Source organism: Homalodisca vitripennis, chromosome X, assembly GCF_021130785.1.
Source record: "Homalodisca vitripennis isolate AUS2020 chromosome X, UT_GWSS_2.1, whole genome shotgun sequence".
NCBI classification, from domain to species: domain Eukaryota; kingdom Metazoa; phylum Arthropoda; class Insecta; order Hemiptera; family Cicadellidae; genus Homalodisca; species Homalodisca vitripennis.
Window position 1 is genome coordinate 15916122 of NC_060215.1, and position 282985 is coordinate 16199106.

Sequence of the window (282985 nt, forward strand, 5' to 3'; positions counted from 1 at the left end):
GATCATTTTTTGTCTGTTTTACCCAATTAATTGCTACAGTTCATATGACCTTTAGTATAAAGTCTGTCTTTTGTTATTCTGGAGTATATATTTGATGTTATTTCACCTTTAGCAAGTAAATTACTAGTCATAGAATGTTGTTAGAATGTCTTCTACATTGAAATCTTTAAGTGGACGAAATTGTGAGGTAATGAACGTGACAGTGTTGACTTATCAACTAATTAAGATTCATACAGTAATGCCAAAATAAAGCCATAGGACCAAACTTGTCTTATCACCAGTTTTTTCTCTAGACCAGTTTGTCTAATTATTGAATGCCTCTTGTAATTTATAAACACAAAAAAACTGCTAGGCAGCTGCTTGATTCTGGGTGGAAAAAAATTAGTAGTTCAGCAAGTCATTCCAGTTTTATCTACTTACGTGAGAGAAAAATTGATGTAGTTGTCCGATTTGGTCCATCCCAACAGGAGGGGGTTAATTTATTGTGTTTGTAATAATACCAAATACTTGATTTTGAATAAGACATTCCTTATAAAATGTTAGACCTCGGTGAATTGATTGATCAGAATTTATAAATAATAAGTTGGCCATATCTTTGTGGTAATAAGTACTATGAAAGAAGTATAAATAATGAAGAATTACGTAGAATAGATGTTGGTTACTCTGTCAGTCCATTATCTTTGGTGTTATTCATGGTATATGTTTTGCAATGGCTGTATCTTAAAAACATTCAGTGTGCAATGTCGTGAAATGTAAGAGCACATGCTGAGCTCAACAACTGTGTTAGTTTATTAATACTTGACCAGTTGAATTAATTTGGAACAACAACGATGTTTGTTTATTCTCACCTGGGCAAACTAATGATGTCTAGGGTAGTGCCTCTTGATATGCCTTTGCCATGGTGTATTACCCAATGATCAATGTGAGGAGTAAGTCTGAAGAGGAAGAGTCAAAGGCTATATAGCTGGGTGAGGTCAGTATTTGCCCTCTATTCCTCTTTTCCAGTGCCATGAGCTGGAATAATCCTTCCTCCACGATGTAATATGTATGTGGGTCCCACCTGTCCCATCATTTTTCCTCATCCCTTTTATCCCTTCACTATTGGAACCCACGCAAAAGTTCTATAGCCACAGTGTGCTCACTTCTTATTCTCCCATTTAAAAAATTGTACAAAACTATGCTCTTTTCCAAACAATAATCCATTGATTTGCAGGCAAAAATATTTAAATTGCACTAAACCAAAACCTAAATTATAAATAAAAATTAGGTTTTTAACTAAAACCCATCTGACCGGTTAACAGTTGATCCTTTTGTTTTCTTGGCAAAAAACTTGTAATTCAGTCTTTATCTACATCAGTAGAAGCTGTTATACAGGATAGCTTTTTTTAATGGGCCACCCTTGTGATCTTGGATTATTAATTTATCTTGACAGGAAACTTGGAATTGGGGAATCTTTCCTTATTTTTAAAGACATTTAAAAGTATGTATTTTAAACTTTTTTTAAACTGCCGCCATTTTTCAGTATTACGGTCAACTTTATTTTTCTTATGGAACACTATATTATTATTATTATTATTATTGGTAGAAAAAGTAATTCAATTTTTTTTTCTTTAACCCTCCATCATCGGGCGCTAAACGGAGTTTTTCCTCCGTGTATTTTTTATTATTAAAAATAGTACTACTTTTCTGATGTTGGCAGTCGTGTCCCGCAGTGTACTTCACGAGCATCTTTCGGGGAAGCGAAACAATAGCCTCCCGCTTATCTTTGTCAAAATCTGTCAGTATGAGGTCTACTTCCGTGCGAGACTGGACGATTCCTCCGTGAGCACCCGATGTCGTGTTTATAGTCCTTGGACGAAATCTCCGTGAGCGCCTTATAGTGTTTTGTTTTTATGGAGTAATAATCCGTGTGCGCCTAAATGTCTGACCTGTGATGGTTTCTTTTGAAGTTTTACAATATATTTTATTTGAATTTTGTGAAATGGAGAATGAAGACGAGAGACTTGTCAGTACAGTACCCGTGTGCTAGGGAACATTTCAGTACTGTTTATGGAGTGAACATTGTCGTTATAAGAACCAGAAGGAAAATGTTTTGAAACTTTGTGTAGTGTTAAAACATTTTTAGTAAAAAATAAATTTTGATTTTAGAATAATAATTGACATTACAATAAATTGTATAATATCTCAAAAATTGAAGTAAGTTGTTTTTGTAAGAAGTTAAAAACTAAGTTAATTCCATGTATTATTACAGAAGGTTAAACATTTTTTACAATTAATTACATTATTCCTTAAAATAAATCATGTTGTTACTATACAATAACATTTTTTTAAATTTCGAAATTCTTATTTGGAAAATTCATTACATAAGAGAGTAATTTTTATTTAAATTCTAAAAATGAATATATTACATTGTAATTAAATCAGTATGAATATTTAAACAAATAAAAACCGTTTAAACGACTATAATATCCATTATTCACTAACCTGGAGGAAACCTCCGTGAGCGCCTGATGGTGTTTCTAATTTTAAGCGCCCGATGGAGGGTTAATAACGGAGATATGAGAGCTCCAAGAGTTGAGATTTCGTTATGGAGTTTAATAATGAGAAAATACATTTTTTTAAAGGAGCCCATTTTAATAATGTAAACGGAAAAGGAGATTTATTTATCTTAAGAGCGTTTTTGTTTGTTGAAATGGTAGGAATAAAAAATTATGCTCTACACAAAAACCTTAAATTATTTTAATATTTACAGTTATTTAACAGTATGTTTTTAAGATAGAAACTATTTTTGAATACACATTGTAATTTCCTTAAAACCAAATTCCCATAGTTAACATGTTTGCTGTCTAGAATATTAAATTAGACGCTTATTTAAAAATGTGTTTTCTTAATATTAGACGCATGCTGCTGGCCTCGCATCTGAGGCTCCATTTTTAACATGAGGATAGTTTTTATAACCTTTGTTATAACTAACGACTCATCTCTAATCGATAAATCGTTCACTTCAGAAACTTGGATATCAGAGACTCAATGCTAATGAATTGTTAAAAATATAATTCATTGGCGTTGAGCCTCTAAAATATGGATTTGAGACGAGTTTTTATTTATAACACAGTTAACTAGTGTTCCCTCCAATTGCCCAGAATTTCATTTGACAGACGTAGTCATTGGTATGAACAATGTTGGTTATAACATTGGCCTATTCATTTGTTCTACCCCTTTCTTATCATTGTTTTCCCTTTGTCATAAGAGTTTAGGAGGTACTGAATTTCTGATCTGATGGCTGTTAAAAGAGCTTAGCTGGGTTTCCTCTTAAACCAGTCTTACAACCATGAATAATAATATCCAGTCCAGTAAACACAAGATAACTCTATGAGTACATAATGCTCAAAATTTGTCAACTTTTATTGTACTGTAAGTTGTTCTAGTAGTATTGGAGATTGTCAAACTTGCTTTACTTGTCTGGATGGATGTCATATCTGTCTGACTTCCCCTTTACTGTGATGTTTGTTGTTTATATTATGTACCGTACGTAATGTGTACTGGTGTGGAACAAGTGTATATCAGAAGACCATTGAGTCACTTAAAGTTTGTATATTAAATCTGTTTAAAATGTGTAAATAATAAATACCATACGTGAAAGTGTCATTATTAATTTTATGCCTCCATCACATCTAAAATATATGATTAATTGAAGTTCACTTAGCAAAGAAGTAAGTTCTAGTAATGAACGTGTACTAAGTTTTATGGTTACAAAACAAAAAAGTGACAAAACATTGCTGATACAATTTCAACCTCACTGTGGAAGCCATCTTTAATCAATAAAAGTTAGAAACCAAAATAGGCAGAACTAGTAATGCACATCCACCTATAAAAATGAGATAAGAGATAAGATAAAGGATGGAGGTGTCATAATCATTGGCAAGTCCACATAAAAGTGAGTGAAGAGATAAGATAAAATAAAAGATAAAGGTGTCATAATCGGTGGCAGAAACTCAACCTGTCCAATGTGAGTTTCTTTATTACAGGCTTGTCGTAAGTTTGTGTACCCCTGCATGTGTGCTGAGATTATATGCAAATCCAAGCAGCAACCAAAAAAGACCAATATTTGTGGATTAAGATATCTTATATAAAAATACATGTGGGTTTATATCTCAATATTAATTTTATCACGAGTAGGAGAAATTTGTTTTAAGGAAATTTTAAGTTACAGTAAAATTAAAGAATAGAAATATATGCCAGCATATTTTTCCAGTAAAAAGCAAATAAAGTTTCACAAAGCATGTTTTATGATTTAGTAAATAGGAATGAAAAGTAGATTATATGCCAAAATCCTGCAACCTCCTATAAATAAGAAACTAAAATAATATTTTACTATTTGCAGCATGTACCATAGCAAACATGATGTGGATTTTTTTTTTTTTAATCTGAGTGTCAATACCGCTGTAGTTGCTATATTGTATCCTATTAATTTATTGAAATAGTAGTTGTTGAAAGTCCAGAATCAAAATACAGAAATTAGTTTGTGTTGTGTTGATTTTAGAGACTGATTCTTTAAATAGGGTAAAAGTACATGAAGGAAACAGGATTTTCCCAGACATTTGCCATCGTTCAGTGATACAAAAAATCAGTAACACCATTTTGTATTTTTTTATCACTGAAGAACGGCAAATGTCTGGAAAATTCCTGTTTCCTTCCATCGTCAAAAACAAACATCAAACTAAAGTTATGTACGATACGATATTACTTAATACGTTGCCAAGAAGAGAATAACTCAAACGAATTTTTTTAAACTTAAAGCTGGTAAACATTGTAAGGGTTCGAGAATTGTATTTAAAATCCAGTCATCTAATGGGCCGGGTCTAATGCCCTTTAAATACAAATCAGAATGACGCACATGAGTACGGAGACGCCAAACCTAGCTAGTTAGCAGCCATGGCCCGGTGAGCTGAGAGGACAACAACCTGTAATATTTCTCCTGAGTTCAACGAGAGATCAGTAAGGGCCCCACTTGGTTACCTGACAAGTGCAAAGGGTTAAGCCCTACATGCATTACAGAAGACAAGTACATTCTAAAAGTTATTATACTTAAAAGTCTGGAGTGTAAGTGTTAATATTTTATCAAGTAAAAAATTTAATTCATTTTTGTAAAAGTTAAAATTAATTTAAGGAGCAAATAAAATTATTGTTTCAAGCTATTGTTAGTTGCATGAATAAGCAGATTGAGTAATACACCAGGGATGTCCAAAAATACCACTACTCTTAAATGTTTATATTGTTTATTTTTTATTTACTACAAGTTTGTATTGCCATACTGATTAACTCTTCATTAAATCCTTTTTATTAATACATATTTTAGTGTTATTCAGGAGACGATTCTATTTTCCAAACATGTAATTATTTTAACTTAACGAGTGAGCCTGGAAAAACAGTTGGTAGCGTAAACAAAAAGTATGTGTATGGAAGTCACATATTTTTCGAATTCAAATTGTCTACATGTTTTGATACGGTAATCTAAAAAAGACAAATAATAAAATAATATTTGTTATAGTTTTAATCTATCATAATGCTCTCCACACTCTCACAATCTTAGTTTACATTAGTTTCTTTTGAATTCATTTTGATGTGAGTCCGTTTCATGACGCACATTTCTAGTTGCATATTTAATTTGTTGTAATGATGGCGGATGTATATTACATCTTGTAGAAAATTTACTAGATTAAAGTCTTATTGCCCTAATGAGATTCAATGATAAAATGCTATACAATCTTTTGGTAGTGTCTCAAAATATTCTCCATTTGTCAAAAAATAATATTTTGATCCTCAAATGCTGTTTTAAAATATAATTCATTAGACATTCTTCCAAAATATTTAAATCCAATTTTATGGTATAGGTAATGTTCTAAGGAGCAATTTGACAAAGTAGTTCATATCAAGTTATTTTGTTCTTTATTGAATTTTTGGTATGTTATTTACTATGAAGAAAATACGTTCTCTGTAAAACTTTAAACAAACAAGGAGAAATTGGATTGGTATCAGGAAGTTGGAGGTCAGTAGTTTAAAAAAATAAAATTTCAATACTTTTGTGGTCAATTTATACATCTTACAATCACTTTTCCAATTATTTTCTTTCATAGCTTTATCACAATTCAAAACATTATTGAGAAATAATCTATCAATAGGCAGGGATCAAGATAAATAATAGCACAAAGTTAAAAACTTAATATGTTATATTTTACATTATTTTGCTAATACAATTTTTAAAAAGTGATAATTAACAAACTTATATATAAAAAATGTGGTATATTACAAAAAATTCAACAATTTATAAACATTAATTATTTACTTGTAAAATTTATATTAAGAGGGAACGCGAGGGACTCTCGCTTTCCCTTAAGATCTATAGATATTACTAGATTCATATCAGTATTACGTGGTATTTAATCATTCATAGAGAAGAGTTCATAAAAATAAATATAATCAATACAAAAAATTATTCATATCAGTATTATGTGGTATTTAATCATTTATAGAGAAGAGTTCATAAAAATAAATATAATCAATACAAAAAATTATTCATATCAGTATTATATGGTATTTAATCATTCATAGAGAAGAGTTCATAAAAATAAACATAATCAATACAAAAAATTACGTAGGTACAAAATGAAAAGTGCAATCATAACTGTAGTGAATTTCCATTGCTTTCAATACACAGGATGAACTGATACGAAATGAAAACTGGTAAATGCCTTATTTAAAATCTCTTAGCCAGTAGAAGAGATCAGATTGCAGATCTCGAAACGTAGTGTTACTGATTTATTGTTTCACTGAACGATGGCAAATGTCCGGAAAAATCCTGTTTCCTTCAGGGGATGATAATGATTTCTCTAAAATTTACTTGTATTTTCCTTAATTTACTTTGATTGAAAGTACAAATTTCTGTAAACGGTGTACCACAGTTCCACTGCAGATATTTTGTTCATGGTTCATGTGACTGTCAGTGTGGTGGCCATCCAGTCCACGTGATCTTGCTCATGCTATACCTAAATATTTATGCTATGATTTATGCACTTAAAAATTGCTATAATTATGTGTAACTTTTCGAATGCTTCAGATTCATTTCATCAATTATAAATATATCAGTTTCATCTCATGGAAATTCACTCCAAATAGTGCTAATATTCTCCAGTAAAACTAAATAGCAAAGCATTTTTTTATCCAAACACAAATGTATTCTTATTGATTATAAAATTTAAACTGTAAAACTAAATAATAAGTAGATGTCATTATCAAATAGTTATGTAAACTTATGATAATTTATTCTGAACAACAGAAAAACATCGAACCACTGTTTACTATCAGTTACAATACGTTTATAAATGTGTGACGAAAACAATTCAAACAATTTGTATTATGAGATTCAATTTTCTTGCAATATCTTATAATGCTATATATAAGCTATAAAGTATAAGATCTAGTATGAAATTATCAATATTTATATTTGATCACTTATATCTGACTTCATTGTGATCTTTATATAACAAAATGATCGGACAATTTAACTACACAACAAAATGATCCAATCATTCTTCATAATTATGCAACAGTATGATCGAGTAATGCTTAAAATAATTGTCTGTTTAAACAGATTAAAGCTAACTAAAATAACCACAGATGTCTATGACAAAGCATATACAATATTCACAAAAAATATTAAACAAATTTACACAAACTGTCTACGTAATCTATTGTTTTAACGTACTAACAGCAAAATCAATATCTTGCTTAGTTTTATTAGATATGTTCACTGTACTACACAACCAATATGGCCGAAACACAAAATTGTCCCAACACAATGGCAATGTTTTGTTTAACTAATCTTTAAAAAAACACACACAAGTTCTCCCATTTTGTTTTCTAATGATATATTTACAGTTATTCTTATCTGAATTATAACTGGTTTTTAATTACACGAAATCTGACAATTTTATAGAATGCAACTCGCCATCTATCTACTTTAAATGCTCAGTTAAACATAAGTTTTTCACACACAAGAAAATAAAATAATGAAGGCAGTGTTTACGGTTATGAGTTGGAAAACCTGATCCTGTACAAAATACCCGTTAAGAACGAACGGCTCTCATATCAAAATGTAACATTTTTTATGCAATGTGAATATAATTTTAAAAAAAACTACTGTTTTTATAATATTATTAAACACACAACAATTAATAACTATTATAGTTTAACCCCTTCTTTGATGTTTTATTCTTAAAAAAAAAAACACAAAAAAGACAAATGGATAAATAGATTGCATACATTTCCATCGTTAATCTAATTTTTTTTTAATGGATGACTAGTGTTGGAAGTGCTGCCATTGTCAAATCAGGTTATCTAAATTATTATAAACTGATTTTATTTTTGAACACATGTCCAGATTTTAACAAATTTGACAACAGTGGCACTTCCAACACTAGTCATTTAGTTAAAAAAAGTAAGATTGGTGAAGGAAAGATATGTAACCAATTCATAATCAAGCATCAATCCACGAAGCAAAACATGTATAAAACATTTTAAACAAACTTAAACATGAAGTATTTACTATTTTATACTAACCGATCTTTTGATAAAAATAAAGGTTTATTGTATATACTTATAAAGTTAAAAAAATATAATGGTGCCTCTATAGTACTCGCGCATTTAATTTTTTTAAATAATATTTTTAGAATAACAGTTTTAAAATGTATAATAAAATTAAAAAACGAGGAGATTAAACTGAAACTAAATTAACATAATAGACTCTTGAATGGTGTGTAGATAATATTGAAAAGTATACCCTAAACTATATAACACATGAGATAATTATAAGAAAAGTACAAGTATTCCTGACCATTTTAGTATTAGTCTAAAATAACTTAACAGAGCCATTAGGTTTTGTAAATATTAAAAATATTCATTCTCACATTAACATTAGTTAATCATCACGATCACATCCTTACATAATCCAACATTACAATTACTATTTTATCACGCTCTTACTTGATGTATGGAAAATGTATTTAGTATCTGAAAATATATTTCAAAACAAATAACCAGATGTACCATCTCCAATACTATTCCAATATATACAAAATATATAATTGCTCCCATTTAAAAGGAAATGTTTTTATTATCCTTAAATAAATATGTAAAATAACTAATCTCAAAACTGCAAAAATGTATTTTTATGAAAAGGCCTTTGATGTTATCAGTTTATCTAATTAGCCAATAATAATGATGTCTTCCCATCCCCACCACTACCTGAAAACAACATCTCCCTCCATTACCATTTACAGACAATTATTTACTAAGAATACTTATATGCAAAAGAAATTTGAAAGTATGAAATAATGAAAGAATAAGCGTTTAACAGAGGATGAATAGTTATTATATTAGTGTAAATCTTTGAAAAGACAAACATTACTGCATCAAAATAATATTGTATTCTCATGGTGTAAAACTGATAATTAGTAAGCTCTGACTATGTCTGATGCTCATGCTTACTTTGTTTTAAGACCTCATTCTTTGTTGCATACTTAATCGCAGTTGCTTGTCTTTGAGGGTTTGTATATGGTCAGGTGGCATTTGTCAGTGGAAGGTTGTTCTGCTTCAGCGTGTGTGAAGTTTTTTTTATATTATTGTTGGTGTTTGCCGGTATAAAAAAACATTTTATTAAATTGGTAAGAGTACTTGTTGAAGATATTTTTACAGTGAACGACATCGATTCCTCAGGAAAACAATATGATTGACGAGTCATCTACATTGCGAGAGCGAGTCCTTCAAAATGGACCTGATACTGGATGTATTCTATGGAACAGGGGGATAAGTTCCGGCTGGTGTTGCCACCACAATGCGAGAGGCCAGGGTTCCGACAGCAGCGACTGGAACACTCAGGATGCAGAGGGTTCCCGTGCTGACAACTTCGAGTACGTCATGTTCGGCAAGATCTACCGTATCAAGTATGACAAGAACACTAAGGAGCCTTCCAAGAACTAGCGGCTTATGTCTCATTTGGAGGTTAGCTAATGAGGCTGTGTAGCGTTTTTAAACCTACATTGGTTTATATTTTTTATTAAAACTTAAATGAAAATTTTTGGAACGAAATATTGGGATTTAATTTTAAATTAGATTGTAAAAAGTCAGAGTAAAAACGAACATGTAATCCTTTGGCAAGTTAGTACTGGTAGTTTTAAATTGTTAGGAAGGCAGGTTGACTGCCTTAAATTGATTAGAACTTGTCTTGTTACGACTATTGTTCTCCTTGTTTGATACAGCACCACGGATGTCCTGCAAAGTTGCTTGGAGGGAGGGAGTATAAAAGCGCCAACTCATAATTTTCGCCCTTGTTTTGGTTATTTTCGTGAGTTAAGTTAATTACAGTGCGCCGTGTTTCTAAATTTGTTTCCGCTAGGGATTTTGAGGTAAGCACCAAATTTATTGTACGTTTTATTGAAATAGTCTTCCAGATCTGATATTAAATTAATTTTGTTGTCTTTTTTATAGGAAAAAATTAAATTCATAGAAACTACAGAGCAATCTGAATAACTGATTCTCGATGAACAATAGAGCACAATAGAATCATACAAGTTGCATTTGGTTCATACTTGCAAGAAAAGTGAATTAAAATTGAACTTTGTTAATAACTTTAATTGAAATTTGGAAATTTAGTAATTTATTAATATTTAATTGGAACTGTTTATTGTGAATTGTTAATTGGAAATTAATTAACATTAATTATTGTTTGAGAGAGTTGTATTTAAGTTGCAAAGATTTGAAAGTTAAGGTCCAACTAGTGGAAAGAAAAGTTTAAATTTTATTTTTGAATTTTGAGTTAACTTAGAGCATTTTTATTTTAGTTATTTCCAAGTGGTATTTGATTTTTATTTTAAAACTTCATTATTTTATTTTAGAAGAGAGCTCTGGTTTTAGTTTGATATATTTGATTAATATTTTTATTTTTTGCCAAAGGAACTTTTAAATTTACTAAACGGTTTGTCAATTCTTTGTGGAAAATAGAGTGATGAAAATTCTGAAACGTTGAACTTGTTAATTTGCCAGTTTAAAATAAATCCATTATTTTTATTTAGATCTGTGACTTTTATTTTAGACAAACCAGATAATATTTAACAGTTAACAATTTAATAATAAATTGTACTGAATATTCACTCGGAGCTTACTAATCAAAAAATATTTTATATCGTCTTAGATGTCTCATTGATAATTTAATATTAATATTCTGGAATATTAATATCTACAATCCAAGTCGTTATAGGTTGCTAGGCGACCCCCAATAACTTACACGGGTTCGGTGAGGAGTAAGTGGGGGGGGGGGGAAGTGGGAGTCCATTTTTTGTGATAAATTGTCGTTCTGCATCTACCTAATAGAAAAATGTTGGAACAGCATTTTAAGTCAAGCATGAGCTGATTATTTCCAAATAAACAAGTACGAAATCAAATCAATCAAACACACTTCCCGGGACTGTATTGTTCATGAGGGTGAACAACCACCCGAAAGTGAGGGGAGACATGCGGGTCGCGCCACCCATTTGCAGTGGAGTCTGGCGCACCGTATTGTTACCTTCAGTAGGATTGAGTGGGCTATTAACTCATTCAGTCCTTACAAGGCTCCTGGGGGCGACGGGGTGAGACCGGTTTGCTTGCAGCGGGGATTGGACATTCTCCTTCCACGGCTGTGCAGACTGTTCAGAGCCTCCGTGGCTCTCAGGTACATCCCACTATCCTGGAGAGTGTCCAGAGTGGTGTTCATACCGAAGCAGGGGAGGGCGGGCATGGATCGGCCGAAGTCTTTCAGGCCAATATGCCTGTCCTCCTTCCTTCTCAAAACCATGGAGAAAATGGTTTGCCAGGTTTGTTTGGGAGGGAGCTCTTCTGGAGCGACCTTTGCATCCTAACCAGCACGTCTACACTCCAGGAAAGTCATGCGACTTGGCCCTGCATCAATTGGTATGCAGGATTGAGAAGACGCTGGCGACAAAAGAGGTAGCCATTGGAGTCTTTTTAGACATTGAAGGTGCCTTTGATAATACAGCCACTCAGGCGATTATCAATGCGGTCCTCGGGAACGTGGCGTTGATGGTCAGGTGTGTGACTGGATAGGGGCCTTGCTCACGGACAGGGTTGTCGTTACAACCCTTATGGGAGCAAGTGTTAGTGCAAAGGCTACAAGGGGCTGTCCGCAGGGCGGCGTCCTCTCTCCTCTTCTGTGGAACCTGGTTGTGGATGACCTGCTAAATTCTTTGAATAGCAGCGGTGTCTTTGCACAAGGGTACGCAGATGATATTGTGATTCTTGTGAGTGGCAAGTTCAACACAACAATCACGGAACTGACCAATGCTGCTCTGAACATGATGGGAAACTGGTGTGATAAGGTTGGCCTCACCGTCAACCCCACCAAGGCTGCCGTGGTTGCCTTTACCAGGAGGCGACAGATGGAGGGCATTGGTCCTTTTCTATTTAAAGGCTCACCCGTTGAGCTGAAGCCTGAGGTCAAGTACCTGGGCGTGATCCTAGATAGGGTTCTAAACTGGGGACCTCATCTAGAAAGGGTCATTGCCAGGGGTAAGTGGTCTCTAATGCAATGCAGACGTGTGATAGGTGGGCCCTGGGGACTGAAGCCGAGGCTCTTGTACTGGCTTTATGTTTCCGTGGTCAGACCTGCACTAATGTACGGAGCTGTCGTATGGTGGCCAAAAACGGAAGCCAAGACGGTGGTAGCATGTCTGGCGGGTATCCAAAGGATGGCCTGCCTCGCTATCACAGGGGCTTTTCCTAGTGCGCCAGGCGCGGCTCTGGACTGTTGTCTTAATCTCGCCCCCCTGGACATTGTCATTCGAGCTATGGCCAGGAAAGTGGCCTACTGTCTTCAGCAGACGGGACTCTGGTCGGGCTGCAGCGGTGGGCACTGCAGAATTGGCACTCTGATACAGGAGGATGTTTTGCACATGATCTCTGATCAGATGCCACAAAAGTTTTCCTTTGACAAACCCTTTAGGATTATTTTTACCCTCAAGGGATGATTGGTCAGAGGGGGAAGAAACCTCTTCCACCAGCGGAGCTCGAATGGTACACAGACGGCTCCAAAACAAAAAGCGGCACAGGCGCTGGAATTCTGGGGAGTGAGACCATGTAGGGAGCTGGTGGTTCCTATGGGTCCGTATCCGACAGTCTTTCAAGCGGAGGTCGTAGCGATTATGGAATGTGCTCGTGAGAATCTTCGTCTGCAATATAGGGGCAAGACGATTAACATTTTCACGGACAGTCAGGCAGCGCTGATGGCGCTGGATTCTTGCGCAATCAAATCAAAACTGGTTTGGATTGCTATCAGACCATTTCCTCCCTTGCCAGAATCAACAATGTAACCGTTTGTTGGGTTCCTGGTCTCAAAATGGATTCGCGCGGAGCATGGGAGAAGGTGGAGGTTGCATCCGGGTTTGAGAGTGAGTAGAATAGTATTACAGTCACCTTCCCCCAAGGTGGCTTCGGACCTTCTCTCATTAAACAGATCAATGTCTTCTAAGGTCATTGGTCTCATTACGGGGCATGGTCACCTGAAGAAGCATCTACACAGAGTTGGCATCCTTCAGGAGGATCCGCTCTGTGGAAGGTGTAATGAGCAGGAAGAGACTGCTGAGCACCTGCTCTTTGATTGCCCTGCAATAGCAAGAGAGCGGTATGCCATCTTTGGTAGCTTGAACAGGGGTGGTGAGTTTTCCCAGGAGGACTTGATAGGTTGTTTTCGGCGGTTTGTTGAACTGCTGAAGTTGTAGACTGGTAGGCCTCATGGTGTTTCCGGGGTGCGCAAAAGGCCCTTGAGGCTTAAGTGCATGGCAGTAGGCCGCCCCAAGGAAAAAAAAAAAAAAAAAAAAAAAAAAAAAAAAACCAATCTATTTGAAATAGTATTTGATCATTCCTTTCAAATTACTTTTTAGGTACAATTCGCTTCCATTCAATAATTTTGTCTACCCACAATATCTGCCTTGTCCAAAACTGTAAAGACATTAATATTTACAAAATTGTGCATGATCGTGTTACATTCTCATTTTAAGTTTCTTGACTGGTGGATATAAAGTTGCTTGATCAAACTCGTTAACATTTAACATAAAAATAATCGAGCAAAATGTGTTATTCTATGATTTACTATATCTTTATTTTGATCAAAATTTTAAAATATATTTTTCATCTTTTATGAATATTTTGGTCAAACAACTTAATCTTTATCCTATTTTGTTTGTTTCTGTCATACTGATACTATATCAAAGAACTAAGCACAAATTTTAATTTGATAAACATATAAGTTGCAGTTTAAATTTGAGAATAAATTGAGTACCTTAAACATATTGAGCTTAAGTGTGAGAAAATGTTTAGAACGAATAATAAAATCAAATCTATACAATTCACAGTTTTAAGATCCACAAATTAAATTAACAATTCTATGAAGTAAAAGAACAGAATTTTTATGAAATAAATACACCCTACCTTCATTATCCAAAGATCCATCACTTAAAACTAAATTCACAACAAACTACGACAGTCACTGTTATTGTACAAATAAATGTGTGGAATAAACACCTCATTACCAAGTATATATGCAATATAATAAGTAATACGTAATTATGTTTAACAAGCGGCACTTATTGTTGACAAACACAAAAATCAATGCCATTGTGACAACAATTGTGTGAGTTCTGATCAACCTATAGTTTTTCATTGGTTAAGTAAAGCCTCTGTAATCTGGCATCCTACAGTCCGGAATGCTGTGTAATCTAAGTTTAATTAACAAGGATTGTTGATTTTTAAAGTTATACATTTAAGCTGGATCCCACAGAGTTGTACTAATGTATATTCCTACAACCACGTTTTATACAGGACAACTATTGCATTATATTTCTGTATAAATATATCTACTATTATGTTCCCAGCAAAGACCACTATGATATGAGAAACCCCTAATCCGACATGTCTCTGAACCCAAATAGGCTGGATTAAAGAGACTTTACTTCAACCATTAAACAATGAGAGGAAAACATAAAGACATCTAGTAATAAGTGAGTTAGCTCTCGGCAAATAGGTCTTTTGAATGAACTGATAAACGGAATTTGGAGCTTACATAAATGATTGGATAGGTTACGATTATCGTCTCTCTATATCGGATATTTAAATTGGACTGGAAAGTTGTGGTTTTGTAGTATAAACTCTTTACATATCTCTGAAGGTATGCCAATAGCAAAATTTGAGATTTAATCAAATGAGTATATCCTCGAATGAAATAAAGATTAAATTAAACCTACTTTGCCAGATGGCTGACAATTGATGAGTATATAGTGATATTAAACAGTTCAGAAAATGAAAAGAATTTTGTAAAAGAGAAATTTTACTAGTTGTACATATGTATTTTGGTTGTAGTTATACCTGTAGCAAAAGTACAAGTAGCAAAAGTAAGATTTGTTTATTTTAACCTAGTTTGTAATTATGTATTAGGTTAGTTCTTTACCTGAAGAAGAGATCAGATTGCAGATCTCGAAACGTAGTGTTACTGATTTCTTGTTTCACTGAACGATGGCAAATGTCCGGAAAAATTCTGTTTCCTTTAGCAAAAGTAACTTGCAAAACAAAACATGACCGGTAAATTTTACCAACCCCATAAGCTTTTGTTGAATCAATCATCTTAGAAGTGAATATGAGGCGAACAAAAACACCAATTGACACTGGAAATACAGATCACACATACAAAACACTTACAGTAATATATACTTAGGCTATCATGACAGCAAAACTGCTTTCAACTCCTTAAAACAAAATACAACACATCCAATACATATATCACAGCTTGAAATGCAAAAATAAACAGAGACCTCAGGGGAAAACCAAATACATAAAATTTTCCTTGAATAAACTTATAATTGGAATTCCAAGATATAAGTTTATAATTGAAATTCTACAGTTAGATGTTTCAAGAAACAACACTGACCTGCGGATTTCTTATCAGAGACCTTCAGTGAGCACTCATATGCTTGAATAAGTTTTTGTTACATTTCAGACATAATGACTATTAAGTCTTTTAATCTACTGCAATTTTGTTCCCTATTACTAAAAAAATGGGAGTGATACTATGTAAACTGGATATTGAACCAAGGTTTTCCCCTATAGCCTTCAAATTGTTTACTGAAATTAAAACATTACAAATGTGATAGATTAACATAAATAACGAGAATGTAGCACTTTGTGTACCTCAGATAAGTACAAAAACTTGGAAATAGCATCTTTCTGTTATGCGATTACATCTTAAAATATAATTATTTTAAAATACACTACCAATGCACAGTGACTGTGCTCCATCTCTTGTGTAACTTTTTAGTTATATTCATGCTTGATAAAATTAAATATACCATGCGATCAACCAATCTAAGGTTTCATATTTTAAACAATCATACAATATTGTATAGCAAAAGAATTTAAATTTTCTCTAACTATAGATGACAATGATATAACACTTGTTACTGCATTACGGATAATATGTAGACAAATATTTCGTAAAACAAATCTTGATGAAAAATATTGGAAATCAGCTCAATCTACCTAATGCAGACGGATTACTGTATGTATAAAAATACAAATGTAACACTGTGTATATTTAATTTGCAACAAATATAAATATTGAAGAGTGATAAACCAAACAAAATCAATAAAACTTAATTATTTCCTAACTAAAGTACTGAGATAGTTTATTGATATTGATCAAAAAATAAAACATGCAACAAAATTAATACAATTATAGTTAAAATATAAAGATACAAATTTAAATCTGTGATACGCCCACCACTGATGCATGATACGGACAGACCAGTGTGACATAATTATGTACATAAGACATGCGGTATGACTGACTATGTTACGTATGCAGGAGTTATTCTACCAGTCCATTATTTCCAGGTTTGTGAGACATGTTCCACGAAATACTATGAGCTAAATGCAGAAAAAGAGATGATACATTTTGATTATCACATAAGTTTTACTGAATTATCAATGGTTACAGATTGTTTTCTTCATTTTTTATGAAATATTCAATTACAGTTTTTAATAGAGAAATTACGTCAATCCAGTGTCCTGCAAAAAGCTTCCTAACAGACAAATATTTCATGAATATTATTTAATACAATCAATTATTTGTTGTAATTTTCTTTATGACTTCTGTAACTAAATGTATGCACGACACAGATTTATTAAAGATCATTACAAATCAATTCTTACACCACGGCACAGATCATATTCTCAATTTCAGCCATCAATGATACAACTAATATAATCCTTTAAAAAGATGAGATTTTTTTGAAAATGAGATTCGTTTTATAAATGGAACTCAACTAAACTAAAAATTGAATTATTAAGATCAATTTTATAATATCAGTTCTTTGCCACAAAATTTATTGGGCTAACCTAAATGATGTTCATGTTTTCCAATCTACATAATTCTGGTTATATTCAATTTACAAAATAAAACTGTGGTTAAAATAAAGTTTTAGTTATGAATGGATTTGTTTTGTGGTGAGAAATTTCATGGTCACCCTTAATCTTTTATTAAACAGCCATAATATTTGTATTACACAGTTGATAAGAAAATAAACTATTGTAAAAAATACTACTTCAGTTTTTCTTCCACGATTTGTAAAAAAATCGTGTACATCATTTAGACTATCTCTGTATCACTTCTCTTACCTAATGGGTATCAAACATATGTTTAACAAATGCATTACAAGCCTGTGGAAACATTCTTTTAGGGTTCATATTAGAGGTTCTATAGCTCCATATTTTGAGATTAATCTTTAATCTTGAAAACATAATAAAGGCAAAAAATAAACACTGATCCATATAAAAAATCTGTTTCTATAAGGTAATTAATGTATCTTATTTTTCAAACTTTAAAGCTAACAACTTTGATTGTGTATATTATCATAATAAAATAAAATATATAAAAATAAAATGTATAAAATTATTTTAAATTATACTAAAAACAATGAAAACTAACATATTCAAACAGTAAATGCCAAGAAGATTTAATGATCAAAAATAGTTTAAAAAATATGTTATTGAATAATATTATGAATTATTACATACAAAAAGTGGTAAATTTACTTTAATAAACATAATATCAGTGTATATCAAAAGACCCTAAACCTTTAGTGATGCTTATCAATTACTAACAAAAATTGATATAAAAAATTATAAATTTACCTGATTTTCTCTACATAATATCTAACATATTATATATTTCAGAAAAAACAATAATTTGTAAAAAAAGTAATGATTCAGTCAATCTTAATGATTAGTCAATACAAACACTATATAGCGTACTTGTTCTTTCTGAAATCCCTATTTGATCAACACATTGCTGGGTTACATATAATTAAATAATTAATATTGCTTTACAGTGCTAATATTTTAAAATATCAATGAAACACTTTAGCTGCCAGTCCATATTTTATTACTAGCACTTTAGTGAAGTTGACAAACATGGTGGTTGTGATTCCTGACTTAGGCGTGCCACAACGCTCTGGTGTGATTTGTTTATTTTATGTAAATTTGGTTAGTTCTTTACCTGAAGAAGAGATCAGATTGCAGATCTCGAAACGTAGTGTTACTGATTTCTTGTTTCACTAAACGATGGCAAATGTCCAATCCTGTTCCCTTCATAGTCCAAATGTTTTACTAAAGAAAACCTCGTTAAGACATCTACAGGCTAATGATACTATAGTACTGATAGTAAAACAATCATAAAATTGCATAAGGTGTCTAGGCTGATTGAACAATTATATTTGAAATGATTCTCTACAGTTCGTGTGAAATTACGGAGGTGAGAATGCGCTCAGGCTCAACATTTTCAGGTAGTGCCATTTGAGATCCACAAAGAAAAAAATGAGAGGACAAGATAAGTCAGTGCTAAAATTTGACTACCGTGCACTCTCAAATTGTGTTGGTTACGCACTCTAGCTTACCGGAAACGGGAAGTCGAAGTACTGGCAGTAGCTATATAGATTGAATCTCAAATTTATCAATACTAAACTGATTGTACAAAAAAGTCAATCCTGCTATCTGCTTTACAGATATTTTGTTTTAATTGCAATTTAAGTGATAACTGCGTCCATTGTCATGACTAAATCAGAGGGCTGAGGGACATAATTTAAGTGACACAAACTCATAGTTAGAAAATATCACACCAACAGCAGTTTGATAACAAGAACTGTAAACAGTGTGAACTGTGAATAATGATAAAAACCTATTTATGACGGGTGGTACTTCGAAATTATTAGTTTGAACCTTGAACCGATAAAAAATTAGGTAATTAGAGTGCTATTTGCGCTATTTTTGTAAGTTATAAAGAAGAATGAAATCCCAGGCAAGTTCAGCTAATGTAAGATAAGTTTGTCCCTTGCGATCCATATGGACATGGCAGCTAAAGTGTGCATAAAAACCCATAAACCATTTCATACACATGTCCAGTTGTCATTTATTGTACATGTAACCCTGCATTCAGAATCAGCGTTTTATCAAACTTATCATATTGTAACTCCTATAGTATTATTACTCCACACTTTGATATGTTTACAGTTAAGGTTTATGTCTGTTAGACCACAATTTACAGTACAGAAGTACATTTAGCCTGATACTCGGTGACAGATTACACTCATGCAAACGGTTGCGAGAGAGTCGAACTGGCTGTCTCGTTTCAGACTAGAACGATGATAACATAAATCTAACTGAGAATCCTTTAAGCCGTGTCAGTGGAGCGAAATCTGTTCTACACAGATCAATTCATGTACAAACTACTGATCTTAAAAAAAGGCAACGGTACGCGAGTGGAATAGGTCAGGATTCTGATTTACATATCTAGCTTGGAGTAGAGGTGCTATGAGCAGGGATCTGTTAGGACCAGTGGTGCAGCAGTCACTGGCAGAGACAGCTGATCTCACATCGCCTTGGGACCGAACTCCTCGGCAATACCTCCCCAGCGCAAGCGGTACGTTCGCGACCGCCACCTGATGGTGGGGTCCCACACCGCATTCATGAACAAATACGGCCCGCTGATCTCTCTGAACAACCATCCCACTACATAGTCGAACTTGCTGAAGGGCAAGGATCCATTCTGAAACACAAACGACCTTTATACTTGCATAACTCCAGTGAAGAATAACAAAACTCACAGGCACAAACCAGGTTGTGAAAGTTGTATCATAAACCTTTACAATTCCCTTTGACCAACTAACATTTAATTTAAGCAATTCATGGACACTGTACTAATCGGTTAAGCCCTTGCTTTGAATTTTCAGAGAAAATATATAATAATAGCTTCCAGACATTTTTAACTAGTGTGATTGTTAGGCTTGCGTGGTTGGTGTCCTAACTAACATCTAAATTTTTCCATTTACACTGAGTTGAAACGATTAATTCTTGAGCCTTCTTCACTCCACAAATGTTACCTGTAGAGCCAGTAACACGTATCCATCTGTACAGGTGAATTGAAAAGGCAGAGCTTTATCATGATTGGTTACAACTCGACCAAACAACGACCAGCAGTGATCAATACGGGTTCTTTATCACCGGCTGCCAGCTTTTTGATAATTTCATACTATCTTCTTTGTTGAAATTATATTGATTATTTCTAAGATTTCTCTTATAATCCTCGGATAATACGGAATTTTTATAAGTACTTCTTTTGTCAAATACTATTGCATCTCTTGTATCCCGCAATGGCAGATTATTTTGTATCCTGAAATTCTGTGTGCGTATTGTGTTTACTCATGAACCAAGCTGTGAGTCAAGCTACTAAATTGCTAGGTATTTTTGTCTGTGTTCTTGATCCTTCATGCATGACTGAAACACATCTGGATTATCCCTTTCAATAATAATAATGAGTGACAAAACAGATGGCAGAATTCAATGGAATCTGTTAACTTGAAATATAAAAAACTCATTATTTTATCAATAAGACACACAAGCACATAACACTGAGATGACTCACATAATCACATGAGAAATAAATCGGTATTTTATACTGGAAAGACAAGTAAATGTGTTAGAATCTATTACTGCTGTTTGAAACATATTTTTTAGTTTTAAATTGACAACAAATCTAATCATAGGTTTAATATATATTTTACAGCTGTAAATATATCATAATGCACCTATTCTTTTACATATGATAATGCAATTTATTGTGCTGAAAAAATGCTATGATTGGAAATTCAATTCTTTATTAGCCCAACAGAAAATGTTACACTACTATAAGGCTTGTCAAATAGATAAGAAACCTAAATAATAATATAAACTAATTTAATCTTACAATAAAATTCTACTAAATTTCCAAAATAATTTTAAGTATGACACATCATAGAGTCAATATGTACACTGTTTCTATGTTCCTGGTGAATCTGGTTTAAAATCATCAAATGTACAAATTTCTTAAAATATTTATGGAGATGTGCATTAGTGTGCATTAAACCTGCTCTGCTAGGAATCGTATTTTGGAACCTACAGCTATGCATTATAAAACACAAATAAATTATATTATTGCAGATATTTGAACCATTTACCTGTACAATCGAGAGCAGTACCCAATCAAAGAAGAACCAAACTAAAACATGGACTAGGAAGAAGACTAGTGGTTCCCAGCCGAAGAGGTAGCTGGCCGACCATGCTGCACATGCTCCGAGTACCAAACACTCGGAGAGGGGTTCCAGCAGTATTGTGTGAGGCAGCATCGCAACCCTCAGCTTGGCCCACCTGGTCAATGATTCCAACATAAGTTTTCAATAGTAAAATAATTAATTATTGTTACGTCTTCTGACCATAAACAATATGAGCCAACTGTAATGGTGTTGATATTTTGTTCCTTCAGAACAATTGTACATCCTAAAACTGCCAAGAATAACGCTTAAAAACGCACAGATGGGCTGACACAAAGAAATTCAATTGTGCTCTCAGTTCTCGATTCTGAATTCGATTTAAATTCCAGTAATCTATGTAATAAAGAATATAATACGCTAAATGGTTTTGTTTTGTTACTGTTAAAGCAAATCTGGCCAAAAGTAGCATTCAAATATACCGTTAAAATATATACTACATATATTCTTTTACAGTAGATATTTATGCAACTACACAAATCACAAGATAGGCAAAGATTAGCAAATTCTGTTTGTTTACTGCTGAGCAGCAAATGTCCACTCATACACGCAACAGACACGCGGCAATGCAGGAACATAAAAAGACATAGGAACTGGTTATCTTTCTATGTGTTTACAAGAAAAAATTCAACAAAAACAAGCTTTAACAATTGGTAATTTGCGTAATGTCAATCAGTAGCCGTCCATGAATACACTTCCTTGAAGATTCAGTGGATTTCAGATTCAGATTCAGATTCAACACATCACTAGTCTTGATATTGTAAAACTTAACTTCCAAAGCGTATTTGAAGAACTTCTGTTGATTTTATGCATTATTTTGTAATAAAATACTTTGAATATATTGATATTGGAATCAAGTGGAAAAAAACGCAGTATTGAGAATCCTTGATACCACTAAGAATTGAGGTATTGACATATCGGAATTGACCCATCTCTAGTCAAATGATGTTTTTCAAAGATGTGTCTCATGTAAACCCTCAAACTGGTAGTGTCTGCTCCTGTACTGGCACCCTTTTTTTAGTTGTTTGTAAAAATTACATTAAACTGTTATATACCTCTCAAATTCTTCAAATATACTACTTATTATATACCATTGTTTTCAGAATATTCCAAATAATAATAATAAATTATATTCATTAATATTTTCTTATTTTCAAAACAGATTTTTGTGTTTGAATGCGCTTGAAATGAATTTTTTAATATTTTATAACTTTGTAATATCTTTATCATATATGTATGAAAGGTTTATAAAAAAAAATCCAAAATATACAAAAGAAGCACAATTTTATCCTTACCCAAGATATACATAGTTTTAGTGGCTTTATTTAAAAAATGTTTACTTTTTTAGCAATTTTTGAATTTTAGCGCAAAATGAACTAATAATGTATTTTTAGCCCTTTGTACAATGGCTTTACAACACTGGAAATTCAACCTATATATGACTTCTTATATATTGTTGTTTTCAGGAAAACTCAAGGAATAATAGTACTCGCTTATTATTGTTGCTATAGTTTTTTATTGACAACAAATTTAAGCTTGAACAAGCCTGATATGGATGCTGGTTCCAATTCAGCTAATAGTTCTCTCAAATCACTCGATTTGTTCCTAAATATTTCCCAATATTTTCTAAAATATTAGAGTCACTAATGCATAAACAGCTATCCCAGTACTTTGAACGATTCAATCTTCTATCTGATTCCCAATTTGGTTTCCGGGAAGGTCGCTCAACTATAAAAGCGGTCATGGAAGTAGTAAATTACTCTCTTAACGCCTTTGAAAATAGAGAACCAGTAGCCCTTTCGATGATGGATTTAAGTAAAGCATTCGATTGTGTCCCCTTTAATATTATCATAGAGAAATTGAAATTTTATGGAGTCTCAGAAGAATCATCTAATCTAATTAGATCTTACTTAACTAATAGAAAGCAATATGTTTCAATTGAGGGTAATAATGCTTCTGTAAAACCAGTAAAAATAGGCTTCCCCCAAGGCTCAGTACTTGGCCCCTTTTTCTTTACCCCACCTTCCCCTTTTTCCCCTTTCATTTATTATAATAATAATAAATGATCTACCAAATAATTTGAATGTTAGTTCAGTAGTCTAGACGCAGACGACACTTCTCTTTTTGCAAGTAATAAAAACCTCCCTTATTTACTCACTATAATGAAACAAGCTGAAAATGAAGCTTTAAAATGGTTTTCCTCTAACAAATTTCTACCTATGTAACCAAGAAAAAATTCAAAACTATTCTTAGCTTATCCAATAACACTCAAGATGTCCAATCCGCAAAATTACTCGGTATTCACATTGATACTAAACTAAACTGGTCCCATCACATTAATAACTTATGCAATAGGCTCTCGCGAGTAAGTTATCTTTTTTGGAAACTAAGAGATGTTGTTTCTATTGAATACTTGAGGACAACATACTTTGGTTTATTCCAGTCTCATATTTTTTATGGATTAATACTTTGGGGTCATTCTTCTCACGTTAAAGATATTTTGATAATACAAAAGAGGGTTTTATGAACAATCTGTAGAACTGAATTCTTAGATCACTGTAAACCACTTTTTATTAGTTTAAAAATTGATTAGTTTAGTTTTGATTGATTGAATTCTCACAATTATAAACCTATACATCTTCCATCTATTATTATATGTAAAAACTAATCTGCGCTCATTCACACTTAGACAAGATTTGCATTCATATAATACTAGAAATTGTGATAAGCTTGATATACCCCAGCACAGGCTGGCCAAAACAGGTTCATCTCACATGGTGAACAGCATTGTTTTCTTTAATTAACTTAATGTAACAGCTTGGACTGCCTCAACTGGGGTGTTTAAGAGTAAGGTATTACATTGGTTATAACAAAATCCATTTTATAATCTAGAGGATTTTCTACATCATGATGTGGATGTAGAATTTTGATTCTGAATAACTAAATAGTGCCAGAGTAGTAATGAAACTCACACATGGTAAAACCACAATTGTAAAATTGTACTATAAATTTGACGTGTCTAATTTATAAAATATTTTATTCTATTTTCTCTATTACGTCTATTATTATTATTAATACATGACTATGCCTATTTAATTATATGTAAAATGTGATCAATAGCAATTATGATTATGATGATTATGATAAAACTAAGTGTGACCACATCAGCCAACTACTAATAACCAAAACAAAATATAAACTACAAATAAATCAATTAGGAAGACACCTAAACAGTAGAGGTGACTAATAAGGTGGCAATAAAACTGTTCAAATAAACTTCTCCACCAGGCAAAAAAATACACATCTTCCAATCACTAACCTAGAAACAAAAAACCAAACAAATCACCTTGGTATATTAATTGATGAACATATAACCTGGAAAGCACACACTGAACAGCTTTGCAAAAAATTAAGCACCAGCATATTTGTAATACGCAGAATTAAACAGATTAGCAGTAAAGACGCAGCTAAAACCGCCTACTTTTCACTATTTGAGACACATCTCAGATACGGTATAGCACTATGGGGAGGAACAGCTAACTGCAACATGGAGAAGATCCTCAGGCAGCAAAAACTAGCAATAAGAGCTCTAGAAGGACTCCAATACCAAGAAAGCTGCCGGGAAGCATTTAGAAAATTGAAGATCCTCACAGTAGTAAACTTGTACATCCTAGAAGTAATTCTGCATGCGGTACACTCAAGAAAAACTAGAAACAGAGACCTTCACCAGTATCACACACGCCATGTCCTTGACTTCACACTGCCTGTACACCACCTGAGCCTCACAGCCAGGAAACCATCATATAAGGGAGCAGCCTACTTCAATAAACTTCCAGAATCCCTAAAGAATGAACCACCCAAACGTTTAAAAAAAGCATTAACTGCCTGGCTACAAGAGAGACCCTTTTACTCAGAAAGTGAATTTTTAAACTTGTAATTTAGATTAAGCTATGTAATTTTTATACAACCATGAAATCTGTACCAATGACGCATGTACTGTTCTCAACGAACATGTCAATAAAGTCTATTGTCTATTGTCTAAGACAGTTGGCCCGGTCAGCTGGTCACAGTCAAAACAGTTGCTTGGAAAAGACGTTTCTTCTAACCATACAAAGAGGAATAAAGTTTGATTTATTGAGTAATAATATACCTCAATCGATAGCTCAATTATTTTGCCATCGATTGATATTCAGTTTTAAACTGAAACATCAAAAATATGCAAATAGTAACCGATTTCCGAAACGTCTGCTTACTGCCTTATATACGGCAGTGTGAGTGCGTGAGCAGCCTAACTGCCATATGTATGGCAGTTGCCAGTTAGAGGGTTAAGGGACTATTTATAATAACAAAATATCTTATAATTTCCCTGATTATAGCTGGATTGGCCTACAGGTGTTTAGAAACACGTCATTCACACATTTTAAAATAAAACTGCTTGAAAAACTCTGACCAAATATATGGAAATAAATGGGTAAAGAAGGCATTCTAATAGAATAAAATCAAAGCCCGTTTCAGTAGAACCAACCCTAAAAAGCTCACTATCGCCCAATGAGACATTTATTTTATAAACAATAAAATGTAAAAAGTATGTATGAAACAATAATGGTACCACTGCCACCTATATTATTAAATTTAACAGCCTTTTCAAATATAATACGATATTTACTGAGTTGAAATCTATAATTTCAATATATTTAGTATTTCTCATGAATTTATGTACTCTTGGATTAGGTAAACTATGATGTAGGTTCCACAAAGTAGGTTCAGTTTGGTTATATAAAAAAGGTATACAGATAGAGAACAAATAATGGTTAAACTCTTAAACTATTTTTTTTAAGCGTGGCACAAGTTTTAGTATGCCTTCTTCATAGAAGGTTGCCACCTGCCTTCAACCATGTGGTAACATATTCTCTCAGCTCGTTACATTGTGTAAGTGTTGCCAAAGAAAGATTTCAGGTGCAAGATGAGATGAAAGTCGCTAGGAGAGAGGTCCGGGCTATAAGGGGCATACCAGCCAAATTTCTGTAGTTGTTTTTGTCATGTACTGTCGTGGAAAAAACAACATCTTTTGACAGTAATCCTCAGTGTTTGATCTGTATTACACGGCACACTTTTTCAAGGGTCTTGCAGTAAACATCTGCATTGATTGTTTGACCTCATGACAGAGTGAAAATTGTTAGTAGATTCCCTAACCTAAAATTTAATATATATGTTAACAGAGAAATATTCAAAATGTTCTTACTTTTTTACAGCCAAGAATACAAAATAAGTCAAATTTACAAAAACTAAATTAATTGAGACAAAGTGTGTGAAAAACGTGTATGTGTGCCATATTGTATGTGAACCATACAATATTTTCTATTTACAGATCCATAGAGAACTATGGTAGTGTCAGGCTACACAAGATCAACATGATAGAAAAAAAGTCAAATGAACTATTATGTATAGATCACTATTAATTCTTTCTGCCCACTTCATTGCCATTTCTTGTTAAGTATTGTTTTCACTGTATAAACCACTTTCTGTATCACCAGAATACGCTACAGGTTGCTTATCTTACGCTACCTTAAAGATAGAAAACAGTATGTCGAAACATCATTTAAAAATAAATTTAATCAATCGATATGTATTAATTCCAAGTTAAAAAATATATTACATGGTGTGCCTCAAGGATCTATTCTTGGGCCAATCTTGTTCTTATGCTACCTTAACGGCTTACCGCAGACTGTAAAAAATTCGGGAACTAAAATGTGCTTGTATGCTGATGATTCTAATCTCATTATATCAAACAAATCTTTGCAGGTAATTGAAGATCAAGCACAAAGTGATTTGATCTCAGTCAGAAACTATTTCTCCAACAAAAATTTGTTACTTAATTAAAAAGACAAATTTTGTCTTATTCAGTACTCGTCAAAATAAATGTGTAGACAGTCCAAAGATCGAAATTGGACAAGTAAAACTTAATCAATTAGACAGTACTAAATTTTTAGGAATGGTTTTAGACAAAAACTTAACTTGGAATGAGCATACACATGCAGTTCTAAATAAATTATCTTCTGGGTTGTATGCTTTAAGGAGCATATCAAAAATTCTGTAGGTTGGATGTTTTAAAATTGGTTTATTTTGCCCATATACACTCCCATATATCTTTTGGTATTGTGTTGTATGGTGCAACAAGTGATCAAAATTTACAAAGTATTCTTCACATTCAGAAACAAGCCATTCGTATAATGATTAATCTGGAGGATCGTGAATCGGCAAAGCAACATTTTCAAACTCTAGGTATTCTTACTGTGTATGGCTTGTACATATTAGACACTGTGGTGGCTGTTAGGAAAGCTGGGGATAGACTTCCTGTATTGGGATCATCACATGGCTACTTGACTAGAAATCGAAACCAGTTGGCAGTACCAAAATTAAAATTAGAATTACAGAGAAAAAACCCATTAGTTGCTGGAGTAAAGTTTTACAATAGTATCCCCGAAAATATCAAAAGCATTCCTAATGTCAAATTGTTCAGATTAAAATTAAAAGAATATCTTGTTGACAAAACATTATACTCATTTAATGAGTTTTTTGAAAGCAGTGTGGAATAAACTATAGATTATTGGTTAAATATTAATTATACTTTTGTTTATAAACATACTGTTTTAGCAAATTAACTTATGCATTTAGTTCTTGAATCTAAGTTCATACTATTGACACCATTTATATTTGTATATTTATTCTTGTAATGTAATGTGCAAATGGTAAATAAAGATTGTTTTGAATTGAATTGAATTGAATTGAATAGTTGATTTACTCCAGATAGGCAGTCCACAGCAAAGATATGTTTCAAACAAAGCAAAGTAAGCGGTCTATGCTCTTACACTGTCACTAATTGGATTTTAGCTTCACTTACCACAAAGCTATTATTATAGCAATATTGCAATATCACATGTATCAGATCTGATTTCTAAGTTTACAGGAGATTTTTCCACAATGAGTAGAATAGTATCATCCGCATACATTAGTGATGTGGCATATGTGGTACAGACAGGATTTGAAGTTATGCTAATTATAACTCAGATCCAAAGTCCCATGTTTTAGACGATGCGGCCATCGGCTCTTTTAAGATGTTTTGTAGATAGATAATTTTGGCCTTATATATATCCTCCCCTGATCTACGGAATACAACTTTGGAATGGGTGGTGCGGAATACTCAGATACACTCTTTGTTTAAAGTTTGCTACTGACCATGAAAGGTTTAAAAGGATAATAGTATTTTGGAAATTTGCCATTGTTATATGTTACAAAATGTATAACACTACATTTCGTAGACTGAAATCTACCCTCTTTGTCAGGTGTAAAAAATGTAATGTGTAAAAAAGTACTTAAAACCTACAATGTGAGACAGTGAACTGCCACTAAAAATATTAACATACCCGACAAAAGCTTGAAGTTCGGACAGGAGAAAACGTACTCTGGCGTTGTCACTGCACATAAGTTACGAGCACAAACACACGTCACACCCGCACAAGTGATAGTGAATCACACTCAAATACAGCTGCAGCTGCTATGACACACTCATGAGCGTTTTGTGCGACCACCACGATTTGGGTGGCAACTTTGTGTCACAGGGAAGGAACCGAACCGAAACCGAAGAGATGCTGGTATTTTGTGCACCGTACTAGACACCCAACTGTCCCCTTTCTCTTGTAAAATCTCTTATCTAATTGTTGAAGTGATACGAAGGTAGGTTGGTACGGAACAGTACACAATAATGTTCCTAAACGGGTTCATTATATGAATAATGAAAGTATATTTATAAAGTATACCTTTGTAATCGGGCCTGGAAACTGTTGATTTCACAGAAACCACAGTTCTGGAAAGCCGGGTGGCTGGCAACTCTAATTCTCCAGCCTCTTTCCGAAAAGGACTTGGCGAAGAAGAAATCTTCTGCGAGGTAGCAGCTGAACGCTTGGATGCCACCCACATCATTGATGAGAGATTTTCGCATCAGAGCTGACATTCCAGTGTGGCAGTTGATGCGCAGGAGATCCGCCACCAGGTAAATGCGAGCCACCAGGGTACCGAAGTAAATCTAACATTATAATAAAATAATGTGTAATTCAACGATAATATTTTATACACACTTACATAACACTTAATATTCAATACATAGTCACTATGAATTAAGCCTGAGAACTTACAGCTCCCATGAGACAAAAGTCCGGAAAATCTTAAAAGAGAAAATGTTCAAGAATTACTCAAATGTTTTTAATAGTCAATATTTTCATTACTTTTTTATAACATTACTAGCTGTTTCCCGCGGCTTCGCACGCTTTTCGTACGTTTTGCCCGCGTATGAGCATTTCTGGTTGAAGTAAATTATATTTCCAACCCCGATGTAGATTTTACCTTGATGTCACGATCAAGAAAATATGTCAAAAATGTATTGTACATGCATAATGTATTTTATTACAAAGTGGTCTACCACTCAACCTTTAAGTTCAACCAAAAATTTAGTTTAGACAATTATACATCATAACTTACCGCCTTCAAATAGTGTTTCACTGTTTAATATACGTATCTATCTCGTAATTGCAGGTTATAATGTGCAGGCGCTTTGAAAACTTTTCTTCATTTTATTCGTTTATATTCACGACATAAGCGAATAATTCAGATAATAACTATCCTATCTTCTAAGTTAGACTAAATTACGGATACATGTGAAATTTGATTGAAATTGGTTCAGTCGTTTTGGAGTTTATTGGCAACATACATCGTGACTCAAGATTTTTATATATATAAGATTTTCATTACACATATTTATCAAGGAAGTAAACCTATAAACACATAAAAGTAAATATTTTTATAAGTTATAAAAGATAATTTAATGCTAATCAGTTTTACAGTCCAATGGATATTACAGAGCTGACATTCCACTGTGGTGTGCCCAGTTAAATATATTGCCTTTGGCAATATATTTATATATTTTAATTTATATTTAGTTTTATTATAATTTATTTTAAATTATATTATTTATATTTATATTTTAGAGCTTTAACCTAATCCAATCCTATGTTTCTGAAGTTTGTCAGTAAATAGTGTTTAAAATTGCCTCATTTAAATCTATCACACCTTTTCAACGGTAGCAGCAAAGCCTTCTCTATCACAGGTGAAAGGCAGCTGATGGACCAACCCCACATCATCAGTCATCAGCTGAACCATATCAATCAGAGTGTCTTCCTTCACTGCAAACATAAGCACTATTTGCATTATGAGATTTGGGAATGAAATGGTAGTAGCAGAAGTATTGAGTGCAAGGACTGACAGTAAAAGAAGGTAACACTGAGGTGGACAAAAACATGCTGAGGTAGCATACAGAAAATGCAATATGAGAGGAGAAGTTGTTAGAGAAATAGACTGATGCTTATTAACAAGCTTAAGCATGGAGTGATGCTGTTGCTGGAACAAAAGATGCTTTACAGTATGGTCAACAGAAAAAATAGGGGAGATGTGTTTTGTACAGGAGTGGTGTATGGGAATAGAAAAGAAGTTGAGGAATTGAGGAAATTGTGGATACAGTATTACAAAATTTGCTTGACACAAGTGAGGATTGCTATGAAAATGAAAGTGAGTTACAAGGAGTGAAGAAGAGGATTTGACAAAAAAAGAGACAGAAGAAGCCTAGAAGAGAACGCAACAAAGAAAATCTGCAGGAATAGATAAATTAAAAGTGCAGTAAATTGTGGGGAAAGGAGGAATCGTGATGGATTGGTTGTAACAGACATTTAAATTAATTATAAAAGGGTGTAATAGAGAAGGATTAGAAGAAGGTGATCAGTCAGAAACAGTGATATCATTAATATGCTAGTATAGAAGATTTTTGCGAATAAGAATTTGAAATAGCACAGAAGAACAGAAATTGAGGGAAGAACAGGATCAAGAGTAAGCAGTAAGGATACTCTTGATAAATGAAGAGATGAGGGAATACAGTTTACCAATAACGATACATGAAACAAAATAGTGAGGAAAGGAGATCAAAAAATTTAGAGACATTTGGTTAACCTTTTGAACAGTAACAACTAAACAGCCACTTCACTGTGGTACTAGCCAGCAGCAGTGACCGTCACTGCTGTTTGTTTTTTAATATTTATCTTAAAGCATTGTAAATATATATGTTGCAATCTCCTTGTTTTTGTTACTGAACCATCAACGAGTTTTAGAAACAAATTGTAGTTGTAATCACATGCCCTAGGTGTTAGAAGCCTAGGTATAAGAACTGGCTACTGGATCGACCATTTTACTCGCTAAACGAATTCTACGGAAGGAGGACCTAAGACCAACAAGACAACTAGACCTAAACCTTTATTTGTTGACACAATTACTAAACTTAAAGTTTATGTACATAAAGATGATTTGACTTTGACTTTGACTGTTGTGTAAGTACTGTGTAGCACTACTAGTCAGGGTCAGATAGCTTGTAATGTGCAGCGCTACTGGGTGGAGTCAGATAGTTACTAATGTGTAGCGCTACAGGGTGGGGTTTGATAGTTACTGAGGTGTAGTGCTACTGGGTGGGGTCAGATAGCTACTAATGTGCAGCGCTACAGGGTGGGGTCAGATAGTTACTAATGTGTAGCGCTACAGGGTGGGGTCTGATAGTTACTGAGGTGTAGTGCTACAGGGTGGGGACAGATAGTTACTAATGTGCAGCGCTACAGGATGGGGTCTGATAGCTACTGATTTGTAGTGCTACTGGGTGGGGTCAGATAGCTACTGAGGTGTAGTGCTACTGGGTGGGGCCAGATAGCTACTAATGTGCAGCGCTACTGAGTGGGATCAGATAGCTACTAATGTGCAGCGCTACTGGGTGGGGTCAGATAGCTACTGATGTGTAGCGCTACTGGGTGGGGTCAGATAGCTACTGATGTGCAGCGCTACAGGGTGGGGTCTGATAGTTACTGAGGTGTAGTGCTACAGGGTGGGGCCAGATAGCTACTAATGTGCAGCGCTACTGAGTGGGATCAGATAGCTACTAATGTGCAGCGCTACTGGGTGGGGTCAGATAGCTACTGATGTGTAGTGCTACTGGGTGGGGTCAGATAGCTACTAATGTGTAGCGCTACAGGGTGGGGTCTGATAGTTACTGAGGTGTAGTGCTACAGGGTGGGGTCAGATAGTTACTAATGTGTAGCGCTACAGGGTGGGGTCTGATAGCTACTGAGGTGTAGTGCTACTGGGTGGGGTCAGATAGCTACTGAGGTGTAGTGCTACAGGGTGGGGACAGATAGCTACTAATGTGCAGTGCTACTGAGTGGGATCAGATAGCTACTAATGTGCAGCGCTACTGGGTGGGGTCAGATAGCTACTGATGTGCAGCGCTACTGGTGGGGTCAGATAGTTACTAATGTGCAGCGCTACAGGATGGGGTCTGATAGCTACTGATTTGTAGTGCTACTGGGTGGGGTCAGATAGTTACTAATGTGTAGCGCTACAGGGTGGGGTCTGATAGTTACTGAGGTGTAGTGCTACAGGGTGGGGCCAGATAGCTACTAATGTGCAGCGCTACTGAGTGGGATCAGATAGCTACTAATGTGCAGCGCTACTGGGTGGGGTCAGATAGCTACTGATGTGTAGTGCTACTGGGTGGGGTCAGATAGCTACTGATGTGCAGCGCTACAGGGTGGGGTCAGATAGCTACTAATGTGCAGCGCTACAGGGTGGGGTCTGATAGCTACTGAGGTGTAGTGCTACAGGGTGGGGTCAGATAGTTACTAATGTGTAGCGCTACAGGGTGGGGTCTGATAGTTACTGAGGTGTAGTGCTACTGGGTGGGGCCAGATAGCTACTAGTGTGCAGCGCTACAGGGTGGGATCAGATAGCTACTAATGTGCAGCGCTACTGAGGTGGGGTCAGATAGCTACTAATGTGCAGCGCTACTGAGTGGGATCAGATAGCTACTAATGTGCAGCGCTACTGAGTGGGGGTCAGATAGCTACTAATGTGCAGCGCTACTGGGTGGGGTCAGATAGCTACTAATGTGCAGCGCTACTGGGTGGGGTCAGATAGCTACTAATGTGCAGCGCTACAGGGTGGGGTCAGATAGCTACTAATGTGCAGCGCTACTGGGTGGGGTCAGATAGCTACTAATGTGCAGCGCTACTGGGTGGGGTCAGATAGCTACTAATGTGCAGCGCTACAGGGTGGGGTCAGATAGCTACTAGTGTGCAGCGCTACAGGGTGGGGTCAGATAGCTACTAATGTGCAGCGCTACTGGGTGGGGTCTGATAGCTACTAATGTGCAGCGCTACAGGGTGGGGTCTGATAGCTACTGAGGTGTAGTGCTACTGGGTGGGGTCAGATAGCTACTAATGTGCAGCGCTACAGGGTGGGGTCTGATAGCTACTGAGGTGTAGTGCTACTGGGTGGGGTCAGATAGCTACTAATGTGCAGCGCTACTGGGTGGGGTCAGATAGCTACTAATGTGCAGCGCTACTGGGTGGGGTCAGATAGCTACTAATGTGCAGCGCTACAGGGTGGGGTCAGATAGCTACTGAGGTGTTGTGTAGTGCTACTGGGTGGGGGTCAGATAGCTACCGATGTGTAGTGCTACTGGGTGGGATCATGACTCCCATTTTTTATGGTGTAGGCCTATAAAATGTGAATGTCTTAAGCTGTTATAATCTTTGTACAGATGGTTTTTTTATTTTTCCTGTTGGTTACTACCGAAATTGGAATATTTTTCTCACAAAAAGTTATCATTTCTGAACTATAGACGGATAAAGTATCAATAATATAATAAATAGGAAATTATGTAATTAATTTAATAAAAACTCTCTTTTGGAGCTTATTAGATGTTTGGAAAATGGTGAGCAGTGACTCTCAAAGTGTTAAAGGAGGCAAAATAAGAGTGAAGAGAAGAGCAGAGGAATAGGGAAGAGACATGAGACATGGTAAGGTAGAAGAAGTTGGAGGATAATTTTTGCCAAGCTCACCCATTGAAACTGGGAACTGCTAAGGACACGACTGTAAACTTTAACAGTGAACAGCAGAGTGATAAAAAGTAAAGTGAAGTTTGGAGTTTCTGTTTTTGCTAAAGCAGTGTATAAACCAAAGTGAGCTTGTGGTAAGGTCTACTAAATATGGCTATGTCCCACAAAATAGATTCAGTTCCCACAAAACTAATGCACGATAAGAATATCACAAGTTTTGTTAGATCATGGATTGAGCCAGGTCTAATTGAATTGTACCAGGTAGAATTGATACATGCTGAAATTAACACGATTTTTTTTCTTATTTAGAACTTTCAGCTAAATGTAGTTAAGGCCTGATCAATGGTTGGGCATAGATGACAATTAAAGACAAAAGGAACACATGCATAGACATACATGTTCCCTAGCAAATTAAAAGAATCTAAAATTGCATTGATACATACAATCAACCATCAATCAATCAACATTTTTTATTGCCATCTAATAAAGATTCACTGACAAAGTCTCATTACAGCTTTCATTAAAAATATAACCAAGTCAGTTATAAATCTTAGATTATAATCTTATGTTACGCAAATATAAACTACAATACTCAAATACCGCCAGTAGCCAGTAAGTAATATTTATTCAAAAATATGTTTTTATTGTACTTCAGGACTAAGGGTAACAAATGGTTCTATACCCTCAGTGCAATAACAGAATGGCTTTCAAGAGTTTTGCTCAATCTATTGAAATTAATAAGATGTAGCATTTTTATTCCTGGTATTGTGGGAATGTTTTATACTGCTAGGTTTTACTAATTGAGGATTTTGAAAGATATATTTCACAAGATCAAAGAGATATGTACAGGTTTATTATGGTCTGAATTTTACAACTAGTAAAAAAGGTTTATAATTCTCAAGTGGCGAGTTAATTATAATTCTTATAGACTTTTTTTGAAGGATAAGAATGTTATTAACTTTACTTGCATTGTCCCACACTACTAGTCCATACCTTATAATGAATTGAAAAAAGACAAAATAAACCGTTCTCTCATACTTTGTATTAACACAGAATATAGATATAAAATTAATGAGGCAAAAATGTTACACAATAATGAATTTATTGAAAATTCTAAACACAAGTGCAAAGCAGCATGGAAGGTAGTTAGAGTAGAATCTGGTGGAAACAGTAGAAATCTTGAGTGTCCAATTAAGTCAAACGATTTTAATGACTACTTCATTAATGCACCAACAGAAATTAACATTAACAAACCTATTGATGTCATGGGAGCAACCTTACTTGTAAATCAATACTTACATAGTAATAATCTAATAATGCAAAAGAAAACATTTTTCTGGCATGCAATAACTGAACAACAAGTAAAAAAGATTGTCAGTAATTTTAGCACATCTAATAGTGAAGACATATATGGGTTTTCAAGTAGAATAATCAAAGAAATCATTGATTTTATAATTAAGCCATTAGTTTTCTTGTTCAATAGAGCCTTAACTGAAGGTGTGTTCCCAGATGTGTTAAAATTTACAAAGGTAATACCAATCTATAAGAAAGGAACAAAGTCAGAACCATCAAGTTACAGACCAATATCATTAATCCCCGTAATAAGTAAAGTTTTTGAAGCATGTATTAAAGATCAATTATATAATTTCTTTGTAAATAATAATTTGCTTTGTGTTGAACAGTTTGGTTTTATACCAGGCTTGAATACAATTAAGGCCGTTGAATGTGTTGTTAATTATGTTTTGAACAGTTTTGAAGATAAAATATTGACATGTGCTACTCTGATTGACCTGACCAAAGCTTTTGATTGTGTCTCTCATGAAATATTATTGAAAAAATTGCAATGTTATGGTTTGGGGGGTAAGGAACTTGGCTTAATGACATCCTACTTGTGTAACAGGAAACAAATGGTATATCAAAATAATGATGGATCTAATTTTCAATTAATTAAATCTGGTGTTCCCCAGGGATCTGTCTTGGGACCATTCCTATTTTTAATTGCAATAAATGATTTTCCAGGTAATATACCATGCAAATCAGTATTATACGCAGACGATACTACTTTAGTTTGGAATGGAAAAGACATGGAAAAATTGAAAGTGGATCAGAATGTATCAATGAATATTGCAGAGAGCTGGTTTAAAACAAATCATTTAAATATAAATAATAAAAAGACAGAATCAATTATATTTTCACTAACTAAATTAACTGAAGCAGAGTCTATTAAACTACTTGGCCTATACTTAGACAGCAGTTTGAAATGGGATGTACATATACAATACCTTTGCAAAAAGCTATCTAAAATCACTTATTTACTAAGAAAACTTAAACTGTGTGTTAGTAGTGATATGTTGATCAATGCGTATTACGCTTTTTTTCACTCTCAGATTGTATATGGTGTTACTTTACTATATGGGGAAATAGTACTTATATGGAACAAGTTTTTAGATGGCAAAAATATGCTATACGGATCATAAAAGGACTGGACAATCGTGAATCTTGCTTTTCCATTTTTAAAGAATTAAAAATAATGACACTCCCATGTTTATATATATATATATATATATTTCTGTCTAATAAACGTAAAAGAAAATTTGCATAAATATAAAATTAGATCTGATATACATAATTATAACACAAGAAATAACTATGCCTTAGATTTACTACCTGCTAGACTTACAAAAACAAATAACAGCATATTTTGCATGAAAAATAGATTATTTAACAAATTGCCACAATCCGCTCACACTGTCACTGTTAATAAATTCAAATATTGCTTAAAAAAATGGTTAAAGGAACAAGTTTTCTACAAGGTTGATGACTATCTAGCTACTGATTATGGTAAATTTAAGGACATCTTCAACTAATTTTGAATTGGAAGCTGAATTCAGATTAGATAATTAAATGTATGTATTTTTATAAATGTTTATGTAATGTATCTAGGCTATTCATTGTTGACATTGTTTTAAATTTTATTTGTTTATTGTTTTTTATGTTGTTAACTGTTGTCTAATTATTTATTTGTAAATATATGTCTTTTAGTCTATTAATAATTTACGTTTTTAATGTTAAAGAATTAATATGTAGTTTATATAGTGTTATCATCATCATCATCATCATCATCATCAGACGTTTCCGTTCTCACGGGTCGTCGTACACAGCCTCCTCCACTTTAGTCTATCCTTCCAGGTCTCCTCTTCATCCACCTGTATTTTCTGTAGTCCCCTTCTCTCTATGTCTTTCCACACTTGGTCCTCCCATCTTCCTCTCGGTCTTCCTCTTGGTCTTCTTCCTCCTTCTCCAGTGCTATTCTAGGCATTCTATTATCTCCCATCCTCTTCACATGCCCCATCCACTGTATTCTTCTTCCTTCCATTGTCTCTTGCAGTGAAACTACCTTCAATCTTTCTCTGGTTATTTCGTTCCTTATTCTATCTCTTCTTGTAGTCTTCTCTATCCCTCTTAAAAATCTCATTTCTGCAGCTTGCAATCTGCTTAAATCATTTTTAGTCCACGTCCACATCTCTGCTCCATATAATAAAATTGGTTGGAAATAAGATTTTATACATCAATACTTTTGATTCTTTCCCAATGTTCCAACTCCACACAATCTTCTTCACAGAATCTTCTTCACTTCTCTCACAATCTTCTGAGGAGACAGAAGATGAAGAGGATTTTAGTATGTGCGAATTGGAAAAAGCGGTTTAAAGAGATGAAAGAGGGGAAATCTGCGGGAATAGACGAGCTGACGGCTGAGATGATAAAGGCGGCGGGCCCATTGGGAATTCAATGGTTGTACAGAGTGATGAGAGTGATTTGGAAGGAAAAGAAGATACCAGAAGACTGGAAAATGGGAATAATAGTGCCGATTTTTAAGAAAGGCAATAAGCAAAAATGCAAGAATTACAGGGGAATAACTTTGTTGTGCCATACACAAAAAATTTATGAAAAAATACTGTTGCAGAAAATTAGACCAGTACTGGAAGAAACAGGAAGAGAGGAGCAATGTGGTTTTAGAAAAGGTAGGTCAACGGTGGATGCTATTTTTGTGATGAGACAAGTGTTAGAAAAGAGGTGGGAATACGGAAAAGATACAATGGTAGCGTTTATAGACCTACAGAAGGCATATGATAAGGTACTGAGAGAAAGGATATGGGAGAGTATGAGAAAGAGAGGATTGCGTGAGGGAATAGTAGAAAGAATAAAGAACCTGTACGGCATATGTAAAAACAGGGTAAGAATTGAAGAAAAATATACAGAAACTTTTAAAACAGAGAGAGGAGTAAGGCAGGGAAGCATATTGTCACCTTTCCTTTTCAATATTATAATGGATGAAATTATTCTAGAAGTACAAGGAAACAGAGGAGCAGAAGAACTTAAGACAATAGCATATGCGGATGACATAATGATATGGGAAAATAGGGAAGAAGAGTTAGAACGAGAGTTAAACAAATGGGCAAAAGTGGCGAAGAAATATGGTTTAGAGATGAACATACAAAAATGTAAAGTAATGAAAGTAGAGAGAAGGGATGGAAATAACAAAGACGTGTTAGTTGAAGGAAAAAGACTTGAAAAGGTGAAGGAATTCTGTTATTTAGGAAGTATTATAACAGATAGGGGCACAATAAGAGAAGAGATATATAGTGTTATAACTATTTATAATGTTATATGTTTGTTTTTAGTTTTCACTTAAATATAGTGGTTATATAGTATGTTTCTAAATCTATTAATAATTTATGTTTTTAATGTTAAAACTATTACAGTGTAGTGTATATAGTGTTGTAACTATTTATTATGTTATTCTATATTTATTTTAATTTTCATTGAAATATAGTAGTTACAAACAGAATTCAACAAACAATGATAAAGTAAATTGTGTTATATTACGATTGACGAAATCTATTGCATCACTGTATGTTTAATGATGAATAAAATCTTGAATCTTGAATCTTTAAGCTGTCTGAGAAGATAAATCACTCTAGACAACTTAGTTGAAAGATAATTAATATGGGCATCCCAATTTAAATTTCTATCAATAAAGATTTTCAAGAATTTAGCATGATTAGATAGATTGCTTTGAGAGTTTACAGATTTTCATAAACTGTACAGGATATTTTGAGTTTTAGATACATTTAGATGGAAACCATTGTTTTTAAACCAGCTTGAAGCATCTAATAAAGTATTTTGTGTTAAAATTTTCAGTTCCTCAATGATATTGCCTGTATTTAAAAGTCATCTGCATACAAGATTGTTGTGGCAGAGACTGACGACAACAGTAAGTCATTAATACAGACCAAGAATAACAAAGGACCTAATATGGAACCTTGGGGGACACCAAACGTGACACCTTCCTGAGACCAGTTACCATTGTTATAAACCTTTTGCTTTCTATTGCTTAAATAGGATTTTATAAATAAGAGAGGTACACTGCCCAACCCATAATATGATAATTTCATGGTAAGATCATTGATGTCAACACAATCAAAAGCCCTGCTCAGGTCACATAAAGTGGCCTGAGCGATTGCCTTTCCTTCAAAGGCTTGTGAGACATCTCTAACTAATTTTTCTAGGGCTTGAAAGGTACAAGGGGATGTATTGCAATTATTGGATGACATCTTTGATTTCTACACTCTTCAAGGTCTTTGAGACAGTCATAAGCAAGCAAATAATTACATACTTAGAATCTAATAATTTTCTTTCACGGAGTCAGTTTGGATTTAGAAAAAATCATACTACTTGTGATGCTGTACTTCATTTTATACAAGACTGTTTAGATGGCCTTGAAAAAACCTTAATGTGGATGGTAAGGTTTTTGACCTCTCCAAGGCCTTCAACACTGTGTCACACTTTCATCTACTAAATATTAATAACCTCAAGGCATTAGACTTCCATGAAAATTCAATAGCCCTCATTAAGTCAGATCTCACAAACAGATCTCAATTTAGGTTTTATGAAATTGAGCATTCTAGTCTTAGGTTATTAAATCAGGTTGTACCTCAAGGATCTATTCCGGGACCATTACCTTTTTAAATGTATCCAAATGATTTACCATTTACTTTGCACAACGATATGGTTAAGTATTACATGTATGCCGATGATATATTTTTAAATATACGATCTAGCCCTTCTTTAGCTGATAATGTTATGATAACTATAGTTAAATTAGTTAGTGACTGTTGTAACGCAAATTTTTTCTCCCTAAATTTAGATACAACTTATGATTTTGTTGTATTTCTTAATAGTACTGACCAAACTGACAAATTTGTAGGGATTATCGTACAGTCCAAATTAAAGTGGCAGTCCCAGATAGAATGTGTATTTCCAAAGTTAACCAGAGGGATTTTCAGGATTAGGATACTAGGTACAATCATATCAATGCACATAAAATTGTAAGTTTATTCGAGCTATATAAATTGTCATCTGAATGACAGTGCAATTTTTGTGACAATAATAAACACTCTTCAGACATATTCACTTAACAGAAAAGAACTGTTCGTATTTTGTTTGAGGTACCCACCAGGAGAACCAGTTGCAGACCTTTATTTATTCGGCATAATATTATTGCTCTTGCATGTATTTATACATTTCAATGTTTAATGTATACCAGGAAAAACTTAAGTAATTTTAAATGTAACAGTGATAAATACAACTACGATACAAAAATAAATTCAAGTTGAGGACCACGTATTTAACTCAGAGCACTCCCAGGATAACTTTAGGTATACAGCCATAAAAATGTACAAATGCCTACCTATCAATATTCAAAATTTAGGTTATAATATTTTACAACCTAGGCTATTGGCCAATCTTGTACAATGTTGTTTTTACAAACTATATAAAAGTTATAAATTTAAGTTCGAATAGCCTTACCATGTTTTTAATCTTTTACTTCTTGATGTACTCTATATGAATCGTTTGTATTTGTCTACAGGCAAATTCCAGATTCTTGAACAATGAAATCAGTCATGTATTTGACATGGGACATCACGTGTTTATGGCATTGTCAAATGCACACTTAAATACGTTAAAAAACACAATACAGGTCTAAACACAAAGTTACTTAACACAGAGTAAATAATTTAAAATTTCACCTAGATGGGTTGTATGATCTCAAAATACGGTGAAAGACAATAATACAGTTGAGTTGAGCATCACGCAGACTGGCGAAATTTTAAATGATTTATTCTGTGTTAAGATTTTGTGTGTGTAGCCTACATTGTGTTTTCATGTATTTCAGTTAATTTTTTATAATGTCGTAAACATATGCGTCATACAAATTAAAGTTTAATGGATTACTTAAATCTGTAAGTACGTAATATAAGTGTAATATTTTAATTGTATATTGGATTTATGAGAAATCAAATTTGGATTGGAAAATACTCTAAATCCTGGAAAACTATCCATACATTTAGTTGGACTAAACTATCCATGGAGGTACATTGAATTATTTAGTCACTGTTCACCTCCAATTATGTTTAAAATTTTGATGGACTGTCTGTTGTCCAAATATATTCATTCAATTAGTATAAATACTAATAACATCATTTAATTTTAGTAAAGTTTGATTCACACAAAGTATTTTATGTACATATAGAATATACATACATTTTATATACAATACATATTTAATATTTTAATTTATAATACAAATTTTTATTATATTATAACTTATAAAAAATGGCTTTATGAAGGCATCTTCCTTTTAAAACGTGGCAAGTTAAATTTAATATTTTTACAGGTTACTATTTACTGTAGATTTTTGTTTAAACATTTATTTAACAATTAAAAATTTGGAATATTTCAGAGAACTGTATGACAAAAAAAGAAAATATATATCTCACACATAACACAGTCATGGCAGAAAGGGTTGATTCAATGCAAATGTTGGGTTTAGCTCCAGTTCACCTTCTTCTTAGTGCAGCATCTGAATTCTGATGCTGTCATAAGACTTGATTTCTGGAATCTTTCCAAGAAATCCAAAAAAGTCAGTGACAAAGACGTTCTAAACTCAGTTGTTTGTGTAGAAAAACTCAGTTCCCTCACTGTGCTTTGAAATAGTATCTAAAAGAATGTAGAGCACTAAATTATCACCTGAAGAGACGGTAAGAACACTTCTTCATCTAGATTACACGAGATGGCTGCTGAGAAACCAGTGCTGTTTTGTCGTCTAGGTATCTCTGATGTTGAAACAATGCAAGAGTTTGTTTTGAACGTCTTTTTTCACCAACTTGTTTGGATCTCTTCAGACGGACATGTAATCCACTTTCCAGGAGTCAACTCTGTGACAATGTTGGATTTCAAACACTGCACTAGGTGGAAGGTGACATGGAGCTAAACACACAAAAATTGTGTCTAATCTATAAGTTATATTACAAAAATTATTTTATAAAAAAGGCTTTGGGTAAGTTCATTTGAGAAATCTTTTTGTAGTACAATTTAAGACACAAAAAGTAATATATATCAAATAACATTTCTAGCAATAAACAACAAAAATATGATTTTTCTCATAAACCCCTAAGGTGGACATCTGTTTCAAAGAATTAAAACTATTTTAACCAGTTTCAAAGAATTGAGAGAGAATCATAATCAAAGACAACTCAAAAGGGGAGAATAGGTCCAAGGGCATATGAAAATGCAGTAATATAAACAGGACACTGGTATTACTATTTAATCTATAAATAATTAGTTGTACTGCTTTTAACCAATCCAAAAATTGATTAATTTTTTTGAAGTTTATTGGATTTTATTGTATTTTGTGAAGTTTCCTCTTACCTACACCTCAGCGATTCTCCACTGGCCTATGATACCTGACCAGGCCAGTCACAAAAAATCCGTGTCCAAACAGTTTCTAAGTCCATAGGATGAAAGATGAGGCCTTACAAACCAAACACTATGAATAAGTAAACAGTCACTACTCACATGCCATTTTAACACTCCATAAAAACTTACTAAGTCTTCTAAAAAGTTTAAAACCGATTAAGTAAGAAAATGAAATAAACAAAGCTCAACTCATTACTATATTAAACACACAATCATATTATAATAACTATATAACATATAGTATATATATATAACTATATAGCCAAGATGTGCTATAGAGGAAATGAGGAAGGGACATGAAATTCTTAGGGTTAAGAGTGGAAATAACTACAAAAGTAGGCCTAACATGGTTAAACCTATAACAAAGGTGAAAACAATTTTCAGCCTCGGAGACTAAGTCTAAAGAATCTGTTCTTCAGCCTAACTCAACCAGGTTTAGTTACAGTGATGCAGTAAAAAACTGTAAAATAAAAAGCAATGTGGTGCACGGTACTAGACAGGTTAGTGAAAACATGTTATTAAAACCGGCCAAGAAGCTGTTTTGGTTGTTCCTATCAGGGCTAGACCCTTCTGTTAGCTCAGAGGATATAATAACTTACCTAAAGTCACTTATAGGAATCTGAAACTTTTGTGTGTGAACGACTTGAAACAAGGTATAATACATATAGTTCTTTCAAGGTTGGAGTTCCTTATGCCTTGGGAGAAGAACTTATGCATCCCAATTTATGGTTCGAAGGTTGCATTATTGGAAAATACCGTGCTTCGAGAAATAGGCCTAAGCCTACTGTGAATATCAGTGATTCTTTTTTGGACAACAATTCCAGTCACTTCGAGCTACCTAAATGTTTCCTATTGTGGAACCAACTCAACTTCAATGTGTAGACTTTACAGTGGTCCATTGGAATGTTCAGGGGATTCTCCAAAAAATGGACGAAATTATTCTTCTTTCTAACAAATTTGATACTCATGTGATTTGTATATGTGAAACACTGGGAGCACAGAGATAACCTTACATCCTAGGTATTCCTGGTTATATATTGGCAAGTGCCTATCACCGTCCTTTAGCAAAACGTGGAGGCTCGGCAATTTTCCTAAAGTCTGTTCTGAAGTTTAAAGAGTTAACCCACCTTGTGAATCTATCCATACCCTCAATATGTGAAGTTGCTGCAGTGTACATTGAGGAAGTTAATGTTATTTGTTTAGAAATATATAGAGTGCCAGAGCATGACAATTTTGATAGTTTTACCGAAGCTCTGAATAATGTACTGAATGTTTTAGTGAGTAAAAATAAAACTAATGCCTCTATTATTGTTTGCAATGATTTTAATGTTGATTTTTTAAGTAATAGCTTGCAGAAAAGGGTTTTTAGAAAACTTGTTTGTTAGTTTCAATTTGAGGAATTCTGTGTATGATGTAACTAGAACCTGGCCTATATGGTAATAGTGTTTGGTTACCTGTATTGATAACATAGCTGTATCTATGCACCCGGATAGGATTATTTCTGCCTTTGTGGAACTGATGGTACTGTCTGATCACCATAGCGTGATATTCAAGGGTAAATTTGATTCAGTTAATAGTTGCGGTTCTTGCTCTAAAGACTACAGTAGGTCTGAAAGTCAGTGTAAAATATCCAGAGCAATTGATGATGTAAATAGTGCATATTTTAGATTACTATTAAGTAAAGTTAATTGGCTAATGTTGTACACTTTATCCTCGATAGAAGATAAGTTTGATCTTTTTTTTAGTATGTTTTTAGATATTGTTGATATAGCCTTTCCAATTAAATACAATAGGGCTTGTAAAAGTAGGCCTAACAAGCCAAAATGGTACAATGAACAACTGAGGTTACTTAAAGAGCAATGCTTGCATACTTATACTATTTTTGGAAGTACTGGTTTGGATTTTCATAGAGATTCATATAGATCACTTAGGTGTAGATATAAATATGAGGTAAGGCAAGCTAAACTAGCTTTCAATGGTAGTAAAGTTAAGAACGCTTATTAACAAACCTAAAGCAATCTGGTCTATTGTCAAAGACAGCTTAGGTGGTAATGAATTGCCCCTCTGATAATAAGTTAGACTCAACTTTGTCTAGTTCTGGTTTTAATAAATTTTTTTCTTAGTAGTGTTTAAGTCTATTGCCCAGGATGTGCCTCAGGCAAAACATGATATGTCATACTATTTAAATAAACTAAAACTTTCTGGTGTAAATAAACATATAATGTAGAGGAAGTCTTTTCGTTTTGTCGTGTAACTGTTGAAGAGGTTCATAGTGCAGTGTTATCATTGAGTAGCAGTTCATGTTTTGTGTTTATAATATTAATTCTCATATTTTAAAATTAGCATCACCTTTTATAGCTGAAATAATGTCTTATTTGTTTAATCTCTGTATTGAGTGTTGTATTGTTCCCACAGTTGTCTTAAGTTAGTTAAGGTAATTCCTTTGCATAAAAAGGGTTTAAAGAGTGACTTTGCTAATTACCGGCCAGTGTCGATTGTACCTGTTGTGTCCAAGGTTCTTGAGATTTTGCTTAATAATCAAGTTATGAAAATTTTTTGAGAATAATTTTTTTGTTTTCTAATAGTCAATATGGTTTTAGACCTGGTAAGAGTACTAGTATGGCTGTAATTAATTTTATGAAAGATTGTACATTAAATGTAGATGCAAAAAAAATGTGTGGTTGGTAACTTTTATGATATGTCGAAAGCTTTCGACACTATCGATCATCTTATTCTTTTAAAGAAACTAAAATTTTATGGATTTGATGTTAGGTCTGTTAATCTTATGCAATCATATTTGTCTGAAAGGTTTCAATCTGTGTTTCATAATGGTTGCTTTTCTCAATATTTACAAGTGCATACTGGTGTACCGCAAGGTTCAATTCTAGGACCGACTATGTTTATTGTATATATTAATGACATGCCATTCGGCTCTTAGCAATGTCTGTGTCTCATCCTCTATGTATGCAGATGATTTAGCAGTACAAATAAGTTGTTCAAATTTTAATTTGGCTAATCAGTTGTTGTTTCATTTTAACTCAGTAGCTGAGGACTGGACTGCCAGCTAATGCTCTCTGCCTTAATATGGATAAAACTCAAAGCATTAAGTTTAGTTTAAGCAACTTTGTCAGTTATAGTAAAGTTTACATTTTTGGGAGTTCTGTTGCAATCAAATCTTAAATGGGACTCTCACATTGTAAATGTTTGTAAAAAGATTTCTAAATGTACTTTTATGATTAGAAGACTTAAATTATCTGTAAATTTAGATATATTGATGTCTGTTTATTATGCATACATTCAAAGCCATTTGTCATATGGAATAATTGTTTGGGGCTGTGATAATAATGTAAAAAAAGCTTTTAATTTTGCAAAAGAGAGTTTTAAGAATTATATGTGGTGTTAGCTGTAGAACTCATTGTAAGCCTTTATTTAAAAGTCTGGGTGTTCTTACTGTCCCTTCGTTGTATCTGTTGAATTTGTTAATGTATATTAGGGGCTAACTTAGATCTAATTCCTACTACCAGCTCAGTTCATGATTATTTTACTAGACAGAGTAACTTTCTTAGAGTTAGGCAATGTAATTATCACACAACAATTAAATCGACATTTGAATTAGGTAAGAAAATTTATAATATGTTACCATATGAAATAAAATGTCTAGATGATAAAAAATTTAAATTTAAGTTAAAATTACTGTTGATAGAGCTAAGTGTATATGACATTAAGGGAATTTATTGAATTTTGCAGCCTATCTCAAAATGTATGAATCTAAATGTTTTAAGTTGTCTTTTATGTAGTCTTTAATCTTAAACTAATTTTTTTTTAATTTTTTTAATATAATAACTCATGCCCTACAGTCGATATTATATTTGTGAAATGTTCTTAATAATTTTTTTAGTATTAAGTTGAATTTTTATTCTTGTTCCTGTTCTAATTTGACGATGCCATGCTTGTGAAACTTGTATAAAAGTAATAAAGAATTTGATTTGATTTGAGAGAAATATAAGAGGTTCGGAAGAGGAGGTGGAATTTTGGAACTAAATATAACAATGTCAAGTGAGTGTTATATCAATACACAGTTATATGTGTCTAAAAAAAGAAATTGGTAACAAAAAAAGTAATAGAATATGGAAATAAATACAGTTGAGAGGAAGATGTTAAAAATATGAAACTTTTTGAGGTTGTTACATGAGAAGTCTAAAATGAGGTTAAAAAAGTGTTAAAAAAAATAATTTTAGAATTGACACCAAAACAAAAGGAAAGAAAGTTAAATAGGAACACAGAGACCTACAACTACAGAAGAGGGATATAACATATTTACAAATACAAATAAATTAAAACTTGACAACTTGTAAAATGGAATAGGCCTACAAACACTGACAGAACAAAAAGGTTACAAGGAAATAAATTCTACAGTCAATAGGTAAAAGGAGGAGGCAGCCAATAGGTTTGTTTACGTACAAAAATATTTACATATAAAATGCAATAAGTGTTTTGAAAAAGCAATATGAATTGCTAATTTATATCTGCAATTCTTGTAAATTATGGCCTTATCCGTAAAGCATGCTTGGAAATAAATGTAGCCTCTTTAAATGAACTTACTTCTTATACCGCTGTCTGATATGAGAACCAATGGGTATTTCGAGGCAAGATATCCTGGTTGCATATTGTTGATTTTGGGATTGACTCCTACATCAGCTCCACCTGAAAATGTTCACCAATTAGCTGTGTATTCAGTAAAACTGCACAATAATTATATGTTTTACAATCAATTATTTATTGATAAATCCTTTTACAATCAAGCAACTTGGTAACCAAAAGCATCAAGCTATTCAACATGGGCAGTATTGAAATTGCTGACCAATTAACTACATTATACAAAACAGTGGACAACAGACAAAGTACAGGACTGGTTTTTTAACCCTTTAGGGACCAGATAAAAAAATACATGCCATTAATTTTATGCCCTAAGTTTCAAACACATTAGAAATTGCACATGTATGAACAATATTTTCTAAGTTAAAAGAAATATGATAATTTTCAATCATACACAATGTATAGAATAAAATTCATGTTTTTTTAGGTTTAGAAAAAGGTATTTGTTTATTTTTGTGAAATAACATTGATTTACATATATTTTTAATTTAACACATTTAAAAATACGACTTCTGATCTAAGTATTAATTTAATTAGGACGGTTATTATTGTGGCAAAAAATATATGAATATGTATTTCATAGTGACAGGATTGCCATTTTAAAAATTTCAAGTTGACATTCAGGGCATATCCCCTCAAAACATTAAAGTATGTATCATTTATTTAACTAGTCATATATTCTTGAGATTCTTTTTTTCTATATGCTGTGGTAAAAACATTACTATAATTGGTGAAGTTGTGAATGTGAATTCTAATCAAAGTGCTCATTTTGAATAACTTACATTGTTTGTATTTTTTTAATGTCTGAAAGTAATAAAAGTATAAATTTCTTGTGTTTAAATTTGCAGTTCAGTATCATTTAAATTCGTTTTCAGTAGTGAATTGATTAGATAAATACAAAATGAAATTGATCAAAATGTACAACAAATTAAATGTTTAATTTCTGAACCGTCAGAAACTAAATTTTACCAGATAATGGTCATTTATAGACAAATACTTCCTCAATATTAATACATTGTAATTTTTGCAGAAACAATTTCATATTCTGATCACAGCTTGGTTAAGAAGTGGTTTCTTTAACAAATTCTTCAGTTTTGTTTATCCTGAATATAAACGCATTACTAATAATTTATTCCTATCAAAATCATAGATCAAGAGATAACTAAATAGTTTTATATCTCACGATTTTTTCATAAAACAAGCCACCTTCATGATTTTTAGACTAACAATAACAAAGTGAATGTCAAGGGAGATAATGTAATACCAAAACATATACTGCACACAAACGCCCATCCCCAGGACCATCATTCTAATAACCACCCCTCCCCATTACCACTATCCCATTGAGAAATCCATATTATGCTGCTGTTAATTAAGGGTATAGAACTGTTAAATATGTTATGTTATATTTTAATAATGCTGTTAACTGACTAAATTACATCTGCTAACTGTTACCTCTACGTACCGGGTGTTTATAAATTAATACCGGAGTTTTAACGTTATGTATTATTTATTACATAAAACTTAAAATTATAGTTAATATATGAAATTAAAGAGCAACTCAAATAGTTATACATAAGAGCTTAAAATGTTCCATGTGACCTCCATTCGTCACACGGCACACATCAAGTCGATAGCCCAGTTCTTCCCAAACTTTGATCAATGTGTCTGGAGTGATTGTTGCAACAGCTACTTCAATCCTGTTCCTTGAGTCGGGTAGGTCAGCTGGTATCGAAGGTACATACACACAATTCTTTATAAATCCCCAAAGGTAGAAATCATATGGCATCAGGTTGGGTGAACGTGGAGACCATGTGAAACAAGCTCTGTCATTAGGCCCCTTGCGGCCAATCCAGCAGTAGGGTACAATGACATTCAACCAATCGCGTAATGACTTATGCCAGTGAGGGAGTCCACCATCTTGCTGCCAAAAGAAGTTCTGTGGTTATCTTCTTCCAATTGAGGAAATAGCCATAGTTCTAGAGCATCAAGATGAGAAATACCACTTCCAGTTCCTTCTAGATATGGATCCTTCCGTCTAGATATGGCACACAAAACATTCAATTTAGGGGAGTCTCACTGAAATTGTACCATCTTATGAAGGTTTTCTGAGTCTCAGATACGCACACCATGAGTGTTCACATGTTCATTGAGGTGAAATGTTGATTCAACACAGAAAACAACATGATCCATAAAATCATTCTCCTGCCACAATATTTCGTTTACAAAATTGGCAAATAAACCATAGTCTGCAGGCTTTAAAGCCTGTAATAACTGCAAACAATAAGAACGTAGTTTTAAGTGTTTGCATAAAACTTTCCAATCAGTCATCACTGGAATTTCGAATTCACGACCAGCCTTCTGAACTGATTTCTGTGTACTACATGTGAAAATCTCTCTCACTCGCTCAACACTCTCTTCACTAACTAAAGAAGAGAGATAATACCAAACATCTTCAAGTTTTTTTGTGACTTGTGACTAACTGTTGGTCATCCCGTACTCTTCCCTTTGTAATGACAGCCAGTATCTTCAAACTGATGATACCATATACGGATGTTATTATCACTTGGAGGATCACAACCGAACTTTATATGGAACACACGTTGCACAGTTACTACAGATTCGGTTTTTGCAAACTGCAGAACACAAAATCCCTTCTTTTCACCATATTTGCTAATAGCGCTTTCTATTGGATGGCAAAGGAAACATTGCATCAGCATGCGCACAAGTGACAGCTAAGAAAACTGTTTGAGTTTCTCTTTGATTTGATGTATGATTTATAATTTTAAGTTATATGTATAAAAACTACAAAGTGTTAATACCCCGATATTCATTTATAAACACCTGGTACTGTAAAAATGTAATGAAATGTAGTTATTCTTTGCATCACTTTTATAAGCAACAATAACCCACAGAACTATCTTAATTAAGAATGTCGAAGCATTTGTTTGGAATTCAATTTATTTAATGCAGAAACAGAAGCCTCACACATTATTGTTGGTAATTTTATGATACAGATAGCAATAAACATAAGAAATATAGAGAATTAACAAGAAAATTTAGCGAAAGTAATATTGAAACTTTCTTAAAACTTTTAGGGTCAGAAAGTTGGATAGATGTTTATATGTCTGGTGTCAATGACAAGTTTCATACTTTCCATTCTATTTTTTTGCACTATTTTAACATTTGTTTCCCTAAAGTATCTAGTCTAAGACCTAATTGCATATCCAAAAACAATTGGGTGACAGAAGAGATTAAAAACGAAAGAACAGATTTAATTGAGCAAGAAAAGATATATAGAAAGAACAAACAAAATAATAACTTAAAGCAGCTAAAAATTAAAAAACATGATCTTAAACTAAAAATTATTCAAGCTAAAAAAAGATTTTTTGATAACAAAATAAAATGTTCAAGTAACGTTAACAAAACAACCTGGAAGTTAATTAACATGCAAACTGGTAAAAATAAGAATTTAAAAGAAAACATTATGTTGCTTGATAAAGAAAAACTGTTGTTGGATCCAGTTAGAGTTTGCAATGTTTTTAATAACTTCTTCATCAATGTTGTGGATCAGCAGATATCCCATGGTGATGAAGATGTGCCTAAATCCTCAAATTATTGTAATAGAGATTGGAATCCAAATTTAAAAGTATTTCGATTCAGTCAAGTTACACAACAGCAAGTTAAAAAAATTGTCAGTTCATTTAATAATAAATATTCTACTGGTTTTGATGAAGTACCAATTGTAATAATAAAAAAAGCAATAAGGCATTTATTAAGACCGTTAACACACACAATAAACTCTTCTCTAATATCTGGTAAATTCCCAGATGAACTGAAAACGGCTAAAGTAATTCCTATTTACAAAAAGGGAGATCCTCAGGTGCCGGAGAGCTACAGGCCAGTATCATTATTAGCGACGTTTTCTAAAATATTTGAGAAAGTTGTTAATGAACAACTGTTAAATTATCTGTCGGGAAATGATCTTCTTGATAATCAACAACATGGTTTTCGTCCAGGCAGGTCAACAATTACTGCATCAGTAGAATTTGTGCAAAATTTAATAGAGGAATTAGATAAAGGTAATAGACCTTTAGGAATTTTTATGGATTTGACTAGAGCGTTTGACAGCGTAATTCATGACGAACTTATAAATGTTCTGGAAGATTTAGGCTTAAAAAATAAAGAAATAAATTGGTTTCACTCTTACATCAGTAACCGTAATCAATACGTTGAATTATCATACTTAATAAATAAAGACAAAATCAATTTTGTATCCGAAAAAAAGCTCATAAAGTATGGCGTACCACAAGGTTCAATTTTGGGTCCCTTACTATTTATTTGCTATATAACAGGACTTTCTACAGTAGCAGAGGAAAACAAAATGTGTTTATACGCTGATGATGCAAGCGTAATTGTCAAAGGAAAGGATCCTAAGGTAATTGAAACATCATCTCTTAATTGTTTGAATAAAATTAACTACTCTTTTTTAATTAAAAAAAAATTTGTTACTTAACCCCGGCAAAACACATTTTATACCCTTTTAACCCTCCAACTGTTGTTCATCAAAATTTTGATGAACACAACCCAATTATGATTGTTGTTCATCAAAATTTTGATGAACAAACATTCCCTAGCATAATCACTCATTACAGTATATTCCAGCAACGTATCGATTCGATTCATGCACCATTGGATTCGGGAAAAAAAGCCTAAGGAATACTATAGTTTTATTCCTCATTGTATTGTAGTGGCAATGTACCAAGTTCGTAGTTTGGAACGTAAAAGATGTGACCGCCATGTTGTCGATGCCTTCTGAGTTGTTGATGTGACGAGTCGTGTTTATTAGTAAGTTTTAGGAGGTTTATTTGTGTTTTAGTGTTGTGTTTAGTGTGTGGTGAATTGTTAAATATTGCAGTAGTGCAAATAAATATATTTTAGAATAATAAATACATTTTTCGAAAATTTTTCGCAAAAGTTTTGAGTAATGACAAAATGAAACTTTTTTCGACTCTTCAAAAAAAAAGTTATGGAATTTATTTTACTACTGCTGTATAGTTTACTTCATTCTGAGTAATAAAATATGCAATATAACATGTATTGAAGTAAAACTGTATTAGTAAAACTTTTATTAGCAAACTCTTACATATACACCCTATTTTCACAATTTATGCGCATCGCTGCTTTTTGTTATATAGTGTTATTATAGTTTCATAAATTTGTAAAATGCTTATGTGTTTCTGAAACTAGAATAAATTTGACATAAAATGGATATCTCACTTTTATAGTTTTCTTACTATAACTTGGTTTGCTAGGTATGGTCCCCCCAAATTAAAAAAAAAATGTAAATTTTGAATTTCATGGAAAAAATATTTTTAGTCAACATTTTTTTAAGGCCAAATTTAAATACTAATATTATTATATGTTTAATTCTGAACACAAAAAATATATACTTCTATATATATTACATTTAATTTATATTTTTAATACATTTTTTAAAAAACCCTTGCACGAGGCTCGGAAACATGCTGCCACTACAGGAAAAAATGACTGCCAGTTGGAGGGTTAAACACACCAATCGAAGTTTAATTTTCAATATGACATTAAGATAAATAACCAAAATATAATGGAGGTAGAGGAAACTTGTTTCCTAGGTCTAATAATAGATCAAAATTTAAGCTGGAATCAACATGTACAAACCATAATAAAAAAAGCATCATCTGGCCTGTACGCCCTTAGGCAAATGGCAAACCTTTGTAACCAGGATACTTTAAAACAAATTTATTTTTCTTTAATACATTCCCATATAAGCTACGGGATCAGTGTATATGGAGCTACTTCAAATAAAAACCTTGAAAAAATTCTTATACTACAAAAAAAATCAATACGGTTAATTCTAAATTTACCATGGCAAGCAACCATTAAACATTTATTTGCACAATTAAGAATTTTAACTGTTTACAGTCAATACATATACGATACAATAACTTACACAAAATTTAAAAATATACCTAACTATACCACTCATTGATATAATACTAGGAGTGGTATAATTTTTGAAAATCATAAATTAGAGCTGTTTAAAAAGAAAACTGAATACGCTAGTACACGATTTATTCAATACATTCCTATTGACATAAAAAAAATTGAAGGAATCAATCCGTTTAGAAATAAATTTAAAAATTATCTCATATCACGATCATTTTATTCTTTTGAAGAATTTTTTGAGGGCTTGGGCCATTAAACAAAAATAAAAATTGAGTTGATTTTAGTTGTTTAAATTAACAATATTTATGTTAAGTTAACATAAGATTTTAGATAGGTTAACCTGTATCTGTGATGATATTAGTCTATCTGTATTTGTGACACTATTCTGACTGTATTTATAATATTACAGCTTTGAATAAAGATCTATGACTATGACTATGACTATGACTATTAGTGGCAGATTAAATTTGTGAATAAATATTACATTAGGGCTCTAACTATTTTGCCTATGTGTAATCTACTTTTGAAAATATGCACAGACCACTACGAAAATAAAATAAGCCTGATGAGTCCTTGAAACCAAAATTTATTATAGTTAAGGTGGCACGATAGTCAGCTGTCGGACACATATTTGAGGCTCAACCTCTAACATGAATAAAGTTTAAAACTGTGATATAAATAGGAACTCGTCTCAAATCCAAAAATGTTTCAATTCAGAAACTTAGATTGTAGTGTCTCAATGCAAATGAATAGTAAAAAATATGATTATCTGTTAATACTGATGATTTGAGAGTCAAATATTGTAAATTCTAACTGTGTGAATAAAGAAGTTTGAAGTTAAAATGAAAAGTGTTGAAACACTTTGTTTTTTAATAGAATTTTTTTTGTCACATAAGAAAACATTTTGGACTCATAATAGCAGGTTTATTTAAAACAAACCGACTATACAAAAAAAAATAAATAAATAGAGGATATCGACATGAAGGATTTTTACTTACCAATAAAAATACTAGCATCGACTAAAGGATACTTCTCTATGAGTTTTCGCACAAGCATTATCACTGGATCGTTTTCATCTTCAACACAAAATACAATTTCATACTGAAAAAGAAAGCCATTTTATTTATACTGAAAATAATATTTTGAACCTTTTTCAAAAAAACCACTAAAAACATTTTCAGGGTTACTGGTTTTCAGGTGAGTCAAGAAATTGAATGTGTACATGAGAGAAGAAGTCAATGTGTTGGGAAGGTGATTCTCCCACCTCTATATGTATCGAATTTAATACTTCTGAAAACTGGCAGATTTTTCGTACACAATATCTAAAGAACTATATCCTATCTAAATAAACCAATACAACAGAGTATCAAAGTACCTGACATAACATAACGAGAGTTACCGCACAGACAGATGGATACACAAGCAGACTGCTCTTTTACATTTTGACCCAAAACCAATAGAGCTTTTCTTTGGACCTAGAGGAACCTATGTAATAAGTTTCAAGTCTCTAAGACTACTCTATCTACAGTTATCACATAGACGAACGGACACAAGACAGGCAATATACAATTTCAAGAAGGCCCTGTTGAATCCTTCATATCCACTATTGGATATGGATATTTGTATCCATTATATTAAAATATTTATAGAAACAGTGGTCTCATGATCTAAGACCTCGGACTTAAGATCTGAGTTAGAGATAACACAAGCTCAAATCCTGTCTGTGACCGTAGCATTTTTATATCAGTACCATCGACCTTGTACTATATAGACTCTCCTCCTTATTCTGTTTGATAAGATCCACACACACGCACAGGCCAGTGGCCCATGAGGACAGGCAGAATAAGGCTAAAAAGGGGATTGGCCTCTCTTTATAAGAATACAAAATTTATTAACTATGACATGTCCTTAGCATATGTTATCATTATTTTATAAAAAGGGAAATAAGGCGTTGTGATATTGGTAAACAGGATTGCGGTTATTTGTATTATCGTTTAAATAACTAAAACAACGTACAATGGCAAATGTCAACAATTTAGGAATCCTTCTAAATCATCCATAGACACAAATGAACTTAAAAAAAAGGTTAGTAGTTTTAACTGGTGTGCACATAATAAGTAGGGAGGGCAAGCCGAGTACTAAGCAAGACCAAGTATTTAAACATGTTATAGCCATGACTCTCTGGTATATTTTCACACGTTACCTTCACTGATAGCATAAAGAACATAACTTCGATTTCATGAATACTTTCCAAAACCAATGTTTCTTCCTATTAAAAAATATACCACTGACTGTGACTTTTAAGGGACAGGTAATTTGATTACTGTACATCTTAAACTCTTAATGACATAGAATAAAGTGTACAAGTTGGCTAGAGAACAGCAACTGCCATCTGGTTGTTCACAAAGGATGTTGCGAAGAAAAGGATGTGCTCTTCTGGTGCATACACAAAATACCAACATGTACAAAAAATAAGCCTTGCCGAAAACATGACAGGTATTTAAAGCATCAACATAACGCCATGTACCTTAAGAGTAAATTAAACAATCATAAACATGTAAAAATTTCATGAACCTACAAAAGATTAAAAGTAAAGTAAAGTAAAAGTAAAGTAAAAAGTAAAAGTAAAAGTAAAAAGTAAAAGAAAAAGTAAAAGTAAAAAGTAAAGTAAAAAAAAAAGTAAAGAATGTCTTATTTTACCAGGCTAAGTTAGGGCTAAAAAGCCCTCTCTAACACTTAACCTGGGGACCAACGGCTTAAAGGTGACTTCCGAACCACCACCAATGGCCGGGCAGGCGGGCCGCTTGCAAGGACAGGATCGCTCAGCGGTCACCTGTCCAAGCAGCAGCCACGCTCGGCGTTGCTTGATCTGGTTATCTTGCGATAACCGCCGTACCCACTACACTGCGCCATTGGCAAAGATTACATTAAACTAGCAATAAAACACAGTGAAAAATTTGTACTTACTAATGGATAATTCATTGTAAAAAATGTTTCTAAATTTGCATACAAGTTCGGATCTACCCCCATTAAAGGTTTGATGATTGATACTCCTGGCAGTGGTGTTTCTGTGGGCTGGTCATTCACTTTCCGATGAAGTGTGTGTTTGCTACAACATAAAAGACACATTGCCGAATGAAATATGAGCTGCTTATATAAAGGTAACAGATACTTATGCTTGTAAAAACAGTTTTATATGTGAGTAATTTTTTTGAATTCTAAAACAAAATTTTGGTGAAGTCTTTCAGATAAATTTTCTGAAAACAGACAAAAGTTTTAAGAAAATTATCAAGAAACAAGCATTTTTTGGTCATTAAACCTATGGTAATAGGCAGTTGTATATACAGGGCTCAAATTCTACAACTAATAGTAGCAGAATTGTAACATAAAAAATAGAGGTCTCAATCAGTTGTTATGTATTTCTGAGACGCAGGGAAAAGTTTCCCACTCAAATAAAAATTCCTTAAAAAGAGAGTTACCACCTCAAATCAAACATTTCATGTATACACAAATAAATAAAATGACAATTGTAAGTGAATATATTGAATTTTAACAATATATAAGAAATAGTAAAATAAGGATGTAAATTTTGTATGGTATTTAAATGAAAGATGAGTTCACTAATTTTATGAGCCCCTGCCGAGACATAATTGCTTTTTTATTGTTAAGAACATTGAAATTTATATCATCAGCATGTATACAAAAATGACTTTATACATTTAATTTGGAAATGCAATTTTGAAATCCTCCATACAACAGAAACAAAGGACCTAATACAGATGCCTGTGGAACAGTATCTAGTGGTCCTAATCTTAGATCTCATTTCTAACACTCTATCATTTAAAACTTTATTTATTTCAACACATTGGCTGGTACTTTTCCAAATATGAGTTTAAGCAACAAAGTTCCTTGTGGTTAATATCAAAGTTCCTCAATTTATTTATAAGCTTGAATGGGAAACCGAGTCAAAAAAAAAAAAACCACACCAATATCATTACTCTTATCAAGATTTTCTACAATATTCTCAACAAAAGAAATCAAAGCAATAACAGCAGATTTATTTCACCTAAACCAGCTGTTCCAAATCAAATAGTAATCCTCAAAAAATTCCATCAACTGATTCAAAATACATTTTTCAAATATTTTTTTCTAGCGATGCCTGTATAACCAGAGGCCTGTAATTTGCACGATGTTTGCTTTCCCCCTTCAGAGGGACAATTTTATAAATTTTCAGATGGCTTCACTCCTGATCTCTCATAGATGGAATTAATAACATGGTTTAGTAGTTCTGAAAGTACCCATTAAGCATATCTTATTATTTTCAATGAGATTTCATCATATCCATAAGACAAATTGGTTTTAATATAATTAAAAATACTAATTAACTGTAGCTCTGAAATAGTTCTACATGAAAAAGTGGAATTATATGAACTTGTTATTTGCTGCACAGTTTACTTTTGTTCAAATTAGGAAGAATGTTGCTAACAACCATCTCTGTGTAAAAAATTATTAAAAATATTAACTATTATGTACTGGTCCTATATAGTTCTGGCATCACTCTGCACTTCTGGCAAAAAAACAAAAAACATCCCTCGTGATAGTACCCAGTACCCACATTCAAGCTCAGATCATGTTAACACTCGTAAATGTCAACTTATATATATATATATATATATATATATATATATATATATATATATGTGTGTGTGTATATATGCAGTTTTGACTCTGCACTACAGTCATTTCAATATTAAAATCACTAGAAACAGTAATCATGGCATTTTTACTCAATATAGTTTCATATCTTGTTCACAGTTATGAAAAATACGAATTTCTCAAATGAAACTTTATAATTAAGATCTTATCTAACAAGAACTCCTGCCCCAACATGATTTCTAATTTTTCCAAAATCAAAACTAGGCAAGTAACTATGAGGAACATACTTGTTTACTTTGTCTGTAATAAACCAATGTTCAGACACAAATAATACAAATTTTTCTGCATTACACAACTGCTGTAATTCTAGTGACTTATTTCTAATACTAAATAAATTAAGTTGCAGTTTTTTAATAGTTTTTTACTTGGGTATGCCTCATGATCTGTAGCCTGAGTGTTGAAGACTTGTTTATAACATAATTATTATCTGCCTCCAATACACTGATTCCATCTTTCATAGTTAGTTGGTGTAAGTTTTTTAAGTTCACAAGAGTTGAAACTTCTTGAATCTTTTTTTTAGTGTTGATTAAATATTAAGGAGAACTGGTCTACCTGTCTACATATAATTATTCATATTCTTTGTTATTGTACGCCAAAGATTATCTTGTCATTATTGTTGTTTTTACTGTCGCTGTTTTTGAAACATTGTTATGAATATTCTTGTTATATTATGTTATAGTTTATTATGTTATTTCTGTTATTATGTTACTTTTATTGTTATAGTTTATTTATTGTTGCTGTTTTCATGTTGGTATTGTTACAACATGAATATATATATATATATATATATATATATATATATATATATATATATATATATTCTTGTTATATATCACGCCTTGCCATAGTTTATTACAGGTATGTTAATATCATTTTCAGCCTCTCACATGTTTTGTTGTAGAAATTCTTGTTTAGGTTAAGTTGTTATAAATTAATTATATGGATCTTGAATATAAAAATAGAGAAGTATGTCCATTGGAAATAAATAAATAAACTGGTGACAATTTTGGAATGGGCTACCTACGGAATATACCCAATTACATTATGATATTTACTTGGAATTTTGTGTGTAATACTTTGATATATATAGAATATTTGTGTGATCATCAGGCATATCTTTTCCTTTCACTTTCTGTTGAAGTTCAGCCCAAGAGATCTTTATAGATGTCTAAGTAACACATGAAACGCTCATACAATTACATGTTCTTCAGAAACAGTTACTCACTTAGTAAGACACCTGTTTGTTCATTCATTGCATTCAGCATCAAGTCTCACCTTAGCTGTCATACAGCTTATAGTTTTTCATTGCATTTTATAAAGAGAGAACATGGCTATGACAGCCTGAAAAAATAATTATGCTTTGCAGGTCTGGTAATGATTTATTTGTTGAGGATTCATGACGCTCTTCTTTATAGCTTGTACATGTCACACATTTTGTTATTTTAAAGATTTTTCTTTTTCCAAAAATGAAACAGTGGGAATTCATTATCTTGCAAGGAAAATGCTGCTTTTCTCTTGCTACATTATTTTCTGAGAGAACTTGAAAGGTATTAACAGCACACAAAATGTTTTAGGACTGAACAAATTTTTTAACAGAGTATTTTCTATTCATTTTAAATAGCTCATTTTAAAATTCAAAATGCAAGGCATTAAATTCTAGTTGTAATTTGCTGTTTCAATCACCTGTTACTGCCATAAAGTAAATATAAGAACATGATGGTTAGCTAAGGGAGTAGCTCACAATGTTAAAAAGCTCAAGGGAATACGAAAACATCCTGTCTCCCAGCTTTGAGACTCATTAAATCAAAATTACCCAAAGCTCAATACAAATACATTCTTCTAACTTCAACCACACCATTTGACTTGAATAAAGAAAACAAGTTACTAAACTGAAACCAAAATACAGTTCTAGGTTCTCTGAATTTAACTGTAAGGTAAAGAAACGTTTTTAAAATAACAAGGCCTACATATTTCCTAAAAATACAAGATGTAAATATAAAATATGCAAGGTGTAATTTTGTACAAACCTTAGTTGACAATTGTCATAATAACCAGAAGTGGTTGTGAAACAGCATGCTTACTACCAGAACATTTAAAGTAGGCTAACACTAATGGAAAATACGTAACTGAAGAAGTCTTATGTGGGTAGAAGAGTGTTTCTCAAGTCTGTTTTTGTATAAAAGCTATAGGTTACAGCTTGTTGCACTGACCACTTGCATTTGTCCTATATTATTTGATCATTAGAACACTTAATATTTTAGTCGAACTATTAATATTTGATAATTTTAACAAAATGTTCTCGATTAAATAAAAAAATTGAAAACATAATTATTATTTATCTTAATCTATAGTTTAAGTTCATCGACATTTGAAAGATTAATTATAATAGGTATCAATTGTAAAGCCTAAGTAGCATTGTCATGCAAGCTTAGGATAAATAAATAGTAGTTTAGCTAGTAAAGTTATAACTTACCCATATATAATAGCAGCAATATGCACTAACCACTTTCCACACCAAAATATAAAAAAGAACGAGGAAAATCCACTAAGAGTATATAACATTGGTGCCATAATAATTTGGTATACATTAAATACAATTGCAATATAAAATACAATACTGCAGATCTAAATTAGGTAAATCACATGAGCCTAGAGTAAAAATCAACCCATTACATTTAAAACAAAACAATTTACAGACAGCATTTTATCATGAAACATCTATTTGAGATTGTAAAGGTCAAATCTAGACAACTATTCACTAAATAATTAGACATTATTTACAGTTGATTCATACACTGAATCACTTTCCTCGTCTGCTGTGACAAGTAGTTTTTTTTTTTATTGTAGGTTCTGACTAACAAATGCACTGAAAATGGCTGAAAACGCATTATCAAGAAAGACCTATAGATATTCCTTTCATCTAGCGGGATTGAGTCATATATTAGGCCAGGAATAGGAAAATAGATTCATATATACCATATAAAAGGTAAAACATCAAGTTTTATTCAGACACCAAACATAAAATAATATTTATGCGAAGAAAATATGCTTATCTTGAACCGTTTCGTGCTTCGTTTTTTAGAAGCTAGCCCATGTCAAAACTTTCTGTCCTTTCAATATTTAAAACCCTAATGATAATAAAAAGAAACATACTGAGTGCCATATAGAAAAAGATGAGGATTGTCTTAATCAAATAATGGGAAACCTCCTAAAGCCTCATATTTTCATATACTTTATGATGGATCAAATCAAGGCTCATACGAAGTTATTATAGCTTCAATACATGTTGGTAATGTTAATCCATTAACATAGGTAATATTATAGGGGGGAATTAATAAGGTATCGATCACTTTGTTAGGAAGGGCAAAAGTGTCATGTGTTATAAATAAAGAAGTTAAGGGAAATTTGATTTAATTTCCAGTGGTTGATTGCGTTAAGCACATATTTATACTATTAGCAAGTTTTAGCGGTGAGAGAGTTAATACTTATAACATTAAAAGCTTTTACTTTGGATGATAAAGGAAATATTTACTGGCAAAGTTAGTTTGAACATTTGTGAAATATCATACGTGTATGGGTTTTTGAACAACTATGCAATACTATATAAGCTGTACGATAGAAGTAACCTATTTTCGTGTTTTTATTACTGTGCAAGAGTCTCTTAAAACTGGGAACAACGTTTCCTCTTTGGTAATTTGTTGGGCGTAGAAATACGATCATAACTTCGTTCCTTGGTTTCAGTTCGATTTGTTGTTTTGAGCCATCGTGATATTTTTTGAAACTGTTGAGCTTTTCAAAGAATCTATGAAATATTTTTTCTAATTTTTTCAATACTTATCGCTGTTTCAACGGTATACTGATCGGATTCCGGGCGGAGATGTATGACTTCTAAAGTTTTCCATTCCAAGTTTGGATAGTATGATGGATCGTACTTGCATTTCCTCCGCAGTTGTAGCTGAAGACAGTATGTGGTAGGTATTTTATCCAAGTTGCTCAGATTTCTGTATGTAGTGCGATTGTTTCCTAAGCTTTTATAGAAGTCTTTCATTACTTGGCTCATAAAACAGGTACTTTGGTCGTGAGTAACAGAAGGGTAGCCGTGTGTTGTGCAAAAGCTTATTATTAAATGTCTTACTACAGTTTTTGAATCTGCTTTTTTGAAGATTCATGAAAAATATCTGTATAACAATAAAATATATATTTCTCTAATTTTTCGGTTACCAATGCACAATTTTTAAGTATAAGATTATGAGGATGATTAAGGGCATGAGTGTATTGTATGGTTTTTTTTTTTAATGTAGCATTATGTTTTCTGAAATCAGCAAAATATCGTTTTTCTGATGAGAGTTCAATGAAATCATGGAACTATTTAGTAGTGTCATTTGGGATTCATTTATCGATTATTTCAGGTCCTGGCGGTCTTTTGGAGATTGCATGTACGGTAGTAAATTTAAAGGCTTGAAATCAGGAATTTATTGTAATTTCACCTTTGATAAATTTGCAGAGTCTAAACCTTTAACTTTGATGGTGAAAATGTATTGAAATTTGTTTAAAGTTCTGACCAATGTGTTCATGTGGGAGGAGATGAGGCGAAATGTTGAAACTCACACCATTTGTATCAAATAAATCTATTTTGTCTTGATGATTAAGTTTATAAGGCATATGTGGTAATTTAACATATCCAATTGGAATTCCAGTTTTAAATGTTCTTGGAAACCCTGAGAAATTGGATATATTTATATACAACAGAAATGATTTTATTCTATTGTACAAGTATTTAGGATATTATGTTTACGATTATACAGATTATCACGGGAAAAATTGGGAATTTTCATCAGCGAAAGAGTATATTTTTGACGTTTTAGAACGTGTTAAGGAAAATAACATGAATTCAGCAAATTATTTTTCTTAAATATAAAGATATTTTACTAAATAGTAAAATCTGTCATTCAAATTATTTTGTAATAAATGATTAACGGAACAATTAACTGCCCATTTTGCGATCAAGATCTCTTAAAGAAAAATTATAATCTACATCACAACTCTAAGAAGCATCTCGAAAATAAAAAAATAAAAATAATGAGTTTAATTATTTAAGAGAGTGGGAAAAATAAAATAAAAAGTATAATTATTAAAAACTAAATGCATAAACATAAAGGAATTAAAGAAATCGTTTTAACAAAATAAGAAAGATCTCAGCCTCTATAACTTAAAAAATACAAAGTATTGCCAACAAACTCTCAATTTGAAAAGTTGATAATGTACCCCGAGAGACGTTGATAAAGCACATTTAAAAAGTTGAAAACATCCAGATCGTCTTGGTTTGAGAAGTAGTACATATTTTCTAGATTTAGCACTTAAGAATGGTTTGGTGATTTCTACAAACTCTCTAAAACAATTGATTGATGAATTATACGATCACTTTCAATTTTAAAAGACGTTTTCACAACCAAAGGAAAATACTATTAATTTTGAAGCATCATATTCCATTAAATGACATTTTAAAGAATGTATTCTATCTAATTCAGATGAAACAATTATTGTTATTTTTTCATATTTAGAATATATGAATATATGTTCAATAGTTTGCCTAACGAAATAAAAACTTTATACTTAACACAAATTTATTAGAAAACTCAAAGATTGGTTAATCACAGTACAAGACATAAAATGCATTGTTATTTGAAATCCAAAGTTTAAAAAAGGTACTTCTATAATTACAGTGATTTTTTTATAAATTGTTCTGTACTACTTTTGTGTGTGTGTATTTTTGTGAGTATGCAAGTGTAATGTGAATATATGTGTGTATTGAAAATGTATGTGTACATGTTCATAGTTGTATTAGTGAATATACGGATGCATATTGACGATATTCTATTGGAAAATGTGTGTAAAATTCTTGTGCTTGAGTATAGGTCGGAGCTTTTCTTTATTAATGTTAATATTCTAGATATTTAAGTTTAGTTAAAGCGGTTAATTTTGATAACTCAAGATACAGCTTTTTTACTGTCTTTAATATTATATTGTTCAATGAGGCCTACTCACTGTTTATATAATTTACAATAATGTCTTTTATAAGAATTCAAATTTCATTTACTATTTTAATTCTTAGGGAGTTAAGCCAATAATACTGGAATATATAGCCCTGTATTTCTTGACGGCAATTTCTTATCTAATAAGTACACGTTATTTCCTCCAATCAGGCTTTGCCTTGGAGGTTTCATGTTCCAAAAACAACCAACAAAAATCCTGTTCATTTATTTTTCCTTTTAATTAACTGGTTAGTGTAAACTTTGTCAGCCTGAGCAATTCATTTTTGTTTTGTATATGCTATGTAATGTTTACTTTATTTTGAATTATTATATTACAGTTGGATTTGTTGAAATTATTTTTGTTATTTGGAAAATAAATTTACCATTATTATTGTTATTATTAATAATGATATCAAAGAGATGAGATTAAACATTTGATCGAAAACATGCTAAAAGATAATAAAAATATTAAGGGTCAATTATGTTTAGAGTGTGAATATGAAAGAAAGTTAGTAAATAAAGATACACAAACTACAACAACGCATTTTCAATTGAAGGCTTTAATCTTAATGATTTTATTTCGAGCCAATTTGAAAAACAATGATATTACGTGAACGAAATACTCAACCAAATGTTGGATCTGGATGGACTTTGATGGGATGCAATCAACACACAATTTTGAAAAAATAAATTTTTATTAGTAGTTAACAAATATGGATTCAGAAAATATTTTTAATGTTTTTGGCACACAAATCAAGACGGGTAATTTACAAAATATAGATACTTTTAGGAATGAATTATTTGAAAATATGTTACAAAATTTGCCAGTGAATTCAGATGACTTTAAAATAGACGATTTAAAAAACTAATTTGAAGATAAGATTCTTTTACAATCAGATGTACTCCAAGTAAAAATAGAAGATTTAATAAACGAATTTGAAAGCAAGGTTAAAAATATATTAAAACAGATGTACTCGAGCTAAAAATTAAAGTTTTGAAAACGAATTTGAAGATAAAATTAAAAATCATTTCGATTTGATGTACTTGCGGTGGAAATACAATATTTAAAAGGCGAATTCAAAAGAAATATTGTAAAGCTAGAAAAAGATTTTGATGCTGGAGCGAAAATTTTTTTAACAATTTAATTTCTTATATCGAAAAAGCTGATAATATAACTGACGCAATTAAAGTAGAGAAACATTTCTTAAGTTTAGGCAATAAAAAAAGAATTGTTGGTTTAAAACCTAGTATTGATAAACATGAAGTTGTTGTTAAAGAACAAATCTTGAAACCTCTAAAATTATAAGAAAACCTCGATATTGTTGATTTGAATAACGCAAATGTTAAAATGCCTTAGATTTTAAAGGAAGAAGAATTAGCAATGTTAGTAAAGTTATTTATCCGTTTGATGTTATTGTAAAAGAGCAATTAGATGCTCATATAAAAAATGTTTGATTACCTAACAAAAGTTATGAGAATCATAAAGAACATGTTAAATTATTTATGATTCAAATTCAAATGATTTATTCAGCCGATTTACAAATTGTAATAGGCTACGTCTATTGAAAACAAAATTCAGCTACAAAACTTAGCTGTGTGCAATAATTAGAGTCCTTGGAACTCTTAAAACCATGCACTACTTTCACTACTTCTTCCAAGGTAACTAGCTTCCACCCAAAATTAAAAGGTACCACGGGAACCGAAGTTAGATATGCATCCCGATTTCACACTAGGAAGAGTTATCAGAGACAAATTACTCGAGTTAACAAGATATTTGGCAGAGTCAAGAAAATAAGCATTGGGCACTTCTGCTATGTCATAATTGGTGTCAGGGGCAGACACCCGGTGCTTACTCCTATTGATATAGACCCAGGCTGCCTTGCATGGATTTTGAGACTGCGCAATAAAGTTTCCACCGGCAGCCTGTTTTTCCTCCATAACCTTAGCACGGTATTACCTCCTAAGATGTTGCACCCATGGTTTCAGACTGGGCCTACTCTTAGACATATCACACACTATGCCAATGAGACTACGTAGGTCAGCTAAATCCGGTGTGTACCACTTTGAAGATCGGGGAAAATGCCTTTTTCCATTTTTGCCTCCAGTAGGACTACGTTTTTAAGCTTCACAGGAAAACAAGTATCAAATGTCTTCTTAAAGCTAAGAAAAAACCAGTAAATGCAGCTTCTGCAAGAAAGCATAGAGCAAGTTCATGCCAGGAACTGACCTGGACTGCCATAGATTCCACAAACCATTGGAAATTTGTATCACTGAAAGATCTAATGGTTACAGTCTTAATCACCGGACCGCTTGCTAAGTCTATGACCTGTAACCCCCCCCCCCAGTGCTTGAGGGTGAAAAAATGTGTTTGTGGTCAGCGATCTGAGATTCACTTATAATTACATCATAGTTCCACTTATCAATATTAGTTAAAAATGAGTCCTGGGAGGCAGCACTTCGTGTAGGCTTGGAAACACTACTATAAAAATTAAAACTACGTAGCAGATTTAAAATGTCTTCAGCATCATCCGAGTTAAGACATAAATTAATGTTGTGGTCACACCCAATAACTACTGAGAGGCCCAGTGTGACCAAAAATCCAAGACACAACTCAACCGGGTAAAGGAATTTTGCAACCTGTCGAGGGGGTGAACGATACATGACTAAAACCACAAGCGAGACTTCATTTACGATGGTACCTGCAAATTCGGCTTGCTGCACTTCACTGTAGGGTTCAAGGTCCAGTAGATTTAAGAGAATTTCTAACATATACTGCTGCACCACCCCTGGGGGTTTGGCGGCAGAGGTAGGCAGACAAGTCCAGAACAGAAAGCCTGGAATAATACAACGGTTCATCCCTGGTCATCCAATGTTCAACTACACACAGGATATCAAGTTCATTGCTATCACAAAGCACTTCAAGTTGAGTTGTCTTACTCCTAAAACTTTGCACATTAACTGTACATAACTAAACAGTTTCCTTGCAGGACCTACCACTGGTGCCAGTATCGGGGTTTATTTCGGGCGACTTTGACCAACTTGGTTTGTCCCTAAAAAAGTATGAGATCTTACAAAATGTCCACCATCAGTACCTGATCTAGCCCTAGCCTGACGTGGCTGTATATATTCCTTGACAAAAGCACCCTTGAGCCAGAAATCAGCGTTTAGAACAGTATCAAGGTGATTTTCATTAACACTCACTTTAAAACTGGAGTAGTCCGAATTCCTAGTTTGAAGTTTCTCACACCTTATATCACCAACGCCGTTCTGCTTCATATAGTTTTCAATTTCATTTGTAGTAGTATCCGAAGAACACCTAGATAAAAATACGTGTTTTGGTCTCACAGCAATTTTTAACCCACTCTTTTTAACATTGGAACCAATCACTATTGATTTTGGTTTGAATTTATGTATATTCCTAATTGGCTTCCCTTTTTTCCGACACGGTTCTAGCCGCCAATGACATAATCTTGACCTCTCACCACTTTTTCAGCATAAGTATCCTTCTCTTCAACAAGGACAACTTTTTCGTCACAGTCTAAGTTTTCCGAACTCGATAGTTGAAAGTTTGGTCCTAACCTACGCCTATCTTTCGACTGAGATACAACTTGATTCGTTTTGGCGTTGTTTCTTGGTTTTCCACTTTCTGACTTATTTGAATTAAATACAAATTCCTTTACTAGGTTGTTATCATCAACTAAATTTTGCACCAGTCCAAAAAGTTTGTCTAAAGCCTGAGTTAAATGGATAAGATTATCCAGGGTATAGGTTTCCCTCACTGATTTCATACGAGAGTTGCAAACATCACAAACCCATTTGGATTTCAAACCTAATTCTCGCATAAGCCCAAAATCTTCATCAGAGATATCCACACATTCAATGTGATGCCAGGTGTGACAAAGACTTATATAGCACACTTTTACTATCGTTTTCAACCAATTTATTACAACGTGGGCAGCAGTCTACTTCACCTCACGCCATCACAAACAAAACCTCTTGCCTATAGATGAGTAACCACAAAATCGCAAGACGTGCAGGTTACGATGTTGCAGTCAAGAAATTGAAGGCCCAACAATAAACCTTCGCAGTGGCCAGGTCTCGTATTGCCGGTCCAGTCGTACAGCGGTTAGTCACAAGCAGGAACAATTCCTGCGGCGAGCGTCGGTTGGTAGCGGCGCAAACTGCCTGCCCGTAGGATGACAACGCTGACAGATGTAGCGTCTAATGCGGCCAGCACGTTCAGTTGGGTTAGTTACTGAGTTACATTTACAGTTACTCACAAATGTCTGACATCGCCGACAGACGAAGCTGACACACCGGATGTCAATAAACCTCAACACACACACACACACACACACACACCAATGAAATCAAACATCGCCAAAAACGGTGATACAACATAAAAATAGACGCAGGAATTTATCCCTTGTCGATCTTCCGCAGACCAGGTCTGCCACATTCACTGTTGTAAAATCCAGGTCAGACAAAGATTTTACAACATAATAAAATTTATATATACTGTAGTAATGGAAACTTTATTAATAAAATAGCTGATGAACATGCTTTACATTTTGATAAATGAAACAAATTAGAGGAAAACGTCAATAAATTTAAAGAAAATGTAGAAAAAACTTTTGAAAATATTGACATCAAATTTAAGTAATTACACGGTTATGATGACTCAATTTAAAATTTTCCTTTATAGATGGTACTCGTATATTGTGTGAGGTGTAAAGAGAAAACTGCAACAAATGATATATTTACACTTCTGTATTACACTTCCCAAAGAATGTATAGCAAATAGGCCAACGCATGTCATTGATACAACAAAGAGTGACAAATATATCTGGCTCAAAGAACGATATAATTATTAATATGGATTTTCAAATGCAGTTACAAATGCAATTTGTTATATTGTTGTTTCTGAGAAATTGTTATTATGTATAATGTAATTAAGAATGATATTAGAGAAACACAATAAATTGTTTGAAATAGATTATAAATCAATATTTTTCCATGAATTTAGATTATTTTTTGAGGTAATGAAACGCTGCTGTGCATTAAAAATAAAAATTGTATATTTTTCATAAAACAGATTAGGAATATTGAAGCAACCAGCTTAAAAATATTGAAAGCAATTCAAAAAAATTAATAAGCTTTTGATTATTTTCATTTACATTTACATTTTCGATTGTCTCCGAAATTATTTAATGTTTGAATTGTAAAGTTTTTATAGCTTTTACATAATATTTTCATTCAATTTGTTTCGTTTTACTATTTTGTCCACGGCTCTCAATGAATTTCTGGTTGTTTAATAAAGTGTTTAAATGTTTGCCTTTATATAGTATTTTCATTCAATTTGTTTCGTTTTCAATTTTACCATATGCCTCTCAAAGTGTCCTTGGACCGGAGCAAGTAATTTATGTGATTTAATGTTTATTGACATTAATTCGACTATGGCCATTTATACAAATTTAATTAATGTAAATAAAATGTCGCGTGACAGATACAGCCAAGTACAAAACAATTTAATCGTAAAAAGTAAGGGTTCTGTGGTGTAATGGTAGCACATTCACCCGGCAAATAAGAGATCCGGGTTTGAGTCCCGCAAGTACTTTTTGTGATTCAATATTTATTGAAATAAAATTCAGATACAGTATTGCCATTTATACAAATTTAACTAATGTATATATATATATATATATATATATATATATATATATATATATATATATATATACAGGGTGTATATTATGTCTGGAAAACACCCAAATATATCCTTTAATAATTTAAATATAAATTTGAAACCTCTTACAATCGTGATAGAGATTGGGCATCTACTTTTTGGAACAATGTTTTGTTATGTCACACACCAACGGGGGACGTCCTGCCGAGGGTATCGTGAATATTCTTAATGGAAGCCTATACCTTGTGATACATAATTTTAAAGGTAATAGCTTACTGAATTGAATGCCACAAACCGCATCTCAAAGGAATTATTCTATCAGAGAAAATAGAGCATTTTTAGTATTGAAAATTTACTGATGTTCAACAATGTAATTTTAACATGGTTCTTGCCACAAAATGTGTTACACTAATTTTTTTAAAGCATTTTTTAAATGTTCAATTAAAATAAAATAAACAATTTATTTTTAAGCTGGTTTCATTAGTACAAATTTACCAGTTTTTATTACAATGAATAAAACTTATGAGTCACTTTCTCTGATTACTTATGAATCTGTTACTTGGTGTTTTCCAGTCAGCAGGAAGGTTTAAAGAGATAAAGGTCACTAGCCTATGAGAAACATTATTGTGTTATTAATCATCTGGTCGACAGTTTCAGTTTGTTGAGCATGGAGCTTTCACTAGACAGGTCTAAGCTTGGGATATTGCAAATGGACAAAGGTCATATCATTCCTGTCGAGTTAATCAGTGTCTCTGAAAGCATTGCTGTCAACAAGTTATCTAATTACAGTAGTTCAGTTTTTATTTGGCATTTTAATGGAATTGTCTGAAAGAGAACGAATTACTCTGTTGATGATGCGAGGATATGGCGATCGTCAAAGATCTTATCGGGAAGTTTGTAATTTGTTTAATGGCACTTTCCCAGAAAGGAATCCCATAAGTGTTTTAACAATATCAAAAAACTATTGAGCGTTTTGAAATGACAGGGAGTGTACGTAATCGGCCAAAGTCGGGTAGGATACAATCTGCAACAGATGAAGAACATGCACTAGATGTTTTGCAAACATTTATTGAAGAAATGCTGCACAGCAACATGATATGCACCCTATGTCTGTGAGTAAGATTTTGAAAATTAATAAATACAAACCATTTTAAAGTTCCATTTAGTCCAACAGTTAAGTGAGGATGATTACGACAGAAGAGTTGAGTTTTGTGAACTTGTGATGCGCAAATGTGATGACAATAGAGATTTTTCTTGACCAACATACTATTTTCTGATGAGGCAACTTTTTTCCTAAATGGCAATGTTAACAGGCACAATTTGCCGTTACTGGGCTAGTGAAAACCCACATTGGATTACTGAGAGTCCCATTCACAGCAACCACAAAAAACTGAACGTATGGTTGTGGAATTTTAGGTAACAAAATTGTTGGACCCTTTTTTCATCAATGGAAATTTAAATGCCGAACTTTACTACAATATGCTCCAAAATGAAAATAATCCCAGCTATTCAAATTTGCATCAGGAGAATACTTTGATAATGTATGGTTTCAGCAGGATGGTGCTCCACCCCATTATGGGAGACAGGTAAGAGAGTATTTGGATTTAAGGTTTCCTCATAAATGGATTGGCCGAAGAGGAGAAATCGAATGGCCTCCAAGACCTCGGATTTGTCACCAATCGATTATTTCCTATGGGGTCATTTAAAATCCAATGTTTATAGAAGAAAGCCTCATAATTTGGAAGACCTAAGAAACAGGATTATAGAGGAGAGATTGCTTTGATAACTGAAGAAATGTTAGGCAACTCTGTCGAATCATTTTACACAAGATTGGCTCATTGTCAAACAGTAGAAGGAACACAGTTCGAACATTGCTTTGACACCAAATGCAGGTAAAACGTTTGTTGTAAGACTTTTCTAACAGCATACATTATTTTTTATTTGTAATAAGAAATCAATAACATAAGTATTTCCATAATTGTACTGTAATAAAAAACTGGCAAATTTGTGCTAATAGAACCAGCTTAAAATGAAAATTTTTGTTTTATTTAATTGAACATTTAAAAAAATGCTAAAAAAATTAGTTGTAACACATTTTGTGGCAAGAAAGAACCATGTTTAAAATTACATTGTTGAACATCAGTAAATTTTCAATACTAAAAATGCTCTATTTTCTGATAGAATAATTCCTTTGAGATGCGGTTTGTGGCATTTCAATTCAGTAAGCTATTACCTTTAAAATTATGTATCACAAGGTATAGGCTTCCATTAAGAATATTCACGATACCCTCGGCAGGACGTCCCCCGTTGGTGTGACATTAACAAAAACATTGTTCCAAAAAGTAGATGCCCAATCTCTATCACGATTGTAAGAGGTTTCAAAATTTATATTTAAATTATTAAAGGATATATTTGGGTGTTTCCAGACATAATATACACCCTGTATATATATATATATATATATACACACACACAAACATACCTTTAACACGGTGCTGATAAATCACAATAACGATATATTTTTATTTATAAAAATGAAATTTGTGTGCTTAAACTTAAATTTTAACAATTAAAAGGTATTAGAGGCCTTTGCTTCGTCATATGATGTAATTAATTCATGAATTTAAACCATTACAATGATAAAAACTCACACAGATAAATAAAGAAAACATCCAATGAAATCTGTGTCTTCAAATTCCCTGTCTCGTAAACTTGGTAACAATCTAAAACCAAACATGTACATATGCTTAGTTCTTGGTTTTCAGTGTTTAAGTTATCACAATATATAATTGGCATTCATATAAATTCTGAAGTTCTCCGCGTAGCCATATAGACAGTCAAAGATATAACGAGTTTCAAAGACCAAGAGAATACAATAACAGCTATGATATATTAGGCGTTGGCAAACCCTCAACTTCCCTCCAACTCGCTGCGGGCGGAAATCAGCATTCGAGAAAGAAGAAGTGAAAAGGTTGTCGGTTGTCGTTGTCGATAGTGTAATGAAGTGATGTAGGGAGTGACGTTAATTTCGGTGTATCTATTATTTGTTTGTTTTTCGGTTTTAGTGTCGCGTTCCTGCATTATTTGTCTAGACGGATCGTTTATTTTAAGTTAACGTTATATTTTTATTCTCCGATAAGACATGAGTGAAGTTGATGACCTAGGTCCCGAAGGGGAACTGATGATCATCTCTGACGAGGAAGAAGAGCGCAGAATGCCTTTTAACCCTGCAAGCTATGGGCTCAATGACACTTTTAAACTAACGCGTTTTGCCGATTTAAAGGGATGAGGGTGTAAAGTCCCTCAGGCGGTTCTAATGAATCTCTTGAGGGGCTTGGAAGGTAACGGTGAGGAAGGACGAGGCGGGAGTGTTAGTGGAGGTGGTGTTAGCAGTGTTAGTGTTAGTGGCGGTAGTGTCAGCGGCGTATCTGAGAATGAGCCTTCTCCTACTGTTGGTAAGGATACTTCTATTTATAGCGTTAATTCTCTGTCTCTATGCCTATTGTTGCTTTTTTGTATAATATGAAAGTAAAGTTGGAATCCTACTCACCCAAAGTATGCCATTATTAGGCCACTTAATTTAAATTATTTTTCTTATTAATATGAATGAGAATATTTCATTTATAATAAGTAGTATGTCAAATGTTAGTAAATACAAGGTTTTCAAGATATAGAAGGAAAATAGTTTTGTTTCACTAATTACAGTCTAAGCCTATATAGCAAGCTCATACTTTCTTCAGACATTTGCATTATGACCGACGATTCCACTAGGCCTAGTTCCTGACTGCAACGTCACCAGCGCTTGATGATTTAATTATTTTGATTGTTAGTTTTTTGCTGTCCCACGCTAGATGTTTGTGTCAAGCCTTACAGTCATGGAATCGTCTTATGTAGCCTACTAAATTTCATTACAAGGACGATACCAGTGCGGTTAACATCAGCGTACCAGTAAGATTAAACACCGGGGCGGCAAATCACGAATTTGACGTTACCAACGTATTCTGCTCACCCTCCTGAACAAAAAATATATATATAGTACTATGGGGTGCAAATGACAAATAACATGATTTTAGGGGGTATATTGATAAGTGGTTAAGTTCCTAATGTTTTAATGTTCAGTTTGTGTGCTGTGTCTGGATAATTTGTTTACTTTAATATTATCTGCGGCCGGGACTGATAGCAGCCTGATAACGTACAACTGTTATCTGAGTTCTCCGGGGCATGGGTCAGTTCTACACAAGATATCGTGTTCAGTAGGTCGGATTGAGTGAGTGCGTTTACAATGATGAATCAACCATCCACTAGTTCAACCAACCCTAGTGAATTGTGTGTGTGTCGGAGTGTTTCGTAGGGCATGTAAAGAGTTTACGTTTTAACCGAAACGAAATTATCTCTTTTTTAATTGAACATGGAATTTTATAAAATGAGTGTATGTGTTCGTCGTGCGGTCGAGTGGTGTTTTTAAACCGGGAGACTTTGTCGTTTCGTTGTGATAGACGACTTTTTTGTTGCTGCTGCTCAGCTGTATCCGCCAACACACTAATGGTATGTGTTCTCTGATCCATCTATATCTTTGAGTTTTTCATGATTTATTTAGTTTTTTAACTTTAAATAATTGCCTTTGCATTACATTTCAATTTATATTTTTGATCAGCCCCTCTATTATTTTATATTTTACTGATAGGTACTATCTCGAGGGATGTTTTTCTTTTATTGACATCAGCGCGGGCTTCGGCAGCACCTTCGAGGCCGGAGGCACTCGTAATTAATTTTTTTCTCGAAATTAAGAAAAACATTATTTATTTTGATCAAAATTCTGCTCATTTCTGTATTATTTTTCATTTACGTTTGCAAAGATGGCGGCGCAACCCATGACGTCATCACGAGGTTCAATCATTGGCCACAAAAGGTCACGTGACGCTAGACGTGGATGTAGAACATGGAGATATTACTGAAAAGTTATTTAATTTTTCATTTTCTAGAACTTCGTTATTTCTCATTTCCACCCCATCAAACCTTATACTTTTTTGTTCTATATGACGATTCCAATAAGTTTTTAACGCAAAACTCGTATTTTTTCCGCCCCGGCCGTTAATATGATAATTACCAACATCAGCACAAGTCAATCAAAATTTTAACATTATTAATGTAGTCTGTTCTGCTTATCTTCCTAAATAGTTTTAGGGAATGCAAATAACATGGTTTTATCTATGGGGTATATTTGTAAGTAATTAATTTTTTAGTATTTTGTTCTTCAGTTTGTATCCTTTGTGTCCAGATATCAACTGTGTACTTCACTGTTAATCTGCCCATACAGTTTTTTTTTTCAACCCTGCTCGATATCGAGACTTATTTTGGTTTGGTGACCATTTTATTATTACATCTGAAGCCTCTGAGAACGGTATATTTCATTGGAGTTCAGAGTATCAGCACATTCAGTGGTGGACTCGTATTCTTTCTGCCACGAAGTGTATGTCCATTGTATTTCAATGTCCTCTAAGATAATTCACAGTCCTCTGACAGTAGTTGAGATTGATGAGGCCAAATTTGTAATAAGAAAATATAATCATAGCAGAAAAATTCATGGACAGTGTATTTTCGGGGTATTGAAAGGCAGAGCAGGGAATCATTCCTTGTCCCTGTAGGAAAGAATTATAAAAGACCTCATGCTACAGATTTTTAACCTCTTAGTGTCTATAGGTGAACTCTGTCCGGCATCTGTTGCAGCGTGAATCTAACAAAAGTCTTTCGGACTCATATTTGTTCTATGTAACGGATCTTGTGAAAGGGTTTTAAATAATCATAAACAAGTTACCTTCAAGGTATCAATTTACATTAACGTGACCATGGAAAGGTATGTTTATTTTTTTTTTTCCTGAAAACTACAATTTTTCCTGAAAACAATATTGAAGAAAAAATTCGTTGGCAACGAAAATCAAAGGAGCTACGATTTTTTTAAATCCTCTGAAAACTCTGTTTTTGACAGTTTCCTGTAACTCCACGTCTGCTCAAACTCAGTATAGGCAGATTTTAAAAACCGATTATCATACCAACAACGAGAAATTATTGTACATTCATATAAAATAATCGTACCAAACACATTTAATGAAAAAGTATGTTATGTTCCTATAATAAATTATGTTATAATTAACTTTTGGTTTGTTACTTGTATAAATTTGTCAAAAATCTTTCATGGTACGATAATAACTACCCATTGTGTATCTTACCGGCGCATAAAATCAATGAAATTATCGTACCTTTACGATAATTATCGTACCTCTGGCAACACTATCCTTATTTGACAGTTTGGTATTACTTGGTCAAATAAAGAAGGGACGCCATTTTGAACTACCGTTGTTCCTCCACGTCTATTCTTAACCTCCTAGTTCAGTAGTGGTAATGGCATACCTTTGTGTTGGATGTTCGGTATCTCACGTGGAAGCAATTCGTAAAGACGAGTCTGACTAATACGTTAATCCTGTCAACGATGCCTGCCCGCTGCGCAGTGCTGCGCACTGCTTGCTCTTTAAAAAAAAAAAAAATTAACTCGAGCTCGCAAAAGTCGAATCTCAGATCACGTGATGCCCCTGCTCCTTAACGCAATAATGTCCGAAAGGCATCAATATAATACAATAATATACTTTCCCCCCAGTTCATATGCACCTGTGATAATAATACTTTGCTATAAATGCCCAACCCATGAAAAAAAAGTCAATTTTCCATGGTCACGCTAATGTAAATAAATACCACCTTCAACCATAGCTTACTTTCGGCATTAGCCTATTACAAGTTTTTATTTTCAGCTAACCAACGACTTGTAGCATCTACTGCCGTTTGGTTAAACATTTGTCTTTAGTTCATTTGCTTAGGAATAGATACAGATGTATTATGTTTATTTTGTTGTAAACAAGAAACCTATAAAGTGAGTTTTAATTTTGTACTGAAATGGCGTCAACGAGCCGGCTCAGTGATTTAATTGTTTTGCACGATAAATACCTTGAGGATGCACGTTTGATTTTGATAATGATGATATTGATTCTTATTTTGCTATTTCTTAGGATGAAAGTGTAGTAGTAAGTGATCGTAATTTAGATCACAAGGCTGAACAACTACCTTCAGCATTAGGTAGAGTTAGGCTTAGGCCTAGGCCTACGCAAACCTGAACTCCATCTTAACTAATGTTTTGACAATTATAAAACTACAAAAGACAATAAAGAGTAGGCCTAAACCTAAGCATAACTGTAGGGTGATGTGTTTTGATGTGTATAGGGCAAGCCTACTCCTTCCCATATTAGGCATTGAATACGATCCGGTCACACAGTGAGTCACAGCGCTCTTTTTGTACAGTACTGCCGTGTGTGTGCGTTGCATTTCAATATGACTGTGAACGTGTTGAGCAGCGCATTTGCATTAAATTTTGCCAAAAACTTGGCCATTCAGCATCAGAGACTATTACTATAATACGGAAAGTTTATGGTGACGTGTCTATGGGCGTTACATAAATAAAAGAGTGGTTTAGGTGGCTTAAAAATGGCCGCATATCAGTGGAGAGTGATGACCGATCTGGCAGGCCTTCAACGGCCAGAAACGCTGAAAATGTTGAACGTGTTTGTGCAGCAATTAATGAAAACCGTCGATTGACTGTCCGAGAGCTAAAAGAAGATATTTGAATACCAAAATTGTCAGTTTGTAACATTTTACACAAAGATTTAAAAATGAACCGTGTTTCAGCAAAATTTGTTCCTCGGCTGCTGACAGAAGACCAAAAGAACTGTCGACTTGAAATTGCACAGGACAATCTGGATTTAATAAAAAGTGACCCAGGGTTATTTAAAAAAGTTATTACTGGTGATGAGTCATGGGTTTATGGCTACGACCCTGAAACAAAGGCTCAATCTTCACAGTGAAAAACTCGCAAAGAGCAACGGCCGAAAAAAGCAAGACAAAGTCGAAGCAATGGTGACAGTTTTTTTTTTTTTTTTACCAGGACGGCGTTGTTCATTACGAATATGCTCCAAGAGGCCAGACAGTGAATAAGGAAGGTATTATCTTGAGGTCTTAAGGTGGCTACGAGATGCAGTGCGAAGGAAACGACCTGAACTGTGGACAAGCTGTGAGTGGATCCTGCACCACAACAACGTGCCAGCTCATTCCTCCAATCTTATTCAGCGTTTTTTGGTCAAACACGACATCAACCAACTACGACAGCCTCCCTACAGTCCTGACGTAGCTCCTTGTGACTTCTGGCTATTTCCAAAATTAAAAATTCCTTTGAAAGGAAAAAGATTTGACGATGTTGAACAATAAAACAAAATTCGACAAAGGACCTGTTAGCCATTCCGCAAAATGAATTTAAGGAGTGTTTCCGGAAGTGGGAGGAGCGTTGGAATAAGGTAGTGGCTTGTGGAGGGGAGTATTTTGAAGGGGACCAGATTGCCGTTGCCACCGAGTAACGTCAGTTCATGCCAGACGTCAAGGTCAGATACTTTTTGGACACACCTCGTATAGGCCTAACTATGTTTCAGCTAGTCTTCTGTGTTCAAAAGAGCACACCAACTAATCCACTTCTTCAGTTTACAAATGTAATAAGTACTACATACTTTCATAACTGAAAGAAATACGTTGTATGAGACCTGTTCAAAAAAACATCGACCTCTTAATTTCTGGGAGTTACGTATATTCTTTTTTTAAATTTTTTTGTAGCGTTATGTTGGTACTCATGTTTCTGACCTATGCCAACAAGTTCGGCAATTTTTAATGTTCAGTTAATTGTTGACAACTGATTGGCTTGTGCGTGTCAAGGTTCATCTTCGATTTGTGCCTATTTGAAAAAATGGATCTTAGAATCTGTATAAAATTTTGTGTTAACAACGAAATTAAGTGCGTGGAGGCATTCCGAATGTTGACTATGGCTTATGTAGAAACTTCCTTGGACCGAAGCAAAGTTTATCTGTATTACAAAACGTTCTCGGAGGGTCGAGAAGATGTGAACAACAAACATCGTGCCGGACATCCGAGCACGTCAAGAACAGAACAAAACATTGATGAAGTGAAGAAAATAGTTTTGGCCAAACGTCAAATCACCATTAGTGAAGTTGCTGAGGACCTAAACATATCGATTGTTTCGTGCCATTTGTTTTTTACCAATGATATGGGCATGAGATGAGTCGCTGTGAAATTTGTACAAAAATTACTCTATTTCAACAGCAAATTACAGCTAATGAGCTGTTGGCCTCTGTCCGCGATGACACAAATTTGCTCAAGAGGGTCATAAGCAGTGGCGAATCATGGGTTTGTGGTTTTGACATAGCAACCAAACCTCAATCATCCATAAATATCTATCTCCTGCCCGCTATTTGGAGGCAGGCGTACCCCAAGGGTCAGTTTTAGGTCCAATATTATTTTTAATTTTTATAAACGACTTACCCAAGCAGTTCAATTTATGTGACAAATTAATTCTCTTTGCTGATGACACCACTAGTTTGATTAAATCTGACAATAAAACTGAACTATCTCAAAAATTATATGATAACATTAGTTTGATTTTTAACTGGCTTAAAGCTAACAAACTATCCTTAAATATTTCCAAAACATCCATACTTAATTTTCACTTTATTAGAAACTTTAGAGAACAACTTGAAATAACTTTTTACCAAAGTAAACTTACTTCTACAAAAAATTGTAAATTTCTTGGTGTTACTTTAGATGACAATCTTAGATGGGAAAATCACATCAGTCAGTTAAATGGGAAACTAAATTCAGCATGTTATGCTATTCGTAAAATTAGAGACTTGACTGACTTAAGAACAGCAAAAACTATTTATTTTGGCTATTTCGAATCTGTGTTGAGATATGGAATTGTTTCCTGGGGAAGTTCACCATTTATTGAACAGGTTTTCAAAACTCAAAAGAGAGCAATCCGAATTCTAGGAAATTTGAAATTTAATCAATCATGTAGAGGACATTTTTTTAATCTTCAAATTTTAACAGTAAGAAGTATTTACATAATGGAAGTTTTAACTCAAACATATGAAAGAATACAGTCCAATCCCTTTATCTCCCATCATAACTACACTACACGTAATAGTTATTCTCTACCTGTTCCTATACACAGAACAACCCATTTTAAAACATCTTTCTCTTACAATTGTCAGCATTTTTTTAACAAATTACCTTTAGTATGGAGAGAGATTCCTACATTAATGGCTTTCAAAAAAACTATTAAAGAATACATGCTTCAAACTGAAATTTATACTTTTGACGATTTTCGTCCGAATTCACCAGGAAATAATTAAGATGTGAAATATCATACCACCTAGTATTAGCTATATGTTACTTGTGTTGTAGTTAGTATTTTTTTTTAATTGTTATTTAGTATTTAGTGTTATTATTTCTTGACGAGCCTTATAACATTGTAATGTTCTATTGGGCTAATAAATCATTTCATTTCATTTCATTTTATCCCAATGGAAGCTACCAAACGAGTCTAGACCAAAAGTAGTGCCCCAAGTTCAGTCAAATGAAAGTTTTGCTTATTTTTTTAATAACAATCGAATTATAATAAATCTATTTTTCTTAGGTGTGCATTACTTTCATAATGCACCCTGTATTTGCAAATCGTCGGTGTAAAGATGAACATTTGAATGTCATAATTGAAGTGGCGTTTATATAAAGTGAGAATAAAATGGGTCCAAGTACATACTTGTGTGACCCCCCTTGTAATAGGTTTCCAATCTGACATTTTATTCCCCTCCTTCACACATTGCTGACATCCAGTAAGGTAAGACTTGAGCCAATTAACACAACTTCGGAGAAACTATACTTCTTTAATTTGATAAGGAGGAGGGGATGTTATATGTAGTCGAAGGCCTTGGAGAAGTTTAATAATATTGAAATGGTCACTAGTCTAATATCTCTTTTTCTACATCTTCATTTTAACCGTTCTATGACTTGATAAATTTTAAAGTTTTTTTGTACAATATTGACCCATTTAAAGTTTTTATTATTCGGAAAAAGAACTTTCATTCTCATTTTGCATCCAATTATATCTATCTATGATACTAGATTTTTCTTCATTTTCAGCATGATAAATTTTGATGTTGTATTTTCTCAAAACTCCATTAAATTCTTTATTTTTGAACTCTTTAACTCTTGTCTTTCTGTAAAAGATTTGGAGGTTTATGGTAGATTTTTATTGCATCCAGGAACCCTATATTACTATCTACTTATGACGTGCAATAAGTACAATTTATGTGACACTGTGTTCTTTTACAGGAATAGGGATGGATTGTAGCATTATTCCTGTGAAACGCCGAGAAGACTTGTTCATAGTGCAGACCACGGACTTCTTTTACCCAATTATTGACGATCCGTACAAGATGGGTGAGTAATAGTCATTAATGCAAATTTAAAATTATAATGAATTAAAAACTGTTTATTTTGCATATGTTCAGTCTATTTTACAGTATGGAATCATAGCGTGGGGAGGGTCGTTCTAAACCATCATTGATCCATTAAATGTTATTCAGAAATCGATACTCAAGGCAGCCCTAAATAAACCTAAACGTTTTTCATCAAATCAGTTGTTCATAGAATCAGATATTATCACGATCCGCCAGTTATATATCAGGAATGTGATGGTCTACATCTATAGGCACAGGGAGGTGGTACTGGGTCTAACCACCCACAGGTACTCTACCTGGGCCATTATGGGTGGGTGGCATGCGGATCCCTGTTATTGAGATGACTGTAAACCTGACAAACGCATACTACGTGGCGAATTCATTGTACAAGCGCTTGCCTCCAGTGATAAGGGACCTGCAGGCCGAACTAACCGGTCTGTTCAACCAACTGATTACTACCTAACTGCAGATGATCAGCTCTGATAACGCTGAGTCTCTCCTCACTCCCACTTACCGTTATTAACTACCTTTACTATAACTACTTTCAGTTGCTTTGCCATCGTTTCAGCATATACAACACGTTCAACCGCTTAGATATTTATTTTCTTTTTGTCATAACTATTATTTTATTTTGTGGGACTGGATGTGTGAGCTGAATTTTGCTTATTGTATGGATATATAAAAAAAAGTCTGTTCTATTAAAATTGTATTAAATAAGAGCTCGCCGTCACGCACAGGCCTCAGCCCATGTGGCAGTATTTTCATAATAGTAAGCTATAAATTGTAATTATTGTATATTTTAAAATAAAGAGTAATTTGATTTGATTTGAACTGGTAAATGCCTGATACATTGTATTTAAGCCCTAGTATAGATGGCAACACTTGCTAAAATCTCTTTTAAGATTTCTTTTGTTTTTAGCTATTATGTCTAAAATATGTCCAAACCATATTGGTTTTGATACTAATTGAAAGAAGAGTGTTGAATTTATGAAAATAAATAAATCTTTGATCATTCTAATATTCCATTACTCGTCTGTATATACCTTAATAGTTCTTTCGTTTACATTTTGAGGCGTACTGCCGCAGCTGTACACTCAGTTTGTCTCTGTATTATTTGTGTTGAACAAGACCACCAACTCTGGGACCAAAATATTCATTTTTCTCATCAGTTTCACAAGAGAAATAGCACTTTGAAAAATTTACTCCACTATAAAACATAATATCACTTGTTTAATAAAAAATGTTTTGATTAATATTTAAAAAACTGTAAAATTTTAGTTTTTTTAGGTAAGCTACATTTCCCCCGTAATTAACAGTTTCATTTCTTAATATATATATATATATATATATATATATATCTCAATTGTTCACTTATTCAGTTCTCAGTGATAGCCATTTAATAAACTGTGTTTGGTTACTTGTAAACCCAAAAATTCCCAAAAACTAAAATTAACGTAACCCTATATGAATAAAGACTTGAACAACTGCGAAAACTGTCCCAATTGCCTTCAGCAGATAGCTAAGCAACAACGAGGCTTAAAGCTTGCAATTGTATTGTTCACCAACATTGTGTAACTTGCTATTTGGCAAACATCGCTGTTACTCTCCGGCGTTTAACCCATAGCAAATGTGTAATGTAATGTAATGTGTGATTTATTTGTTATAGGACGTATCGCATGCGCCAATGTAGTGAGTGACCTCTACGCTGTAGGTGTCTCTCATATAGACAGCATGCACATGATTGTAGGAGTGTGCACGAAGATGACCCCAGAAGAAAGTGGAGTGTGTACCGAGCTATTAATGAAAGGATTTAAGGTATGTTTTGAAATTCTACCTGTAGTGATAATTATTGAAAAAAAAGGTATAATCGAATATTAGCTATATAGCTTCTTCCTTACTTTACCAATAAAAATATAAGAATGTTTCAAAATTTCCATCTTTCATTTATGAGCACTGATAATGATAGTATCATTGATAAATTTTATTTATTTCTTGTAAATATATTACTGTAACTCTTCAATTTAAAAATGTTTGCAATGAGAAATTATGAAATATTTGTAGGGGTACACAACAGTATTACGCTTCATGCACTAAAACAGCTGACAATACTATCAATATACCAATAATGACATATACGGAAAAAAATCATTCTTTAATATAGTCCAGATTTTTTAAATAATACTACCGTTCCTATTGTATTTCATCTATGTTATTTAAATTTAAAAAAATCATAAATACAAGTTATCCAAGTAATGTATTAAATTTTACAAAGTATTTTTATCTCTTACTAATCAATGCTGTTGAAAGTTGTTGATTTTGCATAGAGATCCAGTAGTCATACAAAGGTCTCAGACTACGGCTCCGATATAACAATAGTGTTGGTTCAATTTCTGCCTGTGTCAATTGCATTTTTTATCATTGATGTACTGTACTAAATAATGTTCGGTTAGATACTCACACAAGCCAGTGATCCATGGTGATGTTAAAACTAAAACCAAACAGGTGGCATTCCTCTTATTTGTCTAAAAATAGTGAACTTCATCTATCAATCTATTGGTGTACTAAAATAAAACTCGGTGATTTTTGATAGGTAATGAAAACTACAAGTAATTGTTATAAACGTTAAAAAAACCAGATTAAACACAATTGGTAGTAGAAATGTTTACAAGTCAAGAAACACACAGTGTGTGAGACCGTGGTGTAACACCGTACACTTAGAATAGATTAAAACTAAACACCTCTTTATTAGGATTCTCCATATTATTGGATACCAGATTAACATTAATTTCGCTAGTTTCCTCCATGCCTCTAAACTCTATGCCACATTATTTCAGAAATATAATGAAACCCATCAGCCATGTTCATAATTTTGAGGTTTGAATGAATAAATAACTAGTCAAGTGGTTCACAATTATTATTGTATTATTGTACTATATAAACAGTATATTAATCATTAACCCATTGCGGATCACTGACGAGCCCAGCTTGTCACGCAGCGGCCGGGCTTAACGGCACGATGACGAGCTCAGGTCGCAAAAGCGGTCTGCTTTTAAGTTTCCATCCTAATAGTTCTATTAATGTTTGATAGGTAGGGCGATCGTCTTCACTTTTCAACTAAGAGTGTTTAACAACGGTCTACGTTTAGAGTTTTCAAAAGTTTTATAAATACCCTACAGATCGAAGTTGAAAAATCATTCATATGAGTTTACTCTCTGTTTTTTAGCACTTCTGATTGGGTGTTTACCTCAGTTGTTATTATAATACTTTTGAAGTTAGTGACACAGAACTAAATGACGCAGACATACATGTTGGCGGGTTTAGTCTCGACAATTGCCCGGATGTTGTAATCGCTTCGCCCGAGCCGTTTTATTTAGACTATGATTCAGACATCATCCCTGCCACCCCGGAATCTTGCTCGCGTATTATCGTTCCTACATCACAGATACCCCAGCAGGCCCATGTTCCATCTGAACGAATACCTTCACAGCTGAATTTTCTTGTATACAATAGTGAGCGATACGATGTGGCGCACCATTGCTGTTCGTGCGACTGCTGACCGTAAATTATATCGTGCCCGCTGGTGCCCGCGCGCCAAAACAATACGATCCGCAATGGGTTAAGCAGTATAAAAGCATAAACTCCTGTCAAATAAATAGAGACAAAATAGGAGGGTGTGTCAAATATAATCGGGACTGGTTTATCCTAAAATATGTTCATTCACCCCACAGTCGGTGGATGGGTAGATAGGATTTACTGTTAGATAGAGGGGAAAACCATCTGAAAATCTCTTGGGTCCTTTTACTACCAAAAGAAATTATGAGTGAACAAGAAGTGAAAGTCCCTATGGAGCAGTGAATTATAATCGAGTTTTTGGCCAAGAAGCTCAACTGAAAATTGTTCCCACGTGGGTTATTGGAGGATCAAAATGTAAGCAGCAATTGGCTATAAGTGTCATTGTCAACTCTAGGCCTCATACAGCTAACAACATCGGTTGCGTTTGGGTGGGAAATATCAGAGTGTCTACCCTACCTTGTGATCCAACTTTTTGGACCCCTGAAAGAAGTGCTTGGAGACCAGCATTTGTAGTAAAAAAGTATACATTTCTAAGTTTAGTCATATAAAGTTCTAACATTTGATACGCTATAAACCAAGTATTTAAAGATAATTGTATAACTTTTACAATAAAGTAATAATACACCTTTTCCAGGATGCTGTAAAGGAAGCGGAAAGTGTGCTTACTGGTGGCGACACAAGAATCAATCCTTGGTGCACAATTGGAGGGGTTGCCACTTCTGTGTGTAAAATAAGTGAATTCATCATGTAGGTTTTGGTCTTTCCTACTCTTTACAGTTATAGCACTTAAAGTTAATAACTACTTTAATTTTTTAAATCAAATTTAATTTAATTACATTGAATATATATATTGTACTACAGATATACTGAAACCAATGTTTAGTCTGCCGATATCTAAGAAATCATGGCTCTTCACTTGCTTTAACGTTCTGTGGTTAGAGATAAATCACCAGAGCATAAATGGTGAGATGTTGGTATTCCTTCAGCTTTTCTTTGTCACTATCTCAAGTCTAAACGGATATATGGTAGTGTTATCCTAATTTTCTTCAATCAAACCCAAATCTTTGGTCTATCAATTCTATAAGTAAAATAAATGTAATCTATACTATTACTTAAAAATTTAATGGTATCTCTCTGTATGTTTGTTTGAGTCTTAAAAACTACTTGACCGATTGTATTGAATTTTACATAGCCATTCTTATGGCCACTGTTAAACATATAGGCCTATTCCGATTTTGAAAATCCCTTTTGCTACGTCCCATTGGTTTTGAAAAGTTCCTTTTTAGCTTAATCAGCAAATAGTAAAGGTGGTTTTAATCACCTGTCAAAACAAGAATAATAAGTACGATAACTTATACACATTTAAGCAGTTAATGTAAATCTTTGTTGTTATTCATCTCTCATGGTCAGTTAGACTTAACAAATGTCACTTTACGTGCAGAAGATTTTCTTTGTCTGGGCTTATTGTTATTGGGATTTTAATTAATTACAGTCAAATGTCATGATTAATAAATTATAATGTAGTAATATCATAAGTGCATTAACTTAAAAGGTAAGGATTTTGACTTAAGACAGGATTTCTCCACACTGGCCAAAAATAATCTGCGCTATTCATTAAAATATCATGAAATATTGAAGATATACTTGAGAAATGTCAGAGGGTAAAAACAGTTTTACTCTCCGACTTCAGGGCCCCATTTAAAAACTTATATCTAAAATTAATCAAGAAATTGGAATGTGTATGGTCCAGTCACTTTCACTTACCTCAGGATTGTTTGGGGTGCCATTTAAAAAGAATATGTTCATGGTATCCATGTTTTTCAAAATGAAATTGCATGCAAAACCGCGGGTAACTACTAGTAAGAACATAATCTCTGTAACTGTGGAAGTATTTATCTTAAGTTGTAAAGTATAACATTGTATGATATGTCCCCACAGGCCGATACATGCTGAAGTAGGAGATGTGTTGGTGCTCACAAAGGCCTTGGGCACACAAATGGCATGCAAAGCTATTACCTTGATAGACGACCAAGTGCTCTGGCCAAAAATCCTGCACGTTGCCCCAGAGGAAGTGATACGAAAAGGATATGAAATGGCTATAAATTCAATGATGAGACTGAACAAAACAGGTAATGCATGAATCTACTTGTTTCTTTTCTTTTTTTCTCACGTTGAATTTGGTACTTATATAAATATTTCCTGTGTCGTTTCACCCAAACACAGCCAATGTTATCTGGTTGTCTAGCGGGCAAGAGTAGTCGGGAAATTTTAACAATAAGGAGAAAATGATGGAAAAATCAGGGAATTTAATGATAGATCAGGAAAATTGTCCGGTTATTCTTGCAGATTTTCTACCTGTCCCGGAATAGTTACAGACTTTTCCACAAACATTTTGGTTTGAAATATAAGTTTATCACAAAGCCGAATTTTAAACATTTGAATTAGAAAATCAATCAACAGATTCAAAAATCAAATCTGGAGAGACTCGCTTTGTCATTCATTATCGCCTGTTCTGTTGTAAACAAATTACCAATCGCTTGAAATGTTTCTTGCACACTTCGTGTTTAGAAAATCGTAAATATATATTAAGGAATTGTCTTAGTTTAAAAAATTATATTTTGCTTCCAGTTGGTATTTTCTATATTTACATTCGTGGGCTGTCGCAAGGCTGCTGCTAATATTCCTGGATAACAGCTGATCGGCAAATTGGTGATAGGGAAAATGAGATTTTGTTGTACTTTCTGTATGAAAGTCCGAAGACAAATAACCCGATTGACAAATTATCCTAGTGCAGTGAACCATATTATGCTTACAGGTTAGTATTTATGTACATGCATCGCCGTGGATCTGATGCACATCTTAGCAGGCAGCATCTGATCGGTATCACACAAATAAGTGATTGTGAAAGTGAGAGTTTGTTGCACGTTGTTTGTGTTTGAAAACTGGTAGATAGATATCCTGTTAAACAAATTATCTTAGTTTTGTAAATATTTTGCTTGCAGTTACGTCCATACGAGTAACTGCGTATATTTGTGGACAATGGCTGATCGGCAGTATGCAATGAACCAATCGTGTTGTACTTTGTGTATGCAAAAGCGTAGATAGATAAAACTAATTTAATAATCATGCTTTTATCAATAACATTTTGTCTTTAGTTCATATTTGTCTTGTTTTTTCCAGTAAATATTGTTTTCATTTATTATAGCATTAAAATTCTACATAGTACAATTGCTTTGCGCTACTGAACACTACACACACAGTAAGGTAACTTGGTAAGATTATTGTCGTAAAAAATGTTTCTTCAGTCTGTGCATATAGTTCCAATAATTTAATTAGTAAAATTTGTCTTAAATTATTATTTTAAAGAGATGTTGCTTTTTGTACGTTACTTTTGAAATTTTTGTTAAAAGTCACAGATTCTTTTGCATCAGAGGTCACTTATTCACCAAAAGTTACTCCTCTGCTCTAAACACCCTGTGTTGTAATTGTCTAATTTTTATTTTACATTTGAGTATTCAGAAGATGCAAGAAAAGTTTTGTAGGCCTTAAACTTTCATGAGTTTGATTATAAATTTCCAAACATCTCAATAAACTGCACATACAGGCCTATCATTATTTTGACAAAAACTGATATTCTTGTTACTTTTTCCAAGTAGATATTAGCTTTTTGCTAACTTTTTAAACTTACTATTGCACTTTGAATAGTATATGTGAACATATTTTGATACTCATGTTATTTATAAATAGTTGTTATAACTGACTTTTAAAAAATCCATTAATTTTATTCCAAAGTATATGGTAAAATTTTTGTTTTTTGTTTATAAAAGTCGGGGAATTTCTTTAAACGACTTTGCTCGACATATTGTGTTTAACATGTTTTAAAACCTTCCACATATTTAATATTACAGTTATCTGGTTAGCGAATAACTACAGTTTTCACATTCTGCTTAATTTACTTTTTGTCACTAATTGTCCAAAATTTCCTACTCAGTAACATGACTCTTAACTTATATGCAAAGAAGCTATTTTATTTCCTCTAGACAAGGATGTAAATTTATTTTACACTCTAAGGCAGGGGTGCCCAACCTTTTTTACCCAAGGGCCACATTGTAAAGCCTTTATGGCCAGGCGGGCCAACATCCCGGGGGATTTGGAACCCCAAACAAAACGTATTGCCCGGGGTTTGTTCCAGAAATCTTGTGCAAAATATGAGTTTTAAGGTTATTTGGCCCTTGTTTCCTGATTATTGTAATTTCTTATTATTTATTAATTGTTAGGTAAAGGTTTATAATATATTATGTTTTTAGGTTCTTTTTGTAGAAATAAATATAAACCCAGACTTTTGGATGTTTGCTCTAATTCTGAGGGAACAATAAAAAAGTCACCAATAAATTGAATACATTGATTTTAATTAATCCTACTAGCATACTAGGACATACAAATTACGTGGTGAGTGGTGACCTTGAGTTGGGTAGGGGTTACGTCACCGCACGCTGTGCCGTGCTTTACGCGCGCTCTATTCGCCAGCCGGCAGCCACCACCGTAGTCAGTGAAATCTGTCTGCAACTCATACTCCACCAAATTAATACGGCTCGTTCTACGTGAAATCGGCTGGACTGCTTGGTTCTCAAAATTAGTATTTATTTAATATTTCAAATGCTTGTAAACAAATTTGGTTGTTTTGGCAACAAGGCGGGCCACATAAAACTGACTCGCGGGCCGTAGGTCGGCCCGCGGGCCGTAGGTTGGGCAGCCCTGCTCTAGGGAGAGAATAGAAATCTCTATGGAGTAAACTATAACAGCTACAATCATAATTGTTATTTAAAAATTAACCAGATGTTGGACTGAGACTTGCCTTTTACAATAAACTCTCAACTGGAAACTTACCGATATCATCCTCAGTAAAGTAGACCTATTGATCAACCATTTAATCTTAGTATCTCAACATATGGGGTTGGTGACATGCTGCTTCTGGACATCCGCAGAGTTCCCAGATATAAGTGATACCAATTTTTCTGTTCAATTTTTGGTTCAACTGAAAAAAATAAACTAGCCAGACATGAAACCTAGTGTATGTATTTAGTTCATGTTTGAGTTCAAATTTCACCATTTGTATACCTTAATTATTGAGTAGAAGACACTACTCTATTAGCTATACCTTTCAGATCTGCATTTCAACTGTAGTCTGATTAACAATAGTTTAAGTATTATAATAACTGTAAGGTTATGGTTTCAGCTGCAAAATTGATGCACCTCTTTAACACTCATGCCTGTACCGACGTGACTGGGTACGGCATCTTGGGTCATGCGGAGAACCTGGCCAAATATCAGAAGAACCCAGTCACGTTCTCAATTCACAACCTGCCAGTAATCAATAAGATGGCTGCAGTAGCGAAAGTATGTGGCAACCTCAGACTTCTGGAGGGCAGAGCGCCAGAGACCTCAGGTATTACTATATTACTTTCCTCAATAACTCTCTATAAAAAACATACTTGTGATATTATTGTAGTAGAAATGTTGTTTTGTACTTGTAACAATGCTTGACCTTTTCTTTTTTTTTGGGGGGGGGGCTGTGTGGATGTTAAACTTTATGTTCACTCTTGTACTCATTAGGGATGGATGGCAATGATTTTTCTAAATTCAGTAAGTGTCAGAATTAAGTAGCCAAAGTGGTCTAACTTCCCCAAACTGACTCCAGACTTAGTGATTGATCTGCCAAGTTCATGTATAAAGCATCAATAAGTTGTTTTAAAACATGTAATTGTTATAAAACAAGTATGTTTTACAGGGATGCTACAGGTCAGGGAAAAGTCAGGGAAAAAAACAGGACTGGAAATCAGGGAAAAGTCAGGGAATCCGGTCTCAAGTCAGGGAAAAGTCAGGGAATTTTGACGTTGGTCAGGGAAAAATATAAAATCCCTTTACACAAATAAACTTACTGCCGCCGCGCCGAGTCCAAGCCTGCAGACGACGCGGCGCATGAAGCAGGCAGCCAAAAACTCTGGGGATTGCGTCGAAAAAAGTCAGGAAAAAATGAAAAATTTGATCTGGAAATCAGGGAAAAGTCAGGGAATTTCATTATTGGACTCCTGTAGCAACCCTGTTTTAAAACAACCAATGTATAGTAAAAACTTGTAAATTTATACTGCACTAAGTTCTTGGTTTGTTGGAACACACGTTTATTTGTTGAAATGTGATAATATTTTATTATATTTCAAAAGCGTAATTTTAAATAATTGATTTTTATTTAAAAAATTGTTTTATAACATTGTTTAATAAGACTACTAACAGATGAATTCAACGTAAGAAGTCAGAGAAAGGGAATGTTGTGTTTGTAACAAGTGGATGGTCAGTCAAGACCACAGCGTTTGCACAAAAATATTGCTGTGGCCGAGAACTCAGTTCCTTCTAGCAGCTGTCACTTGTGGTTAGTTCACTGCCATAATACTCACAAAAGACATTTTGTTGTTAGGCAGTACTATTTTTATGCCATAGTTATGTGTAAAACAATTCATAGCAATACTAAAATTGTAGTATCATTGGTTCTTGATTCATAATTCAAAACCAATTCCCATGATATTTATAACTGAGAATATAGATTGTTTCTAAAACATCATATTGCCATTTCATACATGTGTAACTCCAAACAAGCTAATTGGAAACTAAGTGTTTAACACGGACATGGCCTACAAGTTCAGTGATGAGGATTTCTCTGAAATTCCTCTGTTTAATTGTTTCTCTCCATGGTTTTGTTTATTCATGTTGAACAAGAGAAAGCTATTTACTATTGCCACTTCCAACATCCAGAAAAATGGCTTTCTCCACCATTTCAGAGATTTACGGGAAAATTTGTAGGAAGCAATATAGTGGTCTGCTTGGTCCAAGCCACCTATATATTTGTTATACTGACAGATAACTGTTGGCTTTTGTATGTTTATTTGATGTTCCTTGCCTCTTCATCCTAATTCAGCAATAACTTCTGAATCAGAAAGAAAAGATGTCCTTGGTAACGACATATCGAGTCATTAATGCGAACGCATCTGAAAATTGGTTAGGAAACGTGACTACAATGACAAAACAAAATAAATCAGCAGCCGTCCATCATAGTTCAGCTGTCATTTATTAGTTCCTGAGCATGCCGTGCGATCGCAGCACCAATCGGAAACATCGTAGGCCGGCTAAAAATAAAGTAAAGCTGACGTCATTGCAATGACGGACGACGTCTGACACACAAGGGTTAAGGTATATGGACCGACTTATTTATGTCAATACTCTTTTTCAGGAGGGCTTCTCATCTGTATACCAAAACGTCAAGGCGAAGCCTTCTGTAAGGAGCTTGAAAGGCAAGAAGGTATCCAAGCCTGGATAATTGGCCTTGTTGAAAAAGGTGATCGCACAGCCAAGCTCATTGAAAAGCCACGAATCATCGATGTGTCAGGTTGATGTTTTAAGGAATTGCATCACTTCTTTTCTTTCTTTTTTTTCTTTTATGAGTTTTTTAATAGTCCAATTATAAAAAACAGTTGATTAAGCTATATGCATTACATATGCGTCCTAGTTCTATTACAGCAGATATACAGGGTGAGTTTCTTAATCCTTATATATTATAAATCCTTAAAGACATTCATTTCCTTTATTACAAAACAATAGCTCTTTTACCCTGGTATTTGAAAGTACATAAAAAGTTAAAGAAAGAACAGACTGGCCATGGTGAAGAACCTGGTTTTTTTTCAATGAGTTGGATAATGTGTGCAGTGAGAGATATCTAAAACTCACCCAGTATATCTGTATTATACCTACATTTCTTTTGTGAAGTGCTTCTGATTGATGTGAACTTGTGTGAGTATGACACTTCAGATAAGAAGTGTAAATGCTGGAATTATAATGTTGTTGTACATCAAGTGGATAATGTAGGCAGTGGTCAGGAATAATTTGACATGGAAATAACTTGCACTGTAGGCTGTGTGTGCCCTTCAGTTAATTTCAGAAGATGTATTCATCAACACTTCAAATATAGATGTCAATTCCATTTAGATGACTATAACTTTTTTTTATAAGTAATCAAAACAGTGAAGCCAGAGTGTTTTGTAAATTAAAAATTCATGTTCATTGTTGTCATACTCAAGCAAGTCTCAATTTATTCTGTTTCATATGATTGTGTTCTGGTTTTAATTTCAAGTTTGAGCAGTAATGCCACATTTTAAATTATGATATATTTAGTTTTTAAGTACATCAGAAGCACTTCAATTTTTCTGTTAATAAACATGTTTTTTACATAACACCTAATACCAAACAAAGTTGGCTGTTCTTAACATTTTAAAAGTGCTGATAATTATTACTACTAATTCAGCTCAATTTATAATAAAAAGACTGATATAAACATTACTTTGCAGTTTTAAGATATGAACTAATTTCACTTTATTGGCATCTTCACCTGCTTGTTTTGTCCATAAGAAACTTGCTAAGCACCTATGTACCATCTTACTTTCCAGAGGTACCCTCTCCACTCTTAACGCTACTGTAACCTTCAAACATTATTTTAACAAGTGAGCACAGCTTCTCTAATTAAGTTTGGAAGAAATACAACTTTATATGATTCTTGCCTGTAGTAAACCACTGTTAGTATTTAAATAATCCTCTTTTTTAATACTTTTTTTTAATATCTGCCATCCCTAAATTATCTGTTTACAAAATTAATATAAGTAAGTTTCCGATTTGTTTCATTCATAGAAATGTACTAAACCTTTACAGTACTGAGATAGTTGTTACTGTATTAATTAAAGTATACCGAAGTAATAATTTGGATTATTTAAATATTCCTGAATATAAATATAACACCTTATGGGTACTTCTGGAACAACATGTAAATTGTTCATTACACAACTATGTAATACATACCTGATACTAATTTTTTTAATGTCTGGAAATATTTTACAGCTCAAATAGAGTGAATTAAATGGAGAAATGTCATAATATGCAAAATGTGAAATGTTTGGTTTAATAGTCATTATTATTCTTTATGTTAGTTATTTCTGTTTCTTATTTATGTTGCTCTAATCAGTTAACATTAAGAATTTGGTACAAAGAGTTGCTGGAATCAAATCACATTTACACAGTTTGTAGAATTTATATAAGCCTGATGACAGAAATGACCCCTACCAAAGGAATCTTTGATGTTGTTAGGGCGATGACCGCTGGGGTTAGGTTTTTATTAATCACAAACTGTTATTTGTGCAATTTTGACAAGGCAATTCATTAGTATTAAGTGGGTGTTAAAAAAATGTTACCTTTGTTCTTTCATACCATGTTTGTTTGTGGATATTTTATAATAAAAATATATTGTTCTTTTATAAATCATCTTTATTTATTCTACCTTTGATTCTACCAAAATAGATTTATTTTCCAGAACATAGCAGCTTAGTACCACAAACCCAGGGACAGATCTATGTCCGAGCACGGATGCCAAATCGAAAGAAAAACTAAAAATAGATTTTATTTCACAGGTACATCCGTAACCAAAGTGATAATGTTCTATAATATCACTAGCTTAATAGATTTTGTAATGCTCCTGCATTACAAGCACTACTCTCCTTCGTCTTTCTCATTATAATAGGAAAGTAGACAATCTGGTGACTCAGCCTGGCCATTCTGCTCTTTCAAAGTGGAGTGAATTTGAAATCCAGATTGTCCTGTGCGATTTCAAGTCGACAGTTCTTTTGGTCTTCTGTTAGCAGCCGAGGAACAAATTTTGCCGAAACACGGTTCATTTTTAAATATTTGTGTAAAATGTTACAAACTGACGATTTTGGTATTCTTAAATCTTCTTTCAGCTCTCGGACAGTCAATTGACGGTTTTCATTAATTGCTGCACAAACACGTTCAACATTTTCAGCGTTTTTGGCCGTTGAAGGCCTGCTATGTCGGTCATCAATCTCCACTGATATTCGGCCATTTTTAAACTGCCTAAACCACTCTTTTATTTGTGTATCGCCCATAGACACATCACCATAAACTTTCCGTATCATAGTAATCATCTCTGATGCTTAATGGCCAAGTTTTTGGCAAAATTTAATGCAAATGCGCTGCTCAACACGTTCAGTCATATTGAAATGCGACGCACACACACGGCAGTACTGTACGGAACAGAGCGCTGTTACTCAGTGAGTGACTGGATCATATTCAACGCTAATATGGGAAGGAGTAGGCTCACCCCTCCCCTCCAATAACCGCTTCGAGCCGGTCGGTTATGCTGCGGCCACCTACTGGTCAGCGGTTGGATACTTTTTGGACAGACCTCGTATTTAGGAAGTCCAGGGGTGGCACAGTTCATGAAATGAAATGGAACATTTTAAGATTTTTAGTTCTAAGAACTAAAATATACTGTACAAGTATATTGATTAATGAGTAGTAAATTTGCATTTGTTACTTAACACAACATCAAACTCTTGCATCAAATCTTAACGTTTGGAAGCTCAACCTGGACATAAGCGATTTAGACTTACATTTTGTTGAATATCTTAGAAATCTGTAGAAATAATATTAGACAAATAATGTTGCATAATTCATTTTCTGATTTGTTGATATACCTTGCATGAGTTAAGCTTAGGAATTTAATTTCAGGTAGAACATAATTAAAAAGTATTCTCAGAGACAACTGTCACTGATACAAGATTAGAGAAAGTCTTATTTAGCGTATAGGGACAAAGCTTAATTCATTTAACACACTCGCTGCGGAAATGCACTGTACAAACCTAAAATCCGGATAAAACAAGTGGTTTTACTAGCTCAAAAATGACGTCTGGGTATCCAGAAAGTGCATTGAAGGTGTCTAGGAACTCGAATTAATAACGTAATTTCCAAGTTTGGAATTCCAGTCTGTACTCAGTACTCCACTAGTTTTTTTAACCCCCATTCCCACTGGAACCGCTTATCAGGTTGTTTTTATATTTTTAAAGTGTACACACTCCTACAAGTCGTCATGAGAACTATCTGAATTTGAATCAGATTCTTCATGAGAAAAGAAATGTTCAACCGATATCAGACTACAGTTACATATACACAATACACTAAACACAACAGAGAAAACAAAACAAGGTTGGGATTTGAGAAAGGTTTGAAAGAAAGAAAAAAACTGGTGAAACCGGCACTACACACATTAAGCAGCACAGCCCCCAATTGTTGCTTGGCTCACACTTAAGCAATGAGAGAGTTGGATTCACTAGAGTGGTCTAGCTTGTAGCTTTTAATGTGACAGTTCAATTGATTTAAACATTGATAAGTTTTAAGTGTTTTGAATTTTTTTCCACTTAAAGCAAAGTTTAAATATGTGATAAAGTTGTCAACCATAAGTTTTTTAAGTATGTAGGAACTAACCTGTTTGCTATTTTAATATAAATAATATTTTGTGATATTTTCCACAAATCAATATTTTAACAGAGCGGACATTGCAAGAAAAGTGATATTTGTACAAAAATATCAGCTGTTTGACATTTCTCACTTATAAAAAATATTTAGACAATAAACTAATTTTTCCAGTGGGAACAAGTTTGCCATCTTCAAACTAGTTGAGGGAAGGTGCATCTTATCTGATTTCTCGATAACTTAGTGGATAGTGTCCTTGCCTTTTGTGCTTAGGTAGTGGATCAAATCCCAATGATTGCAACTAATTTTTGCTTCTTTAAAAATAACTGATTCAGGAAATTAAATTCAATGGAGGGATGTTATCACACGCGCGCACACTTGTCATAGCTGCTTGCCGCAACCCTTGATTTTGAATCCTTCTGAGGCTGCAACCCTGCGCCCAGGCTCCTACAGCCATCTGCCTGTCTTGATTATGAGCATGTGTGTAAAGTTTGCGAACAAACATGAGAGACCAACTGCACATCTGCACATACGATTCACACAACCAAAATCATAAATTTAAGAATATTGAAATCGACATCAGCTAATTTTTAATTAATACAGCCTAAATCTTAATTACTTCTTTAAACATTTTTTTTTTTACTTATAATATAATATACACAAACTTTACAAATCGTAATAATATTACAAATTCGAAAGTGGGTTTATTTTGTTTTTACGCAAACTATTCTACTGAAATGTAACATGTATATTCTTAGTGTCCCTAGTATGAATATATGTCAATTAATGATCCGAAAATCCCTTAGATCACCCCACCAGTCTCTAAAGTAGTGAAAAATCCGGTCTTGGTCTCTGTAGTTGTGAAGTATTAATTGAAAGAGTCTGCTAAATGTAATCATCTGTTCTATATTAACATTGTATTATAACAAAACTATATGTTTAATTAACGTAATTAAAATTTTTTAAATGTGTGTCAATTTATATTCTCAAGCTATAGAATAACGTTAAAAGTAGGAATTTTTATTATACCAAAGTAGACTTTTGTTTAAATATATTTTCTTCAACATGGCCGACTCAACTATGTCACTGGAAATACCTGAGTCTGAAAGTGAATGTATACGACTGGAAGTGTCAGTGTTTTTGACGGAAGTAGTTTTTCAAGACTTTTATATACAACAGTAGGATCAGTGGCTTTTATTCATAATTACATGCATTCGATGTGCACTGGTTTTTTGGTTATGTACATATGTTTATACTAAAATAATAGAAGTTCAAAATATTTTTCACTATCGGTGAATAATTTGATATGTTTCATACTCACAAGTTTGGCAGTGACTTTGCACATGGTGTACAGTAATAAGATCTTTGCACAATAACATTTTAATTTATCAATAGAAACTGTAATAAACATATTTTATTTTCATGTAAGGAGAATTTCTCAATTACAAATTAAAATTTTGTAGTGAAGTTTTATTCAATTACAAATGAACACTTTTTACTGACAGGAAGTCTCTGATTTGACTGTTTGGACTGGATTCCTGTGGTCAGTTTCGACAGTACTGGCAGTCCTTACTACAGGTCACAGCTTGTCCTGAACTCAATGCCCATTTGTAATCAGCTGTGGTTTTTTTAATTTATGATACCAGGTGCATCCTTGTCAAGATTATGGGACTTGACTTATTTAACTGAGAACCTGATTTCTGATTATGAGTGATTATTTGGACTGAACTTTGTTATCAATATTAATGTGAAATAAATAATACCTTTATCAAATTAAAATAAAGTAATGCATCACTTAATTGTAAAATATTATTGAGAGATATTTTATTTTTCTCATTATACTAATGCTAAACTATTCATGAAGTACAGTAATTGAGTACTTTAATAAAATGAATTATTCACACACTGGAGTTAACACTAAGGTTAATTTCCAAATAAATGATTTAGTTTTTGCCAAAGTTAAGGGTTGCCCCCACTGGCCTGCAAAAGTATTGAGTGTGGACAGTGTAACGTATAAAAAAATATGAAGTAGAGTTTATTGCTACACATGAGACTTCCAAACTCAACAAAGGGGATATATGTTATTATCATGATAACAGATTAAAGTACACGCTAGAAGTGGTTGCTTCAAAACACAAGGAAAAATATTAAAAAGCCCTGTTTGAAGTTGGGAAAGCTAGCGAGCTTATGAAAACTCCTTGCAAAACAACCAGTCCATCGGTAGTTAACATAATAAAATCATCAATTTCTCAACTACATCAATCTGAAGTGCCTGAGTTCAACACCTATTTCTCAACAGAGAGATAGACTCACACCTAATACGAGCGAGGGCTTACGTACATTATGTTTAACCAAAGATGTGGCTGTTAACACCCCTGAGTACCTGGATTTGAGTTTCCAGGTGGGTGCTTTAACAGATAGATGTATTGAGCTAGAAAAGGCATTAATTGAAGAAAAAATCTGAATTCTGTAATGAAAACACAACCCAAGTAATGATTTCTTCACAAAAATTCTTCAGCAGGAATTAAATAAAAACAAAATGGAAATTGAAAACTTGAAATCAGTTATTGATATTTTACAAAATGACAATAAAAAACTATTGCAAGAAGTAAATCAGCAAAGAAATTTCTCTAAATGTCTCCAATGTTATCCACCTCGAAATAAGTCATGGCACACGGTCAAACGAAGATCAAGTAGTTTGCACAATCTAAATGTAAGTAAAATTGAATGTGGAAATGCATGTGCTGCGTTATTGCATGAAAATTCCAACTCTAACAAAAAATCAATATCAGAAGAAGACTTAAAGATAAGAAAATCTAGTGAACAAAATAATAAGAAAACAATAACTAAAAATGTCAAAACTAATGTTTCTTGTAAAATGGAAATGAAAAAGAGTAAACAAAAAATACTGATACTTGCTGACTGCCATGGCAGAGTCTTGGTAGTATTATTGAACAACGGAGCTCGGCTAATGTTTGCTCATTTATTAGACCTGGGGCAAAGTTAGGTCAGGCCACTGAGGATGTCAAAGAGCTTACTTAATTTTGACGCCAATTCTGTACTCTAAGTTCATGAATAAAGTCTTCTGATTTCATGAACTCAGAAAACTTTTCATGTTCTGTTTTCTTTTTTTTCTGATTTATTACGAAGGAGTTGTCTAATGATAATCATTTATTAGTAATAGCGGGCACAAACACTAGCATTGAACAACTATTGAAAGATGTAAAGACACTGATAAAAAACTCCAAGCACACCAATCTTGTACTGCCTACGGTTTCCATGAGGTTTTACACTCCAAACCTAGATCTAAAATATCTACAGTTAATGTAGCCAAAAATCATCCAGAACTAAACCTTCTTCCTCTACACATCTTTCCTCGACATGTATTCACTAGCCATGGGCTACATATGAACAAAAAAGGAAAGGTGAAGACTGCTGAAATGTTATTAAAATTGTTACAAAATAATTCCTCTCCATCACACACTATATCATATGATTTCCATAAAACTAAAAATGAAACAAAATAGTAATAAAAAATAATTGAAATTTAAAATTTTTTTGTGGTTTTTAAATCATGTATTTTATTTTATTTACGAGTTTTTAAATATGGATGTAAATATTCAGTTTTAAATCATTGGGTTTTAATTTTAAAATAAATGTTTATTTTACAACAACTGCAAGGTAAATGTTTTTGAGTCTGTTAAATCTGTTTTGTGGTTTTCAATAATGGTTTGTTTCTATATTAGTATGTTTTATACTAAAAAGTGTATTGACAATGCCTATTTCATTGTGTATATGATCAACGGCAATAAAGATCTTATGTCTTACGTCTTAAGCATTAAAATTTTTCATCAAAACATTAATTCTCTGTCCTCTAAAATTGATTCACTGGAGATTACTACTGATGAGATTGAACCGGACTTCATAATTATTACAGAACATTAACTAAAACAGATGACATTACTAGACTTGACATTGTTAATTGTAACATTCATTCCAACCCTTCCCACTAATAGCTACATTATGTGTAGAAATCTCTGATCTGCTTCACTGTGCTTAGAGATCGATGTGCATGTGCTCCTGAAAATCTGTGTGAATATGACAGAAGATCCCTCGCCATCGCTTTATATTGTTGCCAATTCCAATGCCACACTTAACGGCAGATGTGCCAAGTGAAAAGTGCACTCACTGTGATGAGGAAGAAGTTGTTGATGAAAACTACTCTGGACAGCCACTGATTGTTCCTGATGCATATGACAATCTCCTTTCTGTTTTGATGCAGATATTGATGTTAATATAACTAAAGCCTTTTTAGAAAATGGCTGTGAGTGCCATAAACATTGTTGCAGACCGATGAGCTGGTTAAAATTCGAAGAAATTATGCTGAAATTGATTTTTATGAGAACCATGTAAACAAACTAGACCAGGTAATTTTGGCCCAGTTACATTGTCTTACACTTAGCATTGCAATGGCAACTGAGAAACAAAAACATCTCAGAGATAGAAATCAAGATGCAGCTTCTTCAAAGCTTAGAAATATGTCGAGAAATCTTTATGTTTGCTCATAACATGAAAATAAAGCGATTCAGACGCGTTACAAAGGTGTACAATGAAAGTGGATTAATATCTAAACCACATGGTAATGCAGGTAAAATGGCTAAAAATGTTACTTCTGATAACAAAATTATCTTTGTTGTTAGTGCATTTTGCTCTGCATATTTGGTTAGAAACTTTACCAGGTCGTGCCAGTACAGTGTACAATTCAAATTTAAAACTTTAACTTCAACTAAAACCGTTGGAACAGTTTATGAAAACTATTCTATCATTATATTTATAGATTTATTCAACGCCAACGATATTGTAAAATAATCTGCAACTTTTTTGTACATATTGTGTTAAGTTATTGTTCATACAATTAAATTCTTGCAAGAACTAAGATGTAACTCACAGTAACAGCATTAATATTTTAATGCGTGCAGCTTAGTTTGGCGCACCACAAGAGTCATTAGGTCTTTTTTTATATGCTGCCTAAATTATCTGATAATACAAAAAAACCAAATGCCCAACTTAGTCTTTAAGCTAATCGTTGTAACCTCAAAAATAACAGATAGGTCTTATTAAAAAAGTAATATATGTGTTTGTAGAATTATAAAATCGTAATTATCACTTTAAAAAGTATAGTTTCATTATATATAAAATCTAACTTCATTAAATTCAAAACTATACAAAAAACACGATAGTTCAAATTGTAATGTTTAATTCACAAGTAATAGAAAGTAAGAAAGATCAATGGTTTCTTAGGCATAGAATAGAGTAAAGCTTGAGTAGGGGTCAGCGTATAGACAAGATATTTTTATTAACTCCGGAACTATGCACTTTTTACTGTTTTTTTCCTGTGAACTGAACACTGTGATAAATTTATTTTTCCTCTATTCACCCCCATATATCTTTAGGCTCTTGTCATTTTAGCACTATACGGAGACGTAACATGACTAGCATTTTAATGTCAATATAATTAGACTTTTTATTTTAATCTGGATCGAGTGTAGTATTGCCCAGAAGGGAGTATTTGAATTTTTGGGCAGACTCACCAAGACATGATAACTGCAAGTCAATTATGAGGGGATCAGTGTTGCTGGCTAATGATTTTAGACACCAACAGCCTGCAATACCCTGAGGAATTTGAAGTTAAAGCCTGAATTAAGCCATCCTATCTGTGACCTAATGTTTATAATTTTGTCTTTGCGTGTAAACATGAGAGTACACTTTAAAAGTGTTCTAATAGCTGAAGAATTTTCAAACTTTATTAGAGAAGGGAGGTTAGAATATTTGGATTATGACAATATTCCGGAAATATTTTCGTGATTGTTCGAGACCTAAAGACACTAACATAAAATATTTACTCGGACGTAAACAAGTTGAGTTCTAAAGAAAAGTCTCAGAGAAATATCGATACTGCAAAAATCAACTCTGAAACGTACTTTAACGATGCTTTATTGGAGCAGCTCCTCACTGAGGTTATGAAGTACTAATCTATCAATTCAGTAGTAGAACCAGAAGACAATTTTGACTACCTTCTTAAGTTCATACAAAATCTTAACCCACCAGCAATATCACCCCACTATCTATGTTTTAAAGGTGGATCTATAATAATTGTCTCACAGAATATCATGCCTGATAAACTACGCAATGACATAATACTGCAAGTTAAAACTCTGCACCGAAATGTCCTAGAGGCAACCGCATTAATTAGCTATAGGGCAGGTGAAACAGCCTTCATAGCCGCTATTCCCATGATTCCTTCAGATAGGTTTCAACTCCAAAGACTATAAGTTCCCAATCAAACTCCGCTTTTCTATGACAGTGAATAAAGCTCAAAGACAATCGTTAAAAATGACTGGAGTGGATATAAAGAGCCCGTGTTTCTTCCACGGCCAGCTTCATATGACCTGTTCTCAAGTAAGCTCTGATGACAGTCTAGTAATTTTGCAATGCACAGGGCTGCAAACAAATTCGCGTACAGGAAAATGTTAAGACGATAAACTTACAAATACGGTATTAATGACTGACTCATTTATTACAGTACTACTTTGTCTACAAATGGGTAGAATAACGAACTTTAGTTTTATATTTACAAGATAAAATGCATTGCTGTGCATTTGTGGAACAAATGTCATAAAATACCGACGCCAGCATATTTACAGACAGGAAATCGTTTAAACTTTTTGTTCTTATTCCAGTGTTGGTTTCCCTACGTTCAGCTAATTAAAGAATTGTGGCACGGTTACATCTATCGAAATCTTTCGAGGTGGCCTGGTCGATGTACGTGCTTCCTCCAACAATTTACTGCACTCACGCTACTGCCTGTTTCTGAGTAATATGTTGTAGGTGCTTTAAGAACGTTTCGATGAGTGTAGACATTTTCCTTGACCTTTGTGAATGTGCAACTTCGGAGTCAACATGTTGCAGCACTAATATAATTGCTGGACAGGGTAAGAGGTAAAACCACTCTGGATTAAAGGGAAGCACATGTCCTGATGCGGTATGTCCCAATTGATCCAAAGTTAGCCGAAGACTCCAGCATCATTTATAAAATAACTTAGAATCATCGGCGAAAACCAAAGGTTTTCAATCTCGGGGAGTAACCCTTAAACCGATATCCATAGAGTGGAAAACTAAATCATGTGCAGACGAGGGAGGTTTATTTTTTTTTCCAGAAGCCCTTTTAAAAGTCAACGACGAGAAGGAAAACTTAGTATGCAAACGAAGAAAGTCCGTGCGATATTTCAGCACTATTTATTTTTATCTTTAAAAAGTCAAGGTTTTCTTAATATTTAAATATTGCCCTGAAATGCACATAATCATCAGCTTTTATAATAAAATTCAATATTAGTAGGGAAAACATACCTGAATACGCACATAATCATCAGCTTTGATAATACATTTCAATATTAGTACGAAAAGCATGCCTGAATACTGTCAAATTTAATAGTAATACGTATAAATAATGCATTGAGCAATAAAAAAATGAACTTATTTAAAGCTAATACTTTGTTAATCTAAATTTAAAACCCAAAATATTACGCTTAAAATCAGAAGTATGAAATAAGTAAGTATAAGAAAGTGAATGCGTGCATATATTCCAAATATACAACAAAAAATAATGTTATAATAATAAATAGCCCATGGCCATATACATACACACATACAATGGAATATATTACATTTATTATTTCTAAAATATATTTCATGCATAGAGATAAAAACAGTACTTTATTGAATTTACTTTTTTTTACTGTTTTTTCCCGGTTTTGGAACGTAATTCTTTCTGTACTTCGTATCGTCTAGTCTGAGATCAGAAGTCAGTAGTACTAGTAAGTATTCAAGAAACGTAGGTGTTCTGTTTATCTCTGACAGCAAGTCCTCGAAAACGAAAGTAATAAATTTGAATAGTACATTTTTAAAAACGAAGGCTGACTGAAGAACAATAGCAAATCCGTTTATGAGCTTGGTTATATTCAGCTTAAAAAAATTGTGGTGAAACAGGTAACTCATAACTTAATAAATTAATGTAATTTCAGGAAAGAATATTTGCAACGGGTTGCTTGGGTTGAAGTTATTAGTTTTGTGTACAATTTGTGATCTATAGAAGTGAAACAATGATTATTTGGCACTTAAACCACTTCATATCATATGGTTTTTAGAAATATATTTCATAAGAGACATGTAGCATATACTAAGTTATGTTTGAGAAGAAAAAATTATCTTTTGCTGGAAGTTTTTGTTCATAGTGTAAACTAAATTATTTCAACCCAGTCTCAAATGTAGCTCCTTGGAGCTTCTTTAGTCCATCCTTCAGTATGTTTGTAGTAAGTTAGTTATACATACAGTAATACTTTAGTCACAATAAACTTTAGTTCATGTAGGCTAGCCTAGGTTTTAACAAGTAAAAATTTAAATTGTTCCACATTAAAATTCATAGTTTAGGCTCAGCAATCTACTCCTTAATGTAAAATATCGTTAGGTTTCGTTGTAAGCTACCTAAAGATCGACATATTAAATATTAGTACACTGATGATTCTATGTAGGCTAGTAGTTTTAGAGAGTTATAGCCAAGCCTATGTCAAATTTGACTCGTTAATAATTTATTTTGGCTTTATAGCCACATTAGATTTAGTGATCATAAATCAAATGGTCTATCGAGCTATTGAAAAGAGTAATCTAGACACAACAGGGAATATAATATCCTCTGCTTTGCTAATGTCATTTATTTAAATGTTCTTTGTAGCAAGCAGTATATCCAGTCTTTCTTAGGTTATAAATCTATAGGGAAAGTTGTGCATATGGGAGTTTAACAAATAGTGATGTGCAGGTATCGAGCCTTTCCACAGAAAAAAGCCTTTCAGGGTTTGCTGATATTAAGATGCAAACTGTCTTCTTCCTCAAATTTTAAATCTTTCTATATTCAATTCCCAATAACATACTTCCAATCAAGCAGTTTGATTCAGAAAGGATTTTGACAACAATATTTTGTTGGTATCAATTTACAATATCGTGACCATGGAAAGGTATGTTCATTTTTTTCCTGTAAACTACAATTTTTCCTGAAAATAATAGTGAAAAAAAATTTGTCGGCAACGAAAATCAAAGGAGTTATGATTTTTTGAAATTCTCTGAAAACTCTGTTTTTGACAGTACCTCTGGCAACACTATCCATATTTGACAGTTTGGTATTACTCCACGGCTCTCTCAAATAAAGAAGGGACACCATTTTGAACTATTTTGTTCCTCCGTGTCTATTCTTAACCACCTAGTTCAGTAGTGGTAATGGCACACCTTTGTATTGGATGTTCATTAAGGTAAGTGATAAGTTACTGAAATGATGCAGACTAGTACGTTAATCCTGTCAACGATGCCTGCCCGCTGCGCAGTGCTGCGCACTGCTTGCTCTTTTAGAAAAAAAAATTAACTCGAGCTTGCAAAAGTCGAATCCCAGATCACGTGATGCCCCTGATGCCCGTGCTCCTTAACGCAATAATGCCCGAAAGGCATCAATATAATACAATAATATTCTTTCCCCCCAGTTTATATGCACCTGTGATAATAATACTAGGCTATAAATGCCCAACCCATGAAAAAAGTCCATTTTCCATGGTCACGGTATTGTAAATAAATACCATTTTGTTTTCTTAGAAAACATCTTGAAGTAAAGCAAGCATTTTTTTTATTTCAATCAAACCTTCTATCAATATAATTCCAAGAACGGGACTGTTCCTTGTAACCCGCAGTATAGCATTTTATTCACTTTTTAAGCTTCAAACTTTAGGTTCTTGTGTTGCTGCATTCAGTTTATTTTTAATTTACCAAACCAATCCTCTGCTTCACTAGCAGGCCACTTCCTTTATCAGATGCTCGTCTTCCATCCTCAATACTAAGAATTTGCCATCTGGAAATAAGATTTCTCTTGTGGTCCATGGTCATTTATCAGACAAAAACAAATGAGTTCCGGAACACAGATAACAAGATGAACAAGATATGTTCCTTATCACTAATGTTGTATCAATAAAAGACTGCCTGCCTCTTTTTTTCACCAACATCACTCTTTAAGTACACGATTTGAAACACAGTTTATTGAGGAGTACGTTGTAAAACACTTTATTTAGGTGACAATCTGAAAGACGAATCGAGTCCCCAGTCTTAAAAGCTTCACTATCTTTTAAGAGAATTAGAGCAGTAGATTTTCATGTTGTTTATTGTTTACTTTAAGATGTCTAATAAATCGGTTACCATAATGTTCTCAATTATTTTAGAGAAGGTAGGTAGTTTGAAATAACGTACATCTAAAGTAAGCTTAATAATCATGGTGTCATTAATTATGGTAGCCTTTTAACAGTAGCTCACACATGAACTGAGGTTATTGTATATAATAACCTGTAAGATAAAGTTTTTGATCGATGCTAAGCTCTTTAAATTCGTAAATGACATTTAAAAAAGCACTATATTAAATGTTAATTTCCCAGCGGTTTGTGCTTAAAAATGAGCCTATCTATTTAATTCAAATGGCCTTCATTGGAGTACACACTGATTATCATTTTAATGAGCTATATCAACCACAAATGTGGTTTCTTGGATAAAAGGACACTGAATAATCCCGTTGTTGCAATATCATCTACCTGATTGTAAGTGTTAGTTCAGAAAACACATTCACTGCTAGTAAAAAAATTTAAACTCATTTGGGGTGCTGAGAATTTTTAGTGAATATAGAAAACAACAGGCGAAGGTCTCTGACTCCAATCGGAGACGCTAGCAGTGAATGTGTTAACACTTTTACCACCAGGCCATAAGCCTCATGTTAGTTTGTTAAGTGCCAGGACCATTGATACAAGTAGATATGTGTAAATCACCAGACATTAGGCTGCCAGAGTGTCACTGTACCACTACAGCAGTTTGTTTAGTTTTACATGCACATACAGTTAACTTGCACTTCTGTTAATTTTAACGATATTATTTTAATAGGCTACCATTTTCATCATTGGATGTGCTAAAACAACACATCTAGGCATAGACCATAATTTATTTATGAATATTTCTTTTTTATATTAAGAAAGTAAACTAATATTTTTTAAATCTATGGAATATTTATAGTGTATTATACTATTTCACATCTATTTTGAACAACTTCAGCAAGTTTCCAAAATATTACTTCCATTTGATAGATTTATTTGACAACTATCAAACATACATTTGTAACATAGTAAAGTTGGTGATAGTTCAACGCCAGAAACAAATGGTTTCATTTGAAACACGTCCAATAGTGCTTTGTATTTTAAAATGCATGCAAGCGTTAAGAGTCAACAAAGTTTTCATGTGATTTATTACCAGGTGTGCGTAGTCTTGGGATTATAGACAGTTTTGTAACACTATTAGTACATATGTTATGCATTGTGCTAAGTTATCACTTTTATGTGTGCATTAACACACACGAGGCTATGTGTGTATTATTGTTTGGGCTACATCGGTTTATCCATTTGTAAATAGGCCTAGGTATCATTTTTATTTATTATTCATAACATTAATTGGAGAAAATGTAATGAAATAAATTGGTTATAAGCATTTGACTCTTTTAGAATGACAAAAATTATTGTAATTTTTTCTGGTACATACTTTTGAAATGAAAACTTTTTGTAAAGGATGTAAGTGAAAAAGAGAAGTTGAAAGTAGGGAAAATGCAAATGTTTTATAAGTATAATATTAAAAATGATGTACATAATTTGTTTATGCTATTCACAATAAAATTGTCTACAATATAACATTATTCGATTAGGTATAAAATTGAAAAAAATTACCAAGCTTCTTTTTGTTTTATTATTTTATTTACCATTACTGTACTATAAGAACAATAAATAATTTGAGTATCAGAAACCAAGTTTTTCAGTTTCTAATTTTTTTTCTAAAATTTGATGTTGATTCGTTGGAAAATAATGATGATTTATCCAATTACACAAAATACTCAACACAGTCAGTAAAATTATTTGTAGAAAGGTCGTGGGGTATATGTTAGCATATATAAAATTATAATTTTACAATGTTTCATGACTTATAAACATTAAAAAAAGTGGGCTACTAACAGCCCGCTTGTCCTTTCCTGCAAGATTAGTGCGGATTAGTACAACGTCTTCTTGAACAACGTACTTTACGGCTATAAATAGCCCACTCATCCTAAAAGGATTAATAGAATAATTTGAACTATTGACATGTTAGCCAACCATTGACTGTGTAGGGTTTTATTTATATTACACTATTATGTTATCTTTTACCGTAAAAATTATACAGTTTTTATTTAGTTTTTATCTATTTTTAAGTGTTGTATTCTACTTTACAATATTGTTTTATTAAACAGCCTATTGTATTGATTGAATAAATAGTGACTATTTTACAATTTAGTCTTTCTATACATTTTAAAACCTGAAAACTAGGTAGTTAATTTTTACAAAATGACTTTGCAGTAGCACTCAAAAGATAAATATTAATTTGAGTTCAACTGGAAAACATAATAGAGAATTAAATCACATATAATTGTGACGAAAACAGTATGATTTGTGTATAACTTTCACAGCTACGTTCAGAACATATTGTTTGTGTTTCAGATGTTTTTGGAGTATGAACAGCAAAATGGTAGTAGACATTTACCCACCTAGACAACTGTCATGTCTTCTTTCCTCCTACTGTTGAAAATGGTAAGAAAATGAACGTCAGTCACACTTGTTACTTAAACTTCTGTATTTATTAAACCAACAAAAGTCGTATCCAAGTTGTGCTCTAAAAGTTTAGCTTTTTGAGGTATTTAGTAGATAAACAAAATTGTTTTAAATTTGTTGTCAGTTAAGGAGACTTTTCTAATTGAACTTCAGCACATTAAATTGACGAGCTTAAATAGCGACATTTTCATTACCATTTTGTTTATTTAAAATTTTGGTACATCGAATGCATTGAAGTTTGAAAGTTACATATTTTTATATTATACTAGATTATAGCACCTACATTTTTTACCAGAGGCATTAACATTTGTGCCGGAGGATACTGTTGATTAAAATAACATCATTTGGCCATCATTTTTTGTTGTTGTTCTCTTAGGACAAGGAGCTTATAAATTGCACCTAGTCCTGTAAGAACCTGTGCGCTGCTTCCGGAGTGACAGGATATTCTGAATGGGTAAAGGTTAGAGGGTAGGGGCCGCCTCCTATCGAGATCCATGAGGAAGAATTAAGGCACTAATCTCAGTCATGTCCCCCCGGAAGAAGGGGCGGCCAGCTATGAACCAGCCTCTCCAGTCAAAAGTGGCACACCCTTGTTGAGGCTAGCAAGAACCTCTGATAGTTAGGGAAAGAACTACCACTGTGTTAGTCAGTAATGTTTTGTTACAGCTACTGGAACCTAGCTAAGAATTTCTTTTATTAGACTTTGGGTCATCTAAGCTCAAACGAAGCCAAGTTTGTAAATTTGTTTGATTACTTGGTTATTGTTTAGTTATTTTAGGTAATTAAGATAATTATATTCAACAATTATAATAAGCTCAATAAATGTTGTGACCAATAGGGTATTATTTAATTTTTGGTATTTATGATTGCAGAATTTCTCCACACCTCCCTCCAAATCCGCCTAAACCATGACGTCAGTAGCGGTTAGTAACCTGCAACTTTTTCTTACCGACCTAGTAGCATATTTTATACAGCTGTTTGGGTGCCTGCTTCTTTTAACACCTTTGCATCTATTCTTTAATAAGCCCAACTCAGTCCAAATCGTTGTTTATTGCTAGTAAAACACTATAGCTTTAACCTTGTTGCACTAGCTTTTGTATAGTATGATGAGTTAAAGTGTTGTCTTTGACGTCTACATCCCACCAACCTTTGAAAATCTACTACTATACAAATATACAAAATTATAGATCAAATTCTGTAACATTTTGCATGACATTCATGTTACCTCACATTGTTAATTATTAAAAATTAAAAATCTCTGATTTGGAGGTAACTCTGAAGATGGGAATATCTCTCAATGATTATAATTTATCTCAAGGATACCATTTATGAAGGGTTGGCATATGCCTATTTTTATATTGCAGGGAGATGGGCGTGGCTCTGTATATCAGCTTAACTTAAACAATAGTGTTAACTTCATTAAATGTACCAGTTTGTGTATGAGTTCCAGTTGAAAGTGAAGTTTAAGCAATTATTATTGCAGCTGCCACAATACAAAAAGCTGTTTGAATTTGGTCAAGATAAGTTAACCACATAGTTTTAATTTTAACTATTGAGGGAGAAAGGGATTTTATAATTTTTTTATTAGTAATTTAACTTTTTAAACTTAAAACAGTTAAACTCAAATTGTTTGCAATTAAAATATTTTAAAGTGTATATTTCAAATTATTATAGATGTAATGTCACAGGTATATTAGTATTTTTCAAGATTGGTGGAGTGCTTTATTAGGTTTGAATAAGCATGTATGCAGTGTTGTTCCTAATACAGTACAGTCAACTTCGAATTATCTGGGGTTATGAAGGAAGCTTAGTAAATGCTTCCAAATATGTGAGTATTACTATCGACTTCAGTTAATTACCTGATGATCAAGCTAAGTGATATAGAAAAGTTACTTATTTGAATTCTATTCCTCTAAATCAATGCAAATATTGTTTTTAGCTCTAGTTCCACGTGTTTTGCTATAGCTTAAAGATCCTCTGAATCAGACAACAAAATGTTTAACTGTAATTTGTAATGATTCCCTTGGGTATAACTTGTGATACCACATTTACAGCTGATTTACACTTGAAACTCAGATGTTGTATGCCCTCCAGCTGGTTTTTGTTCTCTTAGGACAAGAAGCTTATAAATTGCACTTAGTCCTTTAAGAACCTGTGCGCTGCTTGCGGAGTGACAGGATATTCGGGATGGGTAAGGTTAGGGAGTAGAGGCCGCCTCCTATTGAGATCTATGAGGAAGAATTAGGGCACTAATCTCAAAGTCATGCCTCCCTGGAAGAAGGGGAGGCCAGCTCTGAACCAGCCTCTCCAGTCAAAGTAGACAGGGGATGGCATACCCTTGTTGAGGCTAGCAAGAGGTTAGGGAATAAACTCCACCAACTCCACCAGTCATCTCCCACAGTAGACTAGACCTATCGAATTGCCCATGAACCCCAGAATCTCGACATTGCGGTTAGTGATGTGCTGCTCCTGGAAATCCATACCATGGGAGTGAACGACAAACATGTAAACAAAGTCATGGAGGGAAGGGTTGATTCAATGTGAAAGTTGAGTTTAGCTACAGTTCACCTTCGTCTTGGTGTAGCATCTGAAATCTGACGCTGTCACAGACTTGACTTCTGAAATCTACAGTCGTATTCGTCTGAAGAGATGAAAAGAGTCGCTAACAAAGAAACTCAAAACAAAAAATGTTTGCATCGTTTCGACATCAGAGACACCCTTATTGTAGAGACACAATATATTGTAATGTAGGTGAAGAAGTATTCTCATTGTCCCATCAGGTGTCCAATTGCGCCCACTACGATGTTTTAGACACGATTCCACAGCCTGGTGGAATAACGTGTTTTCTGCACATAACGTAGCTATGATGGAAAGGCTTGATTCAGTGTGAAAGTTGAGTTTAGTTCCAGTTCACCTTCCTTTTAGTGCAGCATCTGAAATTTGATGTTGTCACAAACTTACTTCACCTAGATTACACTATATTATTTAGTGTAGGTGTCTCTGATGTCACAACAATGCAAATAGTTAGTTGTGAGCTTCTTCTTCACCGACTTTTTTTGGGATCTCTTCTGATGAAAATGACTCCAGATTTCAGAATTCAAGTATGTTACAGCTTTAGATTTCAGACGCTACACTAAAGAGGAAGGCGAACTGGAACTAAATTCAACTTTCACAGACATGTAAAATACACTCGTGGGACTCAACATGTTAGATTACTTTTACACCCTTATTTTGTTGTAGGTTTCATTTTGTAAAAATGGAGAGGCCTATCTCTTTATTAATTGGATGCCATATACAGTAATTGAAAATTGAAGGCTATAAATGACTGTAAAACAGTAACATATGATTTACAACCAATATGTGGAGAACATTTTGCATTTTAATTTGTTTTAATGCTTCAATACTCACAGAAGTTCCGATTAACCCTTTTAGTGCTATAGCGTCTACTTGTAGAAGCTGCGTTTATGTCTAAAAGTGCTAGCGCCTACATCGTAGACGCAGCGTATTTTTATATATATTGGTTCAGTTTAGCAAGTTACTGGCTGCAAACGATGACAGTTCATCCAAAAGCCATAGAGTAACGATATTTGTATATTTACTTGCCGAAGACCAGCTGTTTTACGTCATTGACGTGAAATAAAAAGGACAGTTCGGATGTTTACGTTGCGAGCGAACTGTCGCTGTGCTTTGTTTACTCTGTTTTATCTTATTTTATCCATTAAATTGTGTTATAATTGTGAAATACTACTTCATTAGTATTCCAAGTCATTGCATTACTTCATTTTTCATTTGTGTTTTCCGTGTGTATTATATTTTACTAAGTTACAAACTATGTGCAATAAGAACATTGTAGGTTATGATTAGTTGCTTCACCTTTTTTATAGTTTTATTACTGAATAAAACAATTATTTAGGTAAAAAAAGTGTTAACTGTGCTTTAATTTCTTCTTTTATAAATAATAATAAAGTTAGTAAAGCATTTATGCTAATAATAGTAAGTTTATTACTTTTTCTCTTGAGCATTTCAAACATTAGGCCTATACGTAGGACAAAATTTGGCGCGGACAACATATTATATTTTTTATCCACACTTCTTATTTGTTGTGTAAAAATAAAATCAAATATATGGAATTTGTTAAGTTTTAGTTGCTCTTTCCGATGGTAGCCTCAGAAAAATAATATAAAATTGTTTACATACTAAAATTGTATGCAAAAGTGAAAAAACAATTATAACAAATTTACATTATAAAGAAAATTTTTTTATAACAATCCAAATATGTACAAGTGTATTTTTTGCATTTATTTATGTTTATTGGTTATTTATCTTCAATACAAAAAAAGTAATAAGATATGACCTCAAATAAGGAAATAGTAAGGAATTTACTAAAACTCTGCATTTATGCACTAAAATGCATAGCACTCTTGGGTATGGCAATGCGCCAGACCCCTTAGCATTAAAAGGGTTAATTAAAACTCTGAAAATGGGATATACTGTAATTAAATTGTATTCCAAATCTGCCAAAACATGTACGGTAACATTGAAATATCAATATTAACAAATTCTTCCCTAATTCTATCTTTTTTCAATCAGGCTGTATAACTCAGCAACATACTCAGTCCTCTACTTAAAGTTCCTACTGTGTGAATTATTGTCCTGTGATTTAAATTTTACCCATGGCAAATCTATAGTCATTGAGACTGTTTCACGCAAACTATTTTAAATGTTTAGGAGGACATATTCTAGAAAAATTTGTATGTATAAAAATTTCTTTGCAAGTGGTTCTATTATGTGGCATTATTAAAAAATTCATTGTCTGTGATAAAGAGAAGTACTTAAGAGTTGTACAATTTCACTTATAAACTCTGTTTTAGAGTGTGCACGCAAACATATGAGTGTAAAATTCAATTATGGACATAAAAATTAAAAAGAGAAATGAGGTGGTGTCAAAAGATTTAAAAAATGCTGTAGTTGTTCATCACATTTTCACTCAAATAATTGGAAGCTGGCTGTATCTAATGAGTTTATTGCATAACATAGCATATTTAATGCCCATGTAAGAATGATAGAATGCATACGTGAATATTTTAGTATTAAAATGGTTATTTGGTTGAATCCCTTTCAGCCCCAAAATCTGATCAGATTTATATTGTGTCAGTAGTATTACTTAAGAGGGAATACTAGTTAGCTGCCGGCCGTGCATCTGAGACTCTACTTTTAAAAAACAAGTTTAAAACTAATATAAATAGCCACTCATCTCAAATTCACAATTGTTTTACTCCGGAAACTTAGATTTTAGTGTCTCAATGCTAATGAATTAAAAGATACGATTATCTGTTAGTATTAATGGTTTATAGTTTATATTCAATATAGAGTTTTTTATGGGAAAATCTGTAATGGATTTAAATGATCAACAATTAGTATTAGCAATAATTGTATTTAAAAAATGTATTAGCATTGAGACAATAAAATCCAAGTTTCCGGAGTAAAACATTTATGGACTGGAGACGAGTTCCTATTTTTAACGCAGTTTTAAACTTAAGCCACATGTCAAAAAGAAGACCTCTCTAATACTTACCTGGGGACCAACGGCTTAAAGGTGACTTCCGAACCACCACCAATGGCCGGGCAGGCGGACTGCTTGCAAGGACAGGATCGCTCAGCGGTCACCCATTCAAGCAGCAGCCATGCTCGATGTTGCTTGATCCGGTTATCTCGCGATAACCATTGTACAAATATAAATATATTGTGACAGTTAATAAAATTCATTGTATTTTCTAAAGTACCTAAGGCAGAGGAATAATTAAATAAATAAAAATATTAGCTAACCTTGTTAAATGTATAACAATGAACGTTAGTAATTTCTTTAGAATTAAATTAGACACTGTATAGCCCATACTAATACACTGGTGTGTTGTTTATGTATCCCGAGTGGGTTGTTCACAGTTCACTGTAATCCCTTGGAATGTTTTATAGGACTGCAAGAAGATCAGGAAAAAGCTTTCAGTTATATTGGGCAACCAGCCAACAGTGAGTGTTTATTTCTAGATATCTAAACAGATTTTTTATTTACATTTAAATCTTTTAAGTCTGTTCAGTAAAAATAATTTTTTTTAATTGTGGATCATAGGAATTCACTGTAAGATTCACTTGAAAATTTTACAGATTTGTTATTTGTACGTCTATGGAAGTGAAAGTGTTATATATTTATTACAATGTATCACCATTTGTTGAAAGTTGTGCCTTTTTGGTAATAATCGTGTTTAAAAACTTAAATTATTAAACATAGTAACCTGTAGTAGCAGTCGTTAAATGAGACAATTGGCCTTCTTGAATTTTGGGTAACATGTACTGTATGTATGATCTCATAATTTGTTTGTCTGATTGATAATCCTGCATGGAGATTTTCAATATGCCTGCTTGTATACACGCTGAAGCTTTGAAGGCTTGCTGTACATCAATGTTAACATGTTAGCGTTCTCAGTTTGCTTTTCATGGTGCATGAAGCCTGAAATGTGCTTGATAATTTTGTGCAGTGAACTGAAACCTATATTTATTTAATCCTCCTTTTAGGATTGGAGACTACAAAGGTAACTGTGCACTATACAAAGTAAGATAATATACAGTAAAGTATGTAGCATACAAGTCTTTCTTTGTAATGTTTGTTTACACAAACCAAATATTTATATACATCAAGTATATTTCAAATTTCTTCACCTTCCTATTTTATTACTATTTCAAAATAATATGATAGTACTGAAAAAATATCTCGCCTGTACAGACAAAACTAACCCTTTTAGTGTCTAGTCTCAATGGTCAACATGAGGCACACTGTTGAATAATGCACATTTCATATTAATTTTTTTTTTTTGTAAATATTATCGTTCAGTTACAAAATATTTAACTGTAGTTTTGTAAATCTATAATCTATAGTAGTAATGGATGTTTGTAGGACTCATGCAACTTTAGGAATCTCTTTATCTTACAACCTATATGGACCACGAATAATCATGGTTTTCAGTAATTAACTAAAACTTTTACAGAAGTAAATACATTTTTTTGTTAGTATATAGCAAAATTTTAATCGTTATAATAAAATTTAAAATTATTGACACGTTATGATGGACAGTAGATAAAAACACATTAAATGAAATCAGTACGCAACCGTGTAAACAATGGAATTTTATGATTTTCTAAAGTAGTGTAATTAAAATTATAGTTATAATTTGTATAAAATGAGTCTTTATTTTTATGTTTGTGTAATGACTAAAAATTAATGAACAAAAATGATATTTAAACAAAACAAATATTGCTTTTAATTGTTCTTTATTTTTGTAAGTATTTTCTCATAAGAGCAATAAAAGTTATCAGTTTATTATAAAAACAAGTATTTTTTTAATGCTGTTTAATCAGCTTTGTTATACTAGGATGTGGTACTAATTAACCTGGACCTGCGAAACACAGCACTAAAAAGGTTAATCGTCCATTTTTAAGAAAATAGACATTAAGTGTACACATAACTTTTATGGATATATAATACAAATAAAAATCTGTGGTAGTTTATATATATATATATAACAAATATGCTCATATAGGCAACCAACATGGTGTAAAATTATTTTTTAATAAAATACACTAATAATACCAATTGTTTCAGCTAGTAAGAGATCTTTAGTATTCTGCAGTTTCAGCTGCATTTCACAATTTTTTTTCTAGTTATTTTTGTTATTCTTTAATGTAACTTGTTGATATTACAAGCTCCAATGTGTTCTGTATTAGATCCGGCAACCAGTGAAAAATGAAAAGGTTCAAGTTGTGGTGCGGTGCAGACCGATGAATGAGAAAGAAAAATCCAAAGGACATTTAAGGTAAAACGATTTTTAATTTTGTAACCTCTAAACTTTTAAAATCTGGTATATTTTTGTACTTTGTAAAAGTCTCTAAAATGATTCTAGTACAAGTACATTGAACAACGAAGCACTAGTAAATGTGTAAATCTAGAGAAAAACTTGTGGTGTTTGTATTACCTCCATTTTATGTATTTACGTAAACAAAAATGTAACTGTTTATTGATATATATGCTTCGTTCTTCCTCTTTTGTAATGTTCTTAAATTTATAGCGTATTTAAAATGTAATTTATTTGATAACAGATAGTCCTATGATTCTAGTATATTTTATATTACAATGATACATGTACAGGGTGTCTAGCAAAGGGGAAAGCCGAGAATAGTTAGGGAATTTAACAGCATGGAAATGTGAGGGATTTTCATGATAGACCGGGAAAATTGTTCGATTATTCTTGCAGGATACGGTCATGGAAGCCCCAGAAAAGGGAATAGATTTTTATGAGAGTTCATGGAAATCATCAAAATATCACGGGTTATGACTTTGTCATCAAAGTTTTCTGTTTAAAATATCTGGGATTTCCACCTAATCGGCATTACCCAAATTACCGATCGCTAAAACGTGATTTCGTTGTACTTTGTTTATGAGTAGCCATAGATAGACAACCTAATTAACAAATTATCCTAGTTCTGTAAATAATATTTTGCTTGCATGTCTGTATTTGTGTATATGTATCACCGTGAGTCTGTTGCGTATATTTAAATACGCAACAGACTCACGGTGATACATGTACGCTAATCAGCATTACCCGAGTTACTGATAACTAGAATGTGTTTATTGTTGTACTTTATGTATGAAAATCTGTAGACAGATACCCTAATTAACAAATAATAATTCTCTTGTTAGTAATATTTTGCTTTCAGTTTATATTAATTTGATATTACCAGTCAAAATTGTCTTGATTTTTACTAGTTTTAAAATGCTATGTATTAAAGTTGCTTGGGCTACTGAACAATGAACACACAGTATGGTAAGATTATTGTTGTAAATAGGGTTTCTTCAATCTGTCTATATATTTCCCAGTTCAATTAGCAAAATATGCACTAAAATCGTCAAATTTTTATATTACATTCGAGTGTTCAGAGTATGCAAGACAAGTTTTGTAGACCTCAAAACATTTGATTTGATTGGTAATAGGATATTGAAAATAATTTTTGTTGTATGGAGAAGTCACGTTTCTTCAAGCCACTTTGCTATACATCCTGATATAGTATAACATATATTTCTTATTCGTTAGTGATAAGCTTTTAGAACAGAATTATTAATACAGAGGTGTCAGTAATCCGAATGTAAAAAATCCGAAAATTCGAAAATCCGAACATACGCTTTAAACATGTGAACTGTATTTTGCACTATGCTTTGAGAGGACAGTAAACTTGAGAGTGTGTTCTGATCAATCCACTCCCCCCTCACCAGTGGGCGAATCTATTTTTAACTCCGTTAGCATCGTGGTGGCATTGTCACCTGTCAGTTCAGTTACTTCACTTGGTCAGTAGTGAAGTTAGTTACATGTTGCTGTTTGTAGTGCTTAATATTCTTTAGTAATGTTCATTAAATAATACGTAAAGTGTTCATTTTTACTACCATTTTTAGTCTAACTAGGAATTTCTAGGGAAAAATAAGGAATAGTAAGTCTCTTCTAAAACGTAAGAGAACTTTGAAGTATTAGTATACAAACGTAACAGAACCATAGATATGATATCCTATTGAACAAAAATACACTAGAAACTCGGCTTTGTATAAAATTGCCAAAAGTGTAAAAAAGGCTTGTCAACAAAATCATCCACAACACAGAATCTTACAAACACTAGGAAAAACACAAGCCAGGTACAAAAGGTATTATTTGTATTACAAAACATATTATATTTACCTAAACTATGTAAGATTAACACTGTAACACCAATTATTTTACACACCAGTTTTACAGTATAGAATGTTATTACTAAAATAATTTTTCGACAAAACGAAGTATAGCAGTTTTACTAAGTCACTTTTTTAGTGTGATAAATTGCTGATAAATGCCCACTTTTGTTTTAGTGTGGTTAAAGTATATCCAACTAGAGGTGTAGTCGAAATTTATGACCCCAAATATGAGAAACTGGACCAGTGCAAGATGTTTGCTTTCGACGCTGTATACGACTGGAAGTAAGTAGAAAATCTTTTTGATTATATGTAATATTACTATTCCGATTATTTTAATCAGTAATGACAGTCCTAGAATACCTCAAAAACTAGTGAGATTTATACTGGCTAGAATATTGCTTATTATCGTGAGAATTATAAGCGAAACCATTTCGTATATGAAAGTTTGAATTGAATTTTTGTTGTTCATATAAAGTATATACATGTGTTTTTGGGTCAGTGATGCATTAAAACGTTAGGTGCTAAGGCAATTTGGATACTTTCACCCTGTGGTGGCAAACTTCATTGCTCATGATATTGATACTATTTATGTTTCGTATATAAAAGGGAGTTATGATAACTATTCCAACAGTTTATATACATGTATGTGTATACATAAATTACATATTTAGAACTGTGTTATTTAGGTGTGTAATGTTAGCAATTCTGTACTCTACTGTCGATGTTTGTTGTGGATGCTTGTCACTTTGTTTTAACCTTTCCAGTGTTTGTATGAAGCTTTGTAGATAGGGAGAAATATAGATGTAAAAAGGAGGGCTACCCTACCAAAGGAATCCAGAAGTTTTATACAGATGGTTCGTGCCTTGACTCTAGGGCAGGATTCGGAATGTACAGACCAGGAGTTAACTTAGCTGTGCCCCTGGGAAAACACGCCACGGTCTTCCAAGCAGAAGTCATGGCTATAGAATCATGTGCCAGAAGACTCATACAAATGAGGCCAAAAGGAGCAGAATATTTAATACTCTCTGAAAGCTAGGCTGCACTAAAGACACTTCACACCTGCTCGTTTGATAAAAAAAAAAATATATATCATCAAAAAGTGGTATTAATATTGACTGTTGCAATATATATTGTCAACGCAATAAATATATTCTATTCTATCCTTGGTACGTTGCAGATGAATCATTTATTTAAGGTTATGGGTGCTGTTATTTCTAGCACTTAGTTTTTTTCCAAGCAAACATTCTGTGGTTAAAATTAGAAGTATTCAATAATTCTTTATTTGAAAGGTGCTTATTTGTTCATTTTATTTATTGGTATATTTATTTTTAATTTGTGTTCTTGATTTGATACGTACCATACAATATTGTAAATTGTCTACAGCAATAGCAGAGTCACTCATGGAGTTGGAACATTTCATTTCTGTCTCTGTCCGGACGATAGATATATTTCAAACGAACTAAGGAACACTGAGTTCGATGATGGTGCATGTCACTCCATGGGATTTTATTAAGCGTTAGCGAATATATTTACGTTGGTCTTTGGGTAACCATGATGGTAATGAGAAAAAGCGGAGTAAATAAATTTGTAAAAAATCTGAATTTAATCACTTGAGAATTGAACATGTGACTTTTATTCATAGAGTAAAAAAAGAGAAGATTTCAGCACACTCTTGTATTGTAGTGCCCTCCTTAACTTCAGAACTTTTATTATTTGAACACTGTCATAAAACCTAATTAACCCATTCACCTACTTCGACGGAGCCATTCCGCCGCTTCCGCCGCAGGCCCCGCCATACTTCGACGGAGCGCTTCCGCGGCAGTAATAGTTCACTTTAAACTGGACAGATAGCTGCACTAATCAAACTATGTTTCGTTTCTATGGTTACTTGTTTGTTTAGAACAATATTTTTTTCATTAGTTGGCTAAACTGACGTAAGCAAAGAATAACAGATGGATTTACTCCATATAATACCTGTTGTTGTTAGTGTCCGTAAACATGCTGGTAATAGGTTATGTGACAGTGAAATAAATCGTTTTATGAACGATTCTAATAATTGTAGTGAAGAATTCAGTACCGGAAGTGATCAATCAGATGTGAAATGGGATCGTGTGACACGGGAACAGTTTGAAAACTCCGATATTTTCGATTCAGAAGAGGAATTACCAACTCCTGACATCGGACCGGCAACTGACTTCGTAGGCCTTGTCAATGCAGATCAATTCCTATGAATATAAATATAAATATGGTAGGGTATATAATATAAAAACGATCTAATTGTGTGTAAATATACTATGAAATATACAAAACTCTTTTGGTGTGTGACTTCTAAGGACAAATAAGGTAGGCTACACAATAATAATTCCATTTCAGGTTTTCATTTTGGGAACAAAATATTGGTGGTGGGCAAAATAAAATTGTATTTAAAAATATATTTATGTTATTACCGGTATGCTATAGGTTATATCTCATAATAGGTACCTTAATTCTTATTTTTTTTTTTTTTTTTTTTTTTTTTTTTTTTTTTTTTTATACAGGGAGTTTTAAATGGTAGGTAAGCTCAAGAAAAACACTGCTACAAAATTTTTTTTGAAAACAATGATTTACTAGAAAGTTACAGCTAAATATCTGCACACCTAAATAATAGGCAAAAATAATGGAATTCCTTGGCCCAACTGTGTGCTAAAATATTAGTAGGTGAATGGGTTAAATGAACAAGATGGGAATGCATTATTTGGCAAGATTTCTCGAAAAAGATTTCATTTGTTGACTAAATTTTTTGTTAAATATCATTTCTACAGTGTACACAAGAATTTTTTCTGAGACGGTGCATTTCTAACCATGAAATTTAGCTGAGCATCATTGAAGGCTATGTTTCAGTAGACTGACACAGTTTCCTTTTATCCTGCCAGAGGAAATCTAAATATTTATTTATGATTATCTGTCTCTATCTGTCCGCAGGACATCTCGAGAATAAAATGAGCCATAGATTTGAAATTTTTGATACAACCTCAGCAAAGCGTGTTACCGGACACGTGGTATGGCTGGTGTACTTCTACCTTGTTATTATTATGCCAGCCATACTGAATATTTTAGTTACTGTAGTTGTTATTTAAATAATGCTTTGTCATTTGCTAACAATATTGCAGTACTTTAATAAGTCAATATTATTTCAGCTGTACGCAACAGGAAATTTACGATGAGACAGTTCGCCCACTTGTCAATGCAGTCCTTAATGGCTTCAATGGAACAATATTTGCGTATGGACAAACTGGCACTGGTAAAACATATACAATGGAAGGTAAGCTAACAAGTTAATGCGGAGCAATGTTTACTGTTTCTATATACACATGAACATTTGCAGTTGGATCAATTTAAAGTACAGGGCAAAATGAGTAATGCCCAAAAACTGAATCTTTAAATTCATGGATGTTTGTGTAATCAATAACATTAGATATAGTATTGTAATAGATGGCGAAAATTAACAGAAAAAGACTGTATTAAGACAAGGTCACATTACAACAGTTATATAGAAAGAAAATAAACTCTCAGTGTATACATTTTCCTTCACCATAGCTGAGTGATTGCTACTTTGTTCCCTCCTCCCTTCATAAATTAATCTAAGCCAAGGCTGGTTGCTATGTGTCAAGGTTGTATTTCAAATTTTGCTATTAATGCAAAATCTTGTCAAGTATGATCGTTATAATGTGGCTGGATTTACTGGCAAACCCAACATTAGCAAATATTTTTACATTAGTATTTTTGGGTAACCATGATGGTAATGAAAAATATCAGAAGCAATAAATTTGTAAACAAACTCAATAGACCAATAAGAGATTCAACCAAGACATATTAACACATGCAGCCAAACTATTCCAACACATACAACATTGTTTTATAGTGACTTGATTTTTTTTTGTTCTCTTAGGACAAGAAGCTTATAAATTGAAATTGCACTTAGTCCTGTAAGAACCTTTGCGCTGCTTCCGGAGTGACAGGATATTCAGGATAGGCAAGGTTAGGGGGTAGGGGCCGCCTCCTATTGAGATCCAAGAGGAAGTATTAGGGCACTACATCTCAAAGTCATGTCTCCCCGGAAGAAGGGGAGGCCAGCTCTGAACCAGCCTCTCCAGTCAAAGTAGGCAGGGGGTGGCACACCCTTGTTGAGGCTAGCAAGAAAGGTTAGGGAACAAACCCACCAACTCCAACAGTTATCCCCCACAGTAGACTAGACCTATCGAATTGCCCATGAACCCCAGAATCTCAACATTTGCGGTTAGTGATGTGCCGCTACTGGACATCCATAAGGTTGTCAGATTTAAGTGACACATCGGTTTCTGCTGTGCCCAGTGGTAGGTTCAACTGGAAGGTGTAAACCAGCCAGAAGTGATCCCTGCTGGGTATAGTGACTTGGTTGGTAGACTTTTATTATTTAAACATATGAAAACCAATTCAATGAACAAAAACGTGAATGTATCATGTAACAGGATATATCGAGAAAGATTTCGTACGTAGACTTTAAATTTTGCATGAAACTTCATTTCTACAAGAATAAGTTCTATGATGCATTATTTTGTATCAACTTCTTTTATCGTATGATTTTATGTCTGTCTATCCCCAGGACATCTCGAGAATGAAATGATTTGAATTTTGCATGCAACCTCAGCGAAGCCTGTTATGACACATGGTGTGGTGTACTCCTGCCTTGTATTTTGTAGAACTGTATAATAAAAGCTATCAAAATATTTTGCAGGAAACAAGACTGATGAAAATGCCAAAGGTATTATTCCTAAAACTTTTGACCAGATATTTGACCATATCTCAAGATCTCACAACATGCAGTATTTAGTAAGAGCTTCGTATTTGGAGATATATCAAGATGAAATAAGGTAAATGTCTGATTTATAACTTCTTGACAGTAACAGTATTTTTATCATACACTGTTTTAGTTAACATGGTTATAAATCTTAGTTCTTAGCCTATCACAGCCAGTGTCATAACCTTTTAAGTTTTTCAGTTCACACACCAAACAATTATTAACATAAATAGAATCTTGAGTGTTTTTGTTTGTATGATAGTCATAGGCATCAAGTACTTTTCAGTGTGCAAAGGATTCAAAATATTTCAGAACAGCTCAATTTATTTGTGTCTACAAGTTGTAGTAATATGAAGGCGTTCACATCTTTATTGGTAGTAAAGTATTTAACATCTTCATTAGATCACAGGAGACATACATTAATAATGCATATAAATTTATATGGTAACAAAATCAACATCATCGCTATGTGCGTTTTGCGTATTTCTAAACGTACGGTTTTGTTTTGAATAAAAGTCATGTTTGCAGATAGCTAAAGTTTCTAAAACTAATGGATTATTTGTGTTACACCGGAGCAACAAGTTTCTACTTACGTGCAGAATGAGAAACTGGTTCCTTATCCAGTTCAAACTACCTTCTAAGGCAGTTTTTTCTTGTGATATTGTATAGTGCACTTCTATATTGAAGGTTATCAGAAAATGCCTTGCCATTTAAAATAATATAAATTGCTCTGCCGCTACTTCTTCTTTTAAGGGGCAGCTTATTACCATGCACTTAGGACTCAAAGGCCTTTTGCACACCCCGGAAGTATACCACGAGGCCAACCAGTTTACTGTTTCAGCAGTTCTACAGATCGCTGAAAACAACCGATCAGGTCCTCCTGGGGAAATTCCCCACCCTTGTCCAAACTACCAAAGATGGTGTAGTGCTCCCTTGTTATTGCATATTGCAGGACAGTCAAAGAGCAGGTGTTCAACAGATTCCTCCTGCTCATCACACATTCTACAGAGCAGATCCTCTCAGAGAATGCCGACTCTGTGAAGATGCTTCCTCAGGTGATCATATCCCGTAATTAGACAACCTGAGAAGACACTGATCTAAAGGAGAGAAGGTCAGACGCCACCTTGGGGGAAGGTGACTGTAGGACCATTCTGCTCATTCTCATACCCAGTTGCAACCTCCACCTTTTCTCATGTTCAGCACAAACCTATTTTGAGACAGCCCCAAAGTATTCACACCTAGAAATATCACAGAACGGTTGAGGTCCCATGATGTTAAACACTGACAAGAAACCTGCTACTCTTTTCATGACAGCTGATTCCCCTTCTGACTTTCCATATTCGAAAAATAAAATCTAATGGATGTCCTAAACTAACATAAAGTGTTCTATAATGTCAGCTGCTTCAGTGTGCTGATCAGAAAGTTTTTTCGCAACAAGTTACCGGTTACCAGTTACTCTCGTTGCACACCTATGTTTCTACTATTGTTACCAATTTCATATTACAAACCCAAAAATGTCCAAAAGTCCAGCGACACATAGGTAGTTGATACTTCTAAGATTACAGTTTACAAGGGACATGCCTGAGATGATCCACTCGTGTTTGCTTACAATATCCCAGGTTCATCTGTGAGCCATACCTATAAGTGTCACGATCAATCTTAAGTATGTAGATAAAATAATACATTCATCCTAGTGTATATTTTGTTCAAATGTTATTATTGATGTATTTTAACTTATTTTCAATATTAAAAAAGAAATTTATATTATTTTAAACCAAATACAAAAATAAGATGTTTGTTTTTATTTTAAGTTTATTGTAATATTGTTAGTATTGTTATATTGTTAGTAAATAGTTGAACTAAATTATTAATCAGCTAACAATAATTATGATAATAGTATAGTATGATATGAAGTTATAGTTCATTTATATCTTTATTATAATAATTGAATCAATAGAAAATTGACAATGTGGAAAGTGAAAATGTTATGATCTTATGCAATGTATAGATTTTTTAATGCTTGTAAGCCTTACAACATAAATATTATTTTCGCTTGTGTACGTATGAAGACACTGGTTAATGAATTTGGATCTCCCTTAGACACTTTGGAGCCCTCAACTATTTTACTTTAACAGACAATCCCTTTTGTTTGATGCATTTTCAGGGCAAAAATTTACTATTGTATCAAAAATTGAAGTTGTTGTGACATTTTGTTATATATAATTAAAACATTAAGGTTTAAAACTGAGCAATTTCTACTGGTTTATAAATTTACTTAAAAATACAATATGTGTTTATTTTAAGAATGAAAATATAATCAATAAGTGCTTTTGATATCAAACCAAGGATTTTAAAAGCATTTGACGAGGTCTGTTGGTTTTGACGAGAGAAGCAATTTGATAAGCATCAGGTGTACATTACAAAGCTTTAGCCATCAATATTTAATTGTTGTTTGTTAGCAATAAAAGAAATTTTTAATATTTCAATTACAGTATTTAGATAACTAAGCTAAACAAGGCCGGGACTACTTTGGATACAGGTAAACTCGGATAATATTGAGATTGCAATAAAATATCCTAATTTTGCAGAATTTGCAGAAAATCCAATATTGATTTATAAAAATGATTTATTCGTAAAAAAAAATTGTTGTGACTCATTACCCAGCCACATTCTAACCCCGTACCAATTTTACACGAACTAACCAGCAATAGTAGAGCCGTGCAAACGGAGCCGTGATATTGTTAATCTGATATTCTCAAACCGTAACCCATTCCATTCCATGTACGGAAGTAAAATTAAAGAGGCAAAAAAGCATGCAAATACTAGTTTAATAAATAATGACAAAAATAAAACAAGGGCATTGTGGAGTATTGTAAATAGAAATAAAAAGTGTACTACAAAGGAAAGTGTAAATAATTATTTTAAGCCTGATGATTTTAATGAATTTTGTATAAATGTTGCCAAAGAATATGTAAATGAGAACCATAATAATTGTAGTTTTAAGTATTATTTAAGTCAGAAAATTGTGCCTCATGATACAAGCTGTTTTATTTTTAGAGGTATAACAGAGAGTGATATTTTAGATATAATAAAACAATTAGCTCCTAAAAATAGCATGGATCATTTTGGTATGACGAATTGTTTAGTTAAACAAACAATAACTTATATTTTGTAACACCATTGACTGTTTTAATTAATAATTGTTTAAATTTAGGAATATTTCCTGATGTTTTAAAATCACCAAAGTTCATCCTATTTTTAAAAAAGGTAAAAGGAATGGAATAGGAAATTACAGGCCATTTGCTATTGTGCCGGTTTTGTCTAAGGTCATGGAATTAGTCCATATGTAAACAGTTTATTACAATTTTTGGAAATGGAACATGCTTTGTAGAGAACAATTTGGATTCCGAAAAGGGTTATCAACAGCTCAAGCTGTTATTTCTTTGGTTGATATGGTTCTAGACTGTTATGAAAAGAAAGACTTTGCTGCTATAACTTTCTGTGACCTTAGCAAAGCTTTTGACCGAGTGTCTCATAACATTTTGATTAAAAAACTAGAACAATTATAATATTAAGGGGATAGCTTTAGATGTACTTAGCTCTTACTTAAAGAATAGATCTCAATATGTAGTACAGTGGAACTTGGATAATTCGAATCTCAAGGGACCAATAAAAAAATTCGAATTATCAAAAATTCGAATTAAAAAAGTTAAGAATAAAGGCTTAAAATAATGACACTTCACATCTTTACTGAAAAACCTTTATTGAAAATAACATGAGTGGTTGTAAATGTATGTTTTTATGTGCATTTATACTAAGCAAAGTATGGTAAAACAGTGCAAAATTGAATCATGAATTATCTAAAAAATACACAATTACAGTATATGTTTATCAGTAAATAGAATATAAGTTGAATGGTGATAAGTACAATATTATTTAATTTTTTCTAAAGAAGTCGGAAAATCTTCAATTGTTTTCGAACGTTAAGTCTTTCAGAAGTGACAAAAGATTCTAACCATATTCAATGAATTGAAAATAGACTCACTTACGTCATTTTTACTTTCAAAAAAACGTCTAAGTTCCATGATGTGATGTGCTGCTTCGGCCGCACTCGGAACGTTTATTTCCGCCCCAACTGATGACTCACCGTCTTCGTCACTCGATGTCATGTCGCCATCTTGTTTATTGTTGAGCACTTCAGCGATGAATCTCCGCGTCTGTTATCTCACCACATACTGCAACATCTTCATCCACGTTGACAAAATCTTCAAAAGAGATGGCAGGGTCAGTAATGACGTCCTCCCAGCCGTCAACTGAAGGTAACGCTTCCGCTATAATGTCGTTGGCTTTTTCGGCGTCGTCCTCCTTTTTTACAAAAACCAGCTTTTTTAAAGCAATGTTTGATCGTTTCGGGTGTTACTTTGTCCCAAGCTTTCTGCACATGCGAGAGGCTTGAAGAATGTCTAACTTGATTTTTAGGGCGTCACAATCTTCAGTCAGTACGTACTCAACCAATAAACGTCTGTAAAAATGTTTTAGATTTTTTATGATCCCCTGGTCCATAGGCTGGACAACCGAAGTCATATTGGCAGGGAAAAAAAATTACTTTAACATTTTCCATTACTGGAATCGTGTTGTGCGCAGTACAGTTTGTCTATAAACAAAATAACTTTTCGTTTTTTCTTTTATGAACTTTTTGTCTAAGTTCAACAACCATTTCTCAAAAAAGGTGACTGGTCATCCAAGCTCTTGCGCTGTTCACATACTCCACTGGTTTTGATTTGACGTTCTTGAAACAACGGGGACTAGCCAACTTGCCAATCATTAGTAAAGGCAGCTTTTCTGATCCGTCCATGTTTGCACCAACCAGGAGAGTAATTCTCTCTTTACTCAGTTTTCCTCCGTGGCATTTTTCTTCTTTAAATGCGAGTGTTTTGTCAGGGGTGCATTTAAAAAAAGTCCCGTTTCATCAACATTGAAGATGTCCCTTTCATCCTGATCCTGAATCATCTCCTCCAAATCTGTTTTCCATTGGTTGGCTTCTTGTTGATTAACGCTTCCACTTTTCACCACAAATGGATTTGAACGAAATTTTGTTGCGATATTTGAAAGCCGTCAAGCCACCCTGTACTAGCACTTAAAATCTTTTTTCCCCAATTCAGTAGCAAATTGTTCAGCTTTGATTGTTATGAGAGGACCCACTCACTGGAATCTTCTTATCCCTAGTTTGTTTGAACCACTTTAAAACACAATTGTCCAAATCTGGATTTTCTGGCTCCCTTAATCTTTTCCGGTCTTTAATGTTCTCACTTTCACTCCCGAGAATTTTTTCTTTATTCTTTAAGTAGGTGGACAATGTGTTAGGAGGAATTTCCAAAGTCCTTGGCAATCTCAGATTTTTTCTTAACCCCCTTCTCTACTTCTTTGATTGCCGCTATTTTTTTTGAGCCAAAGACAAAGTTTTGTATGTTCGAGGATTACGAGGCGACGACATTTTGCTCAACGAACAAAGAGTCAAACACTAACAAATCATATGTAAAATTACGGAAGACATACAGCACTGTATGTAAACAAACGACAAGCGAGAAAGTTCACACACCGGCACAGTTGTCAAGATAGACTAACCACGTGAAACTAACGGTTGAATCAATTTACAAAACAAAGAGCTGGTGGGGAGTGGAGTGGGTGGGGTGGAGTGACCTTGCAGGTAGCGGAGCTTGTGCCAGTCGCGATGAGTCACGTCTACAAAACAATAGCGCGGAAGCATACAGCCGAGCCGGCCGGCCTGGCAGGAGGGTGGCTAGATTTGTGTCCAATGGCCTTGAAGCAAGTGCCTTGAGAATAGAGAGAGTGCAGCGTCTTTTCGAGAATATTTCCACTTTAAAATCGGCATTGGGTTCGAATAAAAAGTTCGAATTATCCAAAATAAAACTTCGAATTAACCACGATATTTTTACATTACTTATATAGAAAAATGCTAGGGACCAATATAAATATTCGAATTAAAGAAGATTTCGAATTATAGAAGTTCGAATTAACCAGGTTCCACTGTAGTAGAAAAAGATATATCTCTGTGTAAACCAATAACCTGTGGAGTCCCACAGGGCTCTGTTTTGGGGCCTTTGCTGTTTTTAATTGCAGTGAATGATTTGAGTGTAAATGTACCTGCAAATATTGTTTTATATGCTGATGATACCACTATAGTAACTACAAATAAAGATTATAACAAACTCTTAGAAAGACTACAAATTGAATATTTAATCTTGTAGAGAACTGGCTCACTGCCAACAAATTGATTCTAAATAATGATAAGACAACTACTGTAATATTTAGCCTCAGAGAAGATCCTAATGAGACACAAAAAGATATATTTCCAAAATTTTTAGGTTTGACTTTTGATCCTAATTTTAAATTGGTATATCAGCAAATTGTAGGGGTTAAAAGTAAACTAAGTAAAAGTGTTTTTGCAATTAAACGTTTATGTGGTGAACTTGAGGAGAAAGCTCTTATACAATCTTATTTCGGAACTTTTTCACTGTCACTTAAAATTATGGTTTTGATTGTTTGGGGCTCTTCTCCTTACGCAAATGAAGTATTCATCATCCAAAAAAAAGTTGTCAGAATATTGGCAGGAGTCAATAAATATCATAGTTGCAGAGAACTTTTTAAACGTTTTAGAATTTTGACATTATTTTCTTTATATATACAACAATGCCTACTTTACCTCCGAGCTAATTTAGAAAAAGTAAACCTAAGGAAAAATGTTCACAATTATAAAACAAGAAGTCGTAACAATATCAACTTTACCTCAAACTAGACTAGCTAAAACCGACAAAAGCCCAATGATGATGGCTATTAGACTATACAATAAGTTACCATTAGATATAAGGATGCTAAGTGATATGGAATTTAAAGCTAAACTAAATTATTTTCTATGTAAAAAGTTCATTCTATTCAGTGGAAGAGTACATCTCAACAGTGTGGACAAAACAAGACTTTTAGAATATTCATTGTATTACAAAAGTTTGTAACATTGTATTGACGTGCCAATGAAATTTGTGTGGAATATTTTCTGGCAGAATAAAATTCTTATTCTTATTCTTATTCTTCTGTGTCAGTCCCACAAGATGTCAGCATCTGCAAGTTTTCTAAGAAAAATTCTATTAATTTAGCTAAATAATAAGATTCATTTTAATTCTCATTATATTTTACAGAGATTTGTTGGATAAAAATCCCAAAAAGAAATATGAACTGAGGGAAAACAAAGAAATGGGTGTGTACGTGAAAGACGTTCAGTCATTTGTATGCAAAAGTGTGAAGCAGATAGAGAGAATAATGGCAGCTGGCAACCAAAACAGAACCATAGGGTGAGTAGACCTTTTAGGTATTGACTCTTTGACTCTATATAAAACTTTAAAGTAATTTGTGTTGTATTGTTAACATTGAATATGATATTGCAGTTAATGTCATACGAAGTATTACTTAGTGTAATATTTCTCTTTCTTAAGTTAAGTTTTTCTTCCTCTGGGTGTTGAGATCCCTTCAAAATTTGTGTTTTAATATATGTTTATTAAAAAAGCATAATGTGTAAATTGACAAATACGAAGAATGTTTAAAGAAGAATCCAATGTGTTTGTGGCTTTTTTCTTGTGATAGCAGCATACGATAGGGCATTGGTTTAACTACTCCCAAAGGAAAGGAGAAAATGTGCTTAGTGGAACATCTGAAATCAAATATTGTCACAGACTTGACTCCTGGAATCTGTGCACCTGATGAGACAATGAGAACACTAGATGGCTGCTAGGTAAATCACACAGACCTCTTTAGTTGTCTAGGTGTCTCTGATGTTAAAACGTTGCAGAGAGTTTGTTTGAACGTCTTTGTTGGCAAATTGTTTTGTTTCTTCAGACACACATACATTCCAGATTCCAGGAGTTAAGTCAACCCTTCCTATTACAACTACATTATGTGTAAAATGTGACCGTTTATAAATAAAATGGAGCTTCTTATTATGCGTCTTGTTTCATTTTCTGACGTTTAGCATACTTCGAGTTTAGTATAATTCACTGCAGTCTTGTATATGTTTCTCTTGTTCAGATGTACTTGAATAAATTTTATTGTACATTTTTTTGTCAAAGAAGCCTGGTATTATTGATTTTAGTTTCATCATTTAACACAGTTTTAACATTTATAAAAAAAAAAAAAAATAGTATTTTAAACTAATAAAAATATTTTTGAAGCTAGAAAATGTATGTTCATAAATTGATATGCATAATTTTCAATTTTTACAGTGCGGAATGAAAAAATAATGATCTGTTTCAAAAGGCTTTGCTTAGTAATATTAATAATGCTAATTTTTAAAATGATGTTTTTATTGTTAAGTAATGGTCTCACAATTTGTTTATTTTTCCGTCAACTAAATAGAGAATTACCTTCTTTATTGGTTTATACAAATGGATAAAAACCAATGAATCAAAATGTGTGACCGTACAAAGATCTAAACATTTATGGATATATTTTTAAGGGCGACTGACATGAATGAAAGAAGTTCTCGCTCCCATGCAATCTTCATCATAACCGTGGAGATGAGTGACACTAAGGGGCCACTGGAAAACCGAGTGAGAGTCGGCAAACTCAATTTGGTGGACTTGGCTGGAAGTGAGCGTCAGAATAAAACCAATTCTGAAGTGAGTATACATGCTCAATAATTAAGTTCTTGATCAAGTCTAGAGCGTATGATTATTTTTCTCAGCGTTTTTAATTGGTTTAATTATTATGACTTGTGATTAACACTATTTAATTTTACACTTTTCGTTAATTACAACAGTGTATTCACTATCACATTAATTAGCACATACAAATTAGCATATGCTTTTAAAAGCATTTATAGGGAAAAGATGAGAAGTATATGGAAGGGTAAAATAGGATGTTCCCGAAATAACATTGCAACGCGTTATGTATCTGTGGTAACAGTTTCATCACAAGGTGTGTCTTACATTTCTTGTGACTATCAACCAAGTTTTCCGTTTTACATCAGGTAAAAAATTTTTAACACAATTGAGATCTTGAGCTACTTTGTCCTCTCTACGAAGAACCAACCATCTTCAGACAATACATGTTAAATAAAAACTCAGCAACATTTCGTGTGAACCGGTCAACTTAGGTGATACTCATGACACGACATCACCCCAAGAACTAAAACTTCTTGAGAGTGCAATATTTTCACTTGAGAATGTTTTTCATTTGGTTGCAATATATTTTGTGAAAACTGTTGTACCCTGTCTTACTCTTCAAAGGAGAAAGTAGGAATTGTTAACCTCTAAAATAAATTTAAAATCAACATTTGGTATGTGTGTTGTAGGATAAACATTCTGTTAGGAGAATTGTCTGTTTTAACTGCTCTGTCCTGGTCATTTTTACTCATAGCTTACCCTTTTCTGTATGTATAAATAGAGCTTATAAATGTTTTAAATTATTTTGGAATTTTAATTGAAATTTTTGTTTTGATTATCTAGAAAAAAATGCTTCTTGTTTGTGTACATTCTTGGTATCAATGAATGTGGGCACCCATTTAAAAGTTTTAAGTCATAAATGCTTCTCGCCTTTGGGTCTTTATCACATTTTTTATTGTGATTTATATAAAAATATTCTATGAGTTTCCTTTTTCTGCCTGTAATGGTTAAGAGATAAGGAATGTGGAGTAGGGAACTAGTCAAACACCCCAGATATAAAAGTAGTGTAATAGATCTAGATGTGCACCCGATGTATCCGTGTTGTTTGAGAGTATGTATGTGAATATGTACAGTTTGTAGCCTATGTATTTTTCTTTTCTTTTATTATTCTAGCACTCTTTTGACCATTATATTTTGTTTTTGTAATGTTTATATAAATAGTTCTATTTAGAATTTAAGAATAGTGAGTCCATCAAGAAAGTACAATAATAAAACCGATCTAAAATATTCTTTTTAAATTCAAGGATAGGACCTCATTACAAGCTCTGCTTTGGAGGCCCTGTATTTGTCTTAAAGAAAGTTAAAGTTAATGTTATTAGTATAAATGCTAGTATTGTTTATATTTTGTTACAATATAACATGTTATATTTTAAGTATTTTTGTGTGTGTTTTGTCTTAAGGTCAGACTGAGCTCGAGAAAGGCTTTGTTATATTCTATTTTGTTTTCAACATCTTTGTTTTTGTACTTTGTTCAAATTTGAAAAGAATACTTTCAAGGATTATTTTTTGGTTTGACTGTTAAACAAGAAAAAAAGATCAGATGTATTACTTTCTTTAAGAAATAAATTTCTTTCTTCTTTATTCTTTCTCATAAAAAGTAGTGTATAGATCTGCAAATAAAAAAAATTAATACGTTTTTTCTTTTTAGGGAAAACGGTTAAAAGAAGCCAGCAAGATCAACTTGTCACTGACAGCTTTGGGAAATGTAATATCTGCTTTGGTAGATGGCAAGGGCCAACACATCCCATACAGAGATTCAAAACTCACCCGACTGCTCAGAGGTACCCAGCCAGACTGTTATACTGTATTGTGTTACTAAACATCATTAGTTATGACACTTTTTATTTTTAAGTACAGACAAATATTCCAACATATTTATTCGCACAGAATTCCCTCAGTTTTTACAGTTACTTGTAAGAGTTACTGATAAAGAACTATCAACTGAAAGAGTAGCCTATTTTAAGAGTTGGGAGGGAGCTCAGGAAGAGAGCAAAAGGTTAGGAATGGAGATGTTTTGTGTTGATGAGCCTTCAGACATCCATCAAGTGTCTCTGTCTGCCATCCATCATGCACATATTTTTTCTTATAGAGTTCGTCCATATTAACCGAAAATCAAAATAACTTAACCCTTTGCGCTCGAAAGGCCAGCAGCACTGGCCACACCAAGGTTGCAAACAGCTCACGTTAGTTTTGCCGTAGTTTGTCCTCGCAACTCGTATGGCCAGTACAGATGGCTGTGCTACTTTCATTGTCAGCTCGGCAGCCATATTTGTTGTTTGCCTACCCAGATCGGAATTATTTTTCAATATCCTCCGTGCTATTTGCATAGTGATTTAGTAATTTAAAATTTTTAAAGAAGAGATGAAAACTAATTTAACATTTATTTTTAATGAATCTTTTGGGAACATGGGAAATGAATTTGGGAAATTTTACTCTTATACGTATATTGTTAACCCTTTTAGGACGACAAAAATTTTGGTTATTTTTTTAGGTACGCCATTTTTTGACGTGACCATATTTCATAGCGAACATACCAAAGAAGACGACGGTGAAATTGGGCAAAATGTAGTAGTTTGATAAATATATTATAAGTCCATTATTTTAAATTGTCCTTACACCATTTTTATCCACATGTACATAATTAAATTGTCCTACAATATGGTAGCATTTATTACTATTTACAATAACCAGAAAAATTAAAAATTAAATAAAATTTTAGAATTTTTATTTTATTTTTTTATTTTATTAGTTTGGCTTCAGTTTACTATGATAAAAAAAAATTTTTTTACTGTGGGAAACTAATATTACTATGTTTCTTACATAGTTCTTTTCAGTTTAAATACAAAATTTTATTAACATTGGTTGAGAAATAATTGTTTTACAACAAAAAAACTTACATTACTACAAAGTACCAATTATAATAAAACGGACTAAAATAAAAAGTCAAACAATTAAAGTGGTTTTACTTACCATATAATGTGGTTAAACAGGTCAAATTTATCCACAGGTATTGAAATATGTAGTATTGCTAAGAAACACTATAAAACACTCACAAAAAATATATACACTATATACAACAATGGTCTAATTAGTTAGCACATGTATGTTTTGGAAAGCAAAATCGGGTGACACCCTTCCTTGCAAAATTGAACAAATATAGGAGGCTCGTTTCCTTTTTCTTGATTGTTGACTATGTCCACCTTTTTCTGAACAAACCCAGCAAGTTTTTTTTGATGATTTGGAGAAAGTTTTACTAATTCCTTGTTTTGACGGTTACCATTGACTTGGTTATCCCCAGCGCCATTACGCATATCAAGCCAAGATTTAGAAATATCCCTATAACATTTTCAATAAATGGAAATCTTGGCATAGGTTTTTATTTGTATTTCTTTGCATTTTAGTGTGTAGAGAATATACGCATTTAATAACATTCTAGAAAACAAGTTAAATGTAACCTTCTTCCAATATTTTATTGTGCGTCTCTCGTCAATATATACACACATCAATCATGTCAAAGGCGTCTATCCCGCCCATGAACTTGTTGTAGGAAGCCACAATTGATGGTTTTATTTCATTTATAATTCTCCCCACGGCGACGTTTGGTAATTTCTTCAGATGTTATGTAGTGTTTGTTGAGACTAATAAAACGGGCAATTTTTTGGTTTTTCTTTTCGCGGTATGCCAAACGCAACCAGATTTCTTTTTTTTTGTTGTAACAACTATTTCTCCAACACTGAACTTCTTTTTTATACTTTGTGGTAACCCTTTCCTATTTCTGCGAATGGTACCGGTTACAAATGTTTCCTGGCTGTACAAAAACATTGGCCAATTGAATGCTGGTAAAAAAGTTGTCAATAAACACATGATACCCTTTTCGTAGATAGTTTTGCTGCTTCTAATAGCTTCATCACAATAGCGGGACCAAGACCATACTTTTTCATTTGCTCTTTATCTTCATTGGACGCCTTTCCTTTATAACAAAAGAATTTAACACAATATTTGGATACCGAATCACAAAGTGCCCATAACTTGATACCCCACCTATGGTGAATGTTTATTAGGCATGTATTGCATTAAACTGGTTTGATTTTTAGTGCCGATCATACTCTCATCGATTGATACTTGCTGGTTACATAAATAATAAAAAGGAAATAATCTGTTACAATGGTCAAAAATTGGTTTAAATCTAGCGCAGGCATCATAATTTGGCTCATTGGGTTTTGCAACTTTTGAACGTGTCTACCATGTGAAGAAAAAAGATAACAGATTTTCAAATCGGTCACGTGAAAATACTCGTGTAAACCATGGTGTTTCAGAGCAAGTTTTTACTCCAGTACGACTTTATCGTTGGTTTTTTTACCAAACCCATGTTAAGAATTGTAGCTATAAATATACGCATTTCTGGGACAGTGACAGGCAACCAGGACCGGAAACGACTTCTTGGAGAAAGGGTGTCTCCTTTCATCCTGAGAAAAGATTCTGCATATCTGTTTGTCTCATTGACAAAACAATTCAATCAGTCCGGTAGTAAAAAATAAATTAAAAAAATCAATAGGTTTTATTGCATTTTGTGGTATATGTTTTGGACCAGGAGTTTCTTGATAGTCAAAATGGTGTTCAATGTTAGGTGGGCTACTCTCAACTACTTCCTCCCAATCACTTTCAATATCATCATCGTCGTCATCAGAACTGCTCAATACTCTCCTATTTCCAGCATTAGGCCTACTGTCAACATTGTCAGATTCGCTGTCAGATTCATGTGAAGTATACCTCACGGGTAACCTAATATTTTTGGGCGGGGGATGGTGTGGGGGTTAATAAAATCTTCAGAGTCATAAAATATATCTTCAAGCTGGAAGTCAGGGTCTTCGTCCGTGTCGTCTACAAAATCAGAACTAGAATGTTCAGATGCACTTTCTGAGTATTGTAACTCACGGTCCAGTTCACTGCTGTGATCAGCTAAGTTAAATTGATCCATATTCACAAAAGAAGTTGAACAAAACACATTTTCACTATAAATCTATAAACACTAAGTTTATAACTGATCTGAAACAATCAACTATAGTCAACGCGACCGCACTGTGACTGACTGAATGTAAACAAACTAGACGGAATTGGCGCGCTCCGCCGACTGGCACTACAATAGGCGCTCACGTGCAGCTGTTCTAAAAATAGACATATGTTGTATTGTTTGCAAGATAAGTTCCGAAATACTCCATTTTCCTGTCTCAGGATGTGCCTCTAACAAGGAAAAACTAATTTTGTTCATCGTATTTTCGATATTACGTGAGTATTATGCAAACGTAAACCGGCGGGCACATAAAAGTCCGCTCGTCTTCTTCGGTAAAACTAGTGCGGACTATTGAAAGCCCGCATCGTCTTCTTCGGCAAAACTAGTGCGGACTATTAATAGTCCGCTCGTCCTAAAAGGGTTAAAAAGATATGTAAACAAAATATTATAAAGTAGGCATTTACAGTTATATTATATTCAGAAATGAACTATTTTACATTTTTCTCAGTCTAATCAAAAGTAGTCGGTGTGTAGTCAAGAATAGTTAGCACATGTCTTCTACTAAAATTTTCTAGGTTTCTATACCTTTTATCACCATTGTGTAGGCCCATTACGCGTTATTCATCTTATTTGCACAGTCGATGTTTAGAAAATAATTATAAACTAATTAACATTTACTGCTTTGCCTAATAATTACTTTAAAAAAACAGCTGCTCGATAGGTTTCAGCACCCACCATTCATTATAAAACAAAGAGAATATTAGAAAATAACTGCTATGTTTAGTGGCCAGTGGTGCTGGCCTTACGAGTTATGGACTATTATATCTTGTCCAGTACAGCTGGAAATACGAGCTGAGATAACGTTCCGGCAAAAATGAATCTGCGCTTCAGACAAAATGTCGGCGGCCAGTAGAGCTGGCCATATGAGCTCCAAGGATAAATTATAAATACTGTCTTTGAATGCATAGGGTTAACTGTCAGTGGAACTGTACTATGTACAGTCTATTCATAAAGATTAGAATTCTTTATGGAATGATTTGGATAAAGTTTTAGGTTGAAAATGTATATATATATATATATATATAATTTTTAATTTTAGATTCTCTTGGTGGTAACTCGAAGACGTTGATGGTAGCTAACATCGGACCTGCAAGTTACAACTACGATGAAAGCCTCAACACTCTTCGCTATGCCTCCAGGGCAAGAAACATTAAGAATGAACCACGGGTAAATGAAGATCCTGTTGATGCTCTGCTCAGAAAATATCAAGAAGAAATAAAGAGACTGAAGGTAACTCTCTGAGTTTTCAGTGATTTTGATTATGTTTAATATTTAGATATTAGCAGATCCTAAGGGATTTGAAAACTAATTTATCCCATACTAGTTTATTATGAGAAAAAACAATCTCATGTTCTTGGAGTTGTATTACTAGATCTTTTGTGATTCTACTCCAGTGAACAATTCTTACCTGTACTTGATTTAATAATGAATATAGGTTTGTGTTTGGCCCCAAAAAGAGAAATGTAATGTTCTCTTTATCACATTATTTATTTTAGGGATAGACCAATACCAAAAATATTAGATTCTGATACATCAGTATCTACCACAATTGTCTCCATTATGAATTTGATACTGATTCGTCTGGTGAATGTTAACTATGAATATAATACACTAAATGATTTTGATTTGTTACCATTAAAGAATATCCGGCCACAAGGAACATCCAGCCAAACATTTCAAATCGCCCCTACAGTAAAAAAACTTTAAGATATTAGCAATTATTTTAGAGGACATATTTGTAAAGGGTATCTATTCTCTGGGAAAACTGGGAATAGTGAGGGAATTTCAACAGTATGGAGAAAGTCGTGGAAAAGTCAGGGATAGTCATGACAAGACCGGGAAAATTCTCCAGTTTTTCTTGCAGGGTATTTACGGGTCACAGAAGTCCCGAAAGGTTATGGAATATAATAAGATTCACGGAAATTTCCAAAAAATCACGGATTTTGACTTTGTCATAGAGATTTTCTGTTTAAAATATCTGTTTTATGGCATTATGATAATATCTAGTGATGTGTCCAAGCCTAATCTCGAAACTACAGAATCTTCAAGAAAGATTCAGGTCCAAAAATCGATTGATAGGATTCGACAATAGAATCTGGGGAGACTTGCCTCATTTATAATTATCACCTGATCGTCAGTACACAAATTATTCATTACACAAACTTTTTTGTCGTATTTGGTGTTTGAAAAATCGTGAATAGATAATCTTATTAATGATAAGTCCAAGTTTTTATAATAGTATTTTGCTTGCTGTTAGTATTAGATTTACGTTCATGGATCATCACGAGTCTGCTACGTATATTCCTGGACGATAGCTGATCGGCATTATGTAAATCACCGATTGTGAAAACTTGATTTTGTTGTACTTTGTGTATGAATAATCGTAGATGGATAACCTAATTAACAAATTATCCTAGTTTAGTAAAACATATTTCGCTTGTAGATCTGTATTTATGTACATGTATCGTCGCTAGTCTCTGTGTATATTCGTGGACAACAGCTGATTGGCAGTATGCAAGTTACCTATCGCTAAAACATGTTTATTATTGTACCTTGTGTATGAAAATCCATAGATAGATATTCTAATTAACAATTTATTTTACTTTTGCTTGCAGTTCTGTATATACTACACACATCGCCATGTGTTTGCTACGTACAATCGCAGACTGCAGCTGATCAGCAGTATACCGATTGCTAAAACATATTTTCATACTGTGTGTCTAAAAAAGCTTAGATAGGGTACCAAATTAACAAATTGCAATTTTTGTTTGTTAATACAATTTTTTTCAGTTCATATTTTTCTGGATTTTTTCCAGGCAACATTTTTGTAATTTTGTAAAAGTATTAAAATGCTATGTAGTTTAGCTTGGGCTACTGAATAGTAACAAATGCACAACAAGGTAAAGTTATTGTTGTAAAAAAGGTTTCTTCAATTTATGCATGTATTTCCCATTTTAATAAGTGAAATTTGCCCTAAAATATTACTTTGTAAAGATGTTGCTTTTGTATATTACTGTTGTAATGGTTGTCAAAATAGGCCACAGAATTTTTGCCTCAAAGGTCACTAAAAGTCACCAAAAGTCACTCCTCAGTAGGAAACACCCCAATATACTGCAAATATGGCCTTCATTTTTTTAACTCTTACTGATCTACTTGTAACTTTGTCCAAGTAAATATCAGTCTTTTACTAACTTTTAAACTTACTATAGTGTTTTGATCAGTATTTGTGATCATATTTTGACACTCACATTATTTAAAAATAAAACTAACTTTTAAAACTGTTGATTTTATTGGTAATAGGATATAGAACATTTTTTGTATGGAACAGTCAGGGAATTTCTTCAAGCCACCTTGCTAGACACCCTGTTGTATAACTACACATATTACGAGGTAAAACAAAATTATCGATTGTCCTTTTATTTACCACCTAGAAGTAGAAATCTACATACAGACATGTCACACTCATGGCAATGCACAAGCATAAGTATAGAAAATATGAACTGAAATTAAAATATTATTTACAGAATTAATAGTATTATTATTATGAAGTTAACTTGATTTTCTATACACGCCTTTCCAATACATAAAGTACAACAAAACACGTTTTGACAATGTATAATTTGCGTTGTGCCGATCAGCTGTCATCTGCAAATAGACACAGTTAACTGGTACCGGAATTGAATGGAAAAAGTCATAGTACAAGAATAGCAGATACCCCAATATAGAGGTATCCATGTATCGAGAATCGTATTCGACCCAACCATAATTTATATTATGTAAAACATGTTGTTTAATTAATCGTTTTTTGTAGACTCAACTGGCAGAGCGAGCTGCAGCACAAAAAGAACAAAGGCACAAAAGTGGCAAGAAGAAGAGGTCAAGTGTGAAAATGGACGACTCGGTGATTTCGAATCTCTCAAGTGACCTGTCCGATATATTGAAAGATGAAGACAATATATTGTCAGAAGAAAATGTATCCAAAAAGAAACTGGTTAGTGGTTTTCAATCATATTACTGTTATTCTTACCATTAATCATTTTACCATTGATTATTTTATTACCAAACTTTTCCAAATTTTACATTTGCAAATTTACGTTAATTACAAGTTTGTAATATTTCAAAACTTTATATATTTATGTAATAATTATTGTTTAAAAATTAAATATAAAGAATTTTAATATTAATAACAATGTATATACATACATACATATATGAAACTAATTCTGAATACAATTATAATAGTGTTATGTTTTCACCATTATGCAAATTATAGATTTGTTTTTTACATTGTAGAACCTTCTCTGCATGCCTTTTCTCCATAGTAGCTTTGTCAGAGTATGATCTGTGATTTGAGTAAGTAAAAACAGTTCTGGGAAATGAATGTTGGGCTATGAACTTTTGTTGGAGTCATCTAAAGAAATTTATTTAAACAATAAAGCATATTTTGTAATGAGTCAAATTAACCAATGAGCATTTTGTTTTACGTTGGATATAGTTTAGTTATTTGTATTAGTATTATTCTGATTGTGATTTTGCTGTTCAGGCTAACGACAAAAAGAATGAGTCGGAGGTGGAGAAGGAGTACGTCGAGGAATTGATGAAACGCATTCAGTCAATGGAAAGCAAATTATTGCGAGGATCTACTAACATTCTGGACCACACCCATGAGCAACAGAAGGCGCTGGAGGCAAGGGCCATTGAGATCAGAGAGCGAAAGGTTTGTTAAATCAACAACCAGAATATGTAGTCTCATCCTAAAAATAAAACAAGTCAATAAAACTTTTTGAAATCCTGTTTTAAAAGTTTTAAATTAAATAATTTTTTAATTTGGTAATATTTCTTATTTTAGATAAAATAAACATAATCTGTCTTTTTATTTTATAATAAAGTTAACAGTTAATTCTGTAACTGTTTATTTTAAAATGTCATGATTTAATCTGGTCAAGACGAGAAAAAATCTTCTTTGAAACTTTAAAACAAAAAGAATTAAAAATCATTATATCACACTTTTAACTAACACTAAAAACATTGAGCTATTTGTTCTTTGTTTATATTTCATTGTTGTTGGTGGATGATTTGAAAGTACCCACTCAGTTATTTGTAATATTGGTTATCACTTATTTCAATTGTAACGTACAACAAACTGTACAAATGTGTACTTGTGTTATTTTTCTAGATTTAAGACATTTTATTTCAAACCTAATGTTGTGTTGGTTAGATGAGAAAAGCAGAGTTATTTAATGGTCAGTTCTAAATTTAATTGTTTCAACATTCATTAATTCAACATTCAGAAAGTCATGTATGTTTCAAATCTCATTTTGGAACAGAATGACATTAAAACAAGTATATAAAAAACTTGGGAAAGATCAATGATACAAATTGTTGGAATGTTTGATTGTCGATACAGCTTTGTTGTGTCAACATACACATTGACTTTTACTCACTTGAATATTTCTTATTTTATCTGGCTGCTTAATAACTTATCTTGATAAATAAAAGAAACTAACAAATTTGATAAATTTGCTAGAAAACAACTAAAAATACTCCATAGGTTTATCCAGTGCATAAGTTCATTAAGTAAGTGGTATTTCAAAACATTTAAATTGTGGAATGCTTTTTTATTTCTGCTGTTATCGTCATTATTGTTTTCACACATTACTGATGCTGTATTGAATTTTAAATATTAAGTTTATACATGATTCTTGTGTTATTATTTATCGTAAAAGACACAACAAATCAATAGTTATTTTGTAAAAAACATGTTGCCCTTTGTTTTTAGCAAAGAGAACAAGAAATACAGCAGATGTTGGAAATGCAAGAAGAGACTGCAGTTGAGATCAAAGAAGAATACTCAAACCTACAGCAGGAGGTAGAAATGAAATCAAAGAAACTCAAGAAAATGTACCACAAGCTACAAAATATTCAACAAGAAATCTTCGATGTCACTGAAGAGTTTAATACGGACAGGCGGGAATTGGAAATGACTCAAAATGAATTACTCAAGTACGTTTACATTGTTGATTCAGTTTTTTCTTCTACAGGATCGATTCTCCTTATGACTTATCTTATGCAGTTTGTGAATAAGTATGAGAACTAAAATATGATTCATTGAAACAAGATTGCTTAAAATGTTTTAAACTTTTAATAGTTACAAAATTGAGTTTCCTTAAAAGCAATTTTTCTATAATAATTCCCTAATCTTTGTACTGTTACATATCAACCTTTTAACTAGTAACCCTGATAGTTACGCAAGAGCACGCCACCAGTGGGGGAATTGTGTTGCTTGCGGTAATACCGAGCACTCTGTGGGATCTGCTACGTCAGTGCAGTGGCTTGTTTTCTCTGTCTCTCTTCAGTTACTGCCTCTGATCTTTTGCAGAGCAGTTATAGTCAAAATAATCACTTGATTATATTTCATGTTTTTTTTTTAAATCTTTTACTTCATTTGACTTATTTAGTAAACACGTTTTTCCATGGTAGGTGTACGCGATATTTATCGATTGCAAGTAATGATGAGGAAATAAATGTGGGACATCATATGAGTGTATGGGCGAGTGTAATGCCGCACTATTTATCTTAGAGTGCTTTAGTATTCAAATAAAATTTTATTCAAAAGACCGTAAATTTTCCTTTATAAACTATAGCCTATCCGCTTTAGCAAATCCATTGTAACAAAACGAAATACTCACTTTGAAAAACTACTTAAAAAAAAACCCACCATTCAAGGGGTTAATGTAAGTATGTTAGAAATAATAAAAATTTCTAGTATCTGCGGCAGTATTTTTAGATTCTTGGTAAAAACTGAGACAGGACAAATACTTCAACACTGTTATGATTAAAATTTATTTATTTATTTCAGAGATCTGAAACTCAGACTGGTAATAATTGAAAACTTCATTCCACATGAAGAAAGGAGGCGGATTTTATCCAGACTGTTTTTCGATGAGGGGTTGGATGCTTGGAAGATAATGCCGGAGTCTGAACCGGCACAGGTCCTGGCTAAACCTCAGTGCGTCGACTACATGCGCAAGCCTGTCACTCTCTACACGGTGTTCACTCGAAGAAAAGTTAACCACATGTATCGCAACGATCGCTCTGAAGAGAACAGAGAGAAGACGTTCAGGTTTAAGGTATAAAATGTCACTACAAACAACTAAGCATCCATGTTCCATTATATATAGTACATTGTAGTTTATGCAGTTCTAATAAAATAAATGATCATAACAATTTTAAAGATAAAATTACAGTTCTTAATGTCTACTTTAAGTTGATTGCCACCATGACCAAATTTTAATTTTACAATATATAATAATTAATATGTTGTATAATTACTCCACTATCTTAAATCTTCGTTTGTATAGTACTTCTCCTTGGTGATCTATTGTCGGATATTTCGATAACTACCTTTTTTGTATTATTAGTTAGTCCAGCATCGTTTTGTACTTGCCTTTCAAGTATATTAGCACAAAACAGGTTTGCAAAAATTACTTTGAAGAGAAAAACTTTCGTGAGTTCAAGTCTTTTATGCATCAATGAAGGATGTGGCAAAATTTGTGCGCTGATTGAAAAATTATTATCTGTATAATTAATTTATTTATTTTGAAGATTCTGTTTTCTTGATTTAGAACTGAAGCTAATTTCAAAGATGTTCTCTCACTTTCTATATCAGGAATCTGTCTGCTATTAACAAAGTTACTATCTAATATCTCTGTACTCATCCATATTGCTAACTAATAAAGAGTTTACCTGGATCGTAGGGAGAAGACATTTTGGAGCTGGAACTGGTTGGTCCACTGCGAACCACCAGAGACTACGAGAGCCCCAAGATGTCCCCTGTGCTCAAGTCTATATTTGAAGCAGCTCTGCAAGTGGAAGAAGACATTGATGTCGATGCGGCCAATCCTTCTTTCAGAATCAACTCTGCTAGGTACAGTTTTCCCAATTTAGCAATAAAATATATGTAAAATTGTTCATGACGCCAAAATTGATTGACAAGTTCGTGAGTTTTGTTTTATACAGGGACCGATAATAGTAGTAGACTGGTAATCGTATGTTGAAATTTGAGGCCGGTAACAACAGTGTGACTGTAGTTCACTCTAGTGGATCTATTTCGTAAACAAGCTGTGGAGTGAAGATGGGCGGGAAGACTATGGTGGTGCGGGCGGGGTTGGGTGGGGGAAAGGAATGAGGAAGTGCCGGGTAGAGGGAACGGCACAGCACAGTGCAATCTAGGGTGGGCTGTCAACTCTACGACAACTTGGCTGACACCGAATCAGCACACTTCTACTGTACGTATCGTCAGTCTACTTCTATTGTTGATTTCTGATTTTATATGACTATACACGTTGACATAATGGAGTTTGGTGAAGAAACAAAATATTATTTGTTCTTGTTGAGCTGTGTTACAAAATAACGCACATCAACGTCATGATACTAGTCTACACTATCCAATTCTAGTGTAATATCCTGCAGAATTGCAGGAAAGACAGTAGACTCTCAGTAAACTAAGAGACTCTTAAAAAAATGTGGACAGTCTGGCTGCAACATTGTGTAACATTAATATAACTGTTGTATGTGATTCCCTCAGTATACAATACCAACCAGTTTCCAAGGTCATCCACTCAGACATATAAATCCAGAGGTAAGAACATGTACGAAGGAAACAAATAAAACTTATTTTCCTCAGAGGAAAGGAAAACATCCAGTACCAAAACATTGAGAGTTTAGTAGAAATGGGTTCAAATACTCAATAGAGAGAGTCCATCACCAATCCTTATACCCCTTTCATAATATCAATATAAAAATAGTACCTTTGTTGATATGTGCCTGGTACAGATGGGCCACAGAATCTGAGAGCGTGGCCGAGGCTCTACTAGCCATCCACGAAACATTGACCTCAGCCACACGCTGTCATTCTGTGATTTAAAAGAACTGAACTGTGGGAACACCTTTTATTTGAGTAAATATTCCAGTTTTTGCCTTTTGGGTCACGAGAATACGGAAAGCTCTAAGGAAAAGCCCAATGTTTTTGGAAAAGACGTCCCTCTCTCCCGCCCACCCATCAGGTGACTGGGGGGCCCGCACATGCAGATCCTTTAGTCCATCTGTATTGTGGTTCCCAATGCCTTGCAAAGATATGTATGCCTTTATTATTGGATGTATTTTAAGGTTTCTTGTTTATAATGAGCTCAATTAATTTAGGATTGTGGGTTACAAGGCAATATTTAATACAGGTTTTCAAAATATCAATGCTCTAATACATGTACAATTGTTAGTAAAGATTCTGATGGATTTATCCGATATTTCTAACAATACGAGTATGCTTTCGGTATGAATGTGCAACTCAAATTTATCATTAGTCATGCGAAGTGTGTGTCATCTTCCCAAGGAAGAGAAAGAAAGTATTCATGACGGTGATTGGAGTGGCTGGCCATTAAAATCTCACAAACTTGACATCATTCGCACCTGAGTACTTTAAGATTATGAAGAGTGTGCAGTCACTTAATGAAATAATTACTTTCTACTAAATACTGATATTACCCAGTGAAGTCTGCATGCAAGACTGAACGTATCATAAGCTTGAAAATGAGAATGCAAGATGGGTTCTTGCATGGTCAGTTGGTCCATGCATGGTTCTTGCCGTAGAAAGTCATTGGATTCCAATTTATTAATTGGAATCCATGAGCTAAAGTAGAATGCAGCAGTACTTGTCTAACTTTGGAGATCTTAGAAAAATTGAATTAGGGTGTTTCAATGCACTACCTTGTGCCAAGTGCTTCCAGAGCAGAAATTCACTGTGGTAATCACGCTATTTGCCACCAATTACTTAGAAATTGAGATCTGATTCATATGAAACTGGATTTATAAGATTTGTTTGAGTATCTTAGAAATAGTTAGAACTACTTACCTACGGACCAAGAGTTAACCTAGCGGTGCCCCAGGAAAACATGCCACGGTCTTCCAAGCGGATATGGCAACAGAACCATGCGCCAGAAGACTCATACAAATGAGGACAAAAGGAGCAAAATACTTGATACTATCTGACAGCCAGGCTGCACTAAAGGCACTTGATACCTGTTTGTTTGATTCGAAAGCAGTCTGGGAATGCAAGAATGCTCTGGCAGAGCTGACTATGAATATCAGAGTATCACTCGGTTGGGTGCTGGGCCATTAGGGCATTCATGGCAATGAAAAAGCAGACATCCTCGCCAAAAAGGGAGCGGAGTCCATTATGGTGGGGCCAGAGCCAGGTTGCGGGATAGCTTTCTCCAACAGCAAAGCTCTTATAAAAGATTGGAAAAAGAGGATAAGAAACTTTAATTGGAGTATAGCCTCAGGATTAAGACAATCCAAAATGTTTATCTCTCCTTGAGCTGAAGGGTGGGCATCTCTCCTAGATCAAAGTAAGGAGGATATTAGGGATGTTGACAGGACATGGTCCGGTCCCCTAAGGAAACATCTTATGATGGTGGGCCTTAGCCAGACTGATGAATGCAGACTATGCAGAGAAGAGGATGAATCAGCGGAACATATTTGGCTAAATTTTCCTGTCATATAAAAAATTTGGAAAAGATTCTTGGGGGCATATCTCCTCAGCCCCAAGGACATCAGAGAACAGGAGCCCTCAAATCTGATCGGTTTCTGTAAAATTCTCAGATTCTGAGGACACAAGTATAAGTAAGGGAGGCGCAGTCCTTTTTAGGACTAAGTGCAGGGACTAACCGTTTTTTGTTAGAATTATTTAGCAAAAAAAGCGTGTTGTAGAAAGATAAACGTGGATTTTTGTGGTTTTTAAAGGTATTTACTTAATTTCCCGCATCAGGGAAAGTCACTTTTTGGATCACCTATATAAGTAAAGACAGTGTCAGCGACTAAATATATTGTATTACATATGTTGCAGGACAAGACCCATGTCTCGCTCTGGATTGGTTCCACCCCCTTCCCGACAGCTCTCCAAACCTTACAAGGGTATCGCTACACACACCGCCCCAGCTCCGGTATATCCTAAGGCTCGGGGTTGGGTCCCCAAATAACACATTGTTCACATTTCAACTCACCTAATATGTTGCATTTCTAGTGTTTTCGTTCTAGTCACTTAGGTCTAAGTTTAAATTTAAATTATGCAATTTGTATAATTTATTTCTCTTTTATTCCTTTGAGACTTCTTTTGTTACGGTTGCTCTCTACATACCCAGTGTAATACCAGAGCCAAAGATCTATTTATTCCTAATGGTTTTTGTAATGCTTGAACATCATTCCTTTTTCCTTCAAGCTGAGGAGCTCTCTTAAGCCAGTACGGTACCAGAGAGTCGGTTATTCATTGTTATGTGGTTGTTTCGATATGTGCTTCAAGTTACATATTTTACATCATATTTACCATATTTTATCCCTAATTATATGATTCCTAATATTATTCAACTCAGTACGTTAAAACTTATGTGATAGTTCAAGTGAATGTTGTAAATACACTCATTTGCTTTTTCAATTCACTGTTTACTTAAGTTGTAGGGTTTGTTACAATAACATTGGTTGTACACTTATGACCTTTTTATTAATATTTACTATTTGCTTTATACTAAATTTACCTTTTTTTATTGTTTCAACTCAAAGAACTGATATGAGAAAGTCTTTTGTTACCAGTTCAGATACTTGTGAGTTACCATTATTTTTTTTTGTTTTTGTAGGCACATACATCCTAGTTAGAGAAAATTGTTTTTATATAATTGTTGTAGTATTTGTTTTGTTACATTTGTAACTTTAGTTAAAAGAATAACATGCCTGTGGTCAATTGTTTTTTTGTATTTTTTGTGTCATTAGCATTCCATGGTATATTTTGAATGCCAGAGTAATCTTGATTTTAAACTTTTATAAGGAATGTTAACAAGTATTTTATTAAGTTTGATTATTCACTATTGAATGTATGGTTATTTTTGAATTAATTTGATGTTTACATTCCACGGTGTATGCCTTATGCCATTGAAATTTTATTTTAAGATTTCACAAGGTTTTTAAGACTATTAAGTTTGCTAAATCAAAATTATAAATTATGACACAATTAAACTTTTGTACTTATACTGTTTTGGCGTTTTGCTATCCTGTTTTATCACCAGTACATTTTTAAGACTCAAACAACTCGACATATTTTTGTGTACCACCCAGGTAAGGCTAAAATTCAGCCTGTACAGTGTTGAAATGCAGTTATGAACCAGTGTACTGCACACCCAAGTTCTCATGTGGTCAGTAATAGATCATTAGGAGTAAAAGCCTACCAAATTCTTCTGCATAAAATATATCTATGCATTGTATATACAGGGTGGAAAAATATTTTATAAGTCCAGTATTTATTTACTAAGTTTAACTTTCACAACTTCAGCCAAGACAAGAATATTAAACCATCTAGAACAGAACCTATATTGTAAATGTTTCAAACTTAAAACCAGCGTAATTTTTTTAAAGAGTGAATGCTTTGAGGTTGGACTTCTAGCATTGTACTCTACTAATAAAGACCTTTAATTTTATATACTACTCGATCTATGCTCTCATTTAAGATTTTCTTCTGACTCCTGTGGGCCATATCCTTGACATGACAAAAAAAATGGTAGTTACTTCAAAAAGTAGATTTATATGTGCAGTAATAATGTACCAAGTTTTATTGCTGTATTTGTAATCGTTCAGAGTTACCAAGGCAGTGCGGGACTTTTTTACACCCAGTATATCACCATTATAGATTTGTACAACTAGAATTTGTACAGCAACGCTTTCGGGGTGACGGGGAGTTCCAAAGAACTCCATCACAATACAGCTGTAAAAACATTAGTTATCAGTATAAGCTTGCTACAAGTGTCATGTCCACGTCTTGTTTGGCTGTCTTTTCACATCATTGTCAGCAATTTAACCCTTTGAGTGCTAAGAGCTGATTTAGTCAGCCCTCAAGTAATTCTGAAAAGTGCCGAGGGCTGATGAGGTTGGGCTGCTGGTATTTCTTAAAAGTGCCAACGCCAACGTCCGACTAGATTGATTTATCAAAAATTAATTATTCTGTTACTAATTGTTGACATTTGGCATATCGTACTTGGTCTCAAATAAAAAGCCAAAGAAATGTACACCAGTTTTGCTACTTACCATATATGAGAGTCGACTTTAAGTAAGGGTCCAGATTTTGAATATGGTGCAGTAACAAAAATTCAAAATCAGTTACATGGGTACTTAATTTTTTGAAACTTAGTATATCAGTTCCTATTTATACATGGAAACAATAAAAAGGTGCATACAAATAAAATGGAGTCGTAAAAGTACAATTTTTGTATATAAAAATGTTAACAGGTTTTATCATTCAAATAAATATTATAAGTTATAGCCTACTTTTCCCTCTACAAATTCATCTCATTATGTATATTTTAGAAAAAGTCATTAATTATTTAGCGGACCAAATTGTTGCCTTCATAATAGATTTCTGTGTGACGAGAAGCCGATATATTACTGTCCTGTAAGCCTCGCCCCATGCTAAAATCCCTCCTCAATAATTGACTGAACATATGTGAATTGTGCCTATCCAAACTTCTCTAATTGTCAGTACTTCATGTAATTGTTGAAACGCAAAAAATTATTTTTCCTTAATTTCTTATTGATATAACTTATGTGTGCCTTCCACGTCAATCGATTGTCAAACATAACGCCAAGATATTAATACTCAGTCAATTATGTCACATGTGCAATCAGTATTATGAGTGAAGTCGTTGCATACATGGAGCTTAGTATTATTAATTGGAGCGTCACTAAATTCACGTAATAATAAAGGCATAAATTTTGTTTTAAACAACGTTCAACGGTAACAAAATTTTTATAAAATCATATTTTCTATTCTTAACATATCTTAAGCTGCTTTTATGAAACATTATCTCACATTTTCACTTGGAATAAAATTGCTGTGTAATCAGCAAAAAGATAAGGGCTACCGGAAATGTTAATTTTTGAAATATTATTCATACAGATTAAAGGTAATAATGGTCCAAGAGTACTTTCCTGGATTACACCGTACTTCAGGCCACTATTAACTCCATTATGTATATTTAGAACCAATTAAATGATGCCCCACGGACGCCAATCAAATGCAGTTTCTGAAGTAATATTTTTTCTGTCTACAATTTCAAAATCTTTTGCTAGATCTAGAAATATTAATAAACATCAGTTATCTTTGCTTAAAGCCAAATTGACATCCTTTGTTACTGAAAACAGTGCATCGGCCACATTTTTTATATCTCCCGGAACCCGAACTGAACTGGCGATCTGTTGGAATATTTAGTCCTTTCAATATTATCTGTTAGTTGATTTCTTACAATTTCTCTAACACTTAAACACACTAAGCAAGCTAATTGGATGGAAGTTAGATTTTTTGTGTAATATCGTTGATCTTAAACTGTGGAATTACTTTTGCAAACTTGAAAGTAGCGGAAAACTTCCCAGAACGAATGTTCATGATGTGTAGCAGTGGTTTACAAAACAGCTGAAAGTTGTCTTTAAGAAAGGAAGCGGAAATGCAATCGCACCCGGGAGCTGAGCCTCCGCGTAGGCCACTAACACAGTTGTATAAATCTTGTTCCGTGACAGTTCTCATAGTAAAAACAGAGTCCACAGTATAGTCGATATCGTCTACAACAAGTGAACCATTTGAGTCGATTAAGCTAGCCAAGTTAAATCCAACCTGAGAGAAATAGTCATAGAATACAACGGCCACCTGTTTAACTTACATAATACATCGTTGCATATTGTCTGTTTACCTATTAACCCACCCACTACTGTTCTAGAGGAAATCCGTCATTTTTATTAGTCCTTCCAGTCATTTCGTTGACGGCTTGCCAAAAAACTTTAGGGTTATTACAATTATTGCTAATTTTTGTCCTAAAGTAGCTCTTTTTGCAGTCCTTATAAGTCTATCCAGTCTGTTCCTTTACATCAAGAAATAAAGTTTCAACTCAATTTGTCTCTTTCCTGATGGACTGTACTAAGCTTTCTATAATCCAAGGTTTCAGTTTACGTAGTCTCGGTTTGGGATTAGTACGCTAGTGTTGAGATCAACTGTGTCAATAACAAGAGTCCAGTCACACCCGTTTATGTTATGTTGCAATTTATATTTGTCTAAGATATAGTTGGTGACATTTGAATAGTTTGGATTAGGCAGAGGATAATTTATTTCAATGTTAAACAGGATACTATAATGTTTTAAATATTATTCATTATAATAGCAGTTTTAATCTGATTATAGTTATTGTGAATATCGGAAATTTTCTGTTGCATGGCATTCATTGAACGCGGCATTAACCTTCTCATCCATGATATCGAGCTTTGTCTCAAGCGTCTCTGTTAAATTACCTCTCAGTTCATTGATCGCCTTCAGAACATTATTGTCTCTTGAACTGTCCACGTCGCAATTCACTGATGACGCCTCTGTACATCATCCGCGCCGATACGATGTCCTACAGGAAAGTTTTTTCACTGAGATCATTCCACAACGAACATGTCACAGTTGAGACGTATCAGCTATGCCGTTGCTTCCGGCTTATACAAGTGTACCATTAAAGTGTTCGTGCTTGATTATGTCTTGACGGAGTTCTTTGAGAAAAGTACCGTTGAAATTGTTATAAAATTTCAAAATAGTTAACATCTAGTAATTTGTTTAAAACTGATGCAAAACAGCTGATACCTTTCAACTGATAAAATCTTAATTGGTCCCGGCTTGTGCAAGCATATCTATAAAGTGGTTGTGCTCGATACGTTGACAGATTTCGTTGCAAAAGGTATCATTGAAATTTTTATCTAAATTACTAAATAGTTGGAATTTTGTACATATTTTATAACTATACTGGGGTTTATATTACTTGACTAAACATTTTCAACAGGTGGCATTTTGTTAACATTAAATCAAATCACACCATTATTTTTATAAATTTTTCTCTAATGTATTATTACCTATGTGTGAAGTTACAATATGGTGGCTAGCGGCTAAACAAGACAATACTCAACCTATGTGTATATGAAAATGTTTTGTTATTGAATATAGGTATGTTGGATTATTTCAAATTTTTGATAATTACTGAAGTAACGTACTTGTTATCAAATTTTGTCAAGTATATAAAGTAGACATAAAATGCTATATTTAGTGTATTTATTAAAAAATTATATTTAATCGGGTTACAGAAATATTAATATATTGCTATATGTAGATTTCTGTAGATAATCTCATATTTTTGGATAATCACAGAAGTACCTTTCTTCGTACAGACCAATAAGCCTCATATCAATTCCTTTGAAGCTTTTTGAACAAATGTTCTTGAAAGTGTTACAGCTATTGATTACTGAGCTAAATTTGATTCTAGTTCATCAATTTGAATTCAGATATCAACATTCAATAATTGAAGGGGTACAATGAAATCAAGCTCTTGGTAAAGGTACATTCAGTTTTGCAGCATTTATTGATGTAATGATGTACCATGAAAAAACTTTAAATTCTATTCAGTCTAAGAAATTAAATTCAGTCCCTCGATTGGATAGAATTACTTATAGTATGATTAAACACCTTCCAAATACAACTCTGTAAGTGTTTTCATTTAACTAGAAATAAAATAGAAATGCCTTTACAATGGAAAAAATACGTTAACTATTCTGATTAAAAAAAGATGAAAAATCATATAAGCATATATATATTGAATACATCATGCAGTATGAAAGTAATGAACACAATGGTAACGAACAGATTTGAGTATACTGTATAAATAAACTAAGCATTATACTCAATTTGGATTTCGAATGTCAAGGCTGTACAGACTACTACTTACCTTAACCTTAACCGTTTTTAATATTGCCTCGTAGTAGAATGTGGTAATGTGTTTGCTAGGCAACATAGTATTCTTTTACTCTTTAAGACATAGAATTCTTTATTCTTTTAAGACCATACCTTTGCCTAAGTTTAGAATGACGCAAAGGATAACGTCCTGCAATATCCAAACATTCAGGCATTTTCTAAAAAATGAAACATGGAGTAGTGTGTTTAAATCAGGGGACTTCAATGATAGATTTAATGAATTTACAAATCTAATTTCTTATTACTTTGAAGCAACTTTTCCTCTGACAAAGACAAGAATACACCCTCTTAATTCTTCTAAAAAGATCGTCACGAAGAGTCTCGAAATTCTAAGACTCATGGATCAGCTACAGTTTTGGTATTCCTTTATGAAGGACTTAGAATCTTCACATCCCTCCAGATTAGCATACAGAAAATTAAGGCGTTCCTATAAAAGTGCAATAAGGAAGTCTAAGTCGGATCAACTCCTGAGTAGGATCTCTGAATCAGCAAATAAGACAAAAACCATTTGGACTTTCATTAATGACAGCAAGCCTACCAGAAAAAAAATACTGTTTTCCCCACTTTGCTTGATTCTGATAACAATGAAGTTAGGGATCCTGTCAGGGTTGCCAACATGTTTATCAACTTCTTCTCGACTATTGGTCAATACCATGACACCAGTGGAAATATTTCTCATGGCCTAAGCGAGTCAACACAAACTACTACACTACAATCTGTAACCAAGTCGTTGTTCTTGTACCCCACCACAGAGCAAGAAGTATCGCGTGTGATACTTGCTCTAAAACCTAAGCCATCTTGTGGAAGTGATGGACTATCGTCTAAGCTTTTCAGGCAGATCCATGATTTAATTTCTTCCCCACTTGCTTATTTGATTAATTTATTTTTTTCAGTGGGTGAATTTCCTAATTCACAAAAACACGCTATAGTCCTCCCTCTGTACAAGAGAGGAGCGAGGAACGTTTGTAGTAACTTCAGACCTATTTCGCTGGTTACAACCTTTTCTAAGATATTTGAGAGAATATTTCTGGATAGATTGTTGTCTTTTCTGGCGAGAAATGGAGTTCTTTCTGCAAGTCAGTTTGGTTTCATTAAAGGAAAGTCAACCACTGACACAGTTGACTCTGTTATTTCATTTTTGACACAGGCTCTGGACTCGGGCAATTCAGCTATGGGATTGTTTTTCGACTTGACCAAGGCCTTTGATATGGTTAATCACAAAATTTTGCTAAAAAAACTCCACCTACTTGGCATTAGAGGTGTATCGTACTGTTGGATTTCATCTTACCTACGTGGGAGGACGCAATCAGTTCAGCTTCCTTTTTTGGACAGCTATAGTTGTCAAAGAACAGCCTCGTCAAAACCATGTGAGGTAACAAGAGGAATCCCGCAGAGTTCAGTACTGGGACCAATCCTGTTCCTCTTGTTTGTGAATGACCTCCCAAACTGCATTTCTGGTCCCAATGCCAAAATTTGTCTTTTTGCAGACGATACGTCCCTCACAGTGAAAGCCCCAAACCACTTGGACCTCATGACTCTGGCTTCTGAAGAAACACAAAAAATATCCCTGTGGTTTCAGCATAACGAGCTCATAGTAAATAACGAGAAAACTCAAATGATCAATTTTTCTATCAGAAGTTCTCAGGATTTGGAGCAAATTACATTCCGTTTGGGGGATGAAGAGATTTCATCTGGTAAGTCGCTAAAGTTTCTAGGCGTTCAGATTGACAATAAATTAAGCTTCCACGATCATATTGAGCTCGTCTGTAGGAAACTAAGCTCGGAGATTTTTGTTATAAGAAACCTATCAAAGTTTGCTGATACCAGAGTGACCTTGGCTGCTTACTATGGGCTTATCTACCCCTTTCTCACATATGCTGTAGTCATTTGGGGATGTGAAAGTGTACGTACAAAATTCGTTTTTAAACTCCAGAAAAGGGCGTTGAGAGCGGTTTTTGGGAAACCGTGTAGAACTTCTTGTAGGTCGCTTTTTAGAGACGCAAAAGTTCTAACATTCCCATCGATTTATATCTTGTACTGCGTGACATTTGTTCACAAAAACCTCCACCTTTTCAAATCTCAAAATTCCCAACATCGTCACAATCTACGTCACTCCAATATGATTACCATGCCTGCCCATAGAACAAGTTTTTTTTAAAGACATTTATTAATCAGCGGCATTAAACTATGTAATGCACTCACAGACTCTATGAAAACAAAAACAAGTCCTTCTTTTGAGAGGGAGGTCAAGCGGCATTTGGTACAGCGGGCTTACTACAGTGTCAGGGACTTTGTCGAGTGCTCTGGTCAGACTAGCTTATATTAAGCTTTATGTTAAGACTAGCCACATATGTAAGCTTTAGTTTATTTTATTTTAGCATTGACAAAAACTTTAATGCTATTTTAATTAATCTGACGTTTTTATACTGTATTTAATTTTATTAGGCTATTCTGAAAATCACTTAATGTAATTAATTAACTATTACATATTATTGTTGACGCTATTTTTCAGTGTTATACTGTCTGACAATAAATAATTTCTGATTTCTGATTTACAGTGATCTTAATTAACTTTCATCTTCTTAAACTTCCATAAATCACCCAATATATTACACTAGTATGTTCAAGTTGAACAACACTTTGTTTATCTTACTGTTCATTTGGTAGCGTTACTCATTTCTTATTTCCCTTAGATATACATGAACATATTAGTACCATTTTACAGTATAAAGGCACAAGTAATATATTTAAACCAAAATTTACTTTTTTCATAGGTAGGTTAGGGTGAACACTGAGTGGTGTGGCACTAGGTACTTTACAGTTCATCCGTCATGCCACCACAAATAACACGTACCCATTGGAGATTTCGCGCTCAAACAACTCGATCTGCAATGGGTTAAGTTGCACCCTAATACCAGCATTTTTCAGTGGCATTTAAAGGGTTAAACCAGCCTCAATACCTTCCGCCATAAATATTTGACTAATATAGAATAATAGAATAAAAAATATTAATTTAATATCTCAGTCCCAGATTGAATTTTAGCAAATTAGAGCCTGTTAAAAAAACTGCCAATGTATGGCTTTGGTTAAAAAAGTTTAAATATATAATATTGTTGCAGATTTTGGAATGTAAAAATAGAAATACAAGAGGCAACCTTTTAAGCGGGCCACCTCGGGACTGGGAATCAGGCGATATAACGATTTAGTCTGTTAAATCAATGTGCTGTAAAACTATTAATTACAGTTCTAAACAGCAAATTTGATTGAGTTTGACTGAAAAACACTTCGTTATATTACATATGCAGTGTTATAAACATCTGATAATGCCAAGTCCCAATGGAAGTTATAAAAAAACTAAACTGACACACTATACTATGTCCACGTGTATTATAGAGTGCAAATAAAGCATTTCCGCTGGCCATTTCTGGCATAACTTTTTTGTTATTCTTATTCAAAAAAACTGGTTAAATTATGTCACTCCTTCAGCAAGCGTGGCTCAAGAACGTAGTCAGGAAAAATGTTTTTTGGGATGGGGGGTCCAGACAACTAATATTTTCAAGTAGTGGAAAGAGAGTAAGGTCCCATTTTGTCCCTTAAAAAGTTCTTGATCCTTTTTGTTATTGAGAACGATCATTCAGCAGTACACTTCAGTAATACTGAATTATTTAAATAGTAATAATCATTTGTTAAAAAAGTAATTGAAAATTTTTGGGGGCAGTCCGGACCCCTTGGACCCCCTCGCTGACTACGTCCGTGGTGTGGCCGTGACATGACAGGTTGAGAGAGCATTAAGCAACCCCCTACTGTAGCAAGATTATGTTTAGGTCTACCAATATTAATCTCAACCTAAGAATTTCTCATTTTGATTTGGTATTATTTTCAATTTTTTAAATATATACATTATAAAAGTATTAAAATGGTCCAAAAACGAATCATTTTAAATGGAAGTTAAAATACTAGTTTTTGTTATGCCTTGCAGGTTAAAAAAGTAAGTTTTATGAAAATGATCAACAGTATGTATACAGGGTGTATATTATGTCTGGAAACACCCAAATATATCCTTTAATAATTTAAATATAAATTTGAAACCTCTTACAATCGTGATAGAGATTGGGCATCTACTTTTTGGAACAATGTTTTTTGTTATGTCACACCAACGGGGGACGTCCTGCCGAGGGTAATCGTGAATATTCTTAATGGAAGCCTATACCTTGTGATACATAATTTTAAAGGTAATAGCTTACTGAATTGAATGCCACAAATCGCATCTCAAAGGAATTATTCTATCAGAAAATAGAGCATTTTTAGTATTGAAAATTTACTGATGTTCAACAATGTAATTTTAACATGGTTCTTGCCACAAAATGTGTTACACTAATTTTTTAGCATTTTTTAAATGTTCAAATTAAAATAAAATAAACAATTTTATTTTTAAGCTGGTTTCATTAGTACAAATTTAACCAGTTTTTATTACAATGAAATAAAACTTATGAGTCACTTTCTCTGATTACTTATGAATCTGTACTTGGTGTTTTCCAGTCAGCAGGAAGGTTTAAAGAGACAAAGGTCACTAGCCTATGAGAAACATTATTGTGTTATTAATCATCTGGTCTACAGGTTTCAGTTTGTTGAGCATGGAGCTTTCACTAGACAGGTCTAAGCTTGGGAATTACAAATGGACAAAGGTCATATCATTCCTGTCGAGTTAATCAGTGTCTCTGAAGCATTGCTGTCAACAAGTTATCTAATTACAGTAGTTCAGTTTTTTATTTGGCATTTTAATGGAATTGTCTGAAAGAGAACGAATTACTCTGTTGATGATGCGAGGATATGGCGATCGTCAAAGATCTTATCGGGAAGTTTGTAATTTGTTTAATGACACTTTCCCAGAAAGGAATCCCATAAGTGTTTCAACATATCAAAAACTATTGAGCGTTTTGAAATGACAGGGAGTGTACGTAATCGGCTAAAGTCGGGTAGGATACAATCTGCAAACAGATGAAGAACATGCACTAGATGTTTTGCAAACATTTATTGAAGACCCACATACATCGCTCAGAAAAGCTGCACAGCAACATGATATGCACCCTATGTCCTGTGAGTAAGATTTTGAAAATTAATAAATACAAACCATTTAAAGTTCATTTAGTCCAACAGTTTAAGTGAGGATGATTACGACAGAAGAGTTGAGTTTTGTAAACTTGTGATGCGCAAATGTGATGACAATAGAGATTTTCTGACCAACATACTATTTTCTGATGAGGCAACTTTTTTCCTAAATGGCAATGTTAACAGGCACAATTGCCGTTACTGGGCTAGTGAAAACCCACATTGGATTACTGAGTCCCATTCACAGCAACCACAAAAACTGAATGTATGGTGTGGAATTTTAGGTAACAAAATTGTTGGACCCTTTTTCATCAATGGAAATTTAAATGCCGAACTTTACTAACAATATGCTCCAAAAATGAAATAATCCCAGCTATTCAAATTGCATCAGGAGAATACTTTGATAATGTATGGTTTCAGCAGGATGGTGCTCCACCCCATTATGGGAGACAGGTAAGAGAGTATTTGGATTTAAGGTTTCCTCATAAATGGATTGGCCGAAGAGGAGAAAATCGAATGGCCTCCAAGATCTCCGGATTTGTCACCAATCGATTATTTCCTATGGGGTCATTTAAAATCCAATGTTTATAGAAGAAAGCCTCATAATTTGGAGACCTAAGAAACAGGATTATAGAGGAGATTGCTTTGATAACTGAAGAAATGTTAGGCAACTCTGTCGAATCATTTTACACAAGATTGGCTCATTGTCAAACCGTAGAAGGAACACAGTTCGAACAATTGCTTTGACACCAAATGCAGGTAAAACGTTTGTTGTAAGACTTTTCTAACAGCATACATTATTTTTTATTTGTAATAAGAAATCAATAACATAAGTATTTCCATAATTGTACTGTAATAAAAACTGGCAAATTTGTGCTAATAGAACCAGCTTAAAATGAAATTTTTGTTTTATTTAATTGAACATTTTAAAAAATGCTAAAAAATTAGTGTAACACATTTTGTGGCAAGAACCATGTTAAAATTACATTGTTGAACATCAGTTAAATTTTCAATACTAAAAATTGCTCTATTTTCTGATAGAATAATTCCTTTGAGATGCGGTTTGTGGCATTCAATTCAGTAAGCTATTACCTTTAAAATTATGTATCACAAGGTATAGGCTTCCATTAAGAATATTCACGATACCCTCGCAGGACGTCCCCCCGTTGGTGTGACATAACAAAACATTGTTCCAAAAAGTAGATGCCCAATCTCTATCACGATTGTAAGAGGTTTCAAATTTATATTTAAATTATTAAAGGATATATTTGGGTGTTTCCAGACATAATATACACCCTGTATAATGTGAGTATCGCGCAACATACATGATCAAAGGAATGCACAGATTTCAACTAAATTCAACATGCAGATGTTAGTCAACATTCATTTGGATTTTAAAAAGTTTTAGTATAAAAATTGCCACAAATATTTTTATAACATTTTTTCTTAAGAAACACTCAAATATTGTTATTTACTTTCTAACATTTACAACCCATTACTTTTTAAATAATCTACAATACAAACATTAAAATAAAAAATCTAATCTAAATATTCAATTCTCAACATTAATATGTGATACTAGACACTAGTACAAACTTCATCTCGAGAAGATTTGTCATTAAACAATTATTGAATATTAAATTCCAATTCATTGCAATTAAAAACATGTTATAAGACCACCTAAACTGTCTGATTTTCATTAAAATTGTGTTGTGAGTTTTCACTTTAAAATACCCTTAAAACATTTTATTACTAAAATATTTAATGATTTAAAAAATGTATTATGTGAAGATAACGGTTTGATAGAAAATAAAATTATTCTACATCAGTTTGCTCATTATTTATCACATTTTTATCACTTCCAGTCTATAAAATATGCCATAAACTACATTGCCATGGAAATTCTGGATTAAAAGTTATCAAACGTTAAATTATAATAATATTAACACATATTAAGTATAATTAGAATCCATCTGGTTATGCATTCACAATGCTGCCATAACGCTGGAAATATAAAATGTTGGCAAAGCCATTATAACTCCAATCAATACTGCCTTGAAATTCTTTAAGTAAATGGCGTTGCTGAAGAAGCTAGTGTATTCCTAATTATACCATAAAATTGGTGAAACACTTGGCAAAGCTGAGATGTACCCAATAATAATCCGAGGCTAGAAGAGAATAGAGACGTTGCCAAAATTGATTTGCTATACTCCTAGAAATTAATAGGAGTAGAAAATAATTTAGGAAACTCTTTACTTAATGCATAAAGAATGGCTGAAGATTTGAGCTCGCTATTTGGCACCACATATTTTTATTGCCTGTAAAAATGTACCAGAGCACGAATTCACTATGCAGACTTAATAGCTATCCTTCCTCGAGTCATATCTTTGGTGCAAACAAGAAATGATTGGGATAAGAAATTTTTTTTTATTTTTACAAGTTTTTATACACAAATAGAAATAATACATTTCAAGAAAATGCCAACCTAACATCATCAAAATTTGTCTTTTTTAATTTTTTATCACCACAAGCAAAAATGTATACACAGTAAAACAATCATATAATGTAAAGTAAAATCTTGGCAAGTCCTAACTTATTAAGACACAATATGTCAACTATATTTGGTCAGCAAGCAGATTTTAGATTCTAATTCTGCATGGTTAACCATAAAATCATATCCATAATAACAGAGTAAGCCAGAAGTCAATCTTACAAAAACAATGTAATAAATGGGCTACTTAAAAAAATGAGGTTTTGCTGTTCTGTTTGATTGATTTTTATAATGAATTGTTACATCATAATTAAAAATGTTTAGTAACAATCCTCTTGGCATTACTTTAAAAAACTATTTAGTTTTGACAACATACAATTTGGTGTTATTATTTAAGTTGAAAATGATATATCTAAGTAGAAAGTAACAGTGTTGTTCTGCCTACCAGAGCTGTTCAGAAAGTAATTTACATTAGGCGGTTCTGGCGAGGAGTATAAGACCATCTTGATGCTAGAACATCCTCAACAGTACACATTGAGATATGAACAATGTGCTGCTCCTTTGTAAATATACATTTACATTTCATACGAAACGTGCACTGCAGTATACAGTTCTGTAAGTTATAGTATACAGAATTTTGTTTTTGATGAAAAGTCACAAATCAAGTAAAATTTACCCACCACTCTGTGATGTGTAGAAATAGAAAATAATGAAAGAGGCAACAATTTTTTATGCCAATCGCAATGGTTGGCGGTTGTTGAATTGGCAGAGAGAAAATCAATGAAAAATGCTATTTTGTAAAGAAGCACTCACTTCATTTCTGTAAAGCTTCTTCCTTGTAATGAGGAAGCTTTTTATAAGGAGAGGCCGATCCCCTTTTAGTCTTATTCTGCCCATCCTCATCTTATCAAACAGAATAAGGAGGGAAGTCGGTACCGTACAAGGTCAACGCTACTGATCAAAAGTGCAATGGTACCAGACGGAATGTGAACCTGCGCTAACTCTAATTTAGATCTAAAGTTTTAGACTAAGTTGCCTCCCAATAGTTAGCATACCATCAGCTTATAGCGGCCATATTCTAGGTTATCAAAAGTTTTCTATAATAGAGGTGCCAAAGAACTCTTGTCAGAATACTCCATTAGTATAGAACTAACTTTACTCCAGATAATCCTCAAGCCCCATGACAAAGTTGATAATTCATATCTAGGCTATGCCCTAACTGAGAATAAGTGTAAGATAAACACACAGTTGTAGAATGAATAAATATAAGATAATGCCCACAATGGTTTTCAGATACAGGCTAAAATCTCAAATGCCAAACGTCTATAGAGGTAAATGATGATCTTAGTGTTTTTATCTCAAAATGTTAATTACTTTCTGGACAGTCGTAGCACTTTTACCACTGTTTTAAATAGCTTTGAGAAGTGTGACTATGTAATAGATTAGGTACACAATGGAAACTTAAAAATGCACCATAATATCACAACCTTAATAAATTGATTCCTACATCTAAGTTAAAATAAATTCTTAATGTTACAAAAGTTCTGAAACAGCTTAGTGACGTAATGGTTCAACTTATAAAAGTGAAACTCTACATATCAACAAGGTGTGACATCAGATCGCTCATCTCCTAAGGGATGGAAGATGGTGTGAAATCTTAAATATTGGTATAGGTCATGTTATTATCATTTTAAAGGTCTTGATGAAAAAAGGAGAAGTATGATTCATGGGCGTAATGAAGTTAGGACGAATCTGCCAAAAATACTGGCCATGCAATCATTTTAGAGTTGTATACTAGATTTGTACATACGGTTCATAAGTAGACAATAAGTTTGAATTTAGGATAATGAGACCTAGTAGTTATGTGTATAAGCAATACATATACAATAGGATCAGGATATGTATTCAGTGATATTTTTGAGATTTCAAAAATTAATTATTGCTTTTTTCCCAATATCACTTGAGAAAACTCTTATAACATATTACTTCATAACTCATTTTCCTACATTCATGTTTTAGTCTAGCCTCGGTAAACTGTATTTACAGAATAGTAGGCTGGTTTCAGAGTAATTAAAATTGTTAATGGCTGTGATTTTTGTCAGAGTCGACAAGATTTTATTCTCCACAATGCATTTATTATTTCATTTCAGATTTTTCATCAAGACATGACGAGAGTTAGTAATTAATATTTCCTTCCCTGAGGAAAAACAAAGTTACTAATGGCATAAGATTATTTTTGTTATACTAGTAGAGTTTCAATAAGTAAAACTTTAATCACAAAAAAATATTTACATGTTCTGGGACTTTTGAAATACCTGATAAACGATTACCTTAAACCTTGTAATACATTTTCTCTAACGTAAAAACTGTTACATTATTTCAAAATGTATTGCTGTTTTTTAATTTGAATTTTAATAGGCATTGACTTAGAGTATTAAAAGTGTAATTGAGCACTCAAACACATTTTTCAGCCAATCACAAACACACAAATAATAACAAATACAACGACTGTATTCGTGTTTGTCAGATGACTTAAGGCTTGTTCTGCAAGAAACAATCAGTGTAAACAAAACTAGATCACTGGTGAACAGATTAGATTGAGAGCAGAGCACACTTATAATATTTACACTTAGCACTAATCATTACCAGAAATGGTAAGAGGTAAGAAACATAAGAAGCATAGGACTTCAGCTAGAGAAGAAAAACACACATCAATGTTTTCATACATCTCTGTAACTTGCACAGAACATATAATGCCATATCACCCTTTGCCATTATAAGTTCAATAGATCAAATAATTTATTGACTTTACATAATTAGTACGTAATACTGAATTAGAAATTCATTTTTCAAACCACTACTGTATTAATAAATGAAAAAGGTTTGATTTCTTAAAACAATCTGAGAGTTAAAATTAAGCTCATGCCACAGACATATTTCTTCCATACCAAATACAATCATGTATGTTCATTAACTGACCACTAATAAGTCAGCTGTCTTATAAAAAAAAAACATTTTAACTCCATAGAATATATACTTTGTACATAGAAAAAATGCTTTAGCATCGAGTGACTGACTCTCTTGGCTTCATTTGGGTGAGAATTCTTGATTATCCAAGATCACGATAGTGTTGGTCAATAGCTTGTCTGGGAGCCAATTTGACCAACTGATTTGTATTGTTGTAAAAGAACCTGGTGTTTATAAAATCAACAGAACAATTTTTCAAACAACTCAAAAAATTGTCAGTCAGTAGTTTGGTCAGAGTCCAAATGGAAAGGTTATCAAAGAGAGTTAAGAATATCAAAGGATAAGGAATAAAAAACAGGGTATCTCCTTCTACAATGAAAATTGGATTTTGGCCAGACTAAGAAATAGTTTACTAATACTCCACTTCAGTTGTATATTCCGCTAGTCATTTTGTGTAACGTATGGTAGTGTTAACATGTCTTCTCTATATGCAAAGTATAAATTCTCTGATAAGTGCACACGAAATAATCTAATCAAATTGATTGACTCTATAGCAAAGCATTAGTCAAAGTTCATTTATTAGTAAATGGTCATTACGATTTATATAAATTAATTTGTTTTGAATATCTAAATACTTTTGATTTATATTGAGAAATATTTATGAAATAGTTTATTACTACCAGTTAAATATAGGTGTTTTTGTAGAAATTAATATTATATACAAAATAAATTATTATTTTATATTGATATACTTTAATACTGATTGAAGAATTGTTAATAATGTATAAAATATTAATAAACAGTACAGAATACAAAAATATGGTGCATTAAATTAAATGATGTTTTAGAGGGTATAGGCTAATCTACGTTGAAAATGGAAACACTGATGTTACAAAATGTGTTTGTCACTCTAGCCTCAGTAAAAGGGCGGAACATTCAATACAAAGGTCCTAAACATACTACAAGAAGCTGTGGCCAATTCAATTTAAACTACATTGGGGCCAAAAATATTCTAATGGTAAACGTAAAACACAATGGTTTTAGATTAAGGGGGCAACTTACCCAAAAAATTGATTTTTATAAAAAAAATTTTTATTTTATTTTTTAGTTTCTAACATGTTTGGAAACAATAATCAATTATTGGTTTTGCATTATCATTGCCAAAAGTGTGTTTTTTTTAATAAATTCTATTAGCGTGTAGAGCTGATTTTTTCTCCTCCAGGCGGCCACTATAAGTGACAAGCTTTACATCATATATATATTCATAATATATCATATAACTATTCATTACTAAGTATTTTATTGCTGTCATCAATATATTAGAATGTCATAGTTTCAGAACTAAGATCCCAGCTTTTTTATGTGTGATAATCACTCAGTAGATCAGCTGTTGTCAGTGATCAGCTGTTAGTTCCAGTTACTGTACTCTAACCTCACTTTGTGAATGACATGTGTTTGTTGTGTTTTGTTGAACATTTTAGTGATTTTAGACTATTAGTTTTGATTTAGTCATGAAGCAATCAACTAAAAATCAATATTTTAGAAACAAAATTAGTAAGAAAAACAAAGCTGCATTGGCAATAGCGAAGCGTTGGCAAAATGTAAACATTGTTGTGAGTCCACAACCTGAACCTAACCTTACAAACTCATTTATCACTTACTGAAGGATTGCCTAATATAGATATTGAGGTAAGGCCTAGTACAAGTTCTGGATTTAGCGAAAACCAATCCTGATAACAACAACTATGTTAGCGTAAATGAAACTTCCGGAGAAGAAAATAACATAGGCCTAGACCAAAGTAGGCCTAACTCTAATGATGAAGTTGAGATGGTGTTTTAGCACTAGAATAGATGACATTGATTCAGGCCACTGTGTTATTACAGAATTAGGTCAAAACTTGGAAGATTCTTTTGCAACCGAGTACAAATTAGTTGACATTTCCTGTTTGAATAAACTTGTTTCAAATTTATTGTGTCCTTCATGTTTAGAAACCAGTATCACTATTAGTGCTGCTGGAACTAATGGTTTTTGCTTGTAGACTAAGTCTTGAGTGTAAAAACTGTGATGACATTCGGTTTACTACCCAAAGTTCAAAACTCGTTCCTGAAGACAAAATCATTTGATGTAAATCGTAGAATAGTGAAAGCTTTCATGAGCAATGGTGAAGGATTTTGCTTCACTTGATAAGTTTTGTATGGTTATGAATATGGAAAATATGAGTTCTAAGACTTTTTTATTTCACTCTGGTGAAATTTCCCAGGCAACAGTAACCATTAGTAATGACAGTTTTGCAGAAGGCACGAGTTCGGGTACGGGAAGTACATAGTCAACTGACAGTGACATTGATGATGACTCAATAATTGATATATGTGTAAGTTATGATGGCACATGGCATAAAAGAGGCCATACCTCGAATTATGGGCATTGGTGTTTGTTATAGAAATGCACACTGGATTGGTATTAGATTATTGTGTCCTCCTCCAAATTTTGTCAAAAAATGTACTGTAACAGCAACGAAACTAGGAAAAAATACTCCTGAATTCGACATTTGGTTTCAAGGTCATAAGCCAGACTGCTCTTAAAAACTTTTCTGGCTCTTCAGCAGCAATGGAAACCAAAGCAGCAGAGATATTATGGAAAAAATCATTGGGCTACAAGATGCGATACCGCACTATACTTTCCGATGGCGATTCGGCAGTCTTCAACCATTTACAAGGCTTGAATGTTTACGGTAATGGAATTTCCAATTACCCAAAGAAGAATGTGTTAATCACGTATCAAAGAGACTCGGAACAGGTTTAACGCAATGTTGTCAAAACATGAAAGGCCAAAGGAATTACCCTAGGAGGTAAAGCCTATGGTAGTCTTACAGAAGTAAAAATTGTAAAACTTACAAAGTATTACAAAAACGCTGTGCTTAGAAACCTGGAAAGTATACCAGACATGAAGACTGAAATTCTGGCCACCCTGCATCACTGTGTCTCTACTGATAGTGAGCCCAGGCACACAAAATGCCCTAAAGGACAGGAAAGCTGGTGTTACTACAACCGTGCAATAGCCAAAAGCGAAATTCCGGGTCCACAATGCCTCAAATTTGAATACATCAATATCACCTACGGTATTAAAACATATTTTTCCAGTGTACCAACGCCTAATAACTACGGAACTATTAAAAAGGTGCCAGCAAGGCAAAACCCAAAATGCTAATGAAAGTCTCCATGCTGCTATATGGAAAAAATGCCCTAAAGTTAAAAAACGCTTCTAAAAGATTAGTTGAGTTTGCCGCTGCTGAGGCTATTCTTGAATACAATTTTTGGCAACAAAGCTCAATCCATTATAATGAAAAGCTTCAAAAGTATCTCCAGGTAGTCCTTCAGATAAAATTATGAGATGCAGAGACAAAAGAAGAGTGTTGCAATCAAAGAAAAGACAGAGCTTGAAGTATAAAAAATACCGTCAGCAAGTTTAAATTGAATAAGATGAAAAAGGAAGAAAATAAATTAAAAAAAAGAAGGTGTTACCTATGGGGCTGGACTCTTTTAAGTGTAAAATAAATATATTTACACTAAACACAAAAACAATGATTATGTAAATAGTCTTACTTTTCATATATAATAAACATATGAAGTTTTTTTGCCTTTTTCCCGTAAGTTTGTTTTTTTCCGTGTTTTCCAACACGTTTTACAACGTAACTTCTTTATTTATTGACCTAGAGACCTCATATTTTGTACATATGATCTTCAATATATAGTGCACAAAGTGTAGTATGGGTTCAAGTATATTTTTAAATTATACTCCTAATATAAATTTTTTCCATTTATAGAAAATTATAATTTTTTTGAAAAAAATAAAATAAAATGTCACTTAGCTATTTTGATAACTACTCAAAATTCCATACTACACTTTGTAAGGCTATTTAAGTTAGCTTTAAAACAATATCTAAAAATTTGGAATAGGTGCAATACAAAAGCAGCTATGGTGTAAAAACAAGAATTCTAATTTTCTTGAAAAACCCCCTCCCTTTCCCCTGAAGAGGGTGGGAGGGGGTTAATAATATATTTTCTTTAAAACCCTGTCCTAGGGAGACACTTTAATGAACAAAAAGATTAATTAGTGCAAGAAATAAAAAAACATATGTTTTTGGGTACATTGCCCCCTTAAATGGATTAATAACATATTTATCTCTTTAAACAAGATTACGGGAAGGTGCCTTTAATAAATTGGGTAATGCTTAAACTAATGCAGTACGGTACATGCTTGCCTACTTTAGTGATTCTATTTAAATTAATTTGTGGTAATCATCCCAACACTAAAAGCTAAAGACTCGTAATCTTTACTTAGTGCCTCTATTTCTTTCTTTGAAGAGTTCAATTTTAGGACAGATTCCTTGAAAACACCTTAAGACATTCATTCAAATGTTAAAGCAGACACTCTACAAAGATTACATGTCTTTAGGGTTAAGGAGATCATAATGATTCTCATGACATAAAGGATAAAGTAAATTATGTATACAACTCTTTAGATTGATATTACTTTACATTTTATGAAGTAATCAGACAAAATATACAAAACTGTTTCACCCTGAGTCTATTATTTCACAGGAATTGTTATACAACTTCCCATTTCCTTGTTTTATCTTAAACAGCTCCAGTGCCGCGGTTCATCCATAGAGTAGTTGTTGGAGAATGTTTGTGTAAAATTAACTTCTCAAAACTTGGTCAAAATCAAGATTCGAAACTATTCTAAATTAATTTTTTAGTCGTTTTTTTTTATAATGGCTTAAATATTGTCCATGTTTGCAAGGATCACTCAAATTTAATTTTGTATAATTTTACCTGTCTCAAGGCCATTACAGACAAACTGACTTGTGCTCACAATTAAGATTTTTTGTTTACGATTTATACTCACATGGGAAGGTGACAAGTCACTAATGGCACAAAAAAAATTTTTACAAACTATGATCAGAATTGTATTTGTATAATCAATCATAAATTATTAAATCATTCCCATGCTTAATTTACACGAATTACAAGTAAAGTCAGAAAACTTTACTTTTGTATATTTAATAATCATCCCAATTAAAATAGTCTGAAATTCAAGAAAATTATTGGCCTCCGGTAAAGATAGATTATAAAAAAGTCATACTACCGAAAAAATGTGTAATGGAGTTGGAGACAGCAAACACTACTGTGTCAAATCCTCCCAACGAACAATGCATTGATTAGGAATATACTTTCATATTGACATTCATCATATCATACATTATGGATTCACACAAGAACATTGATATAAATCTAAAGCTGTTCATCCATTAGTTTTGAATAATTTATTATAACACATACAAGTTAGTTCATTCAAAATGTCAAATTAAGAGATTATGTCAAGTTTTAAACTACTTGGATTGACCGGTAAAAAATGTTTCCAGTTGCCTTAACAACATTTCATGGTGGTAATGACTTGAAAATGTTTTTAAAACTCGTTATGCAATGTAATGAATTCATCCATTTAAAAATATTTTTGAAACAAAATTATTTTTCTCCCAAAATTAACTGAACTACAATTACACCTAGATTAATTTTTGTTCTTTTAAAACCAACATGAGTTTTCATATGGTTTCTTGTCTTTTCACCACCCATTTTACACTAACCTTTAAATGTCCACCGTAATGAGACAAACATGATACCAACTGGTATAATGCCAATTGTAAAATTTTAGGCGAGTTCGAAGAATTAACACTTTCTATTTACACCAACATTCTGCAAAATCATACTACTTGTACTTGTATTGAATGGGTTGGCTGACAAGCGCTATCTGGAGGAAGAATAACAGGTCAGAACTGGACATAGAGGGTCTGTAAAATTAATCATTTCATTCAGCACATTCTTCACTGTCTGGGCGACTGGAAAAATTGTACTTCTGTCAGTACTGTACTCTTGAACATTTTGACAACATTGAGTTTAAACCTTTTTTCAGCTGTACTTTCAACAATTAAATTTATAACATCTAACATACAAAACAACATATAGTTAAGTTAGATTATATAACGCACTTTTCTTTCAATCTGCTTGCAAATAAACCAACGGATTTTATAGTCAACTGAAGACTGTGCGTGTTTATACATACACTACAACGCATTAATCATGCTGTTTACATGCTTTTTCTCATTTAAAAATAATGCTTTGTAAGATTACACGTTACAATGAAGCATGACAACAATGAAATTTAAGCCTTATTTACACGTGTCGCATATTTGTTCTACCAATTTTGAGATGTTAAAAATTATGATCATTTTTGAATAAAATATTCGGTATATATTTACTGTATGGCTCTTACCACAGTAACAATATTCTTAGTTTCTTCACATAGGAAAAAGAGTTCAGGCTTTGCGGCGGGCATGTCAGTAACACTTGATGGGCTTCTGGGAGCATCTTAAGTTTTATTGCGTAGCAGTGGCTTTCTTAAGCAGGTATTAAACAGCTTGGCTTTATTACAAAGAAACTGGAGGTTATTTATTGATTTGCTGTTTAAACCAATTGAATCAAGGTCGCAACGAATATGTTGGTTGGTATAGGGACTGACTACAAAATTAGCACAGGATTTAATGAATATAACAAATTGTGAAACCTAATACTTTTGGTACTTAAATTTTTTAAATGTCTGTGGCTTTCCTCGTTTCGCTGGTTTTTATGTTGTTAAAAACTGGCAATCATCAATTCATTTCTTGAATTATTTCACCGTGTTTATTGGAAAGTGAATAAAATTTCTTTTTTTTATCAGAAGTTTCCAATTTTTCTATCAAAACTACATCAAAATTTCATTTGAGTGTCCAAATAGTTATTCAAAAGCTATTTCAACTTCTTGACAAATCTTGATTCAAAATTTTCATCTGGGACTGTTGAAACATTGTATTAATGAATACAACTTCTTCAATTATTCTCAGATGGACAAGGAATTAATACTTTGTATACAATGTCACATTCATGGAAATCTTTATATGTAAAGCTGAAAAGTAAAATAGGCATGGCCATAGACCAATGATTGACTATCTTGATTCATGTGTACATTTAAAATAAAAAAGTTTATCAATTAGACATGTCCAGTTTCTTAGTAGCTCTTGTAGCAATGACATTCAGCTCATGAAGTGCTATATTAAACATATCACCGTTGTGTAGCTTACGAATTTGCAACAGTTAAAGTCCAAATAAAATTATTTTTAGAAAAACAATACTGTATTTTGAGTCTGTATGTTTTGCACGGTTGAAATTTTTCTCCATGACATAAAATCAGTTTTAGTTTTCTTAAAAGAAAAATTGACTTAGAAACTCAATTTAAGATAAAAACTTACATAACAATAAAAAAATACTTACGGTTAAAAATTGGTATTTTTTATTGGTATATAATTTAAGTTTATTTTTACAATGCCTCCAGAATAAATCCATTTACTTTAGCACTACCAATTTCTCATATCTATCTTAATTGTCTCAATATTATTGTTTATTGATGCCTACGCTTCTAGTCCTTATTAGAACATATGTAGATGTCAACGACAATAAATATATTGTATTGTATTAAAAACATTTAATTTCAATGTCAGCTCATCAGTAATTTAAATCATGTATGAGTATATATTATGTATCCTTACTACTTACTCTTACATTAAACATACTTATATTATTATTATATATCCGTTACTGTCGTTGTCCTATGTGTTTACCAAATTGGCTCTTTCCAATCTAATCCAAAATGTCAACCATTCATAAACAAAATACCCTGTCTCGTTACAAAAGAGACAACATAAATATTTATAACATTGTATAACATTTCACAGCATTTAAAAATGGTAACCCAAGGTCTGTATTTTAAAACACAAAATTATACACTAAAACATTTGGATAAAATATTGAAATCATTTACAAGAAGCAAACATACAAACAAACTTAACTTCAGTTTTGTAAAGCTGATTTGTAAAGAGTGATATTAGGGATGACTACTGGTGTATGTGTGTGGGGGGAATTATAACTCCTGGGAGTACGAGGGAGATTACAACTCCTAGGAGTGGGGTAGAGGTTATAACTCCTAGGATTAGGAGAAGAAAGGGGATTACAACTCCTAGGAGTGGGGTAGAGGTTATAACTCCTGGGAATAGGATAAGATAGGAGGATTATAACTCCTAGGAGTGGGACGAGAGGTGGAGGTTTTGACTCCTGGGAATGGGGGCAGGTGGAGGTTATAGCTCCTGGGAATGAGGGGAAGGTGGAGGTTATAACTCCTGGGAATGTGGGGGAGAGGTGGAGGGAGCCTGCTGTATAGCGAGGTCTGCGTTCCTCATCACTCGGTAGTAGAAGTTGACAGCCTGGTGGTAATGTGAGATGGAGACACGTTCGTTGTTGCCGTGGTAACGGGTCAGATCGTCAGGCGTGATGACAGTCGGGATGAAACGGTAGAGGCTACTCGTAAAGTTGAGATACCACCTTGTGTCCGTGTTGGCTATGAACACCCCTTCAACAAATATTATCCAACGTTACACAATTGTCAAAGCATGATAATTTATGGAATAACTGCCTTAATAACCTACTGGGATAGTCAGGTCCTCTTACTTTTAATGCTTTCTTCAGATTCGCGAGTTTTGTTTATTTTTATAATACATGATATTTATTTGCAATTTTATGAAATGAATACCATAAAACTTATGTATATATAGGGTGTCTACTGGTCGACATAATGCAGGTATTCCCATGTTAAATTTGTTGGTGCTTGAATAAACTGGACCAACTACCATCACACTGAAAACATTAACTACTACGAATACTACCACTACTCAGTGATACCTACTGAAATTCAGCTACTGTCCACACTATGAACGATCACTTATTTTTTGATATTTTGAAACATAGCCTACAGCTAAAATGATGAAGATTTTGAATATAGTGTCTTGCAAGGCGATATTAATGTGCTGATGCTGGTTGTTGTGTCCTGAATAATTTGTTCTTTTATTTAAAAGTATATTTTCCATAGACAAACAATGAAGCAGGGTGAATTTTATGAGATAAGGTTCTTTAAAGGCCCTTCAATATATTGACAAAACTCTTAGACCTTATAGTTGATAAATGTTTAAACTGGGATAGTCATATCGAAGTTCTTTGTAAAAACTTTTCTTCTGGACTTTAAGCTTTAAGAAATATTAAATTACGCAAAATTGATACATAAAAACCAGTTTATCATGCTGTTATAGAATCAGACACTTTTTATGGCTTATGTGTGTTTGCATGGCTAAACATCAGCAACAAATTTTATCAGCATATTAATTTTACAAAAAGAACCTATAATTATAAGGACTGTAAGAGTAATCTTGCTCTTGAGGTGGTAAGAGTCTGTTATAAAATAATTAAAGCCCTTGGATATTACGTTTGTGGTTTGTGTGTTTCCCACTTATTTATACATACCAAGTCAAATTTAGACACCTTACCACAAAACAACCTTTGTATGCTAGAATTAAACTTCACAATACTGTCGTGAGAGCAAAATTCAAGATTTGTTTTTTCATCTTTAAACATACAATGTAAGCAATTGACATCGTCATGAAAACTATTAAAAACTAAAATTTAAATTAACTTTCAACTATGTTAGTTTTTCCATAAAAATCACGTGAGTATATATATTTATTATAATATTATGTATAACAATAACAATTAAAAGTCAAGGTAATAAATAATAACAATAGCAAAGAAGAGCTTGACCAGATGTACATCTAAACATGTGTGTTGTAATTTCAGTGTTTTTCTTAGTGATTTTTGCAAACCTGTCTATCAGCCAATGATGAAATTGTTTTCAAGCATTAGTAATTGGCTTGACACATTAATTATTGATATCATTGTAAATAAGAGTTAAACCACTATCTTAAAAATACATACAAAATGTCTTATTTAAAGAGAGAGAACCTTGAGAATGAATATTAGTAAAAAATTATTTAAATTACTAATGATTTTCTGTCAGGTGTTTGGGTTTCTAGATAATTGAGTTTTAGTGGGCCCATACTGCATTCTAGAGTTGTATTTTGAACTCTATAAATGACACATTTATAGAGCTTTGTTAATTCATCCGTGCTGTGATTGGTTATCAGTAGATAGTCTACAGCAGACACAAGTAGTGCGGTTAGAGTTTAGTGAGCAGCAGTCCTCGAATTTGGAGTACATTGAGTGCTTTCAGAACTGTAGAATTGTAATATATAGGGAGCTGACTGAGGCTTCAAAATTTACATTTTGATAACCTTTGAGTAATAAGAGTTCAATCAATATGGTTTGGAAAATCCAGTATAAACATTGAAAAAACACTGCCAATTTAATAACAAAAATCTGCCTAACTAATGAGAGCTGAAGCTTCAAATTTTTAATTTCAATAGCTATTCGGTAAAAAGTGTTCACTCTGAAATGGTTCGAAAAATCAACTGCAAATATTTGTAAAAATCCACAAACCTGTTCAATCATGAAATCACTGGGAGTCGAGACTTAAAATTCAAAACTTTGGTTTAGATTCAACAATCCAACTACGAACATTAGCAAAAAGCAACAAATTTTTGCAATCATAAACTCTTCCTAAGTATTTGGAGTTGATATTTAAAACTTTTCCTTTGGTTATGTCAGGATCATAAAAGCTTCTACAGAGACATTTTGAAAATGTTACATTTTAATAAATTAATTTCCTGGAATAAGCAGAGAACTTTTTTAATTACTAGAACATTTCAGAAAGTACTGACTAGAGTTAAATGATATAGAAGTGGTAATGGCAGATTGCACATGTACCATGAGTGCATGAGATAGCATTCTACATCTCTCCCTGAAGTCTGTCACTTACATTTGATTCCAATTGACCAATTCCATAATCTGATTCTACTGTAACCTAATCATTCCAGTATATTAAAGTTAAGGAGGAATGTAAAAGTTAAGTATCTAAGTATTTAGCTTATATCCATTGTCACCGTTCTTTGTTGATACTAACCACAATTTGTATATTTATTTTCAAAACTGATAACTATTGTTATTTACTATAATCACGTTATAAACAATAAACATATTTTATTATTATGAGATGAGTAACCTGGGACAACAACAACGTCTCTATAGATCTGTCGGATGGTGTGGGCTAGCAGCTGGAAGGGAAGGCTAGAGGGGCCGAAAGTGGATACGGGATGTGCCTCTCGAGCCACTTTGATGCGTATCCTCACCCTCGGATCTGATATTATCTCTCTGTCGTGTTGAACCACCTGGCTGACTGTTTGTGCTGGGTGTATCCTATGGTTCACTGTAGCTGTTGCCAAAGGGGGTATCACATTATCCTAATGAGCAGAAAAAACAAAGTGAATAGTAAGCTTTGAATATAGGTAACACCGATGAACATTTATTGAGTCAAAGTATATTCATGTATGGTTATGAAATGCTGAGTTTCCAAATTTATAAAAATAATTCAAAATAGAGTGCTCAGAGTTCATTTTGTATGGTGATCACAAAGGTTCATAGAATAATTACTTAGTTTGCCAAGATTTGTCAGTAGTTTGCATGATGGTGGAACAGTGGTCCGAGTTACGACAACCTGATCACCGAATTGGAACATCCACTGAACTGATCCATTTCAAACTACTCTACATGTGTAATGGAATAACATTAATTAAGGTGTTCAAAGATGATACCACAGTAATGTTACATTGGATAATGGTCTGCAATATCCATATCAAGTACTGGTAAGTCTAGGTTTTGTACATTTTTGTTATTTTAAACAGTTTTGACTAGTTTTCTCAATTTCAAGATAAATACTTTTGGAAGAGGAATACAATTTGTGTCTAGTGCCAATTAAAAAATTAATTGTCTGTTTCACTGGTCACATTTATTTGAGAATTTCACACAGTACTTAAAAAAATTGAAAAAGAATTAGTTGCTGCAGCAAGTAATTTGTCAGATTAATTATAATGGACCGGTGTTTAGATGATTAAAACAACAATTTTTCTCTCTACATGAAAAACATTATGATCTGGCAGTATACGAGGTTTATCCAGAAAGTAAGTGTATTATCCACGGTTGGAGGGACTTCTTTTCATCATGTTGGCTACACTGCTGTGTAGCCTGATTCCTCACCTCCACAACCAGATCGGTTCGAGATCAGTACATTGAGAACTGTTGATGCGACAATACGTTTTGTGAAAAATATCAATCCAATCTCCCGCCAAGTGCGAAATACACGACGTCATCTGTTATCTCGTTTAGTAGGGAAAAAGTCCAGTTTAGGTTTATAATGGGGTAAAACCAGCATATGGTGATAAAGCTATGAATCAAACGAGTGTTTTCAAGTGATGTAGTGAGTTTAAAATCAGTCATACATTTGTGCATGATCACCAGAGGATCGGAAGACTTTTTGTGATATTTCCGCAAATTTCCAGGTCTCTGCTATACTAAATCATCACGGAAACCCTTGGATATCGAAAACTGTCCGCGTGGTGGGTCTCAAAACAGCTGACAGATCAACACAAGTTGAATCGAGTGGAGGCCCTCCACTCCATCAGTTTAAATTATGCAGTTTTTATCTCGTTATAAACCTCAACCAGAGTGTTTCCCTTTAAAACGATTTAATGAATGATGCCACGTATTTCGCACATCACAGGGGACAACTCAGTTTATTTTTCTTCTTCTGACAATACAAATGCTTTCAAACTACATAAAACACCTCAATATTAACAGATACTCTATGGGAAAAATATTTTCTTGGTAATTGATTTACATATATTTTTAGGAAAAATCATTTTGTGGTCTTTGCATTTTGTATATACTGCTGCTGACATTTAAATCTAAACAAATTAGCCCAACATCTCTTACACCTTCAATGTGAGACCTTAACATTTTCCAAACATGTTAGAAAACAACCTCATAACCTACACATTGTATGGGAATACAATATAGAAAATATTAAAGTTGAAAAACATATCATTGAAGGAGAAGTGCTTATTGTAAAAATTAACTGTAGTAAAATAACACAATTAATTGGACAATAATTTTTATTTGCCATCGTTCAGTGATACAAAAAATCAGTTACACTATGTTTCGAGATCTGCAATCTGATCTCTTCTTCAGGTGGGTAATTAAACCTAACAAAACTACAATCTAGGTTAAAATAAACAAATCGTACCAGACCGTTCTATTTGATAGGTCGGTGAAAGCAGACCTATTGTGACCTGTATTCTGTAGTTCAGTTATAATTAATGTTTTGTTATTATTAAGTGCATGTTTTAGAGTTAGCCTACATGGAGTTGACACACAACATGGATATTATGATTCCTGTCTTATGCGTGTCACAACGCTTTTGATTTATTACTTTAACTTAGATTGTAGTCATGCATTAGTTGCTATTCACCTAAGGAAGAGATCAGATCTCAAAACGTAGTGTTACTGATTTGTTGTATCACTGAACAATGGCAAATGTCTGGAAAAACCCTGTTTCCTTCACAATCCTTCTATCATCAGAAACAAACTTCAAACAATTTTTATTTATGTGAAACTTTGCATTTTGGATTAAACTTTGCGTTGGTGGTTAGCTAACTAACAAAGGAAAGCGGTGGGATTGAAATGATTAAATAGTATATTTTGACTACCTCATTTTGTATAAAGACAGGTCTTTCTTATTTCAAGGGATTTAATGGAATAACTACTTTATTGGGCCACTTTACCTTAATACCGCTGTTGAATTTAGTGACTGCTGTAGTAGTTCGGACAAACGGTCTCATTGCCCGACTTTGATCCATCTCATTAGCAATGAGGCCAGAGAACAACCAAAGATTACTGTACATTAACCGATACCAAAAGGAAACCTGAAAGCAAAGTATTTTTGTAAGGGAAAACATTTTAATAGAGACTAAGTAAGGTATTAAAATGTATTATATTTATGACTAACATTCTAATTTTGGAAGACATATACTTCAATATTTGTGTAGGTTTCAATCTAGAATCAATGGTTAAAAGAACAAGATACAACACATTTTATCACACATAATAAACACACAATATATATATATATATATATATATATATATATATATATATATATATATTGAATATATTCATTTTAATTAATATATCCTTTTATTTAAAAAATTCTGCAAAAAGCCACAACATATGTTTATAGTTACAATATAAAAATGTATTTAACTTGGTTCTAAATAAACACAGTTTAAGACTGCTTTGTTAAAATGCCAGGTTCTGCGGAAGAGGCTTGAAAAAAAAAACAGAAGCAGTCGTGGGACTGCCGATAGAAGTGAAAACGGAACTATTAAGTTGAGAGTAATTAACAATACGTTATAGTAGCAGTACATCTGTAATTGTAAATGTGACGCGTTTTTAATTTTCCAATTTTAAAATCCACGAAAAAATATTATCAAATAACTAGAAATCTATTTTACCACGCTAGTAAGATAAATCTTATACCGTAATAATACTCATTTCATGATGAAGAGGTTAAATATTAAAAACATAATTAAAATGAATAATGCTAAATTTTAAATACAAATATTCGTACAAATATTAAAAAATGTTTTAAAATATATTCGTTGTTTTCATTATTCATTTATCTGTATAAAAATATTAATATGTTTCATACTCACTTTTGAACTTCCCACGTGGTCAATTTAACTTTACTTACGGATAAAGTATATAATTGCAATAACAATTAAACCCACAATATTTTTAAAACTAATAAATTAGTTAAATTAACTTGGTTCTTTCGTAAAGGTATTTTTATTGCACAATAAACTAATTTATTGAGTTAATACGGTATCAGTGAGCCAATGCGCCAACTACAGTTCCGGCAGAAACGTTCACTCATCACTTCATACGCTACTACAGGCTAAACTAAACTTCCAATAAAAAAATGATAAATTACAAAAAAAATATTCATCTATTTTCACACAACTTTCTCGCTGACAAATTTTGTCTGACCAAAAAATAAAATAAATCCTCGCTTACTACTTTTTTCTTGTAATTGTAAACGCTATGTAAAATGTAAACAATAATCAAAATTATTTCGAAATTTTTTTAATATTTAAAAATGTAACCAATAGATTGCCAATATTAAGAGCTTTAATTTGACGCATCTTACAGAATTGTATGACATTGGTTTCACTTTTAAATCGCGAGAGGAAGCCGTAAAGGTCACTGATTTTCGCAGTCTGTTTTCATACTCCGCCGGGACAGTTTTAACACAGCGAGACTGACTTTTTCATGCAGGTTAGTATCATTAGCATGTCGGTGACGCGAACCGAGGATTTTACCCTCTACCAAAACGCTCAACGCGCCTAAAGAAGTTTTCACTTCAAAAATTGCTGCTAAAAGAGATTTGAGTTTCTTTTTTTACAAATGGTAGATATACAGATCACCCAAAATGCTAATTTCTTAAAAACAAATAGAGTAGAAATTTCAAAATGAAACTAGTTTAAATTTTGTTCTTAAAGACGATTTAAACTAAAGATAAAAACATTGTGTGTATTAAAATCAAATACAGTCGACTCTCGATAACTCGAATTTCACGGGAAACGGCTGTTTTCTTCGAGTTACGTATAGTTCGACTTAAGAATAGTTCGAGTTATAAAGGTAATATTTCACTAAATTCGACTTACAGAGGTAAAAAAAATAAAATTCGAGTTATAGAGGTACAAATAAACTATGTTTTTTATTCCCTACATCCTTTACAAAACTAATGTATGTACTGTAACTACATACAGCATTTGTACTTACTCTCACACTGCAATGTATGCCTACAATTCATACGTACATACAATACAAAATTTCGAGTTGTAGAGGTAATGTATTTAAAGACTTCGACTTATCTACTGAACTTCACAGTTATACAGGTAATGTTTTCTATCACTTCGAGTTATTGAGGTAAAATTCCAGATGCAACAATTAATTGCATAGGGACCACTGGATTGAAGAGTTAGTTTGGGTGCGAGATTTTAAAATAGACAAGGATGTAGATGTTGACACTCTGCTGTGGGAGATCATACGATTGTTAAAGCCTCCACTGGAAGGAAAATATTGGGTTCACCCCACAAGCCAGAGGAGAAATATTTTTGATTTTAACGTGGAACTCAGAAATGATCGAATTTATAACTAACACAGAATTATTAGCATAACAACATCTGAGCAGTTATAATGAATAGGTGAACAAACTACATAAAGACCATCACACCAAAAGAATGTCTTCTGATAACAGTGTCTCCTTGTGACATGTGCGCACAACTGTTTCCAGGCAATCTTCTCGAAACATAATTCAGACGGCTGTCATGTTTTGTCGCAAGCTTTGTTTGAAATTATACAAAGCGACGAGTCAATGATTTGATCAGTGTGAGGCACACCACATTATTCACACGTTGTTTGTAACAGACTAATGCATTGTACAGCACTGCAAGTCAAAATGTTCGATCTGTGTGCGGCCGGCCAAACTAATCTAACATAATAATAACAAGTATTGTAACTGTTGTTTCCACTTTTCTATGGAGGTAAGTGTAACTGATTGGATATTGTTTATTTATACACGAAACATGTACATGTAATTTTTGCTCATAACAGCTAAAGAATAATTGACTATTGTACTAAAGAAAATGTATTTTAAGGATTTTTAACATTATGAAATGTATAGGGTTTTCATTAATATGGGAGGTTTCAAAAAATTGAATTATGACATAAAACGGACTTAAATATACTTAACTCTACATTTTCGATAAAATTTTCTAGTTATTTTTTCAAATGTTGTCTCTTTTTCACCAATACTGAACTGAAGTTATTAAGATTAAGTTATTGATAATTATTTTTAAAAGGTCCTAATTATTAGGATGATTTTACTCAACCCTCTATTGAGAAAGTTGACATTAATTTTAATTCAAATTGGTAAATTATGTAGATGAAGCTCTTGTTAATCACAATGTATGAAGTATAGGACTAGCATAGTTTACTAAGAAATTATTTGAAACTAGTCATATCCATTGTTAAAATCGGGGGTAAGTGAAACCCCTCAATATTAAAATTATATTAAATCAGCAATTTTGTCAGTATGGTATCCACATCTCAAGATCGGAGAAACCAAAGTGAGGGTTATGATTAACCCATTGCAGGTACAGTGTTCGATAGCTCAGTGGACTGTAGGCGTGCATCCCCTGTTTTACGTTTAGCAATAGCTATTTCTTGACACAACATAGCTATGATAGGAAGGGTTGATTCAATTTGTATGTTGAGTTTAGCTCCAGTTCACCTTCCTTTTATTGGAGCTAAACTCAACATTCAAATTGAATCAACCCTTTCTACCATAGCTATGTTGTGTAGAAAACTCGGTTGTTCCACAGTGCATCATGTCAGAAACATCGTAGTGCGCTCAATTGTGCACCTGATGAGAATGCCACTTCACCTATTAAATAGGTGTTTCTGATGTCGAAACGATGTAAACGTACATTTTGGGTTTCTTTGTCACCGACTTTCTTGAGATCTATTCAGACGAACATGACTCCATATTCCAGGAGTCAAGTCTGAAACAGAGTCAGATACCAGACGCTGCAATAAAAGGAAGGTAAACTGAAGCTAGATTCAACATTAAAATATTTCTTGACATTACACAAGAACACGTTTGGATGCTCAAAGCCAATTTGGTGTTTTGTCGTTTTCACAGTAATACAATTTACATCTGGTTAAATGTTCTGTTCCATTACCTTTGTTTGTAAATGTTGTTTTGTTGTGTGTTTTTTTTTTCATTTCAGAGCTACGAATAAATGTGAGTAGAATATTTTGGTATCTTATTTATTGGTTAAGATTTATTGGAAATGGTATAAAAATGTGTTATTATAGCAATTAGTGAAATAAATAACTTTTGCGAATAAACCGCATATGTGCCGAGACCGTCTGCTGCCACCTCACCCACCATCTACCACTGCAAATAACTCCGCCTGCCGCTGAGGTTTTCACCGCCTGCAGTAGCTTAAAATACAGATTATGATTGTAATCATCAGCAAACTTACAAAAGGGGCCAAATACTGGAACGTGGCATACTCAGGTCCTTTGCCAAACATAATAGGCTGTTGGTGATCTTCCAGTTTTGCCACAGCAGAAGCCAAGATTCCGATGGGGCTCTCCGAAGGGGGAAGACTAGAATGGCCAGGACTGCCTGCTACACTTAATTCCAGGGTTAGAGAACCCTTTTCAGTAACTCCAATCCTTAAATAAAATTACAATTTCAGTAATTCAAATTGGTAAATATTCACAGACTACTGTACAAACTTTAAATCAAGTCTTTGATAGTTGAAGTATGTGAGTACCTAAAAACTTTTTAATTTAATTTCTCATCCATTTATTACCTTTTAATTTTTTACTAAATTTCAATATGTGAGTTTTCTGGTTTAAATCGTGTTGAAACATCGTTTGCTGGGTTTCAGTTTAAGATCTGTCGCCACATCTGGGCCGAAATATTTCAAGAACTTAATTGTGCGAGCAATGTTTTGGCGTGTGTGAACCAGAAAAGTTACTTATGAAACCAGCCATGTACGTCTATAACAACTAAGTTTATATGAGTATCAAATTTAGTTTTATGCAACTTTAATTCAGGGAACATTGAAATTTTACAATTCTCCTAATTTCGTTCTATTTTATCCAAAAAATTTCAATACTTGGTCTGTAACTGTATCTAGAGAATCTATTTCCTTATCATCATTTGGTAAGTAAAAATTACTATTAATTCTGGTTTGTCTTTGAGTACAATTTATGCTGCCATTCTCTTAGTAGTTAACTACCTGCAGAGAGTGCACTTCATATGAGGAGTGTGAAATTTAAGGGAATAAATTGGCTCTGAAAGAAATATTAGTTTTGCAGATCTTTTCTCTATAAGAATAAACAGATTTGAAGTGCTTGTGATACTCATAGATGTTTGTAAATCATATAAATGTTCAAAACTTTTTTGTTTGAACATGTTTTAGAGGACATGTAAGAAGACAATATTACGTTGATAACTAGAACTTTAAAATATCATACAAGAAGATTTATTTTCTAATACACATCCTAAAAATTACAATTACAGTAGAAGACTGGCTAATTGAGACCAGGACTACCTCACGTATGGAAAAACTGATAACACGTAAATAGACAATGAACAATAGTTCTTTATTCATGTATTCATTAGAGGTTAAGTGGAAGAGAAAACTTTTAGTCCTAACTTCGTCTCTATAAATAAAAACATTTTTCATTTCATTCCTTTCCAAACAAATAATATAAGGATTTGCAAAAAGGTATAATTTATTTTTTAAATTGCAATAAAGTATCCAATTTATAAAAAAACTCAATACTGATTTATAAAAATGGTTTATTTATACAATAAATCATAGCTTCTTCCTGTGCCCCTGGACATTCACATGCAGTGTTTCATGTTTAATCCTTCTCACGCTAAATAAAAATTTTATAAAGTTATTCAACAACTTCAACACTTCAAAAACAAATAAAAAATTCTTTTTCTTAAAGTCCAACTTAAATTTCAATAAAGAGACGAAAATAAGAAGAAAATAGAAAAATTATTACTGGGTGATAAAATTTATTTAATATTTAAGTATAAAATTACAAAATAATAACTAAACATATTATAGCAACAAAATATATTATAACACATATCAATAAACCACATTTAATAAGGTCTTAGATTACAAAATTTGAAAAGCTTATTTAATGTGGAGATTTTAGCAAAAATAGCTGATGTCAATATAAAAGATACGTCAGGATGCAAAGAGTTATTAAGGTAACAAAAATTGCAATTTAAATAATAACCATTTAAGGAATCATTCTCTCAGTGTTTGGATTATTATTTTTATTACATTTAGATGACAAATAACAGTGAAAAATAAGTTTTTGCTGAAAATAGAAACTTGAGAATCTTCATCAAAAATAAAAATAAAATTGTTCATCAAATTCATAAAAAGGAATTTTTGAAATCAGAGTGGCAATCAGTAAAAACAATATTTTAAGTTTTAATTATAAAAAATCTACTTTTTAAATGATAAGGTTGAGGTTAGAAAAATAGTTGCCCTTCTCGTTGTCCATCCTACTCGACTAATGTAAACCACCAAAGTACTAATGTACTTGTTCTGAAACATGAAAATGGTTTATCCATTAACCACTTATAGCAAAATGTTACCATGATGGGTACCATTTACCGTGTGGGAAGGTTTAAAATTCAGTTAAATACCGTAATCAGTGTTGATAAAAGCACATTTTATACACATAAAACTGTATAATCTTCTCAATACTGCTAAAGTATTGTAGTCATTTAACTCTCATTACCACTACAGCATAAAAAATATTAAAAAACTAATAATAGTTAACAGAATTTACTTACATGGCAATTTTTTTATCGGCTGTAAGAGCTGAGTATTCTATGACTGGAAATCCTTCATCCAAAACAAAATCAAGACGTTTAATTCCTCTGCTTGCCAGAGTCTTCGCAAGTTCTTGTGCTCCTCTGCGTCCTGATATCTAACACAAATACAGAATTTCATAAAACAATACTCTATAAAAGAAAACAATTACAAGACAAACTAGGATTCTTATTGAAAAAAAGACAATATCCCTCAAAATACATTTTTTCATAGACTTGAATATGACAAAACAATACTGCAAACATAATGACCAAGTTCTTAATGAGAGTAAAACACAATAACTAATATGGAAAAGCCGAAGAACCAATGACTACTATATGGCTTACCTGAAATAACTCAAGACAATGAGGTAAAATACAATAGACAATAGACAATAGACAATATTCTTTATTTGTTGTTTCTTTAAGAAATACAATTGCGTCAATAGTAGATAATAACAAAAACTTAGATTAATATTTCTTGCTTTACAAATATTGATGTGGTATTTATAGAAGATCGAAGAACTCCTTCAATGAATATACAGGTCGTTCCATCAGCCAGTCTCGAAAATGTCTTTTCAGTTCGTTCCCTTTCATGTTCTTGAGATTTGGTGGTAGTGCATTAATGATTTTGCGTCCAATGTAAGAAGGTTTTTTGCTGAATTGCGATGTGTGGTGTACAGGGAGAATGTAGTCCGTTGCTCGTCTGGGTGTGGTATGAGTGAGCATTTTCATTTCTAGGAAGGTCCATCTGGCTGGTGTAGATGACGACTGCATGGATGTATAGTGCTATGACAGTAAGAAGCTGCAGGGATTTGAAAGCTTCTCTGCAGCTTTCCCTAGGGCTGAGGCTATAGAGTGCCCTTACAGCTTTTTTCTGGAGTATCAGGATTTTGTTGAGATTGGTTTCAGATGTTCCTCCCCATGAAATTAAGCCATATCTGAGGTGGGACTCCACTACAGCATAGTATGCTGTCTTTGCCGTCTCCAAACCTCCTATCCACTTCATTCGCTTTACCACATAAGTGCCAGATGAAAGTTTTTTGGTCAGATCGCGTATGTGATCTGTCCAGGAGAGGTCAGCATTAATTGTTAGGCCAAGCAGTTTTGCCTTTTTTTCAACTAAAATATTAGGTATTTTTGGAATCTGCTCTTGTCTTCTGCTAAAATTTATCTGGGTGGTTTTGGATTGATTTATGACCAGATCGTTTTGAAGGCAGTATTGGAGTGATTTTTCTGTTGCTGATGAAATATCCAAAATTAGATTTTGTGCTGTGTTATTTGTAAACAAAAGAGTTGTGTCGTCTGCGTACATAATGGTTTCTACAGAATTGTCATTGATAAAACTTGAAAAATCGTTTGTAAAAAGTATGAACAAAAAGGGGCCTAAAACTGAGCCTTGAGGCACTCCTCTACTTACTGTGAGTTGTCTTGATCTATACACGCATTTACTCCCATTTACATTTTGTTGAATCTCAACTATTTGCTTGCGTCCTTTCAGATAGCTAGTCACCCAATCTTTCGCCAAGCCTTCAAAACCTAGGGCTGAAATCTTTTTCAAGATAAGATCATGATCTAGACAATCGAAAGCCTTACTGTAGTCTAATAGGACAGCTGATACGTGTTTGTGGTCTTCTAATTCTAATACCTAAGCATTACAATTAATGACATTCTCTCTTGGAACTCACACATTCCAATGTGTGGTACCCCTGTAGTAAGCTTAACTCTAATATTAAAAAAAGTAAAACGCTCTTGTAAGAATGATAAGGGACAGTGTATTTCTCACTTTTCGAATCTCATCTGAGGTATGGATTATTAGTATGGGCAAACTTTTCAGCAAGAAACAGGGAACAATTCTATTCCTACAGAAAAAGTCAATTTGACTATTAACAGGCACGGCTCCCCTAGACTCATGCAGTCAAGCCTTTAGAGAACTCGGAATCTGGATAATTATCGTCTCACTTTTCATCCGCGAGGCCACCTGCTTCAAATTGCTCAGAAACCTGAGCACCTAGGTGACAATCACAGTTGTTACACTAGAAACACCTTTGGCTATGCGTTACCTAAACACCACCTGACCCTGTTTGAAGAGAAACCTATCTACATGCATGGGATGAAAACTGTACAATCAACTCTCATACGACCTGAAGAGATGCAGAGAAGACAAGAATTTCAAGACATCACTTAAGACCTGGCTGCTACAAAAGTCTTTTTATACTTTAGAAGAATTTTTAACTTTTTCATGACTTTTTTAGAGAATAGAATAAAGAATAGAGAAATATTTATTCATGATCATTGAGAACAGAATATTCGTCACAAGATAAATTAATAGTGAAAAGAATAAATTGGTTACAAATTACAATAGAATAAATTTAAACAAGAGGACAAAAATTAAAGGTCGAGGATGCAATAGAATTCTTCCATACTGTAGGTGAACTTCTTCACCAGCCAGTCATGTAGTTGTCTTTTCAGTGTCTTCAGGTTACAACTTTTAAGGTCTTTAGGAAGTTTGTTAAAAAGCTTGGCTCCAGCAACGATGGCTTTTTGGTGTAGAGAGTGGTCCTGTGAGCTGGTAGGTGATATGCCTGAGTTCTTCTAGTTTGATGAGTGTGCACCTTCTCACTTCTTTACTGTATTCAATGTTCATATAAATAAAGTTTTATCTAGCTAAATATGTATATAGTATGATGTGACAGTATAAATGAGACAAAAAATATACCTCTTCATCATGACCAAAAGCGATGAAAAAGTTCCTCATGGGCTGTTCGCCTTTCTCTAATATGTATTCCAAAGCTTCAAGAATACCCTGTGAACAAATAAGTAATACGTTAAATTAAAATCCAAGCTACGAGGGGCTGTTCAATAAAGAATGATCATAATTTTTTTACACTCTAAAATTTTATCTTATGATGTTACATTAACTTAACGTGAAACAATCACGCAGTAGTAGTTTCACTGTTGGAACACTCAGTTCTCGCCTGTGAGAGGTAGGCAAGCAACATGTGAGGAACAACACACAGCTTTGAAATTCTTCTTTTGTCTCAAGAACTCTTCAGCTGACGCCTAAACAATGTTACAGGAGGCTTATGGAGAGTCTGTTATTCCCTAGAACAGTGCTCGAAGGAGGTTTAAAATGTTTAAAGAGGGGAGACAATCAATTTTAAAGGAAGGTAGACCTGGCGCTCCAGTTTCTGCTTTTACGGAAGAAAACATCAACACTGCTGTTGTCAGTGTGAGAGAGGATCGACGAATTACCCTGAGATCTTTTTCTGAAATACTGAACATTTCATTGGGTGCCACCCACACGTAGGTGACAAAAAAATTACACATGAGATGAGTCTGTGTGTGATAGGTTCCAAGATTGTTGTTCCCAAACGAAAGGTCTGCATGCAGTTAAAGTTGATGTCAGAGGAAGTTATGGAGTTTCTTTCAAATATCATCACTGCTGATGAAACCTGGCTACATCATTTTGAGCCTGAGAGCAAACATCAAAGCTCAGGCTGGAAATTTCCTTCATCACCAATCTCCCAAAAAGCAAAAGTGATTGCTTCTACTGGGAAAGTCATGGAATGGTTTATCAGCATATTGTACCTGCACACACTACAGGTAACTGTACAATACTACAGGGATGTCCTGAAGACATTGCAAGTCCCATATTGCCAATGTTATTGCTGAATATCTAACCAAAATCAATGTGAAGTATATCCCTCACACTCCCTCCAGTCCAGATTTATCCCCATGTGACTTTTTTCTACTCCCTAACTTGAAAAAATGCCTTCTGGGGAGGTATTATCCATCACTAGAAGCAGCGGTGAAGGCTGCGGAGGTGACTCTGAAGGACGTCTCAAAAAATGGTTTCCAGTATGTATTTGAAGACTGTCAGAAACACTGGGACAAGTGCATCGCATTGAAGGGAGACCATTTTAAGAAGGACCATGGAAATTATGAGGACGAATAAAAGTATGTTGTCAAAGAAAATCATGATCATTCTTTATTGATCAGCCCTCGTATATGTTTTCTATATATGTAGACTTAACCACTAGACTTGATCAACCAACATTAAATTGGTGATTTGAGTTTTAGGTAATAAAAAGTTGATTATTGCCTTTTATTCAACCAAATTTAAATCCCAAAAATATTAATAATCTTTAATTTTGTGTCACAACAGACATTTGTGTGTCACACAGCCAGCACTGTGTCATGTTTGCTTGCATTAAAAATATCTTTAGTGTGAAATCTAACATACACAGTGAGTGTCATTGAAATGACGTCTATCAAACAATTAAAATGTTGAGATCAGTACAGAACATAGTGCTAACTCAGGACACATACAAGATTTGAATCTGCAAATTTCTAGATTTAATAATTACATAGGGTTTCTAGAGATTCTATGTACAGTGTGGGGAACAAACAGAATCATTTAAACTGGATTGGTTTACTATCTACGCAAATATTTTCCTATCCTGTACTCAGGACTACTCATACATTACCCGGTTCCCCACATTGTTAGAATCCGTGCTCTTTCTCCTCAAAAATGTACCGTTCAGGAATCACAAATCCCTACCTAACCACCCAATTTACATGGTATCATACTAACTTTTTAAGGTTACAATTCTATATGTTGAAATCATTTTAATTTTCAGTTTAACCTTTAAATGTTATTATTAACTGTCCAAGTCAGCTCATTGCAGAATGTTATAACGATAAAGTCTGTAAACCTGTAATTTATAAATTTACAATTCCTAAGAATTATTAGGCCTATTTCTTAAGTCATTAAACAAACATCTCCACTTCGAAAATTTTCAACTCTACTGTCTAGAGATTTTGTAACTATTCAAATTCAAAACAACTATATTCATATAATTTATACAATTATATTTAAAATTATACAAATAAATAACAGCATCAGTCATATTTTATTTAAAATATTTTTATATTTCACTAAATTCTTCAAATGAATATAAAACTTTATTAGTTAAAAATATTTTAAGGTGTTTTTTTGAACAATAAATTATTTTCTATACTGAGTAAGTCTTTTGGAATTTTATTTATAAACTAAATTCCTACCGAGCTTGGTTTCTTATAATGAAATTCCGAGTGTTTATGTACTGCCAATTGGTTTCTATTTTGAGTAAAGTAGTCGTGACTTGACCCTAATCGAGGTAATTTGTAAACATTTGATCTGACTATCATTACTGTTTCAAGTATATACATTCCATAAACAGTTAAAATTCCCAATTTAGAAAAATTATCCTTCACAGAATACCGGTCCTTTAAATTTAATATTATTCTAATTGCCTATTTTGTAGTTTCAGAATGCTTTGAAGATTTTTATAACTAGTGCAATGCAACACCAAAGATGATATGAGAATGTATGTGGGCATAGTAAATGGTTTTTTGAATTTCTATTGAGCAATATTTGGACATAGATTTAAGAGCAAATAATCCGGAAGAGATCTTTTTTTGCAAATCCAAAATGTTCTCATCCCAAGTTAGGTTTCCATCCAAAAGAAATTGATTTTGTTACCTGAGAAATTTTTACATTGTCTATTGTTATATTTGACATGGGTTTATTCCTATTTTATTTTGAGCAGAAAGAAATTAAATTAGTTTTGTTACAGTTTAGTAATAAATCTTTGCTACAAAAATAATTATTGATATACATGAGCTCCGTTTTAGCTAAAATTTCTATTGCACTCAAGTTTGTGCCAGTAACTATTAAATTAGAGTCATCTGCCTATAAACACAGATTGCTCTGATCACTTGTCAAAACATTTGGTAAACACAACATATAAATGTATGTGAAAATTGTCAGTAAAAGTTTTGCGGTTTTCACAAATTTCTGCGGTCAGCTTGTGAAATCTTTGATGTAGGTACTCAGTAAGGAAGTATTACCCCAATGTAAACTACTCTCCATACTTCAAGGCCCAATACTTATGAAGATTTTCTAATGCGCCGATAAGTCAGTATTGTCAAAATATTTCAAAAGTTATAGCAATTGGTTATGGAAACATGCAAGAAACACGTTTGAGTGTATCTATGTGAGACTCTTATGGTAATTTTAATGATTTAAAAATTCTGAATGTGGTAAAAATCACCATTAAAAATATCATGTTTGTGGATATCCACGCTTACGCATAAAAATTTTCAAAACTATTCCTTAATGAACACATAAGAGTTAACACAAACTTATGTTCAAAGTTCCATTTAAACCCTTTCTGGAGTGTTAGGAGTTTCGCGATGACTCATTCAATGTTATTTGACATTTATGTACATAGATATAAATTTTAGTTTTGTTAACATGTTTAAACATCTTATTACACTTACCAATACTCCAGATTTGTCATCAATAGCTCCACGGCCATAAATGTATGTTTTGTTGATGATGTTGCCACTAAAAGGAGGTACCTCCCATGTCTTGGGGTCTGCAGGGACAACATCTAAGTGAGATGCCAGCAAATAAGGTAATTTTCCAGGATTCGAGCCTTCTATTGTGTATAAAAGACTGTAATCATTTATAACTTCTTTTTTAATAAATTTCGAGGAGTGGACCATGGGGAAATCTGAAAAGACAATATTAAACTTTATGAGAAAAATGATAATTTATATTATCTATGACAATACAGTTTAGAATTGCATCATTCATACTTACAAATATGTTTTGACTGTGAATATGTTTACAAATATTGAATTCTGTGATCCAGCAAAGAAAACTTGTTCAGTATGCTGACGACACGACTCTCTGTTTTAAAAGCAAAACATTGCAAGAACTGGAAGTCACAACGTTCATAGAACTCAATTCCTGCATTCAATACTTTGCTGAAATGAACTTGGAAACAAACCAATCCAAATCGAATGTTGTACATTCCTGCCTTAGGCAGAATGAGCTTTCAGAACGGCCAGCTGTATTTGTGGATGATGTCCTTTTAGAGGAAACATACTCCACAAAGTTTCTAGGATTGTTCCTTGACAGAGGATTGACCTGGGATGACCACGTCGACAATATGTGTGCTAAAATTTCAGCAGGCATATACGCCTTGCGCCACCTAGCAAAGCTATGTTCCCCTAAAGTTCTAAAAATGGCCTACTATGGCCTAATTCACCCACACTTTGCGTATGGAGTGAGACTTTGGGGAGGCTGTGCCAAAAACAAATTTGAGCAAGTCTTTAGACTCCAAAAAAAGGCTGTCAGAATAATTGGAAAGTTAAATTACAGAGAGTCATGCAGGGAATCTTTTAGGGAGCTTGAATTTCTGACATTGCCCTGCCTCTACATATACGACGTGATCATGTATTGCAAATCAAAATGCACTATGGTTCACGGTGTGGACATTCACCAATATGAAACCAGAGGCAGGGACAACTATCGAGCCCAACAGCACAGGCTGACGCTTACGCAGCATCTGCCACAACAAGTTGGTGTCAGATTAATCAATAAGCTCCCGGAAAGTATAAAGAACTCCAACAATAAAAACCAATTCAAAACTCGTATAAAACGCCTATTGGTGTCTAGAGCGTTCTACTCTGTCGATGAATTCATGATGAGCCGCTGGGATTTATGAGAGACATAGGATCTGGAGTCAGTGAGAGTGTGCTTGGGTGAATGTGTGGAAGTGTAGGTTTGGGTGCATGTGTGAATGCTTTAACTTTGGCATGTGTGAAACTATTTACAAAATGATTTACAATGATTTACTGACATTTGCAATGCAATGTAAAATTGTAAAAATGCAATAAAATATGATTTGATTTGATTTGATTTGAAAACAAGGAAATGTTGGTTGAGTCAGACATGTTTAAATATAATTTAATTTTTCGTAGCAATAAACAATTTAATTTTTCTAATTCTTACATACAGATGTCTAGTCCAAGAGTATGATACTACAAATACAACAAATTTTAAATATGTTTTACTCACTGACACATTGGAATTTTTACTATATCTAAAGAAAAATATAACTTCTCCCACTTAGAATTAGTTGAAAAGAAATTATGTAGAATGTGGCAGTTACTTTAGTAGCCAGTTAGTTATCCACAAAGAAAATACATAATATACTTTACACCATTAACAAAAGAAAAGAGAGCTAAGAGAGTTGATTAAGTGCTCATCTCTTAACGTACAAAAGTACGTTATAGCCCATCGCATACGGGAGGAAAATGTTGACTTAAATTATCAATTGTTTTAACAGAGCAAAGGAGTCTGCTCAAAGTCTAATTAATGTACAGACATCCTGTTCATGCCTCTGGACTTCATATTAATAACAATGTTCTTCACCTGATACATACTCGAACGTGGTATAACTGATTTTTATGGCCCAATAAATAAGTCTCAGTTTCTTTCCTTAACATAATACAGTTTAAAAACTAATGTTCAAAAGCAAATATAAATAATCTTATGTTTAACTGTATTCATGATGCAACATTTCATAATACATTAATAATTTTATGTCATGTATAATACAACACCAAAGCAATCTCAGTATTTTAAAATACATATACACAAAATACACTATTTTCCAGCTTACTTTTCTCAAGATACTTATGCAGTTTCAGAATAGCTTGTTTCTCCTGCACATCTGGTTCGTATGACACTGTAGGGATCCTCAATGCACCAGCCAGCCTTTCAGCTCTTTCCAACATTTTTGATTCGTCAATAAAATCATTTGTATGAGCAAATTGAAGAATGGGAGTACCAGTATCTGGGATCATTATGTATGATCTTACGATGACAATGACAGACAAACAGATAGCCACGACAACAGGAACTGTGATAAGAGCAACGTAAAGTTTGTGACAGCACCGATGACGCCAGGCGCTCTTGCGTTTGCTGCCCAAACCCATGCTGCTCCTTCTGCCTGGAACACCTGGAACAGGAAATCTTCTGTTATCTCTTTGTAGAGGTGTACATAGTGGGTAAACGGTACGTTTATTTGCATTCTAAAGATAGGAAAATAGAAACCATGTGGTCTGAAATTCAGTCTCTTGATCCTTAGATCATTAGCAGTAATACAAAAATTATTTTCAAATCCCTCTATAAAATATTTTTAGTTCAGGTAATAAGAAAGTAAAATATGATTTTAATATCACTATGACCCCAGCATGGCCACACTCAGCTTTGGCTGGTTCCGGAAAAGATATTCGGCCAGGCCTTGTCATATCCCACCACCGCATATCCGTCCCGGTAAAATTGTCCAAAAAAACCTGAGTACCGATAAAAGGTCTGAGTATGAGCCTGGATCCCAGCGAACTTAATTAGTCTATTGCTTAACATAGAATTTAGGAACCGCAAAAGGATAGGGCATGGAAGCATTCTGTAAAATTTCTCTTCCATAATGTGTCATAAGCAGCGGTAAGATCTATAAATGCTGCTGCTGCTTTTATTTTATTTTCAAATCCATACTCAATAAGAGTAGTGAGAGCTAGGACCTCGGCACAACAATTATGACCAGGCCTGGACCCAGCTTGACTGATAGGATGCTGGAATTGAGAACAGGTTAAATCCTGATATACATTAGCCTTTCCAACAGCTTACAACACACACTTAAAAGTGCAATAGGTTGATAACTATCGGCTCGATTTGGATTTTTGTGTGGCTTTAACATTGCTACAATCTTTGATTTTTTAAAGAAACATGGATTAAAGGTTGCTGGTAGTCAAAATGTTACTGTAGAAAAAGAAGCTAACTTTTAATTTAATGGCCAAATTGCTTTACGAATTCTGGAAGGATTCCATCTCAATTGAAGCTCAAGCTATCTTCGAAGATCATGACAGAAAACTGAACATGATGATTGACGACCATGAACAAAAAATTCAAGACTTGGAGAGTAAACTCATTACACTGAAGCGGCAGATACCTGAAAAAAGTAATAGGTTGTTTTGTAATGCAGAAACTCAAACTTTGACCCCTGACTCTCAAACAAATACCACTTCCCCCTCTCTTCTTCTGGAAATGGGTTATTTAAAAAATCATCACATCATTTTGGAAGAAAAGTTGAAAAATCTTGAAGCAACCGTAAAGAACCTAACAGTAACAAAAATCACAGAAGAGTGTGCCCCTGAATTGAAAATGCCAATACATAAAAATAAAACTCAGTTCAAAAATATAAAGAAACCAGTTTTTAAGAAAGAAGAGAACAAATTCAGTGTTTCCCTTCAAGTAAAAAAAATGAAAACCTCTGTTCCTAATGCAAAAACCCCTTTTGAAGACCAAACCCCCAAGTCACTTATAACATCTACTCCAACCAACAAAAAGGAACCCCACCCATCAACTTATCCTTCAAGCACTGTGAAAGAAAGACTACCCCCGATGACTGCAAGAATACGACCTGACAATGAAAACCTGGAAGATTTTTTTACTAAGCACATTGACTACTACACTAGAATCAACCAGCACTATTTGAATATTTCAACCAGTCTGCACTCCATTCCTGCTCATGATGTCACTGGAACGGGAGATCCCATTAACTCATTCTCAGAAGATAGAAACTGTTTTTTAGGCAACACTCAGCAGAAGAAAATTATAGCCTAACAATATGTCATCAGAACATAAGAGGCCTGTCTACAAAAATAAACCGGCTAAATCACCTGTTAAGTGAAATATGCCCCAGCCTTGTAGTTTTAACAGAGCATGGCCTCAAACAAAGTGATATTGAAAACACAAAACTTGAAGGCTTCACACTTGTGTCTGAGTACTGTAGAAGAGAACATAAACTAGGGGGAGTAGCTATTTATTGTAAGGACAACCTAACAAATGACACAGAAGCAACTGACATTACTAACCATTGTGAAGAAAAACTATTTGAGGCTGCAATGGTTCATATCACAAACAATGGGAAGCATCTTTATCTCCTTGGTGTTTACCGTCCCCCAGGTGTAAATATTCAAACTAGCTTGGACATCCTATCGAACATCCTGGACCATTATCAAGCTCATAATAAGTCATTAATTCTGGTGGGAGACATAAACATTGACAGTTTAAAACCTAATAACCATGACAGCCTGATGCTTGAAAATGAGTTGGCAACACAAAATATGAGAAGAATTCCTCTCCCAGCAACTCGCATTACACCTGACACAAGCACATCAATTGACTGCATATGTACTAATATTCCAGACCATGACCTTAGTGCAACAGTCTTACAAACTGGGCTATCAGATCATACAGCTCAAATGTGCAGTCTGGTCTTCAGCAAAAATAATACCACTTCACAAACTCTAAGGCGACAAATGGGTAGGAAAAACCTTGACCAGCTGAAATCCCTGCTCTCCATAAAAAACTGGGATGCTGTCCACAATGCCGAAGATGCAGAATCAGCCTTTAACAATTTCGAAGGAGCACTGCGAACTGCCTTGGACATATGTTGCCCACACAGGAAGAACAAAAATAAAACAAAAAGCAAGCCTATTGACTACTATGACCAAGAATCAGCTGAGATCAAAGCTGCCTACTTACGGGCCCTGAAAACCTATGAATTAACTGGAAAGGCACAAGACAAAGCAACAATGGTAAACATAAAAAAGACGTATGACATCACACTAAGGACATTACAGCAAAATGCTAATGCACAGAAAATAATTACCTCTAACAATAAGTCAAAAGCTGTATGGGATCTTATAAACACAGAAAGAAATGCCAAACAACCTAGTCAAAACTGCCCTAAGCTCAACATCAACAATACAGTTGTTGACAATCCGATTCAGGTAGCTGACCAATTCAACACTTACTTTACTCAAATAGCAGAAGTAACAGTTCAACAGAACAATCAACAATTGGGAGGCTGCAGACTGGAAGAGGATCAAAACCCTTCAAACACTCCTTTAACACAATCATTTTACCTGACTCCCACAACATGCAAAGAAGTAAATCAAGTCATACATAGCTTAAAAAACAAACCATCCAGTGGCATAGATGAATTCTCATCAAAAACCGTAAAACACTGTGCAGAAGAATTAACTACCCCTCTCACATCCATAATAAATAAATCTTTCTCATTAGGGCAGTTTCCAACCAAACTGAAAGTCTCCAGGGTATATCCAAAGCATAAAAAAGGACCAAAAACCGACCCAAAAAATTACAGGCCCATACCATTAATTTCAACTTTTTCAAAAATTATAGAAAAAATAGTACTAAACAGGTTAATGACCCATCTCAAAAATCAAGCCTTAATTACTGACTGTCAGCATGGATTCCAAAAAGGAAAATCAACTATTTCTGCCATCATAAGCCTTGTTGAGTCTATAATCGACAGCATAGATGAAGGACAATTTGTAACAGCCTTATTTTTAGACTACAGCAAGGCTTTCGACTGTTTGGGACATGAGCTGATCTCTAAAAAACTTATAACTTTAGGAGTAAGAGGCTTAGAAAACAAATGGTTTGTCAGCTACCTTAAAGAGAGATCCCAAGTTGTAGACATCCAACATACTACAGCTGGCCTTACTACCATGTTCAGATCAGATCCTAAACCAATAACAAGAGGAGTTCCTCAGGGATCCGTGCTGGGACCTATTCTATTCATTTTGTTGACTAACGACTTCCCAGCTCTAATTCACAACTACAGTACCAGCTGCATAATGTATGCAGACGATACAACCCTCCTTTTAAAAAATGACACAGCTCAAGAATTGTACGATAACTCTGTTGCATCTCTTCAAAAAGCCATAGCCTACAGTAAACAAAATGATTTAGCAATAAACCCTGACAAGACAACACAAGTACATTTTAGCAGAAAAAAAATTCTACCCACTAGTATCCCCAATGTAGCAGTGGCTGATCAGATTAAGTTTCTAGGAATAACTCTAGATAATGGACTCACATGGGCAAACCATGTAAACAACATCTGCAATAAAATCAGCACTGGTGTCTATATTGTTAAACGCATTAAATGGGTTGGCACTCAGGAAGCGGCAAAAATGGCATACTACGCTCTAGTAGAATCTCATATTAGATATGGTCTTACAATCTGGGGAAGCTCCTCGGGAAATCTGAAGAGAGTACTTGTACTACAAAAGAAGGCAATTAGGACAATTGCAAACCTGGAGTCCCAGCAAAGCTGTCGTCAAGCCTATCAGACCCTAGGCATACTAACAGTACCTGCGCTCTACATCTATGAAGCCATTTTATATGCAGACACACTAAACCTGCAGACTCACATGGACCTTCACAGCTACCCCACACGCCATGCCTCTAGATTCGTCCTACCCCAACATAGAACAGCCCTCTTCGAGAAAAAACCGTCATACGTAGGCCAAAAACTGAAAAACCTCCTTCCAGACCACTTCCGGACCCTGACTGGCAACAGACTGAAGAGCTTGCTTAAAGAATTCTTGTTGAAGAATCCTGTGTACAAGATAGAAGAGTTCCTGGAATTAATGAACACATCTCCTTAATTCTACTTATTGTAACTTGACAAATTACTGTTCTTAATGTTCATGTAATAAATAAAAAAAAAAAAAAAAAAAAATAAATCTAAAGCAGCTTCCTTCACTGTTGGCACAGCCTCGGCTAGCTCCTTCTTAGCAAGTGACCTTGGACCATCCAGTTGTGCTTGTAGACTTCTCCTCATATCATTTAACTAGAAGTTTATTACCTTATCATGTATTTGATGTATTGTCTTTGATAAAGTGTCAAAAGTACAAGTATTTGTGTGGTTCTTTTGAATATAATTTCTCATCTTTTGTTTGAATGGCAAAATCTTTTTTGTTATTCTTCATAATAAATTATTCTAATTGGTTTGTAAAATATGCTCTGTATAATTAGATTTCATGGTTGTTCTGTTATTAGATTTCAAAACTTGTATGTGTTCTTTGAATCTCATTTTGAAATTTAAAATCAAACAACAGAACAACCATGAAACTGTTGTAAAAGTTTTTAAATATAAGAATTATAATTATTATTTTTAAATATTGTTATTAATGTATTATTGTTTATTATTACTGCTAGACTTCGTAAAGATTTTAATATTTAGTGTGGAACAAAAAAAAACTTCTTTTATATTATTTATAAAAGAAGTGTTTTACTATCATCTCTTATGAACTGAATGGTAAACTTTATTTGAAATTTGTCTATAGTATTTTATAAATACTAGTGTAATGTTTTACAAGTTTTAGGACTAGGTTTCTTAGATTATAGTGATATTTTCCTGTAACTTCAATTCTGGTTTCAGAAATAAAGACATTGATTTATTGAATGATGATTGTCCATTTATAGCAATTATTGAATATATTTCATATTGTTCTGTAAAGGATGACTGATTTCTCAAATAGATAAGCTGGACATAACTTAAATTCCATTCTTAGTATGAATTTTCCAAATCTTTTTCGAAGAACACAGTCATGAATTGGAAAATTAAATTATGTAAATGTGTTGGACTATTACTCCCAATGAACTGAAAAGTGAATCATAAATTTAAAACTCTCAATTGGTTTATAATGATCAGATATAATAATATAATGCAAGAAGGACACAGACAATAATATCAGTATTATATGTGTCAGTGGGACAAAATCAAAATTGATTTGAATGTGCAAAATAAATTTTAGTCTGTAATACAAGCAAATACAACACGTAAACTTGTCCACAATAAGTTCTATACAGGATGTTTCGCATGGAACATGGAATTAGATTTTTACGGTGTGATGCCACATATAAACCAGTAATACAAGTTCGTACTTACAGGTTTTTGATTTTTTTTTAAAGATTGCTTTCTTCAGCATTAAATATTTTACTTTAGATCATATTTATATAATTTTTCTAGCTATATACGGTGAAACACTCTATTAACTCAAATATTTATTGTTTGAGTCGCTTGGCTACATATGTCTGTCTTAGTTGCCAATTATTATTTCAGAAATGATAAAGCATCTAGCTTCTGATATCACTGACATTTAAGATTTTTGGTTTAAGCTAAGATTTTATACCTATCATCTACGATTAGTAAATCCATCAACAAAAATAGAGTAGACCAAGGTTATCAAATTTTAATTCTGTTCAAATAACACATAAAGCGCCCATGTAAACTAATAATTATATTATGAGTAATTTATTCTAATATCTTTTTAAAGTAAATGGGGGAGAAGAGGAGTACTTGCAAAGAGATCAATAAATTCATCTTTTACTATCACATGTAAACAAAAGAACATATATGGTTACACTTTTTTTTCTATTTCAAGGACATAGTTTTTACAATGTATAATTGTCAGCTCGATTTTGTAGAGGAAATTGAAACAACTTTATAATTATCGCAAATCTTTAAAATTGTTGGTTTTATTTACAAAAATATGAAGAATAGCTTACATTTAAAAGGAAGCCAAACAGCAGTGGTTGCAAAGAAATGTATTAATTTGTGGTTGCAAAAGAACAGTTAGATGAAATTACCGTATTAAAACTTTTGATGATCTGAAATCTAATATTAATTTCCATTAAGAGCATGCTTAGGATTTTGTTAATGAAATCTATTAAACCTGGAAAAAAGTAAAAGATCGGTAGAATTTTATTTATTGCGGGTTTTCTAAAAACTTGGATTTTAATAATCTATTTACGTCAAATAATAAGTTTTATTGTAAAGTTTAACCTATATGTAATAGTTGTAAATTTATGTAATTTTCCAATTTATAGATTACTCTTAGAAAATAAGCTACACAATATCACTGATTTATTGAAAAGCACTAAAACTAGTGAGGTGTTTCTAAGAATTTGTTTATATATTTAAGTGCTCTGAATCAGCAAATTTAGTAACAGCTTCCTGGACACTAATATTGTAACCATTGACATGTTTCTGTTAGTTCATTCAAAATTCACTTGTAAATCTATTAATAATAGGGCAATTAATAAATTGATGAATGTTACAGTTTTGATGTTAGTGTTTTGAAGAAGTATTATTATAATTTCCCGTTTTAAACATCTATTTAGGTCCAGTACTAATGCAAATTAATATGATGTTTATGAAGATAAAATATGAAATATTGATGTTGAAGATTAAATTGTTATATATGTATCGTCATTTTAACATCATGTATATTTCAGAGAAAATTAAAGCTAAACTGCTGAAACGAAGATAAATGTGCATGGTCATTGTACATTTTATTGATTATTACTTTTAATAATGAGAGTACTGTACGTCACTGTCATGCTAAGTAATCAATACCGTGTATATAACGAATCATTTTGAAAGAAATAAAAAAATATTAGGATTGAGCATTCAATTTATTATGATATAAAAGTTTTAGAATATAGCTTTAAGTTGGATTTTATAAACATTAGTTCGATAACCATGGAAACGGTTAACTTGTTCTCGATAGGTTAAGTCTACCAATCGTTGCGGCTATAACAACGCTCAAAGCAATTAATATTAACCTAGGTCATAACTACTTTAAAATTTTATTTGACATAAATTTTCATTTTACATACATCACAACTGCTTCAGTTTAATATGTCTTTTACTGTTTCGTTACGATTTTGAGCGTGATAAATATAAAACAATTTTGTATTACACAGTTGCCACTCTGACATTGCAGCTTCTACAGATAGCAGACGCCATCCGAGATGTGTTGTTAAACTTCAGGAAATACGATTACAGTAACACACAGCCAAATTATATTTTTCTACGTGATTTAGTGTTAAATGAGTTAAAATAATATATAGATAAATCATATTTTCATACTTACCAGTGATTCGAAATTTGCGATAATGTTTAAAAAACCCTTTAAAGTGAAGTCTAATTCACAGCTAAAAGGATCAGACAGGTAATGATAAATTTTAAAATTTGAAATAACCAATTATGCATTTACAATTTTTATATGTTCAGATCGAAAATAAATCAGGCGCCTAGCTATTGTTATAAAAATTTTACCGCACTGTAATAAAATTTGTTGTAAATTTGGGAGTTTTACACCCCCACGTTTGTAGGGATGTTGTCAGTTCGGCCATCCCAGCTACACAACTGACTATCCAGCGAAATATTGATTGTTTTGTGTGGAAGTCTCTAGACGTTATTAGAGCTATAGCCTGACAATATTGGAATGTCTACATTAATATTCGTGAAATTTTGAATTTCTGTAATAAAATTTTGTCAAACATTCTGTTTAATATATTATAAAGCCTTGTTTAGTTTTGAATTCTTCCTAAGCATCCTAACCTCACTTTTACTTTTGTAAACAAATTTGTATAATTAATAGTTTTTAAATAACTTTAACAAATTAAATTTGGAATTTGTTTATTTTTTTCATTTGTAATGCTTCAAACATTGTAAGATTGAGCATGCTTTATTTTGCAACAGCTTGTGCAATACCACCATCACTTGTAAAAATGGAAGGCTATGCCTAACCTATTACAATTGACAGTCTTTTATATTTATAGATAAATATTGCTGTACATTCCCAATAGGTTATTTTACTGAAATAAAAAAAAATTTAAGCCATTTTTAATTTGTTTATATCCATACAGTCAACCTTATTTTTATACACTGTTTGATCTCAGCAGATTTGGAGTATCTTGAGATTAGTTATATTTAGTTACATCTAAGCAACTTTAAAAGTTTTAACTTTTAAAGTGTTGAAAAATAAAAGTCTTCCCAAAATACAAATAAAACAGTAGCATTCTTTGTCATTATTTGGGCCTTCATATTTAAAATCAAAGGCATTTTTGACAGGCCTACCATTTCATTTAGTTCCTAACTATGGTAGGGAATGTTAAAATAGAGGTTTCTTCGTAACATTAAAACTTACCTAATAAAGAGTGATTGAGAGGTAGGCTAATCCTAGGTTATAACGAATATACATAGAAGAGTATTTGAATTTTGGCACTAGGATATTGAGCAGGGACAATAGCACAAATTTGATTTTTGTGTTGATTCAATCATTTGATCAAGACCACCCAACTATAAACTATATAGGCTATCATATCATATTTGGAACATTAACCCTTACAGTAGCGTGGAATTTTTATTAGATGATTATGGTCATAACAAACGTGGGTGCATCTGATTACAAAATATTTACGTGACTTCACGGTTTTGATGAGTTTTTTTTTTACTTTGATTTGCATATTTGTTGTAAATTACTTTTGGTCAAGTCTGTAGGCGACAGCTGATGGCTGTATTTGTTATATTGTAAATACAGGTTGGTTGTATAAATTGTAATAGTTAATTTATGGCTAGAATGATATATTAAATTTTGTACAATCTAGCTAACAGATATTTCTATTTCTTTATAGTTTGTTCTCTAAAAAAAAAAATTACTCCCAATGAAGGTTGTGGGTGGCAGCTGTGACTGTGTTTGCTATGTTGTATAAGCAGTTTTGGTTTTATAAATTCATTTATAATAGTCTAAATTATTTAGCATATAGTTAATTTCTGAGCAGAACTATATGTAAATTGTAATAAAGTCTTGCTTACAAATTTTGTCTGTTCTCTGGAAAAGGAAAACAAGTGTGTGTATTTGCATACACTTACATAAACTTTTACAGAATAAAGTGGTAAAAACCATATTGTGAACAAAATGTATGTTTTGTGTTTGTTGCCGTGTACACACTTGAAGTTACTTATAGAATGAAATTTAGACATAGCTTTTTGTTTAGTTATTTACCATAAGATGGCCATGCCAAACATTATGTAAACATGTCTCGGATTTCATGTGAGAAAAGGTGGTCACCGTAGGTATAAAACATGTCTTCAATTCTAAAACTTCCATTGAAAATATAATGCAGAAAATGAATTTAATAGTGTCATCCCTCCAGAAACGGGTAACAAAGAACAATAATTTATGGTGTCAGTGATTTTACAACCAAAGTTTTTAACCGAGAAGAATATTTACTCCTGGAGTGGTTCATTCTATAAGTTTCTTTGTTTGGTTGGCTATCGAAATGTTGTTTGCCAGTTAACCTTTGAACTTAGTTAGTTTTTATGGGGATTTTATGTTTTGTTTCAAAAGTAATTATTTTACAAAATAAATGTTTATTAGTAAATTCAGGTTTTAATGAAGCAATATTTATGTCAAACTGTATTTAATAGTAGGCCATTTATTGCAATTTTTTTAAATATTGTGAAGTGTTGCTTAGATCTATTGGATGTACAATGTTTTCCTTGTCTTTTCCTCTAATAATTCTTCCAAATCATTGTTAAAGGGAGAAAAGCATGTACTAGCAGGAATTCCATACCAATATTTATCTAATAAATTCTTGTAAATTTACATTTTAATCGGCTAAATGTTATTGGTTCCTTTCTTAACAATTGACAATTTATGAAAAATATCTGGCTCACATATTCAGGTTTAGTCACTGATAATTTAAGATAATAAGTTTCAAAAGAGTTGTTACAATTGTTTCTGTTTTTATAGTTATGGTAGTAACCTTTAATCAGACCCTAAATTTCAACAACACTATTGTTTTATATATATATATATATATATTCAATATAAATTCAAAATGAGTTTTAACTTTTGCGATACATATTATTGCTCATTTTTTAAAGAGATTTTATCTACTGTTACGTGAGGGCAAACATATTAAATAAGAATAATAAGAGCTATGCAATTATAGGGCATTATTGAAATGGTTTAACAACAGTACCTTATTTTGGAGGACTATAGATCACTCTGCCACCAGTAGTTTGAGTCCGAGTCCACACCAGGGAGAGTATCCAAAGGGGTTGAAGAGTTGTAGCACTGAGAGTACAGGTTACGAACGAATAACGCACATTGTCAGTTCACATACAACAGCCGCGGTAGTCGCGCACGGAAGTCTTCAGAAGTCATGTTGCTTATAACACACAATCACTGTTTGAAGGGATTGAAAAAGGGGTTTTGAGATGTAATAATATTTAAAAATTATAAAGACAGGTTTAAGTATACTGATATTAAGAGAGGGAACTCATAAAAATCATCTAATGTGGTGGGTTGAGACACTCTTATAGCAGATACATTTAGCTAGACATCTGAACAAGGACTGAGCGGTGGTGTCGGTATGCCTGGTTATTTTAGGTATTGCTCCTATAGGGGTAAGCATTGCCTGATCCTCTTTCTCTCTCTCATTCTGTCTTCATACAAAGAAATGCTACCACGGGTTCAAATCAATGTCTGTTACAGATAAACGCTAAATAAATTATGTAAATTACATCAATTATAATATTTATAATTTATAGAAACAGTGCTTAATTAAAATATACTTAAACTAATTATTAAATATTCTCCATCTGCATTGCGTTAAGTCTTTGATTTTGTGTGCTGGGATATATTTACATTATATTTTAGAGGGGTGTATATCTGTACTATCCTTTTGTCTAGCTAGCTTTTAGAACCTTCTCCCCCACTGCAATAGGTAAAGATAGTGTTTTAAAGAATGATCAGGTCACTGGATTAGTTTTATAAAACATTCTGTGCTGTTGTTTTAAAGCGTACTTTGAATCTTAATTATTTTTCGTTTTGAGTAAAAAACAAATTAAAACAACATTTACTTCACTATTCAACAAAGATGAATGCTTTATTTGGTCCAATAATGATTATAAATTGTTTCATGTACATATTGCACAATGATAGTTTCCCTTTAACCTTTGTGCGCTCTGTTTACCCAGAAAAATAAGATGAGAACCATCTAACTGAAGTTTCATAAAATCATCAAAAATAGCTTTTTGCCAGCATCAACACAGAGGTTACAGATTTGAAGGCTTCTAATGTAGTCATCAAGCTCTCCAAACCCCTATCCTTAGCTGAAAGCATGTCTCCCACCACATTGAAGAGTACTAAGCATATTCTAAAACCCCTCTGAAATCCTTACTGAGGCTTCGATAACAGTCCTTCAAATTCCAAAAATAAGACCAATTGTTCTGAAACAACATTTTATAATATTTTGGATATAGCAGGGAGGATTGATATTGGGTGAAACTGGGATATTGAAGTAGGATTATGGGCGTTTAGAAGAGGAATCACCACACCATTTCCAACTGGATGGAAAAGTGTCGGTTCTTGAACAGACGTTTATAAGGTGAATCATTGCACCAATGTAGTAAGGGTTCAAACCCCTGAACCATTTTTATGGATATTCCATCCACACCAAATGCAGTGCTCGTTATCCTGTTCATTAACCTTAACCTTATTTTGTGAAACAGGAGAAAATGTAAAGGAAGAACTTACTTTTGTACATTTATTATTTCTAAAAAATCTCAGCTTTTCAGTGCTCATATTCATGCCACAACTCATAGATGAGAAGTAATAATTCAAATCCTTGGATCCAAAAGAATGGTCCTTAGCTTCTTGTGAACCCAGGACTCCACCAGCTCTCAATATATCCCAGAACTTCTTAGGGTTTTTTGTATCTAATTTCTTTTTAAAGTACTTCCTTTCAGCTGATCGTCTGGCCGCATTAAGTACATCTCGAGCCCTACAGTAAGCACTTATAGATTCTTGTGTCTTAAAGGAGAGATGATCATTTCTAAGTTTGTTCTTTTTTGTGTCAGATATTCAACATTTAAGTCTCTCCAAGGAGATTTTTTCCTTGTTATTCTTTTTCTCATCATGGGTGCACATTCATCAAACATGTCGACTATGTTCATGGTTAACATGTTGGTTATATCATCCATGTTAAATAGGACCATTGCGTTATCCCAAGGAATATTAGAGGCAATATTTATAAACCTCTCACAATCAAACTCAGTTTAATATATGAAATTTCTATATAAAATAAACCTGGCCTTGGGTTTAGGTTTATCAAAAGGCACATCACATAAAACAAGCTTGTGATCAGTGATGCACCGCACACTGTGACTGATTTATTCGATACGATCATCAACATTGATGGAGATAAATACGAGTAAACTTAATCTCAAAGAGTGACACCACTGCACACCCCTTCCAAGCTCAATGGGTCTGTCACAACGATGAAGTGAATAAGATTGCACATCGTAGTTATGAGAGGGAGTCTCCGTAGTGAGCCATAATTCTGTAATTCATATTAAGTCAAACTGGAAATCATGAATCACGAACACAGTTCTTCAAACCTGTATTCAGCGATCTGATATTTACATGTGCTACCCTACAACTGCTGGCAGCTCGTCAGGCATTTCCTGACTGGTTATTACTTAAGGAACACAATACTGAATCATTTTAATGCGTCAACTGATGACTGGGACCCACAACACTTTGCTCAGCTGACATCTGAAGACTGGGACACAAATCGTTCTGCTCAACAAGTGACTGAAGACTTGGACACACATTTGACACAGCAGCCAGGGCCTCATGAATCACTCTTACAGAAAGAAAAATAAGGTTTCCAAAACACTCATTACTCCTTCTATTCAGATGTATCTCATCACATGCAAGATAATAACCTTGTATCACATCAGTGGTATAAAATAATTCAACATTAAAATTATTAAACATAAACAATTTTTTTTGTCCTGAGGGAAAAGGATGGTTTGTCCCCACGCTTAATCCCAAAAGGATCTTTGCGCCTCCCTTACTTAAATTTGTGTCCTCAAAGTCCAAGGCTTTTGCAGAAGCTAATCAGATTTGAGGGCTCCTGTTCTCTGATGTCCTTGGGAGCTGAGGAGATATGTTCCCAGGAATCTTTTCTGAGTTTCTAAGATAGCAAGACAATCTAACCAAATATGCTCTGCTGATTCCTCCTCTTCTCCACAGAGTCTACATTCGTCAGTCTGGTTAAGGTCCACCCTCATAAGATGTTTCCTTAGGGTGCCATGTCCTGTCAACATCCCTAATATCAGTCTTATATCCTCCTTACTCTGATCCAAGAGAACTGCCCACTCTTTATTGTAAGGAGAGATAAACACTTTGGATAGTCTTAATCCTGAGGCTCTACTTTAATTAATGTTTCTTATCCTCTTTTCCCAATCTTTGACAAGAGCTTTGCTGTTGGAGAAAGCTATCCCGCATCCTGGCTCAGGCCCCACCATTATGGACTCCGCTACCTTTTTGGTGAGGATGTCTGCTTTTTCATTTCCATGAATGCCCTCATGACCCGGCACTCAACCGAGTGTTACTCTGTTATTCGTTGCCAGCTCAGCTAGAGCATTCTTACATTCCCAGATTGCTTTCGAATCAAACAAACAGGTATCAAGTGCCTTTAGTGAAGCCTGACTATCAGAAAGTATCAAGTATTTAAATCCTTTTTCCTCATTTGTATGAGTCTTCTGGAGCATGAGTCTATTGCCATGACTTCCTCTTGAAAGACCGTAGCATGTTTTCCCAGGGGCACTGCCATGTTAACTTCTGGTCCGTATATTCTGTATCCTGCCCTAGAGACAAGGCGTAAACCATCTGTGTAAAACTTCAGGACTCCTTTTCTAGGGTAGGCCTCTTTTTTAATCCATTTCTCTCTTCCATCGATAGAGACAGTATATGGGTTTTCAAAGGAGTATTTATTAACCATTGCATCTGAAACATGGTATAGCATTTCAGCCTCATGAAATTCCTGCATTATTTTCATGTGACCTTCTAAGGAGGTAATATTTATTACCTTTATTCCTAGAAGCTTCATTGCACTTAGAGTGGCTGTTCTCATCACTTCCTGCCCCAGAGGATGTATCCCAGGACCGCTTCAATTGCTAGTGTTGGGCAGGAGCTCATCGATCCTGTAATGCTTAAGCAAGCTAGCTTTTGAAGACTCTATAGCCTTTTAGCAGCTGTTGTTTTTTCCACTTTCAGCCACCACACTAAGGCAGCATATGTGACCATCGGTTTCATTATAGTTTCATAAATCCAGTATATCATTTTGGGTTTCAATCCGCATTTAAATCCAAATAGTCTCTTACAGGCCCCAGGTCTGCAGTTGCTGTGGATATTCTGTTCTCAATATGTGAGTTCCAAGTGAGCCTCTCATCCAGGATTATACCCAGATATTTCACTTAATTTGTTTGGTTTATTCTGATTCCTTCCAGGTCAGGTTATGTAAGCTGGAACTTTCTTTTCCTGGTAAAGGTTGTCATATTTGTTTTAGATGGGTTGGTCTGTAGACTTTCCCCATGACACCAGTTGCTTATGAGGTTTAATTCTTCTTGAATTAGGTGTTCCAGCGTGCCTTTGTATTTTCCTTTGACCATAAGCACTAGGTCGTCCACATAGTATAGTAGCCTTGTTCCCCCTCTTATCTGCTTTGCTAAGAAGATCGTCTACCACCATCGCCCACAGGAGAGGAGACAGAACTCCCCCCTGGGAGCAGCCTTTTCGGGCCGTGATTGCGGCAGATTCGTCTCCGTACTTTGCCTTTATTTGTCTGCTTTTTAGGAGGGCTACTGTTATTTGACTACATCTGAGGGAACTCCAAAATGTTTCCATAGCAGTCTTCATGGATTGATGTGCAACTCGGTCGAAAGCTCCTTCAATGTCCATAAAGACGCTGACTAGGGCTTCCTTTTCATTGAAGGTGTTCTCCACCGCTTCCATTAAGCTGTGGAGAGCGGTGGTAGATGATTTACCTTCTATATAAGCATGTTGAGTGAGACTAAGTGGGTGAACTGGTAAAATTTCATCCCTAATGTGTTTATTATTTTTTTCATAGTTTTCACCATGAAGGAGGTTTTAAGCTTATGGGTCTGTACGAGTTGGGTTGAATCGGATCCTTGTCTTTTTTCCACATGAACACCACCAGTGCTGTCCTCCAGTTATTTGGAATATATCCTAAGGCGGAACTGCTTCTGAACAGAATTATAAGAGTATTTAATAGGATGTCCAGCCCTGGAAGGGCTGGAAAAACTCCATCTGCCCCAGGAGATTTAAATGGCTTGAATGATCTTATTGCCCATTTAATTCTTTCATGTGTGAACAGTCTTTTAGACCGCCGTTTGGCTTTTGCAACTTCTCGATTGGATCTCCCCTCGACTACAGAATAAATATCCTCTTTTCGAGTCAAGTGACCCCCCGGAAAGTGCATCTCCCGAAGCAGTTCTAAGGTCTCCTTCCTGTTCACTGTAAGGTCTCCATTGGCCTTTACTAAGGACTCCATTGGGTTAGTGTGATCAATTTGGAGAGTTTTTTTAAACCTGGCAGCCTCTGGTAGGTTGTTTATATTTTTGCAGAAATTTCTCCAGGTTCTTCTTTTGTTCTTTCTTAGTTCTCTTTTATATTCGTTTTGGCGTGTAGATAAGGGATCCAATCATCTGTCCTTTTTCCCCATTTTAATAATTTCATGGTTTTATTTCTTAGTGTCTCTAGCCTCCCAGTCCACCAAGGCACATCTTTCTTCAGCCTGTTTTGTCTGAGAGTGCAGTTTTTTTCGTAGGCCTTTGTTTTAGCTTGTTCAACTAATTGTGCAGACCTTCTAAGTCAAGTTCATTTTTCTGGAATGGTTCAATTACTTCCAACTCTTTGGCTAGGGACACTCGGTATTCCCTCCAGTGGTAGATTTAGGGACCCTGTAGGTCACGTTTTTCTCCCCTATCCCCCTATGTCGAACCTAATAGGGCAGTGGTCCGATAGTGAGGCCTCCTTTGAGACGTGTCAACCTTACAAAGTTTATGTTTTTGAGTCCTATAGATAGGGTTATGTCTAGGACTTCTTGTCTATTTCTGGTAATAAAAATGGGACTGAGCCCTCTATTTTCCAAAACTAAATCATTACAGAACATAAACTGTAGAAGTTCCTCACCTCTTGGGTTTATGCTTGTGCTATCCAAGTATGTATGGTGAGCATAGCAGTCACAGCTGAGAATGAGGGCTGAACCTCTGTCTCTGCAGCTCTGCAATAGTCTTTCTATTTCTTTTGGTGGGCAGCTTGTTGACGGGTTGGGGAAGTAGGTTGAGGCTATGGTAACCTCTTTCACCTCTTGCTGTGATGTCACTTTCACAGTAGCCGCCACAAGATCTCTTGTTATCAGATCTGTAATAGGAAAGGCTGTTATATTTTTTGAAATTAGGATACATGTTCTGTGATTTTCAATTGATTGATCATATATGAGATTACCAACCTGAGTCGTTAATCCTCTGATGCAACCTCTGTTGATCCAAGGTTCCTGGATTAGGTCAATATCTAGGCCTGTTGAGATAAACCTCCTACCCAAGATGTCAGTTGCGCCCTTAGCATGGTGAAGATAAATCTGTATAAGGCGCATACTTATGCTCTTTTTCCCCTTTTGAGTGCTGCTAGAGCTCTCTGGTTTGTTAAAATTTTTTGGTATTTCTTTACTTATAGTGTTCCCACGAGTAGCGGAGATCTAAAGGTCACCCTAAGCATTGTCCCGCTCTACTTGGGGATGGCTATGTTTAAACTGGAGGTCACCAGGTATCCAAAGTTCGCATATTAACGACCAAGCACACCCTTGATTACACAGCCCTCGGCATATGCTGTTCCAGCTTGGTTTGGATAAAGAAAGAAATTTAGGTTTAGTATAGTAGAGTATAGTTGGAGCCAGATTTTTGGGAAGTTTTCCCGATAGGTGAGGGTAGTACGAAATGAAAAATGAGTGTGGTAAGGATAGTCAGAAAGAAGCCCCCAGATCAGCTCAGCCTGATCGAAATAATCAAAGAAGACAAGAATTGGATCAGGCAGTTCCCAGGTGTGCGCGCACGAAAATACAGCACTTTAGAAGAGAGAAGATGGCTGTGCATGTGCTTTATGGACGCTCTGGCTTGGCACATGTGTTGGGGTATGAACACCCCGCCACTTCCACACCCATAAATATCAATTGGTCTCTTCCATAAATATAATGGAAGAGAGCTCTCTGGTTGATACTGTTTACTAAACAGAGATTGGAAAAGTCTGTTTTGCCATACTCTAAAGTCAGCCACTGAATGAAGCATCTCACGTTTACCCCACCAGCGGGTGAATACATTTTCTGAAGGACCAACTACTACTGATATATAGGTAAAAAAGTGTTTTAGCTCCCCCCTTGTTTCGCCACCCACACAAGGACTTTAGTATGGTATAATATTAAGTATTACGTACAAGTAGTTGATAATCAATTATTGGCTTTCATTTTGGACTCTTCTTTTGTGCCATTTCCTGTAGTTTGCTACTACAGTAGTTTTAGTAATAAATATTGTATGATAAACTAATCAGTGGATCCTTTTCAGCTAAAGTAGTCAAATTAAGTACAGTATGTATTTAATCTCCTTGATGAGTACCAGAATTTTATTTTTTATAGAATATAAAATAACACCAATGATGCAGACAGTTGCTCAAGTTTTTGTAGCCAGTCCCAGTAAATCGACTCGTAAGGCATCTGCTGAATTAGAACTATGAAGAAGCGTGGAAAGAATGTTAAAGCAATTAAAATTTAAGCCATACCGTCCATCTTTACTTCAAACGCTTCACGAGCATGTTTTTAACTAAATGGATGCGTTAATCGGCATAACTGCGTGTACTGGTCGGATGTAAATCCTCATAACGTAATCCAAGCAGAACTCAATGTGCCTGGTGTTATGGAATGGGGAGGTATTTCGAGTACCGCACTGATTGGTCCTTATTTTCTTCAAGAAATTATAACTCAGAAAGTTACTTACAGTTGCTGCAAGTAGTAGTTCCCGAACTCAGAAACAATCCTGTTTGAAATATTCATTCGCTCATCTGGCAACAAGATAGTGCCCCAGCACATTTTGGTATCCAAGTTCGAGATTTTTTTAAATAACACATTTAATGAATGGGTCCGTCGCCGTGGTACAATCGATTGGCCTATGCGCTTGCCAGACCTGACCCCTTGTGAATTTTCACTGTGGGATATTATAAAGGAGACTGTGTTTTGACTTCAAAACCGCAAAATCTTGACGAACTCAGAAATCTAATTAGAAATGCATTTAAAATTGTTAATAATGATAAACCAGGTTGCTAAAAGTTTATGATTCTGTTCTCAGTCGTTGTATGTATACAAAATCAAGGTGGACATTTTGAACAACTGCTTACATATTAACATTGTATGGTAATATGTAAGTAATTTGATGTAATGAATTTGTTTTCTTGCCTAAAAGTGTTTTATTCAATTAACCTATAACGCCTTTAAATTTCTCTTCTGGGGAAACTGATATATGCGCCACCTTGTATATATATATATATATGTTTATTCATTAAATTAGCATAGGTAATTTGAATTGGCTTCTAAGCTGAACCGCACCATTGTTAATATCTGTAAAACTTATACAATAATAAACATTTTAACTACTTACATTAGACAAAATATGAAAGAACCAAAATATTGAAAAGGGGCCAGATGGTTCCTTATGGGGTTTTGTGAGTCCCTTAATGGCATTGCCTTTGCTATGGAGAAAATCCGTATGTACCAAGTATCATTTTAGTGATAACAATGGCTGGTCACACGTTATTATCAGACTGTACTGTCACTAGTGTCTGGTCACAGTAGTCATTCTACATGTCACATAACCTAGTATATGTATGGTTGTTGTGTCCGTGAATGTTTGCAATATAAAGATCAAGCATTTCATCTCGATACGTGATCTGACTTAATGAGCAATTATGTTGCTAACATAGAAAAGTTTTAAGAAAGCAAAACCGCAGTCTTCAGAATTTATATTGTGTTTAAATTTTGCAGAAATTGAATTACTCAATACTACTTTTAGTTATAGAATCAGTCAATTCATTATTTTACAGTAATGAGTATTTTAAAATTATTATTATGTTTTATTTTATTTCGTCACAAAAAATACTTTTTAATTTACAAAAGTTGCTTACCAAACAGTCACAAATTTTTGTGACATGTGTAATAATTAATTAAGTACAAAATTAAGATCATCTATTAAATAACAAGGCTACAAACATTTTCCATAATTTTCGGCAGCAAATTTGGCAAATGTCCATAATCCTGTTATCCTTTTCAATTATTCATCTTCAATAATGAACTTTAAACAAAAAAACTGTCAAATAATGTCTCCGGTAGAAACTACTCATCTTAAGTATCAAAAATCATGTATGAATTTAGTTTGTTCAATTTATTTGTGATTATATTCTGTATGTACTAAATGCTAATTTTGTTTTTAGGAAGAAACTGCGCAGTGACATTCTTCAACAGTTTACAAATTTGACAGAAGATCAACTGAATACTATTCTACCCAACAAAGAAACTGTGTTTCAGTTAAAAGTACTCACTCATTGTGAAAATTTAATCATAGTATATACTGTACAAAAGTTGCCAATAATCTTTGAGTTCAAGAAGATAATGTACCCAACAGTATACACATTGTGGCACGTACCAGAACTACTACCCACCTTTACAACACACCCACAGGTGTTGCCAGTGATAGCTCGGGGGGCGGATCTCATGCTGCCTGGGGTGATACTGCCCCATGGTCCGAGTCTTCACGCCTATGGCAGATTGCAGAGAGGCGAGCGCGTGGCAGTGAACTTGTCCACCAACAAGGCCCCTGTAGCCGTGGGTCTTACCGCGCACTCCAGCTACGACATGTATATGGCAGCCGGCCGTGGAAAGTGTGTCGAGGTTCTGCATTACTACGGCGACCTCCTAAGTACATACGGTACTAAGCTGTCAGTACCCGAGCTGGGACCCGCTTTCCATACTGACGATAGCAACAGTGTTGAACAAGTAACTGATCAGCTGGACTCGGTTGACACCTTAGTTAGTGATGCGGACAAAGTCGATCTTCCATCAGGCGAGGCGGAAGAAAACTTTAGTGAATTAGCACAGGGTATATCAAATTCTGAATTAGAAGAAGAAAGTAATATGTTTGAAGTCGATTCTTCATCAAGTCCTGATGTATGTCCAGATGAATTACTTAAGCATTGTTTTTACAAGGCACTAAAAACAACAATGAAGAAAATCGACTTACCTCTTTTAACTAGCAATTTTTATAAACTTCATATGATACCCGCCTGTCCTAAAGAAAGAACATTAGATATTAAGAAGTCTTCATATAAAAAACTATCAAATTTTTTAGATGAAATGGTTAAAACAGGTGTAATAAATACGGAATCTTTACAAAAAGGTGTTCAAAGTATTTCGAAAATAGACTATAGCCATGAGTCATTAAAACATTTTGTAGACAATTTTTCTAATGAAGAAGACGGAGCTTGCCTTTCAGTGGACACAACTCAAACAAATAAATCATCTGCACCTGAAATTACAGAAAAATACACAGTTACAGCAGCTGTACTTCCCCTGTTTTATGAATACGATTATAAGTAAGTAAATATTCTTAAGTGAAGCAATATATATTTTGTAATCATCTAATTAGGAATATCGCCTTATTGTTTTACAATATCAGGAGTTATACTTGACTTATTTTAGTTTATTTATTTGTTATGTTTCAAAATGTTACAAAACGGTCAAGCCCAAAATTACTAAGCAACATTAAGGTATATATTAATTGACATGCAGTGGGAAAAACGAGTCCAATATAAAAAATTCTTAAATGATCCCTCAAATAATAATTGTTTTATATGAGGTGAGTAACAACATTCCATTATTATTAGGTAAATTTGTATAGATGACACCAGTTTGGCCACCATCATCAATGACTGGAATACAATATTCAGAAAAATTTAATAAATTAAAGTTGATCGTCGCTGGGTAACTTGTAATGCCCCGGGTCACAGTCGGTTGCATAGGCGGGGTGGGAATAGTAAAGTCAGCAGGCAGTGTTATGGTTACTACCAATACCAAGTGTAGGCTGAATGTAGATTTTATCAGAGTGCCATCCCGTGGCAGGTTACTTCTTTGAGGGACAATACGGGGACCTGTTCCTCCCGTAGTGAGTATAACTCTCACTGGTAAGGCAGACTTAGTTTGAAAGAGTAACCATTCATGCATGTGAACTCTACCAACAAAACCACCTAAGTTATAGATCTGAATAATATTTAAATCCAATAGGTGTCTCTAACTATAATTATGGCTTAAGCAGAGCACCCTCATTAAAATACTCAATTAGAATTAAATTAGGCACAGGCTTTGCTTTTATAACAAATAAAGAAAATGTTCTAAGTATCTGACAGTTCCTATACCACAATTTCTGAGTAGTTGTTAGCTATTCTCAGTAATTACTATCAGCATGCATCAACTATAATTATACCGTTTAAATAATTATAAGAAAAGGTCAACTTCATTGACAAACAAGTTTCAATTGTCAACAACTTGAATTTATTAATCCAATTAATGTCCTGATATAAATTAAAACATGATTTTAAGAGCCGATTGTATTTTTTTATATAAACTAAATAATGTGAATCTGAGGTCCAAAATTTCCCTCGAAATAGTAAAATAAGCAGCTAGTTCTCAACAAGCAATTTATTTAATAGGTATGCTCTGGAAGTGCCAAACTTCACTTAGTTGTTATACAAATAAACACAGAACAATTGTGTAAATACTAAAGTTTCAGTTACACCTTCCAATTCTTGGTAAAATATTTTATAAATGAGCTGCATGAAAATTATGACGTAGGTGGCCACCATGCTAGACATACAATTAAACATAGACAATAAACACATAAATATATAGGTACCAATTTTAACACATAAATTGTAAGACAATACTAAAACTGAAATACAAAGGCAAAATCCCTAGCAGGTGTGAAGACACTCCAGTGGCGAGCGAGTCCCGCAACCATCCACAAAGTCCACAGCTGCTTTCAAACAACGTGTACACAAGTTCAATATCTGAGTATGGCCATACAAGAATTTAAAAAAGTTTAACTTATCATGTCGCAGTCACTTATCAGGTCCTCTCAAAAAAAAAAAAAAAAATGAACTAAAGAGAAAACCAAAAGTATCAAACGGATCAGATATTTGTAATAAACCAATGCGGAGTCACAATATGGTTTTAAAAAGTTCATCTCGCATGAACCAATAATAACGAAAGGGCCCATTCTTGTCCCCCTTCCCTTGTATTTCCGCCATCTTGTTTTAGCCAGCCGTCACGATTACCATTGGCTAGTCCCTCTGGTCAGTCGTAGGTGGTTAGTAGATGAGTGAAGACGTATTGTGACCTGTATTCCGGAGTTTAGTTTTAATGATTAGTGTTTTGTATAGTTTTGTATTAAGTGCATGTCTATAGAGTTAGTGAAGCTGACAAACAACATGTAGGTTGTGATTCCTGACTTAGGCGTGCCACAACGCTTTAGTAAGATTTGTTTATTTTAACCTAGTTTGTAATTATGTATTAGGTTAGTTCTTTACCTGAAGAAGAGATCAGATTGCAGATCTCGAAACGTAGTGTTACTGTTTTCTTGTTTCACTGAACGATGGCAAATGTCCGGAAAAATCCTGTTTCCTTCACAATCCTTCCATCGTCAAAAATAACCTTCAAACAAAGAATCACTTGATTGCTGTCTTTGAACTCCATCTCTCTCCTGCGGAGGTTGTATCTTTTTGCATTTTTGTCATGCCCTTCATTCATTTTCTTTGCTACTTCGTGATATATCTTCTTTAACTCTTCCATCTTTCTCCCATGTCCATTGGGTAATCCCACCTGTGGAACTTGGTCTGAGCAGTTGGACAAATCCGCTTCATCATTGATAGCGATCGACTCTCTTCCAAAGTTTAGGTAAGCTGGGCTGAAGCCAGTGGTTTCATGTCTAGCCGACCTTAACGCAAATCCTATCTGAGCAATGTTTCTATCCCAATGTCTAGGGTTTTCCCCCACATACGAGCGAAGCATCGGTCCCAAAGTTCTGTTCACCCTTTCGGTTGGATTGGCCTGTGCGTGTCATTGTAGAAGATATTTATTCTGTAGTTCTTTGCTAGAGTCTTCATGGGTTTTCCTACGAATTCTGATCCATTATCGCATATAATATGAGAAGGAACCCCAAACATCAACAGCACATCCTCTTCAAGCCTTCTTGCAATTGACACAGCAGTAGCCTCTCCTAAAGGGAACAAGAGTGGAAACTTAGTAAATTGATGAACCACTACCAATAAGTACGTGTATCGTGAAGAAGATCTTGGAAGTGGTCCTAGGATATCTGCACTGATCATAGCCCAAGTTTTATTTATATTCCTCAACTGTCCCATGTGCCCTGCTGGTTTATGCTGGTCATATTTATTTTTCTGGCAAATAAGGCATTACTGGATGTATCTTGCTATATCTTGTTTCATTTTCGGCCAGTAGTATATTTTCTGAATCCTTGCGAATGTTTTATGAACTCCCATATGGCCCGCAGTAGGTGCATCATGGTACTGAGCCAAAACTTCCGTATGATCAAATGAGCGTTTCAAACTATGTGGAAAATGCTAGGTGATGATCCATCATTGTCGATTGTTACCGTACATTTAATTAATATGTATTACATCCCATATTGTTTCAAAACATATTTTATTTCACAATAGAAATAAAACACGTAATTTGTGCGTAGTATTTTGTAAAAATATATTAATTGCGGTACAAACAAAACACAAAAGAAGCATTGCAACAACAGCAATCAGTCGATGATTGATAATTTGGCGCGTAATCAAACTCACTGTGTATAGCAGTCTGTTCTGTCACATTGTTGAGTTAACCTCCTGTTTTGAGGTTAAGATCTTTTAGGTTCTTATTTGAAATTAATATTTTTAGTAGTTTTTGTAATTTTTCTTTTTTTAAAATTTGTTCAAGTTGAAAGATGGGTTTTGACCATGTAATTGTAAGTGAAGTTGATAGACAATTGCTGAGTGATTTGTCATACAGTGAAACTGATAATTGATGTTTTTGTCCTGAGGGAAAAGGACGGTTTGTCCCCATGCTTAGTCCTAAAAGTACCTTTGCGCCTCCCTTACTTAAATTTGTGTCCTCAAAATCCGAAGCTTTTGCAGAAGACGATCAGATTTGAGGGCTCATGTTCTGTGATGTTCTTGGGGCTGAGGAGATATGCTCCCAGGAATCTTTTCCGAGATGGCAGGACAATCTAACCAAATATGCTCTGCTGATTCCTCCTCTTCTCCACAGAGTCTACATTCGTCAGTCTGGCTAAGGCTCACCCTCATAAGATGTTTCCTTAGAGGGCCATGTCCTGTCAACATCCCTAATATCAGTCTTATATCCTCCTTACTCTGATCCAAGAGAGCTGCCCACCCTTTAACGTAAGGAGAGATAAACATTTTGGATAGTCTTAATCCTGAGGCTCTACTTTAATTAACTTTTCTTATCCTCTTTTCCCAATCTTTGACCAGAGCTTTGCTGTTGGAGAAGGCTATCCCGCAAGCCCTCATGACCTGGCACCCAACACTGACAATGATTCTGATATTGACCTTTTCATTGTCTGATATATTTGACGATACTGATGAAGACCCGACGTACACACCAGTTTAGGAGACACGACCAGCAAGGTTTGGTAATCGCAATTTCCCGACCGTTGATCTGCGTTTTGTTAGGTCAACCTGGGCCCTCAACAAGGCCATAGACCTACAGTTGACAGATGAGTCTTTAGTGATAGCTCTTCCGAATCAGACAATGATGAAACTAATGAAATTTGGCAATCAATCAATGAAAGTGACACCAATTTTATTCATGATGTTTTGTATCAAGACACATCTGGCCCTAGACACAGCCCTCATCTCCTATTGCATACTTTAATTTATTTTTTACGCACACTCTTTTACCATGTTGGTCACTGAAACAAACAGGTATGTTCATCAAACTATCGCTAGCAAAGGAGAAAATTGCAAGGGTGGCTTCCTGTCACCTATTCAGAAATAAAAGCATTTATTGTTGTTATTCTCAACATGGGTCTTATAAAAAAAAACCAACAATAGCTTCTTACTGGACGAAAAACAAATCCCAATCTACACCATGGTTTCGAAATATTATGTAATGTGCTGTTTGTTGGTTCTAGATAACTAAAACCCAAGCCTGTGATTGGCCTCCAACTATCCAATCACAAGGTCAGAGAGAACAAAGTAATCTTCAAACTACCCAGATTGTAATCACGTTAACAAACTATGCTACCAGAAAAACCTGCTATTTCACTGTATCCACAGACCCTTTCTTGAGAAATTACATAATTGAATTTACCTATACTTTGACATGACTAATTAAATTCTAAAATATTTTTGCATATATTTTCTCCCATAAATATGTAATAAATACATTTTAAATTGCCTATGTAGCAAATGCTGCTACGGATATACATACAAAAATCAAAACTGAGCCTTTACCTGCATCACAGACACAATATAAATCAGACTATTGTGATTTTATTTACAATAAGTTGAAACTAAAAGTGACTACAGATATTTTAACATATTCTGTATTTATTTGTTACAAAAATATTTAATACATTATTGTATACAATAAAACTTGTATGATTAGGTTTGAACTTGGGATATTAGTTCAAATCTCTGGTGGTAACCAATAAAATAAGTAACAACATAAAATTGTATGTAATACTAAATGTTAAAATATATTTGAATGAGGTGTATGTGATGGAGGTACAGGACTGGTTCTGGTGTTATAAGCTAAATATTGACTAAACAAAAATAATTTCAGTTCTGAATACCGTGAAATTTTGCTCAAAGCATCCAAGATGGATTGTACCTCATGCGAAAATAAAGGCAAGTTTCATACACCTTTCATCTGTTTCCTGCAATGTTGCAGTTCTTACCTGGCACATTACTCAAGAGTTAATAGTGCATGTGGCAAACATATGTACTGAATTTTGGTATTTGATGCATTTGTGATTTTAAGTATACTTGCACAAACATATATTTTCTTAATGACTAGTTCAGTACAGAGCATCAGATCTGAAAAATATTATTTACATAAATATTTTCTTTCATTTGTTAACTATTCTTTACAATCTTTGCTTTTGGTTGGCAATCATCGGAATTATTCAGAAATTCCATTTAAATTATTTATTTTAATTATTTTTAACCTGATGTGAGTTGCATCTTAGAACATTAAAATGTTATCATTATGTTAACAGAAAAAAAGAAGCAGTATCGGCTTCTGTGGTGCGCAAAGTGGTTGGAGATTATGTTAGAGTCCATAGTCTACAAAACTCCACAGACAGAAAGTAAGTGTCATGTTTATAAAATTTAATTTAAGTACAGTAAAACTTTTTAAAACTGTTTTGATTAAACAATTTTAAGTATGATCTTGGTCAAGATTATGATTGTGCTGCCAATGTTTAGACACGGTTATGACACTGTGCAAGCTTAAGAATTAGTTCCCAGATTATTGTGACACGGGTACCTTTGCATCATGTTCTACATCACAGTAAATGAAATGTCAGAAATCAGAAACTTATTGTCACATAACGTTACATAATTGTTGTAGATAAGACCTACAATGAACAGGTGACTTGCCAATATAATTTAAAATATAATGATAAAAAATAATAAATTAATAAAGATAATTAGTAATTAGTTGATAAATAATCTGTACGAATCACACAAACAGTGATCTTGTGTATATATATATCCGGCAAGTGAGAGATCCAGGTTCGAGTCCCAGCGGAGCAAGTACTTTTTGCGATACAATGTTTATTGAAATTAAATAAGGCTATTGCCATTTATACAAATTTAATGTAAATAAAAGTCATTTGACAGGTATTTGGTCTTCCGATCATATGTTAGTATGGTTATTTAAACGCATATATGACAGAAACGGCCAAATACAAAATAATTGAATCGTAAAAAGTGAGGGCTCTGTGGTGTAATGGTAGCACATTCACCCGGCAAGTGAGAGATCCAGGTTCAAGTCCCAGCGGAGCAAGTACTTTTTGCGATTCAGTGTTTATTGAAATTAAATATATATAAAACATTAAATTCTAATGGTACACGTTCAGGTTGTAATTGTATTCATATTAAAATTAAATAAAGCTAGATGTAGCAATTCTTATCCTAAAATAAAATAATTTAAAAAACATAAAGCACATTTAAAAATAATGAGTGTTAAAATACATACAGCGAAATTAATACAGTCAACTCCCGATTATCTGCGGAATAGGGTGGCTTGGCGGCCGCGGATAACGTGATTCGCGGATAATCCGCAAAACGTAAAGAAAGGCAAAGAAAAACTCAAAATAAGCAAAGTAGGACATTTAATGACTTATAACTAAGTTTTTATTACATTTAAAAGGCTGGAATAAGTTCAAAGTTAACATTACGTACCGGTGTTGTATACCGTTACGTAAGCCTACAGTTAATACAGTATCGAGTACAAACAATTTAAAAGTTAGTAGTACTGTAATGTACATCATAGCTAACTAAAAATATACATAGACGGGAATGAAAATACAGTACTGTTCTGTAAATACCCTACTCTAAATAATAAAACTATTTTATATTACATTAACTGCAAATTAATTTGCTTTAAAAAAATCAGTAAGTTTCTTCTGTTTTGTTTTGTTATGGCACTTAACCCTAATTTGTGATCTAAGTTTACGTAATGTAAGATCGTCTGCAACTGTCCCGAAGTCTGCGCCCTCTAAATATTCAATAAGTCGTTCAACGTGTTGTAGAGCTGATTCATGTGAAACACGCGATTGAGGAGGCATCTCTTCTTCTTCATTGTTGTAAATTTCTTCCTCGATTCCCTGAGCTTTGTTAATGATGTCTTCATCACTCAGGAGTTCGTACCCGGGATCGTCAGCATCACAGTTCATCCATTCATTGATGTTTTCGTCATTAACTTGCTCACCCCCTTCGACGGTTCTTACCAATTGTGCTAAAGCTAATGCACAATCTACATCAGATTGATCTTGAAGGGCTTCTTCTTCTACACTAATATTGCTGTTTTCTTCACTCGCCATTAGTTTCTTCCATGATTTTTGCAAGGTTGACGATTTTACTGACTTCCAAGCTGCTGCAATGTCGTAAATGCTGTCAAGAATAGAAAAAATTTTTCCAGAACGATTTCAGGTCATAACCTTCATTTATTCTTCTTTCTAGTAAATGGGACCTATAATTCTTTTTTGTGGCTGCAATAACTCCTTGATCCATTGGTTGGATCAAAGGAGTTACATTTGGCGGTAAAAACTTTAAAACAATGTTCCCATCAACAGATTTCATCACATTTTCAGCAGGATGTGAAGGGGCGTTATCTACTAATAAAACTGCTTTCAGGGGCAAGTTTTTGGACATAAGATGGTTTTCAACTTGTGGGACAAAGTGTTTTTCAAACCATTCTTTGAAGATTCTTTGGTCCATCCATCCTTTTTTTTGAGAAAAGTACTGAACAGGGAGGTTTTACAGCTCTAGAACCTTTAAAGGACCGTGGTTTTTTGGACTTACCAATAACAACTAAATTCTAATTTATGCTCCCCTGAAGCATTGCCACAACAAAGAATTGTGTATCTTTCCTTACTAGATTTGTGCCCTGAAACTTGACGTTCTCTTTCAAAAGCAAGTGTACGTGTCGGCAAACATTTCCAGAACAAACCAGATTCGTCTGCATTATAAATCTGGTCTGGAGTCAGATTTTCAGCAGCAACATACTCCTCAAACTCTGCTTTAAATAGTTCAGCAGCTTCAGTGTCACTGCTGAGTTTGTCACCTTGCAGTGAAATTTCCCTGATGCCATGGCGTTGCTTAAACCTAGTTAACCAACCAGAAGAAGCATTAAACATACCTTCGAGGCCAAGCAGTTTGTGAAAATGTTCAGCTTTTGCTGCTAGGATCGGACCTGAGATTGGCGTACCTTCACTCCTTAACTGAGCAATCCACTCAAGTAGTGCAGCGTCTAGGTGTTCATAGGTAGAAAGCTTCATTGCCTTTCTCTTTTTCATTGCAGACGACGTTTCAGCACTAGCAGCAAACGACAATAACTTATCTTTTTGTTTAAAGATGTCACGTACGGTCGTTTCTCCAATGCCATATTCTGCACACAGGTGTTTTTTCAAAACACCGTTTTGTAGTTTTTTTATTATTTCAAGTTTTTGGTTGATTGTTAAAACAACTCTCTTTCGTTTTTCTGACATAGCGAATTAATATAGGCCTACAGTATACTGATAAAACAAAGTAAAGGCACACCTAGATAAACAGTTAATAACACACAAGAAAAGACAGTCAATAAGAAATGGCAGAATAGTCAATAACACACGAAAGACACTTCAAAAAGAAACAGCAGAACAGTTGACACACGGAAGGCCAGTCACTAAGAAAAGGTTGAACAGTCAATACACTAACTAATCAACAAAAATACAGATGTTTAGAATAACGCAACAAATGTAAAGTAAACAGTGTAGTGTAGACAATAGGCAGTGACAGACTGATGAGTCATGGCAGATGAGTGACAGTAATGGCTGATGCGCGACAACAGTGCGCAGTGACACAAGGGAGTGGAGGTGGCAGTGGTGGAAATGCTTGGGAAGTGAGACGGGAGGCAAATAAGTGGAGGGGAGCAGACTGAGCTGGGTGCCTGCCAGACGAGGCACACCGCCACTCTCACTGCTACACATCACGCGTCGCCAACACAACTTACGTCTTCAAATAACTGTCTATACAGTACATTATGTAGTTAATATTCCACCATATTACTTATTACTTAGTTATTAATTCATTTATCACTAATATGCATACAGTAAGTACAGTACATAGGCTATCGTTCGCGGATCGCGGATAATGCGCAAAGCGGATAACCCGCCCGCGGATAATCGGGAGTTGACTGTACATTAAAAAGTTTTGAAAGCAGTAATTTATTCAGTAAAGGTTGCATCATTTAAAAAATCATTTTCTAAATAATATTCTTTCTTTATTAAGATATTTTTAAATTTTATATAGAACTTTTCTAAAGGCAAAGAGGATAGAGATATTGGAATGTTATTGTAAAATTTTAGTCCTTTGTAATAAGGGGACATTTCAAATAATTTAGTTCTATGGATTGGGTATGTAAGTCTGTCTCTCTGTCTTGATATTATTAGGTAAGTTTTTTCGGGTATACATTAAGACCTCATATACATAAAGTGATGGAACGGTTAATAAATCTAGCTGTTTAAATATAGACCTACAGGATGATCTAAAATTTAATTTTGTTGTAATTCTCAAAGCTCTTTTTTGCAATTTAAAAATAGAAATTGCTTTGGAGGAAGAACCCAATGGCAATATGCTGTATTTCATGTGAGGAAAGAAATAACCATAATACAGTGTCATCATCACTTGAAAACTGACATTTATGTGTTAGAGAGGTGGTGTTGGATCCAGTCATGAGGAGTGCCACCGGCGCACCATTAGGTGTGAACACATTGCCATGGGACCAGCTCGTATCAGCAGTATTCACCCAGATGGGGCACTCGTTTAAGGTGGAGCTGGGTGGCAACGAAGCTCTAGCCCTCACCAAGGGCAAATTACCTCCGATCGACATCCACGTCGGCACTAGATCTTTCAATAAAAAGGTTGGTAACTGAGGAAAGAACTGTGAGTTAGAGATTATCATTTGAAGTTTTGACAAAAACTAAATTGAAATAAGATAGAGTAAAACCTGTCATATCCAGCCTTGTGATATCCACATCTTCTGATATCCGGTCTGGTGATAAATAATAAAACGATTATAAATATGAGCTTACGAGCAAGGAATGTCACTCTTCAAACTCATTCATTTTCTTCAACACGGCTGACGGGGCTGGGGCGGTATGGTTGAAAGAGGGATGGGATTGTTCCCTCTTATGAGTAACTTTTTCTTTTGTCCTGAGGGAAAAGGACAGTTTGTCCCCGCGGTTAGTCCTAAAAGGACCTTTGCGCCTCCCTTACTTTAATTTTGTGTCCTCAAAGTCCAAGGCTTTTGCAAAAACCGATTAGATTTTAGGGCTCCTGTTCTCTGATGTCCTTGGGGCTTAGGAGATATGCTCCCAGGAATCTTTTCCGAGTTTCTAATGTTGCAAGACAATCTAACCAAATGTGCTGTGTTGATTCCTCCTCTTCTCCACAGAGTCTACATTTGTCAGTCTGGCTGAGGCCCACCCTCCTAAGATGTTTCCTTATAGGGCCATGTCATGTCAACATCCCTAATATCAGTCTTATATCCTCCTTATTCTGATCCAAGAGAGCTGCCCACCCTTTAACGTAAGGAGAGATAAACATTTTGGATAGTCTTAATCCTGAGGCTCTACTCCAATTATTAATGTTTCTTATCTTCTTTTCCTAATATTTGACCAGAGCTTTGCTGTTGGAGAAAGCTATCCTGCAACCTGGCTCAGGTCCCACCATTATGGATTCCACTCCCTTTTTGGTGAGGATGTCTGCTTTTTCATTTACATGAATGCCTTCATGACCCGGCACCCAACCGAGTGTTACTCTGTTATTCGTTGCCAGCTCAGATAGAGCATTCTTACATTCCCAGACTGCTTTCGAGTCATACGGACAGGTATTAAGTGCCTTTAGTGCAGCCTGACTATCAGAAAGTATTAAGTATTTTAGTCCTCATTTGTATGAGTCTTCTGGAACATGAATCTATTGCCATGACCTCCGCTTGAAAGACCGTGGCATGTTTTCCCAGGGGCACTGCCATGTTAACTTCTGGTCCGTATATTCCGTATCCTGCCCTAGAGTCAAGGCGTGAACCATCTGTGTAAAACTTCAGAACTCCTTTTTAATCCATTTCTCCCTTTCATCGATAGAGACCGTTTATGGGTTTTCAAAGGAATATTTCTTAACCATTGCATCTGACACATTGCCTGTTGAGATAAACCTCCTACCCAACATGTTGGTTGCGATCTTAGCATGGTGAAGGTTTATCTGTATAAGGCGCATATTTACGCCTTTTTTCCACCTCCCCCTGGTGGTCCATCCCCGTCCTTTCTTTTGGAGTGTTTGGAGAGGCTGCCCCCTTTTTTCCTCGGGCCGAAACAGATAGTCCTTTCAGAGAGGGTCTCCTCTTCAAGAAGAGGGAACAGGTTGGTTTTTCATTCTCAACCGCTGCACTGGCTTGTGGAGTAGGCCTCTCCACATGGTATGCACAGATTGCTGTGATACCTTTACGGTCTCCTCCACTTCCATCTCTTCAGCGGTGTTTTATCCCGTGTTGACTGTCTCAGATTTCTCTGGTCTCCTCTACCTTTTTAGGTTCCTCAGTGTTTCCTTGATGTTTTTTCTTCAGATTTAGCTAAATTTTTCCAAACTTGTAGCCAATCCATGGACCCTCTTTCTCAAATTTGCTTGCTGTGGCGCAGTCGACTGCCAGGGTAAGTAGCACAGACTTTCCCTTGTCGCTTCTACGCAGAACGTTCCATTCCCCGACAGATAGCTCTTTATTTTGTACTTTCAAGAACTTCATGATCTTATCGGTGGTTTCATGTGTACTGTTAGGAAGACAGACAGTCGCAATTCTTGCACGTGGAATTTCTTCCTCTGGTACAATCCTCAGACTGGCTCCTTCCAAAGGCTTAAGGGAATCTTGCTTTCCTTTCAGCCATTTAGCGGTATTGTTGTTTTCACAAGTGAAGATCAGAATATGTGAATTATCTCCTGTTGATATGTTCATGGACGCTCTGGCTTGGCATTTTTGTGTTGGGGTATGAAGACCCCGCCACTTCTACACCCTATGACTAACTTACTTCAGTGCTTCTGAGTCAGCTCTCGATAGTGCGTTGTGACATGTGGCGTTGGTAGGATAGTTACTCTTTTCAGTATGTTAAGATCTGAAATTGAAATATTGTACATTACCGAATGTTTTATAAAAAAAATTGTATTTTTCCTTTTCTAAATGCATTTTATAATAGAAACATTATACACATTAGGCCGAATATGACAGATTTTACTGTAAGAAGTCTATTTAATTTTTATTAGAATTGCTATAAATTTTGAAATTTCATAACATTATTCGATTAGATCAAAGCTCTAGCCACTCGGATAAGCCTATTAAGCAAGTTATTTGCTACTCCAGAGTTATTAAATTGATGCACTGTGCCAATTTGCTAGGCAATTATAAAAAATAGGCAATCCAGGAAAGTTTTTTGCACAAGGTGTGATAAAATATTCCGCATCTTCTCGCCAAACTTAACGCTTATGGTATCACTGGCAATCTTCTACAATGGTTTCAATCATACCTGGCAGACCGTAGTCTTTCTGTGAAGTTTTTGGGTGCCACTTCTCGGCCTTTTTATGCTACATCGGGGGTGCCTCAGGGATCTCATTTGGGCCCATTCTTGTTTACTGTATTTCTCAATGACTTGGTGGATGTTATCAACGTAAGATGCTTACTTTTCGCTGATGATATTAAGGTTTTTTTGTCCTATTTCATCCATTGAGGATTGCCATCTGTTACAACGTAACTTTAAGAGAATCGAAGAGTGGTGCCTACTCAACGGAATGAGACTGAATGCCGAGAAGTGTGCTATTGTAACATTTCACAGGAACTCCAAGCCTTTGATGTTTGATTACTGTCTAAGCAACACTACACTTTGCCGTAAGTCTTACATTAGAGACCTTGGAATTGGGTTGTCTTCGGACCTAAGCCCTGAATTACACATAGACATAATCACCAGGAAGGCTGCTAAGATGTTGGGGTTTATCATAAGGACTTCTAGAAGCGGTCTTAGTGTTGAGGCGATGAAGATAGCATACACAGCACTAGTTAGATCTGTGTTGGAGTACGGCTGTGTTGTGTGGTGTCCCTACCAACTTGGACATATTCAGCGACTCCAGAGCATACAAGATCGCTTTGTTAGGATAATTGGTACCAAGCTGGGATACAACTACAGTGAAGTTCCCTTGGAGTTGGTAGCGGATCAATTGGGGCTGGCTCCATTATATGCGAGAAGGAGACTGCATGACCTGGTGTTTCTACAGAAGATCCTCACTGGAGATGTCGATTGCTCGGAGTTACTCCACCTCATCAATCTCAGAGTACCTGGTAGAACTCGGTCTCTGGACATCTTCTGTGTACAGCATTGCTCCACCAACTATGAATTTCACAGTGTCATCCCCAGATTACACCGGCTTGGTAACCTAATCTGCCATCACCACGACTTTTTTTGCAATAGTGTGTCATCGCTGAAAAGGATATTTTTATTATTGGGCTACACTATGTAAGCATTATCTGATACTGGATAGTTAGAGCATTGTTATACCAGTTCGTTTTATAGCTCTTTTGTATTTTATTGTTGAATTGTACTAGTTACTGTATTTGTTGATTATTGCCCTACTATATTTCGTAAATAGTTATTGCACCTTGCCGATATTGCAGTTATTTTCAATGTGTTTTTCTATGTAGATATTATTGTTATTTATTACTTAATATATTTATTTTGTATATAAACTGTATATTTTAGATATTAATGGCATGTACTGGTTGCATGTTGTTGGTTGTTGTATTAATTTGTTTTATGGTATATGAATCTATACAGACTGCTCGTGTATGAACTAGTCATAATGAATCAAATGTATTGCATGTCTGTCAGTTGTTTATTTATGCCTAGTAGCTTATTGTGTTTAGCATATTGTATTTGGCATATTGTATTGTTTGCATGTAGCCTACATAATTTTCTTGGCTTCTCTCCTGTTGCATGAGTATGATTCACTTAAGATGAAGTTTTGTTTTGTTTTGATTGTATATATTGCCATCTTGTGGAACATGATCTATTATTATATTACTTGTAAAAATGGTGACAACCGTGTATAAATAAATAAATAAATAAAATATTAACGGGATGTTTTTCTTGAAAAGATCTTTATTTGTTTATTAAAATCAATCTTGGCCCCTTCTATGTTATACACTTTACATGTAATACACTTCTGCTGGAACTTTCCAATCTTTAAAACACTTATGGAACTCATTTATGTATGACCATTTACCGATTAGTATCCTTTATTGACTATGTTTTTATCTCATTGGTGGTGGCAAACTATCATTTCATCATGGTTCTCTTCAGTTTTGGGAATAGAAAATAGTTGCAGAGAGCCATGTATGGTGAATACAGTAACTAAGTCAACATGATGATGTTTTTTGTTGCCAAAAATCATAAACAAGCTGACACGTAAGCAGAAATGTTGCGATAAAAATGTTCACAGGTAGTTAACACAATTATGGTTGTTTTCGTGGATTGCTTCAAGTAAATGTTGTGTAACTTCTAAATAGAATTGTTTATTGACCGTGTTGTTATATGGCACTAATTGAAAGAAATAGTCATCACTAATTGGAGACCCATTATATTTGATTAAACTTGGCCTATTTTTCGATCCTGATTCCGCAAGCTATTTCCAATGGGATGAATCAGCAGATTTCAATGACATACACCCAGGTTTCATAATCTGTTTTGACCTTTCTGAAAAGTTCAGAATTGTTGCCAGCTTTATTCAGCAATTCCTAAGCAATGTCTGCATAAAGTTTTTGCAGAAAGTAAGCAATTTCAGGAATCAAATTGATCACCACATATTTCATGCCCAAAACATGTTAATGAATTGTGTACCATGTTTCAAATGGTATACAGATCCTCTTTGATCATTATTCGGCAATCTTTCAGAATAATGTTTTTCATGTGTTTGATATTGTTTGGTTATTTAATTCCATTCCAAAACTTGCACCATTGAACTTCATAATTAAAATGTACTAGATATAGTCTCAGTAGGATACAACACAGAGACTACATTCAGAGTAATGCAGACACTCCTTTTATTAATATACGAGTAAATTATTTGTGACTCGGAAATCATCATTAAGATGAATTAATTTTTCTTTTTTTTTTTTTTTTTTTCCTTGGGGCGGCCTACTGCCATGCACTTAAGCCTCAAGGGCTTTTTGCGCACCCCGGAAACACCATGAGGCCTACCAGTCTACAACTTCAGCAGTTCAACGAACCGCCGAAGACAACCTATCAAGTCCTCCTGGGAAAATTCACTACCCCTGTCCAAGCTACCAAAGATGGCATACCGCTCTCTTGCTATTGCAGGGCAATCAAAGAGCAGGTGCTCAGCAGTCTCCTCCTGCTCATTACACCTTCCACAGAGCGGATCCTCCTGGAGGATGCCAACTCTGTGTAGATGCTTCCTCAGGTGACCATGCCCCGTAATGAGACCAATGACCTTAGAGGACATTCATTGATCTGTTTAATGAGAGAAGGTCCGAAGCCACCTTGGAGGAAGGTGACTGTAATACCATTCTGCTCACTCTCAAACCCGGATGCAACCTCCACCTTCTCTCATGCTCCGCGCGAATCCATTTCGAGACAACCCTAGAGGATTCACACCTTGGAACACCGCAGAACGGTTGAGGGCCCGTCATAATTTTTCTTAATTATGAATTTATTCTTAGCTGTGTCTTTAAATGTTTGCAGGTTACATTGGTTAACAACCTGGAGTTGTTCAGCATCAATGTGGCAGAATTCGCACGAGAGTGTCAGCACGGTGTGGCAGCCAGCACAACCATCAACTCTTTGCCGAATGCCAAGAGTGTCCAACTCCAAATCCAAGGAAACCAAGTTGCTTTTGTTGGAAAATTACTCATAGGTCAGTATCTCTATTATTACAGTGGTATTCTAACCTCGGTTTTGTTTCTCAGTATTAATTCTAACACAGTAGAATATAAATATCCTACTGAGTATTATTTTTGAAGTTGAATTAATCAGTGTTTTCAAACTAAATGTTATATACGCATAAATTGTAACACGTTCTGGCTTAGAATAAAGCTAATTAGAAATTTCTGTTTGAGGAAGGGAACCAGAATGTTGTATTTGAGCATTGTTAAAATTTTATCAGTCTGTCTCCAAATTCCATTCCTTGTTTCTTATCCTTACAATACCTTTTTAGTCCCAATGTCAAATAAATTGGGTTTCATTCTTGATGTTTAAACGCTGGACATTCGTTACATCAGACTACACTTGTGTAGCTATCATGCGCAAAGTTCGGTGTGATAGACACCTGCGGCTATTTTTAGCAGCTTTGGTACTGTCCAGACGTTAATAGAATTCTATACAAATTTATTTAACATTACAAACTACTTGTTTATTGGCCCTTTGTTCTTCTGTACCATCAGTCGTCTATATTGTTTTAACTATTTTTCCCACTGAACCATCCAACAGTTTATAAATGAAAACCTTCCAACTGTTAAGTGATTCTTTCATTGTTTTCTGAGACCTTAACTAATTGAAACATCTGACAGTTAATAAAAGCCTATGTTTTGACACAATTGACTTATTTAAGTAATAGGCATTTGGTCCGACAAACGTAAAATTACTGTGAAAAGACAATTTTTAAATATGGCTGATTGAGGCTTCGTACATGAAATCAGCCGATCATCTGCTAAGTTACATTCTAAAATTAAGACACTTAGGCTACCAATCTTAAAATAAGAATTAACTAGGAAACCTTAACAAATAGTAATGATCAAAGAAAGCTCAGTCAACTACACAGTACAATACACAAATTTTAATTCTACAGTGTTCAAGCAGAACTGTTTTATATAAAAATAACAAAATTATCACCCACGTTTTTATGAAAAGTGTTTTATTTAAATACAGTGCTTACAAATAGTTTAGGGACAGGGTTTAAAAAGCAAAACTTTTGCTATAACATTGTTTGTATTGATACAAAAATTATTAAATTACATTGGTTATGTACAAAAACTATTACAAATAGACTTAATAGTCAATTGGGAGTCCTTTAGCCTTGTAGCAAGCATTAACACGACTTAACATAGAGTTAATCAATTTCCGGCAATCTTCTTTAGTGAACTGGCACAGATGCTGTTAATCATAAACTTGAGCTCGTCCTTGTTAGATGGCTTTTGTTTTACCAGGCGGTTAGCCATCACATTCCATAGGTTCTCTATGGGGTTTAAGTCGGGGCTACGGGCAGGCCATGGCAGGACTTCAATATCGTGTTGTTGAAATCAGTCCATTGTGAAGCGGGACTTGTGGCACGGGGCATTGTCCTGTTGGAATAAGAAATTTTCCCCCAACAATCAGTTAGCAGACGGAAGTATTACTTCTTCCAAAATGGAGCAGTATTTCTGGCTATTAATACTGCCATCCACCATCAAAAGTTCACCTGGGCCTTCAGACGTGATGCAGCCCCACACCATTACACAATCGCCACCCTGTTGCACAGCAGGAGCAACGCATGAAGGCAAAAATTTTTCTGTTTTTGAACGCCTGACACGAATTTTTCGCCATGGAAACAGTTCGAATCTGCTTTCATCGAGAAAATAACCCTCTGCCAAGCTTCTTTTAGCCAACCTCGGCGTTTTTGCACCAAATCTTGCGTCGTTTTTGTGCCAAAGGGTTGAGCAAAGGCTTGCGAATAGCAAAGAATGATTGCATACTTTTTTCACGGAGTCGATTTGAGACAGATGCAGTGTCTATGTCGTATGAAGGGTCTTCTTTCTTCATTAGACTTAATAAATCACTAACACTCGCTCGTCTGTTGTTGCGTGATATTTTTACGAGCTTACGGTCTTGGCGTTCCGTAGTTTTCCGAGGGCGTCCACTCCTAGGAGCTTGAAGAACGGTACCACTTTCATTAAAACGTTTCACTGTGTTCTCAACACAAGTTTTAGACACGCTTAATGCACTTCCTATTGCTCGGTAGGTCATTCCGGTCTTGTGCATACCAATTATTTGCCATTTCTTATTAACATCAACACTTGATCGCCCCATGAATCACGAAAAGAAGTTCACAAAATGTCGAGTAAAAAGTAAGGTTATGAACAAGAGTTAAGCAAACACCAAAACAATGACAGCTGTGCGGTATTGGCTGTTTTCTCTCAGCCAGGACACGAGAAATCCAGTGGTACCAACCGCTATGCTGTAACTCGCTCCGTTTAGAAGTTACACTGTATCAAAGATAGTGAATTTTCGGTTTGAAAATTTTAAAAAACAAAAGTAAGTTTCACCGGTTGTCAAATGAGTACAGAATTTTTGTAAGTAATTCGAAATTAATTTTTAAATTTCTGATGTTATATGGAATTTGAAAATAAACTATGAACGTGATCGGACATTAGTATTTCTTATCACAAATATTTTTGTCATAAAAACAGGGGTTTCCTAAAAATGTTTTGGAGGGCTAATTTGTTTATATTTTTGTTAATATTTGATGTATCTGATTGTAATTTGTACTGAAAGTACAGTTTTTTACGGCACATACAATGAAATTGTAAAAACGTCAATTTTTCCAGTAAGTTTAGGGACAAGAACATAAAGATTGTTTTTGAGGGGTGTCCTTAAACTTTTTGTAAGCACTGTATATTGAAAAGTAAATTACAATGGAGTCCCGCTAATCCGAAATAATTGGGATAGAACCCAGTTCGGATTATGCGGATTGTTCATATTAGCCGGAATAGCAGAAAAACACTGTTTTAAGGATGAGAATGGGACTACAGTATTTTGTTTCGATTATCAACACATACAGTAATATAGAGAAATGTGGGAAGGGTTGATTCAATAAGAATGTTAAGTAGGAAACCTACAGCGGTTGCTCCACCGTGATTTGAGATCGTCTCAGAAACATCGTAATGCACTCATTTTGTACCTGATGAGACCACAGAGAACACCACTTCATCTTGATTATATTTTTTTGTAGTCTAGGTGTCTCTGATGTCAAAACGATGTAGAGAGTTCGTTTTGAGCTACTTTGTCACCAATTGTTTTGGATTTATTCAGGTGGAAGTTGATTCCAGATTCTAGGAGTCAAATCTGTCACAGACTTCAGGCGCTGCACTAAGTGGTAGATACAAACATTGTAGAATCAATTGTTATATTGGATAAGATGTATTCGGCACTCAGTTACTGATATGTAACCCATAGATACCGCAAATAACTGTATGTGGTGTCAGTGAATGTACTATTGGTACAAACATTGTAGAATCAATTGTTATATTGGATAAGATGCATTCGGCACTCAGTTACTGGTATGTAACCCATAGATACCGCAAATAACTTTATGTGCTGACAATGAATGTACTATTGGTACAAACATTGTAGAATCAATTGTTATATTGGATAAGATGCATTCGACACTCAGTTACTGATATGTAACCCATAGATACCGCAAATAACTTTATGTGCTGACAATGAATGTACTATTGGTACAAACATTGTAGAATCAATTGTTATATTGGATAAGATGCATTCGACACTCAGTTACTGATATGTAACCCATAGATACCGCAAATAACTGTATGTGGTGTCAGTAAATGTACTATTGGTACAAACATTGTAGAATCAATTGTTATATTGGATAAGATGCATTCGGCACTCAGTTACTGATATGTAACCCATAGATACCGCAAATAACTTTATGTGCTGACAATGAATGTACTATTGGTACAAACATTGTAGAATCAATTGTTATATTGGATAAGATGCATTCGGCACTCAGTTACTGGTATGTAACCCATAGATACCGCAAATATCTTTATGTGCTGACAATGAATGTACTATTGGTACAAACATTGTAGAATCAATTGTTATATTGGATAAGATGCATTCGGCACTCAGTTACTGATATGTAACCCATAGATACCGCAAATATCTTTATGTGCTGTCAATGAATGTGCTATTGGTACAAACATTGTAGAATCAATTGTTATATTGGATAAGATGCATTCGGCACTCAGTTACTGATATGTAACCCATAGATACCGCAAATAACTTTATGTGCTGACAATGAATGTACTATTGGTACAAACATTATAGAATCAATTGTTATATTGGATAAGATGCATTCGGCACTCAGTTACTGATATATAACCCATAGATACCGCAAATATCTTTATGTGGTGTCAGTGAATGTACTATTGGTACAAACATTGTAGAATCAATTGTTATATTGGATAAGATGCATTCGGCACTCAGTTACTGATATGTAACCCATAGATACCGCAAATAACTGTATGTGCTGTCAATGAATGTACTCTTGGTACAATCACTGTAGAATCAATTGTTATATAGGATAAGATGTATTCGGCACTCAGTTACTGATATGTAACCCATAGATACCGCAAATAACTGTATGTGCTGTCAATGAATGTACTCTTGGTACAATCACTGTAGAATCAATTGTTATATAGGATAAGATGTATTCGGCACTCAGTTACTGGTATAAAACCCATAGATACCGCAAATATCTTTATGTGCTGTCACTGAATATACTATAGGGGGCGTTCCACTTCCTGTTTTATTCCACTCAACAGCATTGACTGATGCATTGTGTCACACACTCATTAGTGTGCGCCAAGCCTAAACTGCAGGTAAATCGTACACAGCAGGATCGGTTTTTGATGACAAAACTAATGTTTGGTCTGTGGCTTTGTCTATTTTAAATCTGTTGACATCAACTAATGCAGCTGCAGAATAGCTGGAAATTCGAGACGACCTAGTTCGTCTTAGACCTTAGAATCTTTTACTTTAGTTGTAATTATTTTTGTAATAAAAAATAATTACCATGTCTGATGGTCTTTTTCAGAAAAATACCAGATCCCCAAGAGGTATATCCGGGGTCTAGAAAATGCTCCTAAAAAGAAGAAGTAATCATGTGGTGTAACTTCAGATTGAGCTGGTCAGTTAATTTAAGAACTTGTTATTCTCATCATGTTGTTACAGTTTTGTTAACCTGTTTTACATAATTTCTGGATGGTGGAAAACACACTCCAAAACTTAATTTTATATTTATTGATATTTGCCATCATTCAGCTTATCACTTAAGGAGATCATAAGTCCAAATAATTGTTTTGTAAAATTGCATATTTTTAATGATTTTAGAAATTAGGAAAAATGTATGTAAACATTCAATATATTTGACAGCATTGATTGCAACAAGTTCATGACACTGCTGTCGAAGTGTTTTATTTCAAATATGATAGAATAATCAATGACTTCATAAAACTAATTTAATCAATGTTTGAATTTAACTATACAATTTCTTGTTGACATAATATGTAATTAAGGGGAGGCGGTAAGGTCAAAATTGAATTTTTTGACATTTTTTAAAAATTTTATTAGTTGAAAGATATTTTTTTTACGAACATAGTGATATATAACACATAAGTATTACTATTAGGCAATTTATTAAAAAAAAATCGAAACAAATGAATACAGAGGCCTCTTTTCATTTCTCACACGCAGTGACATTTTTGTATATACTACTTTGCTTTCCCCCTGCTTCTAATACTTCTTCATTATTGTTTTCTATGTTGGCACGACTGCATAATGTGCTGTCTGTCAGCTGTGAAAACAATAAACAGTCCTGATCAATAATATAACCTTTCTGCTGTGATTTTCTCGTTTATTTCAAGTAGAATCTTTTTAGTTTTGAAGTGAGTTGTGTTTATTGGTTTATTTATCATGCCTAGGCCTACTTATAAGGTAACTAAAAGTAGGAAGGGTGTTGGTGGTCGTGGTAAAAAGAAAGTAGTGCCTGTTTGAAAGCTCAAATCCAACATTATTGCCTGTGCCTGGTAATGCCAAGCAAAAAAAGGAATCTAGTTCGAAGAAAAAGATTGACTTCTCAGGGTATGCCAAGTTTGATAGTGAACCTAGTTATAAGAATGAAATCATTGATCTTAGTATTTTATCAGAACAATTGTTGCAAAACACACTTTGTAAAAACTGTAAACAGAATGGCCTACAAATTAGTTCTGAAAACCATGTTGGTCTGGCCTCTAAATTGGTATTGTATTGTTCCCACTGTGACTTTTCTGTAAATTTTACCAATACAAAGGAAATTAAAGTTCCTGATGTAAACAAAACATTTTTTGATTTGAACATGAGGCTAGTGTATGGGCTACGATGTATCGGTAAAGGGTTACTAGCGGGACAAACTCTCTGTGGAATTCTAAACTTACCGCAACCTCCTACAAAGTTTGCTTTATATAACGCCATAATTCATGAACAATGTAAGAAGGTAGCATTTGACTCCATGAAGAATGCTGTAGAAGGTGCAGTGGAAGAAAATAAAATAATCATTGAAGAAGAAATGAGGAACACACCTGGCGTTATATTAGAACCCCGAGACATATCTGCCGGTTTTGATGGTACGTGGCAGCGTCGAGGTCACCAGTCCCTAAATGGTGTAGTAACTTGCACAAGTATAGATAGTGGCAAAGTATTGGATGTGGAAGTATTATCCAAGTACTGTGTTTGCTTGGACAAAGATAAACACGACGATTCCTGTACTGCTAATCATAAAGGCTCGAGCGGCAGCATGGAAGGCGCTGGTATAAGGCGGATTTTTCTAAGATCTGGGGAAAAATATAAGGTAAGATACACCAGTTACCTTGGTGATGGGGACAGCAACAGCTTTGATAGTGTTATTCAATTAAATCCCTATGGAAACACAAAAATTAAAAAATTAGAATGCGTGAATCACGTGTGTAAGAGAATGGGTTCAAGATTACGGAGATTGAAAAATGATATGAAAAATCAGAAACTTGATGATGGAGAGACATTGGGAGGCAAGAATCGCCTCACAGACAAAAAAATAGACCAAATTCAGTCTTATTATGGGAAGGCCATAAAAGAGAACAAAACTGTGGATGGTATGCGACAAGCTGTATGGGCAATGTTTTGTCACATAGGGTCCTCCGACGAAAAGCCGGAACATCGGTTGTGCCCAGAAGGTAATACATCATGGTGTAAATACAATAAGGCCAAAGCTGAGGGAAAAGTGTATAAGCACCAAAACAATTTGCCAGAGACCATAATGAAGGCAATACAACCTACTTTTAAGGCATTGGTTAGTCGCGATTTATTGAAAAAATGTATTCACGGCAAGACACAAAATGTGAATGAGAGTGTCAACAGTGTTATATGGACTAGAATACCCAAAAACAACTTTGTGTCATTGAAAACATTAGAACTTGGTGTATTTGAAGCTATTGCCAGTTACAATGATGGTAACATCACAAAATGCAAAGTTTTGAAGTCTTTGGGAATTGAACCAGGTCGGCGGATGATTTCGGTAATGGAATTTTTGGACAATGAGCGCATCCGTAGGGCTGAAGTGGCTATTTCTGATTTTTTGAGGAATGCTAGAAGACAGGAGAAGCTGAGGAAAAGAAAACTTGAAGAAAATTTAGAAGAAACCCCATCATATGATCGTGGAATGTATTAGGTAGGCAAAAAATTAAATATTTTTACTAATATGCCGTTTTCCGAAAATCTTTATTTTTTGGACAAAAGGTACATTTTCTCTGGAAATACTTTAGATAGAGAGTTCAAATTTTTACACAATATCTAGGTAATAGTTATACATACCCTGAGTTTTTTTTTGTGGTCCAAAGTCAATTTATTTGGTTACAAAAAAATAAAATCTGCAAAAAAATCCAAAAATTTTAGGTGTTACGGGAAAAAAATCATAACTTTTTTTTTTATAGAACTTCCTAAAAAAAACTCAGGCTATGTATGAAAGGCATATAAACAACTGGCAAAAATTTCAAAGCAATAGGCCTAGTAGTTTTTGAAAAAATGTACCTTATGTTAGCATTACAGGTAAATGGGATTCCGCCTCCCCTTAAAAATAATAAAAAAATATCAAAACAGAGGTAAAAATAAGAGGTAATACCACCACAGGGAAAAACAATGAAATCTTTTAATTTTAATTCACTGTATGTTGTTATTTTTGTTCTCCTGTACATTTTTATTTAAGCAAATAAATATCATGTCAATTAAATCTTTGAGTTATATACATTTATATACGAGGTGTTTTGAAAAAGTAATGAAAATTTGTAATTGTTTCACGGGTTCGAAGAGTCAGAGAGTCAAGATTATTTTATTATGTTGGTACTTATGCTCCTGAAGTATAATAAATTTATTTTCAAGCTATATTCAGTGTTTAATTTTTCTGTGGCAGTTGTTAAGGTTAAATGTGTTATGTAAACTCGGTAATTTTTATTTGTTGAGAAATGGATCAAGGAACTGTATAAAATTTTGTGTGAAAAATAAAAGTAAAGTGTAAAAAATTGTGGGAAATGTTAACAAAGGCCCATAGTGTGTCTGCTACGAGTAAAACAAGGGTTTATGAGTTTATAAACGTTTCAAGATGGCCATGAAGACATTGAAGATGACGAACACTCCGGATGCCACAGCACATCAACACCCGAAGAAAACATGAAAAAAGTGGAAGAAATGATTGTGAACGATCGCCATATAACCACCAGAGAAGTGACTGACGATGTTTGTCATGTCAATTGGCCCATGTTAAGAAATCTTTTCTGATCTTTTTAAATATGAAATGTGTGGCAGCAAAATTTGTTCCAAAATTGTTTAATTCTGAACAAAAACAGCGGCCAATGGAAGTTGCTCCAAAGTCACTAAATTAAGTTGATGATTATGCAGAATTACTGAAACGTGTTATAATAGGTGATGAAACATGGGTTTATGGATATGACATCGTAACTAAGGCTCAATAATCCCAGTAGAGGCATTGTGGATCGCCAAGACTGAAAAAGGCTCAACAAGTTCAGTCGAATGTGAAGGTTATGCTCTCAGTGTTCTTTGCTTTTAATGAATTCTTGTCACAAGGTCAAAAGGTCAATAAGGAGTAATACCTGCAAATTCAATGCTGTTAGCGTCCTTTGTTTGAAGTTTATTGTGACCTGTATTCTGTAGTACAGTTTTAATAATTAGTGTTGTGTTAGGTTTTTATTACGTGTGTGTTTAAGAGTTAGTGAAGTTGACACACAACATGGTGGTTGTGATACCTGACATAGACCTGTCACAACGCTCTGGTATGATTTGTTTATTTTAACCTAGTTTTTTAGTTTTTAACTCTGTAAGGTTAGTTATTTACCTGAAGAAGAGATCAGATTGCAGATCTCGAAACGTAGTGTTACTGATTGTTTCACTTAACGATGGCAAATGTCCTGAAAACACGCTGTTACCGTGAAGCAATCTGAAAACACCCGGATTTGTGGCAAAAAAATTCATGGCTTTTGTACTATGACAGTGCACCTGTTTACACTTGATTGCTTGTTTGTGAATTTTTGGCCAAAAACAGTACTGGAATGATGCCCCAGCCTCCATATTCTCCAGGCATTGGTCTGTGTGACTTTTTTTATTTCCAAAAATGAAGAGAACATTAAATGGCCACAGTTTTGCAAGCATAGATGACAATAAAAGTGCAACGCTGAAAGAACTAAAGGCCATCCCAAAAATCGAGTTTGAGAAGTGTTTCGAGGATTGGAAGAAGTGCTGACACAAGTGCAATAATAATTAATGGGGACTATTTTGAAGTTCCCGGATATAAGTTTTTGAAAAATAAAAATGCCCGTTACTTTTTGAACAACCATCGTACATGTGGTCACACAAAATCAGTAAAATATAAATTTTGTTTCGTAATTGTTTAATGTACCGGTAACTAATCAATAAGCAAATATTGAGTTTTTTATTTGGGTAAAAAATATGTTGCGTATAAATTTTTTCCCTTTTTTTAAAAATAATAGAATATTAGACAGAATGTCTGGCCATTGATGGCTGCTATTGTGAGATAAGTTATTGATTGAGGAAGAGAAGAATTTTATATATATATATATATATATATATATAATATATATATATATATATATATATATATGTTTTAATTTAACTATACAATTTCTTTTTGACATTATATGTAATAAAAAATTTAAAAAAATACTACAGAAGTAAAATTAAGAGGTAATACCACACAGGTAAAAGTAAAATTTGTTCTAAAATTGTTTAATTCTGTTTCATACAACAATTTATTAACAGGTATTAATAACAGTTTTAAAAAAACATGCCAGTAGTAATGTATCAACAAATTCCAAAATTAAGTTAAACAATATACTAGGAAATCCAAAAAATAAACTAAATGAAGCAGAAAAATCTTGAAATTTATCAAATTAATTGTAACAATTGTGATTTAAAATACATTGGCCAGACAAAAAGAAAGTTAAGAAAGAGAGCTAAGGAACATAGAGCATTTTTAAAACACCAACAAGAAGAAAGATCAGACATGGCAAAACCTGCACTTCAAACTGGACACTCTTTTTCAAATGCAAAATTGTTAAATAAGTCCAAAATAAAAAAAAAATTCCTCGATGTATATGAAACAAATTTTATAAAGAAGAACCTGAATAATCTAGTAAATAACGAACCTGGGCCTTTTCAAAATTCACTGTTACTTTATTTGATCTAAGTAAATATTAACTTTATTTTTTTATATATACATAGACATACTGTCCTGTCATAGAATATTATCTCCTTGTATTTTTAATGATGTATGTTTTTATTTAGTACAAAATTGTTTATATTATTATTGTAACCATTTTTATTCAGTTATGTGGGTCTGATGATCTGCTCATTGAGTACGAAAGGCCTCACAGAAATAAAAAAGTATATTATTGGAGTGCTTGTTTCAAATTGAGAACTAATTCCAATAAGAACAGAGCTTCTAGAATGTAAGTCAATATGATTTAAAACCATAAATTCAGAAACTATGGATAAAGGTTGATCAATAATAGTTTTTACACATAACGTAGCTGTAGTGGGAAGGGTTGATTCAATGTGAATATTGAGTTTAGTTCCATTTCACCGTCAGATTTCAGATGCTGCACTAAGAGGAAGGTAAACGAGCTAAACGTAACATTAACAGTAATAGTTTAGTAACATATTGAACAGTTTAGGCCCCAGTAAAAGTGGCGGGATCTATTTTTCCAGTTGTGTAAATGGTAAATTTATTATATATATGCCGTGGCTGACACGCATACAAACATTGTACCCTTGATTGTGAATCCCTCCTGAAGGTTTTTTCTATAATTAAGGGTTGTATGATTTTATATCTTGTCTTGACGTCTGTCACTATTACTGAAGATTTTTCGAGATTATGTTATATTTGGATTTTATTTGGACTGACATTGTAAAAGGTTAAGTAACCAATTTAAGCGTGTAACTGAAAGGAAACCATTTCAATGAGGTTTAAACATTGTTGTTCATGAAACAAAGAAGGCTACGGATTTAAGGAGGTTGGTATTCAAGCTAGGGGCTAATTAGTTTTCTAGAGATAAACTGATGTTAAAAGTAACTTGTTTTATAAACACTCACTATATCATCTTTTATTTTATATTGAGAGAGAATTTTTCATAATTTTTGTGCATTTTTACAATAAATTAAAAATTATATTTTGTAACTTTGTAATAAAAAATCTCATCTTTTAATTATTGAGGTTATAAATATTTTACAGTATTTTTATTCAAGTAATTATTGTTTCTGGAGACTATAGTATATCTGGAGAACTTCAGACTATTTTTTGATCAGTATTATTGGAATAACGGCCTGAACACCAATGTTATTAACATTTTGCTAAAGTGTCTGAAGAGATAGTAGCAATTTTGCTTAGAAAATTTTCATCCCACTTAAACCCTGGAGCTTTCAAAGATGGACAAGAAACTGTACATGATGATTCATGATCTGGCCGGCCGTGATCACAGATTTGGTCAATATCGTTGAGTGTCGAGCGACTTTCACTTGTTTCGCTATCTAAAGGTGTTTCTTGGTGGTAAGCACTTCAACACTGAAGACGAGGTGAAAGAAGCAGTTAAAGATAGGCAGACTACTATGACTTTGGTATTCAAAAGCTCGTAAAATTTGGAAGAATGAAATCAAGAAATCATTATTGTCTTTAAGCACTTGACAATGCAATGGACAACGTCACTTTTTCTTATATCTAAAAGGCCTACTCCTATCACACCTTTAAAATCCCATAATACAAGTGTAATGATTAGACAGTAAGTCAAAGTAAATTTTTTATGTACATTCTAGACCCTGATTGGTCCTCCGAACGTTTCTTAAAAATAATTATTATCAAATAATGATTGATTCAATTTATTTTCTCACATGACTGTATCTGTGTGTCTCTCTCTCTCTCTTAAGTAACATTGTTCGGTCCGATCCGGGACTAGATGCTATAAAATTACGCTCTGGATTTATATTAATTTAGTTCATTTACAAATTTTATTGTGATGTAAAACTTTTTTATGATTACTTGTTGGAACGAATAGAACAGAGTCTTTAATGGCTATTATAAAAAGTACCAGACTGCTAATCATGAAAGTAAGCAGTAAGTAAGGTAATTTTGTTGTTGCTCACATAAATTAATGTATGACTTTGTTGTGCTATTGCTCTCCCCCTCTCGTTCTCTCACTAATTGTTTGAACAATATGTTATTATGCACTCTCTAAAATAAGTAATTTATAGCAGAGTATTAGTTCAATCTCAATAACAAGGGTGCTACGATCCCACTCAAACAAGCCGTCTAGAGGGGGCATTCCACGTTCACTGTGCAGTACGGAGTGGCCAAAAGCCATGTTTTAATATAAAAGACATTTTTATTTCTTCCACAATTTTAATGCATTTTAAAAGTGCTTTCACCAGTTAAGGTGGTGCAATCGATTTTGGGTTGAGTAATTTTTAACAAATTTTACTGTCATAATCTTTCAAGGTACCTTTCTTGAATGCAGAGAAAGAACATAGAAACTTTTTGGATCACATCACGAGGAATTATAGACATCTGAAGTAGTTATTTTGGGCTATTTTATAATCAGGCACAATTGAAAACTGCTGGTGATAAAGATTTCCAATTTTTACAGTAAGTTTGTGATATATGACCTGAAGGATTGACATAATTTTTATTTTGAAAAATCAAGGTTAATTTTTCCAACATGTATAAAAGGTTACGGAAAAAATATTAATTATATATATTTTGGAATTAAAAATATGTTACTCCCTTTGGAAGAATGATATTCAAAATTTGGTGTTATTTAATTTTTAAAAGAGTATTCATATAGAATCTGTGTTGACTTTTAAAAAGACTCCAAGCACCTTTGTATTTTCAGTCTGCTTTCTACCACGCTGTTTGTGGAAACACAAGCATGTGCGCACCCTCTTCCCCCACCAATGGCAGTCCCTTTGCCCGGCCATACTCCTCCAGCCCCTCAATTAACTCCTCTCTTCCTTCGCTATGTCTTGGTCTGTCATAACTAAACAATTAGTTTTACAACAAGGCAGATCTCACTGAACCTTGGCTCGTGTTAGGTTGAGCGCACATATTTATATAAATTCCGAATGAAGATATTAGTTTAACATTATATACATTTAGCTTTCAAATAAATAAACCATTCAAAACATCGTTAGATGCAAAAATTGCAATAGATTGAATGAACTTCAGTGCTTTACAACATAGGCCCTTTACGCAAAATAGGTTATATGCTTTAAAATTCTGCATTTTTTGATAGCGTAAAATTATTTTTTTTCTTAATAACATTAAAGAATAATAAAAACACTCTAACCTAATAGGAATAAGTGTCAGGTTAGAGAATTTAGCCTAACCATATAATTAATACTAAATTATCTATCTATAAATGTAGAAGCAGACAAAATAGAAAAATAATCCATAGAAATTGATCAATTGACAGGGGAATTATTTTTTGGGGGAATATGCATTTGAGGCAGAATTTAGGATCATCTTATAATTAGTCCCAAAGTGGAACGATTGAATACAAAGATGATATTTTTTGTGGGATCTATGCGAAAGATACATTCAAACAAAGAATTGACGTGTGTTTCATTTCAAAATAATACATTATGCTAAAAAATAACTTCATTAACGAATATGTCATTTTCTAAAATTATGGTCACAAAAAATATAGTTTTCTTATGTCATAAACCATTAAAAAAATGTGGCACTTTTTGAAGGTACAGTAGTTTATTGAATTAGTAACACAACTAATACAATGAAAGGTTTAGCTTAAATATACTGCAATACGATAAAATGTACAGGTCAAATACATTTTGCAGCTATGTAAAAGTAATAAATCTGAAGTATTAAAGTAGTTATTAATACAAAAATTACATTAAACTACAAAAGTACTTATTTGTACCGTATTAAAATTCACACTCAATTCTACTGCTTATTTTTTGTATTATTTTATGCTATTTTATAAATTATATTTATATTACATGTTACTATGATGATTACCTTGCTTGATTGTACTGTAGGACATGGACACTGAGAAGAAACGTATAAAAATAGTTTACATTGTGTAATTATATTATAAACACAATAAAGTTAAAAATATTACACTGAACACTGTATGCAAGCATAGGCCTATATAAAGCACATCCACAAAGGTCCCTCACCACCATCAAACTGATGAATTCTTTCATTTTGACTTTGTTTACAAGCCCTCCTTAAACACAGATATCCATTATTGTTGTGTTTAGGCTAAGGAATTCTAATAACAGATAGATAAGCCTTGCCTTCTCAGATAAGATTCTTTCCCCTGCCTTAATCCTGTTCAGACCCATGACAATGTACAATAAGTTTAAAAATACTCGAAGTGAATCAGGATAAACTGTAATAATAAAAATAAAAATACATCATATTTGTATCTATATTTTTGCTAGAAAAAAATATAGAGCTAGAATCTTTTTACTGTGACGGCAATAAAAACACTAGCATACCATAATCATACTATTTTGATGTTTCAGAATTTAAACATCAATTCGATGTTAATTAATTTTACACAATTTTAATGTTTCATAATAAATTATAAGTTCTTTTCACAGCTATATTTTTATAAACTTTTTATAATGATACAAACATCACAGATAAATAAAACCCATATGATCATGAGCAAAGGTACAAAAGGTAGGGCCCAGTAAAATCTGTTTAAGCGCCTTCGCGCACGTCGCTAGGACAGTTGATGCAGGACCCATATGACACTAGGTATGATGTTTCCAGTAAAGGTAGTAACATGAGTACGTCCCATTAGACCTGTACTGCACGGTGAACGTGGAACCGACTAAAGGAATAGATTTATTTACCCCTCTTCTATCATTTTATTTATTTACCCATCACTATCTTGCATACTGAACTCGAGTTGAATTTTTAAGACTGATCGATCAGTTATATTTGTCTCAGGGGCATTGACCATTGTATTGTTTATATTTATTTCGTAATATAGTGGTATTCCTTCTAGATTAAATTTATTTTAAAACTTCTACTAGTTAATTGTACTACTTATAGTTTATTATTTCAATTAATTTTCAGCTGTTCAACATTATTATTGAAATGTAATAGGTGTTGTGTATAATCATATCTCAAGCTAATATTTGATTCTAAACAGTTTTGATATATACTTGGTTTATTAAAAACAATTAATTTGTTCTATTCATGGTTTGAATAAAATTACTATATAATTTCTCTTATCAAATTTAATTGTCTCATTTAAACTTACAATAATAAGTATTAATGTGTTGTTTTAAATCTCTTTGATCAATTATGTACATATCTTTTGTTTTAATTTTCACAATTTAATATGACTAATAAAACATTCAAGCTATCGACCTATGAACGGTCAACTGCTGTTGTAAAAACAAGTTTGACAACCATCCAAGCAGCGGTTAATGAGTTGCCAATCAAGATGTTCCCTTAAGTGCGGTTAAAGTACAAACTCTAGCTAATTATCTCACTGAAAGCAAGAAGAATTCAAAGCAAATCTAGCACGCGTCATTGAACATACTGATGATGTATCAAAGGAAAATTTAAGCCAAGATAAAATATCATAAATAAATAGTTTGTTACTGCAAATTTCCAGAGTTATTGAAACACTTTTACCCCCAGTTGAACTCTCACCGTTGTCTCCCACTGCTATGCACAGTGAAGTGCCCCTGCAGATGCCACTCAAGTTAAACTCCTGAAGTTGGACCTGCGTAACTTTGGTGGAGAACTCACTGAATGGAGGTCTTACATAAATTTATACAGCAGTACTGCCCATCGCAATGCATCACTCTTCAATGTAGCAAAGATGCAATATCTTCTCTCCACACTCAGTGGTGAACCGCTCACGTTAGTGCAATCTCTCAACTTGACAACTGCAAATTATACCATTACATATGACCTGCTCTGTGAACATTTTCATAACCCTCGTCATTTGACAGCTCTCTATTTAAATCATATCATGGATTTGCCGAAAAGCTCAGCCAACTGAACAAAAAACATAAGATCATTCATGAATTTATTCTTTCAGCATACTCAAGACTCTTGAGTGTGACATCGCTTCTAAGTCTAACCCCTAGTTCTCTGCGATAATACTTCGCAAAATGGATAATAGTTTAAGGAAGAAACTCGAGGCTTATCGAGTATGTGTTGGCAACGAACCTCAAGCTCTACCCAATACCCAATGTATATTAAAATTCTTAAATGAAGAATGCTCTCATTTTGAAGATGCTGGTATACACCAGATTTCAAGCTCTATGAAGGCCCAATCATTTCCATCAAATTTCACAAAAGGTATAAAATGGGACTTAGGGAACAAACCTGTCACTCTACTTTATATGACCTCTTTTTCTAAACATCCATGATTTGCCTGTGGTAAAAATGACTACAAAACCTATAACTTTTAAGCGTTTAAGAGCAAAACTCCTCAAGAACGGTACCAACTTGTAAAAAGAGAATAACGTAGTGTTTAGGAAATCAGTTTTAAACAGAGTAAATCCCAGTCAATGTGATCATCTTGTCACAAACCTCATCACAGATTGTTACATTTCCAATGTAAACAAATACATTCATGATAAGCATCTTGATCTTAATATCAGCCCTCTGCTGATTACTCTACTATACTTCCAGGCGCCACGTAAGTGCAGCTCACCTCACCGCACGTCACTACTCATGTTTTCAGAGAGCTACTTGACTCTGGGAGTATGTGTGACTTTATCTCCGAGTATGCTGCTCAGCTTCTGGGTACTCATTGCTTCAGCTCCTCTTACAAAATTAAGGGTATAGCTCAGACTCCAAGCTGTACAAAAGGCATGCTATATTTAGATGTCAAAACTCTCTCCAGCCATGCCTTGGCTGTTCAACATGCTTTCCACATATTGGAAAAAATATCCGTGGAACTCCCTAGAGTAAAATTGGCTCCAGAATTGTTTTAGAAAGCCAAAGCCTACGCTCTAGCAGACCCCACATTCCACCTATCAAGAGGTATAGGCGCATTGATCGGAGGAAGATTATTTTCACAAATACTCATCAATAAAAGCTACTCTCTTGGTCCCAAGATGCCCCAGGCGGTTGGAACTCATTTTGGTTTTGTGATCATGGGAGAAACCCCTTGTGCATCTCCTAGCCCTCTCATCTCATCTTATTCTACTTCTCTGCTCTCTACCAATGATTTTGACTTGCACCAGTTTCTCCAAAAATACTAGCAGCCCCCTTCCAAAGAAGAATTCCCTTCATGCTGAAAACTGTTGACAGAAGAGAAACTTTGTGATCTACACATGGACTCAACACACTAGAGATCCTGACGGACATTGTTGTTCAATTGCCTTTCCAAAGCAACAAACCTCCCCTGGGAACATCACGTACCATTGTGGAGCGTAGATTCTACTCCCTAGAAGCTAAGTTCCGTGTTCAGCCTTACTTCCATGCACTCTACCCTAATTTCATGAATGAATACGAATTGCTTGGGCATATGAGCAAAATGGAAAACTTATGAAACCTCACCTCACTACTTCTTACCCCATCATGGGAGTAGTAGTACCACTAAATTGCGTACTGTATTAGATGCTACTTCAAAATCTAGCATTGGACTCTCTCTCAATGACAGTTTACTTACTGGTACTCTCGCAAAAGTGTGTTTTGCTGTGACAGTCAAATGTATCACGTGCACCTTGCTAACCAAACGTTTCAACTCATCCTGTGGCTTAATTCCCTTTCTCAAAATATCTCTGTGTACAACTGCTTCTCCAGATTCTACCCCAGGACCACCTCGAGACTCCAGTGTTTCTGGAGGAATCTCAACAACTCCACGTCTCATCCTCGGACTTCACTGGTCTCCTAACTCTGATAACTTTTCTTACAACTTCAACTTCCCCCAAGTAACTCCCACAAAATGCAATATCCTGAGCGTCATCGCCAAGATATATGACCCATGTAGATTTGTAGCTCCTTGCATAAATCAGGCACAACTGTCTGATGCAGTTGCTATAGTCTTCTGGTTTAAATTGAGATGACCCTCTTTCCCTTGATCTTGCCTCAAAATGGCAAATCTTGTTAAGGATTTTGGAAACATTTCTGAAATGCAGATTCCACACTCTTTTGAATTTTACCTTGTTTACCAACTGAAAACTACATGCCTTCTCCAATGCAAGTGAGAGCGGATATGCCGCAGTGCTGTCTTTTCGGTGTCAGATGTCCAGTAGCGAAGTGCTAGTGCGCCAAATACTTTCAAAAAATCGTGTAGCTCCTCTCAAACACGTCACAATACCGCATTTGGAACTATGCCGTGCTCATTTATTCACTCAACTTTTGGTATAGTGCCACTCAATTTTTAAAGTATCTATTTCTTCAGTAGTCCTTGTATGACTGTGAACCCCATCGTATCGTCTAAAGTTGTATGTGGCAAATCGCGTCTCTCAAGTACAAGAACTTGTGCCTTCGTCCTGCTGGTGTCATTCCGCAGCTAGGATAACCCCTCTGACTGTGCCTTAAGAGGATTTCTAGCCTCTGAACTACGTGACCACCTGCTTTGGTGGCATGGTCTTAAATGGCTCTCTTTTCATAATGAAGAATAGCCAACTTCTTGTTGCACTCCTCCGATGACGTGCAAGTCTCAGAGGAAGCAAAGGTGTTCCCACTCCCCTTAAACTAACTGAAACTTGCATACGCCCTTAATGTTATCTCTAGGTTAGCTTTTACTTTTTTCAATGTCTGTCTAGTGTTTTTTTATGTTGAAGCTTGTATGATTAAAATAATATTGTAATTTAATTATGCATTAAGTTTAATCAATGAGCGAGTGAGAGAGAATCAACTGCTGCCTCTCATACCAATTCCAAATTAATCAGTCAATCCACTACTGCCCCAGCCAACTGATCAGTGTGATTGTAGCTCTCTTCCCGTTATAGTCGATGTTACTTTCCGTCACGACCTACCTCCACTATATTACTCCTGTGTGTCTCTTGTACACATTCACTTCTCTGCTCATTATCCCATCTCACCCCCTCAAGCTCACCATTCTCCGTTATTGTTTTACCTATTTTGTTATACCTTGTTCACCCTTTATGTCCCTCGTTGTGCGTGCACTCGGAAAAGACAACTTCTCTTGGTGGATGACTTCTTTGGCACATTCCATGACATTTCCTCTCCTCAAAAGTCTCCGTTAAAATTGTCGTAAACTGGTCACTCCGACTGGTCTTCTGAATGTTTCTTAAAAATCATTATAAAATAATTGATTGATTAATTTTATTTATTTTCTCACACAAAATTGTTTAGTTCCCCAGGGCCGGATGCCCCCCTTTTTTTTAACTAAACAGCATTAATCCATGTGATCATGACATCAGTGTACAAATGTGTAATAGCTTTTACATTGCTAATATCATTGATTAAAATCAGGAATGGTAATGGTCTAAGAATGGACCCCTGAGGTACACCATAGGCCACCTCAATCACATCGCCCTGCTGATTACTATGAAAGCCATAGTACTCCATCATACGCAACAAATCAGGATCCACACAATCGAATGCCTTGCTTAGGTCGCAAAAGATGGCCCAAGAAAAGTACTGTTTCATTATTTCATTCATCATGGCATCTATAGCTTCCATTTAAGTACAAAAGTGGTTTTGCTATTTGGTGGCATAGTTTTGTGATAGTTTTTTCTACTAGTAATTTACTCTGAATAAATTGCTGATTGTTACTGATTGATTATACTCGTAGTGTTTATTTACTTTTCTGGCTTACTTAGAAAAATAGTTTCTTTCAATTAGAAATAACACTTTAAGGATTTTTAATTATAAATAAAAAATTAAGTTTGTATCATATATTTTGTATAGTTTATTTTTATATTATTTTTATTCTTTTATTTTGTTGTCAAATTAGTTATAAGAACTCAAAATCCCATTGAGATATGTATATAAATTGTGTACAATGTATTTAAAAAGTATTTAATTTCAAAGGTCGCTTTCTTAATAGTTTGTTATTGATGATGGATGATTTGAAATAATAACAGGATTTAGAACATTTAACCATTGTTATGTGTTACAAAAATAGCAATAGGCATTGTCATTATACTATTGTAAGATATGTAATATAAGGTATATCCAGAGAAGAAACGGGAGGGTTTAGTTAAAATATATGTTTAACTGTAAATTTTAGAAAATATTAAGTATACAGTGCTTGATCTAAAAGAGAGTGCAGCGAAGAAGACAGTTAAGGGCATATACAGCCACCACTTGGTCTCATCCAACCAGAGATAAGCTGCGTTGCCGAACTGTTCACCACACGTTCTCAATCTTTAACGTTGACCTTTGATAATGTATCAGTCTTTAAGAAGATATTGCATTGAACGCTAAAATCTGATGCCACTTAAAATGTGTTTGTGCGCTATCTTGTGTACTACATAAAACATGTACTAACTGTCTTCCTATATTTTCATCTTGTATTGCCATCCTTTAACCCTTTGAGTGCAGAGGGCCGATTAGATTGACTTTTCAGGTATTTATTATTCTGCTACTATATGTTGACATATGGCATTGTAGTATATAGTCTCATTTTATACATAATAAATCAAATAAACATAGATTATCTATCTTGATTTGATTTTTACAGTTGGTAATTGCTATTTGCCAAATATGAAAGGCAACAAGTGCAGATTTTCAATATTTTGTTTGTTAATATATAAAAAAAGTCATGCCCATTCTTACAGATACCTATTTTTTTAACTTGGAAAGTTATACTTGTTCTTACTTACACAGGGAACAAAAAAAGAAGTTATGTAATGTACTAAAAGCAAAAAATTAAATTTTTATTTATCTACATGTAACAAAATTTTGAAATTAAGTTTTTTTCTAAAATTATTTTAAATAAAAAATTTCAAAAGATTTTATCATCTAAATTAATATTATGAGTAATATCCTACTTTTTCCCCGACACAATAACAAATGACCCCATTAAAAAATTTGTGAATTATTTTTTGGAAATAAACAAAAATCAAAACTCAGTTATATAGATACTTTTTGAAATTTGGTATGTTTGTTCCTATGTACATAACAAACGATTTAACAGATGTATACACATAAATTAAGATCATAAAAACTACAACTTTTGTATTCCAAAGTTAGGTAACAAAAATTTAATTTTGATTTATGTTATTTTTTAAAGTTAAAAATATTAATATTTTTTATCATTCAAATAAATATTATAAGTTATAGCCTACTTTCTCCTCTACACGATAATAGAAACATCATCTTATTATGTGTATATTTTTAAGTTATGAATTATTTCACTGAACATTTCACAAACACCAAAAGAGTGCTTGGCACTGAGAAAGGTGACCTTTCATAAATGCTTGGCAGTGACAGCGTTACCCCCTCAAAATTGCTTGGCACTCAAAGGGATAAATATTACTATATACTGCATTTTTATAGATATTCCATGACAATCCACAAATATTCAAACATGTTCGTATTTTTTAGTAATCGTAAAATACTTTGATTCAAAAGGTAATGGAAGGTATCTATTTATCATGTCAGGTTGAATAAAGGAGATGTGAATGAAGCTAAGTGGATATATCAATCCAAGACTATTATGAAATGTTTTTGCCAGGCATGAAGCGATATGGTAACAGCGGCGACACACCGCGCCACTATTGGCCGGACCCCAACCGTCTCCTTTGCTGCTCTCGCTTGTAGTGTAATGCAGATAGCAAAGAGTTACTTTCTAACCTCTACAACAGATTGTGTCTGTGACAAATTAAAACCATTTTATGCATTGAAAATACTAATAATTAAACACTTATAAAACTCAACTTAATGGACAAAGTTGTAAATGTTTGCTCAAAGGTACTCGTAACTGGTTGACATTGTGGTAAGTCATTTTTACTGTGGCTTAAGGAAAAACAGAGGAATGGATACTAATATGCCTCGAGCCATTCTTGCCCAGATTAAATTATGAAAATCAAGACTTCTAAAACGCAAAACCTATTATAAATAAAACATAATGTTTCATTGATATATTTTCTTTACCATGTTGCAAGAACTTGGTAAAGAATTTCTAGTATTTCCCTGATACCGGAAGTAGATACTTTATTTTATCTAGGTAGGCTTCTCAGACTTGCATATGTATATATTTTCTTGATTGGGGTATCTAAGAAAAATCCACTATAGTACTGAAATTGCATTAGAATGGAAGTAGATTACAATGGCCCGAAGTAGATGCTTTTTGACTGAAATAGATGTTGGAATATCTATCCAGTGACCATCACCGGATCTGTAGTATCTCAGGAGTGTTAGATATGTTATTTAAAAAGAATATGACCTTGGTAGCCCTGTTATTCAAAAGAAAATTCTGTGTGATGCCGCGGGTAACTACTAGTCAGCTAATGAGACTAAATTATGTAGTATTAAAATATGTGAATTTCTGAATGGGACTAGCTATCTCTAAACCTCAACATATTATTATATGTAAAACGGTCCCATCCAAGGGTTCCAAACCCTTCTACGTGAAAACAGAGACTTGAGTGTATTCCTATTATATATTCAGGTTTTTACATTATTTGAGCAAACTTTCTAACCTTGATGCTCATTTTCTAAGTTGAGTAACAATTTATAACCAATTAGCAAAATACATTAGTGATTTAAAGTCTTCTGTATTGAAGAAAAACATATCCAAACACTTGTATGTTCTGTTAGCAAACGTAAGCGTTCTTCATATTCCTGATTTTTTTTGTTTTAAAGTTTAATATTGCTGATGGAAGGTTTGCCAGGATATTAGGATTTCAAAACATTTGCCACCATTATATGTTTCAAAATGTTTAACACAACATTTCGAGGATTGAAATCTTACCTCTTCATCAGGTGAGAAGACAATTAGTGCATATAAAGTTGCAGTAAACGACAATGTACTAAAAAAAGAAAAGTCTAGTGGCAGTAATAGAGGAAAATATCTTCGATAGCTGCCATAACTGGGAGATCACAAGAGTGACGGTCCAGCTACCATGGAAGTACTTTTTAATAATTGTAATTTTTAATTTATTTATTTATGGATAGCTGCCTTTGTCCCCCATACGATATATATATATATATATAGAGGAAAATATTATAAGTAATTTTTTTTATGATTTTTCTGGACATTTACTCAAACTTTTTGTTTCGTAGGAAATTCAGATTTTTTTATTCACTGTACACAAAATTACTTTACAAAAACTCAAACTGGACGATTGTAAAATAATCCAAATAACCTTCATCTTGACCTTCAAGTTCTTCATCCTCGCACAAACCATGAACTGACCAACTGTTTGAAAATATTAAATTAATTTATATTATATTTTAATTTGAAAACAAATCTGTTATTTAAGGATAATTTGTAAACGTTGTTGTGATAAATATTTAGTAGCATGTTGTTATTTATTACTTTCAGTGATAACTAAAAAGTAGAACTCCTATGTATACATTCTGTATATGTGAAGGTTATTGTTACAAATAATTGATGGAAAATCATGTTTGAATAAGGTGTAAATTTGTAATTATCTTCAAAAAGCCTGATATAACTAGAACTTATACCTTGTAGTTTAAGAGGTATAAACACATTTGGAGATATTTTTAGCTTTATAGATATATTTGAACAACTATATTTAAAATAATTATTTTCAATTGATTTAAAGACTGAAATATATATACTTCTCTAAGATATTACTGTTATTGTATTTAATTTAAAAGAAAATTAATTTCCTTTTTGTTGTTGTGGGATTCAGTTTGTTTTGTAGTAATTGTACCGTAAGAAAATGATTCTTTTAATCTTTTGCCATTGTATTTATAATAAATGTAGATAATTTTCCACACTGTGTCTAATATGAGACCTTGCTGATCTATGACATTGTATAGTGAAGAACTTGTCTATTGTCTATAAAACGTTAAAGATAAACAAAATATGTTGTGATAAAAATAGTTTATTTTTTACCTTATAGATTCTTAATCACAAGTAAAGTAACATGGTATGCAAGACAATTTGATTATATAGAGCAGTGGAAAAGTTACACTATATGCAACAATTAACATTGATATTTCACCAGTAAGTATCAGTGGCGTATTTAGAAAATGTTTTTGGAGGGGGCTGACACACGGGTAGTTTAGAAGGTGTAAAAAACCCTCAAAAACGGCTCTGGAATCTTTCCATAGTTAATCAATCAAAAATCAAAATCAAAATGTCTTTATTACATGAACATTAAGTACAGTAATTTGTCAAAATATAATACATAATGCAAAGTTAGATAATTACAGTTTAATAGTGTCATCATTGTGAGTTTAGGAGGTTTATGCTTCAATTTTTAAAATCACGTGGTTCCAGTGTTAGCAGATTCCAGGAACTCTTCAATGTGTATACAGGTCTCTTCAGCAAAAACTCTCGAAGTAGGTTCTTTAGTCTGTTTTCCTGTCAGGCTGCGGAGGTAGTCTGGTAGAAGGTTTTTAAATTTCCGGCCAATGTATGAAGGTTTCTTCTCGTATAAAGCTGTTCTGTGTTGAGGTAGGGTGAGCCTTGAGGCATGGCGTGTGGGGTAATTATGGAGGTCCATGTGAGTCTGCAGATGTAGTTTATCTACGTGCAAGATGGCTTCATAAATGTAAAGTGCAGGTACTGTAAGTATGCCTAGGGTCTGGTAGGCCTGTCGGCAAGTTTGTAGTGGCTCAAGGTTTGCAAGGGTCCTGACTGCCTTCTTTTGGAGTACCAGAAACTCTCTTGAGGTTTCCTTGGGAGGTTCCCCAGACTATAAGGCCATACCTAATGTGAGACTCTATTAGCGCATAGTAGGCTATTTTTGCCGCTTCCAGAGAGCCTACCCATTTAATACGTTTAACAACGTAGATGCCTGTACTAATTTTATTGCATATGTTGTTTACATGATCTGCCCATGTGAGTCTGCTATCGAGAGTTACTCCCAAAAACTTGATCTGTTAGCCACTGGTATATTGGGAATGCTTTGCTGGTACCTCTTTCTTCCTAATGGAAGTCTATACAAGATGGCTGACAGTTTGATTAAACTGTAATTTTGTGCTCAACAAGTTTGAGTTTTAATAGTTACTTACTGTGAAATAGTGAGGAGAGTGTGTTAATTTAACTTTTGAATATATAGGAGCTCGTCAATATCAATCAGTTGTAACAGTGCAATGCATTCTTGACCACTTAACTTGACACAATTAAGCTGAGGTTTTCGGGTCAGGTAGGCCTAGATAGTTCATGTAGAACAGGTCTTATCAGGTCAAGGTCGCCACTAATTGGCAGACCATCTGTGCTTGACATCTGTCTTCTGCTACTTTGTTGATAAACAATACAGACAGCTCTTGTTGAAAAGTTACAGTCTTGTCTTGATAAGTTTTTACAGTGGAACTTTTTAAAATTAAAACTCAATCAGTTTTAGACTGATTTTTGCCAAACTGTTTTTTCTCATATTTTTGAACTTTTATCAGTTAAAAATTAAATATATTTGAAAACAATTTGGAATTGCTAGAACATATATAAATATATTTAAAACATTTTAGGACTGTATGCATCAATGATAACAAGTGTATTATACTGTATGTCTATATTGTGTTTAATGTTCTTAAACAATAACTTATAGTGCACAAGAATTATTAAGATTAATTTTTAAACCTATTATTTTTAATGCAATGGGTGACACTGAGAGGAAAAACGTAACTAAAGAAAGTCCTACAGTAAAAAAAACGGCAAATGTAATTATGACAAAAAAAAAAGCTTTAAAGGAAAATTTCAACAACCACAGATCGCCGATAGCTGCATTAAAAAATGCTTCCCCAAGTTTAAAACCTAACACAACTCCCTTGGAAAAAATTAAGGAAAAATCCACTGTTGATGTTGACATTCAAACACTTTGCACCTCTGGGACAGATAAAGAATGTCAAACTGATACTAACCTTAGAGACTTAGTTACGGCCAGTGAACTTCTTGGGCCCAATTGGATCTGTGATGAAACTATTAACAAGTATATACGCCTTATTAACGAGGAAATACTAAGAAATGAGCAAACTACTGTCCTAAATCCCCTTATTATACAAGCAGTCAAACAAGTTGATGAATATAAAGAGTACCTAGATCCTTTTAATATTAAAAGGTATAATTTCCTATTCATGCCCATAAATGATAGCAGACAAATGTTAGCTGGAGGAGGATCACATTGGAGTTTGCTAATTTATAATAAAATAAGGAAAACATTCTTCCATTATGATTCAATGAATAACAAAAATCAAGCTGATCGGAAATTGTAGCTTCAAAAATATTGAAGTATATAACAGGAAGTAGTGAAAATCTAGCAGTTGAAAAGGTCAAAGGTCCTCAACAAAACAATGCAATTGACTGTGGGATTTTTATGCTGTTGGCAATTGAACAGTTAGTAGCTGGCTATTTAGCAAAGAAGGAGCTAAATTTAAGTTCTTTAGTGTACAAAAAAATTACAAATAAGGAAATAATACAGAAGAGAGCAATGTTAGCCTACATATTGAACAATAGATATAAAATGAATGATGAATTGCTTTCCCTGCTAGTTGCTCCTGAGGAAAATGAGATGCAGAATTGTATCACAGAAGTAAAACAAAATTCACATTTGAATGAAGGAATTGAAGTAAAGAGAAAAGCTTCACGTACGAAAGAAAAAAGTGAAAGTAACGCTTCAAACAGAAAAAAAATCAGCAAAAAGAATTTTGATACAACAAACCATGAGGAAGTGCAGGCTGGACCAGTCAAAGAACCAAGATCTAGAATTACTGTTTTTGGTGACAGCCACGCAAAAAATTGTGTTCCACTGCTAGAAAAGATGTTTAGTCACAGGGAAGCTCTAGTTAGTGGAAATGTGTATCCTGTAGCACCTCTATCACATGTTTACAAGAATATTGAAGACACAATTTCCCATCAAAATTACAGTAAAAATGATGTGATTGTGATAGTAGGTGGCACTAACAGTATAGATAACGAAGAAAAAAAGATTGAGCAGCTCTTAATCTCATTGCTTAAAAAAACTAGTGAAACAAATGTGGTTCTAACAACTATACCTCATCGCTACGATCAGCCTCAAATAAATCAGAAAATACAAAATGAAAACAAAAAAATATACAAAATTGCTGAAAGTCAGAAGATTTCTTTTATTCCCATCAACAACCTACTGACACGTGAACAGTACACAAAACATGGTTTACACCTAAACAAACAAGGCAAAGATGTCCTTTGTATAGCAATAGCCTTTCATGCATCAATAGCACTCAGCTCTACAGTAACAAAGAAGACTTGTGATAAAATTTCAACCACCCAACCAGATTTGAACTTAACATTAGATTCCACTTCCCAACAAAATAACAAACTCAACTTAACATTTGATACCTGTGATAAGAATCGTCAATTTAAAGGTTTTACAACCCCTTCCACAGGAAAGCTGAAGGTATTTCAAAGTTTCATCAAAGAAACTGAGGAACAGCCTATATCAGTGGATGAAATAAAAATGACTACGGTTTTTAAAGAGTTCCATAATGATGATTCCATTGCTTTCGCTCACAGTATATCAGCAGATCTTGAAAGTGACAGAAATATGACTGCTGGTGTGGCGGTAGCCTTCAGGGAAGAATTTGGTAGGCCAAAACGTACGGATGTAATAAGCAATCACTTAGCTTATCAAAAAGCATTGGGCGGCGCCAGTGTATACAGCTTGATTACAAAGTTAAAATACAATGATAAACCAACTACTTTGGACTATGATCTGGCATTTGAACAGCTGACGGAAGATTTTAAAAGAAGAGGTCTAAAAAAGCTTGTTTGCTCTGCCATTGGGTGTGTCAGGGATCTGATTTCTCCAAATCAGTTTATATCAAACTTAACTAAATTTCAACATGCTACTGGTGCAACTATAAAAATAGTGACCTACCCTCAATATTCTAAAAGGACTCTGTGGAATGGACTATCACATCACTCTTTTGTTGGGCATCTTAAAAACATCATCCTTGTTCAACACCTTCAGAACACTTCACCTGTCAGTGATCAAGACCGAACTTTAATCCCTGCCTCACCAGCCCTAATCGATGACTCCTTAGACTCTGAACCCACATCTCATCCACATTCTGAAGAGCAAACTTCAACCAATCAACAGGACACTGCTTTTTTAAGGGATCTAAGCCTGTTTCCACCATTGTAACAGACTTGGAAAATATTTCAGACAGCCCTCAAATTAAATGCTCCATATTCCACCAAAATGTCCAACACCTAAGTTCAAAAATTGAAATTTTAAAACTAAATTTGATTGAAATAAAACCTGACGTCTTAGCTCTGTCAGAGCATAAAATGTCTGAACCGGAGCTTTCTTTATTACATATTCCTGAATACCAGTTAAACTCCTATTTTACAAGATCTTCCTTTTCAGGGGGCGGAGTAATGATTTTAGTACATAAAAATATTAAATGCAAAAGAGTTTTAATGCCTTCTGTTCAATCATTATTAACCGAAAAAGAATTTGAGTGCTGTCTGTCTGAAATTTCTTTGCCTAATTTTACATTTGTTTTAGGATGTATCTATAGATCACCCTTACAAAACCTTGTTGACGGATTTCTGTCTAAATTTGAAGCAATGTGTAGTATCTTAACCCATAAGTACAAACATATATGTAATTTTAGTAGGAGATTATAACATTAATATTTTAAAAAGGGATAGACTATATAACAAATTTATTAGTATTTTGAAATTATATAACTTAACCTACAGAGTTAACTTTCCAACTCGAGTATATATGGGGGCAGAGAGTGCTATTGACAATATTGTAAGTAACATTAAAGATAAAGAATGTAAGGTAACAGGGCTAATAACACATATCTCAGACCATGATGCTCAACTCTTTGAAATATTTGGTTTAGTAAACAATAGTAGGAAAATCTTAAAGAAATACTGTAGGAAATTTACACAGAATAATATAGACCTTTTCTTGAATAATCTGTATGGAGAGTCTTCTTGGTTGAATGTTTATCAGGCACCAGTAGATTCTAAGTATAATCAATTTTCTGACACCTTTTTTTACCATTTTAACAACTGTTTTCCCAAAATTATTACTTCGTTGAGGGAAGGTGATACAAACCAATGGATGACAGATGAGATAAGATTAAAAAAGGATAACATCTTTCAGTTAGAAAAAAGGTTTAGACAAAATAAAGATGAAAAATTAAAGATAGTTATTAAAAACCAGAAAAAGGATTTAAAATCATGCATAGAGAGGGACAACAACAAATTCTTTGACAGTAAAATTAAAAATTTTGGAAATAGCGCTAAAATTGTATGGGACTTAATAAAATTACAAGTAAAAAAACAATCAAATCAAAATTCAAACATTAAAATTGACTATAATGGTAAAACAATAGCTGATCCTATCGAAATAAGTAATACGTTTTAATAGTTTTTTTGTTTCAGTAGTTGATCATTTAGTACTACCTAAAATCGATAAGGATAATAAAAAGTGTAATTTTTATGATCCTGTAAAAAACAGATTCAAGTTTAGCTCAGTAAGTGAAAAAGAACTAGTAAAATTAATAAATTCTTTTGAAAATAAACTATCAACAGGTCATGATGATATTTCAATCACTATTATTAAACAAATTTTGCCTACAATAATAAAACCTTTAACTCATTTAATAAACTCATCTTTAATCTCTGGTAATTTTCCTGATAAATTGAAGATAGCAAAAGTAATCCCAATCTTTAAAAAGGGTGAAGTTAATGATCCCTCATGCTACCGCCCGATTTCACTGCTTCCAGTATTCTCTAAAGTGTATGAAAGGGTGGTTTATACTCAACTAGTTAGTTATTTGGTTGAGTGTGAATTATTTGACAAAGAGCAACATGGGTTTCAGGCAGGGAAATCTACAATAACAGCTGGGATTGAATTTATTAATTCTATAATAGACTCAGTAGATAAAGGTGAGAAAATTTTAGGAATCTTTCTAGATCTTAGTAGGGCTTTTGACAGCATGTCACACGAAGAATTGTTAAAAACCTTATCAACGTTAGGTATTCATGGTAAAGAGTTAAATTGGTTTGAGTCATACTTGAAAAATCGACAACAATACGTTGAAATTAAAAATGCAGTGTCCAATATACATAATCAATATGTTTACATCAGAAAATTTAGCTCAGAAAAGTTAATTATCCCACATGGTGTCCCTCAGGGATCTATTCTGGGCCCATTATTATTTTTGTGCTACATACGAGGCTTACCACGATTGATTCCTAAGAACAGTACTATTTGCTTGTATGCAGACGATTCTAATGTAACATCATCATCATCATCGTCAGACGTTTCCGTTCTCACGGGTCGTCGTCGTACAACAGCCTCCTCCACTTTAGTCTATCCTTCCAGGTCCTCCTCTTCATCCACCTGTATTTTCTGTAGTCCCCCTTCTCTCTATGTCTTTCCACACTTGGTCCTCCCATCTTCCTCTCGGTCTTCCTCTTGGTCTTCTTCCTCCTTCCTCCTTCTCCAGTGCTATTCTAGGCATTCTATTATCTCCCATCCTCTTCACATGCCCCATCCACTGTATTCTTCTTCCTTCCATTGTCTCTTGCAGTGAAACTACCTTCAATCTTTCTCTGGTTATTTTCGTTCCTTATTCTATCTCTTCTTGTAGTCTTCTCTATCCCTCTTAAAAATCTCATTTCTGCAGCTTGCAATCTGCTTAAAATCATTTTTAGTCCACGTCCCACGTCTCTGCTCCATATAATAAAATTGGTTGGAAATAAATTATACATCAATACTTTTGATTCTTTCCCAATGTTCCAACTCCACACAATCTTCTTCACCATATTGAAAAACTTTCCACTCTTCCATATTCCTGTTTCCTATCTCTTCTCTTATTTGTGCCCCTATCTGTTATGATAACTTCCTAAATAACAGAATTCCTTCACCTTTTCAAAGTCTTTTTCCTTCAACTAACACGTCTTTGTTATTTCCATCCCTTCTCTCTACTTTCATTACTTTTACATTTTTGTATGTTCATCTCTAAACCATATTTCTTCGCCACTTTTGCCCATTTGTTTTAACTCTCGTTCTAAACTCTTCTTCCCTATTTTTCCATATCATTATGTCATCCGCATATGCTATTGTCTTAAGTTCTTTCTGCTCCTCTGTTTCCTTGTACTTCTAGAATAATTTCATCCATTATAATATTGAAAAGGAAGGGTGACAATATGCTTCCCTGCCTTACTCCCTCTCTCTGTTTTTAAAAGTATCTGTAATATTTTTTCTTCAATTCTTACCCTGTTTTTTTACATATGCCGTACAGGTTCTTTATTTCTTTCTACTATTCCCTCACGCAATCCTCTCTTTCTCATACTCTCCCATATCCTTTCTCTCAGTACCTTATCATATGCCTTCTGTAGGTCTATAAACGCTACCATTGTATCTTTTCCGTTATTCCCACCTCTTTTCTAACACTTGTCTCATCACAAAAATAGCATCCACCGTTGACCTACCTTTCCTAAAACCACATTGCTCCTCTCTTCCTGTTTCTTCCAGTAACAGGTCTAATTTTCTGCAACAGTATTTTTTCATAAATTTTTTTGTGTATGGCACAACAAAGTTATTCCCCTGTAATTCTCGCATTTTTTGCTTATTGCCTTTCTTAAAAATCGGTACTATTATTCCCATTTTCCAGTCTTCTGGTATCTTCTTTTCCTTCCAAATCACTCTCATCACTCTGTACAACCATTGAATTCCCAATGGGCCCGCCGCCTTTATCATCTCAGCCATCAGCTCGTCTATTCCCGCAGATTTCCCCTCTTTCATCTCTTTAAACCGCTTTTTCCAATTCGCACATACTAAAAATCCTCTTCATCTTCTGTCTCCTCTGTCCATATCTCTCTTCTTTCCTCTTCATTTTCTGTTCCTTCCCGTAGTTCCTTAAAATACTCTTTCCACGTCTTCAAAACCTCTTTCTCCTCCCATTTGATTTCCCCTGAAACATCCACCACCATTAGTCCAACATTTCTTTAGGTTTCGTCTTGTTCCTTATCACCCCATAAAAAATCTTCTTATTTCCTTTGAAGTTTGATTTCAGTTTTTCCTCAAAATCCTTCCATGTCCTCTCCTTTGCCTCCTTCAATCATCTTTGCTGATGCCCTTGCAAGTCTCTTCCATTTATCCCTCTTTTCGTTTGACCTATCCTTAAACCATTCTCGCCAAGCTCTATTTTTGTTTTTAACTGCTTCAGCAATTCTTTCATTCCACCAAGGGGTCTCTTTATCCCTTCTTTTACCTGAAGTTCGTCCACATGTTTTTTCTTCTGCAGCTTTGACTATAGCATTCTTGGAAATTTGTCCATTCCTCCTCTCCTGTTTTGACCTCCCCCTTGGGTATCGCTCCTCTAATGTTATTTACAAACTCCTCTCTAACTTTCGTATCTTTTAACTTCCATGTCTTTGATTCTTGTTAGTCTTTTGCATATATCCTTTCCAAACCTCATTCTTTGAAAATCAGCTACCACCAGCCTGTGATCTCCTCCCATACTTTCACTGGTATAACTTTTACATCTGCCATGTATGGCTGCAGGCAATTCCTCACTAATATATAATCTATTAAACTTGGCTGTTCACCATTCCAATTGTATCTTGTGTATTTGTGGCTATCCCCTTTTCTTGTTCCAGGTGTTCCCTATCACTATATCATTCTTAAACAAAAATCCAGTAAAATTTCTCCTTCTAAATTCCTTGTTCCTACTCCATAACATCCCATTACCTCTTCATATCCTTGTCTAAAACTTACCCACTTGTGCGTTAAAAAAATCCCCAATTATTATTGTTCTCTCTTCTTTTACTTGTCTTTCCAGATCCTCTTCAAACTCTCTCTTCTCATCGTCCGTGCATCCTGTTTGTGGTGTGCGTATACCTGTATTATGTCCATTATCTCCCCCTCCATTCTGACCGTAACCTTAATAATTCTTTCACTTACCACATCCACTTTCATCACTCTGCTTGTCATCTTTTTGTCCATGACTATAGCTACTCCATTTTCTTCTTCCAATTTCTCCTCCAGACCACCAAATCCTGTATCCCTGTCCCACTTCTCTCTACTTCCACTACCTTTCCACTTTGTTTCACTGATTCCCATTATGTTTATTCTTCTTCTCTTCATCATCTCTACTACCTCTTCTAACTTGTTCCTAAGCGTCACAACATTTATTGTACCAAATCTTAACCTTAAACAATTGCCGGGTTGTTGCCGTAAATTTTCCATCCTTTCCGAGGCTGTTCTTATTTTTGAAAGCAAGTTTTATCCACTACCGGCTTGCTAGACCTGACATAGCTTCACCAGAGCCCCGTTAGCCGTCTCTTTGAGCCGTTGCCCGTCCCTCACGACGAGGACGAGGGTTGGACTTAGAGGGACTCTAATGTAACAGTGTCGGGAAAATCAAAGGAAAGATTAGAGGAATCATCTTTTATTTCACTCTCAATAGTCAATTGGAATTTTTTGACAGCAAAAATCTTTTAATAAACTCAAATAAAACAAACTTCATCTCATTCTGTACTAAGCAAAATCGAAGTAATATAGAGCCAACTATTTTATTAAGTGAAATGCCACTAAAACAAGTAGAGCATACCACATTTTTAGGCCTCAAAATTGACCAAAACCTTAGTTGGGATAAACACATAGACCATGTAATAAACAAAACCTCTTCTGGGTTATATGCATTAAGACAAATGTCTAAAATATGCAACTTAAACACTTTAAAAACAATATATTATGCTATGGTTCATTCACACTTGGCTTACGGTATAAGTGTGTATGGTTCTACAACAAAGAGTAATCTAGACAGGTTACTTCTTCAACAAAAAAGGGCAATTAGGATAATATATAACTTAAAAAGAGATGAATCAGTCAAGCATCTTTTTGTAGAAACAGCGATACCAACAGTCATTGGACTGTATATATTGGAAACTGTTAGCTATACAAAAAAATTTGCAACTCCCTATCAAATTCCCAGTAGACATGATCATGATACTCGAGTACACAGGCAAGTGGAACGGCATAATTTAGAGTTCTACAAAAAAAAACCATGTTCATAGGGACAAAACTACTATATCACCTTCCCAGAAGCTTTTTACTGGAGCAAAATAATGAGAAATTTAGGAAAAAATTAAAGGAAGTCTTTGATTAAATTAGCTCCCTACTCCTTGGAAGAATTTTGGGAAGCAGATTTAGAATAAGAATTCACTTAATAAGTTTATTTAATTATTATCAGTTGTATTAGTTTATAAAGTGTAAATTTAGAATAGATTTTTACTGTAAATACTTTGATTGATCACATATTTAGTTGTTCTTTATGTATTCTTAGTGTAAATCTTCTTTTTTTAGTTCTAGAATAATTTATTTCTTTAAATACAATAGTACTTGTTTTTTGTTGCATTATTGTTAGCATGTTGTAACAGGGACAACTAATTTAGATTTTATTTTTAACTTTAAAGACATTTTTTGTAATTAACACATCAATCTGAGCATTTTAAGCAATAATAGTCTTTTTACTACCAATGATGGTCCATATTGTAATTTGTTTTTTGACCATTTAATAATTGTATTTTAATTATAAAACTTCTGACACTATTCAATGTATCATATGTACATTATTAATGAATAAAGGATGTTTTGAATTTGAATTTGAATGGTTGAGTTTTAAGACCTCATGAATGTGGTCTACCTTGAAACAAACTGCTAGGTGCAATTTTTATGTTTGTCTTTTGAAATTTTGGGGCGGTGTTGTTTGGAATGGTGACAAGGAATTTTGGTAGTCCACTGAGGGCAAATTCCAGTATTAAGGTTAAATAACTATTAACGGATTCAGAGTAGGACAATGAATATACAGTTCAAAGGGCCGATACCTGGTGGGTGATTCGGGTGATTTAAAGTTTTTTTAACTGAGAACTTGTCATAAATCCATGAACTGCTATCAGTTATAACCCTTTGAGTGCCAAGCGCTTTTGTAGGGGTGGCGCTGTCACTGCCAAGCATTTATGACAGGTCACACTCTCTCAGTGCCAAGCACCCTTTTGGTGTTTGTGTAGTGTTCACCAAAATAATTCACAACTTAAAGAAAAACATAATGAGATGATATTTCTATTATTATGTAGGGGAGAAAGTAGGCTATCACTTGAAATATTTATTTGAGTGATAAAACATGTTAAAATTTAAAATAAAATATAATATAAACGAAAATTAAATTTGTTAAACTTTGGAATGCAAAAATTGTAAATTTATGATCTTAATTTATTTGTATGCATCTTTTTTATTGTTCCTTATGTACATAGGAACAAACATACCAAATTTCAAAAAAGTAAATTATCTGTAAAAAGGAGTTTTGAATTTTTTAAACTTTAGTATTTGTGTAGGGTTCCAGTAATTCATAACTATTTAAAAAATAAACATTATGGGATGATTTTTGTTTATTGTGTAATGGAAAAGTAGGATGACATAATATTTATTTGGATTATAAAATCTGTTGAAATGTTTTGATCTTCTATGTGTTGATAAAAAAATTATAATTTTATTATCTTAATACATTATGCAACTTTTTCATTGTTCCCTAGGTAAGTAGAACACTTATAGCTTACTAAGTTTCAAAAAGGTAAATATCTGTAATACTAAGTAAGACTTTCTTATATATTAATGCAAAATGTTGAAAATTGCACTCGCATATAAACATTCTCTCATATTTGGCAAATAGCTTTTACCAGCTGTACAAAATTAAATCAAGATAGACAATGTATGTTTATTTAGTTTATTATGTATAAAATGAGACTAAGTACAATGCTACATCTCAACATTTAGTAACAGAATAATAATCATTCGAATAGCCGATCTAGTCGGCCCAATAAATATTCGAATAGCCGATCTAGTCGGCCCAATAAATATTCGAATAGCCGATCTAGTCGGCCCAATAAACATCCGAATAGCCGATCTAGTCGGCCCTGGGCACTTTTCGGAATTCCTGCGCGCCGATCTCATCGGCTCTTGGCACTCAAAGAGTTAAAAGAGGAGAGGTTAAAGTATGATGCATGAGAGAAGTATATTTATAGATCATATACAGGGCAAAGAAGAACAATAACTAGTAGATAAAATATGAGGATCGTTTGAAAAGTAAATAGACGAGGCAGCTGATCGCCATTCAGTGCGCACCTGGCATTGTCAGTGAAGTTCCCTTTGCCATTTAAAGTGCTGTAAACTAGTGTTCAAAATGGCAAACACAATCAATTCTCCCACAGATTATTAACTACGTAGCATTATAGATTTCTTTTAGTATTATATTTCCTATTCTTCAAGTATAGGAAATATGACTAAAGTTCTAAAACTTCAAAAGAAAGCGGTAAGAATATTGGCAGGTCTAAATCATCTTGACTCGTGCAGAAGTGCTTTCAAAGACCTTGGACCCGCAATGTGACAGACTTCGTCTTACAACCTCATCGACTCACCAAGACTACCAAGAAGCCATCTTATGCAGGTGCAAAATTTTACAATCTCCTACCAAGACACCTCAAGAGTATAACAAGAGAGTCAGCGTTGAAGAGGAATCTCAGTGCATGGCTAGCTGACAGGACGTTTTACTCCATCGAGGAATTTTTAAACTGGACATGACATTTTTATCTTGATCTATGTTTTAAACTAGATAAAATTTTTACATACATATTGACACATATTCTGTACTCGATGTATATGAATAAAGTTCTCTTTGATTTGATTAGTAAAGAAAATGTAACCGGTGGAGATTCATCGTGAAAGTATTCTGTGTGTGGAGAAGACATGAGCTTTACTGCAGTTAAAAATAGTGCCTATTGTATCGTGAAGAACAAAGTAATCTGTTGGTACTGATAACCTTGTCTAGTAAATAAATCTCAAAGGAAAAGTCAAAGGTTCACAATCACAGATCTTTCAAAGCAATTTTCACAGATATCAAGAACTCTAGTGTATAAAATTGTGACTAAGAGACTTAGATATTGTAAATTTTGACTGATGAACTCAAAACAAAGAGAATAGAAGTGAGGTAACACCTGATCACCAACAAAACTGTGATCGGTTATGTGCAAAGGCGGCAGAATTTTACCCAATAGGTATAGAAAAGCTTATACCTAGATACAATAAGAGTTTAAATGTAAATGGTAACTATTTTGAAAAACAGATTTGTTTTTTCTAACGTATGTAACAAAAAAGCTGTAAAGTTACATTTTATATTTGATTTATTAAAGTAACTTACTTTCCGAACGACACCCTAAGATGAGATCTCGCTCACTGACGACTGGATTCTCCATAAAGTGGGAAGAGCGTGGATAACACTAGAATCACAAGAGCAATGCACGAGTTGTATGATGTACTGAATTGATTTATTGTACAAAATCCTTAGAAAATGTTTTTCTTGGCTCACCACTTGTTTTGAAAGAGTTAGATTAGGGAGGTTATGGGTCTGCATCACACAGAAATTCAAAATCCCCAACAGGAGTGGTGGATAATTTTTAAAATTCACAGAAATGTTTCCATCGAGAAGACAAGAGGGATCAGGTAGGAGGACTGAACAGCTTAACGTCTATTTAAGGATATGTTTGTCTGAGGAGGTCACATGATTCACGTGTCTAATCTGTATCTATTTACAATTATCTGTTAACTAAACGTAAAAGTGAATATATGAGGTGCGTTAAAAAAAAATATGATCTTGATCTGGAATATGATATACCCAACCTAGAGAATAGAGAAAGCTGTAGATAAACTCTACAACTCACTTCCTTCTCATCTTAAATCTCTTAAAATTAATTGTTTCAAGAAAAGTGTAAAAAAGCTATTGATTAATATCAGCCCATATGACATCAGTGATTATTATGCTGTAATTGGATAGACACTTGTTATTAGTCCTAGACGATGTATATCATAGATGATTGTTTATGCTGAATTTGTTTCTGACACTGCTATACATTGTAAAGATGTTCTGGCAATAAAGAATTTGAAAAAAAAGGTTTTAAAATATTTAATATAAAGATAACATGGTTCCTACTCCTTGCAAAGTTGATTTCCAAGAGGACACCGAAGATATATAACACTAGAAAAGCCACAACACCACAAACAGTCCCTACAGTACCCCATCACCAAATTAGACCATAACTAATTTCTTGTATAATTAAGAAATTGTGCTTTTGAGAGGTAGACTCACTTCATTACTGAGAAACCTTGAAAACCCAAGGATGAGCAACTCAAGTCTCTGCTACAGAGGTCTTAGTTTATTTAGAAAATTAAATAGTTAATAATAAAATATCTAAATTGAAACAATACTTTCATACATACGAAAAATTTGTTTCCATAGAACTGATTGTAAAGAGTAATTTAAGATGCCATCATCAGTTGTTTGTGTAAGGGATACGACATTACTAAAAAAAAAAAATGAAAATTCATGACTAAAGAGAAAACCACCTTCCCACCTTAGGAAAGGAAGTATTGTAATACAAACCATACTACGAAGCATACCAACTGTCTGGTCACACGGAGGTATACGGTTAGAGGATACCGACTTCCGCTCCCATGCGGCTGCTAGACACCAGGATGTGATCATCATTTTAACAGTTCCCACCAAACATGCTGATACCAAAATATTGGTACTCACCAACCACCAGCGGAGATTTGGAATAGGCATGGTCCAGAAGACAGGGGGATGCTCAAAAGACAAACCTTGGAGCGGAGACGGGAGGAGTCAAGGAGAGTTCTAAATACTTCGTGGAAGACACGGGAGTAAAGGAAAAGACGGGTGTGTGTGCGGGAAAAATACTTTAGGCGTAAAAGTGTGTTGTGTCAGTGCCCAATAATTATGTAAGTTAAGAATTTTGTATCTAAATATTAAGAAAATAATGTTAGGTAGTATCAGAGTTTAATCAATTAATATTAAAATTCCAAAGTACTTATATTTAAAAGCAATCATTTTAAAGATTATTTACAGAAGATTTATTTATAGAAAAGAAATGTTTAAAATTTCCATATAAGATGTATAAATTATTATTTATTTGCACAAGAAATGTATACCAGTTAATTTCGTAAATATAAATGTAACCGTTTAAATATTTAAAGGGAACATTCTCTCCTTGCATAGTCTGATCATTGTAATGGTTTAGATATTGAAATAGAAAAATCTCTCCTCGAGTAGTTTGTAAAATATAATTGTTTGAATATTAAAAGAGAGACATTTCTTCATGATTAATATGTTTATGGAATTTATCTGAAAATTAACGATTTGAAGCATCATATTCAAGTACAAATTTTATTATTAGAATCATTGGAATCTAACTTGTTATTAGAAATGATTATAAAAAATTTGTTCAAGATCAATAATATATTGTTATGTAAATAAGATACTTCTGATTTTAAATAATGTTAAAACTATTGCAAAGAAATTAGATTTCGAAATTAAATACGAGTAGAAAATATGTGTTACTTCATGTGAGTGTCTTGAATTGCCGATCAAACCTACTAATAAATACTCACACTATAGCCAAGCAGATATATACAGGGTGATTCATGAAGTTCTCCCCCACTTCTACAGCACATTGTACTAGTAAAATAATGAAAAAATGTTATATATAAACATAGGTCCGAAAACGCTTCGTTAGCGAGTTACAGCTAGCGAAAGATTTCGCCTAAATTCCTGGGTAAAGAGTAAAATAAAGCCATACTGAACTTTTGGAAAGGTTAATTAAGTAAGAAATATTGGATTCTTATGTATTTTTACCTGATAAAGCTAATAATTAGGCGTCCAGGTAATATGAAAGGTCCAATCAGCCGATTGTGCAAAAGGCCACACCAGACATTGACGCTAAATCGGTGTTGAAAGTTCTGTTCCAATACCTCATGTGGATTTTCTTCTGCCAATGAGTGTTCATTGTGCAAGTTATTGTCACCATCCCGAGTGAATTGTGCCTCATCCGTAAACAAAATACGCTTGTAGAGTTGATTATTAATTTTCAAAAAGTTGCAAAACTCCAAGCGAAGCGGACCATCCCCTAGCTGTAGATGTTGAACCTTTTGTTTATGAAACGGATAAAATTTGTTTCGATTAAGTGACCTCCACACCGTTGACTGCAAAACTCCTATCCGCCTAGAAATACGTCGTGTACTTACACCTGGACTGCGATGAACAGCATTAATAACAATATCATCATCAAGTTGGACAGCTCGTTCATAATTGGTTCTAGTACTTGGTAGTGATCCTGTTTCCCGAAGAGTACGAAAAGTTGCTGAAAATTGTTTTGGTATCTGGAATCCTCCTATTAGGGTAACGTAGTTCATATTCTTCTACAGCAGCTCTAGCATTACCATTACAGTAACCCAAAATAAAAACCATATCAGCGTATTCCTCTGATGTAAATAAGTAAGGCATTTTTTCGCTGAATAAACAATCGAATTATAACTCACAGAAAAATTGCATTTAATAACACGATTCACAGAACCCGATCTCCTGCTGTAGCTTGCAAAACACCACTAATACACATTTCTAACGTAACAGTACAGAATACCATTGTTGATCAGCTGTTATTCGTGCGTTACCAACTTAGAAATTAATAAAACAAAAAACTGCATTTCGATGATTAGTAAACAATAATGGGAAAATGTTTGCTTCATTTATTTTCGAACATTTGATGTAAATTTTTTATTTAAAAAAAAATACAACATAATAAAACATGATATTTTTATTCACAAACAAATTTATTTAACAGTTAATCTTGTTTTCTCAATTTATCTCATCATTAAGGAACAAACATTTTGTTTTTGTTTTATTTTAACTAAATACCGTACGGTATTTCTTTACAGCTAGTAATGTATTACACTGCATAAAATCGATTTTTTGGTACTTATTTCTGTTTTATTTTAGACTTTGATTATATCAATTTTCTCAGAATTAAATTCTCTACAATTAATGTCTGTTGATTTTATGTATTTATTACCAATTTAACAAAGTTATTGTACATCAAACATAAAAAAAACATTGTTTCGTGCCCCAATTTTTTGCATTTAACCCTGAATCCCTCAAAAAAATACTACAGGTACAGTTCTGAAACCTATTTTATTAGCTTTATCAGGTAAAAATACATAAGAATCCACGATATTTCTTACTTAATTAACCTTTCCAAAAGTTCAGTATGGCTTTATTTTACTCTTTACCCAGGAATTCAGGCGAAATCTTTCGCTAGCTGTAACTCGCTAACGAAGCGTTTTCGGACCTATGTTTATATAACGTTTTTTCATTATTTTTACTAGTACAATGTGCTGTAGAAGTGGGGGGAGAACTTCATGAATCACCCTGTATATATATATATATATATATATATATATATATATATATATATAGTGGTTCAAAATCCAATTTTACATTGTGGATGCAAACCCACAACAACCTTACAGTCGATACCTAAGCAATGGTATTTTGTATCAGGAACTTTCTAAAACTGCTTAAAAGATATGGCAAATCGTTAAATTGGGCCGGTAAACATGTATGCAAATAATAGAGACTTTGTAGGTTCGTCATTACATTTCCTGTATCTATTTGAACATTTTTACAGGTGCAGGTAGTTACAGTGCTGACAGCTCTTGTATTATTATTTATACAAAAATTAGTTGCACCCAGAAACATATGTTTAACCAGAAGTGAAATGATTGTGTAGAAGCATAAGAATGGATAGTTTTTAACCCTTATAACGTCTCAGACGCCGTATGGCGCATAGACAAACTATCTCCAAACGGCAAAGACGCGGTACGGCGCATCAACACAAAACTGCGTCTATAGCAAATTTAAGTTCCTTTTAAATCCGATCAATGTCACTAACGGTATGCGTCAACCATGTGTGTGGGTTATTGACCTATGTCAAGCATCAAAATATAGCTGTCGCGTTACATTGTTTGAAACAATAGACGCGGTGTCTAGACACTCTCCCCGCCACACGGCACAGACGCTGTACAGCGCGCGCGCTTTTGATTGCAGTTTGGCTTCAGGTAGTGCGTGTCTAACCATCGCTGAGTCGGTTTCCTTCGTCGTGTTTTCTGTTTCTATGGTTTTTATTTATTTTTAATTTTATTATATATAATTTATTATAAATATAATTTATTTTAATTATATTTATATAATTGTCTGGTAATGTTTATAGTTTAGCTAGTAAAATTTTGTGTGCCTTTTATTTTGACTTTATTTATACCTACAATTTAATGTCCCATAAATATATGTACGTACAAGATAATTTTAAAATTTTTACTTTTTTATACTTACCATAATTATAGAAAGTAAAAATAAAAATGAACTTTACACATTTAAATTTTTTTTTTTTTAATATTGTGCTGTTTGCTGGAAGTCGTGAAAAGATATACTGACGTTATAAGGGTTAACATTTTCTTTTCTGTGGGAAACATTCTACATAAACCGTTACATTTTCTGTGGTCAAATCATATAACAGTTGCACGGTCGCTCTAAAGGGAATGAAAAATAAACAAACATTGTAAAAGTAACAAATCTTTATTTAAAACTATTCAGTATAAAAATCTTCAGGTTATTTAAAACAATTCACTTTTCACACAATAACAATTAAAATTACTTAGCATATTCATGCTGAACACATTCTCTTCCTTACACTATAGGTATCTTAACTTACTTAAGACCTGGACCTTAAGAGTACAAAATATATCAAACAAATAATTGACCTACAAATTTGTTTATTTTGTACTAAAAAATTTGTCTTTGATACACATTTACACAATGCGTAATCTTTACACAATATACATTTAACCTGTTTACATTTAAATTTTATTGCATCAATTACTAAATATAACACAGCATATTTATGGTGAACACATTCTCGTACCTACACTACAGTTTCCTTAACTTACTTATAGCCTGAACCTCAAGAGTAAGAAACACATCAAACAAAAATAATTTACGTAAAAAATTGGTTTATTGTGTAATAATAACTTTGTTCTTCATGCTAACACATTTGGATGCTTATTTTTAATAGCATTTCAGCACCTAGGTTCAAACCTCAAGGTGAGACAGCAATTTTTGAGGTTTTGGTTTACAAATTGCAATGGCTTGAGTTCTATACGAGAAAAAAATAAAACGGCAATAAAACTTCACTAAAATACATTGAGTTTAAAATTCATTATACACAGTAAAAATTAATGCATAACAAAAGGAGACACAATGTATGCATTTATACCGACCAGAAACATTAAAAGTACATATAAAAGATAAAACAAGTAAGAGTTCACAGCCTGTTCAGAGCTGCTATCTAGCAGACAACAGTACAACTATTATGTAACTAAAGTACTAAATTATGTTTTATGAAAAGGTTGAACATGTCAATTAAGAAAAAAAACATATTAAACTGAGAACGATAAAATGTTAAACATCATTTTGGAGTAGACCAAACTAGTTGAAATGTTAGTCCCAAAGAATTAATTAAGGCTCACATCATGACATGCCTTAATTATATCGTTTAGCCTATTAATATTTGCTTTCATAGATGCTATCCTCGCAGTCCTGCAAAAAAAAAAGAATTTTGTTAATAAAACTTTACACACTTGAGTACAATGTGAATAATATTATTTTTGTTCATAGTCACTTAGCAGTTCTAATTTCCTTTGACCGTTAGCCATATGCAAACAAGACGCCCTGAAGTAACACTGTAAAATCAAAAACACAGTGAAATCGGTGAGGATCTTTGTGTCTAGATTCAATTCAAATGTTATTTGGAATAACGTAGCTATGGTAGGAAGGGTTGATTCAATTTGAATGTTGAATTTAGCTCTAGTTCCGGATCCTTTTATTGCAGCATCTGGTACGGTATCTGACGCTCAGACTTGACTCCTGGAATCTGGAGTCATGTTCGTCTGAAGATATCCAAAGAAAGTCGGTGACGAAGAAGCTCAAAATGAAGCTTTACACAGTTTTGACATCAGAGACACCTAAGAATAGGAGAAGTGATGATCTCATCAGATGCACAATTGAGTGCAATACGATGTTACTGATGCAATCTCTAAGCACGTGGGTATGGTGGGAAGGGTTGATTCAATTTGAATGTCGAATTTGTGTGCCACCACCTATTTATATGTGTCTCTGATGTCAAAATGATGTAAAGATGGACTATGTCGAAGAAAATCCGGAAGTAGTTAAAAAAAATCTGCTTGATGTTTTTTCTGAAGTTTTTAATAAATATATTAAAAATAGTGTGAAATGTTCATTTCAAATATGCGTAACAATTTCTTTCTTTGCAGTCAGTATTTCTGTAATATTAAAACATCTGTTAATTTCTATACATTATTTGTACTATTATTGTACATTATTATACCATAAAAGGTATTAACTTCTTTGGTTATGTTAAGTGTAACACAATAATCCTTCTGACATTGTCCAATCAGTGTACGATACGTTTTAATACTTTTGAACAGGTATGTGATCATGTTGAATTTTACAGTAAATACGATATCATTCAGATACTCGAGTTTTAAGTAATTGCTCACTTTACAAGACCATTTTATGCGTACTCTTTCGGGGTTGTCAAACGATATAAAAAAGTTACAGGGAAATCTCTGTTGATTCAATTTTCATGAATCTTAACATGATCTCCACTCTCCATAAAAATAATACTTAGATTTAAATTGACATAAAACTTAAAACTTACATTTTTTTTAATTCTTCTTGTAGTATTTTTCTCTTTTGTTCAGGCAAATAGGCCTGCTTGTGTGGCAAGCATGTGGTTTGTACACTTATATGTTCCTGAAACAAAAAAAATCTTTTCTATAAATCTTAAATAAAACTCTATTACACTTTCAATATGTAATGTTTAGATTGAATTAAATTTAAATGTAATAATTTAACACAATAAATAAATAACATCTTTATTAGAAGCATTGTTGTTTTTCAAAACAACGTAAGTCGTGCATTTTCAAAATCAAGGCATATACATTCAAAGAGTAATACAAAAATTAAAACAAATTAAATAGCTAATACATTAAAAAAAGAAAAACAATTATTTTGGAGTAAAACACTCCTCCAAAGTCAGTCTAAGATTGTATTTGTACAAGGTGTATCTATACACCTTAAGACTATGAAGGGACGTTGTTGTATATCTAGGGGCTAAAGTATCCAAATCCATTCTTCCCCATATCTAGCCTGACCCTAGGCACTTCAGTGCCCTGTTTACCCGGCAAGAAGACGATGGTTTCGTTTTCAAATATCCGTGCCTTGTATTTCCTTAAATACATTACTACTGTGAGTACACCCATATATCTGCAAAATCCTGTTGTAAAGAAAGAAACAACATGATTACAGAAATTAGAATTCATAGAAACTCTTGCTTTGATTTTAAAATTTGTTATAACCTACAAAACTAACATTGAACTAGTCATAATTTATATAATGATAAACATTATACAGTACTTTTATTGCACTATACTAAACAAATTTGTCAGACAGTGCAGGTCTCATATTTTTTCTGTTTTTGCACTAAAGATCAAAATATGACCTTTCTATTGAGGTAAAATCAAGAATTTCCTGGCACTTTTACTAATACCCAAGCAGGGGTTTGATAAGGGGAAAATTTTTTACCTGTATGTTGGCAGTAATGTTAGTGATTATTGCTGTCAAACAATGAGAGACAAAAACAGTGTCATAAGGTTTTCATGAAAATCACACAAACATAGATATCCCTGGCAAGGCACTTTCAGTAGCAGTGCTGTGACAAGAACAAAAAAAAATTTCCCTTTCAGCGAATTACAGCTCAAATATTGGTTAAACTTTCAGGAACTTGTTGCCTCTAGTTTGCAGATTACAATGAAACATATCTTATTTCCAAAAGAAATTATGAATATCATACCTTAATCATGTACGCTATTTCATTTTCGACCTTTTTGATTTCCTTGACAAGGTCCTCTGTGGTTTTTCTAAACCTGATTACGTCCTCTCTCATTTTCTTTTCCGCCAGAGACATAATAGGAGCTGTGATGTTCAGGGCAATCTTTTGGAACCTATAAATATTTATATACAATTAAGGAAATAAAAGTGTAACTAAATACATAAACATGAATACAAATTTGTTGGGATTAACAACTAACATGGAAAAAAGTAACAAAAATTATCATGGTGGATTTTAGTTCTAAAAGAGCTTATTAACCCATTGGCTTATACATATTTTTACTATCAGCTCAACTGGAGTTATCCTATTAAAAATGCTAAAAACGTAAGAGTTTTGTTATATGTTTATAAACAATTTATTTTTTTTTGGTTATTTGGTTATATTTTATATCTTTTTGGATTAACATGAAGTGGGCTTTAATAATAAGTAGATAGTGATATATTTGGTCATAATTTAAAAATAATAATGCTGTACTAACTAAAAAAGTTTTGGAATTTTGTAAATAAAAAAAAAATTTTTTTTCTTAAATAATATAGAATAAAATACCCCATTGTTGCTTTTATTTTATTTGAAATGTATTTCTTTACCTAAAAATACTAGAATATGTGTGTGTGTATATATATATATATATATATATATATATATATATATATATATATATATATATATATATATGCATAGTTTGTCAGAATAAATGTTTTTTCTAAATACTGAAAATTCCAAGAATGTTGATTTTTTTCTCTTGTAGTACACTAATATTCTTATAGTAACTTATTATTCATTTAAATTTCAATTAATTGTAGTATTGCAGTTTTCTTATGTGTTACAACAATATTAGTCTAATTTATACTAACATTTGGTTGAAAAAGGAGTTAAAAAAAATTATTTAGATGGTGCTGTACTTGTCACGGAACGGTTCCGTGATATAAATTTTGAGCCCAGACTAGCTGTCACGGAACCGTTCCGTGATACAAGGCTAATGAGTTAAGAGCCATTCTAAAGAGCTTATTAAGGGCCATTCTAAAAAGCTCTTCGTAATGTAAGTACTGCATTTATATAAGTCCAAAAACGAGGAGGTCAGCCACCCTTGTTCATTACCAAGTTCCTTGGTTGAATATTTCTGATTGTCTGATCATCTTTGTCCGGATATTAGTGAACCTCTCCAGTGAGTTGTTCAATAAAGCCTGTTCTATCTGTTTTTCTCAAGAAAGACACCAATAATCTTTTTATGATTGCAAAGAGAAAACATCACCTTATGGGAGAAAAAGTGAGTGTAAATACATTACTTAAAACAGTGTGTGATTTACATGCATAGCATTTGAAGTAATAATACTGCTTATTTTTATACATCTGTTTTGTAACAATATAATTTATAAATAGAGTGTACCATAATCCGGTTTTAATAATAAAAACCAAAGATCAAAGCTTTTTCGTGTTGTTCTGAGAAAAAAATTAGTTTGAGCTGTACAGTGTTGTTAATAGCGATTACAGGAGTATTATTTGATAGTGAATATCAATGGCACAAGTGAATAATCGACCTTTAAATCCAAACAGGTATGCAAACCATAACGAAATTTGGTCTTCAGTACCCGAAGTCCGTGACACAGGAAGGTGGCATGGAGAGAGTTAATACTGACCAACACATTCAGTTTAACTTGTCAGTGACTTGTTTGTTGGTCATTTACATGATTTTGGGTTTTGAGAGTTTTTGATGATTTTTTTCAATGGAACTTTATTTGGAAAAAATGTATATTTTTTTTAAAAATAAAAGTGGGATTAAAAAGGCAGAAACTCAGATGTTTCCACAGGTGACATTCCCAATGTTGAAGAATAACGACAATGCATAGAAATCACAGTGGTAGATAATGGGAGGAGACAGATGTTACCTGTTGCTAAGATTAGAACTCACAGTTGTGTGCTAAGTAAGACCCAACAACAAAGTTGCTAATAATACATATAAAAATTATTTATTTCAATTTGCTACAGGCAAATACTTTTAAACCATCTCTTATAAAAAATGAAATTTTTAAGATAAACTGACAAATTTGCTTAAATCTCATAGATAAACAATGAATTTCACTGATTAAACAACCATCAGAGACAAATTCACTTGAAATTCATTTTAATGGCAAAACTGTAGGTGATCCTGAGTTTATAGCTAATCATTTCAACAAATTCTTTTCTCAAGTAGCTGTAGTGCCAATGGCATAGTGTAGTGGGTACAACGGTTATCGCAAGATAACCGGACCAAGAAATGTCGAGCGTGGCTACTGCTTGGATGGGTGAGCGCTGAGCGATCCTGTCCTTGCTGGCTAGCAGCCTGCCTGCCCGGCCGTTGGTGGTGGTTCAGAAGTCACCTTTAAGCTGTTGGTTTCCAGGTTAAGTGTTAGAGTGGGCTTCTTAGCCCTAACTTCGCCTGGTAAAATAAGACTACTTTACTTTACTTTTTTACTTTAAGAAACCCTAAAACAGAAACCTAAACCCACTTTTCCTAATTTTCAGCAACCGGTTACATTCATCTATTCCAGTCCTTTCAGATTTAAACATGTTACTCAGAAAGATATTCAAGATGCAATAGCTTCCTTAAAACCTAAGCTCTCCTGTGGAATTGATGAGGTACCGGCGAAAGTAGTAAAGCATTGCGCTCTGCAACTCGCAGCTCCTATTGCTGGCGTAGTCAACAGGTCTTTTGCACTCAACCAGTTTCCAGCCTTACTAAAAATCGCCAAAATTTACCCATTACATAAAAAAGGCTCACGCACTGAAAAAAAAACTGTAGACCAATTTCATTAATTTCTCCATTTTCTAAAATTATTGAAAAGATTGTCCTGATTCAATTATTAACCTACCTTAACCATGAACAACTCCTGAGTGAAAACCAACACGGATTCTTGAAAGGTAAATCTACTAATAGCGCCCTTACTTGTATTTTTGAATTCATCATCGATCAGTTAGATTGCCGCAAACATGTCCCAGCAATTCTTATAAACTACAATAAGACTTTTGATTGCATGGGACATGGACTAATAGTAAAAAAAACTAGCTGCCATGGGTATAACAGGTAAAGAAAGTGCGTGGTTTGCCAGTTGCCTTGAAGTGCGTACACAGATTGTAGAAGTCCAAGATATCACAAAAGGCACAAAGACTGCATATAGGTCTGAGCCGCAGCCCATGAAAAGAGGAGTACCACAAGGCTCGGTCCTGAGGCCAGTACTGTATATTTTGTTTACTAATGACTTGCCAGACATCATCGAAGCAAATATAAACACAAAATGTATCATGTATGCTGACGACACTACTTTCCTTCTGAGAAACAACAAAGCACAAGACCTTTATGAAGACTCATTATCCACACTTGACAAAGTAATTAACTATTGCAGCCAAAATGACCTAGCATTAAACGCATCCAAGAGAGTGCACTTAAACTTCAGTAGACTAGCAGAACCTGTTTTAGATTTACCAAACATCACCTCCGAAGAAGAAACAAAATTATTAGGTCTGTCTCTTGATACTGCCATGATAGAATCACACATCCGCTATGGTATAGCTGTTTGGGGAGGAACTTCTGAGAGCAATCTTAATAGTATTTTAGTACTGCAGAAAAAAGCCGTTCGAGTTTTGTCGAACTTGCAACCACTAGACAGCTTCAGGAATGATTTCAAATCTCTTGAAATACTAACAGTTGTGGCCCTCTACATTCAAACTTTCATACTTCAAACAAGAGATCGGGACTTACATACAAGAGGTGAAAACATCCATTCCTACAACACCCGATATGCCACCAACTTCTCCCTTCCATCTCATCGCACAGCCCAGTTCCAAAGAAAACCAAGTTACATCGGATGCAAGTTATACAATGCTCTGCCCACATCTTTAAAAGCACTCACAGGGAAACTAATAACAACAGGACTTCACAATTGGCTCAAGACAAGACCGCTCTATTCATTGAAAGAATTCTTTGACACAACACATCAGTAAAGAGAAATAATTTCAATATTGTAATTTGTACTCACATATTCTTAATTGTTTGTATTTATTGTATAATATTTTTGATGCAAATACGTTTCTTAATGTTACTGTAAATAAAGATGATTGATTGATATTGTTACTGTTATACAGAGCATTCTTAGTTGGGTGCAGAAAAAACTATTTCATGTTTATGAACTATGCAATAAAATTATAAATCAAAAGCAATCTTTAGATCTTAAGCATAAGCAATAAGACTAGAACAAACATTGTTGATAAACTTGACACAGAATTACATTTTTGAGGAATATACAACGTTATTTATTTTAATTACCTTAGAAGTAGTTCGCTCTGGTTTTCGTTTATTTCTTCATAAAGTTCAGCAATGCGCTCTGCAC

At 33.7% G+C, this 282985-nt stretch overlaps 5 protein-coding genes across 7 annotated transcripts; 3 read left to right on the forward strand and 2 right to left on the reverse strand.

The window, feature by feature from the left end:
* Positions 1–17620: 17620 nt before the first annotated feature.
* LOC124368735 (ceramide glucosyltransferase) lies at positions 17621–61720 on the reverse strand. The gene is made up of 8 exons (XM_046826065.1): positions 61371–61720; positions 57149–57290; positions 55180–55282; positions 48140–48241; positions 30861–30973; positions 29555–29820; positions 21648–21837; positions 17621–20200 (listed from the first exon to the last, which is right to left on the reverse strand). The coding sequence occupies exons 1-8, from the start codon at positions 61466–61468 to the stop codon at positions 20024–20026; spliced, it is 1191 nt and encodes a 396-aa protein (XP_046682021.1). The 5' UTR covers positions 61469–61720; the 3' UTR covers positions 17621–20023.
* An 11839-nt stretch (positions 61721–73559) lies between these two features.
* On the forward strand, positions 73560–94944 carry LOC124368736 (inactive selenide, water dikinase-like protein). Its single transcript, XM_046826066.1, has 7 exons — positions 73560–74070; positions 81890–81997; positions 83684–83832; positions 86225–86337; positions 87529–87719; positions 90827–91036; positions 92873–94944. Exons 1-7 carry the CDS (start codon positions 73932–73934, stop codon positions 93031–93033), a joined length of 1071 nt encoding a protein of 356 aa, XP_046682022.1. The 5' UTR covers positions 73560–73931; the 3' UTR covers positions 93034–94944.
* A 9848-nt stretch (positions 94945–104792) lies between these two features.
* LOC124368737 (kinesin-like protein KIF3B) lies at positions 104793–150171 on the forward strand. 3 transcript variants are annotated; one of them, XM_046826067.1, is made up of 18 exons: positions 104793–104997; positions 109599–109688; positions 110582–110632; positions 115683–115736; positions 117486–117574; positions 119650–119757; positions 122652–122776; positions 124229–124364; positions 131506–131658; positions 132816–132978; positions 134672–134804; positions 139134–139324; positions 141906–142085; positions 142638–142811; positions 143874–144097; positions 144954–145224; positions 145852–146021; positions 148995–150171. In XM_046826067.1, the coding sequence occupies exons 3-18, from the start codon at positions 110618–110620 to the stop codon at positions 149125–149127; spliced, it is 2319 nt and encodes a 772-aa protein (XP_046682023.1). In that variant the 5' UTR covers positions 104793–104997; positions 109599–109688; positions 110582–110617; the 3' UTR covers positions 149128–150171. The 3 variants fall into 3 exon arrangements, with proteins under 3 accessions (XP_046682023.1, XP_046682025.1, XP_046682024.1); XM_046826068.1 differs by having other exon boundaries at positions 104801–104825; XM_046826069.1 differs by lacking the exon at positions 115683–115736.
* A 22718-nt stretch (positions 150172–172889) lies between these two features.
* Positions 172890–202882, reverse strand: LOC124368739 (N-fatty-acyl-amino acid synthase/hydrolase PM20D1-like). Its single transcript, XM_046826071.1, has 9 exons — positions 202595–202882; positions 194455–194793; positions 192260–192495; positions 188652–188738; positions 185915–186051; positions 183558–183753; positions 179229–179369; positions 176615–176852; positions 172890–174019 (listed from the first exon to the last, which is right to left on the reverse strand). The coding sequence occupies exons 2-9, from the start codon at positions 194768–194770 to the stop codon at positions 173781–173783; spliced, it is 1590 nt and encodes a 529-aa protein (XP_046682027.1). The 5' UTR covers positions 194771–194793; positions 202595–202882; the 3' UTR covers positions 172890–173780.
* On the forward strand, positions 202437–237494 carry LOC124368738 (eukaryotic translation initiation factor 2D). The gene is made up of 6 exons (XM_046826070.1): positions 202437–202672; positions 214859–216016; positions 221725–221814; positions 225924–226134; positions 232009–232180; positions 237134–237494. The coding sequence occupies exons 1-6, from the start codon at positions 202617–202619 to the stop codon at positions 237196–237198; spliced, it is 1752 nt and encodes a 583-aa protein (XP_046682026.1). The 5' UTR covers positions 202437–202616; the 3' UTR covers positions 237199–237494.
* The last annotated feature ends 45491 nt before the right edge of the window (positions 237495–282985 follow it).

Bases quoted from the DNA above. Each gene is read 5' to 3' on its own strand.
- LOC124368735 (XM_046826065.1), bottom strand. From the start codon at position 61,468: ATGGCACCAATGTTATATACTCTTAGTGGATTTTCCTCGTTCTTTTTT. The intron at 29,821-30,860 runs GTGTGATAGATT...TTATAATGTTAG, and splicing joins TTGCTGCTACCGTTGAAAAG to ATTTACTTCGGTACCCTGGT. The intron at 20,201-21,647 runs GTAAATGGTTCA...TTTGTGTTTCAG, and splicing joins TACTGCTCTCGATTGTACAG to AATGGATCCTTGCCCTTCAG.
- LOC124368736 (XM_046826066.1), top strand. From the start codon at position 73,932: ATGAATCTCTTGAGGGGCTTGGAAGGTAACGGTGAGGAAGGACGAGGC. The intron at 74,071-81,889 runs GTAAGGATACTT...GTTCTTTTACAG, and splicing joins TGAGCCTTCTCCTACTGTTG to GAATAGGGATGGATTGTAGC. The intron at 83,833-86,224 runs GTATGTTTTGAA...CACCTTTTCCAG, and splicing joins TATTAATGAAAGGATTTAAG to GATGCTGTAAAGGAAGCGGA.
- LOC124368737 (XM_046826067.1), top strand. The intron at 122,777-124,228 runs GTAAGCTAACAA...AATATTTTGCAG, and splicing joins TAAAACATATACAATGGAAG to GAAACAAGACTGATGAAAAT. The intron at 144,098-144,953 runs GTACGTTTACAT...TATTTATTTCAG, and splicing joins ACTCAAAATGAATTACTCAA to AGATCTGAAACTCAGACTGG.
- LOC124368739 (XM_046826071.1), bottom strand. From the start codon at position 194,770: ATGGGTTTGGGCAGCAAACGCAAGAGCGCCTGGCGTCATCGGTGCTGT. The intron at 192,496-194,454 runs GTAAGCTGGAAA...TTGTCTTTTCAG, and splicing joins GCATAAGTATCTTGAGAAAA to ATTTCCCCATGGTCCACTCC. The intron at 176,853-179,228 runs GTAAAGTGGCCC...TCTGCTCATTAG, and splicing joins AATTCAACAGCGGTATTAAG to GATAATGTGATACCCCCTTT.
- LOC124368738 (XM_046826070.1), top strand. From the start codon at position 202,617: ATGTTTAAAAAACCCTTTAAAGTGAAGTCTAATTCACAGCTAAAAGGA. The intron at 216,017-221,724 runs GTAAGTAAATAT...TTATGTTAACAG, and splicing joins TTTTATGAATACGATTATAA to AAAAAAAGAAGCAGTATCGG. The intron at 221,815-225,923 runs GTAAGTGTCATG...TTTATGTGTTAG, and splicing joins CAAAACTCCACAGACAGAAA to AGAGGTGGTGTTGGATCCAG.